The sequence below is a fragment of the Eptesicus fuscus genome, chromosome 12 (assembly GCF_027574615.1).
Source record: "Eptesicus fuscus isolate TK198812 chromosome 12, DD_ASM_mEF_20220401, whole genome shotgun sequence".
Classification (NCBI taxonomy): Eukaryota; Metazoa; Chordata; class Mammalia; order Chiroptera; family Vespertilionidae; genus Eptesicus; species Eptesicus fuscus.
In genome coordinates, this window is record NC_072484.1 from 9,243,363 (window position 1) to 9,463,845 (window position 220,483).

Consider the following 220,483-nt stretch of genomic DNA (forward strand, 5'->3'; position numbering starts at 1 on the left):
CCTGCAGGTCATACAAAAAGAAGTGGCAGGCTGGAGTGGGCCTTCGGGCTATGGCTGGCTGACGCCAGTACGGTCCTGAGGAAGCTGCTTAGTTCTGAATGTTGGCCTTAACCCTATGAGGCCTTGGGCATGCCACTTACCTTTCTGCACCTCAGTCTCCTCACCTGAAAATGAGTAAGATAATAATAGTAATTACACCATAGGGTAAATGGATGCAATGTGATTAGAACAGTGCCTGGTCCTACATAAGCATTTCCAAAAACCCAGTTAGTTATCTGACCCAATTTACACACACACACACACACACACACACACCACCCAAGCCCCCAACGTTTCCCCAGTGCCTTCTGGCCCCTTGTAGCAAAATCCCCTCTCCCCTCCCCTTTCCTCTGAAGGTCCCTGCATCTGTGAGCGCTAACTGACCCTGTTCTCCCCTGGGGCCACTGCTTCACCCCAAGCTTCTCAAGCAGTGGCTGTTTCCTTCTGCCGCCCAGCCCACCGGCCTCGGGTGGGGCTCCGTGAGCTCCTTGGTTCTTTGTCTCCAATGTTCAGCCTTTTGGAGATACGGAATTCAGGGTTTCCCATCCACACCCCCTCCTCACTGCATCCTCTGTGGGTCCCTGAGATCTCGCCCCTCGGTTCTTAGAGATTTTGTGTCCTGATCCAGTCTCTGGTTCGCCTGTAAGGACTCTTGACAGTTTGCATGTCTTTGAAGATGATCCTTTTGATTCCTGGCTGCTCAGTCCCTGGACCGCCTCCCCTTTAGGGACCTTGTCCACACTCAGCACAGGCCTCCCAAACTCAGACTCTTCACTTCCAGTGACGACACCACCTCCACACCTCAGCTTCAAGCACTCCCTGCAACCACTGCCCAGTATTTTTCTGCTCAGTCTCTTTGGGACCCCCAGGCCACCGGTTCCTTGACCTTCCACACTGAGTGACGATATCATTGCTTCACTCTTCTTACCCCCTTCCCATCCAACCACCCCTGACCAGAAGTGGGTTCCTGTTGCACCATACTCCCTCACGTTCACCCTGAATGCCCTGGCTCTTTTCTTCCTCTGTCGACCTGCCTGGCTAAACCCCATTCCAGGTTAAATCCAACTCTTAGCCCATCCCAAGCTGAAGGAGGCTGGGAAAAAAGCACACCCTGCGAACTGGCTTCTCTTTAAATGCACGAGCACCTACATGGGCCCAGCTCCGCACACAGCATTTTCCTCCATCCATTCTCCCTCTCTCCTGGAAGACAGTCCACCCCTTCCTTACTCTTCTTTTAAACTCGGTGACATAATAGATGCAATCAAGCTAAATCAACTTACTGGTCTTGACCTGCACCCAAACATTCTCCTTCCCTGCTGTTATAGATGGATGGTATGTTACCAGCACCCTATCCCTTCCCACCTTCTTAAGATCATCGCTCGGTGATTCTTCCTTTTCTCTCCTCCATTATCAACAATGCCTCTTTCCTCGGATCCTTTCTAGCATCATCCAACACCTGCTATAATATCTCCCCTTAAACTCATGTTCCGCCTGAAGTTCTCCTTCCTGCCCCATTCTACCCCTTTCTGCCCCAATCACCAAGAAGCACCTTCAAAAGAGTTGACCTTTCTCACCACTTCCCTCCCTTTTTTTTTTTTAACCCTCTCCAGTCAGCATGTGCCCTAGGCTCCACTGAAGTCTCTCCTGATGACCAGCCACCCCTGTGTTACCCGACCCAACAGTCACATCCCAGAGCTTGTCTTCCCCGAATCGGCAGCAGCCGGTTCCGACAGTGGACTCCTCCCTAAGAAGCACTTTCCTGTCTCGGCTTCGTGGGGAGCTCTCTCTTGGTCCTTCTGGCTGACTGACTGCTCCTTCTCAGTCACCTCTGAAAGTCCCCCAACTTTCTCCTTTAAACTTGGAGTTCCCCAGGCCTCATCCTGGCACTCGATTCTTCCTTATCTCCATTCTCTACTTAGATGGTCCCAACCAGTCCCGAGGCTTCAAATACCATCATAGGGGGATGTCACCAAGGGCTAGGGACACAGTGGTGAAGGCGTCTGCCCTCCGGGAGCCCACAGTGTGAAAAACAAGCGATAAACGGATATGCAATTCTCTCTCCCTCGCCCTAAAATCAATGAAAACGTGTTTGGAAAAAAAATGATGAAGCCTATCTAAATATTTCTATTCTTAGACTTTTTGGTGCAGGACAATGAAGACTTTCTTAAGCATTCTACTAGTCGCTCCTTTTGAGTTATTCTTTGTATCTTTGACATGTCCTGATAGATATTTGGGTGCCTATCCGGTAAGGAGCCACTGTGATATGACATTTAACACAAGTGGAAGGAAAGAAGGAAGAGGTAATGACAGATTTTATTTGGATTGTGAGCACTGAAGGTTTTCATCCTGAAATTCTCAGCCCCTAGCTCAAGGCTCGGCACATGGTGGACAAAATAATTACTAGTTGAATGGATGAATGAACAAATGAATGACCAGATAAGCAAAATGAGAGACCCCAAAACTATCATGTATGTATGCTTGAGTCTACTTAATATTACGAGAAACTTTCGATAAATATTCCTGCTCTAGCGTGTGATGCTTTGTATGATAATAATAGATGTTTCCTGAACACCAGTTTTATGCCAGAGACTTGAGGTAAATCACTTCTAATTTTCACAGCAACGCCACAAATAGAGATTGGTTCCCCCATTTCCTGGGGAAGAAACGAGGCAGAGGGACTGAGAGCCACACCCTCGCTGCCTCTATGTGCTGTCCACACCACCGACGTAAGGAATTAACTCTCACATCACCTGGAGGGGAAATGATTGAAAACGTTCCTGTTACTCCCTGGGCCTAGTTTTCACTCTGTTTCCTAGGCGTCCCGTCCCTTCTCTTTTGGTGTCTTTATTCACCCCCTACAGTTAGCGTCCCCCTTGTTTCTCGTCCTCAGCTTCTGCTGTTTTCTGCCCTTTCCGGTCTGCCCTCTCGGCGTCCCTCCTGCCCTCCATGCTGGGGCCTCGTCCCATTCTCTTTGTAAGCCCACCGACTAGGGCCGAGTCACTTGTTTACTTGGGAGTCTGAGCTGAGAAAAGAAGTTAAAATCTCTCCACACGTTCAAACAAAGAAAAGGACGTTTTCTATTCCCTTTCATGGTCAAAAGATGATCCTTTCTTCCCCTCCACAAAACCCATTTAGGTGTTTATAGACCAGTTATCTTAACAATGACGGTCCGTGGCTTTTCTCTCGGTGCCAATTAACGTCCTTAATTGCCTCGCTCTAACTGTCTCACGTTTGGTGTGTTGGGTCGAGTTCTCTGACAAGTTTATTTTCTATTATAATTTACATTGCCAAGACAGATAGATATTTATGACAGTAAACTCTCCTGCGCACTGGGCTTTTAGCTTCCCGGGGTTTGTTATAATAAAGAACGCTGTGACAAATTCACAGAAGAGCCTTCACAGGGATTTTTTTTTTAAGATAAAGTTCAGAATAGGCACTTTTTTTGAGAGGGGGATGCAGGATGTGTGTGTGTGGTAGATAACCCATGAAAACGTTTAAAAAATTTAAAAAGCAAGAGAAAACTTTTAGGTAAGGTTGTGGGAGCCACTGCAGAAATGCCCGAGTACAGGAGGCATCAGAACTGCTCACAAAAGGGAAAGAAATGGAAGCGGTTTTAGCAGAAAAAATTTGTTCAATCAATTGAACCTTCGACTTGCTTTTGAAAATCTATACATTTCTCCTGCCCAGTTACGAAATAGGTGAGCATCCTGATAAGCGTGTGTATGAGGTTACCGATTCAGCTTGATCACTCACGTTACTGAGGTTTGTGTCTTGCACAAGAGCCTGCAGAAGGAATAAGACAGTATTTGAAAAAAGCTTTTGAAGGGCTGTGAATTTGGGAGATAGCGACATTCATTTCAGAAAGGCTCAGGACATGAGGCTTGAAGGAAAGAAATTCCTTCCTTCAAATTCATTGAAATATTTTCTATACTAAAACAACTCAAATATATAACAGGATTGGGTAAGTAAATGAAAGGTTCATTCACAGAGTGAAAAGACACATTTACAATGTGTGTGTGTGTGTGTGTGTGTGTGTGTGTGTGTGTGTGTTTCAAAGCAATGGAAGGGCTTCTGAAATCCTGTTCAGTGAAATAAACAACTCCAAATGTATTTTCAAATTGACCTCAATTATGTAAAAGTTATGGTATTCATGGAAGAAAGAGTAGAAGAAAATTCACTAAAGTGTTATCTTTCTCTCATCTTCAGAGGAAGCAAATAAATTACTCAAATCAACCCAAGGAGTGAATAAGATTGTTCAATCTTGCAGGAAAGGCCAGAATGCAGGGGGCTGACTCAGTTGGGGGCGGTTAACAGGGCTCCCGGGGACAAGATAAGAGGATTAGATTGTGATTTAGTACTTAACATTTTATTAGAAAGTATCTTACTATTAAAAAACACTAGGCTGCCGAAACCGGTTTGGCTCAGCGGGTAGAGCGTCGGCCTGCGGACTGGAGGGTCCCAGGTTTGATTCCGGTCAAGGGCATGTACCTTGGTTGCGGGCACATCCCCGGGGAGGGATGTGCAGGAGGCAGCTGGTTGATGTTTCTCTCTCATCGATGTTTCTGGCTCTCTATCCCTCTCTCTTCCTCTCTGTGAAAAATCAATAAAATATATTTTTAAAAAAATAATAATAAAAATAAAAAACACTGGGCAGATGCTCATATGGCCTTGAAATCATATTGCCTACAGACCTGGTTTCTGAGCTTCAGCACTATTGACATTTTGGGTCAGATACTTCTTGGTTGTGGGGGCTGTGTAGGATGTTAGCATGATCCCTGGCCTCTACCTACCAAGTACCATTAACACTCTTGAGTTGTGACAACCCAAAACTGGCTCCAGACATTGCCAAATGTCCCCGGTGTGGGAGGGGACAAAATCGCCCCCCACTGGGAGCCACTGCTGTGGACTTAGGGAACCAGCCTCCACCACAGTGTGTGAGCGCCCGGAGTGACCTAAAGACCCCTGTGGGTGGACTAGAGTGAGCTCGTCAAGTGACTTAGGGACAAAAAAGCCAGGCCCATCAACTTTCTCATTCCTAATCCATCTAGTCTTCAACTAAAGAACCTGTCCGAAAAATTCTCATTTTCTGACAACTTATTCCTGCTTGAAGGAACTTGCTGGAATATTTATACTATTTTTTTTTAATACACAGTTGTGGGCTTCTATATATTAGTGGCAACTCAGAAGATGAATTGGAGCTAGACATTGTTCGATACCAATTTGGAGTTGATCAAATGGCTGTGGGCAGAGAGATATCAAAGTGGAGGGGGGTAGATATCGTCAGTTAAGTGGTGACTGTTGCAATTAGCCAGACTTTGCAGCCATAAATCACCCCAACAGAAGGGCTCTGGGCCAGGACACTCGGAAAAGTGGACATTTGGCCCCATAATAAAGCACTCCCAGTGAATTACAAGCAAGATTTCAGGCAATTTTAGCTCAACTTCTAAATCTCTAGAATTTGAAGAGTTCCTTCCAGACATAAAGCCTTCCATGGGAGGCAGGCAGATATCCAATCGATGAAAGTCCATAGCCTCCAAGAGTTGCTCCATGAGAAAAAGCCGACGCTTTATACACTTCCCGAATTAAAGCATCGGTGGTTACCTCGTTGGGCCACTGGGCCACTTCCTGGCATGAAAACTTAGAGACCCAAAGGGGCAGTGCTTCTGCAGGGGCAGATCATGACTTACGGATGCCAGCCTGGCCACTTCGGTCTTTTCAAGCTTGAGATGCTGGGAAGCCCACATAGGAAAACTACCCACCTAATTATGGCCCTTTCAATGGAGAGCAGATAGCTAATTGCCTTCTGAAAAACGGCTTCACATATCATAAAATTCACCCACTGTAAGCATACAGTTTGATGATCTCCAATAAATTTAAACAGTTGGGCAACCATCAGTTTGTCATTCCTTTTTCCCCCTAATTGTGGTAAATCTTAATAGTCTTTAATTGTACTACTCAGTGGTATTAAGTACATTCAAATTGTGGTTCAATCTCCAGAACCCTTCATCTTGCATAACCGAAACTCCATTCCCAATAAACCAAGCATGTCAAACTCGCGGCCCACGGGCCGCATACGGCCCACAACGAATATTTTTGTGGCTCAGCCAATATAATGGTATGTAAGAAACGTTTTAATAAAAATTTCATAACTTAGTTTTTATAATATCCTGTTATACATCATTATTAATAACGAACTACAACGTTCGATAATGTCTGATTACTATAATCGTGTTGCATTCATTTCCCTTACACGCCTTACACACAGGCGCACCACTTCTCTCCACTAATACCAGCAGCGAATATTTTAGCAGCCGACTGCCACGTCATTAGTCTTGGACTGACTTGTCTGGTGTGCGCAACAGGAAATATTTCACTTTCAGAGAACAAGAAAAATAGGTTTACTTGCGTTAGGCTTATTAATTTGTGCAGTTATTCAGTGTCTGGTAAGTTAATGTTCAAGAAAACGATTACTCATTTATTTCAGCCCTTTACATTCAGCATGTCTCTATCAAAATAAATCTATGTTTCTATGACAATTGAAGCTTTTGGGGTTTTTTGTGGCCCACTTAAACCTTGTTTATTTGGCCCGTGTTAGCCTTTGAGTTTGACATGCTTGCATTAAACAGTGACTCCCTCCTCCACGCAGTCCTTGGTGACCACCATCTACTTTCTGTCTCCATGAGTAATCTGGGTCCCTCGTGTAAGTGGAATCATGCAGTGTTTGCCTTCTGTGTCTGGCTTATTTCAATTAGCATAGTATCCTCAGGTCCATCCTTGTTGTAGCGTGTGTTAGAATTTCTTTCATTGTTAAAGCTGAATAATATTCCATTGTGTGTATAAAGCACATTTTGTTTATTCACTTGTGGGTGGACCCTTGGGTCACTTCCACCTTTTGGCTACTGTGAATAATGCTGCTATGAACACGGGTGTTCAGGTATCTCTTCATGTCCCTGCTTCCAATCCTTTTGGGTCTATCTATTCAGAAGTGGAATTACTGGATCATATGTTTAATTTTTGGAGGAACTGACATATTGCTTTCCATAGTGGCTGTACCAGTTTACAATCCCACCAGTGGTAATTGCCTTGTACTCCTTTATTTTGTATTCGGGGCCCCAAAGTCATTCACCATTGATTGATTCATTCATCATTATTTATTGTGATTTCTGTGTTCCGTGACTGCGACCACGTGCTGGGGACACAGTGGGGAAGGCATCTGCCCCCGCGGAGCCCACAGTGTGAAAAACGAGCGATAAACGGATATACAATTAAATCTATAATGATAAATTTTGAGCTGTGCTATAAACACTAATAGGCAGGGCCTCATTTGGATGAGGAAATGCCCATTTTATAGGAAGAACATTCCCTGCAGGATAGAGCAGGGGCGGGACTTTGTGGAATTTTTTTATCTGAGTTTCAATGAGACTGTATCCCTTAACTGGACAGTTACTGATTCCATACATTCAGCGAGGTCCTCACAGATCTGAGCTGGTTTTCCCATCTGTGAAATGGGAATAAAAGTGAGTTTTAATAAGGATGAAAAAAGATGATGTATCCCAAGTAGCCTCAAAAAGAAAAAACTTCGGTGTTTAGAGACTGCTCGTTAAAAGGCATAATAAGTGAATTTCCGCCTGGGGCACACAGTGAGAATGATCAGATTATAGAAACCCTTTTTCATGCAAAAAACATGAAAAAGTTTAATAAAATCCTTTATTCTGATTTTTTCATTTTCTATCTCTGGTTTAAGGAATATTAAATGATAAATTTAAAATGACCTTTGATTATATGTTGGAGGTAGATTCAAAATGTGTACTGTATCTTTTTCTCTTTTTTTTTTATGAGTTTATTTGAGCCAAACTAAAGGCATACGGGAAAGACAATCTCAGATGCTCCCTCTCTTCTCTGGGTCTGATATTCATGGGAGGGTTCCACCTGAGGGAAACCTCTCCTCAGCTTTATCTGTAGAATTCGTTTCTACAGACACTGGGTTTATAGGAAGACCTTAGGGCAGGCTTCATTTCACATGTTTTCTTTTACCACAATATTTTCTTATTTAGCTATCTCATCTATATTGAGTTACAGCAGGATGACAGGGGTTGGGGGGTGACAGGAAGAATTTTGGAGTCAGGCTCAGCCACTTCCTAATTAAGTCACTTCACATCTTTGAACCTCAGTTTCCTCATTTTTCAAAATGGAAAAAACAATGCCGATCTCCCCAGGAAGATCGAATGAGAAAGTGTGCATTTAGTGAGTCTTTCCAGGGTTTTTTTTTTTTTTATTATTGTCATTATTGGAATTTTTTGCCACACAGACTATTGTGTATAGGGAAAGGTGTATAGTTCAAAGAGATAGTACCATCCCAATATGGGGATATTTTAAATTCTCTAAAATTGTGTGTGAGTACAATATTATATTATATTGGATACATATACAGTACATCTCTCTGTATTTAATTCCACTAACTGCCTAGCACAATGTAAATACTCAATAGATGTTGAGTAAATGTGAAATCTTCAGCCTTGTAAGTGTCTGATGGGTGTTTCTGTCTTTATTTGGAGTTAACTGCATTGTAAGGAGCTGCAGCTATAAACTCTTCCTCCACATTTGTGCACTGCATTTTCAATTATTATTATTATCATCACTTGGAGACTCCAGTGGCACAATTGTATTACCTTGTTCTAAGTAGAAACAGTGAGCATGTTTTAACTATCACCAACTAAAATAAATAGGTACAAACATTTCTTCCATGAAGTCTTCCTTAAACCCACTACTATTTCTTGAGCTGTAAATTTACTGTGCACTCATGTAGACTGGTAAATTACCTCTCCTGCCACACTATCTTACACAGGAAAGGTGTTGGGAATATAAGCAGATTAGTCTGCAAGACAGACGTTAATTGGCCTTATTACTCAGTATGAGAATTCTAAAGGCTTCCGTGTATTATTAAACCGAATTCTTGCCTTTCCAACTTCGGCTGTTGACTGTAGTTCTATCTTTTTTGCTTTAGGGGACTTACATAAAACAACACAAAACATTTTGAGAGACCAAAAATTGGAGGTTAACTTTCCTTTCTTCAGTAAGTTTTTATTGATGGCCATGAATATAAAAAAGATGATCAAGCTGATTTATTTTTTGCCTTGGGTTGTCCAAACACCCAGGTGAACATACTTCTGAGCCCAACATTCTATTTTGCTTGCATTCCTGATGAGCTTACAAGAAACTCTTACAAGCTGGGAAGCTGATGAATAACTAATCAACAAAATGCAATGCACAAATGTGAAGGGAGGGTTTATAGCTGCAGCCCCTTAATGAAGTAAATGCCAAATAAAGACAAATGCCCAGAGGCTCCATGGAAACACCCATCAAAGGCTTAGAAGGTGAAAGATTTTGCATTTATTCAGCATCTATTAAGTATTTACATTGTGCAAGGCAGTTAATGGAATTAAATAGAGATTTACTGTATAGCCGTATATGCATCCAATATAATATAATATAATATAATATAATATAATATAATATAATATAATATTGTACTCACACGCACAATTTTAGAAAATGCCAAATATCCCCATATTGGGACGATACAATCACTTTGAACTATATATATATACCTTTTCCATAACTTCTACATTGCAAAAAAATTCAATAATGGTTAGTTTGGTAATACCCAGAGCACTATGCTTCCATGGGTGATGTAATAAAGTATGTAAAGTAGTATGTAAGTATGATGTTATCAGACATTTATAGCTGTGGGGGAAAAATGCAGTTGCTTGCTCTTTTGATATTATCTGGCTGTACTCCTTTTTAATCTGCTCTTTCTATATTTAGTATCCTGTTATTTTAAAGTTAAAAAAAATCAAACCAAAATCAAGGTCGCATTATAACAACAGACTAATCCTTGTGACTATGAATTCTGGGGGCTACTTATCATTTAAAGCAAATAAATCATGGTGAGGGAATTATCGGGAAATTTGGAAATTCGAAGGTCACTTTTTGAGTTGAGATGGAGCGGGAAGGTTGCATAAACCACCATTTTTATTATCCTTCAGGCATCACGAAACTCCATTTAAACATTTCAATCAAAAAGAAGATGGAAGGGGACACGGGTCAGATCTCGGTTTTAGGTGTGCTTTTTGAGTTTTTGGTAGATGTAAATACTGAACCACTGAAAAGACCTTCCTCCACGACTTGCGCGGGTATCAACCTTACAGAAGTCATTTTTGGAGCACACTATCCAAGACGCTCGTTCCGAAACTTGCACGTAAGCCCCCGACTTTTTAATAAGTACACAGTTCTTTTTCATTTTATCTCCAAGGATTCAGGTCGCTGGAGGGAAGGATGGGTCCCCCCGGCTTCCCCCCCCCCCCCCCCCCCCAAGATTTCGTCCGCGACCCAGCCAATCTGAGCCCGGATGCTAATTAGTTGCGCTCCCGGGACGAACACGCCTTTGTCGCCTGCAGGGCCGGACTACAAAGCCCAGCATGCCTCGCCCCTCCCTGATCAATGAGGGCTTATTTAAATGATCTCTGAGGTCTTGGACCCAGGCCAATCAGCTGTCAGGGCTCATGATAAATCGCAATGCATTATTGATAATAATAATTACAGGGACATGCGCGTTCCGGCCGAAGGGGGGTAAATTTCCCAACTCCAGGAATTTGTGGCGGAGTGGGCGAGTCGCCGCGGCTCTCCCGGCGCCCCCATGCTCGCACCATGTCGAGGCGCAAGCAGGCGAAGCCCCAGCACATCAACTCCGAGGAGGACCGCGGCGAGCAGCAGCCGCCCCAGCCGGCCCCGGGGTTCGCGGCCGCAGCGGCGCCGGCGGCGGGGGAGCCGGGTGAGTGGGGCCGGACGCTGCCCGGGGCGGCTTTCCCGAAGGTTCGAGGGCCCTCGAGGGCGCGGGCAGCGGGGAGCAGGCGGCTCCCGTGCGGGTCCTGGAGCCGAGAGCTGCCGGGGCGCAGGTCCCGCGACGGGAGCAGCCCCCGCCCCGCGGCGCCCTGGCTAGTTTTGCCTTTTTACCGCTTCCCCTCACTGGTGTGACTTTCCCCCCGAGGTCTCCCTTCTTGTTGTAAGATGGACCCCCACCGGCTCCCTCCCGAGAGGTTCCTCTCCTTGTCCGCTGCCCCTCGTAATTGGTTCCACTCCCCTTTCCACCCCCCCCCACTTGTAACTTAGGCTCCCCTCCTCCCTCCTGGCGCCGCTTTTCAAAGAAAGACCCCGGGGGTCCCCTCTGCCCTCACCCCTCGGGCCTCTGGGAGCTGGGGGGCGGCGCCCCGCGGGAGGCCCCCCGGGGAGGCGATCTGCGCTCGCGCCCGTCCCGGGCCCGCGGGGGGAGGGGGCGCGACCTCTGCCCCCCCGGGGAGCGGGGTGCGGGCCACCCGCGCTGCAGAGGGGCCCGGAGGGCCCGGAGGGGTGGAGAAGGGCCCGAGCGTGCCTGTTCACGAAAGTCTCTTTTTCAGTTTTCGCTTTTCCCCGCGGGCGACACCGCTCGCCCTCACCTTCGGGGCCTGACCTCAGCCATCTTGATTTCCGATTCCCAAAATAGCCGGCGCCGGGGTGCGGCACCCGGGGCCGGGCGGGGGCACAGCCCCGCGGGGTGCGCCGCCCCGCGCCTCGCGCGGCTTCTCCGGGCGCCCGGCGCCCCCAGCGCCCCCGGGGCCAGCGCGAGAGGTCGGCGGGGCTGGGGCCGGGGCCGGGCGGCCGCGGCCGGCGAGCTCCTGGGGCCGGGCGGCCACGCTGCCGCGCGCGGGGTCCCCCGAGTCGGGGGTAGCTCGGACCCCGGCCCCGACCGGGCGGCCGGCCGGCCGGCCCCCTCCTCCCGGGCACCTAGACGGGAGGTTGGGGAGCGAGTGGACTCCCACTCTCTCCCCGCCCGGCCCGCCAAATTGTCGCCTGATAAGTTTCGGCGCTCACATGGGGGAGGGTGGGCTTTACCTCCGCGCCGCCGTGCCGCCCCGGCTCCCCAATTCTAAGCGGTTTTGGGGGTGCGGCCCCCCAGACACTCGGGAGGTAGAACTCGGATGGGAAGACGGTCGCTACTCTTAAGACTCCTGCCCTCTTTTTTTTTTTTTCGGGGAGGGAATGCGTACATTTCCCAACTATAGAGTGGGTTCATATAAACCCCTACTACCTGCAAAATAACATTTTTTTTTTTCCAGGGCAAATGGAAAGCCGAGAGATCGGCTTCACTGAGGGGGCAGGCTGTGCGTTCTGGGGTGCCTGAGGGTCGTCCCGCGAGCACCCCAGGCCCCAGGAGGGTGGCCGCTCTGTGCCTGGGGGGTGGGGGAAGCCGCTGGCCCACCTGGAACAAAAGGGTTAACCCCGCGCCCGCCCGCCCGCCCGCCGCCTCCGGGGAGGAGGGCGCTCCTGCCCCTGACCCTCCCGTCCTGCTCCGACCTCCCTTCCCCCTTCATTTTGGGTGAGCGCGCACTGGTGGGACTCCGGCGGCGTTTGCACCTTTAGGGGACCTTGTTGCGGGGAGGGGCTGGCTGGAGTTTGCAGTCAGTTAACCGGACTGCTGGGTCTCGGGCCGGGCCGGGCCGGGCCGTGCGCTCCCTCACTATGGGGAGGCGGGGGGAGGGGGGTCGCTCTTGATCTGCGGGGTCGGAGCGGGCGGCGCGGGGTCGAGCTGCCGCCGAGCTGCGCGCGGGCGCCCCCTGGAGGCCCAGTCCGGAGCCGCGCGCTTCGCCGAGAGGCGGTCCCCTTGCAGGTACCAGCTCTCACCTGAAGGGACAGGGTGTGGGGGGGAATGGGGAGCGCTGGGCAGGGCCAAGGATGGGCGTCCCTGGGGGCTCCAGGCAGTTGCCGGCGGGATCCCTGGCTGTGCTGGGTATTTGCCAAGCCTTTGGGATTCTTGGAAAGAGTTCCTCGATCCTAGGTTGTGTTTGCAGAGTCCCAGTTACCACCGTGGGACAGAAGGCAGTGTTCCCAAGCAGTACATTTTTAGTGGCCGCACTTTGCATTTGGGCAGCCTGTCTGTATCTGAGTACATACAGATATAGCTATGTTAGGAAGGCAGATAAATAGATATGTGTGATTTTAAATTAACATGGGGCCGATCTTACTTTGCAGCGCCAATGTGAGACCCGCTTGTAAAGAATACCGTTTTTTTGAGGGAGGAAAATGAAGTTTGGCGATCAATTAACAGATCAAAACATCTGCAGGTGGTCAGGGGGGCTCCAGCTACATGCAGGAAAATTAGCATTTTCTCAAAAGAGTTTCCAGTGCCCTTTGTGCTAAACTGGATTACAACCTTCCACGATGAAGATTCCCAAATTTCAAATAACTGCCTGGCCCATTTCTAAACTGGAATGATCTACATTGGCCCGTAAGGATTTTGAAAATAGGGCATCTGGGAGCCCCCCTCTTTATTGAGGGAGAGGGACATGTGCGGGTTTGTAGCATTCATGTTGGAAGCCGACTGTCTGTGATTCTGAGTGGGAAGAGGCACAGCCTCTTTTGGTTCATTAAAGGTTATTGCACAGGTAGTTGGTCATTCAAGCCTCCGCTGGCTTCCTCACCTGCGGGGATTGGGGACCACCTTGGAGGCGGGACAGAGTTGGCCCTTCCTCTCGGTGAGTGAAGGTGGGTTTGTTGTACGGTTGTAGAGATGTCGCTCCAGTCTGGCATGTGCCTTTCAGCGGTGCAACCTTTGAGGCCCACCTGGTTTCCCCGAGCTTTCGGGTTCTAGTCTACAGTGGTGTTAAGTGTCCTGTTTAGATCATTTCAGCTGTGGAAGGCTCACTGTACTGGGGATGTGATCCGTAATTCCCTTGTTCAAGATCACAATGTCTTTGTTTTTATTTACTTACTTTGTCAAGATGGTGCTGAACTTCCAGTTGAGATGATTCTGCGTTTTTATCTGCAGCTTACTGTACGCCAGACGCTAGGCTGGGGCCTTAAGCACGTTATCTTTAGTTCTCATTTTTACTCACTTGAGGGTAAGTTGCAGCTCCCAGTTGAGATGGCTTGACGGTGGCCACTTTGTCTTGTTGGATTGTAGCCTCGCTACAAGGGCTGTTTGTCCTGGTCTTAAGAGGAATTGGCTATGGGATGGAATTTTCTGTCAATTCCTTTGATGAGGGAGCCATGGCGAGTGTTTGGCTGGTTGAGTTTGATCATCTCTCCTCCCTTTTAATTTCTGAGATGTGGGTCTGGAGGCTTTCGGTTTGATGCTCCGGCCTTTATTGCCCTGGAAAAATGACGGGGGAGAGTTCAAGAAGTCCCCCTTTTCATCATCTGTTGTACTTTTGATTATTTTTAAAAATTATTTTGATTATTTTTAACCATTTTTAAACGCCTCTAGATCCAGACAAGAACTGCCTCTCAGACACCACCATCTCTTTTTTTGACAACCCCCCACCCCCCATGATTTTGTTCCTGTGTCAGGCTTTGTTCAGGGGGCCCTGCAGAAGGGGCAACAAAAGTTTCCTGTCTGCATGAATGTTACAAATTTGCTTCCAAGGTGAGCTCCAGTTGGGGCAAAATGGATCACATCTCTATGATGTCCAGAGGGCGGATAGCAGTGCTCACACGCTAGCAGCTCTGCAACCTCCTTTAATTCTTTTGCCCCCTTCCCCCCTCTTTTCAGCAGAGTTCCTGAATTTTGATCCTAGACTGTTTGGAACAATTTTTTTTTAAGCTCTCCATTAAGTAGAAGCTTAATTACAGCTCTAATTTGCCATCTATGAATGAAGTTAAAGGCTTATTAAGTGTTTCTCAGATTGTGGAATTCAGATAAGGAGGTAAAAAGGCACTTTCAACTGGCTCGGTCCTAGAGGACTTCTCAATTTCCTTTTGTTTTTTGGTAATTATCCTGCGTGTGGGGGAGGGTAGTAGATATTGTGTACTTTAATCTACTCATTGTAGTTCTTTAATATAGGGATGGGGGAGATAAGCTTGAGTCCCAATGCTTCTTAAGATAAACTTTTTTTTTTTTGAAGTATTTTCTCATCTCCAGCATTTGATTGGCCTCTGGTAGATGAGCTTTTCTTCCTATACAATGGAAAGAGTATTTTCTATCCATTTGGCAGTGATTGAATCTAAGACCCCTGCTGGGTTTACTGCATTCTTCCAACTTATTGGATAACTAGATGCTGGGAGATAACATTCCTAAAATTCGGAGTGGGGGTGGGGTGGAAGGATGTAAGCTTTACTTGCTCTGTAATCCTCTGAACTTTGCTTTTTTCCTTTGGGGAAGGGTTCACTTAAGCATGCCCAGCAATTGTTCATAACAGTGCTCTCACTCTTCGGCAAATACCGTTTCAGTATTTGCCAATGGTGGTCTGGATGTAGAAGGACGTTTTACTGCGCAAGCAAACAGAGCTCCTGCTGTTTTAAGATTCAAGTGGGATGTGGCTGGTATGGCTACAGAAGAGGCGAGTCTGTGTATACAGTGAAGGCAAGCTGGTATTCGGGTCGTAAATCACTCCTGGAACTGTTAGATCCTTCTAGAGCAGGGGAGCTTAACCTTTTTTGTGCCATAGAGCCCTGCTCAACCGAAACTTATTTAAATACGTAAAAGGAAATGCATAGAAATACCGGGAAATAAATTGCATTGAGATAGTTATCAAAAGCAAAAACATTAGTGATAAAGTGACACGTGCTTCTTTATGCAAGCTGTAGCAGCTGGTCAGGTAATTTCTAGAATTTCCAGTAATGCAACAGCCTTAACAGCCCATGACAATAATCTGTTTTCTGTTGAGACAAACTCACAGGTTCCGTGATAGCACTGTGGTATGTGTTCCCTACATTCCTAATGAACAGAAACACTGAATTTTAGTGCAGAGTACTGAAAATAAGTACCTTTCGCTGCTGCCACCCCCCCCCCCCACTGTGGCGTGTTCCCTACATTCATAATTAAAATAAACATTAAATTTTGGTTCAGATTACTGAAAATAAATACCTTGTACTACCCCCCCCCCCCCTTAAGAATGTCTGTCTTAGAAAACCTGCATTTTCAATGAGGGAATGTTTTTAAAAATATATTTTTAGTTCAGAGAGGAAGGGAGAGGGGGAGAGAGAGAGAGAGAGAGAAACATTAATGATGAGAATCAATGATCAGTTGCCTCCTGCATGCCCACCACTGGGATGGAGCCTGCAACCCAGGCATGTGCTCAAACCGTGACCTCCTGGTTCGTAGGTTGACACTCAACCACTGAACCACACCGAGCCACGCCAGCCTAGCTTCAATGAGGGAATATTATCCCCTAGGGGGTAGAAGGTGTGTTTTTATTGGGGGGGGGGGGGGAGAGTCAAAAACATTGATGGATATTACAGTGGTTTATGGCCTTCCAAAGGATTACAGCGCGACCAGATATACAATATATTTGTGGCATTAACATTTCATGGCAAGGGGGTGATTAGGAAAAAAATGCTTTAAAAGTTTCTATAGAGAGGTGAAATGAAGAAAAAGTTGGAGAAGTTCTGCTCTAGAAGAAACAATGATAAATGAGGCCACAGAACTGCCCTTATAGTATTTAAGAAGACAATCCCTGCTCTTCCATTTTCTGGTTATCAGTTTGTTAACCATTGAGCTACTTAATTGTTTCTGAGTCTCAGTTTCCATATCTTCGAATTGGGAGCAAAGACTTGTTTGATTATGGGTTTGGGTATCAGAGTATGAAGTGTATAGTTTGTTGTTCAGATCCTTACAAAGTGGAATGGGTATTGTGGGGTGGGCTTCCCCGGAGATTTCCAGAAGTAGAATGGTTGGAACAAAGGGTGTAAACACGCTAATTAAAAAGAAACCATAGTATAAAAGTGTATACAGCTTATTAATCCTCACCCGAGGATATTTTTCCCATTTATTTTTAGAGAGATAGAAGGAAGGGAGGGGAGGGAGTTAAGAGAGAGAAACATAAACATAGCTGTGAAATGGACACATAGATCAGAGGGCTGGGAATTGAACCCAGAACTCATTGGTGTGAGGCCCAGTGCTCCAACCACTGAGCAACACCAGCACTGAGCATTTCACATCTTGGGAAGTGTGCCATCGATGCTGTCTATCTGTGTTCTAGGAGTTGACAAGCACTTTTAACTCGATTCTTGAAATAGTGGCTGTTGTAGAAGCTTCCACAGTTTCTTGGGACAAGAAGGAAGGCGGTACCTCCTTGTTGAGCACCACCTGGAAGTTCAGAGCTGCATTGCGTCCTAACTATATTATTTTATTATTTTTTAATAATCCTCATCTGGTGATATTTTTCCATTGACTTTTAGAGAGAGTGGAAGAGAGGGAAAGAGAAATATCGGTGTGAGAGAAACACACCGATTGGTTGCCTCCTGCACGAGCCCCTACCTGGGCCTAGGCCCGGGAGTTATGTGCCCTTGACTGGAATCAAACCCGGGACCCTTTGGTCCGCAGGCTAACGCTCTATCCACTGAGCAGAACCAGCTAAGGTGTGTCCTAACTTTAAAGCCAATTCTGGGTGTCCCAGAAAGGTGGTAACCTGTGCTCTAGCCACACCCCCGCCCCCAGCCAACCTGACTCCTCAGGCATTCCTGTCCCCCCTGGAGTTTCTGTGAGAGGAAAGATAGTTGCATTCTCAACAGAAGAAACATGGTAGGAAGTGAAAGAACAAAGGAAGCGTTCAAATGGAGGTGTGGGTGCTGCCTGCCTGGGTTTTAATAAGGGCAGTGTTTATGGGGCACCTACAGGTGCCTAGTCAGAATCCTGGAGGCTTATCTTTTCATCATAGAAGGGGAGAAGTCAAGACTGAGCTAGTCAAGACCGTTGTCTTGTCAGCAGCCCTAGTTGCCCACCTTTAGAGATGGGTGGGGGAGGGGGAGGATAGAAAAGAACTTTTTCCAAAGAGCCCTGTAGGTGGCTTGTTTGTTTGGAGCACCTTCCCATACACCGAAAAGGTTGTGGGTTTGATTCCTGGTCAGGGCATATACCTGGATTGCAGGTTCCATCCCCGGTCAGAGTGGCTATGGGAGCCAGCTGGTTGATGTTTCTCTCTCTCTAAAATCAATAAAAATATCCTTGGGTGAGGATTAAAAATAAATAGAAGAGGTGGGGAAACTAATGTTCACTGAATACCTATAGTATCTGTACTTTTCACAGATCTAGGATGGTTGGTGCCAAGCACACAGTAGGTGCTCAAGCATTTGTTGAATGAATCACGTAACCCAGACATCTACCTTACGAAGTTATAATTACAGATGGCTTTTAAAATTTTATTTATTGATTTCAGAGAGAGACATCGATTTGTCATTCTACTTATTTACATATCATTGGTTGCTTCATGTATGCGCTGTGACTGGGATAGAATCCACAAGCTTGGCTTATTGGGACAATACTCTAACCAACTGAGCCTACCTGGCCAGGGCCCATATCAAACCTGTTATTGACTGGCCAGTGCTGGGTTGGCGTTGAGGGGAGCTGGCTTATATGGACAGAAGTCCCTGCCCCTGGTCCCTGATTGGTACAAATGATGACTGATTTGGAGTCATGCAAATGATGACTCCAAATCCTCACAGTTTGATTTGTCCAAAGGCACTGTCCTGATTGGTCAGAATAGGGCTGATTGGCAGGAGCTGCACAGCTCCAATTGGAGGGGTAAGCTTCCATCTTATTGATTGAAATAGGATTCTAGGAACTGCTTTATAGGGACATGCACTTTAGCCCAGAGGCAGGCAGTCCAACTCCACCTTCTCTGTGTAGTATGTGTGAGAGGTCCTTGTGCAGAAAAGGCTGCTAAACTCTGTTTGTTTTAATTTGAGCCCAATAGACCACCAGGATCCCTTGTTAGTGACTTTTTCCTTAGGGTTCACATTTCTAACATAATTTTCATTGACCACATTTGCCATTGGAAATCCATTTGCCATTGGAAGGCCTGCTCTGAGTGGGGGTGCAAATCCCTGACGGTGGCCCTAGCCAGTTTGGCTCAGAGGATAGAGCGTCGGCCTGCGGACTGAAGGGTTCCAGGTTCGAATCTGGCCAAGGGCACATGCCTGGGTTGCGGGCTCGATCTCCAGTGGGGGGCGTGCAGGAAGCAACCGATCAATGATTCTCTCATAATTGATGTTTCTCTCTATCCCTTTCCCTTCTTCTCTGAAATCAATTAAAAAAATATTTAAAAAAAAATCTCTGAAGGCAATTATAACTAGAGGCCCGGTACATAAAATTCGTGCACAGGTAGGTTCCCTAAGCCTGGCCAGCAATCAGGGCCAAATCGGGGCCCTCCTTCGTTATGCGCCGCCCCCTGGTGGTTAGCACATGTCATAGCAAGTGGTCGAACTCCCAGTTTCTTGGCCGAACTCCCAAGGGGACACTTTGCATATTAGCCTTTTACATGTATAGATAAGTTGTATGAGTTTCCTAGGGCTGTTGGAATTAATTGCCACAAAGTGGGAGACTTAAAACAACTGAAATTTATTCCCTCATGGTTTTGGAGGCTAGAAGTACAAAGTCAGGGTGTTGTCAGGTTCGATTCCTTTTGGAAGCTCTGAGGGAGAATCTGTCCCTTGCCTTTGTCCTGCTTTCTATTGGTTCCTCCTTCCCTACCTTCTATAAGCCAGCAACCTTGGTTTATAGCACATAACTCCCTCACCAGCCTTTTCCCCTGTCTCTCATTTCCCTTTTTAAGGACTCTAGGCAGTGGGGATGGGACCCATGCTAATTACATTTGCAAAGTTCCTCTTCCAAATTAGTAAGGTCACACACACACACACGTGCTGGAATTAGTGCTTAGACATATTTGGACCCTCGCCATGTAGCTCAGTTGGTTAGTGTCATCCCGATGCGCTATGGTTGCGGTTTGATCCCTGGTCAGGGCTCATACAAAATGCAACTGAGGAATGCATAGATAAGTGGAATAACAAATCAATGTTTCCTCTAAAAAAAATCAATAAAAAGGTAATAGACATATTTGGAAGGATATTCATTGACCCACTACACCAGCAGTTGGTTTTTCAGACTCTATATATTTGATTTCCTTACACAGGCTGTTGCATTGTGTGTGGTCATGGTTCTTCTCAAGAAATTGCCTCTCCTCCTTCCTTGAGCAGAGTTCTTAGCTTTTCCTCTCTTTTCACAGGTGCTTCAATGAACTACCCGGGGACTGGCGATGACACGAATGGGGACCAAGCGGCAGTAAAGAGGCCTCGTCAGGAGGAGACTCACATCTGTGAGAAATGCTGCGGAGAGTTCTTCAGCGTCTCTGAATTCTTAGAACATAAGAAAAATTGCACTAAACACCCACCTGTCCTCATCATGAATGACAGCGAGGGGCCGATGCCTTCCGAAGACTTCTCCGGGGCCGGGCTGAGCCACCAGCCACGCAGTCCAAGCATTAAGGACAGTCACAGGGAGGATGGCAGCAGCTCAGGGGACATGAAGGAGAAGCCAGGGGCGGAGTCTGTCTTGTACTTAAAGACGGAGACCACCCTGCCACCCACAGCCCAGGACTTAAGCTATTTACCCAAAGGCAAAGTGGCCAACACTAACGTCACTCTTCAGGCCCTACGGGGCACCAAGGTGGCAGTGAATCAGCGGAGCGCGGACGCGCTGCCCGCCCCCCTGCCCGGTGCCAACAGCATCCCGTGGGTCCTGGAGCAGATCCTGTGTCTGCAGCAGCAGCAGCTACAGCAGATCCAGCTCACCGAGCAGATCCGTGTCCAGGTGAACATGTGGGCCGCCCACGCCCTCCACTCCGGCGCAGCGGGGGCTGACACCCTGAAGACCTTAGGCAGCCACGTGTCCCAGCAGGTTTCTGCGGCCGTGGCTTTGCTCAGCCAGAAAGCTGGAAGCCAAGGCCTGTCCCTGGACACCTTGAAACAAGCCAAGCTACCTCACACAAGCATCCCTTCCACCACCAGCTCTGTGTCCCCGGGGCTGCTGTCCTTCGCCCTGAGGCCGGATGGGACGAGGGTGCTCCCGAACCGCATCCCAGGTGCTTTGCTACCCCCGACCCCAAGCTCTGTGCTCTTCCAGAGCCCTTTCTCCACGGTGGCGTTAGACCCGTCTAAGAAAGGGAAAGGGAAGCCCCCCAACGTGTCCCCGGTGGATGTCAAACCCAAAGACGAGGCCACCCTCTACAGGCACAAGTGTAAGTACTGTAGCAAGGTTTTTGGGACTGATAGCTCCTTGCAGATCCACCTCCGCTCCCATACTGGAGAGAGACCCTTCGTGTGCTCTGTCTGTGGCCACCGGTTCACCACCAAGGGCAACCTCAAGGTACACTTTCATCGACACCCCCAGGTGAAGGCGAACCCCCAGCTGTTTACCGAGTTCCACGACAAAATGGCAGCAGGCAATGGCGTTCCCTATGCACTCTCTGTACCTGTCCCCGTAGATGAATCGAGTCTCTCTCTAGACAGCAAACCTGTCCTGGTCACAGGGACCCCCAATGTAGGTCTACCTCAGAACCTCTCTTCGGGGACTAACCCCAAGGACCTAATGGGTGGCCCGCTGGTCCCCGACCTGCAGCCTGGGCCTTCTCCAGAAAGTGAGGATGGATCCCTGCTCCCTGGGGCGGGGCCAAACCATAATTCCCCCAGGGTTGGTGGCTTCCAAGGGAGAGGGACACCCGAGCCAGGGTCGGAGACCATGAAGTTGCAGCAGCTGGTTGAGAACATTGACAAGGCCACCACTGACCCCAACGAATGTCTCATTTGCCACCGGGTCCTAAGCTGCCAAAGCTCCCTCAAAATGCATTACCGAACCCACACCGGGGAGAGGCCCTTCCGCTGTAAGATCTGTGACCGAGCTTTCTCCACCAAAGGCAACCTGAAGACACACTTCGGGGTTCACCGAACCAACACGTCCATAAAGACGCAGCATTCGTGCCCCATCTGCCAGAAGAAGTTTACCAACGCAGTCATGTTGCAGCAGCACATTCGGATGCACATGGGTGGTCAGATTCCCAACACTCCCCTGCCGGAGAGTCCCTGTGACTTGATGGGTCCCGAGCTGATGGTGGTGGGTGAGAATGGCAGCACCGGTGCCGTCTGTCACGACGACATTGTCGAAAGTATCGATGTTGATGAAGTCGGCTCCCAGGATGCTCCCAGCAGCTCCTCAAAGGTCCCCATGCCTCTTTCCGGCATCCACTTGGCATCGCCCACAACAGGGTTCACCTTGATGGCCCCCCTGGAGGCCTCGGGGAAGGTGGGTCCGGCTCCTGTGGTCCTGCAGCGGCAGAGCAGCAGAGAGAATGGTTCGGTGGAGAGCGATGGCTTGACCAACGACTCCTCGTCCTCAGTGATGGGAGACCAGGAGTATCAGAGCCGAAGTCCAGACATCCTGGAGACGACCTCCTTTCAGGCCCTCTCCCCGGCCAATAGCCAAGCAGAAAGCATCAAGTCCAAGTCTCCTGATGCTGGTGGCAAAGCAGACAGCTCGGACAGCAGCCGCACTGAGATGGAAGGTGATAGAGCTTTGGATTTAACTTATGTCCATTTCAGGCACAAGGCCATCCAAAAGGAACCTGGGTTGAACTTGACAAACGGAGAGTGATAAATGTGAAGCAGCTCCTCTCTAGGGCAGGTAGCCGTTCTGCACTTCTGGGTGGAGGGAAAGAGTAACTTCCTTGATCCCAGTAAGGACATGCTTTGATTTAATGCACGTTGGCTATGGACAGTGGATTTTTTTGTTTTTATTTTTGTGTTTGAGCCCCGTGGGGACATAAGGGTAATCTTAAAGAGTAGGAGAATTTGGAGGAAGTGGGCACTGTTATTTGGCCACTGAGACAAACCATAATTTCTTGATTCTGAGGTCCCACTCCCTAGTGTGAGGTTCACAAATGAATAACTTGGGATAAAAAAGAATCTAGCCCATTTGAAATGCACATATAAATGGTGGGGTGCCTATTGATGTCGTTAATGGCACAATGGGGAAACAGCTGCATCATAGAGAAGGATGGGCACCTGGTCATACTTCAAGGTAACTCTTTATGTAGGGATTTGAACTTGAATGCATGTTATGTGTTACACACCTTTACAGCAAAATGGTAAAATGTCCTAAGTGTTTGAGTCATGCTCAGTCTCCGCACAGGTAAAGGCAAAGGAGAGCTGCTTCCGGGGTGTGAACTTCCTGAAAGCCCTTTTCAGGAAGTCGAGTGGTGGGCAGTAGTTTTCAAAGTTCAAGGTTTGAAGTATGAGTTTGGGATGATAACGTTTTGGGATTTTTTTTGTCTGCACACTAGGTCGGAGCAGTCTCCCGTCAACATTTGTCCGAGCCCAGCCAACCTATGTCAAAGTCGAAGTTCCTGGTGCGTTTGGACCCGCAACCATGTCCCCAGGCATGGCACCTTTGCTAGCGGCCCAGCCACGCCGCCAGGGCAAGCAGCACGCCTGCACGCGGTGCGGGAAGAACTTCTCGTCGGCCAGCGCCCTCCAGATTCATGAGCGGACTCACACTGGGGAGAAGCCTTTCGTGTGTAACATATGTGGGCGAGCTTTCACCACCAAAGGCAACTTGAAGGTGAGTTCCTTAGGGTTTCAGCAGGGATAGGACCCAGGGGTGTTCGCCATCCTTCTACTAGGAGCAAATGGGATATTAGACTTCAAAACTGGCTCTTCAAAGAAATATTCTTTAAAAAGAAGTAAATTTTCTTGTCCTACCCAGTTTGGCTTAGTGCAGGCGTCCTCAAACTACAGCCCGTGGGCCACATGAGGGTGTTTTTGCCGTTTTGTTTTTTTACTTCAAAATAAGATATGTGCAGTGTGCATAGGAATTTGTTCATAGTTTTTTTTTAAACTATAGTCCAGCCCTCCCAACGGTGTGAGGGACAGTGAACTGGCCCCCTGTTTAAAAAGTTTGAGGACCCCTGGCTTAGTGGATAGCACATTGGCCTGTGGACTCAAGGGTCCCAGGTTCAGTTCTGGTCAAGGGCATATACCTCAGTTACAGGCTCGACCTCCTCCTTGGCTCTGCATCCCTGGCCCAACTAGGGCACGTGTGGGAGGCAACCAATTGATGTGTCTCTCAGATCCGTGTTTCTGTCTCTCTCCCTCCCTTCCACTCTCTCTGAAAATCAATGGAAAAATGTCCTCAGCTGAGGATTAACAAAAAACAAAATAATTATGTTTCCTCTTTCACGACATCTCTGATATTGGCCGCTTCTTGCTGTCAGTGTCTGTGATCAGTAATTCTTTTCTGAGCTCAGTGGCAGCTAAAATAATGACACATTTTACAAGGGGTGCCGTGCCGTCCAGGAGCAGGACATAAAGTCTACACTCTGCTCCTGTCTCTTAGTGTTAAGTTTAGCGTGGGCCATTGTCCTTCCGGTACTGGGGCAGACCATCGTGCCTTCCAACAGTTGTTTAGTAGATGTGTGAAATCATAGATGATACCTGTCACGTGTAGTAACATAGAATTGATCCATCATCTGATGGCCACCCTGCACTGTATGTTGCTTTTGTCTGCTGAGGCTGCTAGTTTGAAAAGAATACCATCAGTTAAACATACAATCACGTACCACTGCAGTGTGCCTCCAGGTCATCAGCAGAGCATTTAAAAATAGAACAGCTGGTTCTATGGCCCATTGTTGCATGATAAATTGGTTCCATCTAAGATTTCACACAGGAGATGGAGAGGGGACCCTCCCACGTAAGGACTGGAAGTGGCCTGCATAAGGACACAGGATGGAAATTGGGGACCTGAGTTTTCCTCTTGGCCTGGCCTCTAGTTTTACACAAGCCATGTTTCTCTGGTTCTCTTTCTCTCCCTCTCCAGAGTAGAACACTGGTTAATTCTTTGTAGTTAGAATAAAGATCGGAACTTCATCTTAAAGATGACCTAGGAGACCAGTGTATATGTCATTTTAAAAATTGAAAATACTTATTACAAAACAACCTATTCTTTTCAGTCTAGTTGGCAAAACTGCGGGAGGAGGAACATGAAGTAACTTCAGCTCTTAATACGACTCCCAGAAATAAAAGCTTACATTTGTTCCCAGGCCCTGCCATCAGCCAGGGGAGGTCTGGGGCTGCTCTCGCTGCACAGGGGGCTTGAGGCGGTTGCTCCCAGCCATGGGGATCCTGGTAATGATGGCCTCAGGCTTGTCCTGGAGATGAAATGAATTACATAGTAAAGTGTTTCAGATTATGCCTGCAACATCTTAACAGCTTCTTAGAGTGATAAAGAGCAAGTCACTTCCGAGCTCTGTGAGGTAACTACGGACTACTAAGGATGTCAGTGAGGATGAAATGAGAACGCCTGAGAAAGCCTGGTACCGCTTCAGTTTTTTAAAGGAGCTGAAAGGGGGTTGAGAACTCGAGCAGAACCAGGAAAGTAAGTGCAGAAAGGAGGCCAAGTTGAAGAAGCAGTAGGTAGTACAAGCATCTAATTTATTTATTTTTTTTGCCTCTCAAGAGAACAGATAGCTGGATTTTTTTATATGTGAAATCTAATTTTAAATATAAGTTATGTTAACACTGTTTGAGTAGAACCAACCGCCCACACAGGCTGACTGTGGCTTAGAGCACGCATTCACATGTCTGTTTCGGTGGGAACCTTCCTGTGCCTCTTCCCCCAGGTTCACTATATGACGCACGGCGCCAACAACAGCTCGGCGCGCCGCGGGAGGAAGCTGGCCATCGAGAACACCATGGCCCTTCTAGGAACAGACACAAAGAGGGTCCCAGAGGTGTTTCCCAAGGAAATCATGGCCCCTTCCGTGAACGTGGACCCTGTTGTGTGGAACCAGTACACCACCATGCTCAACGGTGGCCTGGCCATGAAGACCAACGAGATCTCGGTGATCCAGAGCGGAGGCGTCCCTACCCTCCCGGTGTCCCTGGGCGCCAGCTCCCTTGTCAACAACACCACCGTCTCCAAGATCGATGGCTCCCAGTCGGTCAGCGGCGACGTGGAAAAGCCGGGTGCTGCGGACGGTGTCCCCAAGCACCAGTTCCCTCACTTCCTGGAGGAGAACAAGATTGCGGTCAGCTAAGCGACAGGCGGCCCATGTGAAGGAGAAGTGCAGAGTGACCGCTTGAACTGACCTTTTGTTTTTGTCGTTGTTGTCGTTGTTTAAGAACCCATCTCCTCCTGTTTGTTTTTTTACTGATGTGCAAATGTTTACAGTTGTGACCACAACCTCAGGCACGTCCAACAATCACGATGTTGCTATGCTGCTTTGCTAAAAAAAAAAAAAAAAAACAAACCAAAAACACACATACTAAAACAGATACAGACTAGTATTTTTTTTTTAATTTTGGAAGAAGCGGGTCTTGCAAAGTAGCTTTGTTACTTGAGACAAACTGTGTATATGAAGACTTTGTACAAGCTAGAGGAACTCTTTCCAAAGACTGTCCCCTGTTTCAAGTTGGAACTTACTGAACCACGATGGGAAAGAAACTGCTTAGCCTAACTGGGGAGGGGGAGCTGCATACTTCCGGTGACTGTGTGTGTGCGGGTAAATGGACTAGGTCTGTTGTCCTTGGTGACCTGCTTTGTATGTCCCCCAACCCTGCACCCATCTTTCGTTTTGTCTTCTTTTTGAATGTACTTTCCTTTTTTTTTCTTTTTTTTAACTAAGGTGTGGAATTACAAAATTCCTTCAACCTTGGACCGTAAGTAGGATGCTCTCCAATGGACGGTCTTAGTCCCTCGGGAGTCAATGTGTATGTTGCTGCTTGTTGAAATACAGTTCAGTTGGAGCCCTGAGAGTGCCAATGTATTCCCTGCTTCCAGATGCCGCCTTCCTGAACAGCAGGACAGGTGGGCACCTGAGCAGGGGACCTCAGGTGACTTAATTTAGCTCACCAGTGCCTACTCTAGCGAAGAAATGAGTCTTTCGTTCTGAAGAAACTCCTGGAAGGGCATGTTTCTGATAAGAGGTCCACTTACTAATTTTTACAAAAACTTTGATGTGACTTACGCCAAGTAATTGTGAAGATTCTTTTCCCCCGTGAGTATTGCATGAAGGTTACGAAGTTGGAACAGGCGAGTCCTGGGTATGAAAGCTTTAATTTATCTACCTCATTTATTTTTTATTTTTGTAGCTTTAGTCTCTCTTTTCCTATTTTATGACCGATGAAAGTGTTCCCAGTCCCTGTCTTAAGCCTAAGAGTTGATGTATTGGTGCGAGCGGCTGGACCTTCAAGATGTTTTGTGATTTTTTTAATCCTTTTCTTGCATATAGAATAAGCAAATGCTGAAACTTTGCTCTGATGGTTTAACGAGGAAGAAGAAGGAAAGACCCTGGTTTCTGGGTGAAGGGGTCTTTCCCCTCGATGCGGAAATGTACATCAACACGTATCAAAAGCTGGTCTCTGAGTTATTGCACCTGACTTCAGGATTTAAAAAAAAAAATTTTTTTTTTTTTTGCCAAGTTGTGCCTTTCCTTCTGAAATTGTAAATGAACACAATACTAGCACCTGTTTACACTGTGAAGTGGCTATTGTTACAGAGGACAGGCCAGAGGCTTTCTCGCTGTTCTGCCTTGTGAATGTACGATCGACGGAGAAAACCTTGTAGTTTTACCTGCTGATGCTGACTGTTGGAAAATAAATTTTGGTATTTTTCCCCTCACCAGGATGTGTCTGTAAGTTTTTCTGGTCCTTTCTGCTCTAAACCTGAGAAGCCTTCCTTGACAAACATTTCCAGGTGACTCCTGACCTCAAGGTCCTAGAATGAAGATGTTGTCCAGTTACATCTGTGCTTGACCCACTTCTCAAGCACATAACCAACTATTTGCTGGTTCATCTTTCCTTTTTTTAAAAAAAAATTTTTTTTTATTGATTTCAGAGAGGGAAAGAGAGAGAGAAACATCAATGATGACAGAGAATCATTGATCGGTTGCCTCCTGCACGCCCCATACTGGAGATCAAGCCTGCAACCCAGGCATGTGCTCTGACCGGGAATCGAACCCTGACCTCCTGGTTCATAGGTGGACACTCAGCCACTGAGCCACGCTGGCTGGGCTGTATCTTTTTTAAGGCATAAAAGTTTTATTAGAGTTAACTTCACTAAAGAACTTTAGCTTGTGTTTGCTTATGACTATAGAGGACTACGTCCTAGACTACCCCACATCTCAGTCCATCCTAACCAGATCACTGGGCAGAGACAATATTTTTAACCATCTCATACTTATGGGTTGCTTAGGATGGAATGGGCTGAGAGTCAAATAGGAGGCAGCCCTTGATTCCAAGGGAAAATACTAAGGGTAGTGAAGAAAGTGCTGATTGGAGGGAGACACAGGGCAAGGCCAGGTTAATGACCTACTGGTAAAGTACCCTCTTGTTGCCTATCTTGCTGTTTGCCTTTGTAAACCCAATGGCAAGAAGCAGCATGAGGCCCCAGGCGAACCTTTGTGGATGTGGACCCCACATTATCCTGAGGTATATTCCCTTGACACTCAGCAAAGGGCTGGGTGTTGTGTTCTGATGACCTTTGACCTGCATGTCAAGTTCCTTGGCAAGTGGATGTTTTCCACCCCTCCCCTGCCCCTCAAGGTCTGTCCTTTGGCCTCAGCTCTAAATTTAGGAAGAAGCAGCCACACTATGACTCAGAGCCAGATTAAGCTGGTCCTTAAGATAACTGAAATGGAAAGTACCTAATTTAAGCTAATAATATGCCTTGGTCCCAAGTGTACAATTTTCACACTTTCTCCCTCTCGATAGTAACCCACAGGTAAGTTATGTCTTTCTAGATTCAAATGTATGGTAATTATTTTACTTAAAAACAGTATATATCTTTTCCCCCACTCCAGCATATTTTACACTTCTTTCCCAGGCAAAGCCCGATTCTGGCAATGGTTTTAAAATATCTACAATATGGGGGTAAGGGCGAGAGATCAACCAAAGGACTTAGAATATGCATGCATATAAGCCTAGTCAGTGGACACAGACAACAGGGGGGTGGGGGCATGAATGGGAGGTGGAGGGTAATGGGAGAATAAGGACACATATGTAGTACCTTAATAAATTAAAAAATTTCAAAAGCACAGCTAGAAATTTAAAAAAATATGTATCTACAATAATATAGAAATGTTTAATTAGCTATTTTAGACAGTATGCCTATTTTGTTAAAGAATGTTGATCATTGCCCTGGCTGGGTAGCTCAGTTGGTTAGAGCATCATCCCAATATACCAAGATTGCAGGTTCAATCCTCAGGGAACATACAAGAAGCAACCAATGAATGCATAAATAAGTGGAACAGCAAGTGGGTGTTTCTCTCTCTCTCTCTCTCTCTTCCTCCCTCCCTCCCCCTTTCCTCTCTAAATTTAATAAAATTTTAAAAAAAAGAATTTGATCATCTTTGTGGCATAGTTTTGTTTTTTTGCCCTTGAATGAACTCGGTAAACGTGTACTTGAGGGATCGCTGGCACAAAAATTGTGATGTTTCCAAAGTGCGTGGTGTGTGTGTTTTCTCAGCCCTAATCTTTGAAGCCCCCCCCCCTTTTTTTATAAAAGCTTTCAGCTCTTCCCCCCCCCCCTTTTTATTGACTTCATTGGGGGACACTAGCAAATAAAACAGGTTTCAGGCGCACAATTCTACACAACATCTCTACGTTGTATTGTGTGTTCACCAACCCAAGTCAAGTCTCTGTCCATCACCATTTATGCCCCCTATACCAGTGATGGGCAACCTTTTGAGCTTGGTGTGTCAAACTGAGCATAACTCGGGTAGTGTGTCACTTTGAGGAAAAAACTAACTCCAAGACTCTAGTCGCAAATGTTTCATCCTCAGGAGCAGCAAATGTTTCATCCTCGGCATGCGGCCGCATGTCATCGAAATGGCTACGCGTGTCAGTGCTGACACACGTGTCATAGGTTCGCCATCACTGCCCTATACCTTCTTCCCCTCCCTCCACCTCCAGGCAATCATCACATTGTTGTTCCTGTCCATGAGTATTTTTCTCTTTTTATTTTTTACTCATTTCCCTCCACACACCCCCATCTGGTTTCCCCCCTCCCCCAACTGTCCGCCTGTTCTCCATGAGTGTCACATTTTGTTTTGTTTTGTTTTGTTTTTTTTTTCTTGAAAAATTTTTTTTTTTTAACATTTTTTTTTATTGAGGTATTATATGTGTACATATCTTACCATTAGCCCCCCCACCCCACACCCATACATGCCCTCACCCCCCAGAGTTTTGCGTCCATTGTTTATGCTTATATGCGAGTGTCACATTTTGATTGTTAGTTCATTTTGTTCACTAGGTTTTACATATGAGTGAAATGATATGGTACCTGTCTTTCTCTGATTGGCTTATTTCACTTAGCATAATGCTCTCCAGGTCCATCCTTGCTATTGCAAAGGGTGCAATTTCCTTCTTTATTTATGGCTGAGTAGTATTCCATTGTGTAGATGTACCACAGCTTTTTTTATTCACTCATCTGCTGATGGGCACTTGGGTTGTTTCCAAATCTTGGCTATTGTAAATAACGCTGCAGTGAACATAGGGGTGCATATATTCTTTTGAATCGATGTTTCGGGTTTTGAAGCCCATTGTTGAAGAGTAGGTTGTGATGTGAGCCAGTGAGTCCTCCAAGTTTATGGAGCACAGGAGGTAAGCAATACAGCTGCTGTAGAACTTGTTCATCAGACCTGAGACCTGCCTGTTTTCTCGTGCCTTCCTCCATGGGTTCCACATATTCAGAACTCTGTTTTGATATTTGATAGATGATTTAAGGGGTTCTCAACATCTTGTCTTGTATAAATGGCCAGTTATACCTCAATAAAACTTGGGGGGGGGGGGCAAACTTCCACTTTTTCCCCTGGCCCGCTGGCTTTAGTTGGTATCCCCAGAACATGTTTAAACATATGTGTTTTGGGAAAGGAATTGTTTGCATGAGGTGGATGCATTTGGAGAGGGGGGCCTGGAGGAAGCTTGGGCGGAGGAGGCCCTCCAGGTGAAGTACTTTTTGGCAGAAGAACTTGCCTAAGAGCCATTAAGAATGGGGGAAGGCCCTAGCTGGTTTGGCTCAGTGGATAGAGTGTCAGCCTGCAGACAGAAGGGTCCTGGGTTCAATTCTGGTCCAGGGCACATGCCCGGGCTGTGGGTTTGATCCCCAGTAGGGGGCGTGCAATGATTCTCTCTCATCATTCATGTTTCTATCTCTCTCCCTCTCCATTCCTTTCCGAAATCAATAAAAATATATATTTTTAAAAAGTGTGTCCTGGGGTAAGGATTTTTTTTTTTTAAAGAAAGAATGGGGAAGGTGGAAGTTCAGTTAAATCTGACTGCACCAGGATGACCCAGGGGCAGTGTAGCTAAAACCACAAGGAAGGTGTTGAAATATCTGCACCTTCACAGGAAGCTCTTCAATGGCCACTCCCATAACAAGACGACCTTCAGCAGAGGGCCTGAGCCCAGACAGGGAAGGTAACACATGTCAGATATGTAGGAAGTCCAGAAACAAGAGGTTGGGAAGGAGTTAGATGATAAAGATACATTTCAAACCGGGAAAGGATGGGTTCATGGTGAGATAACTGGCCCCTCCTTTGGGAAAGGCCCAGGTCAGCACTGTGGCTGGGCGCCCTAGGGCAATTTAATTGTGGAACCTCAAATAACTCACCTGCAGAATGGGGGTACTACATGGATCATAGCACGGTGAGATTGTATGAGAGTATGAAAGCACTTGGTCTAGGGCACAGGAAGCATTCAAATATGGTAGCTGTCACTGTTTCACCTGTTTGGCTCAGAAAATCTACACAGTCCTATTTAGTTAATTTTGTTCCAACTCTGGATCAGATAGATTCTCTTGGTTCAATTTCTTGAGACTGAGGGAGGAGGTCACATGGGTCAGGAGGTGCCCTCTGGCCAGCAGCTCCTTTATCTTGAAGATAATGTCCATTTTGCATCTCAGAAACTTGGGGGCATGCATGCCATAGTGTGTTTCATCATTCCCTGATTGCTTTAGAATCTATATATATAAAAAGCCAGCCACAGGAACGCCCTACCAAACATAACAGCTGGTCGCTGTGACGCCCACTGTGGCCAGTGAACTAGCCTAATTGTGGGGTGGGGCTGGCCGGCCAACCTCCTGCAGCCCCTCCCTCCAATGGCCCCGCCCCTGATCACCGCCCCCTACCCCAATAGGGGGCGGGGCCGGTTGGCCCACCGCCCACAGCCCCTCCCCAAGGCCAGCCCCGCCCCCAATTGGCCCCCCTACCCCAATCGAGGGTGAGCCCACTGGCCAATTGCCCTCGGCCCCTTCCCCCAGCTGGCTGATCAGGGGCAGCCAGCTGGCCAACCTCCCACCGTCTCCTCCTCCCAACAGGCCCGGCCCTGATCTGCCCCGATTGGGGCTGGGCCGGCTGGACCCCAACCATCACCCATGCATGAATTCGTGCACTGGTTCTCTAGTTATGTAATAAAATTCAAAAAAGAAAAAAGTAAAGAAACACACTCAAAGTAAGCTAGTAGAGGTCATTTTTAAATATATATATATTTTATTGATTTTTTACAGAGAGGAAGGGAGAAGGATAGAGAGTTAGAAACACATCGATCAGCTGCCTCCTGCACACCTCCTATGGGAGATGTGCCCACAACCAAGGTACATGCCCTTGACCGGAATCGAACCTGGGACCTTTCAGTCCTCAGGCCAACACTCTATCCACTGAGCCAAACCATTTAAGGCTAGAGGTCATTTAACCTTTTGCACTCGGATGTCGAGTGTGACTCGACACGGTTAGCATTAGAATAAAGGAATCGAGAAAAAAGCAAGCGAGTGCAATGGGTTAAAGTGGGTTTTCCATGTGCCTTCACATAAGGTCGTTTATGTCAGCAGGGGTTACCACATTTCACTGATTCCTTCATGCACAATTTTCACTGCTGCCATCGACAAACACCCAGGACATTGAAATGCAGGTGGTTGGAGGTTACGGAATGGCAGAACCCCACGATTCTAGGCTCTTCCTTGGCTTGGGGGAAACCCATTTTGAGTCTATGCAGAAGCTCAATTTTGGCTACACCTGTGTTTCTTTTTCTTTTCTTTTTAAATATATTTTTATTGATTTCAGAGAGGAAGGGAGAGGGAGAGATAATCATTGAGATTGATAATCAATGAAAGAGAATCCTTGATCAGCTGCCTCCTGCACAGCCCCTACTGGGGATGGAACCCACAACCCAGGCATGTGCCCTTGGCTGGAATTGAACCAGGGACACTTCAGTCTACAGGCTGAGCCTCTATCCACTGAGCCAAACCAGCTAGGGCTAAACCTGTGTTTCTGATCCTGTATTGATTAAGTTCAGATCTAAACACTACAGCCGCTAATTCACACCTTTGCTTTCTTCTCTCATCGGCATCATTCATGTGTTTTATGGATTTTGCACCCACTATGTATTCATTTAAAGGGGACAGATGCTTCCTGTGGAGGAGTTATCCTTCGTCCTTTTGGTCCCCCCAGCCAGTTCTGTTCTCTCGTTTCCAAGTAAAATCATTAAGCACTTAAATAAGGAATGCCTATTTATTTTCTTTTCAAAAAATTTACTGTTACTTTATTACTTATATATAACAAATACATCTCTTTGGCCACTTATTTTCTTAAGTTACAGATAACACGTTAATTATGAATGTCAGAGTATGTCCATTATTTGTTTTTTCCAAAGTATCTAAATGTGAATGAAGCTTGAACTGAGCAAGAGAGTATCATAAATTAAAAATTTTCTTTTTTCTCTGAGAAAAGCTGGTAAATGTTCGAGTGTAAAATTAAAGTACATTTTGCCATAAAATGTAACTGTTAAAGTGGCATGAACCCAAATATGAATTATGATTAGATTGGAATTTCTTAGAATTGATGTATATTTGGTGAAGTATGGCTGTTGTGTAGGGATATATGTTCATGAAAAGTCAGACTTTTGTCTTCAAACAAACAAACAAACCCCTTAGGTCCTTATCACTTTGCTGTAACCAATTCCAACTATTTGTAAATATCAAAAGAAAAATGGAGCATTAGTTAACTAGGCTGAAATGAGATAGGAAATAAATTCACCTCTCAGAAGTGTACTTCCCAATTGAGATAATAAGGTAATACTTTGCAAATGTGTTCCAAAAACTCTCCAAGCTCTATTTTCAAGTCCGAAGGAGATTTGACAGTGACCCGCCCGAGAGAAGCGTGAACTTCCCAAATGACTTGCATTTCTTCCGGTGTTGCTTTCTTTCCACCCTCAAACCTTTGTAAACCACCTGTGGTTTTAAGCAAAGCAGAAGTAAATAGAAAGGAATCGTGTTCTGAAGACTATGGCATGAAAAACAAGGGATACGAAGGGTTGTTTTATCCTGGTGGGATTACTGGGGGTCTGCCTTAAAATTAAAAGCAGTGAAACAAATGACCTTCCATACCAGCTGGCGGTAAAGCTGTGGGTCTGCCTGGCTTTGGGGCTACCTGCTGTTGGAGAAACTTTCCCGTCCTGTTCACCCAAAGCACTTTTTGTTTGTTTTTCCCAATGCCTGCTGACGACTCTGATGGCTTTCAGGCCATCCTGAAGGGAGAAATTATTTTCACTGACCTCCGTAATGTCCTGAGTAAATTGTGTCAGAGACGATTCTATCTTCATCTTCATTTTCTCATATGGCGAAGACCACAGAGGAGGGAGAAGGAGAAATTAATGGATTTTTTTTTTTTTTAAGTAATGGAATTTAAGATTGCTAATCTTTGGGATCCCACAGGCCGATGAAATTGTTTTTTAAAAAATAGGGGAGAGGGGTGGCCCGGCATGTAGCTCAGTTGGTTTGATCTCCGGTTAGGGCACATACAAGAATCAACCAATGAATGCATAAATATATGGAATGACAAAAATTGGTGTTTCTCTTTCTCTCTCTCTCTCAAATCAATAAATAAAAATCTAGCCTAGCCAGTGTGGCTCAGTGGTTGAGCATAGACCTATGCACCAGGAGGTCACTGTTTGATTCCTGGTCAGGGCACATACTCGGGTTTCGGGCTTAATCCCCTGTAGGGGACGTGCAGGACGCAGCCGATCAATGATTCTCTCTCATCATTGATATTTCTATCTCTCCCTTTCCCTTCCTCTCAGAAATCAATAAAAATATATTTTAAAACATTAAAAAAAAATAGGGGATGTGAAACAGGGAACTGTTTAGGGTTGCCAACTTTTTATTTCTAGCAAGTTAGGGTGATTAACAAGCATCTCATTCACATTCTGTTTTATTATCCACATGGCATTCTGCACTTTAAAATGTTTACTTGTTTATTTCCTGTCTACCTTGTTAACATACCATATTTTAAAAAGGAGAAATCATGACTCCTACAAATATAAAATGGATGCTATTTTATTAACAGATTTACAATGGAGTCAAAGAATTCCAAGAACTCCCCAATCATAGGCTATCAGGAATGCTGAAGTGAATTTGCAAATCCCGGTCCATATCCACAGGGCAATAATCCACCGCATTCCATGGGGCAGAATTCATCTGCATTCCTATGGACAGGAATACTTTGTATTACTATCAGTTTTCTCCACCTTGTAGAGTTGTAAAATAGCTCAAAGACAGTGACAGACACAGGTAACCTTGCCCTTTTCAAAGTCATTTATAACCTTCTCTAGGAATCAGCAGTCCTAGGCACCAGGAAGCGGGTTGCGTCTGTCTTGTTAACTGTATCCCCAGGGCCTGGGACATTGTAGGTTCTCAGTGAATGAGTGAATGTTCTGTGGAATTTCCCTAAACTCCCTATTCTTTTTGGAGGATATCATTGCTGTGGAACGCTTTTTTTTTTTTTTTGATATATCTTTATTGATTTCAGAGAGGAAGGGAGAGGGAGAGGGAGAGAGAGAGATAGAAACATCAATGATGAGCCCGGCCGGCATGGCTTAGTGGTTGAGTGTTGACCTATGAACCAGGAGGTCACGGTTAGATTCCAGTCAGGGTACATGCACAAGTTGCTGGCTCCCTGGGGGCGTGCAGGAGGCAGCCGATCAATGACTCTCTCTCATTATTGGGTTCTATCTCTTTCCCTCTCCCTTCCTCTCTGAAATCAATAAAAATATCTTTAAAAAAAAATGAAAGAAACATCAATGATGAGAAAGAATCACCAATCAGCTTCAGGGGGGAGGGGGTGGGAGAGAGAGATTTGCAATTATTTATGCATTCATTGGTTGCTTCTTTATGTGCCCTGACGGGGAATCAAATCAAACCTTGACCTCATGGTTCATCTGGCCAGTATGTCTCAACCATTGTGCCACACTGACCGGATACTTAGAGTTCTTTTTCCAAAAAAGAGGGGTGGGGAGATGAGATTCTTGTTAGAGTCACAGCCTTACTAGGGGCTTAAAAATTATTTTACATCACATGCTAGCCCAGCAGGTCTCAGGCAGGAACAATTTTGCCCTCCGGGAATCATTTTGCAATGTCTGAAGACATCTGTGCTTGTCACAGCTGGGCGGGGTGGGGCTGCGACTGGCATCCAGTGGGCGGAGGCCAGGGATGCTGCTAACACGGGATGGCCCCGCAATGAAATATTCAGCCCAAATGTCAGTAGAGCCAAGGTTGAGAAACCAAACCACTCTCGGGACTACCCAGAGCCCAGAGCATTCATTCAGAGAGAAGGTTCTAGACACCAAAAGGACTTCCTTACCTCTCTGCCTGGCCTGAGTTTTCCCAAAGCATTGCTATTGATTGAGTTCCCACTTTTCCCAGCTAGTGCCCTCGACTTCTTGTCCTCCCACATTTGATAGGCAGGAGCCCCCGGCTTGGCCGTCTATGAAAATAAGGCTGATGGTGCGGCTGCCATCTGTTGGCGAGGGTGGGCAATGCCCGTGGGCCTCAGTTTCTCTGATCTGTGGGCTCTGTTGGTTTACCCACTAAAGCCCTTTCCACCCTGGGTATCTAGGAGCTGGCGGCTTCCCGCACCCAGGGCCTGAGGGCTGTCCAGGCCATGGGAAGGGGTTGCTTCTCAGAAGTCAGGACTCGGAGGTGACCATTCCCAGCACCAGGAGCAGAAGGCGGGGCTGGGCCAGGCGCTGCAGCCCCCTGAGGAGGACCCAGTATTACCCCTCATGCCACCACTGCCCCTGCCCCATTCCTCTCCTGAACACTGGCACTGTTCCTGAGGGTCCCATGGGCCGCTTGCCTACCTCAGGCAAGCATCTAGCTCTCTCTCAAGGTGAGATAATGCCCTGGCCAGGTAGCTCAGTGGGTTTGAGCATCCTTCTGCTACACCAAGGTTGTGGGTTCGATCCCTGGTCAGGGCATATTCAAGAATCAACCAATGTATGCATAAATAAGTATAACAACAAATCAATGTTACTCTCTCCTTCTCTCTCTCTCAAATCAATTAAAAAAAAAAAAAAGGTGAGATAAAGGCCTTTTTAAGTGTCTTTTGTCCTGAGGGATTGCTTTGCTGAAAGGGAGTCTTAAAAAGTGCCTTCTCGCCCTGGCTGGTTCGGCTCAATGGATAGAGCGTCGGCCTGCGGACTGAAAGGTCCCAGGTTCGATTCCGGTCAAGGGCACATGCCTGGGTTGCAGGCTCGATCCCCAGTAGGGGGCATGCAGGAGGCAGCCGGTCAATGATAATCTCTCATCATTGATGTTTCTATCTCTCTCTCCCTCGACCTTCCTCCCTGCAATCAATAAAAAATATTTTTTTAAAAAGTGCCTTCTCCAGCCTGGCGGGTGTGGCTTGGTGGTTGAGCATTGATCTATGAACCAGGAGGTCATGGTTCAATTCCTAGTCAGGGCACATGCCCAGGTTGCAAGCTCAATCTCCAGTGGGGGGCGTGCAGGAGGCAGCTAACTGATGATTTTCTCTCATCATTGCTGTTTCTCCTTTTCTCTCCCTCTCCTTTCCTCTCTGAAATCAATAAAAATACATATTTAAAATAATGTCTTCTCCAATGATTATAAAAGTGCACTGAAGAAAAACAAAAATGCAAAGGCAAGAAAAATCACCCTTCTCTTTATATGAAAATGTTATTACCTTTGGAGATTAAGAGGGAGCTCTTTGGTTTTTAAAAATATATTAATTTAAAGAAAAACATTGTAAAAGTGATACATGCTCACTAGAAAAAAAGTAGACGAATATTTACCACGAAGCATGCATTGTACTAAGAGCTTTATCTGTTCCCATTACTGCTCTGAATTCTTCTAACAACCCTGGAATGACCTTGCACACTGCTTCCTTTGAGTAGGCACTCTTCCAATTGCTTTATGTATATGATTAACTCATGTAATTCTTCCAACAATCCAATGAGTCCATTTTACAGATGAGGAAACTGAGGCCCGATAGCTTGTACGTGACGAGGAAGCCACGGTTATTACTCCATATTTTAGGAAATGAGGGCCCAGTCAGATGAGGGTGGCCACAGGTGGGCTCCATGAGATCCATAGGGAGCTTGAAGGTATTTGGGATCTGGATTAGTAGGTGCCTGGAGTGTCACGATCACTGATTGCATTGGTCACAGGAGGCCATTTTTCCTGCCTTCTGGAGCCCGAAAGACCAGGTCTGGAGCCCAGCCTGTTCCTAACCACGTGGCTTTGTGCAGGCCACTCTGAGCTACTCGTTCCTCACCTGTGAAATGGGTGTGATTACTTAGATTTAGCTGCCAAGCCTGTTAGGAGGGTTAAGTGTGGAACTAACGTATGTTTTAGGTGCTTGGTAAAAACCGAGCTCACAGTTACTAAACCCCAGCTGTGTGGGGGACGCTGGGTTAAAGGGTCCCCATCTCCTTGCTCTTGTTACCACATGTGGTAGGGGGGTGAAGAAGCGGGTCTGCAACTGCTCTGAGGTGGGTGGGGTTTGAGAGGGGGCTGGTGGTCTACTCTGTTGCCCCAGTTGGGTGTCAGGGTATTAGTACTTCCTCCACTCAACAAATACTGAGTGCCCACTGAGTGCCCACTGTGTGCCGTGAGATGTGCCGATCACCGCCCCAGGTGTAGAGAGAAATCAGGAAGCAGAGCAGACCAGAATGCTCTTAAGAGCGGTACTGGGAACAGATAAAGCTCTTACTACAACGCATGCTTCGTGGTAAATCTTCATCAGAGGTTAGCCCAAGGACGCTCTTTTCCCTTCAGAGGTGCCGTGCAGCATCTTCTAAGGACGTGCTTCTTTCTTGAGGAACTTTATCCGGACATGAGGTAAGTCACACTTTGGTTTGGGATCCACCCAGCACCTCCTGTCACCCAGGGCCCCAGACTCCTATTTTTGGTGGCTCCCCCATTACTGGTAGCAAAGGAATTGAAAGGCACTGCACGCCACAGGAGATACACAGATGTAACCACCTAAAAGTTTACTTTAGTTGCAGTAGGTTAGTTTGTAAGGTATTACATTTAGGGACTCTTCAGTTACATAGGATTTTTAATTGCCCTCTCTCCCTTCACCACTATTCATTTTCTTTCTTTTCTTGTTGAGGATATTTTTTCCCATAGATTTTCAGAGAGAGAGAGAGAGGGAGGCAGGGTGGGAGAGAGAGAAACATTGATGTGATGGAGACACATCCATTGATTGCCTCCTGCACACACCCCAATGGGGGGCCAGGATCAAACCTTCAACCCAGGTACATGCCCTTGACCAGGAATCAAACCGGAGAGCCCCCCGTGCACAGTGAATGCTCCAACCACTGAGCACACGGACCAGGGCCACCACTGTTCATTTTCTTCCTGTTCTCAAAATGTTATCAGGCCCTGAGAAGTTGGTAGGTTAGACACTGTGAGAGAGTGTGTGAGCCCGTGAGTGTGCTGAGGGTCTGGGTGAAGGAGTTGGGGGTGTGAGATGTGAGTCGGTGTGGTTGAATGTCTGAATGAGTGAGAGGGCACATGTGTAAGCCCCAGAGTTCGTGGCGGAAGTGTGAGAATGAGCGTGTGCAAGGTTTGTGTGTGTGCACGTGTGTGACTGTGACTCCGAGGGATCCAGGTGGGAGAGTGACAGTGAGTGAAGGATGGTGGGGAAGTGAGGTAGGGTGTGCCTCTGTGTGGATTGTGATTCCTAGGGGCACACGTGAGTGTGAGTGAGGCCTGAGGTCCAGGATGGGTACATGAGGGTGAATACTGGGGTGTGTGCATATGTGATTGGAAACGTCAGTGTTGGGAGTGAGGTGGGAAGATGGCTTGTGCATTTGTGAATGTCAGATGGTGGGGAATGAGCAGGTGAGAATGAGAGTGTGTGTAGGGCTAGCGTGTGAATGCATGTTGGTGCAAGAGTGAGCATGTGAAAAAAAGAGTGAGCATGTGAAACAATGTATATAATGTGATGGGTGAGCTTGGCAGGGGGGCTGCGTGTGTGCTGGTGACTGTCGGGTGCTGGTGGGCGGGTGGTGGGCGGGCGCGCGCGCGCGGCCGGGCGTGGGCGGGGGGCGCGTGGCCGGGTGGGCGCGCGTGGGGGGCGCGCGGCGCGGGCCGGGGACACTGCGGCGGCGGCGCGGATACAGCCGGCCGCCCTCCTTGGCAGGCACGGCGCGGGGCGAGTGGGCGCAGCGCGGATCTCGGGCCCATGGTGCGCCCGTGTCCGTCGGTCGGGCCGCGCGGCCGGCTCCGCGCGTGGCCCGGCGCTCGCGAGCTCGCCCCCTCGCAGCGGGCCCGGCCCGCCCGCTGCCGCCGCCTCCTCCCCCGGGGCGGCGCGGCGCCGGCGGGCGGCGGCGCGGAGGCCGGACCGGGCGGCGGCCCAGGCGGCGCGGGGGGCGCGGCAGGCAAGGCGGGCGGCGCGGGCGACATGACGGACAATATTCCGCTGCAGCCGGTGCGCCAGAAGAAGCGGATGGACAGCAGGCCCCGCACCGGGTGAGCGGGCCGGGCCGCCTTTGTGGGCGCGCGGCGGACCTGGCCGGGCCTGACAGCTTGGCCGCGCGCGGCGCCATGAGCCCGCGGCCGGGGAGGCGGCCGGGGAGGCGGGCGGGCGGCGGCCGGGGAGGCGGGCCGGGGCGAGGCTCCTCTCCGCTCCAGCCCGGGTCAGGTCCCCCACGCAATCCCGTCCTTTTGGGCCCGAGCGCCAGGCTCTCTCGCGCCCCGTCCACCTTCCTTTAGCAACCCCGAGAAGCTGGGCCGCCCGGCGTGTTTACAGTCGGGTGCAATTAGGATCAGCCATGCCTTGCACTATTTTCGTTGTTTTCTGGTTTCTCCTCGTCGCTGTGATTGATATGAAGCCGTGCTCTGCGCGCGGAGCCGTCCCCGGACCTCGGGAGGTGCTCGGCTCACTGGGGTGGGGCACGGCTCCTCCTCGTGCCCGCCCGGGGTCCCGCAGCAGCGCCCCCGGCTTCCAGCTCCGAAACGGCCCCCTTCGGTTCCCGGCCCTAGGTGGACCCGAACCGGCAGCCGCAGGAGGGTGGGAGGGGCTCCAACCGGCCGATTTCGGACCCCTCCCCGCTCCCCACAATTGAGGGAAGGAGCCCCCTGGCAGGCAGGGCGGCCACCTGCGGCGGCTTTCCGGCAGCGACAGAGCGGGGCCGCCGGGGCGTGGGCTTCCCCCCCTTGGAGAGGGGACGGGTTGATGTATGTGTGCGCCCTTCTGTCTTCCTATTGGGAGGCTGGCAATGACCTGTTGAGGATTTGAGGGACTGTGGCACCAACTGCGACAGATTCACCTAGGGGTGAAGGTTGAGGGGAGCTGGTTAAAAATGCAGATTTTCAGCCCAGACCCGTCAATCAGTTCTTGGGGGTGCGGTGGGGCCTGGAAATTGCATTTCCCCGGGCCGCCCAGGTGAGGCCCAGGCCCCTGGAGGCTGAGACGGGCAGCTGGGCGGGGCTGCGCCAGGGACCAGCCCTCCCCCTGGTGCCCTGTCCGGTGCGTTCTGGGCACTTCCCTGCGCCTGTGGTTTACGCAGCGTCTGTTGCTTGGTGGGGAGGGTAAACGCCTAGGGTGGCTTCGTCAGGTGTACACGGGGGGAGGGAGGGAGGGAGGGAGGGGGGAGAGGTGAGGGAAGGACTGATGCCAGCTGCCATTTTGTGGGGTCTTTGTCCCTGCCTTCCTTGAATCTTCCGGTGAGGAGGCCCCATTGTTGTGACACAGAGGAAACAGCTCAGCGAGCTTGAGGACTGCCGGGAAGATGCAAAGGGAGGTTGGATTAGGATGGGCTGACCCAGAGACAGACAGCTCTCCACCCCTTCCTTCACTGTTCTGTGTTTTATTCCTGACCAATCAAGGCTGAAGAGTGGTGTCAACGCGAGCTGTGTGCCTGGCCTAGTGCCTGATGCAATACACACCCTTAGTAAATATTTTAGTGCATTTTTACATCAGTGGACTCGTAAAGTTTAGGTAATTCATGCTGCAAACAATTATGAAATTTTGCCTACCGTGTGCCTGGTCCCTGCCAGGTGACTGGGATGCAAAGAGGAATTAAACAAGACGTGCCCAACAGGTGCAGGGGCCCTGGCGCTGCCTGAGCATCGCAGCCATCTGGGGAGCTTCAGCAGCTCCAGCCCCGGCCCCGTGTCAGACTCTGGAAATAGGAATCGGCAGTGGGACCCAGGAATGGATTTAATGTTTCAAAGCTCCCAGCTGATTTCAATGCAGTCGTAGTTGGGAACCTCTGATTCAGTGCATGAGGGAACATGCAAATCATTATTTAAAAGTGGTATTCTGGAGAAGCCAGGGTTGGGGGTTCAGGCCGCGTAACCCGGTCAACTAGTGAATGCATAAATGAGTGAAACAACAAATCAATGTTTCTCTCGCTCTCTCACTCTCACTCTCACTCTGTCTCTGTCTCCTCTGTCTCTCTGTCTGTCTGTCTGTCTCTTTCTCTCCTCCTTTCTCTCTCAAGTAATAAATAAAAAAATAAAGATAAAAGTGGTAGTTACCAAGAAAGAAATATGCACTGTTAATGTGGGGATCTAGAGGGAGTGGTGCAGACATTTAAAAATAAAAAAGATTTCTGTGTGATATTAGAGTGTCACACCTCCTTTAGAATTTGTCACTTTGCAACTAATTTATTTCCTAAATAGTGACACGGATTCAGGTTCAAATCATGTATCGGGGACCCAGGCACTTGCAGATATGGTCTTGTATTCAGTCTACAGTCTCAGAAGCAGCATGTGGAGGTGGGAACTTGGTGTATAGAAGTACTTTGGAACAGCGGGATGGGAGGCTTCCTGAAATGTAATAGGGGTGGGGGTGGGGGGCAAGGGGGTGGGGGTTAAAGGAAGAAGAAATGAATCTGTGACAGGTCAGGCTCTGGCGGGGATTCAGTGGTCCTGTTTTAATCCTCATAATGACTGTGAGTTTTGGGAATTAATGTCCCCATTTTATAGACCAGAAAACTAAGATTCATCAATGTTAAATAATTTGCTGGAGACAATAGAGCTAGTCCTTGTGAGGGGCTGAATTCGAATCCAGTCAGCTCATTTCCCCCGCTGGCTCTCAGCTGTCGGGGTGGGTGGGGGGTTTTGTGGTTAAAAAACCAGAACCATAGGAGCCAGGAGTCCAGGGAGACAGCGTGTCCCTCGGCGTTGGTGATGTCACGTTGCCAAGAGGTGGAGGTGATTGGCCGAAGGAATCCCGTGGCCCCCAGGCTCCTGTTCTCGTGAGGAAGTTCCACATCCTGCTGCTGAAAACACTGTCGCTGAGGTTTCAGGAAACAAGGGGAGCCCGTTTCTGACATCATGTGCTTTGCTTCTGGCTGAATGGAGTTCCTTCCTTCTTGGTGAAACACCAGCGTGGGTTTGGGCGTTGAGGAGCTGGGTTTGAGCCCAGCCGCCTCTCCTTCCTGGCTGTGTGACTTGGGAAAATTACTTGACTTCTCTGGGTTTCTCATCTGTAGAGTGGCAGTGACAATGACACACACCTTGTGGGGTTGGCTGTTTTGAGACTCGGTCCACGTAAAGTTTAGAAGACGAAGCACCCAATACACCTGAGTATTGACTGGTGTGTGTGGTGGGCAGAATAAGGCCTCCCAGATGTCCCCATGGCAGAGGCCTTTCCAGATGTGATGGAGTTGACTGTGTGATGGGAGGCTAACCTGGATGACTCGGGTGGGCCGAGCAATCACCAGCGTCCTAGAAACAGGCAGGAGAGTGAGTCTCAGAGCTGGAGGGAGACTGGAGGATGCTGGGCTGCTGGCCTGGAGGGGAGGCGGGCGGGGAAAGGAGCACAGGGGACGTCAGAGAAGTCCAGCAAACAGATTCTCCCCTGGAGCCTCAGAAGGAACCCGTCCTGCCAACACCTTGGCTTTAGCCCCCCACGACCGCTCTGGACGGCTGCCCTCCAGGACTGTGAGAGAACACATTGTGGTGATTCGTTACAGCAGGGAGGGGAAGCCAATGCAGAGGGTGTGTCCTGGAGGCCTGGGGAGCGGATTCTCCTACTGGGCTTCCCGTCCCGCTGGGGCGACGGGGGCCACCAGCCTGTGGGTGCAGCAGGGGCATCTCACGGCTCGAGGGTGCAGAGTTTAAACTGGCGTGCTGCGTGCCTCGTACCCTGACCACCGAGGAGGAGCCACGGGTCTTTGGGATCTGCAGGGCTTCGCTCTGAGCTAGTGTTTCCTCACTCCTGCTGCGGAGTGGCCCTTGGACGTGGGTTTAATTTTTATCCGTGTTTCACTGATAAGGAAACCGAGGCCCAGAAAGATGAAGCAATTATTTGGGGCCAAGAATCCATGGCCGACACTGATAAGAGCTCAGGTGAACCTGGCTCCAGATGAAGAGCAGTGGGGAGGGTTTCTTGGAGCAGCCGGGGCTGGCAGCCGGAAGGCGTTGGGTCAGCTGCGTCCTCAATGCCGCGTTTCTCGGTGTGTTTGTTCCATTTTCCCTCCAGTAACAGTGTGTTATAATTTTGCAAAGTGACCGCAGGATAGAGAATGTAGGAGTGGCTGTCAAGGTATATCCCAGTTTGAAAACTGCTGTGAGAGTAAAGATAAGAATATTGTAGGCTATCATTTTATTTATTTACCTATTTTACTTATTGATTTTAAAAAGTATTTTTTTATTGATTTTTTACAGAGAGGAAGAGAGAGGGATAGAGAGTGAGAAACATCGATCAGCTGCCTCTTGCACACCCCCTTACTGGGGATGTGCCTGCAACCAAGGTACATGCCCTTGACCGGAATCGAACCTGGGACCCTTGAGTCCGCAGGCCGACGCTCTATCCACTGAGCCAAACCGGTTTTGGCTACTTATTGACTTTTAGAGAGAGGCAGGGACAAGAAACATCGATCCCTTGCCTCCCGCATGTGCCCCGACCGGGGATCAAACCTGCAACCTGGGATGCTCATTGACGAGGGATGGAGCCCACCACGTCCTGGTGAAGGGACATTCCTCCAGCCAGCGGGTACCCTGGCCAGGGCGGAGGCCTTGCTTTTACACACGCGGCGTGCGGCGCCGGCTGCCTTGCCTTGTGGCTGAGGGCTTGGATTCCAGGCCCACACAGACTTAGGTTCCCGTAGCAGCGTCGTCATTTCACTGCCGGTGTCACTGCAGGCCACTGCCTCCCCTCTGTGGCCCGTTTCCTCTTCTGTCAGAGTGCCCGTGTGGTTGGGCATCATCCACACCAAGTAGCAGATGAGTCATCGGAGGAACCTCAGAAATTCTTCTCTCAGTCTGGAGCAGGGGTCCTCAAACTTTTTAAACGAGGGGCCAGTTCACTGTCCCTCAGACCGTTGGAGGGCCAGACTATAGTTTAAAAAAAAAACTATGAGCAAATTCCTATGCACACTGCACATACCTTATTTTGAAGTAAAAAAACAAAACGGCAAAAACACCCGCATGTGGCCCGCGGGCCGGAGTTTGAGGACGCCTGGTCTGGAGGCTCGGGCTGGGCCCCAGGAGGATGACATCCTTCTTTCTAGATGTTGTAGAAGGTGCCGTTGAGTAAGAACTTGGCTGGAAAATGCTCACGGGATACTTGACTTGGGTGGCAGCTGTCGCATACCCCGGATTGAGTGTCTAGTGACCGGGCGGCGGCAGGCCGCGTGCTCCTCGGTGGCCGCCCTTGCCCCCAGGCCAGGGGCGGGGTCCGTGATCCGGATTGCACCGTTTATGGGAACTAAGAAAATAATGCCACGGTAGGGAGTTCTTCATGCAGATAGACATAATTGAGTATAAAAGTCTGAGCTTCTCATTGAAGCTGCCACTTCTCATTTGTGGGATTAAAGTGCCTTTTCTCTGCGGAGTCGGTGGAGGCCGTATCAGGCCTACAGCATCGTTGACCCTCATCAGTCACAGTGGTTACGCCCTGGAAGGCCCTGCCAGCCGTGGATTAGCGAGCAGCGAAGTCTTGCTCCCAGGGCAGGAAATATAATATCATTGCCACAAGGGAGATGTTATAAAAATACAGTATCATTGCTACAAGGGAGAATAATATCATTGCTACAAGGGAGAATCTGGGGTGCTAATATATTTAAACAAATTTGTTTTGCCATGTTATCTACTCACTGCCTGTGAGTAGACAGTGAGAAGGACACCTGTGCTCCCCAGAGCCCAGGTAGAAGCAGGGTGTCCCCTTGCCCGGCCCCGCTGGGAATGTGGGTGGGGCGATGAGAAAGTTTTGCACCCTGCACGCCTGTGAGTGGCCACGAGGGTGCTGTGGGTGCTGATTTGGAGTTGACCCTTCGAGGCAGAAGGGGAATTCGCAAATACCAAAACCACGGTCGACGAGGAGCGACTGTATACAGGCGTGTGCGGTTTTTCAGTGTCTTCCCGTTGCCACAGGGAGGTGGGGTTCGGAATACAGCGGATAGGGGTGTGCTTGGGGGGTCCATGGGGAGCCTGCTTGTGGATGAAATGCAGAGACCCAGCTCTTCCCCTGACCGAGGTGGACGCACATTGCATAAACAGCTCCTTGCTGCCTTGGATGAGAACAGCCAGGACAAGCCTTGGCAGTGGCCCATCTGGAAGTGCTCTCTGCGTCCCCTGCCAGCCCAGCTGTATGTACTTGTGCCGTGGTGCCCGGTACAGAACCCCTGCCCTCGGCCCCGCCCTCGGCCCCGCCCTGTGCTGACTGACACAGGCAGCGAGGGACACCGCAGGCGGTGGAATTACAAACCCAGGCATTGATGCGGAAGCGTGTGTATAGGAGCCAGGCTTTGCCAGGGCTTCCTGACGAAGGCCAGTGAGGGGTGCCTGCATGCCAGTCCCCAAGGCAAGAGGGAGGCCATTTGACCGTGACCTCAGCCAGGCACACAAGTCAGAAGGAGGAGGCAAGGTGTTGAACCATCCATCTTTGGGCTTTTGTGTGTTCCTTTTCAGGACGTCCTTTCACTGTCTTTACCCAGACGCCAGTGACGAAAGTCATTCATTCGGACTGGCCGCTTTCCATGGCCACCTTTGGAAATGGGCACCAAGTGCCCCTGGCCTCACGTGACAGAGAGTGGACTTTGGGTTAATTGAGGAAGAAAAAGGCTCGAGGTGAGGATTTTGTCGGTGTCTTTCCCCTGAAGAGGTAGGGGGATGTTGATTTCTTAAGCGGGGGTGGCTTTCTTCCTTTGGTGACCCTTTGAGGGACTGAGACAGGGATTCCAAGGTTGGCCTGTGGGGAAATTCCTCAAAGATCTGGAAGGAGGCTCAGGGCCAAACACGGAAAGGTTAGCAATTACTTTTATGGTTCCTTCTGTTTGTCCCAAGTGGTACTTGTTTTCTCCTTGTAGTTCAGGTAGGAAGTTTCCTGTTGTTTAAGTAAAGAGGAGCAGCTTAGAGAAAAGGAGGAAGTCAGGAGTGGCTCCTGAGGTTTGTAGACGGCCCACGTCACGCCTGCCGTTTAGGAAGCGGTGGCCTAGGCTGCAATGGTGCTGGCCGCCTAAAACATACCATCACTGCCACAGGGAGAATCCGCCTAAAACATACCATCACTGCCACAGGGAGAATCCGCCTAAAACATACCATCACTGCCACAGGGAGAATCCGCCTAAAACATACCATCACTGCCACAGGGAGAATCCGCCTAAAACATACCATCACTGCCACAGGGAGAATCCGCCTAAAACATACCATCACTGCCACAGGGAGAATCCGCCTAAAACATACCATCACTGCCACAAGGGAGAATCCGCCTAAAAATATAATATCATTGTCACAAGGGAGATGTTATAAAAATATAATATCATTGCTACAAGGGAGAATAATATCATTGCTACAAGGGAGAATCTGGGGTGCTAATATATTTAAACAATTTTGTTTTGCCATGTTATCAGAAAAACATGATTTTTAAACAATGATTAGGCCCTGACCGGCTAGTTCAGTCGGTTAGAGCATCATCCCAATTCACTAAGGCTGTGGGTTTGATCCCTGATCAGGGCACATACAAGAATCGATCAATGAATGCATAAATAAGTGGAATAACAAATTGATGTGTCTCTCTTTCTCTCTCTCTCTCTCTCTCTCTCTCGCTTTCTCTCAAATCAATAAGTAAAAATTTAAAAAATACTCTAAAAAAACCCCAATAGTTAATAAATAGTTAGTTTACAGTTTACCAGGTTGATTGGGGATCTTAATGTTGTTTCTATCATCAGCTAAAGGGTTTGAGGGGATTATGGGAGAGTCCAGTTGGAGGAGTCCCATGGAAAGGAAGGCTTCTGTGGGAATTGGGAGGAGGGGGGCGGGCGCTGGTGCCCCCTCCCAGTGAGAACTGTTGGCTGCCCTCCCTGAGGAAGAAGCAGGGTGAAGTGTGGAGAGTGTCCTCCTCAGGGAGCTGGGCCTGGCAGGGTCTCCCGCCTGCACTGGGCAGGCTGCTGTGATGGGGTGAAGTCAGACTTGGCCTGGTTAGACCTCGGGGGTTCGCAGCCTCGGCACTGTTGACGTTTTGGGTTTGATCATTCTCGGTTGTGGGGCTGTCCTGCCCATTGTACGATGTTCAGCAACATCCCCGGCCTCCACCCACTGGATGCAGCAGCACCTCCCTCCAGCTGAGACAACCACAGATGTCTCCAGACATTGCCAAGGGTCCCCTGGGTTGGGAGGGAGATATGGGGGGTAAGGAGTGGGAAGTGGGAGTCGGCCAACTCGTACCTGCTAGGAACTACTGGACTGATGGAATGAATATGCACTGAGTGGCCATGTCTCTTATTGTCTTTTTAAAAGAAAATTCAATCTTTATTATTGAAAGTATTGCATATGTCCCCTTTCCCCCCCATTGGCTGCTTCTAGCTTGCCCCCATCCTCCACCCCAGGCCTTCACCACCCTGTTATCTGTGTCCATGGATTATGCATATACTAGTATGCATATATGTTCTCTGGTTGATCTCTTCCCACCCACCCCCGTTTTCCCTCTGAGATTCCGCAGTCTGTTCCATGCTTCTATGTCTCTGGATCTGTTTTGTTCATCAGTTTACTTTTGTTCGTTAGATACCATTTATGAGTGAGATCATATGATACTTGTCTTTCTCCGACTGACTTATTTCACTTGGCATAATATTCTCCAGGTCCCTCCATGCTGCCTCAAAGGCTGGGATCCTTCTTTTTTACTGCTGCATAGTATTCCATGGTGTAAATGTACCACAACTTTTTTATCCACTCATCTACTGATGAGCACTTGGGCTGTTTGCAGATCTTAGCTATTGTACATTGTGCTGCTATGAACATACATTCTTTCTGATTGTTTTGTTGAGTCTTTTAGGATATATTCCTAGAAATGGGATCACTGGGTCAAATGGCAGTTCCATTTACATTTTTTTTTTTTTTTTTTTTTTAGTTAATCCTCATCTGAGGATATTTTTTCATTGATTTTTAAGGAGAGTGGAAGAGAGAAAGAGAGAAACATCGATATGAGAGAAACACATCGGTTGGTTGCCTCCTGCACATGCCCTGACCAGGGCCAGGCTGGGGAGGAACCTGCAACCAAGGTGTGTGCCCTTGACTGGAATCGAACCTGGGAGCCTTTGGTCCGCAGGCCGATGCTCTATCCTCTGAGCCAAACCAGCTAGGGCCCATATTTAGTTTTTTGAGGAAACTCCATGCTGTTCTCCACAGTGGCTGCACCAGTCTGCATTCCCACCAGCAGTATACTAGGTTCTCTTTTTTCCACATCCTCGCCAGCACTTGTCATTTGTTGATTTATTGATGGCAGCCATTCTGACAGGTGTGAGGTGATACCTCATTGTCGTTTTAATTTGCATCTCTCTGATGGTCAGTGACTTCGAGCACTTTTTCATGTCTCTTGGCCATCTGTGTGACCGCTTTGGAGAAGCGTCTATTTAGTTTCTTTGCCCATTTTTTAATTGAATTGTCTACCTTTTTTTAAAAAAAATAAATCTTTATTGTTGAAAGTATTACATATGTCCTCCTTTTCCCCCCATTGATCCTCTCCAGCCCAACCTGCCCCCCACCCCAGGCCTTCACCACTTGTTTTTGTCTTCCTTTTAAGGTATAGGAGTTCCTTATATATTTTGGGTATTAACCCTTTATCAGATGTATCATTGCCAAATATGTTCTCCCATGTAATGTGCTCCCTTTTCCTTTTGTTGATGGTTTCTATTGCTGTGCAGAAGCTTTTTATTTTGATATAGTCCCATTTGTTTATTTTCTCCTTAACTTCCTTTGCCCTAGATGTATCAGTAAACATTGCTATGAGAGATGTCTGAGATTTTACTGCCTATGGTTTCTTCTAGGATTTTTATGTTTTCATGACTTACATTTAAGTCTTTTATCTGTTTTGAGTTTATTCTTGTGTATGGTGTAAGTTGGTGGTCTAGTTTCATTTTTTACATGTATCTGTCCAATTTTCCCAACAGCACTTACTGAAGAAACTGTCTTGATTCCACTGTATGTTCTTGCCTCCTTTTTCAAATGTTAATTGAGCGTAATGGCTTGGATTGATTTCTGGGGTCTCTGTTCTGTTCCATTGATCTATATGCCTGTTCTTGTGCCAGTACCAGGCTGTTTTGATTACGGTGGCTTTGTAGTATAATTTGATATCTGGTATTGTGATCCCTCCAACTTTGTTCTTCTTTCTCAAGATTGCTGTGGCTATTTGGCGTCTTTTTTGGTTCCATATACATTTTTAGAGTATTTGTTCTAGATCTGTGAAATATTTCGCTGGCAAATTAATAGGGATTGCATTGAATGTAGATTGCTTTGGGTAGTATGGACATTTTAATGATGTTAATTCTACCAATCCATGAACACAGTATGTTCTTCCACTTGTTTATTTCTTCCTCTACCTCTTTTTTCAATGTCCTATAATTTTCCAAGTACAAGTCTTTTACCTCCTTGGTTAAGTTTATTCCTAAGTATCTTAAATTTTTTTGTTGCAGTGATAAATGAGATTATTTGTTTAGTTTCTCTTTCTGAGAATTCATTATTGGTGTATAAAAAATCTATGTATTTTTGGGTGTTGATTTTGTAACCTGCTACATTGCCAAATTCCTTTATTAACTCTAGTAAGTTTTTTGGTGGAGTCTTTAGGATGTTCTATGTACAATATCATGTCATCTGCGAATAATGAGAGTTTTACTTCCTCCTTTCCAATTTGGATGCCTTTTATTTATTCTTCTTGTCTGATCACTGTGGCTAGGACTTCCAGTACTATTTTGAATAAGTGTGGTGAAAACGGACATCCTTGTCTTGTTCCTGTTCTTAGGGGAAATGCTTTTAGTTTTTGCCCATTGGGTATGATGTTGGTTGTAGGTTTGTCATATATGGCCTTTATCATGTTGAGATATACTCCCGCTATTCCCACTTTGCTGAGAGTTTTTATAAAAAGTGGGTGTTGGATTTTGTCGAATGCTTTTTCTGCACCTTTTGACATAATCATGTGATTTTTGTCTTTCAATTAGTTTGTGGTGATGTATTACATTTACTAGTATTGATTTGCAAATATTGTACCAGCCTTGCATCCCTGGAATAAATCCTACTTGGTCATGGTGTATGATCTTTTTAATATATTGCTGGATGCTATTTGCTAATATTTTGTTGAGGATTTTAGCATCTATGTCCATCAGGGATATTGGCCTATAGTTCTCTTTCTTTGCAGTGTCTTTATCTGGTTTTGGATTTAGGATAATGCTGGCCCCATAAAAAGAGCTTGGAAGTGTTCCTTCCTCTTGGATGTTTTGGAATAGTTTGAGGAGGATAGGTGTTAGTTCTTCTTTGAATGTTTGGTAAAACTCCCCTCCGAAGCCATTCGAACCAGGGCTTTTGTTTGCTGGGAGCTTTTTGATTACTGCTTCTATTTCATCAGTTGTTTTTGGCCTATTCTGGTTTTCTGATCCTTCCTGATTCAGTTTTGGAAGATTGTATTTTTTTTTTTTAGGAATTTGTCCATTTCATCCACATTGTCCAGCTTGTTGGCATATAGTTGTTCATAGTATTTTCTTACAATCCTTTGTATTTCTGTGGTTGTTACTTCACCACTTTCTTTCTGATTTTATTCATTTGGGTCCTGTCTCTTTGTTTCTTGATGAGTCTGGCTAATGGTTCATCAATCTTGTTTATCTTTTCAAAGAACCAGCTCTTGGTTTCATTGATCTTTTGTACTGGTTTTTATCCTCTATGTCATTTATTTCTGCTCTAATCTTTATTATTTCCTTCCTTCTACTTACTCTGGGCTTTTCTTGTTCTCTTCCTTATTGTCTTTTTAAGGTGACTCATCCAGCCTTAAAAAAGGAAAAAAAAAAAAAAGAAAGAAAGAAAAACCGGTTGGGCAAGAAATTCATGTTTGGACTATTGTTCTTATCTATGAGGTCAGCTTTCTGATTTAATAATTAGGGAAGCCTTGAGCTGTTGGAAGAGACCATTCGGGGAGTGTTACGAGCTGACTTGTAACCCCTCTCCTCCCAGACTCCCCCAGTTCAAATGTTGAAGTCCTGACTCCCAGCAGCACCTCAGAATGTGACTGTTTGGAGGTAGAGCCTTTGAAGAAAAGGTTACCTTAAATTGAGGCGGTTAGGGTGAGCCCTCATTCAGTCTCACTGGTTGCCTTATGAGAAGGGAGACACCGAGGGCGAGAGGAAAGACCATCTGAGGACACAGTGGGAAGGCAGCCATCTGCAAGCCCAGGGGAGAGGCGGCAGAAAAACCAGGACTGCCAGAACTTAGAGAAAATACCTGTCTGTTGTGTAAGCCACCCAGTCGGTGCTCTTTTCTCGTGGCAACCACAGGAAGCGAGTGCAGAAAGCACCTCATGCGTGGCCACGCTGGCAGGCGTGGCATCGCTGGGTATTGCTAATAAAAAGTAATGAGTCCTGCAGCAGTTTTCTCTAGGCAGTCCGGTCTCGAGAGCCCTACTGGTTAAAACATCTTGAAAGTCACGGGGACTGGAGCTGACGCTCCCGCCTCCCCCACCTTAACCTAAAACACTGCCCACGTGCTGCAGGGCGGACGCAGCCCCGGCCACAGCCCCCCGAGTTTCCCTTTGCTTCACGAGTTTACAGTTGTCACATTTCCAGCCGCACGTTGCGTGGTGGTTAGCTCTGGACACTTGGGCTGTGTAGGTCAAGTATGTGAGACTTGTGGCCCGGCAGGCCATGCCCGCGAGGGCGACCTGCTTGGTGTAGGTGAATTTGATGAGCACTGCAGTCGCCGCTCAGCATGCGTTCGGGGGCCGGCACTGTTCTGAGAGTCTCATGCGGATCGTCCCATTTAGTCCTCCTGGCAGCCCTCTTACAGATGACAGCACCGAGGGACAGAGCGTTCTTTCCCCTTCAGAATAGTTTTGCTTTAGAATGACAAAGATTCAGTATTTAAAAAAACTTGTTTTCCCTTAACATGAATGTGGGCAGCAATTCCTTTTTGCCACCGGTCTCAGCGCCCTTTCCTATGAGAGTTGGGGTTTTTGGAGGCTTCTGTGCTTTGGAGGCAAGTATGTGTGTATTCTGTGATTCCCAGTGAAAGCTGGTAATTAGCAGAAATGATGATATGACAGGGAAGTGCTAGAAACTTGAAATTATCCTAGTAAGCATGCGTTCTTCAGAAACATGGTAACTGTTTTCAGAGTCACTTATTGATCAGTGTTTTCTTTCTCACCCTCTTTGTATGAGACACGTTCATGCTAAGGCCGGCGGGGGCGGGGGGCGGGGAGAGTACAGAACATCTCTTTCTAAAATGTTTGTCCTCACCCTGTAAAAGGAAGTCATTTGAATCTGAATACCTTTCAGCATTTATAAGTCAGTCTCCATAAAAATTCAAATAAAATGTAAAACTGGAGACCTTCACCCCCCCCTCCCCCAAACCTTCTCTCCTCATTTTCGTAATCCCCAAATGAAAGGCAATTAGAGGCTCTCTTACAAGGATGACAACCCTGTCCAGGTAAATCAAAGGACCAGGTAGTAAACAGGAAAGACCACTTGTCCCACCTGGTGGATTTCGTCCCCTAAATAAGCTGATTTTAAGAGTATGCACATGTACTCACATATACATGTACATGCACACTCGCTAAAGAGCACAGCTCATACATGCACAGCTCAGTGAATTTTCATAACGTGAACACACTCCTGTAACAGCTGCAGCAAAAGAGACAGGCTGCCACTCAGAACACCCGCTGCTACCCCTCAACCCCCTCCCACTCCCCCACCTTAACCTAGACCTGCCTGCTGACAGCAGAGAGTCCTTTGGCCTGACTTTGAACAGATGCATCAAACAGCAGGTGCTCCCTGGTGCCTGGCTTTACCGGCTCCATGTTCTGTTTGTAAGATTAGACCACATTGCCTGTGTATTACACAGGGTGGGGCAAAAGTCAGTTTACCGTTGTTCTTATGGAAAATAATCCTATATAATCAAGAGGTAATATGCAAATTAACCCTCACACCCTCACAAGATAGCTGCCTACAACCAGGCCGGCAGGGGGGTTAGTGAGGGACGACCAAATGACTGAACGAGCAGGCTGCATGGGGCGACCAGGCTGGCGGGGGGGGGGGGGCAGGTTAGGAGTGACCAGGCTGGCAGAGGAGGGCAGTTGGGGGCGACCAGGCTGGCAGGGAGGGCAGTAAGAGGCGACCAGGCTGGCGGGGATGGGGGGAGTTAGGGGCGACCAGGCGGGGGGGGGTGCAGTTGGGGGCAACCAGACTGGGAGGGGGGGACAGTTGGGGGTGATTAGGCTGGCGGGGGGGGGGGCAGTGAGGGGCGACTAGGCTGGCAGTGGGGGCAGTTGGGGGCAACCAGGCTGGCGGGGGGGGGGCGCAGTTAGGGGTGACCAGGCCAGCAGAAGGAGGCAGTTGGGGGCTACCAGGTCGACAGGGAGGGCAGTTAGGGGTGCCCAGGCCGGCGGGGGGGGGGGGGCAGTTAGGGGCGATCAGACCAGCATGCAGAGGCAGTGAGAGGTGATCAGGCCAGTGTGGGGGGGGGCAGTTGGGGGTGACCTGGCTGGTAGTGGGGGGCAGTTAGGGATGACCAGGCAGGCAGGCAGGTGAACGATTAGGAGCCAGTGGTCCAGGATTGTGAGAGGGTACAGGCTGGGCTGAGGGGACACCCCCTCCCCCACATGAATTTTGTGCATCAGGCCTCTAGTAAATAAATAATAGTACAAGCATGAACTCTGTATCTCACGTACCCACAGCTGTAAGCCTGCTTTTACCCCACCCTGTAGTTGGCTCGTCCCTGCGGCCACATGTAGACATTGTATGACATGTCACCTCTTGGTCCCTTCTCCTCTTGCTGGGCCCTGGGGCTGTTTCCAGGTTTGGCGCTGGGATTGGTGCTGCTGTGAACATATCCTGGAGTCCATGTGCTGTGTGGTTTTGCTGGGCCCTGCGGTGTGTTTGTTTCAGCTGGAGTAGAAATGGATAATGTTCAGCGTGTTGGTACTCAGTGGTGTGTCCCCATCGGGGACAGTTCCTGTCGCTCCGTATCCTCACCGACACTTGTATCGTCCGTCTCCTTTCATTTCAGCCATCCTCGTGGGAACAGAGTAGTGTCACAAGAATGCATTCTTTTCCTTATGATTTATTGGAGAGAGGCTTCCCTTTTCTTGACCTGAGGTTAAGTTTTGAGATATAGGTTAGCCAAGTCACGTGAAATCTGAAGGTAAGCCGGGCAAAATAGTCCCACCACGGCAGCCGGCACCCTGTCCTTGAGGACTTTAATTATAGGGAAACAGTAAAAGTCTGTAAAGTTTATACTCAATATTTATATGTGTTTATATTTCTTAATTATATACAATTTTATGTATCAGATTTTAATGTAATATGTATTTTTATGTTTATTTGTACTTTATAAGTATAAAATATAAAAGTTACACGTGTGCATGCGTATTAAAGAAAAACTGTAGAACAGAGAAAAGTGCTGAATATAATCCTGGCGTTAACTTTCCCTTCAAAGAAACCACAACTGCCCTGGCTTGGAGCATCGTCCCAATATACAGAAGTTGTTTGATTGCTGGTCAGGGCACATAAATAAGTGGAATAACAAATCGATGTCTCCCCCTCCCCCAACCCTTTCTCTCTCTCTCTCTCTCTCTCTCTCTCTCTCTCCCTCTCTCTCTCTGTCTCTCTCTCTCTCTCTCTCCCTATCTCTCTCATCAATAATAATAAGCCCTGCCGGTTTGGCTCAGTGGATAGAGTGTTGGCCTATGGACTGAAGGGTCCAGGGTTCAATTCTGGCCAAGGGCACATGCCCAGTTGTGGGCTCCATCCCAGTGTGGGGCGTGCAGGAGGCAGCTGATCAATGATTCCCATCACTGATGTTTCTCTCTCTCCCTCTCCTTTCCTCTTTGAAATCAATAAAAATATATTAAAAAAGAAAAAGACAACCACAACTAACACAACCACTTCAGCTTATGCTGTGTTTCTGTGCCTACATTGTCTCGTGAATTATAACCATGTAGCGTGTGTTTTTTTTATTTCCTGCCTTTTCCACTTAGCATTGTAACGCAAGGCCTTTTCTGTATCGTGAGGCCCTTTGTAAATGACACTTTAAATGGCAACAGAATATTTCTTTGAAAAGACTTTGCTAATTTACTTAACCCCGGGCCCTATATTTTCACAAATTGATTCCTGTTTTCACTTTTTAAATAATGTTTCCATTCTGAACGCTGGCCCTCCAAAGCAGAGTCACCCCAAAGACACACGGAACGCAGACCCCGAGACCCCAGCAGGCACCTGTTTGGGGTGGGAAGAGCGCCATCTGCAGCGGGACTCGCACCAGCCAGCTCTGCTCATTGCCTCGCAGAACAGCCCGTAAAAAGAGCACCTTCCTCTGTCCTGTTTACGTGTTCCAGAGCTCGGCACGGATTCTGGCACGTAGTAGGTGCTCAATAAATATTTGTTGAGTGAATGATGAAGAACAGGAGCCGCCGTTCCAGTCAGGTCTGCCTGCTCCCAGTGCCCTTAGTTTTATTTGAAAACATTAAAATCCCCAAGGGACTGCGGGTTCCTAATTCATGTGGGGTGTCGGTGGTGTGCGGGGCACACGGCGGGCTCTCAGTGCAGGTGTGTGCGGGGTGTTGGAGCCAGAAGGCGGAGAAGCGATGGAACAACCTTCTGCGCAGAAAGAAAAGGGAGGCCTCCCTCCCTCCCTCTCGTCTCTCCTTCCCCTCCCTCCCCCTTTCTCATTCACTTAGCCTGTTGCTGTAAGGAATTAGCCACAGAAGCAGCTTGTCCCAGGCCTGGGTCACAGATCTCAAATGGATCCCAGATTTGCTGCGTGGCTGTATCTGCCCCGGTTTCAGTCCTCGGGGCTCCCAGCAACTTCTGCTGGGATTTCTCACGTCTTCAGGCAGTGAAGCCTGGGGCTGAGCCTCTGTCAGGGAGTCAGGAACTCCCCCCTCAGTGGCAGTGGGCTGTTTGGTGCCAGATGATGGCGCTAGCAGCTTGGGGGGCCAGGGCAAGCCAGAGGGGGGCCAGGGCAAGCCGGAGGAAGCCCTGCCAAGCAGAGAGGCCCAGCGTGGCCGGGAGGGACCCACCCCACTCGGAGCCGAGCCTGAGCACTCTCCCCAGCTCTGGGGCCCTGCGCGCGACTTTCAAGCTCTAGAGTTTTATTTTTCTACGATGAAAATAATAATTTCTTTTAAAAAAAGGAGTGGCTCCTGTTATAGAAAACTTAAAAGATGCAGTAGCTAGAATTATTGAAAGCCCTCCTTTTGTTAACATTGAGGTATGTTACCTTCTATCTTTATTTTTATCGAATGCCTGTGAATGACATGATTTCAGTTCATTTTTGCCATTATAAGTTAGAACAGTCTAGAGAAGGTATCTTTTTTAAAAATTTTAATTTTTATTGATTTCAGAGAGGAAAGGAGAGGGGGAGGAAGAAGTAGAAACATCAGTGATGAGAAAGAATCACTGATTGGCTGTTTCCTGCACACCCCACACTGGAGATGGAGCCTGCCACCCGGGTATGCTGCCCTGACCGGGAGTCAAACCGTGACCTCCTGGTTCGTAGGTTTGCGTTCAGCCACTGAGCCACGCTGGCCGGGCTAGAGAGGATGTCTTGATGCATGAACTTTATTCCTTTTGAGCATTTTCACAGGCTGGGCTCTGAGGCCACTGGGTTACATGGACCACGGGGCGTTCCGGGGCGTTCTGGGAGGCCTCCCTCGTTTTACTCCCTGTGAGACCCAGAATCGCCCCATGTCCAGGGTGAGGATATGGGCGATGCCCCCACCTGCCATTTTAGTTTTGCTTATGCTCAGTGCACGCCCACCACATTGGGAACGTCTGAGAGAGAGAAAGAAGTAAAAGCATGTGCTTTCCTTCCTCTGTCTGCCACCGGGCTTCCGGCTCATTCATGAGCGAGGTGGTGGGGGTGGAGGACAGGGGCCCGTGGTCGGCTGAGGACACAATACGTGCTCTGTGGATGGGCGGGTGACTAGCCCCTCGTGGTGGTGTGTGTGGTAATCACGTAAGACGTGTCGGAGAGGCTAAGCCTTCTTTGTTGAACGAATAGAAGAAAGTCTGCGTGTAGTTTCTCATGATACAGCTGTGTGCAGGCCGCAGGGCCGCGAGCCGACTGTCCGGCTTCCCTGCCAAGGGTGGAGGTGGGCAGCACGGTGGTTGGGGCCCAGGGTGGCATCCCCTGCGGCACCAGCATCAGAAAAGGTGGGACCATGCTCCCCGGTGAGTGCCCGCCTGTGAGCTGTCATTGTCCCAGACCCCCAGCACCTTCCTGGGAAACACCTCCATGGCCGGCCCGGGGCTGTCTCAGCGCCAAAGCCACACCCGAGGTGGGGCACGTGTGGCCGTGGCGCTGCCCCGTCTCCATGGGAACGGGGAGGAGCCGGATCTGGGAAGGAAAAAGGTTACTAACACGGTGGTGGCTCCCCAAGGCCAGGGTTGGCTGCTGCGGCGCTGAGGGGTTGAGGACGTGGATTTGGGCAGGACTGCCTCTGTTGGAGTACTACCGGCTGTATGACCCTGGCATGTGAGTTCACTTCTCTGACGTGGGCGTGGTTACAGTGCTGAGCAGTTCTGAGGACTCGATGAGTTGGTGCGTGTCGAGTGCGAAGATCCCAAAGCCCGTGGCCCATGTGGCCCGTGGAAAGCACAATCGCAGTTAGCCGTTGCTAAGGCTACCGGTGGGTGGAGGGAGGAGGCAGGTGTCACTGGGACCCTTGCTGTGTCCCTGTCATTGGATTTTCTCCAGGTGGCTGTCTAGATGATCCAGAGGCGGCTTTCATAGCCTCCCGTGGGCTGAGGTCTCCAAAGGCTGTGGTTAAGGCCGCTGGACCAGCTGTAGGACAGTCTGAGGCGATTTCCCCATCTGTGAACACCACCTGTAGGACCATTTTTTAAAAAACATAGCATTCCTTAAAAAAAAAAATTATATATATATATTTATTTATTTTAATCATTGATGAAATGATGAGAGAGAATCATTGACCGGCTGCCTCCTGCATGCCCCACACTGGGGATTGAGCCCGCAACCCAGGCATGTGCCCTGACTGGGAATCAAACCCTGACCTCTTGGTTCATAGGTCGACGCTCAACCACTGAGCCACACAAGCTGAGTAGACCATTTTTTTTTTAATCCTCACCTGAGGATATTTTTCCATTGATATTTAGAGAGTGGAAGGGAGGAAGGAGGGGAGAGAGAGAGAAACATCGATTGGTTGCTTCCCACATGACCCAGGCCAGAGATTGAGGCTGCAACCGAGGTACGTGCCTTTGCCTGGGAATTGAACCTGAGACCCTTCGGTCCATGCTCTAACCATTGAGCAAAACCGGCCAAGGCGCATGTAGGACTACTGTGAGCAGTAAGGGAAGTCACTCACACTGAGGACTTCACCACGGCACCGGGCCCACACTGAGTGCTTTAGAAATGTTCTTGCTTATTGGTTTGGTGTCTGAGGAATCATTTAATTCCATTCTCTGGCATTTTGGGGGCTGCTGGTGCTGGCTGGGTGCTGTGGCACCAGACCTGTCTCAGAACCATGAGCCAGTGACCTAGGTCAACTGTACATGCATGAGGTAAGGCAGAAGGCCCACGAGTGCTGGGTGCCTGGGGCCTGGGAGAGAGTCATCAGCCCTCCCGGCTGAAGGAGCACCTTCTGTGAAGCAGGCCTGACCCGCGAGCTCACCGCTGGGAGCTGTTTTGGGCGGCAGGGTAGGGGGTTTTGTTTCTAAATGTAAAAGCTGATCAGCACAGAGTCACATAGTTCATGTTTAAAAGGTACAGAAGTGTGCACATGGCAGACTCGGTTACCATCCCTCCCCCTCCATTCAGCTACCCGTGCCCCTCCTGAGGCAACCACGCATCAGTTTGAGAAGGTCATTCTAAAGACTTTGAAAGCATTTATAAAAAAGCCCATGTGCCCTGGCTGGTTTGGCTCAGTGGATAGAGCGTCGGCCTGTGGACTGAAGGGTCCCAGGTTCGATTCCAGTCGGGGGCACACGCTCGGGCTGTGGGCTCGATCCCCAGTGTGGGGACATGCAGGAGGCAGCCGATCAGTGATTCTCTCTCATCATTGATGTTTCTCTCTCTCTCTCCCTCTCCCTTCCTCTCTGAAATCAATTAAAAAAAAAAAAAGCCCATGTATTTTTTAAAAATTTATCTTTATTGTTAAAAGTATTACAGATATACCCCCCTTTTTCCCTTGACCCCCTCCACCCCACACCCCCGTATGGGAATATCTTGAAGAGGACTTATCAAGTCAGAGTGAATGTGCATTTGTGATTCTGGTGTTATCACCAGGTTGCCCTCCCTCAAGGCAATCCTATTAGACCCCTCCCAGCTATGAAAGTATCTGCTTGGCCGGCCTGACCAGCACAGGTTATGCTTTTTGATCTTGGTCATCATGCTAAATAAAAAATGATATCTCGGTATGGGTTTTGCTTTGCATTAAATTTAAAAATTGCACCAGTTGCCAAAAAATGAGTGTTTGCACATCCAAGTTTGTGTTTCGTCTCTGTCTGAAGAATCAGATGGTGTGTCGTGCTGGGCTTGTGTAGGAACATATCCTGGCAGGAGCTGGGAGCGGCCACGTCCTTCCCACAGTACCCCATCCCACCAGGCCCGGTGTGGATTTTCGTTTATTTATTCTTTCATGTTGCTTGCTAGGCTTCTGTACCTGTCAGCTTGCCAGTCCTTGTCTAGAGAGAAACCAAGTGCAGTGTAGGGGTGCTCAGAGCTGCTTCCTCTTCTCTTTGCGAAGAACTCAGGGTTGGGTTTTGAAGGTAAGTAGATGGGGGCTTGCCGCAGGAAGTCCGTTGTGAATGAGCCTTGCAGAGAGGGGTTGGGACTAGCGAGGGAAGGACTGGGCACCGGCATTCGGAGCTCACTGCCTTAGCTCAGTCGGTGGCTTGCTTATGGAGGACCTGGGATGCAAAGGTCAAAGGCTTGGACTTGAGCCCGTAATTATTGAGTCATAGTGGGGCGGGTGCCCTGTGAGTCTTGGTGCACTGCTGGGCAGAAAGAGCCCAATAGGGAGAGACAAAAGGCAGGAGAAGTAGGGAAGGGGGACAGTTCCCACCACCCATGCCTGCCCCCTTCTCCCAGGAGAACCAGAAATAATCGCCTAGGTGTGTGTATTTGCTTCCCAGTATTTTCCCCAAGCATAGGTATATTAGCATGTACTTTTAATTAAAATATCTCTCTATATAAAAGGCTAATATGCTAAGTGTCCTTCCCTCCATCCGGGTAATGACATCACGTAACAACGCCTGGCTTCCTCTCCCTAGCGATGAGTAGCCTCCTTGCAGTTTCTTCAGCCCAGGAACATGACTTGCTTTATAGCCAGGTGGAAACATTTTACACTTTAACCAAATTTCTGTGAAGCGTTTTCCCGTGCCTCATCTCATTTGATCCTCACAGAGTCCTGGAGTAGGTAGATAGGAGATTCGGTGGAATCCTATTTTCTTTTCATTAGCCAGAAAACGGAGATTTAGAAAGCTTAGAAACTTGACCCAACCGAAATGAAGCAAGAAATGGTGGACCTTGAAAATAACTTCAGGTTTTATCACTGCGCAGAATATAGTCAAACACTGCTGCAGTTAAATATTGTACCCTTTGTTCTCCCTGTGTGATCTACAATGATAATCTGCTTTGTGTTGATATTTATTGCTGTGTTGCTGACAATTACCTGTAAGAGAAGTTGGGGTGCTTCACAGGGCTGGAAAAAGTTTAGCTAAATCAGAAAGCAGTCTAATTAAGCAAGTTTATTTTATATATACACACACATACACACACACACTCACACACACACACACACACACACACACGGCTAAGTTGACTCATGCATGCGCGATACATATAAAGCTCTTGCTGGTGCCAGTCGCATGTGTGTGTTTCCATCTGTCATTGTTGATCGTGAATTTGGTTGACACTTCTATTATAGAGAAAGGGCGAATAGCGATATTAAAATGTTTCTTCTAATTAATTTCCTTTCAATGTGCACGAATTCGTGCACCAGGCCACTGGTAGCATAATAAAATGCATATCTTTAGCTTTATGTTTTCTCCCCGCCACATCATCACTTGGATCTGGACCTGTCAGTGTGTGACCTCATTCTTTTATTGCCACAGGCTCAGTGTGCAGGGCATCTCTCCATAATGGACATCTGGGCCTTCCCAGGTTTTGCTCTCTCTCAGTGCTGCTGTAAGCATCCTTGTGCATGTCCTGTTGCTTACCAGGATACATCCCTCCAGGTGGATGTGCTAGGTCAGAAGATCTGAGCTCTCCATTTAAAGATGCCCTAACCCTGTGGTCGGCAAACTGCGGCTCGCAAGCCACATGCGGCTCTTTGGCCCCTTGAATGTGGCTCTTCCACAAAATACCATGGCCTGGGCAAGTCTATTTTGAAGAAGTGGCATTAGAAGAAGTTTAAGTTTCAAAAATTTGGCTCTCAAAAGAAATTTCAATCGTTGTACTGTTGATATTTGGCTCTGTTGGTTAATGAGTTTGCCGACCACTGCCCTAACCGGTTTGGCTCAGTGGATAGAGCATCGGCCTGAGGACTGAAAGGTCCCAGGTTCGATTTCGGTCAAGGGCATGTACCTTGGTTGCGGGCACATCCCCAGTAGGAGGTGTGCAGGAGGCAGCTGACCGATGTTTCTCTCTCATTGATATTTCTAACTCTCTATCCCTCTCCCTTCCTCTCTGTAAAAAATCAATAAAATATATTAAAAAAAAATAAAGAGAAATTGCCACCTTGACCTTTGTCATTGATATAGTCCCATTTCTCCTCTAGCCAGTAGCATCCTGTGGCCAGAGATATGGTTAGACATCAGTGAACTAGCTTCCTCCTTTGCATTCTTTCTAACTTGAGATTTTGCATTCTCCTGCTTAAATAACCCACACCTAGCACTTAGATGATTATAGAACAAAGAAGTAAAAGTTTGGCTTTGTACCTCCCTTCCTCTTTTTCCAGCATCCTTCTCTTCTCCCCTCCAGGCACCCGTGCTTAGCAATTTGGGTTACATCCTTCTAGAACTGCAGTCCAGTGTAGTAAGCACTAGTTATATGTGGCTATTTAAGTTGATGGAATAACATTTAAGTTTTACATTTTGAGTACTCAGTAGTCACATGTGGCTAAGTGGCTGCTCTCTGACCAGGCAGATAGAGGACATTTCCATCATTGCAGACATGTGTGGAGGATGCTGCCCTGGACCAGGTTCTCAAATCCGGGTGATTGACATTTGGGGCTGGATCATCCTCCGTGTGGTGCTGTCCTGTGCGTTGGAGGATGTCCTGTGCGTAGCAGCATCCCTGGCCTCCATCCACTAGATGCCAGTAGTACCTCCCTTTCCTGCACCTGCATTTGGGACAACCAAACAGCCCTCTAGACTGCCCACTGTCCCTGGGGGTCAGAATTTATCCTCGGGCGGGGCGGGGCGGGAGGGGGAGAGGGGAGGAATTAACCCCTCCCCCCAATGCTGTAGACTATTTTTTCCACATTGCCCTCAGTTTTTCTTCCTGGGTCTTCCCAGTGTCAACATTGAGATGATCACTTCCTGGACCCTGGCTTCCGGCAAGGTTGGTGCGTCACGCAGCAGCTCAGCAAATATTTACTGAGTGGGTGCCGACTGCCGGCACCGAGAGCAGGCGTGATCCTTTCTCCCGAGGCCAGCTCCTCGTTGCAGTAGTCGCCTTTCCAGAAACTCGGTTGGCTTGGCACTTCCCCCTGTAATACTTGCCTTTCCCTTGCTTTGCCCGGCCGTGTGAAACCACTGCACATCTGCGGTCATAACCTGTGTTTGTTCTAGAGTCAATTTATAAGAAAAATCTACTTGGGCTTTTCTTTGTTTAAATGGTCTAAGCTGAAAGCAGTGCAGACTAAGTTATCTCCAGCCTTGCATCTTTTAAATTTAATTTTATTATATTTTTATGGATTTCAGAGGAAGGGAGAGGGAGAGAGAGATAGAAACATCAATGATGAGAATCATTGATCAGCTACCTCCTGCATGCCCCACACTGGGGTTGGAGCTCGCAACCCGGGCATGAGCCCTGACCAGGAATTGAACGGTGATCTCCTGGTTCATAGGTCAGTGCTCAACCACTGAGCCATGCTGGCTGGGCCTAGCCTTACATCTTAACCTAGTTGAATAGTTATTGATATCAACAGGTGAGAAAATTGTTTCATGTTTTTTTTTTAAATCTAGAAAAATAACTCAAGAAGTAATATCTGCTGTTTTAAAAATATATTTATTTAATGATTGATTTTAGAGAGAGGAAGAGAGAGAGAGAGAGAGAGAGAGAGAGAGAGAGAGAAACATCGATTTGTTGTTCCACTTACTTATGCCTTCATTGGTTGATTCTTGTATGTGCCCTGACCAGGGATCAACCTGCAACCTTGACATTTTGGGCCGATGCTCCAACCAACTGAGCTACCTGGCCAGGGCTCAATAGCTACTATTAATTGAATGCTTGTTATGTGCTAGGTCCTGTCCTATCCTATTCCTTTTCTGTATAAAATCTTTATCCTCCTAGTAATTCAGCAAGGCAGGTCTTATCTTTTTACAGGGAGGGAAAGTGGGGTCACAGATGAGTAGCTGGAAGGCACACAGCTGGTGTGGAGCAGGGCTGGGATGTACACCCCGTCCCTCTGGCTGCAAAGCGTGTTCCTGATGCTGTCCACGTGGCCCTGCTCTGTTGAAACAGTGGCTCTCACCTGTCACTGCTTTTTCAGCCTCTCCATTAATTTCTCTCTCTTAGGGATTCTACGGTGCAGCCCGCCTCCCCAGCCTGCCTGGGGTGTGGGGTGGGAGTTACTTTGCCCTGGCATGTGACAGGCAGCTCCGTTCGGTATTAGGACATAGCAGTAGCAGTCCATGACACCAGGTGACAGCTGTCACAACATAGCTCTGGGCGCCTTCCTCCCAGACCTTGGAGGGGGCGGGGCCTGACGTCCACCCACTAGACAGACGGGGTCTGGCAGCGGCCACGAGGGGAAGAGAGATTTGCAGGTGATAAATCCAGAAGTTGAGAAGGAGCCTCGCTCGCTACCACCTCTTCTGTTTGGACAGGTCGAGGGAACCTTGGTCACTTGTAAATTTGCCACCACGCCCAAGGCTTCTCCTGCAGGACGTTAGTTCCCAAGATACGTTGCTAGACGCTGCAGTGATGAAGTCAGCGTAATTCAGGGACAGGAGCTAAATCACATTGGGACGTGTAGCAAGACACCCACTTCCTTTTCCAGTTTTCCATCAATATTGCTCACCCTGGCGGGCCCCCCGTTTTCACAGCAGACCCTTGCTCGTGTCTCCGCGCTGCAGGGAGGAGAAGCAGCCAGCGGCCGGGCCGCCGCTTCAGGCATAGCCACTGGGGCCAGCAGGACCCCAGCGGGACTTGTTAGCTTCTCATTGCGTTGGTCATTGCATTGACTTTGGTATTTGCCTTCTTGGTCTGACAAAGCGTGATGCTGGTTTTCCATTTGTGATAGTGGTGTGAAGTTACCTGTTAAAATACACTGATGTAAATGGAGTTCCGACCTGGGCACCACTGACATTTGGGGCCGGGTCATCCTCTGTCGTGGGGCCCCTCCTGTACATTGGAGGACGTTGATCAGCACCCTGGCCTCCTCTGCCTACTACCTAACCAGGGGCCAACCTGCACCCCTGGTTGAGAATCACTGATGTAAGGTGTGCAAATGTAGGCAAAAGCGTGAGTTTAGAAAGTAGAGGTAGTTGGATATCGCAGAAATCCCTTGTATGAAAATGGCTGAAGTTTGCAAACTGCTTAGGAAATTTCCTTCAGTGTCCTCGTCTGTCTGCTTCGGCACTGACATCGGTTCCGTAGTCAGGCGGACGCCCTGGCCGGTGTGGCTCAGTTGGTTGGAGCATCGTCCCATGGACCACAGGTTTGATTCTCAGTCAGGGCACATACCTAGGTTGTGGGTTCGATCTCTGGTTGGGGCGCGTTCGAGAGGCAGCCGATCGATGTTTCTCTCTCACATCTGTGTTTTTCTCTCCCCCTTTCCTCCCTTTGTAAAAATAAAAAATTAAAAAGTCAGGTGGGGCGGTGTCTTGGAAGGGGGAGAGAAAGCATCGTTGTCCAGGAGAACTTCCTGTCCTGCTGGAATGCTCTGTGTCTGCACAGTCCAGGCCACAGCCTGGCCAGCAGGCTCTGGAGCCTGAAATGTGGCTGTGAGAACGAGGAACTGAGTCCTCGTCGTTCTCTTACTTTCGTTAATTTAAAGGGTAAGCAGTCAAATGTGCTAGCAGCTCCCGTGTTGGACAGCACAGCTCCAAAGAGGTCAGGAGAATGGCGAGGTCAGGATGGCGAACCCAGGCTTTAAGGCATAGCTGGAACTCTTCTTTTTTAAAAAAACTTTATTGTTGAAAGTATGACATATGTCCCCTTTTCCCCCCATTGACCCCTTCTAGCCCACTCCCACCCTCTGCCCCCTACACCCTGCCCCCAGCCCCAGGCCTTCACCACCCGATGGTCTGTGTCCAAGGGTTATGCATATATGCATACAAGTCCTTTGGTTGATCACTTCCCACCCACCCACACCTTCCCTCTGAGATTCCATGCTTCTATGTCTCTGGATCCACTCCGTTCATCAGTTTATCTTGTTACTTAGATTCCACAAATGGGTACGATCATGTGATACTTGTCTTTCTCTGACTGACTTATTGTACTTAGCGTGATACTCTCCAGGTCCCTCCATGCTGTCTCAAAGGGTAAGAGATCCTTCTTTTTTATTGCTGCGTAGTATTCCATGGTGTAAATATACCACAGCTTTTTTATCCACTCGTCTACCGAAGGGCACTTGGGCTGTTTGCAGATCTTAGCGATTGTAAATTGTGCTGCTGTGAACATAGGGATGCATACATTCTTTCTGATTGGTGCTTCAGGTTTCTTAGGATATATTCCTAGAAGTGGGATCACTGGATCAAATGGGAGTTCCATATTTAATTATTTGAGGAAACTCCGTACTGTTTTAGTGAAACTCCATAGTGGCTGCACCAGTCTGCATTCCCACCAGCAGTGCACGAGGGTTCCTTTTTCTCCACATCGTCACCTATCGGGAACTCTTTAGAAGCTTAGGATCTCAGACATGTAAATCCAGTGGGGATACATCTTTAAGGAGGGCCCGGCCATGTGGCAGACAGGACCGTCAGATGGGAGGTTTGGCGTAGTGGTTAACAGATGCCCAACCAAAATTGGCTTGAGCAAAGTAAAATAAAACAAAACGAATTCATTGGTTCCTGAGACAGAGCCCAGGGAATGGGCAGACCATCAAGGATATTTTCTGCCTGTGTAAGTCTGTATCTACATACTTCTCAGCTCCTTCCTTTAAAAAAAAAACACACACAAAAAAAACTACACATGTTTTTATTGATTTTAGAGAGAGGAAGGGAGAGCTGCCTCCTGCCTGCCCCCTTCTGGGGATGGAGCCCAAAACCCAGGCTTGTGCCCTGACCGGAATCGAACCAGCAACCTCTCAGTGCATGAGACAACGTTCAACCAACTGAGTCACCCAGGCCGGGGCTCCTGGCTTTTCAATTTAGCGTATCTCTCAGTAGGGCCACCCGGCCCATGCAGCTCTCGCTCAGTCTTCAAAGATTGCTGGGGATTCCGCTTTGTGGACGTTCCCTGTTCATGTAGACAGCCGGGTTTGATGACCGGTCAGGCTCATTCCTGGGCTTCTGCCTCCACAGTGCAGGCCACACTGAATGTCCTGCTGCTCTGGGCACGTGCACGCACCTGCCAGTGAGGTAACGAGCCGTTGAGCCTGGCAGCTTGCTGTGCCGAACCTTCTGCTGAAACAGTGGTCGGCAAACTCATTAGTCAACAGAGCCAAATATCAACAGGACAACGATTGAAATTTCTCTTGAGAGCCAAATTTTTAAAACTTAAACTTCTTCTAACGCCACTTCTTCAAAATAGACTCGCCCAGGCCGTGGTATTTTGTGGAAGAGCCACACTCAAGGGGCCAAAGAGCCGCATGTGGCTCGCGAGCCGCAGTTTGCCGACCACTGTGCTAACACATAACAGACAAAACTTCTGAAAACAGCCAGCCCGACTGTATGTGAGTCCCTTACTAGCAAATGCATTCTTTAGTCTGTTTTAGTACAAACAGACAGCGGTGGGCTCCATCATTACAGGGTTACTGTAGGATGGGGAGAGAATTTCCGGTTCTGCAAATGGAAGGGTGTGCTTCCTGTCAAATGAACCCTCCCTCCGGCCCTCCCTCTGCCCCTCCCTCATTCATTCAACACTTAGAGTGCCCACAGATGGCCAGCATGGGTAAGTCACACCCAAGAGCAGGAGTGGGTTGGACGCCGTGAGGCTTCTGTGTGTCTCTGGCCGTTGGACAGCTTGGAGGGGCGCCCACACGGATGAGTTGCTAGGAGTGAAGCCGTCCTTATCAGAGCCACCCCGCCCCGGGCAGCAGTTTACTGGAACGAGGAAGCTATTTTTAAGAAGCAGCATCGTGTTTCAGCGTGGAAATTCTGAACATCCGAGCAGGCAGCTTGCTGGCTGGCTAACCTTTGGGGTCCTGAGGCCAGGGACTGTGTTTGCTCAGCCTTGGACTCCAGCATCTGGCCTGGGCCCGCTCGGCCTGCAGGACGCGTGGAGAAGGAGTTCCTCCGAGACCAGTGATGATGTGAGTCCCGCCTGGCTGGTTTCCCGTCTGCCGGGTGTCTGCCGGGGCTGGCAGGGCTGGGCGCCTCCCGCCGGCCTGTGTGTTGGGGGCCGCGAGGTGGCCGTGGGGTGTTTCTGTTGCAGTGCTGAGGGCTTGTAGCTCTCCTGAAAGACAGACTGCCTTTTGGGGGTGTCTCAGAGTGGCTTTGTTTTGCCAGAGCCGGCCATGTTCCCAGGCGTTCCCTTAGCTTGTGCGTGGGTGACCTGGTCGGCCAGGTGGGGTGGCTCTCCGGGCCAGTCCGCCTCCAGCCTGTCGCTGGCCCATGTCCAGGTCACGCTGGGTGAGTCTCCGTCTTTCTGTGTCGCTGAAGGGAGCGCTGGGGAAGGTAGACTCTTCCCCTTCCCCTCTCCACAGTGAGCGCGGTGTAACCTGAATAGCAGGGCTGTTGGACGAGACGGACATGGTGCAGAGCCAGACGCGGCGGTTTCGCTCATCTCCTCAAACCTGGAGGCCGCACCCTCTCTCCGGAGCTTTCTTCTCTCATCTGTAAAATGAAAAAGCACTGACCATCTGGCCAGTGGACAGATGAATTCTATTTTTTGAAATAAATAATTTGGGCTGGGGGGCAAAGCATCTTTGATTGCGACCCCAGCTTCTTAGGAGCCCCCAGTTCTGTTCCCCATCTCCCCCAAGGATGCGGCCCCACGTGTGCCCCCGTGCCGAAGCTTTCGAGATAAACACGCTGAGCAGGGCGTGGCCCTGATGCTGTGGGCATGTCTTTCCCGCAGGTGCTGTGAGTGGCTGAGATGCTGCGGTGGGGGAGAGCCCAGGCCCCGCACGGTCTGGCTGGGGCACCCCGAGAAGAGGGATCAGAGGTACCCCCGAAATGTCATCAACAATCAGAAGTACAACTTCTTCACCTTTCTTCCTGGGGTACGTATGGGCAAGGACCACACCCGTTTTTTCTTCCCACACCAAATGTATGCAATGGAGCCAGGCTTAGAAGACTGGGGTCCCCGTGGCAGATTTTGTGAACACACCCCCTTAACCACTGGCGTGGCTGCTCTCTGTCTGTACGGCTGTGAGACCACCTGATCAGTTAGAATCTAACTGTTAGATCAACTTTACATCTATTGAGTGTGTTGTGCGTAAGAGAGAAAAAGATATTACGGGGACCTAGCTTTATAACCAGAACACCGGAAAACCGCAGTGCTTAAATTCCCCCCCCTCATCACGAAACACATATTAGCTGTAGGAAAGTTGGGGGATAAGAGTATAGAGAGAAAAAAAAAAAAAAAAAGATGCATTTTAATCCTTTCACCCAAAGAATTTCTGTTAAGATCTTTTGCTCTGCTAACATTTTTGCTAATGACTTTCTGGTTTGCTTGGTGTGTGACTCTGCAGTCATAGCACTTCCCATTAACTTATACAGATACATGGACATGGACTCCTCCAGCCTTCCCCCGACGCACGTAAATTAGCCGATTTTTATCCACCGTGGCCTCCAGACACTGATCGACTTTAGAAGCCGCAGCGGCAACCAGTTCCATTGCTGGAAAGGAAAAAAGTTACTATCTTCGATTTATTGCGAGATTATACGGAAACACACATACATTATACTGAGGCTTAAGGTCCCTTTGAGTGCTTTTTTTCTTTTAACCAGAGTCTATGCCTTTATTCACAAGGCTGTTTTACCTCTGAATAGGCTAACGATGGAATCTCATTTCCTTTTCTTGGTAGTCTACAGTTGCTACCGTCTTAATTTTTTAATTGCATAGTTTCAATTTTTCTTTTTAAAAGTTATCTATATTGTTGGAAGTATTACAGATGTCCCCTTTTTCCCCATTGACCCCTTCCACCCTGCACGCACCCTGAATGATTTTTTAAAAATTTCTTTATTGATTAAGGTATTACATATCTGAATGATTTTTTAAGGGTGATTTTGACTACATTCATTGCTCGCTGTCTCAGCCCTCCCCGACAACCCTCCCCCCAAATCTCAGTAACTTAAGTCAAGAAAAAGTTTATTTCTTGTTCCTGGGAATTCTGATGCAGACGTGGCCACTCTCTTCCCTCTGGGAGCTACGCCTTCTGGAATTCTGGCCACCAGCGTCCCCGTGGCCGGGCAAGAACGGTGGCCCAGCGATGGCTCTTAACCACCTTAGCCTAGGAGAGACTCATCATTTTCTCCTTTTTAAAAAAAAAAAAAAATAATATATATATTTATATTTTAAATATATTTTATTGATTTTTTACAGAGAGGAAGAGAGAGGGATAGAGAGTTAGAAACATCGATGAGAGAGAAACATCGATCAGCTGCCTCTTGCACACCCCCTACTGGGGATGTGCCCGCAACCAAGGTACATGCCCTTGACCGGAATCGAACCTGGGACCCTTGAGTCCACAGGCCGACGCTCTATCCACTGAGCCAAACCGGTTTCGGCTAAAATATATTTTTATTGATTTCAGAGAGGAAGGGAGAGGGAGAGAGAGAAAGAAACATCAGTGATGAGAGAGAATCATTGGTCAGCTGCCTCCTGCACACCCCACACTAGAGTTCGAGCCCACAACCTGGGTATATACCCTGACCGGGAATCGAACTGTGACCTCTTGGTTCATAGGTCGACATTCATCCACTGAGCCACGCCAGCCACGAGAGACTCCTCATTTTCATTCATTGCCCATCGGCCGAGTCGTGGGGTATCAGTCTTCCTGCCAGGGCACCTGGGAGCAGTCTAAGCCGCCAGAACGCAGCGCCCCCCTGGATGGGGTCCTTCTGGATGTGTTTTATGATATTGCGATCACATCGTGGAAAGGACAATTTATCTTACTTTAAACTTAAAAAAAAAATCTTTTTAAATATCCTTCTTTTTTGATCAAGTTTACAGCATAAGCATTTCCCACTAATACTTATTCTTAAAAACAACATGTTGAGGGGCTTACCTATACTTACAACATAGATGGGTTAAGGAAGAAAGCAGAGCAGACACGTTGAAGCCCTCAGCGTGCCCTCCCCGCCACAGAGGTAACCACGGTCTTGAATTCGGTGTTTACAGTGTCCACATATATTGCTATTTACATTTTTATTAAAAATTTTTTTTTTTAGCCCTGGCTGGTTTGGCTCAGTGGATGGAGCGTCGGCCTGCGAACTGAAGGGTTCCGGGTTCGATTCTGGTCAGGGGCACATGCACGGGTTGTGGGCTCGATCCCCAGTGGGGGACTTGCAGAAGGCAGCCGATCCATGATTCTCTCATCATGGATGTTTCCATCTCTCTCTCCCTCTTCCTTCCTCTCTGAAATCAATTAAAATATATTTAAAAAAATTTTTTTATTACACAGAAAACTATTTAAACTTTATGGAAAGGTATCATGTTGTGTTCTTTTGTAGGAAAGTTTTTTTTCTTAATCTTTACCTGAGGACATGTTTTTTAAAAATTGGTTTAGAGAGAGAGAGGGGGGAGGAGAGAGAGAGAGAGAGAGAGAGAGAGGGAGAGAGAGAGAGAGGGAAACATCGATGTGAGAGAGAAACATTGATCTGTTGTTCCCGTCCCATATGTGCCCTGACTGGGGATCGAACCTGAAACCTTTCGTTGTACGGGATGACGATCCAACTGACTGAGCCACCGCCAGGGCTGTAGGAAAGTTTTAAAACATTCACCTCCCACTCACCCTGCCCAGTCCTATCAGATAAGCCTTGACTGTCTCCTCTCTCTCCTCTCCACATTCCAGGTGCTGTTTAACCAGTTCAAGTACTTTTTCAACCTCTATTTCTTACTCCTCGCCTGCTCCCAGTTTGTTCCTGAAATGAGACTTGGCGCGCTGTACACCTACTGGGTCCCCCTGGTGAGTACGTACCGCGCTCGGCTTGCTCAGGGGCCGCCGAGGTTGGGGACAGACAGCTCCCTGTCTCTCTCACTCGAGCATGTGGAATGGGAGAGCAGCCCTTTAAGGGAGAGGGACCCTCAAGCTAACACATTGGGCGCCCCCAAGGTTTTAAGGTTGCAGCTCCATTTCCTACATCAGCAGGGTCAGACGATGGTAAGCTCTGTGCCATTCCTTCCTTCTGTCACTCTGCTCCTCCGGCATTCACCGTCTCAGCGGACAGAGCGGCAAACGAGGGAGACCAAGCCCCGTGTTGGTGTGTGTACTCTGTGCATACTATTTAGTGGGAGGGTTTAAAAAAGTGACAGATTCCGTGCTTTCGTGTGTACGAATGGGAGAGAACTGACCAGAATGCCCCTCCATTCCTTCCCTCGCCTGCTTTTCGTTCTTCCTTTCCTTTGGCCAATGGTAATTGAGCACCTGCTATGTGCCAGGCACTGTGCTGGGTGCTGGGGGTGCAGCGATGAACAGAACATATAAATTCCTGCCCTCACGGAGTTGATTTTCAGGGGATAGACAATAAACAGATTAATAAAATTGTTTCAAATTGTGGGAAGTTCTGTGAGGGTAACAGAATAACGTCATAGGACAGGAGGGGTATCCCAGGCTCCTGGAGTATTTGTTGGATGGATGAAGGTGGGGGTTGTGGAGGGGCAGCCTAGCCAGGGTGGCCATGAAAGGCCTCTTGAGGAGGTGATGAGGAGGTGATGGGAAGGAGAATAGGAGGGTGGGAGGTCTCCGGGCAGACGGCAGCCATGCAAAGGCCCTGTGGTAGACAGGGGCGCAGAGGACTTGGAGAACAGAAAGGAGCTCAGTGTGACGGGGATTGGAGAGGGCAGAGCTGACGTCTTTTTCTCCAGAGACATTATGAAGTGTGATTGCTGCCTGTTTTTCTCTCAGCTGGACTCGGGGGGGAACACTTAGATCTTCTTTTCACAAACATGGTTACATTTTTAAAAAAATACATTTTTATTGATTTCAGACAGGAAGGGAGAGGGAGAGAGAGAGAGAGTGAGAGAGAGAGAGAAACATCAGTGATGAGAGAGGATCATTGATTGGCTGCTTCCTGCATGCCCCCTACTGGTGATCAAGCCCGCAACCTGGGCATGTGCCCTTGACCGGAATCAAACCCAGGACGCTTCAGTCTGCAGGCTGATGCTCTATCCACATTGAGCCAAACCAGCTAGGGCTACATTTTTAATTGGAAGAAGATTTGTTTTAAAATTGATAGAGGGGGGAAAGGAGAGAGAGACAGGAACTTGGATTTGTTGTTCCACATACAAGAAACAACCAATGAATGCATAAACAAGTGGAACCACAAATGTACGTTTCTTTCTCTCTCCCTTCCTCTTTCTCTCTCTAAAAATTAATAAAGAAAATTTAAAAAAGAGATACACAGCTCTGAGTAATGTTTCTTTCTAATCTTCAGCATCTCTTCTTCTTGATGTTTGAACATTGACAACTCTTTAAAAAAATGTTAAAGCGCGGTGTGGACTGGACACGCTCCGCCCGGTGCGCCGCTAAACGTCGTAGGAGTTCCTTAGCGCCTCCAGTGGGTGGCGCTGTGCTCGGGCAGCCCCCTGGCTGTGGAACGCTCCAGACCCTACCTCTCAAGTCTGTGTGTGGGCTTCTTGGCAAACCCCGATGTGCTGCTCTCTACTGCCTCCCAAGGGGCTTCTGTTCATTCTTCTCCTTTTTCAATGACAAAGAGACTCTTTATTATTGGAAAAAAATCTGAAGAACAACTGGGGGGAAAAACCCCCCACACCAATGCCCCTGTGCAGCCACCCCCAGATACCCCATTTATGTTTCTGGTCAATTTCCGTTTCGTCTCTCACACGTGCCTGTGTTTTATACGCACTCTAACATACAGTGTAGTGAATTCTACATATTATGTACACACGCATGTTTTGTAAATTGGGATCCCAAGTGCGCACGAAGATAGCTAGCTGTGTGTCTCCCCGTCTTCCCTGCCTCTCGCCTCTCAAGCGTGCTGTCTGACCTTGCGTGTGTCCTCGTTCCTCACGGTATCCGTCTGCCCAGCCTGTGGTATAAACCCATCATCCGGAAGGTTCTTGGGGTACAGATCTGTTCACACCCCTACTACCTCGTTTACCTTACCTTGGCATCTGTGGTGGGGAGGGGACCTCAGCCACATTGGGAATGAGCTTTTCGTTCTCCTAACCAGATTCAGGTAGATACGACTAAGGGGGCGGGGGGATGGATTTATACAGGAATTCACATGCCTGAGAAAGTTGGAGGGAAATTAGATCAGCTCTGTTGAATTCTTCCAAAGGCGGTCATTGAGGATCCCGTGGACTGGAGGCAAAGTGTGCTGCCAGGGAAAAGGATTCCTCGCTTGATAAGGGAGAACTGGAGCGGCCAAGGAGACTCGGGAAGTCGCTTGAGGTCGTGCTAGGATGTGAAGGGTTTCGGTCTCAGAGAGACGAGCTCCCTCCCTTTTTCCGAGGAACGGTCTTGGGATGTCAGAAGGGCTTTGGGCTTTATGTGAGGCTGTGTGTTCAGGGAGATTCATATATATATATATATATATATATATATATATATACACACACACATATATATATATATATATATATATATATATATATATATATATTTACTGATTTTTTTACAGAGGGAAAGGGAGAGGGATAGAGAGCCAGAAACATCGATGAGAGAGAAACATCGACCAGCTGCCTCCTGCACACCCCCTACTGGGGATGTGCCTGCAACCAGAGTACATGCCCTTGACTGGAATTGAACCCGGGACCCTTCATTCCGCAGGCAGACACTCTATGCACTGAGCCAAACCGGTTAGGGCCAGGGAGATTCTTTGCGGCATGTTGTGTATAATGAAAAATTGGAGACCAACACTGGTCCGTCGGTAGCGACCCACATGCTGGTGGGGCTGAACTCCGGGATGCTGCCCAGGAGTGAGAAGCAGGGAAGTCACTCCGCTGGTGCTGACACGGGAAGGCGTGACTCATGATTTTCTTGACATGGAAAAAGCAAGTTGCAGAACAACATGGACCATATGCTTCCATTTTTATGACCCTCTCCCGCCCCCCAACAAATACAGGGGTGGGCAAAAGTAAGTTTACAGTTGTGAGTACCCAAAAACAGTTTATTCTTGTATTATTATTTATTAATTAGTGTATATTTATTTGTATTACAACTGGGGTGAGGCAAGAGGGCTGGGAGAGGGGTGGGGGCTGGGGTGACCTGGCGGGCTCCTACCTCTTCCAGTCCTGTCTCCTCGCTGAAATGTCACTGGGATTTTCCAGGAGAGCCGGAAGACCTGGTTTTCAATGAAAGCCACTGATTCCCTGGTTTTCCTGGGACCGGGTCATAGCTAGAAGCCGGCAGGCTAACGGCAGCCTCGGGCCATCCTGAGGTTTCTGACTGCATCAGGGCCCCTGGCGTCGCCAGCTGTGCCCGGGACGGTTCAGGACCCAGAGGGCATGTTTGTCTTGTAGAAGCCCTGGCTTTCTTTCCGGGGCCTGCAGAGCAGGGAGTTTATGGTCAAAGATGAATTGGACACCACCTATTTCTAGGTGACTGTAGCTGACTTCCCTAGATGCCCTAGGTGTTTGTTAGGGAATCAGTGTGCAGTTCTTGGCTAGAACACGCTTTGAAAGGTCTCTGACCATGTGAAAGGTCTCTGACCATGCCGAAAGTCCTGGCCTTTCACACCCAGGAGAGAGTGCAGCGGCTCAGTGAGGGCTGTGGAGCGCGGGGTGGAGCGCAGGCCTTGGCTGCACTTCGATGAGAAGTCGTGTCATCTGAACAAAATGCTGAGCCTCAGTTTCCACATCTGTGAAACGGGTGATCATGTCCATTTCCTTGGCTCGTTGGGAGGATTACATGAGATAACAACACGTAAAGTGCTTCCCATAGCTCCTGGCTTATCGAACATAGTCTCTTTTTAGTTTTTAAAACCTGCGCTAGTGACACTGTTGTTCACTGTCTGGATTAAGTTCTAGCTTTTAATACTTTTTTTCTTGGTACTAATATAGTAGAGGAAGAATTTCTTCAGGAGATAGCAGAAATAACCCATAACATTGTATGAAGTCCAAGTAATAAATCTAGATTTTTTTTTGTTATTAAGAGATAATCTATACACCATAAAATGCATAGACATGGCCTGGCCGGTGTAGCTTAGTGGTTGAGTGTTGACCTATGAACCAGGAGGTCACGGTTCAATTCCAGGTCAGGGCACATGCCCGGGTTGTGGGCTTGATCCCCAGTGTGGGGTGCGCAGGAGGCAGCTGATCCACGATTCTCTCTCACCATTGATGTTTCTCTCTCTCTTTCCCTCTCCCTTCCTCTCTGAAATCAATTATATATATATATATATATATGTTTAAAAAAGTGCACAGACATGGAGTTTCTGACTCAGTGAGTGTTGACCTTCATCAGCGCCCGTGTAAACACTACCTCAGTAAGACAAGAACGCTTCCATCACTCTGGAAAGTTCCCAGTGCCCCTCTCCTGCCAGCCCCTCCCCAGCCAGAGGCAGCTGCTTCTCTGAATTCTATCTCTTACGGGTAGTTTTGTTTCCGTAAATCGACTTCTGATGTTCACCATCACCAGAGAGCCTACTGACACCTTCACGGTTGCTTGTCTGCGCGCTGCCATCGCCTGCGGTTCCTCTACAAGCTCAGCTTGGGCTCCACAGCCCGGGCCGCCTTCAGACCTCTTTCTAGATGTCTGTGGACGTGAAGGGCCTGCGGAGGTGGACGGCTGGGATTTACTTCTGGACCACGTTTGCATCTCATTGTACATAAATGTCTGGCCCAGGGCATGGCGTGTCCTCCAGAATTAACGAGAACTGTGTGTTTGGGGGCAGGGAAGGGTAGGTCGGATGAACTTGGGAGGCCGTGTTCATTGGCAGCAGGGAGGTTACAGCTTCTGCCTTTATTTATTTATTATTTTTATTTAATCCTCACCCGAGGATATTTTCCAATTGATTTTTAGAGAGAGTAGAAAGAGACAGAGAGATAGATACATCGACGTGAGAGAGACACATCGATTGGTTGCCTCCTGCATGTGCTCCGACCAGGGCTGGGGATCAAGCCGCAACACGTACATGCCCTTGCCTGGAATCAAACCCGGGACCCTTCAGTCCGCAGGCTGATGCTTCTGTCCACTGAGCCAAACTGGCTAGGGCGCAGCTTCTGTCTCTGCAGAGCACACACTTCCACTGTCGTCCGTGGGGACCAGCCAGGCCATGCAGGGGGAAGAGAAACCAGAACATTTGAAAAAAACAAACAACAAAAAACCTGGCCTCTGGCCCAGAACAACAAAACTCTGCAGCATGTGGGACGAGGGGGGGTGGTTGACCGGGCTCTGCAGACCGGGTCTGTGCTGCCGGAACAAGCATCCTCTCCTCCGTACTCTGAAATGGGCCCGTTCTTCACATCTGATGGGCGGCAGGGGGCAGGAGGAGTCCTGTGGCTGTAAAGATGTCTGGGGCTTTGGGGAGGGTCACAAAGCAGCGCCTCTCTGGCTAGATTTACATCAGGATCTGAATCAAAGTTAATGTACTTCACAGGGTCAGCAGCATGAACATGAAGTCAGCAAAGAATCCCTACTGCTACCCTCCGTGGGACTTCTGCTCTCTGTGTTTTTAAAAAGTGATTTTAAAAGGAGGGATGATGAGGGCATCTTGTAAGAAAAGTGAATGAGACCCTGGCCGGGTAGCTTGGTTGGTTAGAGCGTCGTCCTGATTCTCCAAGGTTTGGGGTTTGATCCCAGGTCAGGGCACATACCAGAAGCAACCAGTGAATGCATAAATAAGCGAACAGCAAATCCTTGTCTCTTTCCCGCTCTTATCTCTCCACCTCTCTCTAAAAAATCAATACGTTAAAAGAAATTATCTTTAAAAGAAAAAGGAAAAATGGATGAAGGTTCTTGCCTTTGTGGATACAAGAGGAAAAACTGGATGGAAATAGGTCCATGCTGTGGACAACACACACAGCCTCCCTGAGTTTATGAGTTGGGGTGCCTGGCTCAGGAATATCAGACAGTTTTAAATGTTCTTTTTATTAGTTGGTAGTTACACAGTGAATGCTTTATAATATTTCTTTATAAAAATGTAGGACATTACAGACATCCTGCAGTCCATCCCACTCCATCATTGTCCCTCTTAGCAGAGGAATCTAACCAGTAGTTAAGGAAATGGGAAAGTCTTTCTTTTAAAAAAAAGTTTTTATTGATTTTTTTTGAGAGAGAGAGGAAGGGGGTGGGAGAGAGAGAAACATCAATCGGTTGCCTCCCATACATACCTCGACTGAGGGCTGAACTTGCAACCTGGGCATGTGCCCTGACCAGGAATTGAACCAGCACCGTTTTGGTGCATGGGATGACGCTCAACCAACTGAGCCACACCGGCCAGGGCAGAAAGTCTTTACCAGTGTGTGGAATCTTTGTTACTTCTGTGAACGGTGTTCCATTTTATGTTCTGAAAGGTTGATTTCCCCACTGGCCCTGTCCGTGCAAGCAGAGGTATCTCATTCCTTTTAGCTCCTGCTGGTGGTCCATCTCCTTGGCTCCGCCCACCGGAGTTTCTCTAGCTGCAGAACAAGGTGGCTGCTAAGATCTCAAGCCAGATTTTCTGTGTTCAAAATTCCTGCTTATATATCTATACTAATAAAAGGGTAATATGCAAATGGTCGGGACATCCTCACGGGTAACAGCCGATCAGCAGGAGGCTATGTGTGCAGCAGGCGCAGGTGGGCGGGGACTTGCAATGTCGGGGACTTGCGTCACACTGACACAATCCATCACCAGGAGGCCTGGGGCCCAGCGGAGGCCTCCATGCGGCTCCGCCAGGGGTCTGGTGAGGCCTGGGGCGGGAGGGGGGGTGGCCGTCCCTCAGCTCCGTGTGACATGGAGGCAGGACTTCCGGCTTCAGCCTACCTCTTTGGGGCAGTCCATCAAGGAGCCCCAGATGCGTGGGCGGGGCCTACCTCTTTGGGGCGACAGCTTGCGGGGCTCCTGCACTGTGACAGGGCACAGGCCAGGCTGAGGGACCCCACCCCCCATGAGTGCATGAATTTTTGTGCACTGGGCCACTAGTATATAAATAAATTCCTAGGAGCTTGATTATCCAGCCTCTTAGTGCCTAGTTTCCTTATCTGCAGCACAGCGATCCCGTATGGTGGATCTGTCCATGGGTTTGTTGTGAGGGTGGGATGCACTAATGGAAGGAAAGCACTTAAAGGAGCCCAGCACATGGCGAGCGAGATACAGATGTCAGTGTCACCCTCCTTCAGCCATTGTCTGGATGGACGGTGTGGGTGTTTCGACATCGTTGACTCTGAGAACCCTGCGGAGGTGGTGAACAGGCTGTGCTTGTGCAGGCGTGTCGACGAGTGTTCCTCGGCGTGTGTGTGTGGAGGAGACCCTCGGAGAAGCGGGTTTGCTGGGCATGTGCGTTTGGGATCCTTAGCAGGTCCTGCCCTGCTGCCCTCCGGCCTTTTCTGTCCCTCCCTCCCCCGCCAGGAGAGGAAGGTGGGTTTCAGCCGGGCTCACTCCATCCCCTCTCTCCGCAGGGCTTCGTGCTGGCCGTCACCATCATCCGAGAGGCGGTGGAGGAAATCCGATGCTACCTGCGGGACAAGGAAGTCAACTCGCAGGTCTACAGCCGGCTCACAGTGAGAGGTCAGCCGGGGCTCCGCGGGGGCCGCCTCCTGCCGCCGGCCTGGGCTGCAGGGCTGCAGCTCAATCATAGGCCGCTGACAGTCAGGGAGCAGAGTTCAAGGCCTGGGGCTGGCGGGGGTGTGGGCGCCGCGTGGCAGGACAGCCACTCCGTTGCTGGTACCAGGGAGGCCAACCTGTCCCCCGGGGCCCGGGGAGTGTGGGCTGCATCCCCAGGTGGCCAGGCTCTCTTGGAGCCGGTCCTGTGGGCTAACTTACGCGTCATCAACCTGGAATTGAATTCTGTGCATTTGGCAGCCTCTGCCCGCTAGTGCCGTACCCTACGGGGTCTGGCTGCAGAGGGGAGCGGGGAACTTTGCCCTCCGTCCCTTTCCAAAGGGGCACCGCTTTAAAAGCTACGTTTTCAACACTACAACACTAATGCTACCACTGTGCGGCACTGGTTTCTATTCACCTATTTATTCGTATACTTTACGTTGGATGTTTGTGGACATACAAGATGAGCCACATCAGTTTTCTTAAAAGGCACCAGAGTTACGTAAATGCTGCATCTGTGAAGACTTCTTTGCTGGCGTCTTCTCAGTCCTCAGAACTGAAGGGGGAAGAGCCCATAGTCTGAGCCAAAGAGAATGGGAGCCAGCCTTTAGTCGTTAACCCCGGGCAAGACACGAGCATGTTCAATGGTGGAATTTAAAACCCACCCCAAACCCCACAGAACTACCCCGCCAAGGTTGACTTCCGTTTCCCACTCGCAGTCCTAGAGTAGATTTCCTGTGAGGTTGTGTTCAGAAAGGAGAGAAAGTTACTGTCTCAGTCCCCTAAGATGACTGATCCCATTCAGGGGTTCATAACGTTTGAGGAGAGGCTGGAGGGAGTCGGAGCTGTGCCTCGCCTGCAGGAAAGGGGGGATTCTGAAAGAGACGAGCCAGGTGCAGGAGGAGCTGGTCCCCAAGCCTGGCATGAACTGCGGTTGTTCAGCGCTCTAGTCTTCCGGAGAAGCTGGCCATCCATGTTCCCGGATTCTCAGTAGAATTTTCTTTTTTGGGAAAAATGTCAGAGGAATATATTTTGGCCTCCTCTTCCCCTCCCCACTCCCCCAAATTGAAATTTTGACAAAATTCCTTGAGGGCATGGACGTTGTTTTCGTTTTAGTGCATTGAATAGATTTTCATAGTTGGTGGTCTTAAACATTTGCAAGTCTCCGGGAGAAGGGGGACTTCAGAGCGGGGATAGAAATACGTGTTTTGTTATTGCTAAACCACTGTATTTAGGACCTTTTGCAGACTAAAGAATAAAAACCCAGTATAATCTTTGCAAAGGCAGGTGGCTTGGGGGTTCCACGTGGGTAATCAGAAGACCCCTCTGGGAAGGCGTTTTGTGTGGTTTGTGTATATTAAACCCTCCCTTAATAACATATTCTGACGATGACATTTGCAATGCTTGGCAACCAACAAAAGCCCGGCGGAGCGGCCGCTGGGTCTGTTCAGAGGAGGGCCTTTGGGAGGCCTTCCATTCATCTGTCCAGCGCCCGCCCGCCCTTCGCTTCTTTTCATATTGCAATTGCTTTTCCCCCGCGTGGTTTTCCTGCCCACCCCTGCAGACCCCCGCTCAGCTGCTGCCCGAACCCCCCTGTCCTTGCAGAGGCCCTAAATAGAATTGGCAGATGGCTCCAGCAGTAAAAACATGTCTTCCTTTGTTGGCCTCCTTTTGGGACCCAAGGTTCCCATTGTCATGCCAATTCGACCGGAGAGGCCGACGGAGCCGAGCTCTGAATATTAACCCAGGCCCTCGCCCTGCAGTTTGTTTTGAAAGCCCCAAAAAGGGCGCCGAGAAAACTGTCAGTCGGGGACGTGATGGAGGTGAGTTTAGTTATTTGATCCACTTTGGGGGGAAGGGCCAGAGAGAAAAGCCCAAACAGAAGGTTTCAGAGAGAGGAAGAGAAAGAAGCCTTTTTTGACCTTACCGCACTGTTTAATGACTCAATAATATTTTCTTGAGTGAGACATTTCACCAAGAATTCAATGAAGTTCAAAAGCGAGATGAAACACATAGGGACATGTATGTCCACGCAGGACTGTTTTCTTTTTTTGATCACACAACTTCTTAAAATGGACTTTTCAACACTACTTCTGGAGTTCAGAAATGCTTAGAAACCAGAATCAAGTCCCCAACCACTACGAGGTAGGCCATGAGATTTCCCTGCACTCAACATCATTTCTGGTTAAGAAAACAGTGCTTGGACTAAGTTAAAATTTTTTTTGGGTAATAGTTTCTAGTTAGCAAAAAGTTGCAAACCTCCTGCAGAGAACTCTTGCAAGCCTGCCACCCCGGTTCCCCAGTTGTCAGCGTGTTCCCACTTTGGTTTTGCTAGTCTCTCTCTGTCTCAGCCATTAGAGATTTAAGGTGAGGATATCATGCCTTTTGCCCCTAAACACTTCAGTGTGTAATTCCTAAGAGGACACTTCTCTTACATAACACAGTACAATGAGCCAAATCAGGAAATTTAACATTGAGGCAGTACTATTAATCAGATCTAGAATCCTTACTCTAAATTGGCCATTTGTCCCTGAAATGTCCTTTAGTAGCATTGAAAAAAATTTGATTTTAGAGAGGAAGGGGGAGAGGGGGGAGAGAGAGAGAGAGAGAGAGAGAGAGAGAGACTTGTTGTTTATACACTCATTGATTGATTCTTGTATGTGTCCTGACTGGGGATCAAACCCATAACCTTGGCATATTGGGGTGACACTAATCAGCTGAGCTACCCGGCCAGGGCTGCAGCGATTTTTTTCTTGGTCCAGGAACCGATCCGGGTTGCCAGTTGGTTTAGCGGCCCCCTCTCTCCTTCACCCTCCACCCCGGCGAAGCTCTGTGGCGCTGGTGTTTTTGAAAAGGACAGGCCAGTTTTAGGCCAGTTACTTCGCAGCTTGTCCCTCAACTTGTGTTTAAACGCCTGGTGTCTCACAATTAGATCCACGGCGTGCATTTTGGCAGGAATTAATATAGTTTTAAGAATGTCAGTGGCACAGACTCTAAGTCAGGATGTTGCCAAAGTTTTAGAGGCATTATGTTAATCAAACTAAAAAACTTTAAAACTTTGAGGAAAAAGAATTCTATTTTGAACAGCTGAACTAAAAGCCCCGGTTAATAATAAGGAGTTCTCCACCAGAGGGAAATTACTTTAAAAAAAAATTTTTTTTTATTGATTTCAGAGAGGAAGGGAGGGGGAGAAAGGGATAGAAACATCAATGATGAGAGAGAATCATTGATTGGCTGCCTCCTGCACGCCCCCCACTGGGGATTAAGCCTGCAACCCGGGCATGTGCCCTTGACCAGAATTGAACCTGGGACCCTTCAGTCTGTAGGTCAACGCTTTATCCAGTGAGCAAACCAGCAAGGGTGGAAGTTACTTTTTTTTTTTACTAGCTGCTTCCAACACTTTATTTTTTTTCAGACTGTATATGACTAATATGCAAAGTGTCCCCATAGGAGTTTGACTAGGAGACTGGGAGTTCTATCGCTCGCTATGATGTACGCTGACCACCAGGGGGTGGCGCTGAGCGAAGGAAGGCCCCAGCCGGCAGCCAGAAGGCCCTGATCGGCCCTGATCGCTACCAGGCCTAGGGACGCTACCCGTGCACGAATTTTAAGAAGCTAACTAAAAAGAACTTATATGCTTTTATGCATTGCCCATGAATACAGACAGTAGGGTGGTGAAGGCCTGGGGGCTGGGTGGGTACCAGGTGGTGGGTGAGGAGCAAGGAGGCAAAAAAGGGAGAGACATTTGTAATACCCTCAACAATAGAGATAAAAAAAAACCCTAATAATTATACTTTATGGGCATGAATGTGGGGCCCTCATGAGGAAGGTCCCTTCTCTTGACCACTGCACTCCTGGTTCTGAGCTTGTCCTGGATTCAGAACTCGGCATCCACCTCCTCCCTGCTGGGTGGGCAGATCCCTTAACCGGTCAGTAATTGGAGGTGATAGTACCTACTGCCTACGAGTTGCTTAAATGTAACTCCTACATGGGAAGAACGTAGGACTGTGCCTGTGATTGGACGTGTGCTTAAGAAAGGCAGTGCTGGTGGTATTGCAGCAAGGGTTCGTTAAGTGTTGGTGGACGCATCAATGGAGGTATTAGCCAAGGGTGCTGGGAGGTTGTGGGAGCCCATCAGAGAGGAGTTGATGATGTCTTCCAAAAGAGATAACCTTCATCCTGAGTCTCACAGGATGGAAGAGAGCAGGACTGGCTACGTTAAAAAATGAACATGTGATGAGGCCCTTGTTCAAAAATGATTAAGATTTTCAAAATGGTGACGGTAGATCACTAAACCAAGTAAGGGGCCCTTACGATCAGTACTGGGATCACATGCCCATGGCGTTGGCCTGATAAGAGTTCCCCAAAGGGCCCGGCATGATTGCTGGGAGGGCCGCGCATAGAGCCCTAGGTCCTGGCTCCGTCTTGCTCTTCCCAGTGCGGCTGCCGTCCCTGAGCCTCTCCCTCCTGGGAGAGCAGAAGAAAAGACCACGTAGGCCAGTGAGACTCTGGGAAGGTGGAAAGTTGACTCTGTGATCCAGGAATCTGTACAAGGCGTGCTACAGGGAGAAGGGGACAGGGGGGCTGTAGGAAAAATGCTGTCCACATTGGAAAGCAGGCGGAAAGGAAAGGTGACTTACCATAGCCAGCCAGGTGCTGGAGGGCAGGCCTGTCGTTTTTAAACGCCCCCCCCCCCCTCCCCGTGGAGGGAGCTTTTCCGGGGAACTGGGGCGCAGAGAGGGAAAGCACCCTGAATGAGGGGTGCAGCTAGCTAGTGACTGGAACCCCGGCCTGTCTGAATGTCAGCCCTTAGTCTGTAAGTCCAGGCACCTACCGTGTGCCAGGAGCCAGCTCGGCACTTTGTCGCAGACTATCTCATCGATCGCCAGTGTTCCTCCTTTAATCAAATGCTGCAGAAGGACTTCTAAGATTTAAGGCATTTTAAAACACATTTACGTTTTTAAAAATTGATTTGAGAGACAGACATCGATTTGTTGTTTCATTTATTTGTGCATTTGTTGGTTGATTCTTTTTTAAAAAATATATTTTTATTGATTTCAGAGAGGAAGGGAGAGGGATGGAGAGATGGAAACATCAGTGATGAGAGAGAATCATTGATCGGCTGCCTCCTGCACGCCCCCCACTGGGGACCGAGCTCACAACCCAGCATGTGCCCTTGACCAGAATAGAACCTGGGACCTTTCGGTCCGCAGGCTGACACTCTATCCACCGAGCCAAACCAACCAGGGCTGATGGTTGATTCTTGTATGTGCCCTGACTGGGGATGGAACCCCAAACCTTGGCATATCGGGATGACGCTTTTAACAACTGAGCCACCCAGCCAGAGCCCATTTCTCAGTCCAAAGGAACTTCTCAATCCGGCTTTCTCATTCTCAGGTGGGCAGACTGTTGAAAGCCACGCCAGGATAATGCTTTCAGATAAAGGAAAGCCTCCTCTTTCCTCCTACTTGAAGTCCACATTTCCTCGGGATCAGAGACTTAAGAGAGATTCCTAGACTTTTATGAGTTTTATGGCTCTAATTATGGAGCTGTCTCCCCAGAGTCACACCATTCAGCGACCCTGGAAACCCCAAAGGCCATGAGGAGAGGATCTTGAAGTTGGAACAGACTCAGCAACACTTAGTTACTTGAAAGATTTGGGTTGGGTCAGAAAGAAAGGATGAGTAAGTGAGTAATTTCTCATTATGCTTATCTTCCCCAAACCAAAAGTTTAATTCTGGAGAGGGGTCCCTCCGCCTTGATTATCACAGGAGGCGGGGCAATGGGATTTGCATTTTCACAGGATGAATTCCAGGTCTTCATACCAGGAATGTTTTCCCAGACTGACTTGTGATCAGGGGCTAAAGGAAGCGAGCAGATAATTAGCCTTGAAAGAAACTGCAAACAGAGCACAATTAACACAATCGATGATGTGTCTTTCCTGCTGGGGACATCTGGGCACCCCGGGAACCATAAGTCATAAACCAAAGGTCTCTTTTTAGTACATATGTGGTGTGAAAAAACAGATCTCTCCCCGTCCCCAGTTCTGCCCGGATAGCTCTGCAGTTACAGAATAACCTCAAGGATCTCATCTCAATTTGAGAGTCAGATCTTTTTCCCTCCAATTCAGTTCAAAATCCACATCGAACCATTACTTAGGATTGCAATTAATGCGACTAACTGCTGCAGTCCAAGATGATATGTGTGTTTCTTTTGGGGAATTCTGTTTTGCTGGAGTTCATCAGAAGGTCGGATCGTGTCGGGAAGATGCGTTTATTAATGGGGAGCAGTTTAGCTGCTGGTTAACTAACGAAACTCTGTATTCCTGAACAGAAGTACCGTTTATGTTTTCAAAGTATAAACTCTGTTCAGACATGCGAGAACACTAAGATATGCTTCCTACGTGTTTTAGAGAAGAGAGCCACAGTGATGGTCTTCTTTATAGCATTGCAACAAAAGTCCTTTCCTAAGGATCGCAGATACAGTTGGGTAAGCAAAGAACTCCTGCTCCTGAGCTCCCCTGGTTAGGATTCAGAGCATCTGCTTTTACGAGGCTCATTCAGAACAGATCTGGCCACTCTCATCCTCTGACACTTGCAAGTTGTTATTTCAGAGCCCTAAGGTTCTTTTTTTCCTTCCAAATTACTCAATTTCACTTTATTACAAATATTGGTGAACTGATCTATTGTTTAATTAAAAAAAAAATCACATGCAAATTATACTGTTATCTTTCCCAGAAGTGTATCCCCCCTCCACCCCTTGGCCAGGGTGTTGGTCTATTTCATCATTATTGGGCACCAGAAGCAACGAGAACCATTTATATATTTATTTTAAAAGCCTCTGTTGGGTATAAACTTGTCACGTAGAAACCTCAGCCTTTCGTTTTTTAAGTTCCCACTATTTTAAACAAAAGCCCCAGGAAGTGGCCGTGGAATTTCCAATAATGCCGTTTAACCCTTTGCCTGTCTTCAAATAACAGTCTTTTCTTAGGCTTTGGGGAAACGCGGACGGCTGGATGAGAATATGAAAATCTCACCTTTAAACCCTCCGTGCGCACTCTGCTGGGTCTGCAGAGGCGTTTTAGTGTCCACCCCAGGAAATGTACACAAAGCCACAGAATTTACAACTCGTCACTGTCACAGGCAGATTAGAGTGTGAGCTAAAGAGTAAAACATTAGCCAGGGTCAGCGCACGGGGGTCGCTGCTGGAGCTCTACAAAAGCAGTCTGGGCCCTGCGTGCACGGTGAAAAATGGAGTAGACTAGTAGCTGGCGGGGCTCGGGGTCAACAAAATAGGCCCACACATACTCGTGCCCAGAATTTATTTAAAAAAAATTTTTTTTCAGGCTGTTCTGCATTTTGACTGAATTGTCATTTGCTGGTTTCCACTCCAGGGGAACATCTGGTTTCTGCTCCCGGGGCAGACAAACTGCTCTTATCCCTGAGCCGTCACCCATGAAAAGCATGGTTTGGGCTCGATGGCTTTGCTTGGGAAAGGCTCGGGGCCCGTGTCTACAGAAATAAACAGCGGCAGTAATTGGAAGTTGGCTCCCTGCTATAAACCCCGGCTCAGAGGCGGCTTGGGCGAAGTGGCGAAAGCTGAAAGGATTACGTTTGCTTTATAGAAAGCATTTAATGATGGCGGACGGGGCCGGTGGAGCATGTTCCACTTAACCTTTGGGAAAATCCCCCAGCCAGCTCCTGCCGAGTTTCTGCCGATGCGTTTAAAACGCCCAGCGCCCAGGGGCCGGAGAGGGGTGTCGGGGAGAGCTCTGTGGGGGAAGGGAGGGTCCTTTGGCTGCGGCTCCCGGAACCAGGCAGGTTTCCCTGTGCACTTGGCCAAGATGAGGTTACTGGGTGTTCTCATATCTCTTCAGCACCAGCTACGTAATCCTTGGGGCCCAGTGCAAATGCAACTGTGGGAGCCCTCGTTCAGAAGTGATTAAGAACTGGGGGGGAAATAAAAGGTTATTAAGAGTTGTAATATGTCCGCAATTGGTCGTCCACCCAGGGTTTGGGGCTGTGGGGACGCAGGTCGCACCCTGTTTCAGGGATATCTGGGCCGGAGAGGGAATAGGAAACTTGGGAGGTATGGCTGCTCCGGGGTGGGGGGAGGGGAGAGCTAGGGAAAACCACGGTGCTGGTTTTATTTCCCACGTTTCCGTGTCAGAAAGACAGAGCTTTGCCCGGGGGCGTCTGTATTTCCTAGTTTCTGTGGGACCGATGGTAGGAAACGCAGGACGGTGGTTACATGAAGATTGGGAATCGTGTTCTGGGTCCTTCCCACCACGGAGGGGTTTTCCGTCCTGAGTTAGTCCCAGCCTCTGGGTGCTCGGCTCCTCCCCGAACCCGGGGCCTCTGTCCTCCCTCCTCCCACCTCGCTCGGCCTGTCCCTGAGTAGCTGGACGGGGCCATGTCACTCGGCCGCGCTGGGAAACCGTAGATGTTGGAACATCCGTACCAGTGCTGCTTCCCTCCTCCTCCTCCTGCTGGGTTTTCTCCTTTCCCTTCCTTCGGTTTATTTGTGTGTGTTTTCTCACTCAGACACATGCTAAACACCGGCCCCCATACAGGCCTGAACTGCCCATTTTCTGATCGCCAAACGTGACAGCGAGGGGGAAGGAGGTCGCGTTTATGGTCAGGAACGATGTGAGCTAGCAGAGTGGGAGGGCTGAGGGTCTCCCTTTGTTGAGGCGGCAAAGTTGAGGTTCACCCCTTCCCCACCCCCAAATACCAGCATGTTACTGGGGGAACCTTGGTGAAGGAGCACAAGTGACCTCTTGATGGCATGGCCCCCCGTGGCTCCTGTGCCCCACTATGGCCCCCGTGGCCCTCCTCCTGAGGGCCCGACCCCCAGTAGGAGTGCCCGTCCCCCGTCCCCCGGTAGCAGTGCCGTCCCCCGGTAGGAGTGCCGTCCCCCGGTAGCAGTGCCCGTCCCCCGGTAGGAGTGCCCGTCCCCCGGTAGGAGTGCCCGTCCCCCGGTAGGAGTGCCCGTCCCCCGGTAGCAGTGCCGTCCCCCGGGTAGAGTGCCCGTCCCCCGGTAGGAGTGCCCGTCCCCCGGTAGGAGTGCCGTCCCCCGGTAGGAGTGCCCGTCCCCCGGTAGGAGTGCCATCCCCCGGTAGGAGTGCCCGTCCCCTGGTAGGAGTGCCGTCCCCCGGTAGGAGTGCCCGTCCCCCCGGTAGGAGTGCCCGTCCCCCGGTAGGAGTGCCGTCCCCCGGTAGGAGTGCCCGTCCCCTGTCCCCTGGTGGGAGTGCCGTCCCCCGGTAGGAGTGCCCGTCCCCCAGTAGGAGTGCCCGTGTGCGGGTCAGCCCGCTGGGGTAGCACAGTGCCCTGCAGCCCAGCGGATTAAAGGCGTTTTGTTGAGGCAGAGCAGATGGACAGAGAGCAGCAGAGTTCAAATTAACCCGTCATAAATCAGGACACCCTGTAAGAAGGGAAAAACCTGGCAGGGGGTCAATGGGGAAAAAAGGGACATCTGTAATACTTTCAACAATAAAGGTTAAAAAAAAAAAGAAATCTGAGCCTGGCCACTTAGACGTTTGAGCAAATTTAATTTATTTTTTTTCTTATTAGAAAAGCGCCTCGTGCCTATTTTAAAAACCAATGTGAAGAATTAAAAAAGTGTGTGTGCCGAACAGAAAGATAAACCCCACGTGCCCAGAAAGAATTGCTGTCACCCCTTTCAGTCGAATCCTTCTGATTTTGCCCTGTCTCCTGCTAACACACATGCACACGCACACGCACACGCACATGCACACGCTCACACATGCCATTATTATTTAATAGGAATAAACATACTCTTTAGACATTGACAGAAGGTTGTATCCAGGCCTCGAAGACCAGAACACCAGCGTGATAGTTTGGGCCAGGCCACCAGCATCAATTTGAGTAATAAAACCAAAGACAACGTGTAAATTTATGTTTGGGAAAGTTGGGGCAAGCTCCAAGGAAAAGTGCGTTGGCGCAGAGGGCCGGCTGAATTTACGATCTTCCTTCCAGGAATGCCCCGGGAAGCTCCCCAGGAAGAGCTGCGCGTCTGTGTGTGGTTGTCCTGTCGCCCCCTAGTGGTTCGAGGAGAACTGTTCGGGCAGGAAGAGAAGGCTGTGCATTGGACCCTCTCTCGGCCCATTTCTAATGATCTGTTTGGATCAATGGCTCTTCTTTATTCCCTCTGTCAATATATTTACCGAAGCCCAAGGCAGGATGAATGCTTGAGCCTAGTAGGTCTCCCGCACGTCAGGGCTCAGGTCATTGGACGGAATGTTAGCACCGTGTTTTATGACAATGGGACACTATTAAATGCTCACTTCGTGGGGTGAGATACTCATTCCTGGAGAGGAGCTAAGGTTGGTTAGCCCATCACCATCTGCGACGTGCTTTCTAGAAGTCATTAGTGTTCGTGGACAGTTCTTTTAGTGCCAGTTCTACTTATTATGACAAAATTTAAATATAAAAATTAGCAAAAACCCAACCCAATGGAACCTACTACAGTTGTTTCAATAGAAATAATTGGAATGCTTTAAAAAGTCTCCATGGTGCTGACTTACTAAAAAGACACCGGGGGTTAAGTTATATGAAATATTGTGAAAAATTGTAAAAATCTAGAGTTGTACACTCAGATTATTGCCGTTAGTGTCTTTAAGTTATTTTCAATGCTGAAGGAACAAAAGCTAGAAATCCTCATTGGTGTTGAATGAATGCTGGAGTCAGTGTTACTGTGTCTTTCCCCTCTTGTGAGTTAAATGGGCTTATTACAAGATGCCAAAAACAAAGATTTTATGGTGTTGCTCCCTCGTCGCCACGATGTGGTGCTGGGCACAGGCCCTGACTGGCCAGTTCCACCTTCGTCTCTCTGTTCCCTGCCTTCATGCCATGTCTTTGTACTTGCTAAAGGAGCACACGTGTGTCCCACTCATGTGCTCTCCCACCTCTGTGCCTTCCTTCTACCACTGGCAACCTGGACCCTTCGTCTGGTTAATTGTGGCCTCACCTCTCCTGTGAAGCATTTGTCCACACCTCGCTGCCCCCCACCCCCTTCACTCATTATTTGACTCTCGCCTCCACCCGAAGGTGAGTTCCATGGATGCCCGCCCTCAGACTGTGCCTGGCATACAGCAGGCGACCAGTGCATGGTGCTGGAATGTTGATTGGATAGTCAGTGCCTTCTGTGTGCTGAGCACTGTTCTAGATCCTTCTTCAAAGGGGGACTTGCCCTCCTTCCTGGCCCCTCAGCTCACTGACTCACTCCCATCACTTCACACTCTATTTGCACCAGCAGCCTCTGTCTGGCTGTCTTTCTCACTAGCACATGAGTTAGCGAACTACAGCTGGTGGCAAAGTCAGCCCTTTATTTTATTACTAGAGGCCCGGTGCATGAAATTCATGCACTTGGAGGTGTCCCTCAGCCCAGTCTGCGCCCTCTTGCAGTCCGGGAGCCCTCGGGGGATGTCCTAAGCCGGGAGTTGGACATCCTTAGTGCTGCTGCAGAGGCGGGAGAGGCTCCCACCACTGCCGCTGTGCTCCCCCTGTGGGAGCACACTGACCACCAGGGGACAGCTGCTGTGTTGAGTGTCTGCCCCCTGGTGGTCAGTGTGCGTCATAGTGATTGGTCGTTCCGCTGTTGGGCCGAAACCGGCTCTCCGACATCCCTGGAGGGGTCTCAGATTGTGAGAGGGTGCAGGCCAGGCCAAGGACCCCACTGGTGCACGATCGGGGCTGAGGAGGGGCCCGGGAGGTTGGCCAGCCGGGAGGGACTGCAGGAAGGCTCCATGGCATGTCCGGCCCATGTTGCTCAGTCCCAATTGGCCAGACCTCAGCAGCAGGCTAACCTACCGGTCAGAGCATCTGCCCCCTGGTGGTCAGTGCATGTCATAGTGAGCAGTTGAGCGGCCTTAGCATATCATTAGCATATTATGCTTTGATTGGTTGAACGGACGACTGGACAAACCGGACACTTAGCACATTAGGCTTTTATTATATAGGGCTTTTTGTATGGCCTGGGAGCTGAGGATGGTTTTTGTATTTTAAAATATGAAATATAGAACAAAGACTATAGCCTTTGGCAGGAAGACTGTGGCTGGAAGCATTGCAAACATTGTCTCTTGGCCAGGACATGCCACACTATTTACTGTCTGGCCCTGTATGGCACACGCTTGCTGACTCCTGCCTGAGGCACAGTTTTAGGATATGGGGACCCCCTTCAGTCTCTGAATTCTGAGGTGCAGCACTCAATAGGCGTTTTTTGAGTTGAACTGAACTCACTTTCTTATTCCTTCCTCTGGAGTCGGATGTGGATGTGAATACCTGTGAGTCTAAGGGCATCTCTGAGCCTTTGTCCTCATTTGAAGACGAGATAATCATGCCTTCTCCTGGTCGCCACCCCGAGAAGTAAACAAAGCCATCCACATGCCAATATCTATTCCGTGTTTAGCACAGAATTAGCATTTAAAATTTATTTTATTTTATTTTTTAGTTTAATCCTCACCGAAGGATATGTTTTTTTAAATTGATTTTTAGAGAGTGAAGAAGGGAGAGAGAGAGAAACATCCATGCGAGAGAGAAGTATCGATTGGTTGCCTCCCATACACACCTGGACTGGGGATCGAACCCGAAACCTTTTGGTGTACGGGATGACGCTCCAGCTTACTGAGCCACCCGGCCAGGGCAGCACAGAACCAGCGTTTAATGTTAGCTGTTCCATTTTTATTCAGATAAACATCCAGCAAAAGTAATCTGACCATAACCATCTAAACCAAACTATATAGCAGTTGCAAATTAAAAAAAAAATAAAGTAATTAGTTCTTTTGGGTTAGCTTCTTTCTTTTTGAAAACTAAGAGCTGCCCTTCTGCCCTTTTCTCTCTCTTCCCCATATCTGTGTGGGTTTTCTCTTTCCTTTTTCTTTTGAGGCTGAATGAGTTTCTTAGGGTGCGGACTTAGGAACGTTTCTAAGGCACCATTAAGACAGAAGATCTCACTTGAGGGGTGTGGGCATTTCCCAGAGCTCTTGAGTGGGGGGTAGTTTCTGGAGCCATTTCCGCTGCAGGCGCACCTTTCTCAGAGGGGCAGGAGGTGATGCGGGGGTGGGGGCAGGAAGGTCATCCTTCTGCTGTGCGCACTGGCTTTGAAGGCCGCTGGGCCCTTTATACAGACGTGGAACTGGAATGAGCTCAGACAGATGCGTCTCGGGCCTGTTTCTCTGCAGGGACCGTGAAGGTGAAGAGTGCCAACATCCAAGTGGGAGACCTCATCATCGTTGAGAAGGTGAGGGGGTCTCTGCTGGGTGTGGAAGGGAAGTCCCTGCTCTCACATCTCCATGCTAACGTGCAGTCGGTGGTCTGACCGGATGCTGCTGCCTGCAGCTCCATTCAGCAGCTCTGCTGGGGAGAACAGCCTCTCTCTTTCCTATGGGGGCACAGAATATTTTTTCACGTTTAGATGTGTTGGTTAGCTAGAAATCCTACACAAGTTTGACTTCCTGTTTGATGTGTTTACTAGTCTTTTTTTTTTTTTTTACTTCCCATGAAGACTTTCCTAGAAGTCTGTTAACTACATAAACGTGTTGGTCATTTGCCTTTTGAGCAATTTTAGCTTGCATTTAAAATAATTAAATATATGTCTATATTTTACTGATTTTTAGAGAGGAAGGAGTAGGGAAAGAGAGAGAAAGAATCATCGATCGACTGCTTCCTGCAAGCCCCCTACTGGGGATTGAGCCCACAAACCGGCCATGTGGCCTGACCAGGAATCGAACCGGTAACTTTTTGGTTCACGGGACATTGCCCAACCAACTGAGCCACATCGGCCAGGACGTAGCTTGCATTTTTTGACTTAAACACCATGCTTTTCAATCATTTTATGGGGAGTAGAGGTTACTATGAGAACAGTAAAAAGGCAAAAAATACATTTTTAAAAATAGCACTGCTCATTTGCGCCTGACTTCAGCGGATGCTCGCATCTCTTTTTACTGTGCTGTTTGGAAGGTACTGGATTTTGAGGGTGGCTCTGGAAAGTCTCGGGGTGATATTTGATTCAGAAAGGAGTGTGTCTGGACTGGGTTCTGTAGGAAGTGAACTGTGCCCTTTGAAAAGGATTAAACCCTGGAACTCAGAGCTGATTTGCGGGAAAGTGAAGCCCTTCTGGGCGGCAGCCCCGAGGAACCACACCCCTGTGCTCTGCACAGCCCTCGCTGTCCGTAGTTAAAGGAGGCTGCTGTCCGCTTCTCACTCTCTTTTTGAGAATGGCTTTTGTTCCTTCCTGTGACTTGACTTCCTTATTAAAATCCCCCTGGAAGCCAAGCCTCCAGCCAGGAAATAGGTGGAAGCAGAGAGCGTGAGCAGGGGGCGCGAATCTTTCCTTCCGCAGACAGCCTGGACCAAAGCCAGCGAGGGTCGCGGGCGTGAGGCCCGGGGTCCCTGGCTGGGATTTCGGGAGGCAATGGTTGGATTCGCCAGGAAACGAGAAGCTCTCTTTCTGAGATAGGATTTCAGCAGGGGATTAGAAACGTAACAGCAGCGTGCAAGAGTGTTCAGATTCAGAACAAAATAACCCCGCCAGTCTGTCTTGGACAAAGGCAGACACGGAAAAGACGCCGGGGGTTTCCATGGCTCCCTCCCCACCGAGGGGCCGGGGGTGGAAACCCACCCAGGATGGTCCGCAGTAACAGCCCTTCTTTTCGTCACAGAACCAGCGGGTGCCTGCTGACATGATCTTCCTGAGGACATCAGAAAAGAACGGTAAACATCTGGGATCAATTTTGAAAATAACCATTAACCTTTCAGTGGCAATTTGGCAAAATAATCATTCGAAAATGTAACTGAAGTAGATGATCATTTTGGAGCCACAGAGGCGAATCCAAACAGCCCTTTTAACAGAGCAGCCGTAAGAAAATGTTTTCGGTGCTCGCAGGTCAATAGATTGTGATCATTACAAAGATACAGTTGGTTGGACCCCTGCTGAGTCCCAGCTGGTGAAGTCACAGACATGCCCCCGCACACGTGCCCACACACACACACACACACACACACACACACGTGCACACACACGCTCACGGATATAGGCATGCTCGCACGTGCGGCTTTCCCTCCCTGGGCTTCGTGAGGCTCAGCTTCAGGAGTTGGCGGGAGGAGGAAGAGTGTCTGACAAACAGAAATTCTCTCTCTTCCGGGAAAATACCGGGAGGTGTGTGAGGAGGTGGGCAGTAGGGCGCCGGGGAGAGAGGTAGCTGTCCCTCTGGGCCTGAGTCATGAGTGGGGGGCCAGGGCCACCCTTGCCCATCAGTTTGCTTGTTGTTCCAGCCCATTGGGCTGAGTACCGCTCCCGCCTTTACAAGCCCCTCCCTCTCCCCGCGGTCTCCCCGCGTGGCTGCCACCCCTGCCCGCCCCGTCCGTCCGTTGGCTCACGTCTCCTTTCTCTTTATTTCTGATATTTAAGCTGCTCTGAGGAAACAAGGCTGTTTTTCTCTCGCCTATCAGGCACAATCAGAGATCTTTGAGCCCCTGAAAGATTCGCATTTATATTCCTTTGAGGTTACTGCAGCCTATTTTATTACAAATTGAATAAAAGCACGGATGAAATCTTACACTAATAATATATGAGGCAATGCAGAGAGGGGGGTGGAAGGCATAGATGAAAGCAGCCCTCTTTTAAAAACTGCGGCTTTGTCCTCAAATCGGTCCTGAGTCCTGGTCCGTGAAAACGGAGTGTTGGGGATTAGGTTCCCTGAAGGGCTCTCCCTTTCTAAAAGACCCCCAAGCCCCCCCAAAAGATAAGAACTTCCCAGAAGCCTTCACTGCAGCGCCGGTGAGTTCCGTGCCCTCTCCGTCTGGTGAGATGCACGGCCGACCTGTGGCTTGGACTTGGTGTCAGACCCACATACGCGCCCACACAGAGTGCGAGGCGGTGACGACAGCCGACCTGCCCAGCGCTCTCCGCTTTGCATGGACCGGCTTTAGCTTTCCCATCTGAGGTCGGTGCTGTTAATCTCCATTCTCACACGCGAGGAAACTGAGGCTCAGACAGGACCTGCAGCTAGTGAGTGTTGGAGCCGGACTTGAACCCAGGCGGTCTGGTTCCTGAGAAGGTGCTTGTAACCCTTCCCCAGAACAGACTCGAATGCTGGTGATCTCAGGCCGTCTCCACGCCAGGGCTTCTGGCACCACTGAGTCCCGACAGCAAGCTTGGGAGGTGTGTGTTCCTTCCCATTTATGGAGAGGACACACTGAGGGTTAGCAAGGTGGAGAAGCTAGCCCAGGCTCCACTGCGAGTGAGTGGGGGAGGGAGGATTTGAACCCAGATCCTTCTGACCCTAGCGCTTAAGGAGGAAGTGGGAAATCCCTTTGGGTGGTTGGCCATTTGTTGGCTGCTTTTACAAGGACCAGGGCAGGGCTGCCCAGAGCTGCCACCGAATGGCTTCTTGAGCTGCAGGGGAACAGAAGGCACCGACTTCCTTCCACAGGGTCTTGCTTCCTGCGGACGGATCAGCTGGACGGGGAGACGGACTGGAAGCTGCGGCTCCCGGTGGCCTGCACGCAGCGGCTCCCCACGGCCGCCGTGAGTAGCTCTCCCTGCACGGGCACAGATGGCCACTGTCCCGGCAGGGCTCGCAGACTCGGGCGCCCTCCGGGCCAGGCATGGGTGTCAGAGGTGAAGTGGGCTGTGGGGTGTTTTGGGGTCCTGGGAGCCTTGAGTGCCGGTTGGTTCCACACACTGTGGCCACGCAAAATGCAGACCCCGCATGCGGGACGGAGCTCTCCGAGGGAAGCTGAGGATCTTAAGAAACCTTGACCGGGACCTAGTGTAAAGGTCAAGGCAGGCCAGAGCGTGTCCTTCCTCTGCTCAGAACTCCGAGGCTTCTCAGCTCTGAGAACCCATCCCACAGGCCTTGCTGGCGCCCTTAAGCCCCGTGTCATCCATACACGCTCTCTGCGGAGCCCCTGACCTCCGCTTCGGGCCCTCCCCGTCCCCACGCTGCAGCCGCACTGGCCTCTCCGTCAGGCGTGTTTCCGCCTCCCGGCATCTGTCCTTGCCGTGTCTTCCACGGGGAGCAGGCAGACCCTGCTGTCTGCTGGCTGGGCACCTCCATCATATCCTGACGTCTTGTACACCCGTGTCCTGAAGAGGCATTTCCTGGCCACCTTCTCCCGGCATTCCCACTCCACTCACGTCAAGGCGGTATCTTTGAGAGCAGGGTTCTGCCCGGTATATGCACTGCTGAGTTCCTAGTGCATGGAACAGCATTGAGAACAGTGTGTGGAACAGCATATAGGCAGTGCGTGGAAGAGCATGTAGAACAGTGCATGAAATGACATAAAGCGGTGCATGGAACAGTGTATGCCCAGGGTGTGGAACAGCGTTTAGAACAGTGTAGAATAGCGCATGGACTCTCTCCAAGAAGGTGTGGTCTAAGCAGCTGGAACCGACAGGTGCTCACAGCCCCCCAGGGCCCTATAGTTCCCTATATCACACCGCGATTTGTGGAGTGAGGGAGGGAGAAGGTAGCCAAGTGTAAGTTTAAACACAAGTCACACGGGTTGAAGTGGCCTGTGGACTAGGTTACAGAATCACAGAATGTAATTCAAATGCCTGGAGACCAACATATGGTCCGTGCGTGGTCTGAAAGGGTTAAGCAGAACACACCAGCTTTTCCTGGGCTGGCGGTTGCATTGGTGATGCCAGGCCTTTCCTGGTCCCGTGAGGAAGGAGGAAGTTCTGTGTCTTTGTGGAGTTAGCGTAACAATAAGCGTGCCCATGGCATGTATGATTGTTCATTGCCAATCCCAAGTGAGATGGTGCTGTTATTATTACTGCTTTTTAAAGCAGGAATTCTAGAGCAGCGAGTCTAACTGGTCAGGAGCCCTGGGAATCAGTAGAAGGCGCCATTGCGCCCCTGAGAGGGGCTGGTCTAATGGGGGCTCTGCCTTTATCTGGACGGCGTGTTCTACTTTCGGTAAAGTTTCTGCCCAGAAAGGCTTCTGACCCTCAGAATGATGGAAGGCTCTCCTTAAGAGCGAGTCGAGAGCCAGGAGCCGTGAAGACACCTAAACATAAGGAAGGTTTTCCCTTTTCCCCACCTGCCCATCCCGTAAGGGCCTGTTTGCTTTAGGAAAAGAGCGGCTGCCTCCTGAACCCTGACCATAAGCCGACTTTGTTCTAACTCCCGCATGTCACCTCTGTCGCACAGGATCTTCTTCAGATTCGATCGTATATCTACGCGGAAGAGCCAAGCATCGACATCCACAATTTTGTGGGAACATTTACCAGGGTACGTAGCTCAGCTTGCCACGGACTCCCGTCTCAGAGTGTGCATTCATGATGGAAGCCCGCAGACACGGTCCGGGGTCTTTGTCAGGAAGTATCTCTATGCGGAGGGAGGGGGAGAGGGAGGGAGGGGGAGGGGGGCGGGGGTTGGGCTTTGGGGGATTCCCTTAGGGAGGTACCGCCTGCCCCTGACACATTGTCTCTCAGTAGGGGCCACACAACTGCAGGCTCTTCAGCCTCTGAACAGCTGGGATTACCTGACAACGTAGCCACGCGTTGTTCTAATTCACATTAACGCTGATGTCTCAACAGTACTCTGTTCCCTCAGATGGGCCTACATCCTCTATTGTTTAGACAAGCCCTGCCTGCCATTGGTATACTTTTTTTTTAATCCTCACCCAAAGATACGTTTATTTGTTTTTTTAATTTTAGAGAGAGAGGAAGGTAGAGACAGATCTCAGTGTGAGAGAGAAACATCGATTGGTTGCCTCTCGTAGGCACCCAGTCTGGGAATTGAACCCGCACCACCTGTGGTGTATGGGGTGATGCTCCACCTGACTGAGCCACCTGGCCAGGACCATTGTTGTTTATATATATTTGGTTAATCCTCCCCAAGGATATTTTCCTATTGATTTTTAGAGAGAGTGGAAGAGAGGGGGAGAGACAGAGAGAGAGAAACATCGATGTGCGAGAGAGAGACATCAATTGGATGCATGTGTCCTCCCACCCCCACCCCTACCGTAGGCACCCTGACTGTGGCCGGGCATCAAGCCTGCAGCTGGATTTGTGCCTTTGACTGGATTTGAACCCGGAACCCTTCAGTCTGAGGGCCGACGCTCTATCCACTGAGCCAAACCGGCCAGGGCAGTGATACTTAAAAAAAAAAGTTTTTATTGATGTCAGAGAACGAAGGTAGAGGGAGAGAGAGAGAAACATCAATGATGCGAGAGAATCACTGATTGGCTGCCTCCTGCATGCCCCCCGCTGGGGATCGAGCCGAAACCTGAGCGTGTGCCCTGACCGGGAATCATAGGTTGACGACACACTGGCTGGGCTGGGCAGCTATGCTTTTTAAGCCACTTCTCAACTCTTCGGAATAGAAATTAAATTTGGATTCAGGTTGCTTAGGAATCTGGGACAGGAGGGTTATAGAACCCAAATCAACTGTTCGTGTTGTCTTTCTATGAGCCATGAGACTGCCCTGTTTGATCGTTAGCTCTCACCAGGCTTGTCCTCAAATCAGGAGCCAGCCTTTCCAGGTGTTCCCATGGGGGTGGACGCCCCGCGGACAGTTGTCGATGAGTGTGGCCCCTCTCTCCTGGCTGAGCTGTGGGCTTCTCACCAGGGGTCGCCCTTCTCTACCTGTCTTGTGGGTTTTTTCAAAACCTTGCTCCATCGCCCTGGCTGGTGTTGGTCAGTGGTTAGAGCATTGGCCTGCACTCTGAAGGGTTGTGGGTTCGATTCACAGTCAAGGGCATGTACCTGGGTTGCAGATTAGATCCCCAGCCCCTGTCGGGGCACGTGCTGGAGACAACCCATCAATGTGTCTCTCTCATACAGATATTTTTCTCTCCGTCTCTCTCCCTCCCTCCCTCCCTCTCTTTCACTCTCTAAAAATCAATGCAAAGAAATATCCTCGAGTGAGGATTAACAAAAACCCCATAAGAACCAACAACAAAACGCCTTGCTGATAAGTGTGTGTCGTCTGGCCTCTTGCAGGAGGACAGCGACCCTTCGGTCAGCGAGAGCCTGAGCATCGAGAACGCGCTCTGGGCCGGCACCGTCATCGCCTCAGGTGAGTGAGGCGCCCTGCCCTGGCCGAGGAATGTGGTAGCAATTTGAAGAGGGAAGAAAATCCTCCCGAGTAATTAGAATAATCATCTGTCAGTTGGGAAAATTAGTCCTCGGTCAAATGGTGTTTTCCACTTGTTCCAGCACCTCCAGGGGATTCTGCTGGCGTCTAATTGCCCCTCAGACACTTAGAGACGCCGAGCAGAGAAGCCGCTCTGGCCCGCGCACTCTGCACGCCCACTCCGGGAATAGCCCTTAATTGCCGCTGCAGATTGACGTCCTAATCTGTCCCAGAGGTTGGCTCAGCCTGCACGTTCCGGCGGCAGGTCGTGTCTGTGAGGCTGCTGGTCCTGGGGGTACGGGGCTCCGTGCACAGGAAAGGGCGGAGCCTCGACATTGAAACGCCAAGGTGACGTGGAAATCGGTGCCTTTCAGTTTTGAGCATGGCGTGAAACTGAACAGGAGGGGTCCCAGGGGCTGAGCTGGCCTGCAGCAGCCCTGTTGATATCTGTGGGGTCCCGCCCGTCTGTCATGCCGTGTGACGAGCCCTTCACACTTTTCACTCAACCCTCCCAAAGGTGCCATGAAGGCCGGTGCTAGTGTTGTCCCCATTCTGCAGATGAGGAAACTGAGGCTCTGTGGGGTTAAGTAACTTGCCCAAGGTCACACAGCAGGGAAAAGGTGAGTTGGGACTTGAACCCAGGCACTTTGCTCCAGAAGCAGAACTCGTTGTATGGGCCGCTGTTAGTATGTAGTATATAATGACTTATACTAACAACGTAATTCTACTGCTGGCAACTTTCTGTCTTTATTATTGGAGCAATCCATTTCTTTCCCTCTTCAGGAGTGAAATCTCCCTCCTTTCAACCTGTTTTCCTCTGCTTGTTGGTTCTTTGTGGCTCATAGGAGAGCAGACACTCAATCTAGATACTCTATGATAAGCATGTCAAACTCAAAGGCTAATGAGCCAAATACACTGAGTGGCCAGATTATTATGATCTCTGAATGCATAATAATCTGTCCACTCAGTGTATATCCTATATAATAAAAGGCTAATATGCAAATTGTCCCCTTGACCAGGAGTTTGACCAGCAGGCAGGCCGGCCAACCGCCCATGTCCCCTCCCCCTGGCCAGGCTGGCCGGACCCCACCCATGCACAAATTCATGCACCGGGCCTCTAATATACATATACATACACACACACACACACACACACAGAGTGGCTAGATTATTATGTGTTCAGAGATCATAATAATCTGGCCACTCATTGTAAATGAGGCATGCAGCCCGTGGCTGTGAGTTTGACATGTTTGCTCTGACAGGGAAGGGAGGGACAGGCCCAAGTGAGAGTCCAGGCCGCCTGGCGTCTCTGCCCACAGAGATGAGCTGTCCCTGTGGTTCCTGCCAGGTTTCTTCTCTCCTGGCTGCGTGGATTGGCAGCGCCATCTGGCTGTCTCGGTTCCCCTGATGACGAAAGGAGTGAGAAATTTGTCCTGAAGATTCGGCACAGCCACTGCCAGGCCACACCTTGGCTTCTATGAACCTCGATGTGTTTAATTCTGCCCTTGTTTAGATAATATTAATATTTCTGTGATAAGTACCTGTGCCTATGTCTGTTTGGTTTTCATTCTGCTGATTTTCTCTCCTTCCTTCCTGCTTTCCTTCTTCCTGTGAAGCACACCTTGATTGAACATCTATATTTAACCATGCCACGCTCCATTGCCAGGTCCTGGTGCTGTGTGGCGTGCCAGGAAAGCCTGGTCTCCACTCTCCTGGGATTCATAGTTTGCTATATGTTTAATGTAAGTTAAAGAGGAGAGGGGAGGAAACCGGAGAGAGACTTCTATAAATTTCCTCTGAAACCACTAAAAAGGCAAATGGCTTAGGTGAAGATGCATCGAACTCTGAGGTGGAGGGAGTGAGGGTGTAAAAGTCTGGTTGTCAACTTTAATCTCAGAGATTAACAACAGTCCTATTTATCAGGCACTTTTTATTTACAAAGTGCTTTGCTGCTATTCTCTGGTTTTGGTTTCATGTCATAAAATGAGGACATTGAATGGAGTGCAGAATGGAGACTCAGAGAGGTTAAGCAACGTGCCTAAGGTCACACAGCCTTGGAGCGGTCAGCTCTTGGGAGGAGGAGAGTGGAGGGCGAATTGGGATCTTGAAGATGGGGAAAAGATTTCGCAACAGTTCACGGGAAATGCATTTGGAGTTGGCATTTTTTCCGTTGTTTGAATTAATCTCTTGGTGCTTGGTGATGTGGGAAGAGAGAGAGAGCAGGGTTCCAGTGCTCCAGTGGCATTGCCTGCCACCCCCTTCAGCGGGTGTATGCTTTGGAGTGAGTCAGGAGCTGGGCATCCAGCATGTCTGTAGCTGGCCTCCGTTTCCCTGACTTCTCCCTGCAGTCTGATTCTAATGCAAACACGGAGACAAACGCCAGCCATTTCCTTCAGGTGCTCAACTCAAGAAACGGCCACCCAGAATAATCTTACCTGTATGACATGTTGCCTCTGTGTTCCCTTTAGAATCTAACTCCTGTGTCTTGGTCACTCTGCTCTTATTAGTTGGAAGTTTAAAAAATAATAAAGCTTCGCCTGGTTGGTGTGGCTCAGTTGGCTGGGCACCATCCTGTGCAGGGAAAGGTTGCCGATTCAACTCACCATCAGGGCACATGCCTGGGCTGCGGCTCGATCCCCAATAGGAGGCGTGCAGGAGGCTGCTGATCAATGTTCTGCTCTCATATTGAGGTTTCTCTCTCTCTCTCTCTCTCTTTTCTATAAAGTATGTTTTTATTGATTTCAGAGAGATAAAGGGAGAGGGAGAGGGAGAAAGAGAAATAGAAACAGCAATGATGAGAGAAAAAAATCATTAATCAGCTGCCTCATGCATGCCCTCCACTGGGGATGGAGCCCACCATCCCGGCATGTGCCCTAACCAGGAATAAACCATGACCTCCTGGTTGACACTCAACCACTGAGCCACACTGTCTGAGCTTCCCCTTTCTCTTAAAAAAAAAAAATAAAGCATGCTAGGGTAGGTGCTGGGGGTCCAGCATCAATCTGTAGAGGATGCAGTTGCCATGGTAACTCAACACAGTGCTGCTGGGTGAGGAGTCACCAGGGCGGTAAGAGGGAAGGGTAGGGGGAGGCTTGGCAGAGAAGGTGGCGTGGATGTGACAGAGCCCAGGTGTTCTAGTCCAGTTCTTCCAAGACTCTCAGTGGTGAGGGACCAGTTTGTTGGTCTCCCCCATCCGCCCCCCTCCCTCCAAATCTGTAGCAGATGGATCAGGGTCCCGCTGTGTGTGGCCAGCGGGCAGGTCACGCCATGTGCACCTTGCTACACGAGTGTGATAATGTCCCCGGTTCAGAGGGGCTTGTCCTGTGACCGCACGCTCGGTGTCACAGAGTGCCTAATTGCCATAAACATTTCTGAACGCCGGCTCTCGTGGGCTCAGCTTTTATCTTGTTGCTGACGGGGAACAAAGGGGTCACAGTGAGGTCTGACCTGGGACCACACTGCTGTGCAGTTAGGAAGAACTTCGTGAAATGCCGACCACGGCAGCCTGGCTCCTTGGAGAAAGCGGAGAAAGCGGCTGGGGGCCAGCTGGCAGGATGGGGAGGATTCGTGGTCGGCTGGCTGCAGAGGGCGAGGGACAGCAGAGGGGACAGCGTGGGAGGCGGGGTCCGAGGCCTGGGCTGGAGAGGCTGGGGTCGCATGAGGAACGTGGACCCAGCGTCTCCAGATCTTCCAGTTTTCCAGGAGAAGCCAGAAATCTCCATTATTTAAATGAAAGCTGCCTGCAACTTCAACACCTTACAGCGCGGTGCAGACCAAACCAGCGCTCTGCTGCGGGCCGGCGTGTGCGTTCTGTCTGGGCGGTGAGGCCGCTTTGGATCTGGTGGTGACCTTTTGGTCTTGAGCACAGGGAGATGTTGGGGGGAAGGCCATTTCAGCAGCATCAGGCACTGAGGTTGGCTGGTGCCAGTGGGGGACCCTCCCTTGGGGAGCCCCTGATATTAACACGGGTTACAGGAGAGGTGGAGGAAACAGGAGAGTTCTGTGCATTTCCTGTGAAACCTCATGCCCCTGGACTTTGGACCTCGAGGCCAGCGTGGAGCGAGTGAGCTCAGCCCAGGCTCGGCTCCCACTGCCCACCATCTGCTGTGGCCGCACCTGCGTGCACGGGAGCCTGCCACCTGCTGGGAGCGGCCAGCGACGCCCCAGCCTGCCATCTGCTGGCAGCCTCCCTGCCCGGGAGCCGCCTCGTGCAGAACACCGTGAACTAAACTGGAGGGACTTCCGTGCCTCCTCCTGGGCTCTTTGTCCAGGAGCCACGGCCCGCACTGCATCCGGGCCAGCTCTTTCCTGAGGCTGTGCTTGAGTCTGAGTTTTTGTACATCCTCCGCCAGTATTCTTCAGAGGACAGAAGGTTAGGTGTTTGCTTTTTCCAGCGGACACCCGATTGTTTGTGTTCCTGGGGTCTTCCTTGAGAGTTTGGCAGGGATGGCCCCTCCTCATGTTTCAAATTTCAGTTCAGATGTGCTCAACCCAGCAATAGCTTCCTTGACATCCAGTACCAAGTGCAGCCTCCCCTTCTCCACCTCCTCCCTAGTCTCTTCCTCCCTGGGCCTCCTCCTCCCTGTCCTTCTCTTCCTCCTCTTTCCTAGCCTCCTCCTTCTCAGCTTCTTCCTCCCTGGCCTCCTCCTCCCTGTCCTTCTCTTCCTCCTCTTTCCTGGCCTCCTCCTTCTCAGGTTCTTCCTCCCTGGCCTCCTCCTCCCTGTCCTTCTCTTCCTCCTCTTTCCTGGCCTCCACCTTCTCAGCTTCTTCCTCCTGGGCCTCCTCCTCCCTGTCCTTCTCTTCCTCCTCTTTCCTAGCCTCCTCCTCCTCAGCTTCTTCCTCCCTGGCCTCCTCCTCCCTGTCCTTCTCTTCCTCTTTCCTGGCCTTCTCCTCTCTGGGCCTCCTCCTTCGTGGCCTCCTCCTCCCTGGGCCTCCTCTTCCAGGACCTCCTTCCTGGCCTCCTCCTCCTCGGGCCTCCTCCTCCATGGCCTACTCCTCAGCCTCCTTCTTCGTGGCCTCCTCCTCCCTAGACCTCCTCCTCAGCCTCCTCCTCCGGGGCCTCCTCCTCCTTGAGCCTCCTCCTTCCTGGCCTCTTCCTCCCTGGGCCTCCTCCTCAGCTCCTCCTTTGGGGCCTCCTCTCCTGTCTCTTCCTCAGCTGTTTTCATCATAGCACCCAGCACTCTCATTGTTACCATGTCTCTTGCTTCCCTCCATGACTGTCTGTCTTCCCCACTGTGTTGAACATTTTCTTGGCACACACTGAAAAGGGAAACAAAGGTAAATTTTTGATATTGTCAATTTCTCCCCCCCAAAATAGGTTGTCCCAATTCATGTTCCAGCCAACAGCATGTACAACAGGGCCCATTTCCCCACCTCTTGGCTTACACTGGACATCAGTCTTTGGAATTTTTGTTGCTATGAAAGGAATAAAAATGGTTTGTCTTGCATTTCTTTGATTATTCACTAGGTTGAGTACCTTTTCTCCTGTTAACTGGCCATTTGTATTTCTTCTCTAAGTCATTTACTTTTAGAACGATTGATGCCTTGCATTATTGTGCCAGGGGGTGGATGGGTGGGAGTTCTCAGGAATGGATTGTCACCTGGACAGACATGCCAGTCAGAAACAGAATCCGAACAGCATCAGATTCAGTGGCAAGAACGTGCTCTAAGAAGATGTGTGTGTTCCTGAGTTTCCATAATAGTTTATGGAGGTAGGAATGAATGTTGTAGGCATTAACTAGCCCCATGTGACCACTGAACACTTGAAATGTGGCCAGTGAAAATGGGGAACTGTATTTGATTTCTTTTTTTACTGCTCTTTAACCTTTATTCCTCCTCTCCCTTACGTCTTTCTTTTTAATTTTTTAAATTTTAACAATTGGTAGGTTTTTTAAATAAAATTTCTTTATTGTTGAGGAGATTACAGATGTCCCCTTTTTTCCCCCCATTGCTCCCCTCCACCTGGTTCCCGCCCCACCCTAGGTTTTTTGTTTTTTTTTTTAACATATTTTTATTGATTTCAGAGAGGAAAAGAGAAGGAGAGAGAAAACATCATTGATGAGAGAGAATCACCGACTGGCTGCCTCCGGCACACCCCCTACTGAGGATCGAGCCTGCAACCCAGGCATATGTCCTGACTGGGAATCGAATCAAGACTTCCTGGTTCATAGGTGTGCACTCAACCACTGAGCCATGCAGGCCAGGGTCTTTACCACCGTATTGTCTGTGCCCATAGGTAATGCATATCTACACTAATAAAAGAGAAACATGCAAATTAACCATCACTCCGCTACACCCACCAGCCAATCAGGAGCGAGTATGCAAATTAACCCAACTAAGATGGCAGCCGCCATGGAGCTGGAGCAACAGGAGGCTTGGGTTGCCCCCGGCGATGGAGGAAGCCAAGCTTCCCGCCCGCCCTGGCCGGCCCTGGCCTCCGCTCAAGGCTACAAAGTTTCAATTATAGAACATAAATAAATCCCAGATACCTGCTTCCAGCTGGCCCTGGCCTCGGCTCAAGGAGGCACTGAAAAAAAAAAAAGAAAAAAAGCCCCTTACCCAGGCTGGCCACACCCCCATGGGGTGAGGGTTCCCGTTGGGGAGCTTGGCCAGCCTGCAAACAGCCATCAGCCCTCACCCAGGCTGGCCAGGCACCCCAGTGGGGACCCCCACCCTGAAGGGGGTGTGGCCAGCCTGCAAACAGCCCTCAGCCCCTCACTCAGGCTGGCCACACCCCCATGGCCCGATCCCTGTAAATGGGCAGATTTTACAGGGGTTGGGCCATGGGGTTCAAGGGGTCCCAGATTGGAGAGGGTGCAGGCTGGGCTGAGGGACACCCCCTCCCCGTGCATGAATTTCGTGCACCGGGCCTCTAGTATACATATAAGATCTTTGTTTAATCTCTTTCTGACCCCTGAACCCCTTCCCTCTGAGAATCTTCAATCTATTCCATTTCCATGCCTCTGATTCTATTTTATTCACCAGTTTAATCTGTTCATTGATTTCTTATTTGTTTATTTTGATTTTTAGATTCAATTTTGTATTTATTGGCACTTTATTGTTCATATTTTTGTTCTTTTGCTTCTTCTTCCTCTTCTTAAAGAATACCCTTCAATATTTCATGTAATACTGGTTTGGTGGTGATGAATTCTTTTAGCTTTTTCTTGTCTGTAAAGCTCTTTATCTGACTTTCAGTTCTAAATGATAGCTTTGCTGGGTAGAGCAATCTTGGTTGTAGGTTCTTGCTATCCATCACTTTGAATATTTCTTGCCACTCCCATCTGGCCTGCATAGTTTCTGTTGAGAAATCAGCTGATAGTCATATGGGCACTCCTTTGTAGGTAACTAACTGCTTTTCTCGTGCTGCTTTTAAGATCTTTCTTTGTCTTTAACCTTTGGCATTTTAATTATGATGTGTCTTGGTGTGGGCCTCTTTGGGTTCTTCTTGTTTGGAACTCTCTGCGCTTCCTGGACTTTAGGTCATTTCTTTCACCAGGTAGGGGAAGTTTTCTGTCATTATTTCTTCAAACAGGTTTTCAATATCTTGCTCTCTCTCTTCTCCTTCTGGTACCCCTATAATACAAATGTTGGTATGCTTGAAGTTGTCCCAGAGGCTCCTTATACTATCTCATATTTTACAATTCTTTTTTCTTTTTGCTCTTTTGATTGGGTGTTTTTGCTTTCTCATATTTCAAATCATTGTTTTGATTCTCAGAATCCTCTACTGTTGAATCCCTGTAAGTTATTCTTCATTTCAGTTAGCATATGCTTAATTTCTGACTGGTCCTTTTCCATATCTTTGACATTCTTACTAAGATCCTTGAAAGTCTCACTAAGTCCCTTGAAAATCCTTGAGTAACCTTGTAACTATGGTTTTGAACTCTGTATACAGTAGTTCACTTTTTTCCATTTCTTTCATTTGTGACATGTTTCTTTGTCTCTGCAATTTGGCTGTTTCCCTGTGTTTGTTTTGATGTATTGGGTAGAGCTGCTATGTCTTCTGGAGTGGGTTTGGTGGCCTTATGTAACAGGTGTCCTATAGGGCCCAGTGGCTCAGCCTCCCCAGTCACCTGAACTGGGCACTCTAGGTGTGTCCCTTTGTGGGCTGGGTGCACAGCCTTGTTGTAGTTGAGTCTTGATTGCTCTTGGTGTCACTGGGAGGAATTGACCTCCAGGCCAATTGGCTGTGAGGAACAGCTGCAGCTATAGTGGGAGAGCTGCTGTGCAGGAGACACCCCTATGGAGCAGGACTTGCTTCAGTGGGGCTTTGGTGCTCACTGAGTCTGCCGCTTGTGGATGTGTAGTGTTGTAATCTGTATGGTCTGAAGCTGTCCACCGGGTGCACTGGCTCTTGGGTCTCAGTGCAAACTCAGCCACTGCCTGGGGCCACCTGGCAGGAGCTACAGAGAGATCTGCAGCTTCCTCCTATTTGTGTTGGGTTTGGAAGTGCCTCTTTGTATTGGGTTTGGGCCTCAGGCGAGGCCCAGGTGAGAAGCAAGGCAGGCTGGTGCTAATGCCAGGTCTCGATCCTTTTATTGATAGGTTTGGGGCACACTGACACCAGCTGCAGCTTGTTTGAGAGATTTTAGCAAAGTCGGAAGCCTGACAGGCCATTCATATGGAAGAGCTGCTGCAAACAGCTTGGGTGGGGCTAAAAATTGGGTGGGGTGGGGTCTCAGGGAATCACCAGGGTGGAGCAAACAGTGTGCTCCAGGCTGATGGTGACTCAGATATGGCTGCCAGTCAGCCCTGCTACTGGGGAGGTCCCAGCACAGGAACAGTGACTCCTGCGAGCACCTCTATCTGGTAGAAATCTGCCCCCAAGTTCCTGCTCCGATGCCAGACAATCTAGTTCCTCCTCGTATGTGTCTGGTTTCCCCAATGCCTCCTAGTGCTAGAGCTCAGAGGAAGGAGTCCGAGTAAGTTCATGCCTGGCCCTTTAAGAGGGACACCTGGGTCTCCAGCAGCCTCCGTGTCCCGAAGCCACAATCCCAGCTGGTTTTTACAGCCCAAAGTTATGGGGACTTCTCTCCCCAGCTCTGGGGGCCTGACTGGGGAGTCTGGTGTGGGGCTTGTCCTCATGGGGTCCTCAGCAAGCACGCTCTCCCTCTGGATTAAAAAAAACGGCCCACGTATGTGCTGGTCCAGCCCGCCTGTGCTTTCACCCCTCCTACCAGTCTCAACATGCTTTCTTCTTCTCTAGTTGTAGGACTTCCATTCAGCCATCTTTCAGGCGGTTCTGAATGATGGTGGTTTTGTATTTTAGTTGTAATTTTGATGTGGTTGTGGGAGGGGGTGAGTACCGGCATTTACCTATGCCATCATTTTGGTTCCCCTGCCTGTTTGATTTCATTTTCATTGAATTTAAATGGCTGCACGTGGCTAGCAGCTTCCATGCTGGTCAGTGTGGCCATGGGTCGTTGGCTGGCCCCGACGTGAACACGCTGACACTCTCCCCACGTGGGTGTGGGACTTAGAAGACGTCCTTGCAGGCAGCGCAGACTCTGGTGTTTGTAAGCCCGTCTGTCCGCACTAACAGTTCTTCGTGTCGTGTTTTCCTCTTCTAGGAACTGTGGTGGGTGTTGTTCTTTACACGGGCAGAGAGCTCCGGAGTGTCATGAATACCTCAAATCCCCGAAGTAAGGTGCGTGCAGGGTCACGAGAAGTGTCTCCTTGTCAGACCTTCCGACCTGATGTACTTTGGTGACTGGTGTTGGGAGTGAGGAGCTAGAGTTAAAAGCTGGAACTCCTAACAGTGTTTTCTCCTTTATACAAACCTACTATCTTTTCACATCTATATCTGTAGGTATATATACATATATGTAGATATGCACACATATAATACATAAGTAGCTATTCATATATATACAAATACATAAAATTAAAACTTATTTTTTAATTTATTTTTATTTTTAAAAAATATATTTTATTGATTCTTTACAGAGAGGAAAGGAGAGGGATAGAGAGCTAGAAACATCGATCAGCTGCCTCCTGCACACCCCCTACTGGGGACGTGCCCGCAACCAAGGTACATGCCCTTGACCGGAATCGAACCTGGGACCTTTCAGTCTGCAGGCTGACGCTCTATCCACTGAGCCAAACCGGTTTCGGCTATTTTTTTAAATAAAAAAATGTTTTTATGACCAGAACATTTTTAAATTCCCCTTCTTGTTGCTGTTATTAATCCTCACCTGAGGATATTTGTTTCCATTCATTTTTAGAGAGTGGAAGGGAGGGAGGGGGAGAGAGAGAGAGAGATAAACATCAATGTGGGAGAGACACATTGATAGATTGCCTCCCGCATGCACCCTGACCTAGGGCTGGGGAACGAACCTGCAACCCAGGTACATGCCCTTGACTGGGAATCAAACCGGAGACGCTTCAATGTGTGAGCCGACGCTCTACCACTGAGCCACACCGGTCAGGGTGTAGTCCCATTTTTTAATACATCGCATTTTAAAAGCTTTTAAGTTAAAGCAGGCTGTTGCTTGCTGTGTTACGCGGTGTCCTTGACACGCATCTCATCTCATCTCATCCTTACGCCAGCCTCTGAGCAGGTGCTTCCCTGGCCTCACCTCCTGGAGGAGAAGTGGCCTCGCGCCTGCCATGCTGTGCCCGTGTGCGCTGTGCCCGAGGGGCGGGCCCGGTCACACTCTGCTGATGGCCGACAGGGTCAGATCTGCCGTCTGCTCTGTTAGTGCTCATTTCACACCGTGACCCTCCCTCCCAGCTCCACCCCTCCTCCAAGTTTTAAGTTAGAATATTGCAGAATGATTTCCTTTGTCAATTCCATGAACAACTGCTGTTTCCCAAACTCCAGTCATTTCCACCCCACCATTACAACCATAAATGACATTTATTGGATGTTTTTGTCTCATCTCAGGCTATATTTCAGTGAAGTAATGGGTCTGATGTGCTAGTTACATTGAAAAAATGCACTGAAATAAATATGTAATTATTAAACAATGTTAATTAATGCAGCACCTGAAAATCAGGTGCCACCAGAGGTGTGTGCCCCAAACTTTCAGGCGCATCTGACTTAGTGTGCGGGACGAAGCTGGGAGTGTAGACTCATTTTACAGGTCGCTGTGTAGGATGGCGGAGACCATGCAGTGTGCAGCCCCACCAAGCGCAGCAATAACCTGCCTATGTGTTTCCAAGTCTAGATCTCAAGTCTGAAAGACCCTGAAAGCAGAATTCCTTGAGGTCCCTGAGATGCCTGTTACGGACTGCAGCCCAGGGCGCCCAGTGTCCTCAACCAGAGCCGTGGGTGCTGATGGTCCCAGTGTCCCAGCTGGGTGCAGGTGTTCATGGCTGTGGGTTGCACCAGCTAATCCTGAGCTCCCCTTTGTGCCTTGTCCCCAGATTGGCCTGTTTGACCTGGAAGTGAACTGCCTCACAAAGATCCTCTTCGGTGCTCTGGTGGTGGTGTCACTGGTCATGGTGGCCCTTCAGCACTTTGCTGGACGCTGGTACCTGCAGATCATCCGCTTCCTCCTCTTGTTTTCCAACATCATTCCCATCAGGTACGCAGAGAATGAGCTTGCATTTGGGTGTCGTGATAGCTTCTTCTCTTTACCAGCTGGAGCCTTTGCTGAGTGATGACCGAGAACAGTCAGGATCCTCCGGAGTGTGAGTCATGGTTTGTGGCGGTAGCATTGGAAGGGTGCATGCCTCCATGACCCATCCTTTCTTTTTCTTTTTAAAAAAATATGTTTTTAGCCACGCACCCCTGGGTCCGGGTGAGGCCACGCGCCCCTGGGTCTGGGAGAGGCCACGCGCCCCTGGGTCCGGGTGAGGCCATGCGCCCCTAGGTCCGGGTGAAGCTGGATCTCGGGTCCGGGTGAGGCCGTGTGCCCCTGGATCCGGGTGAGTCTGGGTCCCGGGCCCGGGTGAGGCCGTGCACCCCTGGGTCCGGGTGAAGCTGGATCCCGGGTCTGGGTGAGGCCATGCACCCCTGGGTCCGGGTGAGGCCACGCGCCCCTGGGTCCGGGTGAAGCTGAATCCTGGGTCCGGGTGAGGCTGTGTGCCCCTGGGTCCAGGTGAGGCCACGCGCCCCCTGGGTCCGGGTGAGGCCACGTGCCCCTGAGTCCGGTTGAAGCCGTGCCCCTGGGTCTGGCCGAGACCAAACTAGAGGGAGTTGGACCTGCATTACCACCATTTGTCCACCATCCAGAGCTGAGGGGTCAGTGCCGACATGTACACATAAGGAACTGGTGGACATTGATATTGGGTCTCAAAAGAACTGTTGGTCCAGAAAGAAACTCACTACAGACTGATTCATTTGCCTGTCAGCATAATTATTATTGCTCGTCTCACATTCAGTTCTTATAAGTGTATCTCTAGTGACACATGATCTCGCTCATCTAGGGGAAATGATGAACAACATAGACTGATGAACAAGAACAGACCCAGAAACAAGGAGGCATCGATCGGACTGTCGGGCCTCAAAGGGAGGGTAGGGGAGGGTGGGGGGAGGGGGGAGAGATAAACCAAAGGACTTGTGTGCATGCATATGAGCCTAACCAATGGTTAAGTTCAACAGGGGGTTGGGGCATCCGTGGGGAGGGGTGTGGGATGGGAATGGGGGGATGAGGACAAATATGTGATACCTTAATCAATAAAGAAATTTAAAAAAAATGTTTTTATTGATTTGAGAGAGTGAGGAGAAGGGACAGGGGGAGAGAGAAACATTGATGAGAGAGAAACATCAATTGGCTGCCTCTTGAACACCCCCTACTGGGGAACGAACCCACAACCTGGGCATGAGCTGTGACCGGGAATCGAACAGGTGACCTCTTGGTGGATGGGACAATGCTCAACCAACTGAGCGACACCAGCCAGGGCTGACCATCCTTTCTTAAGGGACTTGCTGCTCAAAAGATCTTGCCTTGCCCAGTCTATCATAGGGCTGCCAATTAGAGTTCATCTCGTCTGCCAGCTCCGAGATGTTGGTAGTGGCTGTGCTGAGAAGGATTCTGAGCCTGAGTCTGGGCTCGACAGGAGATAATATTGAGATTGATTAGCAGTGGGAGCTGGATGGTACATGCCAATTGTCTGCTTTCCTCATTTGGAGTCTGAATAAATGGTTTAAAAATGATATCAGTAATAAGTTATCATAGTAGGAAAAAAACAAAGATTCACAGTAGCAAAAGATTAAAATAAAATCACTTCTAATCGCACAACTAAATGATAATTGCTGTTAATATTTTGGGATATATCTTTTTATAGACTGCTTTCTATTTTAGGAAAAAGAGATTCTGCCCCACGTAAAATCTGTTCCCCCCCTTTTTTTTATAAAATATATTTTATTGTGTTGTGTTTTTTTTTTTACAGTGAGGAAGGGAGAGGGATAGAGAGTTAGAAACATCGATCAGAGAAACATCGATCAGCTGCCTCCTGCACACCCCCGACTGGGGATGTGCCCGCAACCAAGGTACATGTCCTTGACCTGGAATCGAACCTGGGACCCTTCAGTCCGCAGGCTGATGCTCTATCCACTGAGCCAAACCGGTCAGGGCTCTGTCATCTTTTTTTAACAGCAGCGTATTGCAAATAACTTCTCACATCAAATATACTTGGAAACCCATCATTTTTTAGAACTGCCCTAGTATATATTCTAGGTTTAACAATTTACTCTGTTCCCTATTACTGGATATTTGTTTCTACTTTTTCCATAGTAAATGATAAGTAAATAATAATTTTTTATTGATTGATTTGAGAGAGAGAGAAAAAGGGAGAGAAGAGAAAGAGAAACATTGATTTGTTGTTCCACTTGTTTATACATTAATTGATTGATTTTTTTTTTTTTGTCATTTTATTAATCCTCAGGATATTTGGGTATTTTTTCATTGATTTTTAGAGTGGAAGGGAGTGAAGGAGGGAGGAAAGGAGGGAGAGAGAGAAAGAAAGAACCATCAGTGTGAGAGAGACACATTGATTGGGTGTCTCCCACATACTCCCTGACCAGGGCTGGGGATCGAACCTGCAACCTAGGTATGTGCCTGTGCCCTTAACTGGGAATCAAACCCGAGACCCTTTGGTGCCTGGGCTGACACTCTAAACACTGAGCACACTGGCCAGGGCTCATTGGTCGATTAAAAATAAAATTATTGTTTAAAATATTACATATGTCTCCTTTTCCCCCTGTTGACCTCTCCCCGGCCACCCCCAGCCCCCAGCACATGCTCTCAGCCCCCTACTGTCTGTGTCCATTGGTTATGCTCATATGCATGCATACAAGTCCTTTGGTTGATCTCTTCCCTCCCCTGCCTTCCCTCTGAAGTTTGATGGTCTGTTCGATGCTTCTATGTCTGGCTCTATTTTTGCTCATCAGTTTATGTTGTTCATTATATTCCACAAATGAGTGAGATCATGTGATATTTATCTTTCTCTGATTGGCTTATTTCGCTTAGCATAATGCTCTCCATGTCCATTCATGCTGTTGTGAATGGTAAGAGTTCTTTCTTTTTCACAGCAGCGTAGTATTCCATTGTGTAGATGTACCACAGTGGTTGATTCTTGTATGTGCCCTGACTGAGGATCGAACCCGCAACCCTGGCGTATTGGGATGACGCTCTAACCAACTGAGCTACCCTGCCAGGGCGATCAATAGATAATTATTAAAGTAAGCCATATCTTTCCCCTGAAATTTTTAGTGCTTATCATCTCTATTTTACACTTGACATACTGTCTTTTCTTTTGCATAATTATATCATCCTAGCTAGAATTTGTCTTTTTTTGAGGACAAGATTGTAGTTGTGGTACAACAGTGTGACCAGTACAGGGGGTTCGAACCCCTCGCCAAGGTGCTCGGGGTAATGGTTTCCAAGAATAAACAAGTCTACCTTGTTGCCAGCGAAAAAGTGTTTGTGGTGTAATGTTAAGTAAAATGGTGGTCTTTAAAATTCTATCTACAACATGATTGAGAATTACTGAATTGAATCTTCATATGGCCCAGGTAGCCAGTAAAATAGTAAGTAGTTTGGTTAGTTTAAAGGATTCTGAGTGAATTTGAAGATTTCTTTTAATTTTTTTTTTGCAATAAAATATTTTAAAGTGAGTAGAATACACACAATGGAATATTATTTAGCCTTAAAAAGCAAGGAAATTCTGACCAGCTACAACATGGATGAACCCCGCAGGCGTGCTGAGTGAAATAAGCTAGTCCTAGAAGGAAAAATACTGTATGGTTCCCCTTATGTGAGGTACCTAGGAAGAAAGTCCTAGAAACAGCAAGTAGAAGGGTGGTTTCCAGGGGGAGGGGGAAGTGGGGGATTATTGCTTATTGGGCGTGGAATTTCAGTTTGGGAAGATGAAACAATTGTGGGCATGGATGGTGTTGGTGAATACACAACGGTGTGAAAGTGCTCAATGCCACAGAACTGTCCACTTAAAATGGTTTAAACGTTGTGTATATTTTATCACAATTTTGAAAAATGACTAGAGCATCAAAAGTATATTAGTTCAGAGGACCAGTAAATTAAAAAAAAATAAAGTAAGACTAAAACAACTACCTTTTCGGTAGTTTAAGTGATCTTGGCCCATGACTCCCGTTGTATCTGGGGGTTGAGCTCCAGCAGTGGCTTCTGTAGGGAGTGATTCCAGATGTTGTGGCACAAATGATGAGTAGTTCGAGTCCTTGCTGTTTGCAAAAGAGACACGGGGGCCTTGCGTGTATCCTGTTGACGTTGGCTCTGTTTTCCCTGGCCAGTTTGCGTGTGAACCTGGACATGGGCAAGATCGTGTACAGCTGGGTGATTCGAAGGGATTCAAAAATCCCGGGGACTGTGGTCCGCTCCAGCACGATCCCTGAGCAGCTGGGGAGGATCTCTTACCTGCTCACAGACAAGACAGGTGAGCTTCCTGCTCGGGGTCCAGGCGCGAGAGGGGCTCGGGCCCTCCTGCTGCTCTTTATGTCCTTCATCTTTTGATGAAGACTGAGTAGTGTTTGTGATGGTGAGGATGATAATGGCAGCAGAGCTTTACGCTGTACATGACACTTCTTATGTCTTGGGTGTTTGTATGTTTATATGCAAGTTATTCCTCATCCTAACCTTGTAGTTTTGCAGGTGAACAAATGAAACCCAAGTTAACTGACTTACCAGAGCACCTGGGGGCAGAAGTAGGCTCTGAACCCAGGCAGTCTGACTTGGAGTCCTGATCTCATAACCACACCCCAGATTCCTGCTCTGCAGTTTAATATCCTAGTGCTGAAGAGCAAGGGCTGGGAGAGGGGGATGTGGGTTTAAGTCTACCTCTTGGTGCCCACAGGATCAAAGGGAATCTATTGCAGAGATCGGAGTGGCTCACTACATCAGAGAAACTGGGTTTTGGGAAGGAGAGGAGCCAGGGAAGTCCCGAATGTGTCAGCATCGGGACCCCTGGGTGGTCTCTGTAGGGTCTGTCACTGGGTGGCTGGACTCCACTCATCTTCCGTCCACACCTCTGTCTGCTCACGGTTGAGGCTCCTTCAAAATAGAATCTAATTGGACTAGTGTAAGTCACATGCCACCCTCCTGGCCAGTGAAACGAGATGGGCACCCTGATTGACACTCCCCGAGGACCATCCCAGGAAACGAGGGTGGTCGTTTGCCCACGGAAACCTTGGATGCCATTTTTAAAAGAAAGGGAGTTGGATTCCAGGCCAGCACAAGCAGGGGCAGTGCTGAAACCAGTGTCTGACGTGTAGTAAACACTCGGAAGTAACAGCTGTCATGACTGCTCGCACGGAGAAAAGCTCCAGGATGTCAGCACAGCTACTCGTTCGCCTTGTGTTTCAGGAACTCTCACCCAGAATGAGATGGTTTTCAAGCGGCTCCATCTGGGCACAGTGGCCTACGGCCTCGACTCAATGGACGAAGTGCAGAGCCACATCTTCAGCATCTACACCCAGGTAATGCTTTCCCTTTCTCTCTTTAAAAAAAAAAATGTATTTTTATTGATCTCAGAGAGAAAGGGAGAGGGAGAAAGAAAGAAACATCACTGATGAGAGAATATCATTGGTCGGCTGCCTCCTGCAGGCCCCCTACTGGGGATTGAGCAGTAACCCAGGCATGTGCCCTTGACCGGAATCAAACCCAGGACCCTTCAGTCTGCAGACTGACAGTCTACCCACTGAGCCAAACCAGAAAGGGAGAAAGAAAGAAAAAAAAAAAAAAATGTATTTTTATTGATCTCAGAGAGGAAGGGAGAGGGAGAAAGAAAGAAACATCACTGATGAGAGAATATCATTGGTCGGCTGCCTCCTGAGATATAACTACATTGAGATATAACTCATAATGCCGAGTGACTCACCCTGTGCTGTCCAGCTCCCTCTCGGGGACTGAGACTTCCGCCCAGAGGGTTCACCTTGTGGGTTGTCACGCTTGCCGGTGCCGGGCTGAGCACCCCTCGGCCCCTTCTCAGCCATGCGGGCCTGCCGATGACCGTGTGAGCCAGCCTCACGGTCATGGTGTGTCCCCCGGGCCCGTTTTGTGTACTTGAAGAGCCCGTGGAATTTACAGAAGCTGTGCCTTCTCAGGATATTGGTGCAGTTCAGCTTTTATGGTCCGTTTTGGTTTAGTACGGATAACACTCTTTGTAAAGTGTTAAAAGTCAGAAAACAACATTTCTGACCTTGCACTTTAAATCCTAACCCTTCCTTAGAAGCTCAAAAATGGGTTTGTCCATATCCTGGCCTTGGGTTTAAAATAGCTAAGTGTTGAGGGGTTAGGTTATCTTGAGGTTGGTGTGAGCTCTGAATTATAGTAACCACCTCCCCCCCCCACCAATGTGCACGATCGTCCTTCTCTCATGACATCTAAAAATCCTGCAGTAAACGCATGAACACTTTTGTGATGAGAGGTGTGAAAGCTTTCCCGTGTTTTCTTTTTCACAGCTTTATTGAGGCATACCTTGCGTGCCATAAAATTCAGCTCTATGTTTATTGTACAGTTCGATTATTTTTTAGTCAATTACTGAGTTATGGACCCATGAGCACCCGAGAAAGATTCCCTGGAGCCCATGCCATCATTCACCTGACCTTTAGAGTTTATGACCAGGACTTTATAACAGTGTTTGGTAAAGTCCGGTATTTGGAACGCCGGGGTCAGATCATGTGGGGAGGTCAGAATCCCTAGACCCCGTCGCAGCAGGTGGACCAGGTGGTTCCAAAGGGCAGCAGTTTGAGAACCTGTGCCACGAACCCGAGCTTCGCCCTGGTTTTCCAGAACATCAGTGTCTAAATCTGTGGACTCCAAAACAGAATTTGCAAGATGACCCCTTGGGGTGCAGGAAGGAAAGATGAGAGTGTCCATGTACATTTTATTTTCCTCTTCAAAATTAAAGCAAAGTTTAAATCTTACTAATCGTATTGAGATTGACCCAGGGACCCTCACTCCATAGATCAGACCGGCATTTGTCAGGTGCGGTCCTGGAGGTGCCCTGCGGAAGGAGTCGGAGTTCCACGGTTGTTTTTCCAGAACATTAAAATGTAGACTGCCGGTGTTAGGAGTGTCCAGGGACTGGTTGGAGGGATGTTATTTAACTGAAGTAACTTCTTAAAGAGGCAGGTGGCTTTAAAAGATTCCTGCAGCCCTAACCGGTTTGGCTCAGTGGATAGAGCGTCGGCCTGCGGACTGAAGGGTCCCAGGTTCGATTCCAGTCAAGGGCATGTACCTTGGTTGCGGGCACATCCCCAGTAGGGGGTGTGCAAGAGGCAGCTGATCAATGTTTCTCTCTCATCGATGTTTCTAACTCTCTCTCCCTCTCCCTTCCTCTCTGTAAAAAATCAATGAAATATATTTAAAAAAAATAAAAAAATTAAAAGAAATAAGATTCCTGCAGGAAAAGTCCTGCAGATTATTATTTTTTAAATGTGCTTTTTATTTTATTCTAATATATTGTTATTGATTTCAGAGAGGAAGGAAAAGGAGAGAGAGATTGAAACAGCAATGATGAGAAAGAATCATTGATCGGCTGCCTCCTGCACTCCCCACACTGGGGATTGAGTCTGCAACCCGAGCATGTGCCCTTGGCCAGAATCGAACCTGGGACCCTTCAGTCCACATGCCAATGCTCTATGAACCAAACTGGCTAGGGCGGTCTGGAATATTAATACAGGCGCAGGTAAACCACAGAAAAATGGCCAACACCTTATGTGATAAAACCATGACAGGCCAAGGCGAAGTGATGATTTTTTCCTCTGGCTCATTTATTCATTGGTATCTTTACAACACAATTGAGATAAAATTTGCAAAGCATAAAATTTCACGAAATATAGATGTTGGGCCCACACCTAAAGAATGCAAGAGGTTCTAGGCCTATATATATGGTTTTTAACTTTACACAAAAGTCTAAAGTTCAACTCTAGTTAAAAAGAAATTACGAGCCCGGCCGGTATGGCTCAGAGGTTGAGCATCGATCTATGAACCAGGTCACAATTGGAATCCAAGTCAGGGCACATGCCTGGGTTGTGGGTTGGATCCCCAGTAGGAAGCATGCAGGATGCATCTGATCAATGATTCTCTCATCATTGATGTTTCTATATCTTTCTCCCTCTCCTTTCCTCTCTGAAATCAATAAAAATATCTTAAAAAAAAAAAAAAAAGAATTCTGAGCCCTGGCTGGTTTTCAGCCCGCCGACCAAAGGGTCCTGGATTCGATTCTAGGTCAAATTCTTAAAATGTTTACTTTTAAAGCATACAATTCTTGTTCTAGCTGGTTGCTCAGTGGATAGAGTGTGGGCCTACGGACTGAAGGGTCCCAGCTTTGATTCCGGTCAAGGGCACATGCCTGGTTTTCGGGCTCGATCCCCAGTAGGGGGCGTGCAGGAAGCAGCTGATCAATGGTTCTCTCTTATTATTGATATTTATCTCTCTCTCTCCCTTCCTCTCTGATATCAATAAAAATGTATTTAAAACAATGGTTAAATAGCTTTAAAAATAATAAAGTATATAATTTTCAGTGTTGTTTTTTTTAGTATGCTCTCAACATTGTACAATGATTGCTGCTATATAATTTCCAAACATTTTCATCACCCCCAAAAGAAACCTCACCGCCCTCCCCCCCTTATTCCCTCAGCCCCTAGCAACCACTAGTCTGCGCTGTCTCCATGGATGTGCCTTCCCTGAACGTTTCGTATAAATGAGATCACACAGTGCCTTTAGCACCTGGCTTATTTCACTCCGAGTCATGTCTTCAGAGTTCTTCCAGGCGGCAGCAAGTGTCGGAACTTCATTCCCTTTTCTGATTGAATAACAGATATGCCAATTTGTAGTATAATTTTATAATTTCCAGTGTTCATTTCCTGACTATATGTTGTTATTTTGGGATATTAGCTAACACTGTGAAAAATGCTGATTTTTGTTTTTATCATATCTTTCTAGAATTTCATCTTTTTATTGTTTTTTAAAATATATTTTTATTGATTTCAGAGAGGAATGGAGAAGGAGAGAGAGAGAGATAGAAACATCAATGATGAAAGAAAATCATTGATCGACTGCCTTCTGCATGCCCCTACTGGGGATCAAGCCCGCAACCCAGGCATGTGCCCCTGACTGGGAATTGAACTGTGACTTCCTGATTCATAGGTCGATGCTCAACCACTGAGCCACACTGGCCAGGCTCATAATTCTTTTTAACTAGAGTTGAACTTCAGACTTTTGTGTAAAGGTAAAAAAGATATACATATATATATATATATATACATACATATACACATACACACACACACACACATATATATGTGTGTGTGTGTGTGTGTATATATATATATCCTATATAATAAAAGCGTAGTATGCAAATTGTCCCCTCAACCTGAGTTCTTCTGGGAGTTCGACCAGGGGGTGGGCCAGCGGGGGGGAGGGATATGGGGGGGAGGGAGGCTCTGGCTGGTGGTGCTGGCAGGCGGCTGGGGGAGGGGAGGGAGTACCCGGCCAGTAGCTGGCAGCCGATAGGGACCCTACCAGTGCACGAATTTCGTGCACTGGGCCTCTAGTATATATATATATATATCTGGAACCTCTTGCATTCTTTAGGTGTGGGGGGCCCAAGCATCTATATTTCTTAAAATTATTAAAGTATTTACTGGTTATTTTGAGAAGCATTTCTGGTTAAGAACCACTGTTTGTATAACACTACCCAACTTCGCGTTTTCACTCCTGTCAGTGATTGTCATAATTTTAATGGCTTTACAATAGGGCCAGAACTAACTAGGGTAAGAAGAGTGGGGTATGCACCTTGGGAGCAAAACATAATAGGATGACTTCCCTCCTCCAAGCCGCAGTAATAAAAATTCATGCGAAAACCCACGATGAACAACACTGACATTTTAAATGGACAGGACCCAGCCTGTGCAGTTAGGTCTCTGCCACTTCCTGGCCCTGACTTCTTCTTTTTTTATTTATTTTATTTTTAAAAATATATTTTATTAATTTTTTACAGAGAGGAAGGGAGAGGGAGAGAGAGTTAGAAACATCGATCAGCTGCCTCCTGCATACCCCTCACTGGGGATGTGCCTGCAACCAAGGTACATGCCCTTGACCGGAATCGAACCTGGGACCCTTCAGTCCGCAGGCCGACGCTCTATCCACTGAGCCAAACTGGTTAGGGCCTGGCCCTGGTTTCATAGTGTCGATGGCCTAACTGGTTTTCACCTCGGGAATGCCATGTTGCGCTGGATAAGGCTGTGTTGTGAGGGCGTCCTGTGTATCGTTCTAGGATTTTAGCGGCGTCTTTGCGCTCTGCCATCAGGTGGTCTGTAATATACGTTCCCTCCTCTGCCCCCAGTGGTGACAACCCCGAATCTCTCTCAACGTTGCCAGATGGTAGCCCAGATCACCCCAGTTGAGAACCTCTGTGCTCTCTGGGGTTCGATGTCAAGGAATGGAAATGTGCTGCCTTTGTCATGCTCCAAGATGTCTGCAGTTCAGTAGCGAACGTTGTATTTCTTCACTCACTCTCAGCCTGTAGCTCTGGGTTCATTTGGAAGCAGCAGCCCCGAGCCTGTCTGTGGGGGAGGCTGCCCCTTTGAGGCTGACGCGTTACCAGCTTTGGGCTTTACTTAGGGAGCGAAGTGGGACTATCCACACAGGAATTCCTCCTCCTCAACAGTGTGTTTTTACCAATTGCAATCCATCCATACTGTCTGTCGGTTAATATTATGGACGTCCGTTACGTGGTGGTGAAATTTTAATCGCATTTAGAAAGCACGTTTCTATTCATGGTGGCTCAGTATTTGATTTTTGTGCTACTGTTTGCTGTTACACAGACGGGAGTTCTCAGTGGGACATGCCCCTGCCATGGGTCAGTAATGAGGAGCAGGGGCCTGTGTCTGTCTATCTCATTGATCCTCCATGGCTCATTGATTGCCGTAGAGTAAAGCTGGTGGTGCGAGTGCCCCACCCAAGGGCCCAAGTCCGGGGCCTTTGCACATGGAGGTCTTGATTCCTCTCCCAGCTCCTGCCCTCGTGGGAGCGGCGTTGGCCTCTCTCCCCGCCTCTGTAAGAGGACCGGTGGTTTCCCCCGGGGCAGCGAGACTGGTAACCTGCCTCTGTCCACATCTGTTTTGATTTTCCCCTGGTATTTTTTAAGTAAGAAGAAATGGGTGTAGGTTAAAGGGCCCATGGGCAGGAGGCGAGAGGTAAACACTGTACAACGTGAAACTCTTCCATATGGGGAATGTGAGGGTGTTTGAAGACGGGGCCCAGTACTAATACTGGCAGAGCCCCTGGTCATTACCGGGGTCTGAGGATACACGTGGATTCCCGTTTGGTGTGCGAGTGAGCCCTTTACTTGAAAATTAGGAGAATTTCAGAACCGGTGGTTTTGACCCCTCCCCCCTAAAGCACCTCCGTAGTAGGAAAGGGGGTACGTGCTAATGCAAGAGAGAAGTAAAGAGCGTGGAGGCGTTAAACCAGCCGCCTGTTGGTGGGGGCCAGGCACCCTCATCTTCTCATTTGTTGTCAAATGGTCCCCTGACCTGAAAGTGGGGTCCTTGCAGAGACCTGGGCTGCCTGGGTTGTGCCCCATTGGAATGTCAGTGGGAGAATTTGTCTTCTGTAGTAGACATGGAATCAGGTTGCTCACAGAATCCAAAGGTTTGTGGCGGGTCCTTCACTCGGCCTTTCCTTCCAACCCACTGTTGCTAAAACTTGCCAGCCGAAGCAATTGCTCTGTCAGAGGTCCTGCTATTGCCCCTCGTGCTGAATCATAATTTGGTCCAGGTGCTGAGGAACGTGGGCAACAGTGAGGACATGCGTCCGTGCCTGGAACAGACGCCACAGAACTTAGGAAACCGCGTTCCTGACGGCGTCTGTCCTTCAGAGAGCCTTTCTGTAAAGCCTCGGTCCTCGGTGTAACGTTGGAGTTAAAGTCTTTCTCGTCCAAAGCACTTGGCAAATAGTGATTCATTTAAACTGTAGTTCTGATTCATTACTCTAATTATTGTTACCATGCAGTGCCCTTTGGCCTGGAAGTGAAACTCGTGTCCTCTTGACACCAGAGGTTAACAGAGCAGGAAGCCGGGGCGGTGTGTGTGCCTGCATGACAAGAATAATTTAGTAATTGTCTAATTACCCGAGGAGTCCAAAGCCGCTGCTAAAAATAGTATTAAAAAATTAAACGAAAGTCATTTTCTTGTTTCTTGTAACCCATCTGTTCTCTATTTTGGGCATGTGTTCACCGGCATAAAACACAATTCACTCTCAAAGGCCAGCTCGCTTCTCCTCTGTTGGGCAAAATATGGTTTTAATGGAATGTAGCATCCAGTATGTCCGCCAACATCTCAGGCTCCCGGACGCAGCCGTGGAGGCAGGAAGACTACTATAGGTCCTTTGTCCAAAACTGTGGTTTAAAATCTGGAATTGATGGGGGTCCATTTGACATGTATTTCTTCTTGGAGATGGAAAAAAAATTCATGTAAAGCCAGGACCCCCCACCATCACCTTAGGAACGGAAAATCGTTCATTTGTTCAGCGCCGGCTTTAGATACTAGGGATGCAGCAGACAACTGTCCTCAGGGTCGGTCAGGAGAATCATCAGGTCAACAAGCCAGCTGTAGACAGTGAGGACGACAGCCCCCCGGGAAATATGACTTCCAGTGGGAGGGCAGGCGGGGTAATAAGATTTAGGGCAGCGGTCACCAACCCGTAGTCCGCGGACCACTGGTGGTCCATGAGGTCCGAAAGGTTGGCGACCGCTGAGTTAGGGGCTCAGAGAAGCCCTCCTTGAGGAGGTAACATTTGAACTTAGACCTCCATGATGAGATAGAGTAAGCCGGCCCTGCAGAGATCCAGGAAATGGTATTCTAGGCAGCGGGTACAGCAAGTGCAAAGGCCCTGTGGCAGGAAGCAGCGTGGCAGTGTTCAAAGAACTGAAGAGGCCAGCGTGGCTGGAGCAGAGTGAATAAGGAGGTTGCAGAGATGGGCAGGGGCTAATCAGGTGGACCCCGTGGGCCGTGGGAGGGCATCTGAGACATAAGCTGTTAACAAGTGCTCATTTCCTGGTGGTCTTAATTTTTTAAATTATATTTCAAGGCGATAGAAGCCCTTTTTCAAAGGAAGGTCTTCATGGCGCCCGATGTGTAACACAGATGGGAACGGGCTGTGTGCCTTCCACTTTGGGGATGCTGAGCGGGTGGCTTGGGATTCCTGCTACTCGGGTGTGGACCCCACTCCTCTCATTTGCAGGAAACTGAGGCCCAGAGGGCAGATGTGGCTGGCTTAAGGTCGCACAGCTTTTCACAACCCATCCACGGATAAAGCTCAGATTCGTTGCCCTTTAATACTGTTTTTACCATGTTGCTTGAAGCCACTTTCCCCAAGACTTAACCCGTTCGGGAGGCTCAGCCACGTGTCGAAAGGTCTGAACAAGGGGGTGGAGTAGCTGCTTCCACAAGTTAAGGGTCTGAAGTCAACGTAGAAAGCAAAAATTGAGCACATATAACATTAGTCTCTTTAAAAAAAACTTAGGTATTTATCTTTAAATTGCTCTTGGAAACCTGCCTTAAGTGCAGTGCTGGGTACCATGTGTGCAGTACGCGCATCTAGGAGCGTCATTCCTGTCACTGTCCCAGGCCCTGCGCCGAGGTCCGTGTCACTGATGGCCGTTACCTGTAGGGCGCCAGTCGCGGTTGCTGTCTTTTATGCAAAACCAAAGAGTGAACATTTAAACCGGGTTCTGAACCAGGGACGGGCTCGGTCTCCCGGCACGTTTGGCAGCATCCGTGGAGACCACTCGGGGAGAGGGAGCTTCTGGGATCTAGGAGGTGAGGCCGGAGGTGCAGCTGAACATCCTGCAAGGCACAGGATTGTCCCAACCGCAGACAGCGTTTGCCCGGATGCCGGCCGTGCCGCGGTGGAGGAGCCCTGGTCGGAACACCAGGACCGCTTGCAGCGTGGTGGGACCTCACTCTGCAGGAGGCTCCCCGACACCCCCAAAGGAAGGCCGATTCACACGTTAGCAGGCAGAATCACCCACATCCACTAAGTTATAATCCTTCCTGTTTATTTTGTGTGGTTTTTGTTGTTGTGCTGAGCATACATGATTGGATCCCTGAAGACCACATGCCATTTATTGCGGTGTCCCCGTAGCTAGCCTGGGAGTTACCGTTAGCCCGCCGTGAGGAGAGCCGACTCCGCCTGGCTGTTCTCCCACATGCGGGGGACCTTCTGTGCCTGTGGTCACCTTCCTGTCCTTCCCTCCTCACAGCAGTCCCAGGACCCGCCTGCTCAGAAGGGCCCCACGATCGCCACCAAAGTCCGGCGGACCATGAGCAGCCGCGTGCACGAGGCCGTGAAGGCCATCGCGCTCTGCCACAACGTGACTCCCGTGTACGAGTCCAACGGCGTGACCGACCAGGCCGAGGCCGAGAAGCAGTATGAAGACTCGTGCCGTGTGTACCAGGCGTCCAGCCCGGACGAGGTAAACCCGGGGCGGGTGTGGCTCCCACGGATCCCCCTGTCAGGGCAGACAGGAGCCAGGGAGGGGCAGGGCAGCGAGGCCGGTACCTTTCAGATGCGTGCGGGACCTGATCTTTCCCAGGAGTGGTCATGGACGTGAGCTCTGTCCTGAGTCAGGAAGGAGCAGGGGGTCTTATTTGTAATTCAGGTGGCTAGCCCCAAAGGGAGACGGGGTCCCATGGAAACCGCATCCCCTTGAAAACAACAGCCACCAAAAAACAGCTTTATTAAGATAAAATTCACTTACCATACAGCCACCCATTTAACATGTAGAGGTCAGTGGTTTGTTTTTTTTAGTATATTCACAGAGTTATACAACCGTGACCATAATAAATTTTGGAACATTTTCATCACCCCAAAGGAAGTACTCCGTGCCCATTGTCCCTGTAGACTCCCCCGACCCCCAGCCCTGGCAACCACTAACCTACTTCCTGTCTGTGCAGAATAGCCTTTTCTGGGCTTCTTCCCCTTAGCGTATGTTTTCAAGATTCGTTCGTGTTGTTAGCCTGTCAGAACTTCATGACTTTTACGGATGAATTATATCCCATTGTATGGATAACACTGCATTTTGTTTATCCATTCATTGGTTGATGGACATTTAGATGGTATTTTGTTTGTTTGTTTGTTTACTATTATGGATAATGCTTCTATGAACATTAGCGTGCAAGTTGTTTGTTTTTTTAAAAAAGATTTTAAAATTGGTTTTTAGAGGGAGAGGCAGGGAGAGGGAGAGAGAAACATTGATGTGAGAGCGTAACATCGACTGGCATGCCTCCTGCACGCTCCCTGCTAGGGATTGAGCCTGCAACCCGAGCATGTACACTGACTGGGAATCGAACTGGCCACCCCTAGGTACACGGGATGACACCCCACCAAACTGAACCGCGCGGGCCAGGGCTGTGTACAAGTTTTTGAGTGGACATGTTTCTCTTGGTGTAGATCTAGGAATGGAATTGCTGGGGCACATGGTAGCTCTATGTTTAGCCTTCTGAGGAACTGCCAGACGGCTTTCTAAAGTGGCTGCACCCTTTTACATTCCCATCAGCAGGTGTGAGGGTTCCCATTTCTCCACATCTTAGCCATCACTTGTTGTTGGTCCTTTTGGGTCTGGCCACCCTAGTGAGTGTGAAGTGGGATCTCATTGTGGCCTTGATTTGAGTATCCCTGATGGCTAATAATATTGGGCATCTTTCCATGTGCTTCCTGGTTATTTGTGCATCTTCTTTGGAGAAATGTCTGTCCATATCCTTTGCCCACTATTAATTGTGTTATGTGTCTTTTTACTGTTGAGTTGTAAAAATTCTTTATATATCTCATATAAGTCTCCTATCAAATTTGTAAATATTTTCTCCCATTCTGAAGGCTTTAAAAATATATATATATATTTTGTATTGATTTCAGAGAGGAAGGGAGAGGGATAGAGAGATAGAAACATCAATGATGAGAGAGAAATCATTGATCGGCTGCCTCCTGCACACCCCCTACTGGGGATTGAGCCTGCAACCCGGGCATGTGCCCTTGACCAGAATCAAATCTGGGACCCCTCAGTCCGCAGGCTGACGCTCTGAGCCAAACCAGGTAGGGCTGAAGGCTTTTTCTTGATGGTGTCCTTTGAAACACAAAAGTTTCTAATTTTTAAAAAAATATATATTTTATTGATTTCAGAGAGAAAGAGGGAGAGAGAGATAGAAGCATCAATAGTGAGAGAGAATAATTGATCAGCTGCCTCCTGCATGCCCCTTACTGGGGCTTGAGCCCACAACCTGGGCATGTGCCCTGACTGGAATTGAACCGTGACCTCCTTCCTGGTTCATAGGACCATGCTCAACCACTGAGCCACACCGGCCAGAAGTTTCTAATTTGATGAAGTCCAATAAGCCACACATTTTAAAGTGGCTGTTTCTATCTAAGCATATTCTTTTGCTGAACCCAAAAGGGATTCACTTGATTCCATGTTCAAGAGCGTTACCCCTTTAATGTTTTCTGTAACAGGACCCAATTGCTTTCCCTTTTAGGGTGTCGTACGGTAGGAACCCCCTCTGTGTGTGTTTAGGCAGAGGACTTGCCCAGTATAAAGCAGTAGCATCATATCCTTTGTCCCCCTCCCCTGAGTGTAATTCACACACAGGTCCGTGTTTTCCCAACCTGTTAGCATTTTGGTCTTTTCTCCTTCCAGTTTTTTTTTTTTTTTACTTCTTTTCGTAAAGAAAACCTTTGTTCTGATTATTAAAGCAATTTTTTTCAGTGAAGAAAGTTTGGAAATTTCAGGTGACTATAAAGAAGAAAGTGGGTCCGTTGCAAACTCAGCCGTATAGGAGAACAAGAGGCAACTTGCCTGGAGCATTTGGTTGGCATCGGTCCCGTGTGAAGTATGTTCCATGTATTATCTCATTTTTTTTTTTTTGTTAATCCTCACCTGAGGATATTTTTTCCATTGCTTTTCAGAGAGAGTGGAAAGGAGGGAGGAAGGGAGGGGGAGAGAGATAGAGAGAGAAACATCAATGTGAGAGAGACACATCGATTGGTTGCCTCCTGCAGGCTCCCTGACCAGGGGTGGGAAGCAAACCCACAACCAGGGTATGTGTTCTTGACCAGGAATCGAACCCACAACCCTTTGGTCTGAGGGCGGATGCTCTAACCACCTACCCACACCAGCCAGGGCTCAATCATTTTTTTTTTTTTTTTTTTTTTAAAAAATATATTTTATTGATTTTTTACAGAGAGGAAGGGAGAGGGATAGAGAGCTAGAAACATCGATGAGAGAGAATCATCAACCAGCTGCCTCCTGCACACCCCCCACCAGGGATGTGCCCGCAGCCAATGTACATGCCCCTGACCGGAATCGAACCTGGGACCCTTCAGTCCGCAGACCGACGCTCTATCCATTGAGCCAAACCGGTTTCGGCCATTTTTTTTTTTTCAGAAGCCACTAAGAACATTTTGATAGATAGCCTTCCAGTATCTTATATATTTTTTCTTTTTAAAAAAGATATACTTATCTTGCCGAAACCGGTTTGGCTCAGTGGATAGAGCATCGGTCTGTGGACTCAAGGGTCCCAGGTTCGATTCCGGTCAGGGGCATGTACATTGGTTGTGGGCACATCCCCAGTAGGGGGTGTGCAGGAGGCAGCTGGTTGATGTTTCTCTCTCATCGATGTTTCTAGCTCTCTGTCCCTCTCCCTTCCTCTCTGTAAAAAAAAAAAAAAAATCAATAAAAATATATTTAAAAAAAAGAAAAAGATATACTTATCTTTATTGTTGAAAGTATTATAGATGTCTCTTTTTTTTTCCCCATTGACTCCCTCCACCTGGGACCCACCCCTCCCAAGCTATCACCACACTATTGTCCATGGGCCATGCATATATGTATATAAGTTCCTCAGTTAATTCCCCATCCCCCGCCTTCCCTCTGAAATTCGTCAGTTCCCTGGGTCTATGTCTCTGGATCTATTTTGTTCATTAGATTTCACGTGTGAGGGAGAGCATGTGTACTTATCTTTCTCTGACCTTCCAGTGGCTTACATATATATATATTTTTTTCTTAAAACAATGGGAATTTTAATAAGCTATGGTTTTGTATCCTCCTTTTTTACTTAATATTTTATCATGCCTGTTTTCAGTTCTCTTGAATATCATTAAAAAAACAGTTTTTCAGCATTATTGCCTATGTTCTCAGATTGCTGGAATTCAGGTTATTTCTAATTTTTGGCAACCATCAACATTGCAGTGAGCATTGTTACACCTAGTGTGTCTAGAAATGGTGAGGCTGGGTTCGTATTTGAGTGCCTGCGATGGGCTAGGTGATGTCGGCGTTGGACAGCACTGCAGCCCAGGCCCAGGGAGGCAGCGGGAGTGAGGCCGTTGAGCACCTGCGTCTTGAGGCTCAGACCAGCCGCGTATCCTCGTCCTGCCTCCGTGTGTCTGTGTCGTGGGGCCCACGAGGGGTGGTGAGCCCTTGGCAGGCAGCAGTAGGTCCTGTGGGGCAGGTTGAATGCGTATTTTTCAGGCCCGTGATGCAAATGACCAGGAAAAGACATTTAAACCGTTTTAGTCTTCCACCAAGGTGACCAGGACTCCCAGGGATTATTTTGTTCATGGTAAAGAGCAGGCTTCCTGGTGGAGGAAGTGTTTAAAGGTGCGCACTGGCCTCGGCATGTCAGTGAGCCCTGGTGGATGGCAGCTGGGCAACAGCGCAGCGAGAGCCCTTCCCAAAGCTCAGCCGTGAAAGGGCTCCTCGATGGGCCTTTCCCGCCCGTTACTCCTCTCTCTTTCTTGGGGCAATGGAGCGTGTCCCCGGGAGACTCCTCCTCCCAGCCCGCGTGTGTTGCAGAACAGCTGTGAGGCCGACAAATGACAGTCGAACAGGCTTGCTAAGGGTGGAAACTGTCACCGTTGGCCGAATGCCGAGATGGGATTGCGTGCTGAACGAGAGAGGAGGAGGGCGAGGAGGGGTGGCTGATGCTACTGACCTTCTTGGACTTGGGCCCTCGTAACCAAAACCGCAGGCTGTCCTCGCTGCTTCACCAGGTTTACTTGGTTTGATCCCCATTTCCCGTTTTGGGCGTGAGGATGATCCACTGAGTGGTGGGCGTGAGGAGGGACCGCTTCTTGGCGGCTTGGACTGGGAACAGCAGCCTATGGTACTTGTGGAATTGGAACACGTTCCAGGTGTTGGGGATCTGATCAGGCCGCACCCTGCCTCCGAGCTCGAACACTCCGATTGCCTAGAGATGGGTGGGGGGGTCTTTATGGGGACCTTTCATGCCTGCCCCCCGCCCCCCTGCTCCCACTGAACTCGGAGATACTTGTGTCAGGGCTGGGCAAGGGTTTTCCCCCGAGGGTGAATCTTGCATGGACTGCTCTGTGCTTCTCAGCTCCTTTTTCTTGAAGTGAATAATTCTTCATCTCTTCTGTCCACTAATTGCACTGGGATTCAGATTTGTCTTGCTTTTCTAAGATTCTGAATAATGGTTAAAAAGCAGGTATTTTCTTTGGGCCTTTTGGTATCTTCACAGAGGTCTTACTGGTACATCCCCCCTGCCACACACACACACACACACACACACACACACACACACACTATGTTATTATTTTGTATTGCACCACTGTCTTGTGTTTCTGGTGGAATATGTGAAAATATAGGTAAGAAAAAAAGTAAACCATAATCCTACTAACAAAAGCTACAACCACTGTGAGTAGTTTACTGACCAGTCTTCTAGACGATTTCAAAAGCTGTGCCGAAAATTACAGATCTGTGTGCAAAGACACCATGCGATGGGGAGCAGGCGAAATCTCCGCACAGCAAAATCTGCGGAAAGCTGTGCCGTTTCCAAGTCCCCGTGGGACTCCCCGTGGACGTGGCTGCATCTAGAACCCTCCCTTTGAAATTCTGTATCAATAAAACATTGCTGATCAAGGCAGGGTCAGCTTAGAAATACATGCAGGAGCCAGCATTCTCTCTACCTCGGAGCTGCCCGAGTAATTCCTACCAGTTGGGGTGGTGTTCATTTCCTGCTACAGAAGCGGGATTTGTTTCCTGTGCACATTCCCCTTGGGAAGCTCGAAGGGTCTTTATCAGCTATTGATTACAGCCCGAGGGGCGCTCCGTACAGTAGCTCCCAGAGGAGAGAAGGAGATCTAACCTGGCGGAGAGGAGTTAGTGGAGAGACCGTGGCCCAGACGCAGCTTTCCATGCATCCGTTTCTTGGTGTGAGCGGTCAGGAGGTGCTCTCCTACGAGCTGGTAGACGAAGCCTCATGACTCACTTATTTGTCCTTTCCACGAATCCTGTCATAGTAACAAAAATTCTTTAATTCGTATTTCCGTGAATCCTGTCATAGTAACAAAAATTCTTTAATTCGTATTTCCGTGAATCCTGTCATAGTAACAGAAAATTACTTCATTTTTAAAATCATCATTACTAATGTTCTCTCTAGAAAAAAGCAGACATTGTAGAGTCAAAACGAAGTTGATAAACATAACTGTAATGCTTATCACCTGGCGATATCTGCTGTTTATGTTCTGGTGTAGATTTTCCCAGAGTTTCCCTAAATTTGTGCATATCTATCTACCTATCTATGTATATATATGTATATATATATAAAGAGAGGTAATATGCTAATTAGCTGGGACACCATAACAGTCATGACCGCTAAGGAGGAGGCTGCCTGTGCGTGCATGGTGGGGCGTTGTTCCTGGAGACGGGGTGGAAGTGGGGAGGTGCCCAGAGGAGGCGGGACCATCCCGTGCCCAGGAGGGCGGGGGTGAGAGCCCGTAGTGCCCCCCTCACCAGTCCTTTGCCACCCACCACTCGCACTCAGAGCGCCCCGCCGCTCACCTGCCTGGGGAAGGAGCATAGCTCAGCAGGCGGGAGGTTTCCCCGCTCTCCTCCCGTGCCATAATGGGGCGGAGCCGCAGCATTGCTCTGGAGACGGGCAGAAGCGGGGAGGCGCCCGGAGAAGGCTGGATCGACAGCTGTGTGCGGCAGGACAGTGTTAGGGACACTAGACAACGGTCGATCCAGCCTTGGACGTGGCTCATCCTTGGGCCATGGGGTTCTGTCCCGTATATTAGTGTTGGCCCAGAGTGGACTGAAGGGAATAGGCATTTCTAAATTTCCGCGTCCACGGTGCCATTCTTCCTTCTTGAATATTAATTTTAACAGCGCTCTGCGATAGGAGCCTGAAATTTAAACGTGGGATCAAGGGAATTGGGATGGGAGGCCTTTTAGTCCAGCATGTACTCCTCTGATTCTCAAACACAGCGGCTGCTTTGTTCACTCCACGTTGTGTTAAAACAAAATAATAACAATCTTTGAGCTGAGGTGGCTGCTGCCTCAGTTTACCCCTGACCCCTGCATGACCTGCCCAACCCCTGCCGGCATTTGAACCCGCAACCACCTGTGGAGCATCGTGGGATCTATTTTCTGATTCTGTAAAGAGCACCTTAGCCTGTGGAGAGATTTACAACTTGAAAGGCTGGGCGAGGATGGACTGGCTACTCTTTGGGAGTGTGAGTGTTTATCTTGTGTGTGTGTGTGTGTGTTGTGTGTGTGTTTTAAGTAATTTTATTGATTTCAGAGAGGGAGAGGGAGAGAGAGAAAGAGAAACATCAATGATGAGAGAGAATCATTGATCGGCAGCCTTCTGCATGCCCCTGCAGTGGGGATCGAGCCTGCAACCTGGACATGTGCCCTTGACTGGAATTGAACCCGGGACCCTTGAGTCCACAGGCCGACGCTCTATCCACTGAGCCAAACCAGCCAGGGCAAGTGTTTATCTTGTTGAGTGCCACCAAAGAACCGCTTTCATCAGATGTCAGAGCCATGCTGGCTCGTAGGATAGCACGCATCTGCTCTTGACAGGAATTCAAAGCTCTTTCTTGTAGCCCGGCCCGGCCCGGTGTATTTCCAGGGCACACCTTCCCAGGCACACGGGGAAGAGCATTTTTTTTCTTTCTTTTGTATTTTATTATTATTTTTTTAATGAATCTTTATTGTTCAGATTACAATTGTTTCTCCTTTTTCCCCACATATCTCCCCAGCACCCAGTTCCTACCCCCCCCCTTCCCTTACCTCCCCCCCCCCCGCTGTCCTTATCCATAGGTGTATGATTTTTGTCGTCTCTTCCCATACTCCCCACACAGACACCCCTTTCCCCCTGAGAATTATCAATCCACTCCCATTCTATGCCTCTGATTCTATTAAGTTCACCAGTTTATTCTGTTCCTCAGATTTTTAATTCACTTGCTTTTAGATTCACTTGTTGATAGGTATTTGTTGTTCATAATTTTTATCTTTCTTCTTCTTTTTCCTCTTTTTAAAGAATACCTTTCAGCATTTCATATAATGCTGGTTTGGTGGTGATGAACTCCTTTAGCTTTTTCTTATCTGTGAAGCTCTTTATCTGCCCTTCAATTCTGAATGATAACTTTGCTGGGTAGAGTAGTCTTGGTTGTAGGTTCCTGCTATTCATCACTTTGAATATTTCTTGCCACTCCCGTCTGGCCTGCATGGTTTCTGTTGAGAAATTAGCTGATAATCGTATGGGAGCTCCCTTGTAGGTAACTAACTGTTTTTCTCTTGCTGCTTGTAAGATTCTCTCTTTGTCTTTTGCTCTTGGCATTTTAATTATGATGTGTCTTGGTGTGGTCCTCTTTGGATTCCTTTTGTTTGGGGTTCTGTGTGCTTCCTGGACTTGTAAGTCTATTTCTTTCATCAGGTGGGGGAAGTTTTCATTCATTATTTCTTCAAATAGGTTTTCAGCATCTTGCTCTCTCTCTTCTTCTGGTACCCCCATAATTCTGATGTTGGTTCGCTTGAAGTTGTCCCAGAGGCTTCTTACACTATCTTCAACTTTCTGAATTCTCTTCTCTTCATGCTTCTCTGGAAGAGTGTCCTTGGCCTCTTTGTATTCCAAATCTTTGAGTTGATTCTTGCGATCCTCTAGTCTGCTTTTGGGTCTCTGTATAATATTTTTTATCTCAGTCAGTGTATGTTTAATTTCTAGTTGGTCCTCATTGAATTTATTGGCCTTTTCCATGAAATTCTTGAAAAACCTTATAACCGTGGTTTTGAACTCTATGTCCAGTCGCTTGTTCTCCTCCATTTCTTTGGTTTGTGATCTGTTTCCTTGCCTTCTCATATTCTCTGCTTCCCTAAGTTGGTAGGGTAGTTTTGTGTACTAGGTGTCCTATTGGTTCAACGGGTCAGCCTCCCAGTTACTTGAGGTGGACACTCTTGGTGTACCCTTGTGTACTGTGTGTTCCCCAGCAGGAGCTACAGCAAGGGCTAGTTTTCTCCTCCTTTGCTTGGGCGGTTTTGGAGCAGTCTGACTGGAGCTGCAGTTGGTTAAGCTGCTCCAGAACAGGCCATTTATATGCAAAAGCCGCTGTGTGGAGCCGGGGCGGGTTTGTAGAATGTGCGGGGCGGGGCCTCAGGGCGGGGCCTCAGGGCAGGGCGGGGTCTCAGGGCGTCACTAGGCTGGGGCGTGGCCAACGGCGATGGCTGCCGTCAGCCGTCTCTGCCTTTCCACGTTTCCAAGTCCCTGCGCCCCGCGCTCCAGCGCAGTAAACAATGATTGCTGGGCGCACCACTGCAAAAGTCACTCTCACTTTCCGACCCGATGGCCGAGAGTCCAGCCTCTCCCCGTAGGTGCCTGGGTCCCCCGAGTGTCCCCAGAAACTGGATTTCAGAGTGATCGGGAGCTTGTCTCCCTGCGGGTTGAAGAAAAGCCGCGCACCCAGCCGCCCGCCGCCGGCCCGATTCGCGTGCCTCCGTACCTCAGCCCTTCAGCGATTGTGCTTCTCTCTCTTCTTAGTTGTAAATCTTCCACTCAGCCAGCTTTCCCGCGGTTCTGGGTGGTAGACGTTTTTGTCTTTTAGTTGTATTTTTGAAATTGTTGTGTGAGGCAGCAGATTAGTTGTTTAACTATGCCGCCATCTTGGTTCACAAGAGCATTGAAGTTGTCACAGGTGGTCTGTCGCTCACCCACCAATGTTGAAAAGGCCATTCATGGACAGTCTGGCATGAATTCCTCAGATGGGCATTTTAGAGAGGGTTTCCTGACGAATCCGCAACACACAGCGACTTATGAGCTGAGTCCTCCCCTCTCTGCCCCCTGGGTTTCTAGCATTCGATCAAGTTTGGATCTGGTTCATCCATCCATCCATCCATCCATTCATCCATCCATTCATTCACCTTAACACAGTTTCTTTTTCTCTTGCTCCTCTGACCTCCTTGTATTCTGACCCAAGTCCCCCTGAGCCCCAACTCTGGCTGTTAAGGACAGTGAGACACAAGACCCTGAAAACTTTATACTTTGACGATTCTTTTGAAAGGAAGCTTGGACCCGCCAGAATGGGAAGTAGCCTGCTTTTATGTCGCCTTGTTTTGTGGAGGAATGTGGCGGTCTCACCTCACCCCTGAAGTGTTTGTCCCTGCCACAGTGGGGAGGGTTAGTGAGCGCCCCGATTCTAGGCTAAGATTCTGTGCCTACCTCTTCTCAGTGGGACCTGGGCAGGGGAGGGGGAGGGGGTTCTGTGTTCTGTTAGGAAGTGGCTTTAAATTAAGGCTGACAGAGTTGGAGTGAGAGAGTGGAAGGTAAAAATGAACGACCCCCTGCAGGGCTCATATCCTGTTGGAATCAGCCCCCGAGGAGCCAATGAGGTTTTGATTAGGACGAGGGACCCAAGGGGCGGGGGGAGGGGGGAGGGAGGACCGGCATAGCCGAATGTAGGTCCCTTAGCCCTGTTGAGATTCCCCGTAGAAGAAAGCTCCGTTAAACCATGTTTCCCTCCAGTTGCGACTCACCCTTCATCGGGAGCATTTGCCAGCGTTGGTCATTTCAAACTTAGTCAGCTTCTCCTCCAACAAGGCCTGTGGGGTCCCCGGCGTGGGGGCTGGGCTGGGCCAGAAGCCCTTTGTGGTCCTGGAGTTAGAGATGCTTTCTCCATTGAAGTTAGGAACAGGCTTTGGGGAATTAGCCGTCTCCCCGAAGCCCAATATCACAGACTTTTCCCATCTTTTCAGAACAATAAAGTTGGTTTTCAACCAGCTGTTTGAAAACAAGAGTGAAAAAATTATTTTAATAACAGTCCTGTTTGAAATGCGAAGAAGGATTTTTCTTTTCACATAAAATTGGTATGTAGAGGGTGTAAAGTTAGCTAAGCTTCTTTGGGTTTGTGTGTATCTAGGTGTTTGTGTTCTGTTGGGATATTTTTATTTTACTTAATTAAAAGTAAAAGAAATGCATGTACGTGCTTAAAATACGTCAGCGGTGTGGGAAGATGCAAGTGAAAGCCAGACATATTTCTCTTCACGTGCCACCCCAGAACCATTTTGTACACAGATGGGACGACTTTGTATATATGGGTCTTTACTGATTTATTAATTTTAAAAAATTTTTAAATTTTTATTGATTTCAGAGAGGAAGGGAGAGGGAGAGAGAGAGAGAAACATCAATGATGAGAGAGAATCATTGATCGGCTGCCTCCTGCACACTTCACACTGGGGATGGAGCCCGCAACCCGGCCATGTGCCCTGACCAGGAATCGAACCGTGACCTCCTGGTTCATAGGTCGACGCTCAACCACTGAGCCACACCGGCCGGGCTGGTTTGTTCATTTTAAACTTTGAAGGAAGATTGTTAGCAGGTAGGATAGGGATATTGAAGGTCAGGGTCATTGAATTAAAGGAACAGATACATTTACAGCGACTTAAGCAGGCGAACAGCAAAAACAAAACAGAACAGTTCCTGGACTGGCCTTCGCCTTGCGGGGGATCAGTGTGACCCCCCTTCCCCCTGGCTGACTTGCCGTGACGTGATGCCACAGGGTGGAGTTTCCTGTTCTCGAAGAACTTTCTGATGTGAATTCAGTTAATATCAGCAGCAGAAGCCTATTAGATCTGAGCACAGCACCCACCACGGTTGTATAGACACGACCTTTACAGTGGGAACAGAAATGAGGAATAGTCTACTGTGGCCCGGATTTCAGAGGCCCGGGCAGGGGGTGGGGCGGGGCTGGGGCAGGGCTGGCAGCCTGGGTTTGAGCTCCAGTCTGACCCCCCCCCCCCCTTCAGTTGTCGCACTTCAGCTGCACTGATGCCTGGGGTGCCAAGCTGGGGGCAGCTTCCTCGTGGCTTTTGCAATCTCTTGGGAAAAGGAATGGGGACTCAGGGCGAACCCCGATAAAATAGAGGTGCTGTTGGTGGCGGCCGCTACTAGGTTTCCTGGAAAAGTGACTCTATCTACCACCCCCTCGATGAAAAAAATAACCATTATGAACATCTCAGACATGCAGACAGTTATAGAGGGTAATGTAGTGCGCGCCATATACTCACCGCCGGGCTTAAAGATGACAAAGCGATGGATGCCTCTCGTATGCCAACTGTCAGCTTCCCTCACTCCTCACGTCACATTCTCCTGAAATCCACCCCCGCTTCTTTCCCAAAAGATCGTTTTATAGGAAGAAAGGAAGGGGGTGCCTTTCCCCGTTTTCCTTTGTAGACACCATGACCTTGAACTTGGATGGAATAAAATGGCAGCTTGTTTGGCATTGAACCGACACCGCCTATACTTGTTTCCTATCGCTGCTGCTGTAGCAAATCGCTGTAAATCTGGAGTTCAGAACAGCACGGGTTTACTGTGACCGTCCTGGGGTCGGGGGTCTGACACGGGTCTCGCCAGGGTGCCCCCAAGGCTGCGTCCTCCTGTCCCAGGGACAGTCTGTGTCCCTGTGTGCCCAGCTCCGGAAGCCACCCGCCTTCCCGGGTCTGTGGCCCTTCCTCCAACTTCAGTCACCTGTGTCTGACCGTCCTCCTGTCCTCACATTTCTCTCTGGCCACAGCCAGGAATACTCTCCCATTTCAGGGCCCTCGGTCGTAATCACATCTGCAAAGTCCATTTGCCTGGTGAGGTGACAGTCACAGGTTCTGGGGATCAGGACGTGGGCATCGTTGGCGGCTGTTAAACCTCCTACCACACCTCCCATCAGCTTTCTGATGGTGACTGTGTGTCGGGGTGGACGCCTGACAAATCATGCCTCCAGGAGTGCCAGGCCCTCTGCTAGGTGCCCGCCTTGCAGGTGCCCGCCTGGCCGGGCCTCTGTCCCTTCCTCGTCTGTGTGACTAGTGTTGTCAGCCTCAACAGGACTGACATCTGGGGGATAATGTTCTGTTGTGTTTGGCAGCATCCAGGCCTCCACCCAGTGGATGCCAGTAGCACACTCCCATCCCCCAGCTGTGACAACCAAAAATGTCCCCAAACATTGAAGTGCCTTTGGGGGGCAGAATTGCCCCGGTGAGAACTATAAATACCCACCTGGGTGAGTATCCATGAGACCTAAACAGGAGCCTGGTGGTCAAGCCACCCCGTCCGTCCAGATAATTGGCTTGGTACAGATTCTCCCAGAAGTGGTCTGTGGTGACTTCGATCTGTGGTCACTTCTCACCCTGTGCGTGCTCTGCCTGGGCTCTGGCATTCGGCCTGCCGTGGGGCCAGGAAGAGAGGGCGAGTCCTGCCTTTAGGGGCAGCTGTGAGTGCAGAGCCCCAGGGGCCAGGGAGCGGATGCCGTCACTGGGTTGGCACAGTCTTCCCAGGGACACAGTGCTGCTTGCATTTCACCTGTGTGCCCCCCTTCCGCCTTTGTGTTCCTGTGGTTGACCTGTGAACCAGGACCCTCTGCCGTGTCTGACCTTCGACCCCGTGTTACATGCAGGTGGCCCTGGTACAGTGGACCGAAAGTGTGGGCTTAACCCTGGTGGGCCGAGACCAGTCTTCCATGCAGCTGAGGACCCCTGGCGACCAGATCCTGAACTTCACCATCTTGCAGATCTTCCCTTTCACCTACGAGAGCAAGCGCATGGGCATTATCGTGAGGGTGAGTCCCTTTTATTTATGACTGGGAGCAGTTCAGAACCCCCAAGTACACCGTGAATGTCCTGGGGCTTGACTTTCTTTCTACCCCTTTTTATTATGTCCTCCGTTGCCCAAACTAACAAGGGAACACGATTCCCTAAGCAGAAAGAAAATTAGTTCATTCATCAGACAGAACCTCCGAGAGCTGGTCAGCTCCTTGTTAACCCCGTTCTCGAGTGAAAGGTCTAAGGGATATAGCCCGGGCACTTCTTGGTAAGAATACACTTCATTGCATGCTCTTTTGTTGAACTAAATGTATATCTTTTATTGAGGTGAATTCATATAACACGAATGAACCATTTTAAAGGTATAATTCAGTGGCATTTAGAATATTCACAGTGCTGTGCACCCTTTTCTCAAGTTTCAAACCTTTTTATCACCCCAAAGGGAACTTGTACCCACTAAGCAGCCACTGCTCGTCTCTTCTTTCCCCTAGTCCCTGGCAGTCACTAACCTGCGTTCTGTCTCGATGGATTTACCTGTTCTGGACATCCTATATAATAAAAGGCTAATAGGCAAATTGACTGAACAGCGGAACAACTGGTCACTATGATGCGCACTGACCACCAGGGGGCAGACACTCAATGCAGGAGCTGCCCCCTGGTGCGGTGCACTCCCACAGGGGGAGTGCTGCTCAGCCAGAAGTCGGCTCACGGCTGGAGAGCGCAGCAGTGGTGGTGGGAGCCTCTCCAGCTTCCACAGCAGCGCTAAGCCAGCAGTCGGACAACCCTCAAGGGGGTCCCAGACGGCAAGAAGCTGGGCTGAGGGACCGCCCCCCCGCACTCCCACAGTGCATGAATGTTGTGCACCACGCCTCTAGTTTCATCTAAGTGGAATCACACAACATGTGGCCTTTGTGTCTGGTTCCATTCACTTAGCATAATGTTTTTGAGGTTCATCCATGTTGTAACAGGTATCAGTACTCCATTCTTTTTTCTGGCTGAATAATATTCCACGTTGCTATCCATTCATCCATTGATGGCCAGTTGGGTTGTTTGCACCCTTTGGCTATTGTGAATAATGCTGCCAGAACATGCATGTACAAGAATTATAAACCTGTTTTCAGTTCTTCAGGGTTGAATCGCTGGGTCATGCTTGGTCAGTCACTCAATTGCTGGGTAATTATATTTTTAAACTTATGAGGAATGTCTAAACTCTTTCTGCAATGCTGCACAATTTTACATTCCAGCCAGCAGCATACGAAGGTTCCAGTTTTTCCACATCCTCATCAGCACTGTTATTTTCCATTTTAAAAATTACAGCCATCCTAGTGGTTGTGAAGTGGCATTTCATTGTGGTTTTGATTTGTATTTCCCTAATGACCGATGATGGTCCCTCGTGCCCCATTTTCTAGTCACTGTAACCATCTTCATATGCGTACTGGCCACTTGTATATCTTCCATGGAGAAATGTCTATTCAAGGACTTTGCCCACTTTTTAATTGGGTTGTTTGTCTTTTTGTTGTTTAGTTGTATATAATCTGGTTACTAGAGCTTTATCCAAGATATGATATGCAAATGGTTTCTCTCATTCTATAGGTTGTCTTTTTACTTTATTAATAAAATTCCTTTGATGCACAGAAGTTACTAATTTCGATGAAGTCCAGCTTGTCAGTTTTTCCTTTTGTTGATCTTGACTAGGTATCCTATCTAAGAGTTCACTGGTAAATCTAAGGACATGAATTTACTCCTTATTTCCTTTTAAGAGTTTTGTGGGTTTTGCTTTTTAGGCCATTGATCCCTTTGAGGTTAGTTTTGTATGTGGTGTGAGGTAGGGGTTCAGCTTCATGCCTTTGCATGCGGAGCTCCAGTTGCCCCAGCACCATTAATTGAAGATGCTATTGTTTCCCCATTGAATGGTCTTGACACCCTTGTTGTAATTAAATATTTTCAATGGGTTTTCATTTGTGCAATCACAACATTATTGAAGAAATGTTTACTCAGCATCATTTACCATATTTATTTCAGAACTTTTTTTTATGCTTTTGAAACTTTTACTGAACTACAGCATACACAGAGAAAAGCACAAACATCCGAAGGGTGTACACCTCAAGTGTTTACAACGTTAACACACCCATGTAGCCAGCCTCCAGAGCAAGGAACAGAAGCCCCCCACCATCACCCTTAGCTCCCTCATGCCCCATTTCTGCTCACTACATCCCCCTCCCAACAAGGATGTAACCACTGTCCCATTTCTGTCATGGATTAATTTTGTCTCTTGTTGAACTTTATGTAAAGGAAATTGTACAGTAGATACCCTTTTGTATTTGAATTCATTTGCTCAAATTTTTATTTCTAAGATTCACGCATATTTTTGCATGGATTGTAGCTCAGAAATTTTCTTAAAGAAATAAAACATGCATTCAATCGAAGTCTCCCCATCTGCCACTCCTAGAAGTGTCTCTTGCACCAAGTTCCTCATTTTTAGGAATTTTAAAAGGCTGTTACCAGACTTGTTTGAGTACAAATAACGTGTATCATGTAGTTACATGTTTTTATTCTCTCTGTAAGAGGCACTGTAGTCTATGTATCATTTTTGCACTTCCTGCTTTTTGTTTAACACTAAATAAACTTAGTGCTACACCTACACCCACTTCGTGCAGCTGAGCTGATTTTTGGTACTGCGTTCTGTGACTATGCCCCTCTTCCTTCCGCCTTTTGCGGTTCTCTCTCGACAGACACTAGTTAGCTGCCACTAGCCAGAGCACAGCTCTGCGCAGCCTTGTCTGTCCGAGGCTCCATTGTACGGATGTCGGTGTCTCTATGCAGTGCTCCCAGAGGGAGCGTTGCTGGCTTGTTGAATATGCAGATCTTTAACTCCGCCAGGTGTCCTCGGCTCCTTCTCCAAAGGGCTTGCTCTAATCTCAGTCCCCCCCATGCTCCCCCACATTGGATAGTGTCAGACTTTTACCGTGTTGCCTCTCTGAAGAGTCTGAATTAGCATCTTGTCTTCCTACTTGCGCTTTTACTCATGGGGATCACACTTTCCATCCAGGGGAGCCTGGGAACCCTGGGTTCATAGGCCACTTTCTTCTTAAACCTGGCTTCTTAAACCAGAATTATGGGGGCGCTGAGTAAGTGCAGGGTTCTTGGTTCCATCCCAGGCCTGTTTTGGTATTGGGAGGTTGCTGGTCTGTTTAAAGGCTCCGTGCACTATCAGGCATGGCTGGAGAAAACTCTTTGGAACAAGAGTCTCATTTTTTTCTGGATTTAATGAGGATCTCTACCACTCTATCTACACAAGTCTTTCTTGGCCGAGGGATCCAAGTTGTAGATTCCATTCTAGTCATTAGGAATAGTAGTCTTAGAAATTGGTAATAGTAGTAATAGCCTGCAACCCGGGCATGCGCCCTGACCGGGAATTGAACCGTGACTTCCTGGTTCATAGGTCAATGCTCAACCACTGAGCCATGCTGGCTGGACCCAGCAGGTGCTTTTACGCTCCATGGGATGTGTGTCCTTGGCACCTTGGGGCAGGAGGGAGCTCCCCTCCCACATACCTGCTGTTTCTCTCACTGGTCTCAGCCTCTATGACCCGGGGCCTCCACATCTGCAGCACACATTGGATGTCAGGAGCACCCGTGGCCTCAGAGCCACAGGGTAAATCCTGGGAATTAGAGTCATTATCTCCTGTGGAATCACTTTAACTTCGTTCCAGCCTTTATTTTTCCAAGCGTGAGGGCCGTGGGCTCTGCTAAAGTCATTTCAGGGTTGAATCATCAGGACTGGTCCCGTAGCGGCCATCCTAGAACGAGTGGGCAGTGTGCACCCGCCCTTTCTCTAGTGGGAAGGGACTCGCATTCCCAGACACTTGGTCAGATGTGTCCCCGCGTCTTCCCACAGCAAGAGCAGGACTCATGCCTGGAAGTGGGATACTGTTGGGTGGGCAAATGTATCATCTGAAAACAGCACTCCTTCCTACCCAGGTTATAAAAACGTCAGCATTTAGTTGCCCTTTGGAACAAATAATTATATAAAGAAGAAGATCAAAACTACTTGTCTTTATTTCCCACCAAAGGTGGCCGCGGCGACCTCCTCGGAGAATTTCCCGTCGGTTTTTTCCAAGCATATGAGTGGGCATATCTGTGACCATTTTTATAAAGTTGGCATTAAACTCCACAGAAGGCTTCCTAAACTGCTCCTCTCCAGTGAACTTGCATGGTGAAAATTTTCTCATATTGTTAAAACATGATTTTGTAACATGATTTTTAATGTGTGCATGGTGTTTTGTTGGAAAAAAATGTACCATTATTTAATTACTAGAGGCTCGGTGCATGAAATTCGTGCACTGGAGGGGGGGGTGTCCCTTAGCCCAGCCTGCACCCTCTCTAATCTGGGACCCTTCAAGGGATGTCCGACTGCCAGTTTAGGTCCGATCCCTGTGGACAAGGATCATCCCTCTCACAATCCGGGACTGCTGGCTCCCAACTGCTCGCCTGCCTGCCAGCCTGATTGCCCCTAACCGCTTCTGCCTGCCAGCCTGATCACCCCCTAACCACTCCCCTGCCAGCCTGATTGACGCCTAACTGCTCCCCTGCCGACCCAATTGCCCCCAACTGCCCTACCCTGCAGGCCTGATCACCCCTAACTGCCCTCCCCTGCTGGCCTGATCACCCACAACTATTCTCCCCTGCCGGCCATCTTGTGGTAGCCATCTTTGACCACATGGGGGCGGCCATTTTGTGCGAGGGTGTGAGAGTCAATTTGCATATTACCTCTTTATTATATAGGATATATATTTTTGGATGCTTAGGTTGTTTTTCATTTCTCGCTGCTGAAAGGACATCTATGAGCAGCCGTCTTCGGTAGGCTGTCGTTGACGCAATACGTATTATTTTGCTAATTTTTCTTGGTTTCTGACCTGTCTTTCTCTTTCTCTTTGCTTTTGATGGGTGGAAGTCAGCACCCAGGGCGTTCGGACCAGTTTTGCATGTTGCACGCATCTCACTCGGGTTCTCATGCTGGGGCCACCTTGCCCGCAGGGGACATCTGCAAGTACCTGGAGACAGTGTTGGCTGTCACAGTTCCAAGGGTGGCATCTGGTGGGTGGAGGCCAGGACAGCCTCCTCACAGAGAATCCAGCGCCGCTGTTCAGTGTGGCGGGGCCGGGAACTGAGCGCGAACGTGTCCATATATCCTGTCCGTATTGGAAAATAACTGTCCGTCACCTGATGTGACGACGTTTCAGCCAGTGATGAAGGCTCTTGGTTTGTTTCGTGACTGTTGACAGTTAGGGTTTGCTCTCGCCTGGTTCATCAGCCCTCTCAAACGTGTGGGCTCGTGGGTTGGACGTGGTGGCACGGCCTGGCGCCCACAGAGCGAGGCCGGGTCTGCGGGAGTCTGTCTTCTCAGGAACCAGCTTCTTCGGGGCTCGTGTGCTGCCGCCTGCTCTGCTCTTCTTGTGCCCAAGCTGTCCCACCGCCGCCCCACGCCGAGGGATGCAGTCGGGCCGTTGGCGTAGATCACCCCCTGGCCATTGTTTGAATAGAAGAGGCCTTTGAACAGGGGCCAGCACCAGACCACCGTGGAAAAAGATGAGGCCCCAAACAATGCCACACACCCGGCAGATCTCTCTAAATTTATAGCGTCATCTTGCCATAATATGGGAACGAAGTAACCTGGTGATGAACTTGGAGGGAGGAAATGACTAATGGGAGGAGGCAGTCAACACAGTATTTACGTTGGACGAGAGGCTGGGCTCTCTCGAGTCCCTGCGGGAGGAGAGGAAGCCGGGGAGGGGGCCTCATTTCCTATGGCTCTCTTGTTCAGCACCATTTGGGTGAAGGGGAAGGAAAAAAAGACTCCGAGGCTTTCATGTTCAGACCCCACAGCTCTCCTTGGCCTGAGTCACCAGCGAGCATGGGCGCGATCTGTCAGCGATAAGGCGCCGCCCGGAGCTTTCAGACGCAGGTGGCGCTGCGTGGCGGGTGGTGCTTTTCTGAGTAAGCATGTTCTAAAAAGATCGTCAGTGATTAGAGGGCTTTGAAAGTTATTTTAAAAGAGGAAGCTGTACCACTGATCCGGCGTCGTGTTATTTTGTATGAAGCGTTAACAGGCACGCGTCTGGGCGTCCCCGGGGAGTAGAATTTAGGTCCGGGGTGGTGATGGCCACGCTCAGTTCCCTTGCCCATCTCCCTGCCTCCAGCCTCCCGATGATGGGCATCATCGAGGAAAGAGTCGTGGAAAGGGCAAGAACCAGCGATTTTCCCAGCGTTCCTCAACCTGGGCGCTGTGGGCACTTGAGGCTGGGTGGTTCTTGGTTGTGAGTCTGTCCTGTGCCCCGTAGGATGTTCAGCAGCCTCCCTGGTCTGTACCCACTAGACTCCAGCAGCACCACCCCCGCTGTGACAACCAGAAATGTCTCCAGACATTGCCCCATGTCTCCTGGGCGGGGCGAATTGCCCCCATTGAGGACCTCTGTGCCGAGAAGCCTCCTTCTCCACGTACAGTGTGACCGAGGGCTATGGAGTTACTGCCACTCAAGCGGAAAGGGGTGCCCGGGGTGGGCACTTCCTGTGTGTCTGGCCCTTTGCTACGTGCTCTACGTCGATGGTCTCGTTTAAGCCACACACACCTCTGCAGTAAGAGTTGTTAGGGTCCCTGTTTCACAGGTGAGGAAACTGAGGTTTAGAGAAAAGAAGTAGCTTGTCCCATGGGGGATTGGCTGGGGCTGGTACCAGGTTCGAGCATTTGATGGCTGTACAGTGGGTTACCCACTCCCCAGAAAGTCTGGCCAGGCGAACTGGAACTCCCTAGCCCAGTGCTCAGCTACCCAGGGCGGGGGGGTGGGGGTGGGGGGCGACGCATCATCTAGATCAGTGGTTTGCAGCGGAGGTTTTGCCTCCCAGGGGACATGTGTTCATGTCTGGAGACGTTTTGTGTGTCTCCCTGGGGTGCTGCTGGTGTCTGGTGGGAGAGGGCCAGGGACGCTGCCGGAAACCCTCCCCGCACAGCAGAGAGTTCTCCCGGCGAGTGTCGGAGTGCCAGGGCCGAGAAGCCCTGGTCCAGGGGATTGTCTCCCGGTCTGCGTCTCCCCCCCGCACCCTCCCCCCCGCACCCCCCTCCCCCGCCCCGTCCCAGCGTGGTGACACAGGCTGGCCAGTGTGTAAACGTAGTTATCTTACAATCTTACAGCGTGGGAGCTGTTCCTGCTGGAATGGTAGTTACTTTAAAAAAACACAAACAAACCAAGTTCTTAAATCCTTTTGATCTTGCTTTCATCATTTAATAATTTTTCAAATGCTCTGAGTTTTCTGCTGTTTTCTGTGGCCTTTGCCCCAAAGCGAGGCCCCCTCTGGCTTTTTATCTCTGGCCAAGTGGAAAACATGGGCGTCCACCGAGCACACGTGGTGCGCCCGCTGTCACGGGCAGCGGGCACTGGAAGCGCTCCTCCCGCTCACTCCTGCCTTCCGGCCCCTCTAGGACGAGTCAACGGGGGAAATTACCTTCTACATCAAGGGCGCCGACGTCGTCATGGCTGGCATCGTGCAGTACAACGACTGGCTGGAGGAAGAGGTGAGCGTGATGTGGGCGTGGGAACCGGCCTTGCGGGCACCTCTGGAGGCCTGCCCTTACAGGGGGTCAGCACGAGGGGGGTCTCTGTATTCATTATCCACGTAGCACATCACCCCAAAATGCTGCAGCTTCACATAACACATTCAATTCTCGCGGTCTCTATGGGTCAAGAATGCGGGCACAGCTTGGCTGGGTCCTCCACCGGGTCTCTCACAGGCTGCAGTCAAGGGGTCGGCTGGGGCTGGGGTCTCATCTGAAGCCTCAGCCGGGGCAGGACCCTGTCCAGACTCAGTGGTCATGGGCAGGAGTCAGCTCTTTGGTGGCTGTTGGCTGGAGGCTGCCACGTTCCTTGCCATGTGGACCTTTCCACAGGACAGCTTCCAGCGCGGCAGCTGGCTTTGTCAGAGGGGCAAGCGAGGGAGCGGGACAGGCGGAGAGACGGACGTCACCTGCCCCCACTTCGCCACACTCTTTGTTGGGAACAGGGCCCTGGGCCCAGCACATGCTCCCGGGAAGTGATTATACAAGGGTGTGGCTACTACATCTTCGATGAGGTGGTTTGCAAACACAAATGCCGACGGGGCCAGGCAGGTAACTCAAACGGAACTGGCTGACAGGGTCACGTTTTGTATGTTAAAGGCACGGGCATGTTGTCAGCTTGACACCTGCTTTCCGGCAGCCCATGGAAGTGGCCGTAGGTCTCCGTCAGCTCCTGCAGTTATTTGGGAACACGTGCTCAGTGTGGTCAGAGGTTCCGTTTTCCCAACAAGCCGGAAATCCAGATTTTCCTGTGCAGTGTTACACCCTTGACTTACATTTCGGAGCATACGGTGCCCATCACAGAAAACTGTAGGTCGTGTGGCCCGTGGGCCATTGCCACGACCTCCCCTTAGAAGGTTCACTCCGGGAAACGGCTTGGGGAAGGCAGGGTCCCCCCGGGAGGGGCCTGTCCCTTCAGCGTCTGGCCCTCCTCAGCGCGCGTCAGGGCCCGGGCAGACCCCCAGCGCGGCCCCGCTGACCGCCCTCTGCTCCACAGTGTGGGAACATGGCCCGAGAGGGGCTGCGGGTGCTCGTGGTGGCGAAGAAGTCCCTAGCCGAGGAGCAGTATCAGGACTTCGAGGTGAGCGGTTCCGTGACGGTTGGTTATTCTCAGCCCTGCCCACCTGCCCGGCCACGTCTCCTCCCAGCGGCCCCTCGCTCCTCCTGCTCTTGCCATCCTGCTGTCCCTTCCGAGCACAGTCAGGTTCACTCCTGTCCCCGGGCCTTTGCACTTGCCTCTGAGTGCACAGAACTCTCTCTGCTCGTGTTGCTCCGTGGCCCACTCCCTCACTTCCTTTGGCTCTCAGCTCAAATGCTGCCGCCTCTGAGAAGTCCTCCCGGACTCCCCATCTAAGGCAGCCCCACCTCAATACTCTCCACCCTTCACCCCATTTAACTTTCTTCTTTGTACTTACAAACATCTGGAATGACCATGTATATAAACATTAATATCTCTTTTCTGGAATGAAATCTTTTTGAGAGCACTTTGTCACTCTGCTTGGCCCTTATATCCCCAACATTTAGGCTGGTCATTGGCCCATAGCACACCTCCTGGAATTTGGAATGAGGCCCTAATTTTTTAAAGCTATAAAAAATAATTAACGTTGAACCAGATCATTGACTTTCACAGCCAAGGGCTCCAGCATAAATATGTCCTCTTGTCCCATAGATTGTGGGTCCCTTGAAGGGAAGTGTCTTTGTTAGATCCCCAGTCCTGGCATAAAGCCAAGGCACACACATGCAAGACGGGAAGGGAGAGGTGAGGTTGGCTCTGGACCCTTGTCCTGTTCCACTGAGAGGAGCTGTGCTGGTCTCTGTCTCTTTTATGTGTGAGTTCTTTGTAAAGTTTTAATTAGCAAGAGGCCTAGCCCGGATCAAGTCCACATTCCTTTCCGTTTTAAAAGCATCAGTTTCGAGTCGGTCCTTGAGGGGCCTCTGATTTTCTCCTAGGTCTTTGCCAGCACTGTAAAGAGGGGTAAACAGAAGGGTTGGGTCGATGGTCTCCGAGTGGGACTTCCTCAGGGATTCTTGGTTAAAAGTGCGTTTTGTGCGGGAGAACCTACTGTTTTTCTGAGCTCTTGAGTTGTGCCAATCCTCGCAACAACCCAGTGAGGTTGGGGCTGTTATTGCTGCTTCTGGATGAAAACAGTAGAGGCTCAGAGAAGGTAAGCAACTTGCTGGAAGTTGCACAGCACATGAGTGCAGACCCAAGGGTGGAACTCCGGTCTGTCCAACTCCCGTGTCTGGACTGTGAACTTGGAAGGGACCGGAAGCCTCCGTGTCACCCCTCTGAGGTCTACACCAGGTGCTGCGGTGGGATCAGCACGCCGTCCCCCCGGTGTCGGACAGCCTTGCACCTCCCCACCCTAAGCATGTCCCCTGCTGTGTCCCAGGCTCGCTACGTGCAGGCCAAGCTGAGCGTGCATGACCGCTCCCTCAAAGTGGCCACGGTGATCGAGAGCCTGGAGATGGAGATGGAGCTGCTGTGCCTGACGGGGGTGGAAGACCAGCTGCAGGCAGACGTGAGGCCCACGCTGGAGACGCTGCGGAACGCCGGCATCAAGGTAGGCGGCCTGCTGCGGCCTGGCTGCTGAATTACCGCCCCGGGGAGATGGGCTCCGGAGTTACACAGCTATCCCTTGAGCAGAGTGTGAAGGTGGGAGATGGGGGAGAGGAGGACGTGGGACAGAGGGAGCCAGGTGTGCAGGGACCTCAGCCCTGTCTCAGGTGGGCCTCTCGTCACCTCCGCCCCGGCAGCCCTGGTGTTGGAAAGGCCTGCGCGTTTGCTTTCCTGGCTGGCCTTCCTGGCCACGCCGGGCTCCACGCAGGCAGGACCGCATGCGGCTCCTCGTCCCTCAATGCCACGTGTGTCCATTATATCCCTGTGAGTGGCCAGCCAGCCAGCCGCCTGTCTGTGGGTCTGGGTGAGTGGGTGGCCACCCAACAGAGTGACCGCCTGCCCCAGCAAACTGCCACGTTTCGTTTTGTACTCTACCATTTGGGGCCCCGAATGTCCAGTAGTGTCATCGGGAGAGGCCAGTAGAGGGCGTCTGAGAGCCTGCAAAGGATCTTCGAACTTCCTGGCTCAGAGCCCCAGAGCCCCTGAGAACACGGGTGTGTTTGCCACCCGCCTCCGCCCCAAAGCAGCTCTGGGCGCGCCCTTGGGCCTGCGTTCCGCAGGAGCGCGTGTGAGCTGGGCCACGCGAGCTTGCGGGTGAGACCTGCCGCAAGGGCGCTCCGGGCACGTCCGGGCGCATCGGGGGCGCCCATGTGTGCGAGCATGGGTTTTTGTAAACCAAACGCTGTCATGTACTTTGGCTCCGGAAACTGACAGCGAGATCCCAATTTTGAAAAAACGGCCTGATGTCAGAGGCCCCTTTCTACTGCGTTGTGGTTTAAACTTTGTCCCTGGGCGTCTCCAGCACCTCCCTGGTGGGACCTAGCCGTGCGGCGTCGGGGCAAGTCACCTCTCTGCCCCCACAGCAATGAGGGGTCTGTGACGAGGTGGGAACCTGGCACGTCCACCACCAGCGCTTTGTAGTCAGGGTTAACCCCACGAGATCCCTGACCGGCGTCCGACCAGGTAGACAGACCATGTGTTCCGTGACAAGTCATGTTTCCTGTAGGACCCGGAAGAGAGCCCTCACCCATACAGGCCCCCCTTTCTTAGAGATGAGTTACTACTCTAAGAAAGATTCCCCGAAGAGGGGTTGTGAGGTCAGAGGCCGAGCTTCATGATGTCCCTGAAGCGTGTGGCCCAGCGGTTCTCTGAGCACCACACCGGCGTCTGCTGCCACCAGAGGCGGTCGCGCAGCGTCCTGACGCCCTGGAACGGGGCATTTCCTGTCATGAGTGGGGGCCCCCTGAGCCTCGAGGAGGTAAACGGGACACACCAAGTTCAGCTCGATGTTCTTGGAAACTCGGCTGATGCAGGCGACGCGGCGACAGGCCGCCTCAGCAACACTAACCACGGGGACTCTCTCCTGCGGTGATCCCAGGTTTGGATGCTGACGGGGGACAAGCTGGAGACAGCCACGTGCACGGCGAAGAACGCGCATCTGGTGACCAGAAACCAGGACATCCACGTGTTTCGGCTGGTAAAGCGTTCTCTGCGTGGGGCCTCACGGGGGGGGGGGGGTGTGTGTGGCTGCAGTTTGCCCGTGACCGCATAACCTCGCGACCTCATAACCTCGTGACCTCATAACCTCGTGACCTCTTAGCCTCGAGGGGGCCTCGAGAGGGGAGCACGTTAACCTGCTGGGCGGGGGCTTCCATGGCCGGTTTGGGGGGAATCACTGACGACCCAGTGAGGTGGTGTCTCCGGAGCACCCCGTCCCGGCCTGTGTGAACGTGTGGTCTTACCCTGGTGGGGTCGTGGGCCCTTTGAGAGGCTGCGGGAAGTGAGGCAGGATTGGCGTGAAGGATGCAGATAGGCGCATCCATGTGGAATTGTAGCCAGGAGTCCAGGATTTCACCACATCCTTGAAGGCCAGTCCGTGGGTAAGAAATAACGTCCAGATCACAGGTACTGGCCTGAAGGAACACCTGGGAGCCTTCGGGAGGAGGTGTGTTGGGTGGGCCCGGGAGAAATGGCCCCAAACAAGCAGGCATTAGGAGTGCCTGGCCTTACTGAGTGGGAGGTGAGGAGCAGGGTCCCTCTGGGGCAGGGTGTCCACTCATCTGAAATCGGAACCACCATACCAACAGCTGCAGGGATCTAGATGTTTGGGGGTCTCCCTCTCAACCCCTGCACGTAGAAGCTTCCAGAAGTCCAGCTGTCTGGGGAACAGCACACACAGTGATGCTTAGAGGCAGATGCGGTGGATCCTCATTGTCCATGGGATCTACGTACAAACCTGCCTGCTCACTAAAATCGATCTGTGGCCCGAAAAGCAATGCTCAGGTGCTTCCCGAGTCACTGGGGTCAGGTGCGCGGGGCGCAGTCTGAGTCCTGCACGTCCCGCTGAGGACCAACAGGGTGGCTCCGCCGCCTGTTTCAGCGCTCACGCTGCACAGTGTCCTTTCCACGGTCCCTGTAGGGCCACCTTCTTTGCATTTTCGTGCTTCCTGTTAGCGATTGCACCGTGTAAAATGGCCCCAGCACAGTGATGAGGGACGGCCACTGTTCCGAAGCACAGGAGGGCTGTATGTGCCCCACGGAGGAAATGCTTGGCTCCCGGGCCCGCGTCCAGTGCTGTTGGCCATGAGTTCAGCGTTAAGGAATCAATAAATATGTGTTTTAAAAGATGTCTTTAAGCAGAAACACACATAACACGAGGTTATGTATTGATCGGGTGGCAAGAGATACCGTGAGCGGAGGCTGGCAGGAACCATGCCTGTGCCTCCCTGGGGCCTGGTCCGTGTTGCAGACTCAGCGTTCAGGGCGGGGCGGTGCAGAGCGTGACCGTCACAGATCATGAGAATCCACTGTCTGTCCTAGAATCCAGGGACTGCAGACCGTGGCACTCGTGCTAGCTCCCTGTTCTGGTGAACGGTTTTGTCTAAACGCAGATCCACCCATCGTTCACATAACTGTCGGAGGCTGCTTTATGGCCCACGGGGCCCACAGGAGTTCACATCTGGTCCTTCATGGAAAGCCGGCCTCCCCTGCCGGGTGCCCGCACGTGGCGTTCTCGCTGTGTGTGAGGCAGGCTAACACACATGTCCTGCTTCAGTTTCCTTACACGTAAGGGAGAGCCATTGCCCGCACCTCGTGGCGTCCTGTGAGAAGTGCCTGGGGAAACCCGAGAGTGCGGGGCAGGGCCCGGCACAGGCGGAACCTGCAGTCCTTGTTCTTGTTTCTTTTTTTTTTTTACATGGTCACAGCCGTCCTGGGGAAATGCAAGGTGACGGACAGGCTCTCCGGTCCCCACAGAATCATCACGAACAGGATTTAATTTGGCTCTGGGTCTGGTGGCAGGGGAGGGGCAGGGGTCCTTGGCCAAGTGGCCATTGTCTTTATGCGGCTCCAGGAAGCTACTGTTTGTTGTTCTGCGGCCTCTGAAGAGCGAAGCCGCCTCACCCCTCATTCCCTTCCAGGTGACCAACCGCGGCGAGGCCCACCTCGAGCTGAACGCCTTCCGCAGGAAACACGACTGCGCCCTGGTCATCTCTGGAGACTCCCTGGAGGTAGGACCGCATGGCGCCCCTTCCTGCTGCTGTGAGGGAAGTGACCTTGCTGACCCCCCTCTCCCTCCCCCAACAGATCTGCCTCAAGTACTATGAGTACGAGTTCATGGAGCTGGCCTGCCAGTGCCCGGCCGTGGTCTGCTGTCGCTGCGCCCCCACGCAGAAGGCCCAGATCGTGCGCCTGCTGCAGGAGCGCACTGGGAAGCTCACCTGTGCAGTAGGTAGGCTAGTTACCTGTGCAGTAGGTAGGCTAGTTACCTGTGCAGTAGGTAGGCTAGTTACCTGTGCAGTAAGAAGGCTAGTTACCTGTGCAGTAGGTAGGCTAGTTACCTGTGCAGTAAGAAGGCTAGTTACCTGTGCAGTAGGAAGGCTAGTTACCTGTGCAGTAGGTAGGCTAGTTACCTGTGCAGTAGGAAGGCTAGTTACCTGTGCAGTAGGAAGGCTAGTTACCTGTGCAGTAGGAAGGCTAGTTACCTGTGCAGTAGGAAGGCTAGTTACCTGTGCAGTAGGTAGGCTAGTTACCTGTGCAGTAGGAAGGCTAGTTACCTGTGCAGTAGGTAGGCTAGTTACCTGTGCAGTAGGAAGGCTAGTTACCTGTGCAGTAGGAAGGCTAGTTACCTGTGCAGTAGGTAGGCTAGTTACCTGTGCAGTAGGAAGGCTAGTTTCCTGTGCAGTAGGTAGGCTAGTTACCTGTGCAGTAGGTAGGCTAGTTACCTGTGCAGTAGGAAGGCTAGTTACCTGTACAGTAGGTAGGCTAGTTACCTGTGCAGTAGGAAGGCTAGTTTCCTGTGCAGTAGGAAGGCTAGTTACCTGTGCAGTAGGAAGGCTAGTTGCCTGTGCAGTAGGAAGGCTAGTTTCCTGTGCAGTAGGAAGGCTAGTTACCTGTGCAGTAGGAAGGCTAGTTACCTGTGCAGTAGGAAGGCTAGTTACCTGTGCAGTAGGAAGGCTAGTTACCTGTGCAGTAGGTAGGCTAGTTACCTGTGCAGTAGGAAGGCTAGTTTCCTGTGCAGTAGGAAGGCTAGTTACCTGTGCAGTAGGAAGGCTAGTTGCCTGTGCAGTAGGAAGGCTAGTTTCCTGTGCAGTAGGAAGGCTAGTTACCTGTGCAGTAGGAAGGCTAGTTGCCTGTGCAGTAGGAAGGCTAGTTTCCTGTGCAGTAGGAAGGCTAGTTACCTGTGCAGTAAGAAGGCTAGTTACCTGTGCAGTAGGAAGCCTAGTTACCTGTGCAGTAGGTAGGCTAGTTACCTGTGCAATAAGAAGGCTAGTTACCTGTGCAGTAAGAAGGCTAGTTACCTGTGCAGTAGGAAGGCTAGTTACCTGTGCAGTAGGTAGGCTAGTTACCTGTGCAGTAGGAAGGCTAGTTACCTGTACAGTAGGAAGGCTAGTTACCTGTGCAGTAGGTAGGCTAGTTACCTGTGCAGTAGGAAGGCTAGTTTCCTGTGCAGTAGGTAGGCTAGTTACCTGTGCAGTAGGTAGGCTAGTTACCTGTGCAGTAGGTAGGCTAGTTACCTGTGCAGTAGGTAGGCTAGTTACCTGTGCAGTAGGAAGGCTAGTTACCTGTGCAGTAGGAAGGCTAGTTACCTGTGCAGTAGGTAGGCTAGTTACCTGTGCAGTAGGAAGGCTAGTTACCTGTGCAGTAGGTAGGCAAGCTCACCTGTGCAGTAGGAAGGCTAGTTACCTGTGCAGTAGGTAGGCTAGTTACCTGTGCAGTAGGAAGGCTAGTTACCTGTGCAGTAGGTAGGCAAGCTCACCTGTGCAGTAGGAAGGCTAGTTACCTGTGCAGTAGGAAGGCTAGTTACCTGTGCAGTAGGTAGGCTAGTTACCTGTGCAGTAGGAAGGCTAGTTACCTGTGCAGTAGGAAGGCTAGTTACCTGTGCAGTAGGTATGCTAGTTACCTGTGCAGTAGGAAGGCTAGTTACCTGTGCAGTAGGTATGCTAGTTACCTGTGCAGTAGGAAGGCTAGTTACCTGTGCAGTAGGAAGGCTAGTTACCTGGGCGGCAGGTAGGATAGCTCACCTGGGTGGTAGGTAGGATAGCTCACCTGGGCGGCAGGTAGGATAGCTCACCTGGGCGGTAGGTAGGATAGCTCACCTGGGCGGTAGGTAGGATAGCTCACCTGGGCGGTAGGTAGGATAGCTCACCTGGGCGGTAGGTAGGATAGCTCACCTGGGCGGTAGGTAGGATAGCTCACCTGGGCGGCAGGTAGGCTAGTTCACCTGGGCGGCAGGTAGGCTAACTCACCTGGGTGGCAGGTAGGATAGCTCACCTGGGCGGCAGGTAGGATAGCTCACCTGGGCGGCAGGTAGGATAGCTCACCTGGGCGGCAGGTAGGATAGCTCACCTGGGCGGCAGGTAGGATAGCTCACCTGGGCGGCAGGTAGGATAGCTCACCTGGGCGGCAGGAAGGATAGCTCACCTGTGCAGTAGGAAGGCTAGTTCACCTGGGCAGTAGGTAGGCTAGTCACCTGGGCAGTAGGTAGGCTAGTTACCTGGGCAGTAGGTAGGCTAGTTACCTGTGCAGTAGGAAGGCTAGTTACCTGGGCAGTAGGAAGGCTAGTTACCTGGGCAGTAGGTAGGCTAACTCACCTGGACGGCAGGTAGGATAGCTCACCTGGGCGGCGGGTAGGATAGCTCACCTGGGCGGCGGGTAGGATAGCTCACCTGGGCGGCAGGTAGGATAGCTCACCTGGGCGGCAGGTAGGATAGCTCACCTGGGCGGCAGGTAGGATAGCTCACCTGGGCGGTAGGTAGGATAGCTCACCTGGGCGACAGGTAGGCTAGTTACCTGGGCGGTAGGTAGGCTGCAGCTTGAGCCTGTCCCGCTGGTACGCTGGCTCCATTTTCTGGCGGGATAATTGGATCCTGCGGCCCTGTTCTTCACACTCCCCTGGCCACTTTGCTCGGGTCTTGATAATTTCCTCCACAGACTTGGCTCTATTTTGTTATAATTATGATTGTTACTATTTCCCTTTGAGAAAGAGTAGATAGGTGTGCCTGAGGGCTTCGCTCCTTAGCTGGCACTTCCTTCGCCAGCGACATGGGGCGCAGCATTGCTGAGGGGGGAAGACCACACCAGGGGCTGGGGCTGGACCTCGCTCTCTGCTGGCGTTTCCTGGCTGGGTGCCTGGTGGCTCCCTGCGCCGCTGAGCCTCAGCCTGCTCGCTGGTCAGGTGGGAGAGCTACCGCGCTCTTCCCAGTGGTGCTGACGGGATCAAATGGGGATCAAATGGGGTCACTTTAAACGTACTTGCCACGACAGCACCCGTCAGAGGCAGGGCGGGTGGTGGCCATAAATGGGGCGTGGACACAGACCCCCTGCCGCTGCTGAGTGGCAGGGACCCTCGGCCAGTCACTGGTCCCTCTGACACCCGCTGGAAAACAGTTGGCGTGGTTGTGGAGCCGGGCAGACACGGCCGTTAGTCGGCACTCAGTAAAAGGCAGAACAGGTAAGACTATGGGAAGTAACCAAGTTTCTCGCCTCTCCCAACTTCTGGGCTTTTTTTCTCTGGTCTTGTGACCACAGGTGACGGCGGCAATGACGTCAGTATGATTCAGGAATCTGACTGCGGCGTGGGCGTCGAGGGGAAGGTGAGCGGGTGCCGGGTGCCGGGTGGCAGTGCCAGGTGGCGTGTCGTTGGCTGGGGCGCTCTGTCCATGAGCTGGAGTTTCTCTCTCCTCCGAGGCACAGCGTCGGTGCTTTTGGGAGTCGCACATTAGGAATGTGCTGTAAGGAACCTGCATCCTGACGACCTCGCCTTACCACCTGGGGTCAGCATTCGGATCACTGCATCGTACAGACAAATGCTGATTTTTTGCTTGCAAAAACCTAAGTTAAAAACCAAGGTTCTTGCCATAATCTAGGGCACGCTGGATGCACTTCCGACCTTTCCTTGGGGTGGTGGTGTCAGTTAGAGCCCGAGTTGCCACACTGTGTGCGGAATGTGGGAGAACGGGGCATGGCTCAGAGGCTTGGGGGCTGCAGGTCTTTCGAGGGTTTGTTACAGCAGTTTTTCCGTTTCTTTCCTGGTCGGCTGAGTGCTGGCCTCCCATAGTTTGCTCCGCCCTCTCTAATTGGTGCCCACTCAGTGACTATCCGAAAGAACAGTGGCCACCAGCCGTCAGAACTGGGTGCAAAATACGAGTGCAGAGTCCCTGCGTGAGGGCCGGGGGCGCCCCTTACATTTTGGTCTGTATCTTCATGAATTTGGCTCATCCTTTTTTTCCTTTTCACCCTTCCTGGTTAAGTGATCCTTGAATGAAATGTTACGTATGGACTCTGTATGGACTCCTTTTTTTGCAGGTTTTAGGAAGACACTTGAGTTTAAAGGATAGAATTCTTTACATGTGTCTATGTGGAGCCAAAACATTTCTCCTTAAAATTATACTCTGATACCTTTGTTTTTGGAGTATAAAAGGAAGAAATGGTCACTGTAAAAAATTAAAACACCTTAAAAATGGATGAAGGTGTTTAGATAGCCTCATCTAGGTGGTAACATTGTTTATTCTTCAGAATTTTTGTCTATGTGTATATTGCTGGTTATGAATGTGTATGTATGTATATATTGTATACACATACACATGTACATGCATACACATATCTTACACATGTATGTATATTATTTTCAGGTATAATTTTAAATTAGAAACATTATGCATTTAAAAAATACATATTTTTATTGATTTAGAGAGGGAGAGGGAGAGAGAGAGAGAGAGAAACATCAATGAAGAGAGAGGTTCATTGGTTGGCTGCCTCCTGCATGCCCCACACTGGGGATCAAGTCCGCAACCCGGGCATGTGCCCTGACCAGGAATCAAACCGTGACCTCCTGGTTCACAGGTCGATGCTCAACCACTGAGCCACGCTGGCTGAGCAACATTATGCATTTTTAATGCATCTTGATGACATCTGTTATATCTTGGATTTCTTTCTACATCAGAACATGTAGATCCGTCCTTTTTTACCTTCCCACAAACTTTTTATTTTGAAGATGTCACTCCTTCAGAAGTTGAAATAGAGCAAGGAGCACCTATCTATTCTTCACTTCAGTTGACCAATTGTTACCATTTGCCTCATTCTCTTTCTTCTCCCCCAGCCCCCAAACCAGTTGGAAGTCAGTTGCAGATATAATGTGTTACCCCTAACTACTTTAGCATGGATCTCTTAAGAAAAAGAACATTCTTTTATGTACCCAAAATAACATTATGTGTCCCCCCCAAATGGCACGTTGAGATAACATTATATAATTTTCATAGTTCATTCTCCCCTGTCGTCCTCAAAACATTGAGTAAAAGTATCTCCAGGAACCAGCAAAGGGACAGTTGAGGAGTCTCCCCTGATACCTGTGGGTGAGGTTGATTTGATTCACATTCTGTGTTTTTGGTGTGAACAGCACCTAAGGGGAATTTGCATCTCCTGTTGCATCCTATCAGTTTGTCCCACAAATGGCATCCATCATGTACCTTTTAAAATTATAAAATTCCACTGTATGGCTGCACTGTAAATTATTTCCACTTCTATAAATGTGCAAAGCTGCCGTGTATGTTCAGGAATGTTCCATTTAATATTGTTAGTAGCATCTGATCCCCCACCCCCCATTTTTAACTCTTAAGGGAACCGAGCGTTATAAAATGCCTGTCTTTGGGTGATTCTTTGCTTCTGATGCGCATTACGGCGTGGGCCTTACCCCCAAGGCTTAATGCCACATCCATTTGACCTCCAAATTATAACTATCTGTGATTTGGAATGTTTTTTGTTTAAATAAATTCCTCTTTTTAAATCAAATTTAGACTTGGACCACCCACTGTGTGTAGCTTGAAACCAAAGAGTCTCTTCATTGAAGTTCTTCGAAGATCTCCTTACAGAGTCTTGCTTTTTCAATTAAAACAAATGTGTTCGCTTTGACCTCTTGTGCCTCTGACGGTGCCCATGTCATCGGATTTCAGGAAGGAAAGCAGGCTTCGCTGGCTGCCGACTTCTCCGTCACTCAGTTCAAGCACCTCGGCCGGTTGCTCATGGTGCATGGCCGGAACAGCTACAAGCGCTCGGCCGCCCTCAGCCAGTTCGTGATCCACAGGAGCCTGTGCATCAGCACCATGCAGGTGGGTGCGCAGGCGCGCGGCTGTCCCGGAGAGGGCCTGGGAATGAGGCTGTGTCTTGGAGCCGGTACCCGCTCCAGGCCCCATGGCAGCTGATGGACCTCGGACTGCCCGGATCCTTCCTGTTAGGTGGTGAAGGCCATCCTTGGGGTGTCGTGTAAATGACCAGAGTTGTTATAACTGGTTTGCCGGAAGGAAAAGTGCCGAGTTAAATGCTAAATGGGTACTGAGTTTTCCACATGCAGAAATAAGGGCCAGGCGAGAATAACTTGCTTTTCTTGAGCGCTACCTATACACTGGGCATCGGGCTAAGTGTTCACAATGCCGCGTCTCACTCAGTCCTCACAGTAGCGCCCATTTCACAGATGGGGAGTCTGAGGCTCAGGGGGCTGTGGGGGGCTGGGGAGTTTGTGTCGTGTCCCTCAGGGTTAGTGCGCTCTTAGTCAAGGTCTCCTCGGTGCCCTCCACACATAAGGGCTACAGCAGTTAACTGTGTACTAGGGAGGAGGCCAACGGGAAGGAAAGAACACGTTTTGGGTGTTGAACAATTGTATCCTGGTTTTCCTCCGTGGGCATTTAGGTGAAAATGCTCCCAGTTAAGTGGTGAGAACATGGGGATACTATATCTCGGGACCCATGGTTTTTTTCTGACCAAATCACTAAGTATACAGGCCCTCAATGTTGATTTGTTTAAGACCATTTCATCATAACATTGGTGACATGCTGTAAGAACTTAACTCTTAAAAATCAATTAGCCTATGGTAAACATCGTTTTCATTATCCATCGTGTTGCTTAAAGTCACAGAACCTAGCCACAGTGTTAAGTGAGGACTTACTCTATTTATGATACCTTGAGCAAGTCACTTCACCACTCTGGGCCTCAGTCTTCCCACCTGTAAAATGGGGACGATTAGATCTGCCTTGTCTCTCAGGGCTCCTTTGAAAAGTAGAGTATTTTATAAGGGACCAAGTGCTAAAAGTATTCTTACCATTATTAATAAAACAAAAGAGGATAATGTGTACAATAAGAGGACACTTAAATTTGTAGGAAAGGTGATTAATCATACGTGAAAGGCACAAGGCATCCTGCCTTTCCGGCGAGCCGGGTGGTGCTGCTCTGTGCTGATGAGAATTCGCCCGTCACCGGCCTCCTCCGTGCATGCCTTTTGGGGTGAATGTATGTTTTTAATATCTATGCACTTATGAGTGTAGGAGCCTTAAAGTGATTTTCATCAACATGCTCTAAGCCCAAACAGCTGGTACGGTTCATCAGACCACATCTGTACTTTTAACTTATGTTCGCTCCTCAATTGAACTGGATAGGACGGTGGTTTTAATCACCGGGAGATCAGTCAGCCCGTCCCTGGGCAGGCACACGAAAGCGGGCCTGGGTGAGCTCACTCCTGTAAGGCTCGCATGCCACCATGCACACGGCTTCAGGAAAACCTTGTCGGTGAGAACGGTTCTCTGTGCTAGGAGAGTGCCCTTGACCCTGTCCACGTGCTGAAAGTGGGCAAGGCCCTGTTACAACTGGACCTTGACGTTGGTCTCTTCGATAGATACAGGCGTAGCGTTTTGTGCGCCCCCCCCCCCCCCAGTGTTCTTTTCAAGATGAAGTCTTTGTGGTCAGCCCGGGGCTTTTGGAGGAAGAGGCTCCCCATGGTGATGTGCAAAACGAAACACCAGATTTTTGACATTGTTACAACCATCCTTTCTGTGCAACAGCCCAGCCCGGGTGAGAAGCTACTTGAAACGTGGCTTTCACCTTTCCGTTCTGAAATCACGGCCAGGATGCAACCAGGGCTTCCTGCCAGTGACCGTGGCCTTAGGTGGCACCTGTGTCCTGGGCTGGGCTGGGTGAACATGCGTGGCAGGGGCTGCGGGGCGCTGTCTCGGGTTAGACCTCTTCCTGATCACGAGGCCGGCTCAGCCTTTCCCTCGTGCTCCATCCTTGGAAAGCCTTCAGGGAGCCGTTGTCCCTGCATCCTTGGGTTTTATACTCAGGAATGAGCGTTGCGGCCACTTTCCTTCTGTGAACCCGGGGAAGTCCAGAGAAGGCGGTCACAGCATCAGGCCTGATTGGGACGCTCTGGTTTATTTCTTCACCGCCCGTAGCTAATAGTTTCCAAATGAGGAAGCAGAAGTTCCGGGAAGGGTTTGTAAATACCTTTATTCCTCTTGTCCAATTGCAATTCGTAAAATTTTCAAAAATATTAAAACCTGTAGTATAAGAAGTAAAGCCTTGTCTTCAGCCCCGCCTCCAGGGTAACTGGTGTGTGTCCTCCTGGCAGAGACTGTGTTTCCATATTAGTCCACCCAGATGCCCACTTGTTGATGGTCGCCTATCCAGGGAGGCGGTGATGCGGAGCTGTTAGGAGTGTGGGCGCGGAGACAGGTGGGCTAGAGTCCTGAGTGCCATTTACCTGCCCAGGTTCCCCTCCTGTAATATTCAGGTGACATGAGGACTCGATCTCCTGAGTGGTCCTGGAGAGTCACCGAGCCCGTCTACAAAGTGTTCACAGAGGGGCTGAGAGGACTTGGAGCTAATAAACTCGTTGGGTATGGTTCCTGGCTCTGTCCCTTACGAGCTGTGTGATCTCGGGCAAGTCACTTAACCTCTCTGTGCCTTTTCTCATTGGTAATATGGGGATGGTGATAACAGTACCTCCTTCATAAGGTTGAGTAAGCATTAAGCGAGCTAATAGACTTAAAGCTCTCATGGCTGTCGGTGTAAAACAAGTGCTTTGTCAGAGGTGGGTGCTGTGTTTATAAACATGAACATCGGGGTTTGGGGATGGCTTTGCTCACGTCCTCTTTCTCCTCGCACAGGCTGTCTTCTCCTCTGTGTTCTACTTCGCCTCCGTTCCTCTGTACCAAGGATTCCTCATCATTGGGTAAGGAAAGCCAGGCAAGGTACTAATTTTTTATGAAGCCACCCTGAAATGCCACAAAAGAAAGAAGAAACATTATATAAAGAAACATTATACAAAGTCCCCAAGTGGCCAGCCAAGCCAGGTCCAGCAGTGCAGGTTAGACGTTTTTTGGAATTACTGAGTTTTTGAACTGCAAGGCCCGTAACCAGGTTGAGGACGTTGAGTCCGGTAGGCTTGTGTCCATGGCACTTGGCCATTGGTACCTGGTGAGGAAATACTGCCGGCCCACGCGGGCCCACGGTTATTGGCTGATGGGCCACCAAAGCAAGAGTGAAGGCTTGCAGACCAGCGATTCCATGGGGGTCTCAGGAAGAGAGAAAACTGGGGTCTGCGCAGCACCCTCCCTACGCGCTGACCCCAGTGGGACGGCCCGCTGTTGGGTGTGCAAGGCGGGCGAGTCTTGGCGGACCCCTGCGTGCCACTGACCCATTAGACAGGGTGTCACTTAGACGTTTGCTGCCACCAACTCACCCCCATTCCTGACCCGAATTCATGACGTTCCTTCTGACCTTTTCAGAGAGGCGCTCAGCCTTTGAATTACCCAGGTCGGTGGAGTCTAGTTACCACCTGCCCTAGATAGAGGCGCACAGGCGCCCTCCTGGCTCAGAAGAGATGCTGGAAGGCGCAGGCCCCAGGGCCAGTCGGACAGAGTGGGCCTCCCATCCTTCTAGGTTTTGCCAGTTCAGCCTGAGAGTAGGCGCTGGACTTCTAATTGGAAAAATGGACTTTGTCCTTTGTCAGGTCCTGGAAGAGTAAAGCAAACATGCCTGAATATAGCGGGGGCTTCCGTGTTCCACGTGGCCTTCCAGGAACTGGTCCCCGATTCCCCCTCGGTTCTCATCTCCTCTCTCCACTCCTCAGCTCCAGCCGCACTGGTGCCTCGCTGTCCTTCAGACAGAACGGACACAGTGCTGCCTCAGGGCCTTTGCACTCACTATCTGTCTGCCTGGGGTGCTCTTCGCTCCGATATCGGCAGCGCTGCCCTCTCACGTCTTGTGGGTGTTTACAGATGTCATTCCCTTGGCCGCCTTCTAAAACTGCACCCCACCCTGCGTCTTAGTCCCTCTTCTCTATTACACTTTCCTCCAACACATGGTATAGTTTCCTGGAGTTGTTTATGACTCATGTTTTTGTCTGTTTTTCATCTTGAATCGCCAGTGCTTAGTTAGAACTGGCCCCGGCACATAATAGGCGCCCTGTACATGGCTGTCGATGGATGAATGGGAACGGGCCAGGCCTTACCTGCAATGCTTCCTCTCCTAGGTACTCCACCATCTACACCATGTTCCCGGTGTTTTCTCTGGTCCTGGACAAAGACGTCAAGTCAGAAGTTGCCATGCTGTATCCTGAGCTCTACAAGGATCTCCTCAAGGTTCACCGAGCTCCTTCCCCTTTCCCTTCCTCCCTCCCTCCTTCCTTCCTTCCTTCCTTCCTTCCTTCCTTCCTTCCTTCCTTCCTTCCTTCCTTCCTTCCTTCCTTCCTTCCTCCTTTCCTTCCTTCCCTTCCCTTCCCTTCCCTTCCCTTCCCTTCCCTTCCCTTCCCTTCCCTTCCCTTCCCTTCCCTTCCCTTCCCTTCCCTTCTTCCTCCCTTCCTTCCTCCTTCCTTCCTTCCTTTTTCTTCCTCTTTCTCCCTCTTCCCTCCCTTCTTCCCTCCCTCCCTTTCCCTCCCCTTCTTCCTTCCTTCCTCCATCCCTCCTTTTTCTGTATTTCATATAAAAGATATCTGATTTGAACACACTTGAACTGGTGGCTTTGAGGAGAAAGGCATGGGAGTTTCCTCCCCCTTAAAAAAGTAACATATACACAGTAAAGAATATTAAACACTACAGTAATATATAAATGGAAAACAACCCAACTAACAACTTTTTAAAAAGCTCTGGACAGTTTTGTGTGTGTTCCTAGAAATGTCTATGTACACATCTGAAAAGTGTGTGTGTGTGTGTGTAGTGTGTGTGTGCGTGTGTTGTGTGTGTAATTTCATTTGTTCTTGAGGGGTTTTTACTAAAGGGCAGACTTATACTGAGTGGCCAGATTATTATGATCTCTGAACATATAATAATCTGGCCACTCATCCTATATAATAAAAAGCTAATGTGCAAATTGTCCCCTCAACCAGGAGTTCGACCAGCAGGCAGGCCTGCCAACCGCCCATGTCCTCTCCCACTGGCCAGGCTGGCCGGACCCCACCCATGCATGAATTCATGCCCCAGGCCTCTAAGATACACACACACACACACACACACACACACACACACACACACACACTGAGTGGCCAGATTATCATGCGTTCAGAGATCATAATAATCTGGCCACTCAGTGTATTCCTATCTAATATCATTTCTCTTTAAAAAACATAATTTATTTAATGTATTCATATATGTAGAAGCTATTTCTGCTATTTCTTTTGGTGAAGACAGGCAGGTGGCCTTGTCGCGTTTGGGGAGGAGTCACGTGAAGGCAGCTGAGCCACGCACGGTAACCTGCTCTGTCTCTCTCTCCTGTAGGGACGGCCATTGTCCTACAAGACATTCTTAATATGGGTTTTGATCAGCATCTACCAAGGTAAGAAAGGTGAACCCACCTCTTGTCTTCTGCTCTGGCCTCGACCCCAGGTCAGCTTTACTGTATGTTCTGTTGTCCGTAGGACGAAGAAGCTGGAACCCTAGAATAGCAGTAGGGAGCGTGTCAGCATGCCCCTGGGGGACCCACTCCGCGTGTCCTAAGGACTAGAATATTCAGCACTCGGAAGTCCTATATGTGAGACGGTGCTGTCAGCTCAATGCGATGAAGTCAGGGAAAAAAATGACTAAGACTAATCAAAACCTGCCGAGGTGTTTGAGCCACTGTACCCAAAAGCGATTACTTTCTGGAACGTTCTGCTGCTTTTCCTGAGGTCACGTTGCAGGTTTTGAAAAGTATGTTTATTCCAGTGGCCTCCGGGGAGGGTCCCTGAGGCCGCAGAGGCTTTGTGGGACCTTAGTGAAGTCCGAGGAGGGAGCATCAAAGCCGCTATTTGTTTTTATTTTTCCTCCCTCTTTCTAGAAGGTCTATTTAAAGTATGTTTTATAAGGCACATTAGTACAGTGGTCCTAATATCTCCCTCCATCAGCTCATATAGAATTTACAACTATACAAGGTATATTGGGTTTCGTTTTTAATGCTTTCTACTGATGGGGTGCACAAAGAGAGTGGAGACTGTGGAATTTGTTAGCAGGGGCTTAAATTGTCATTACAAAATGCAGGGGGGATTTTTAAGGAGTCTATCAAGGCATAATACACATATCTGGTTAGGGAAAGCGAGCCCGGCAGGAGAGTTCAGGTGGGAAGCAGTGGGCTCGCTCCACGCCCTCCACTCAGCCGGGCATAACGGGCCGCCACTCGGCAGTCCTAGGGTTCCCCCGGGCCCTGCCTCGGAGTGTTATTCTTGTGCCGCCGGCAGTTTTGATCGGTGTGAGACAGATCCGTCCAGTCCCTGCCTGCTGGCTAAAACCTTATCTACACCCTCCCCTCTTCCCTCTCTCTCCTCAGTAGCGGTTGAGTGACCCTCCCGGTCACCTCTATCATTTCATATAAAGTTTGCCGTCTTAACTCTTGGGAGGGGTACCGTTTGGCAGTGTCCAGTGTATTGACGCTGTGACAGGTCTCCAGAACGTTTCATCTGGCAGGACGGAAACTTTGCATCCATTCGCCCACACACTCCTCTTGCACCTCCTGGCAGCCCCGGGGGCCTTGGGAACCGCCCGCCGGCTTTCGGTGTCTGTGACTACGACTCGTTTAGAGAACTCCTTCATATAAGGCGACTCGCACGGATTTCCTTTTCATGACTACCCGCCTCTGTCATTTTAAATAGTATATTTAAGTTTATGTTTCTTGTTCCATCTGCTTCAGATAGTCAACCTCTCCCCATCTTCCTCCCTCCCTCTTCCCCCCACCCCACCGCACCCCCACAATTATAGACTCTTGATTACACAAGGTCAGAAGGGGAAATCGGAAAACTAGACAAAACTAGAAGGTGATGCCTCTTTAACACTTGCATAAAGCACCCACTCATTCAGCAAGTGGTACCTTTCATGTCTTAATGGAAAAACAAATGAAAAAAAGGCATCTGATGTGAGTGAGCCGTGAGCCTTTGGGGGAGCGTGGGGAGGTATCACGGGGGAGGGGGGAATGTGGGGGTTTGCGCTCCCCGTGAGGGTGCTGCCAGGGGAGCAGTGGCCCTCCCCACCGCCCTCTCCTCTCTCCAGGGAGCACCATCATGTACGGGGCGCTGCTGCTCTTCGAGTCAGAATTCGTGCACATCGTGGCCATTTCCTTCACGTCGCTGATCCTCACGGAGCTGCTGATGGTGGCCCTGACCATCCAGACCTGGCACTGGCTAATGACGGTGGCCGAGCTGCTCAGCCTGGCCTGCTACATCGCCTCCCTGGTGTTCCTACACGAATTCATCGGTGAGACCCCGCCCCCGCCTCCCCTGCATGGAAAGCCTGTCCGTCGCCTCCGAGGTCTCGCCAGCTTGAGAAGGAAGGCAGCCCCCGGCCCCGGGGTCCTGGGCCCCGTGTCCAGCAGGCCTTGGCCCTCGACTGCCCCACGGACTGCTGTCCCCGTGGGACGAGGGGCGGTGTGCGTCAGCCGTCCGGGCCGGGCGCCTGGGCAGGGTCTCAGTGGAGAGTGCTTCCTTTGAGAACTGGGATGTGCGGACTGGCTCCGGAGAGGATTCTGTGTAATTCCACAAGGGCCCGGTGGGTTTCCCAGGGAGTGACTGCTGTGCTGGGCTCTGTGCCGTAGGGAGCTGTCGAGCGCCCAGGTCTTGCTGGTGAATGAACGACAGTGGGCAGGACTTAGCATTATTCCCTTGGGAAACTGCCTGACCAGGAAGCGCCTCTGATCATGTCTCTTGTGCATCGGCAAACACTCCTTAAAAAGGTCTTGGAAAAGATAAAGGAGCATCCGTGTGAAAAGGCGTAGAACAATTTCACACTTGTCCCCACAAGTTCAAATGGGTTTTGTAAGCACCTACTATGTGCTCAGTGGTCTGAGGCTGGGGGATGGGGGTGCTCCCAGGGGCTTGAAAAGCCCTTAAATGTGCATCTGCCATAGGACTGGGTGGGTGAGCAGCATACAGTGGGCCTTAGGGCTGGCACTTAGTAGGTGCTTAACCAACGCCAGCTGTGTTTTCCCCATCCTGTGCTCAGGCAGTGGGGGCATGTTTACTGTGCCCTCCATTCCGTGTACAGTTGCTCCCCTAGCACCTCAGGGGCGTGCCTGTCCTTAGGTCAAAACCCCGAGCTGACGACCGGGGGGCCCAGCTGCCTTGCGCCACCCCCAGACCCGTCCCCTGGCTTCCTGTGACCATCACACAGACGAAGGGGAAATCGGTGGGGAAGCAGACTCGTGTGTTTGAGGGTCCCTTTCTGCTCTCCGGCGGCCCGTGTTTGAAAAGAAAAACTCCAGCTGTCAGAATCCAAATCAAAAACACCTGTAGGAATTGGTTTCCGTTTCCCAGTTGTTGAAAAGAACAGTTCACCGAGGACCAGGAATACAGAAGCAGGTCAGAGAGAGGGGAGCGCGAGGCAGGTCGGGCCGACAGCCTGAAAGACGGAGTGGAGGGAAGGAGCCACGCCAGGAGGCCGTGTGTGTGTGTGTGTGTGTGTGTGTGTGTGTGTGATGTGTGGCGGGGGATAGCTGTGGTGGCCGTTTCTGGACCGCTCGTGCCGTCGGGAACATTCCCGCCCACTCACGCTGTCTTCCCGTTGGCTTGCAGATGTGTACTTCATCGCCACCCTGTCCTTCCTGTGGAAAGTGTCTGTTATCACCCTGGTCAGCTGTCTCCCCCTCTACATCCTCAAGTACCTGCGCAGACGGTTCTCGCCGCCCAGCTACTCCAAGCTCACCTCCTAGGCTGTGTGCGCGGTGGCGGGACGCGGGTCCCTGCTCTCCTGCCGGACAGAGTTCAGTCCCGTTCCTCCTCACCGCCGCCCGAGGGCTCTGCAGGAGTGGCGACACGTGCGGTGTGGACGTGAAGAGGCTCTGCCTGGAGTCCCGCCCGGATAAACAGGAGGGGGTCCCGAAGGAGCCCGCCCGGCCCGTGTGAACCCGGTGGTTCCGACTGGCGTGAATGTGAATGTGTCCCAGTGGGTGGCGCGGCCAGGAGGTGTATACGTGGGTCACTGTGCAAGCTTCCGTATGACTTGAATTTTGTTGTCATGTGATAAAGTTTCTGTCTAGTTGAAGATTGGAGAGGATTTCTGATTTGTTTTTTTCAACAATCCTAACATGTGCACACGCTTTATGTCTTTCCGCCTAAAAACTGGTTTGGAGAAATGGAAAGCTCTTGGTGGAGGTTTGGGGGAAAAGACAGTGCATTTGGTAAAAAGTTACCCAGGCAGCAACCTCAATTTGGAAACGCCAGGTGTCCCCTCGAAGGCAGCCCCGCTATCGGAGCCACGGGCTTCCTCGGATCACGAACAGGCAGATGAGAGGCGAGGGAGAATGTGCTGTAAATCCAATTGTCCCGCCTCTCATTCAGCATCCTCACACGAGTCCCTGCCGTGAAAGAATGTCAAAGGTGTCACTCTGCTTTGTTCGGACCTCCGAGCCCGTGGCCATCTAGGACATCCGCGACATCCTCTGGGAGTTGTTTTCACAGGAAATGTGCCACTGAACAGCCCCTTAATATGTCAACAGGGTGGTAAGAGGGACAACTAATTCTTTAGACAATGGAGCTCACACGGCTCGGACCCTGGTCCAGAGCGGGAGGGTCGGGACTGGGGCTCTTGACCTGCACTGAGACCTGTTTCCTGTTGGGAGGATGATTGAGGACAAAAGGACAGAGGCAGCGGCTTCTTACCACGTTGCCACGCACGGTGGCAGCTCGAGCAGGGAGCCCGTGGGAGGAGGCTGTGGCCTGGGCCTGGGCTCCCTCCAGGGCCTGCAGACTTCACGGGTGGGGGGCTTCCGAAAGGCAGCGGGGGCTGACCCGCCTCCCCACCGGGCTGCAGCGCGGGCGTGGTGTTTCTCACAAAGCCGTGGCTTCTCGATTCGGGGCAGGAGGGAGTTCCCAAGCACTGGACGTGGCAGGGCAAGGCGCTCGGGCCGGTCACTTCTTGCAGCGGCCACGTATGCAGGCCCCGAGGGTTCCGTTGGCGGGTCTTCGGGAGGTGACTGTTTGAGGCCTTAGGTTGGTGGTTAATCCTGTGTGAGTACATGCCCTTCAACCCGTCGCCACGGCGCTTCTGTGTGTGCTTCAGAGACGTAGGCTCGGCCTGGGTGCTGACACCCACCGCCCGAGGGTCCCCTGCTCTGGGGACACGAGGAGCCGGCGTGCCTCGCCTTGGCAGCAGCCTTCCTGTGCTCATGTGTTTATGTTGCCGTTTTACATCTTTATAAAGTGACAGCAAGTTGCAGGCACTGGGAAACGGGCTATTGACAGCACTTCTGGATTAAGATTCTGCAATTTTACAGTATTTGCCCCTCTGTTCCAGCCATTTCTGCCTCCCACCAAGATCTACAGAGAGTATATATATAGGGTGGGGCAAAAGTAGGCTTACAGTTGTTCTTATGGAGAAATAATGCAATAATTAATAAATGATGATATAAGAATAAACTGTTTGGCATACTCATAACTGTAAACCTCTCCCCCTCCCCCCCCTCCCGGAATGCAGTGAAGGAATGGCTATTTTAGAACAGAATTTTTGCCTAGAACTCTCGGAAAGGTCGAACCGGTCTGACTTCACTGCGCTATTTTAAGCAGTTTCGAAGGTAGAGGAGGAGAAGGCTGTGCTCCGAGTGCCTGCACCTGGCTGCTGTGTTGGGCGGCCGGCGGGCGTCTTAAGTAATTCCACTCTGCGACTGCAAGCCCGGGACCTGGCCTTGCTCGGACCGGTGAGGGCTCCTGCAGGTAGGGCATGTGGAGTCCTCGTGGGGAACGTTCCGGTGTTTCCGGCAGACACAGGGAACGAAGATGGTTTCTGCGGTCTTCTCCTGAAGTCCCATTTTGCGCAAGGTGCGTGAGTTGACCTTTAAGATACTGCTTGGCATCTCGAAGGGAGAACGCGTCTAAGAGGGGCTGGAGAAGCCATCCCGGGAGGCGACGGGTGCGCGTCAGCGCCACCAAACACGTCCCGTCCGCTGCCCTCAGGCACACTCCGGTGGAGGCAGCGGGCGAGAGGGATGAAACCCGTGGAGACCGCCACGGTGTAAGCCACCTGTCGGTGGGCAGCCTGCTCACGCCCCTGCTGGGGTCCTGGGGCGCCGAGGAGTGGGGATCCTTACACATCAGACTAATCCCCGCAGAGAACTGGTTCCCACAGGGTGCTTCCGGGGGTATCTTAGTTGTTGGGGGGAACTAAGAAACAAAACACCCGAGCTATTTTGAGGGAAACGCCCAGGTTCATAACCTTGACCCTAAGGCTTCTGTTGACCGCTTTCTGGGTTCATCAACCTGGAGAGATCTCCCTTCTTTGCCTTGGAACTCAATGGGACCTCAGGCCCCACAGCCAATGGAATCTGAGGCCAGAGGCCGTGGCCACTATCAGCAGTTTAAACACTTCCTTCTAGTCACAATGACAACTCCCTCCGCCCTCAGACAGCACTAGGAATTTGGGCCAGAGTAAGCACTTCTGTTATTTATGATTATTGCTATTATATCTTTTGGTGACGGTGTGTGTGTGGGGGGGTGGGGGGGGGGGGGCGGTAAGAATGGTTTCTATTTGCCCCCCCCTCGTCCTCCCTTTCTCTAAGAAAATGGCCAGGCAAGCCACTGGCGTGATCTCTCCTACCTGGCGGTTGTGACTGCCTTTGGGAGCCTGCATGCACGCGTGTGGGGAGCCTGTGGTGGTAGGTGAGGCTCTGGGTGAGGCTGGCCGCACTGACGCGGGCCGCTGGGGGCCAAGGACGTGGCCACCTGGAGCTGGAGGCCAGAGCGGGGGTTTCGCCCGCTGTGGGCATTATTACATCCAGATCCCAGACTCGCTTCCCTGAAGTGCAACCCTTTTTGTCGCCGTAATCTTAAATGCCAGCATCTGCTTACCCATCCCCCAGCTTCTCTGCTGAAAATGTAGGTTATTCTGACAACTTCGGGATGTATTTTGTGTTCTGTGCTCATTGAAAATGGACATCATAATGCCTGTTTTTCTTCCTCCAGACTTTTGTTTTCATGCTTTTTTTTTTTTTTTTTAAACTGGGGTGGGGATGGCAATACCCTCACACCTTTTATGGGGCAGCATTTTAAACCTTTGCCAAAATTTCAAATGGGACGTGTGCGTTCTCCCAGTCCATCCTATATAAGGCAAACACCTATCAGCTATTTTTAACCTGTGTGTGTGTGTGTTTGAAATGTGTGTGTGTGTGTGGGTGGGGGTGGGTGTGGGGGTGTGGGAGGTGGGCGGGGGGAATGGATGATGTTATCTCAAGGTTTTTGAAGAGGTATTTGGTTTGGGTCAACATCCCATCATGCCCAGCTTTGTAGTCATTAAAGAAAAAATGACCATGAGCTTTGTAAGTACAACAGATTCTATGTCTCTTCCCTTTTAATGCAAAGCTTTGGCCGTGCCTATATACTTCTTAGGAAATGGTTCCATTAATTGTGTCCCTTTCATCCTGGAGAGATGCTCGCTGTGCTTTTGGAGGGGACGGAAGGCAGGGCGCAGAGCGAGCAGCGCTCCCAGGACCGTGAGCCCTCAGCACCTGACGCCAAAGCAGCGCCACCTGTGAAACCATCTCCGTCCCTGCGCGGCGGGAGGGGAGGTGCGGTCTGTTCGCGTCGCCAGACAGTGTCCCTGAGTGCTGTGATTGTTGGGGCAGGTGGGCGTGCGGCGTTTGCCAGGAGAAAAACTTGTGGCTGATTTCTGACTTTCTGGCGATGGGGCTGGCGGTCACCGCAGGGAGGGTCCCACGAGGTCCTCATTAGTGCGCGGTAATCCTCCCGGCGGTGCTCACGGGCGGGCGGCGGTTTTGATTAGAGGGAGCTGGTGCAGGGCGCTTTAATTTAGCAGGAACCCCCAGATGATTTAAATTCCCGGTCCTGTGATGACACACGTGTGATCCCGCGTGTTTCCGAGCGGTTCTGCTTTCATTGTCTGCCAGCGTGGCCTGTTGCTGTTGCCCAATAAAGCTTGTGTACTTACACGTTGGGGGTCGTTTCAGTTTGTGTGCAAACATGGATCCTGGTGTCAAAACGAGGGCTTTTTATTGTAATGCTTCTCTTTTGTGCAGATCTCATGGTACATAAATGGTAAACAGCTTTTTCTCCATTTAAAATTTTTAATTTTAGCAAAAACACAACACACCCACCCACCCACCCCAAACCCATGCATTATTTATTATCCTGTGCTGTTGTGAATTCCAGACACGTCGGAATTTCAAACAGTGATCGACCTACGTAGAAAGAAGGGAGAAAAGCATTCGACAAGATTCATATTTTATTTACAAACCCACGGTCCTGGATTGCTTCGGATCCTTTTATATTTTTTGAATCACGTGATAGAAGGTTGAGGAACACGGTGACTTACGTTTTAGGCAAATGAGGTTTCTAAGCTGTGGTGTAGGAAGCAGAGGACATGTGTTATCAGTTTCATCTGATGATGGTCCTCTCCGAGTGATTTTGTCCCCCAGGGGACACACGGACGGTGGGAAGTCACAACTGGTGGCGGGGGTTGGGGGGTTGCTCTGCTTCTAGCGAGGAGAGCCCCAGGATGCCCCGGGACACCCTACGGTGCACAAACCCCCCCAACAAAGAAGCCGTCGGCCCGAATGTCTAAGTGCCCAGGCTGTGAAACGCCAATAGACTCTGCGCATGTCCGTTTTACCTTTGTAGGCGTCGTCCCTCATTTCCAGGGGAGCCCAGCCCCAGACACCCCTGTGTCCCAGCCGCCCATGATCGGCCTGGCCAGATGTTGTAATTAGTAACTTTGCAGTGGGGGCTGCTGGGCTGCTCACGGGCTCTCGGCGGAAAGGCCCTTCTCGGTGTATCAGTTAGAAAGGATTGTACGTGAACCGTGTCTGCATCAGCGCGGCTCCCCTGGGCACACGGGATGCGTGCGCTCGGCTCCTGTGACGTGGGCGCAGGAGGAGCACCTGACAGTGCTTTCCCAAAGCGTGTGCGTGTGAAATTCTGCCCGTGTGGACGCTCCCCCAGCGAGCTGCTGGGGGAACCTGAGGGTTGAAAGATCCTTCCTTCCTTCCTTCCCTCCTTCCTTCCTTTCCTTCCTTCCTTCCCTCCTTCCTTCCTTCCTTCCTTCCTTCCTTCCTTCCTTCCTTCCTCCCTCCCTCCCTTCCCCCCCCCTCTCTCTTTCTCTCTCTCTCTCCCTTCCTTTCTTTTAAAAATTGATTTTAGAGAGAGGAAAAGAGAGAGGGAGAAACATCGATTTGTCCCACTTATTTACAGTTCATTGGTTGATTCGTGTATTGCCTTGACTGGGGATCGAACCCCCACTTTGGTGTATCAGGATGACACTCTATGGAGCTTCCCGGCCAGGGCCTGAGAGACATCCTGTTTCCAACAGCCGGGCAGGCCACACAGACCCAGACGCTGCTTTCGTAGCGTCAGAGCTCATTTCATGGCCCACAGCGCCGTTAAAAACAGGCATTTCTTTTCATGTTATTGACCGGACTATTTGCTGAACTTAAAAAACCCAAACAAAACAAAGCAAAACTGAGATGTGGGGGGTGGCAGATGACTATTTGATTTTGGATATTTGTGTTAAATGTTATTTGTTTCTTCTCAATTAAGGTTTACATTCAATATTACTTTGTTTTAGTTTCAGGTGTACAGCAGTTAGACAATCATATACTTTACAAAGTGTTCCCCCCCCCAATATTTCCAGTACCCACCTGGCAGCATACATAGTTATTACGATATTATTGACTCTGTTTCCTATGCTTACTTTACATTCCTGTGACTGCTTTATAAATACCAATTTGTACTTCTCAGTCCCTTCAGCTTTTCCCAGTCCCCCAACACCCTCTCCTCTGGCAACCTCCAGTCTGTTCTCCGTGTTTATTCTTCGGTTCCTGTTTTGTTTATGTTGTTCTTTAGATTCCACAGGTAAGTGAAATTATATGCTAGTTCTCTTTTTCTGTCTGACTTACTCACTTAGTATAATAGTTTGGGTCTGTCCCATAGCTTCTCTGTTTAGTTCCCTGTTGATTGACACGTAGTTGGTTTCCAGTCTCTCTCTCACCAGTAACGCTCCAGCCTCATCCCTCTCCATGTGCACAGGGCCCTTCCTCCCTCAGCTTGGAAGCCGGGCCTGTGATGGAGCAGCCAACTACATGAGAGCGCTGTGCTGGGGACTTTACATGCGGCGTCTTTAGAGCCTGCCGTGTCCCTTCTCCGTGGGTGTGGATGTGACCTGGTGGGAAGAGGAGGGCTCGGAAGCCCAGTGGAACGCATTCCCAGCCCTTTCCCACCAGCTCTGGCCCTCGGGCAAGTGGCTTCTCTTTCCGAGGTTGGGCAGCCTCAGCTGCACCCTCGTGGGACCATGTGAAGCCTGACTTGGGTGGCCTGTGGGTGGGGCACCGCCCCTACGGAGCCCTCGGAAGGTACAGATGGTCACTGTCAAATATAGTCTCTTCCTGTGGCCTCATAGGACCCTGGGTGTCCAGCTTAGACTCTCCAAGCTGCTAGCTTTCAAAGTTACTTCTGGCAACCTCTTTCTAATCTAAAGGGACATACAATCCCGAGTCAAGGCTTACGAAAAAGCTGAACATTTGGATTTCCTGCCAGTTCAGCAAGCGTGGTGAAGGACAGCAGTCAGCATAGTCTCCTAGGATTTGTTCGAGCCTCCGTGAGAATGAATGTGAAGTGCTTGGTGTGATAACTGGGACATGTTGGACAAAGGTCCATAATTATTTATTATCAACAACTACATTAATAATATTATTATTCAACTATTCTGAGTTATTATTATTCATAATTATTGTTATTGAGGTGGTGAGTTGAAGGGACTTGGCGAGGAAGTCTGAATTAGGGCAGTCACTGGCTGTACAAGGTCAAAGAGGAAGAAGAACTGAGGCGTGGACACCTTCAGGAATCATTGTTCTCCACCTCGCTGTGCTGCCTCACCCCTATGATGTAAATGGACCTGACTTCTCCCTTCACCAGTGACCAGACTTGGCCGAACCTGGTCCCCTCAGTATCTCCTGTTGCCGACTCTGCCTCTGTCTTTGGATGCTCTGGAGAGCATGTCGGGAAGTAATATAAGTGATCAAACTTCCAGAAACAAAGGAAAATCCTCGGGGTCTAGGGCTCGGCATCGAGTTCTCAGCCTTGACAGCAAAGGCACAGCCCAGAGAAGGAAAAGGTGATCAGTTGCATCACTAAAGCTAATGGCGTTTGGGCCGTGAAAGACCCTATCAAGGGGATGAAAGGACATCCTGTAGGATACCCAACCAAGGAGTAGTATCCAACATGAAGGGTCCTTGGGGGTGGGATATATAAAGAACTCTTAAAACTCAACAGCAAAATGAACATCCCAATTAAAAAATGGGCAAAAGACACAGGTTTCACCAAAGAGAGTACACAGATACGCTCATGAAAAGGTGTACATCATTACTATCAGGGATGCAAAACAGCATCACAAGGACCTAGCACACACCCATCAGAAGAGCCAGAAATAAATAAATAAGGTAGTGACACCACCAAATGCCAGTGAGGATATGGGAAAGCTATTTACCGTACAATGTTGGTAGGAATGTCAAATGTTACAGCCACTCTGGAAAACAAGTTTGGCAGTTTCTTTTATTTCCTTTTTATTGATATATTTTTATTTTTTAAATATATTTTTATTGATTTCAGAGATGAAGGGAGAGGGAGAGAGAGATAGGAACATCAATGTTGATAGAGAATTATTAATCAGATGCCTTCGGCACACCCCAACTGGGGATTGAGCCCGCAACCTGGGCATGTGCCTTGACTGGGAATCAAACCCATGACTTTCTGGTTCATAGGTTGACGCTCAACTACGGAGCCATGCTGGCTGGGAAAGTTTGGCAGTTACTTAAAAAGCTACACATGAACCTACCATATAACCCAGCAATTGCATTCCTGGTCATTTATCCTGGAGAAATGAAATGTACATTGTGTGCATGAGCCGTGGCCGAGAAGCTCAGTTGATTGGAGCGTCTTCCCAATACACCAAGGTTGCAGGTTCGATCCCTAGTCAGGGCACATACAAGAGTCAACCAATCACCCAGCTAGTGTTGCTCAGTGGTTGAGCTTCGACCCATGCACCAAGAGGTCACTGGTTCAATTCCTGGTCAGGGAACATGCCTGGATTGTGGGTTAGATCCCCAGTACCGGGTAGCCAATCAATGCTTCTCTCTCATCTATGTTTCTCTCTCTCTCTCTCAAATCAATAAATATTTATATACATATGTATATATATATGTGTGTGTGTATATATATATATATGTATATATATTGTATATATAAAATTACCTTCCTTTTAAAAAATAGTCAGCCAATGAATGCATAAATAAGTGGAACAACAAACCAATGTTGCCCTAGCTGGTTGGCTCAGTGGATAGAGCGTCAGCCTGTGGACTGAAGGGTCTTGGGTTCTATTCTGGTCAAGGGCATATGCCTGGGTTTCGGGCTTGACCCCTAGTAGGGGGCGTGCAGGAGGCAGCCGATAAATGATTCTCTCTCATCATTGATGTTTCTCTCTCTCCCTCTCTGAAATCAACAAAAATATATTTAAAAAACGTTTCTCTCTTTCCCTCTCTCTTTCTAAAAATCAATAAATTTTTAAAAATGCATGAAACTTGACAGCAGCTCTATTCACTATGGGCTCGAACTGGAAACCACACAGATGTTCCTCAACAGGTGGCTGGTTAAACTGGGCACATGCACATTCGGGGTGGGACTCAGCGACCAAAAGGAACAAGCTGTGATACATTCAACAACCTGGATGGACCTCTGGAGAATGATACGCATGAAAACAAGCCAATCCCAAGAGGTTACGTACTATGTGATTCCACTGATGTAATGGCCTTGAAATGACCAAACTCTAGAGATGGAGAACAGGTTAGTGGTTGCCAGGGGTCAGGGACAGAGTGAGGGGTGGGAAAGGGGTTTGGCTCTGAAGGGGCAACAGAGGGACCTGGTGGTGATGGAAATGGCCTGTGTCTTGGCTGTATCAGTGTCGGCATCCTGGCTGTGACATTGTACTACACCTCTGTGACCTGCTACCATAGGGAACTAGGGAAGGAGTGCACGGGGTCCCTCTGCATTATTTCTTACAACTGCATGAGATGTACAGGTATCTCAAAATTAAAAGTTTAGGATATATATATATATAAATATATATATATAAATTATTATAAAATATATAAAATTATTGCGTTTATATGTAAAAAATGGACTAATACTGATTGGTACTTTCGCACGATTCAGCCTAGTATTTTTTTCCCACTCAGCTGAATGGGTAGCATCCAGATCACGGTTTGGCAGCTTGCTTTTTCATTTCACTCCACCACACGCACAATATTCCATATCAGTATAAACACAGCTGCCTCCAGCTGCAGCAATACAATGCGCATTCTGGACGGCCATCACTTATTTTGACAGCTTCCTCTAATGGACATTTTGGTTGTTTCCATTATTTAGCTTTTACATGGGAGGCTGCGATGTATTTCCTTGAACATACATCATTTGTCCCGTGTTCAGTCGGGTCTTTCTGTGAATTTCCAGCAGAATGACTGTTAGGCCAAAGGACATGTACATCTTTTACTTTAGTAAATGTTGCCAAATACCCCCCAAGGAGGTAGAACCAATTTTCACTCCCACCCGGAGGCCAGGCCAGGTAGGCGAGGTTCTGCTGCCCCACGCCCTGCAAAGACAGTGTTATCAAACTCCCATCTCTGCTGATCTGGTCAGTGGGGGAAAGGATAGCTCATAGTGATTTATATTTGCATTTTTCTTATAATGCCCAGGGGTCAAGAATCTCCTCTTATACAGCTTGTGAACCTAATCTACAGTATTCATTTGCAATGTCCTAAAGGGATTTTGTTGTATAATTCTTTTTATCACATAGAGTCTTTGCATACAGTGTGTTTGCATAGAGTGGAAGATTAAGAAATATTTGAAGACTAATTGCCACACCTGGACACAATCCCCCACCCCTCTGAGCCTCACCCTCACTCACCTCCTCAGCTACCAGGGACAGAATGACAATGAGAAATCAGAAATGTTTTAAATAACTAGCAAATGGACAGCAGGTGGGATCAAAAAAAGCTGAGGGTGGCTTTGCCTAAACTTTTGGGGATATTTTTGTCACGTATATTAATCAATCGTCATTGGTGCCAATGTAATGCCAATAGGAGTCCCCAGTGTGGAGTGTGAAGAAGGAAACTTTATTCAGTGCAGAGCCGCTCAATTGTGACACAGCATGACTGTGAAAACAGCAGGGCTGTGAGGGAGACCCTCTCTGGCTAGACAGTTCTGCTCTTTTCCTTGCCTGTCTGCTTTGTCCTGTGCATGTCTGCTTGCTCCTGCCAGATAGTGTAGGTCAGTGGTCGGCAAACTCATTAGTCAACAGAGCCAAGTATCAACAGTACTACGATTGAAATTTCTTTTGAGTCAAATTTTTTAAACTTCTTCTAACACCATTTCTTCAAAATAGACTCGCCCAGGCCGTGGTATTTTCTGGAAGAGCCATACTCAAGGGGCCAAAGAGCCGCATGTGGCTCGCGAGCCGCAGTTTGCTGACCACGGGTGTAGGTGTTTCACCTTAGCCAGGGAGACACAGTCTTCATGGAAAGGGAAAGGGTGCGCGCTGAGCTGGAGGGAAGCTGGCTTATATACACAGAAGTGCCTGCCCCTGCCCTGATTGGCCTGTCTTCATGCAAATGAGAACTCCAAGTCGTCACAGTTTGATTGGTCCAAAAGGCACCACCCTCACTGGTCATAATAGGGTTGCTCAGGTTTGTCCCAGCTGTGCAGCTCCTGTGGGATGGGAAAAGTCTCAGTCCTATTGATTCAAATGGGATTTCAGGAACTCCTTTATAAGGGCTGGCTCAGATGCCGGGAACACAGTGCAGGAAGGCAGCTCAGTGCAAGCTTTTCCCTGAAGTGCAGTGTGAGAGGCTTCTGTGTAGAAACGGCTGCTAAGTTCTGTTTCGTTTTGTTTTAATTTGAGCCTAGTTAGCTACCAGGATCCCTTCTTAGTAGGTGTCTTTCTCAGGATATATATATATATATATCCTCAAAATTCAAAGGGCTGTTTATTGTACCTGGTCATTAACACAAATAATACAACATTCATTGAAAAAGTATTTATGTGACTTTACAGATCTTCCGGACCAAAGGCAAAGACCTCTCTTGACTGATAACAGATACACAATAAAATGGCAGAAGCTTCTTATTTTGAAAAATGGGTGGGACTCAGGCTGAGGAGAAGCCTTTCATGCATTCACGAATGCTAACTGGGAAGATAGTTTGGAATATTCCAGATGTTTCCTTCTCCCCCTCCCTCTCTCTCCCTTTCTCCCTCTCCCCCTTCTCCTCCCTTCTCCCCCTCCTCGGTGCTCCTGGATAGCCATCAGGGCCCCTGGAAACCTGCTTTATTAAGCGGGCCCATTGTATGCTAAGTGATGGGGGCTCAGGGCTGATCCCTTCACAAAAGGCCTGTGTTTGGCCATTCCCTCTATACACTGGGCCTGGGGAATGACGCCCCTTCTGGGAAGTCTTCCTCAGTTGGTTATATTTACGAAAGCAAGTACTATTTTCTACCTTGTTTTCCTTTCTTCTTTTTCTCAAGCATAATTCAGATCTCAGGAAAGCATGAGGGAGATAAGGGCAATTGCTAGGGAACGAGGTGTTTCTGGCTTCTAGACGATGGAAATGATGGAGGTTTTATAACATGTGGCACCTTTTCAAAAATTCTAATTCCCAGGTGTAGGACCACGACCTACAGCCCTGGAGACACAGGAGATGTTCTGATTTTGACCCATTTTCCTTGTCTGCTGTTCCTGTTCCCTTTTGTGTTTATTGGTGGGTTGGGAAAAGGAAGGATGAAACCAACCATTTCCTATTCATCATCGTTACCTCAGAATAAAAGCGTTTTCTTTTAATGTGACAATTGGGGGATGGTTTAAAAGCAAAATTACAGAAAATCTTACTTTTATTGTTTTATTGATGGATTTTATTCTCTTTTTAAGAAAAAGAGGCCGAGCCTCATAAAATTAGGCAGCAAAGGATGAGATGGCATTTGCAGGCGGTGAAATTCCATTAACGCGCGGACGCTCCTCCAGTCAGCCGCTAGGGGGCACCCGAGGACTGAAAGACATTTCTGTTTCCTGTTTTCAACAACCGGGCAGGCCCCACGGACCCGCTGCTGCTTTCATAGCTTCAGAATTTATTTCATGGCCAACAGCTCCGTTAAAAACAGACATTTCTTTTTATGTTGTTGACCAGACTATTTTGCTGAACTTGAAAAAAAAACAACAACACAAAAACAACACACAAAAACCAGAGGGGTGGGGGCTGGGAGATGAATATTTATTTGATCTTGGGTATTTTGTGTTTTTGAATAATTGGCAACTGGGGAGGCTTGCCCTCCTCACTGTTCAGGCTAATAAGGTTTTGAGACGAAATGTTCCAACACCCCAAGTACTTGAACTGTTTTTATTATGAAGCTTTTCAGGGTGACATGAAGCCCTGCGGTATTTGTGAGGAGATCTATAAATGATGGATTTGCTCACCTCAAAATAGAACTGTAGTCGCTCCAAACTTTCCAGAAGTCAGAACACAGTAACAGAATTCATTCAGGACTTGCTAATTTCCTACTTTAAATGGGTTACATAACAGAACAGTCCCGCCTTCGCACCTCTCAAAACTACCCATGAAGTGATGGTGAGATGTATCATTAAAAGCCAGAAATAGCTTTGCTAACCTCTGGGAAAAAGATGAGTGTTTTTTTTTTTTTTTGATATCTCCCCCCCACTTTTTTTTTTTTTCACCCAAACATTGCATAATGTCAAAAAAGTCAACTCTTTCCAGGGGATTTAATTTCATCCTCCATGTGGCTGTGGTCAGAGGGGTAACTTAAGCACTTTGGGGCTGGAGGATTTTTGGAGGATCACGCATTCCCTGATCAGTTTTCATCCGAACCCTTAGCAGACAAATCCGCCTGATCCTGGGCTTCTCTCCTTCCCTCCTGCCCGCTCCCCCTGCCCGCCTCTTTTGTGGACAAGCTATCTACAACGTAGCGTCTTTCAGAAGCCGGACTCCTTGTAGGAATGCCAAAACAAAGCCACTCCCTGAGCTTTCCATATTGAGGTTTGGATTTCGAAATGGATTCCCCCTAAAATTTGGGCTGACTGAATCATATGTGAAGTCACCGGCCCCACAGCCTGTGCTCGAAGGCCAGACAGGTCTCTCTCTTCTCTTAGAACTCAGCTGCAGGTTCTTCTCGCTCACCCTCAGAACTTGGCGTTCCAAGCCTCTGCTGTCCATTTTCAAGAGATTTAAGAGAAAAACATTTAAAAAATATATATTTTTATTGATTTCAGAGAGGGAGAGGGAGGTGGAAACATCCATGATGAGAGAGAATCATTCGTGGGCTGTCTCCTGCACGTCCCACACTAGGGATTGGAGCCTGCAACCCGGGCATGTGCCCTGACTGGGAATCAAACCTGTGACCTCCTTGTTCATAGGTTGGTGCTCAACCACTGAGCCATGCTGTCCGGGCAAAACATTTTTTCTTTTATCAGGTCCAGGTAAACCCAGAAATAAGTATTTTTTAAATTTTCTTCAAAAAAGATTAGGGAATCCGGAAAGAGAAAGGGGAATAGGGTTGTTTGGAATATTTTGACATTTTCAGCCATTCCTTCATGAAATATTTATCGAGCACCTACTAGGTGTTGGGTACTGTTCTTTGGGCTGGAGGCACAGTGCAGAACAAGACAGACCATCCTTGCCTTCATAGAGATTTTATTCCTGTATGTGCGTGAGAGGCAACGTAAGGCCAGGCAGAGTGAGGGGTGGGCAGACGGTGACAGTCAGGGAAGAGTGAAGAAAGGGATGGGGTCACAAAAGGCACCTTTGGGGATGGGCTGGCGGAGCAGAGACCTGGAGGATGAGAAGGAGGGAGTCACGGAAAGCTCTGGAGAAAGTGGCATTCAGGCAGTGGATGTGCAAAGGCCCTGGGGTAGCAAAGGCTGGGCATGTTGGAGGAGCAGAAAGAGGGGCACATGGCTAGAGTGCTAAGATCAAGGGGGCGGCTGGAGGAGATCAGGGTGGGAAGGTAAGTAGGGCCCACAGACCATGACGTCTGGACTAAGAAGCTTTGGATGAGAGCCGAGCAAAAGCATGATTAAAGTTAGCCCAGTGCACTTCAACTAGGTCCAAGGGGCCCCCCGGCACTCCTCCCCTGCTCCTCGGCCTCACTCACCCATCCCTGCCTCTTCCCATTTCCACCGCAGCCTTTCACGGGGGCCGACTGTATTGGCGTAAGTGACGCTAACTATGAAATAACGGTTCTTGGATGGGGTTCATCTTGCTTTCCAGCAATTACTGCAGAGGGTCTCTGCTCAGCCCCGCCGGGTGCAGTGGCGGAGAGCAGGCCACCTAGGCACTGGGAGGTGAGCCTGGGGGAGCACAGGTAGAGAAAAGCCAGCGGGGCCTGCTCCCGTGGAGAGACCACATTTCCCATCGTGCCCGCTGGGCCAGGTTTCGGAGAGGAAGCGTTTGCAGTCATGAGCTGCGTGCGGGCGCCCAGGCTGTGTTCAAATTCCTCCCGGAGAAAAATAATAACGAGAACAGGCTGTGGAAAAGAATGTAGTTAGTGTCTTAAAGATGGGCAAATATTCATTCTCATTTGTCCTTTTATGTGAAACAGATTTTTAAAAAGGCAATTGGAGTAGCTAATGACATCCAGAATCGTGTTGATTCAAGTGGGGCGCGGCAGGGGGGGGGAGGGGGGCTCACGTTGGCCCAAACGACTAATCAGACCCAAAGAAAAGAGGTGAGTTGATTACCCTGGAAATTGCACAGGGATTCTTCAAAGACGTGGCCAGTAATTAGAGTGTAAGACGCAATTCTCTATGCACATAACTTAGCATAATTTTATTAGGCCGCTCATCACCGCCAGCATCAGAGGCCGTGTGCTCGCGGGCTGGCGGCGGGCGGCTGTGCCATGGCCTCTGCTGGAGGAAGCCAGCCCAAGGCACCTCTTCCTGCTGGGCCCCGAGTGGGGGCCGCGGGAGAAGCAATGAGCGCAACGTCGTTGTAGGGGAGGCGCTGGACTTTGGGGGCGGCAGGGTGGGCACCGTGCCATGACCCCAGCTGGAATCGAAGCAGACTCGGTTTGGATACTGATTCCCACACCTCCTAAGCGGCGATAGGGGGCTGACTCCTTCAATGCCCCGAGATCCTGCTCCTCGCCGGTTAGGAGCGGCGGCCCCACGCGTGAGGATCGCTGTGAGGCTCAGAGACAGAATGGCAGCTGTTGGGACATCGGTCACTGTGTGCAGGGCAGGAGCCGATGCAGGAGGCGGCGTCCTTCCCAAGCTCAAAGGTGACCCCAACACCGAGGGCGCCCACCTGGCCGGAGCTCTTAGGAGATCTCGGAGTTTAGCGCAGAGGTTGCAGCCCGGCTTGGATCTCCCCCCCCCCCCCGCCCCCCAACAACCACCCCAGCAGCTCTGTCTTCAAATGGACATCTGGCTCCTCCCCAGCCCGTGCCCCATGGCGCATGAACTGTCCAGAGCAGGGAAGCTATAGAGACAGAAGCAGATTAGTGGGTGCCAGGGGCTGGGAAGACGGGGAAAGAGGGGCGACTGGGGATGGGTACGGGCTTTCTTTTACGGGTGATGAAAATGTCCTCCAGTTAGATTGTGAAGGCGGTTACACAACGTTAAATGGGTGGATTTTATAGCCTGTAACTTACAGCTCAGTAAGAAGGTTCACAAAAAGCCTGCCAAGCGATTTGCCAGAGTGGCCGTGTCATTTCTGCATTGGGGTCAGGACCCCGGGAGTTCCAGTGGCTCCATCGTCGGTGCCGTGGGAGCTCTTCATGGTTTTAATTAAACTTTCTTTAATAATTTTTAAATGTTTTTATTGATTTCAGAGAGAGGAAGGGAAAGGGAGATAGAAACAACAATGATGAGAATCATGGATCAGCTGCCTCCTACACGCCGTTCCCCCCCCCCCCCTGCCCTGCCCCACACTGGGGATCTAGCCCGAGGCCCAGGCATGTGAATCGAACCGTGACCTCCTGGTTCATAGATCGACACTCAACCACTGAGCCACACCGGCCAGGCTAGCTGTGCTGTCTTAATGGCTGAGAGCATCAGACATCTTTTCACACGCTTGGTAGCCATCCACATATCTTCTTTGGTGAGCTGTTCAAATCTTTGGCCCAGTTTTTAAGTTAGATTGTTGCGTTCTGGGAGTTCTTTATATGCTCTGGATATAAGGATGTTGTTGAATGAGTAATTTGTCCCCCCCCCCCCCTGATAGCTTGTTGTTTCATTCCCTTTATTGTAATGTTTCTAATTCTAGCCACTCTGGTAGGTGCGTTGTGGTATCTCATTGTGGTTTTCATTTGCATCAACTCATTTCTTAGTCCAGTTTGTGGGGTCTTGGTTCAACAGCGGCTCTGGCTGTGTGCAAGGTGCTTTACATACAGGATCCTTTTGAAGAGGGGAGATTGCTGGCATCTTTTTTCAGGCATGACTTTAAGAGGTTCAGGGCCTGGCTCAAGGTCACACAGCTCCTAGGTGAGAGGTGGGGCCAAAATTGGCAGCTGCCTCTTATTTTTTTTTAATCCTCACCCCCCTCCCCCTTTGAACTGTTTTTACTGATTTTTAGAGTGAGAAGGAGAGAGAGAGAAGCATCAATGTGAGAGAGAAGTATCGATTAATTGCCTCCCGTACATGCCCCCACCAGGGATTGAACCTGCATCCTAGGTATGTGCTCTGACCAGGAATCAAACTCACAACCTTTTGGTGCACAGGACGATGCTCCAACCAACTGACCTACCCGGCCAGGGTGGCAGCTGCCTCTTTTGATTCTAATCTGTTCCACTCTCACCGTCAAGGCTCCTGGTAAAAGCAGCAGCCTGACTTCCCTCCAGCAAGCTGCATTCCTCTGTGGCATGTCCCGGGAGGCTGAGAAATGCCAGCAAAGATGACGAGAGAATGCTCCGTTTGTCTGACTCCCATCATTCCCTAGGACCCTCCTCACCTCCGTCCCTGACACAGCAGGTCCCCGGGAATTGCAGCGTTCTCTAGCTGCTGTCATTGTGGCTATTCCCACCTTCTAATCATGAGCAGAGCCAGCCTTGGGATGGGGTAGAAGCCTCAAGCCGTGAGTCATCACCGGAATGTCGTCACCCGGAGCGAAGAGACCCCCCCGCCCCCACCCAGGGCTGTCTGGAGGACTCATTTGACAGCCATGGCTTGCATATTTATTGAGCACCTACTGAGTGCCCAGCAGCCTCCAGGCACTGCAGATAGGACAGTCATGGTTGTCAAATGCTCTCAAGTGGAGCTTCTGTTTTAGACTAGAGAAACAGAGAAGCATCATTTAGGTGTTTGCTCAGATGTCCCTTCTAGAAATGCCTTCCCCGACCGCCCATCTAGTATCACAGCCCTGCCATCCCCTCACCCCTTCCTCTGCTGTACTTGTTCTCCGGCCCTTAGTACTATTAGGGCATTATTTTCAGTCTAGTCCACTGAAACGTATGATCTGCGAGGGCAGGGCTCAAGTGAGGTAGCTGCGTTGCACAGTGATAAACACGATGATGAAATTAAAGCACAGTGCTATTTGGGAGACTGGTCAGAGAGGGATGGGGGTGGGTGGGATGGGGAGTGTGTGTGGCTGTTTTAGACTATTTAGTGGTCAAGGAGGGTGTCCTTGAGTAGGTGGATTTTGAGCCCAAGTCTGAAAGATGAGGGAGCTAGCATTCATGGATGTGAGGAAAGAGGAACTGGCATGTGCAAGTGCCCTGTGGCAGGAGAGGTTCCGTATACCGAAGAACAGAAAGACGAGCAATGGTGGCCAGTGCTGATGAGTGGCAGGAAGTGAGTAGATGTCATCTGTTGACCCCCCTGGGTCTGTCTCCATCAAACTAGAAGTTGCTGCCTTCTGACCGGTGGAGGTCAGCTTAGAGACTCACTGTATGTCACATAAGGGACTGCAGATCCCAGGCCATGGGCTCCTGCAGCCAGACCACGTCGCCCCAAGTATGACCGAGTTCCTTCTCCAAGTCCAGGGCTGAGGCTTTTGGTAGCTGGATCAGCCCATGAGGAACTCTCTTAATTCCCGAGAGAATCCCTCCCGAGCCCAGGAAGTAACTCTCAAGGATAGAGACTTCAGAGAGCCATGTGGGCTCCAAATGGGGGTGTGTACGCTGGGCCGTAGTCCCTTCCACCTGGATTACCAGGCTGTGTCCTCACTGTCATCGTGTGGGGCACGTGGAATTAATCATCTAACAGGTAAAGAGAGAAAAATGCACTTACATTCCAGACCTGGCAACCCAGTAACCATGACATGCCGGCAAGTAGTACCCTCTGAGCCTGAAGCTTCTCATCTGTGAAGTGGGAATATGGCTGTGTGTGTGTGTGTGTGTGTGTGTGTGTGTGTGCGCGTGTGCCCAGGCCCTAACTGATAAATCTTGGAGACAGAGAAATGTGGTGACATATGGGAAGTGCCTGGCAGGGTGCTATCCTGTCTCAGTTACAGCTCTGGGGCTGCACACAACTTTTCTTGGCGAGGTTAAGCCAAGCAAGAGGGAGAGGGAATTTATTGCCAGGAGTGGAGTGGCTCACAGACTAGAACTTCAGCTTGGGCCCAACAAGAACCAGGACCCGCTGGGGATGCACTTAGCAGGAGCCGGTCCACCTCCGGTGAGGTCCCTGTAGTTTGTTTTATCACCTCCAGCTGTATCATCCCCCCCTCCACCCCCTCTCCCCCACCTCGCATCACTGGAGAGTCATGTCCTGGGGGAAGAATCGCATGAGCCCAGTTGGGGTCACACGTCAGGATATTTTAATTAATTAATTAATTAATTAATTAATTATTAATTAATTATATTTTAAATTTAAAAATCTTTATTGTTCAGATTATTACAATTGTTCTTCTTTTTTCCCCCCATAGCTCCCCTCCACCAGGTTCCTACCCCACCCTCTGCCTTACCTCCCCCGCGCTGTCCTCATCCATAGGTGTACAATTTTTGTCCAGTCTCTTCCCACACCCCCACATCCTTTTCCCCCTGAGAATTGTCAGTCCACTCCCTTTCTATGCCCCTGATTCTATTATATTCACCAGTTAATACTGTTCATCAGATTTTTTATTCCCTTGGTTTTTAGATTCACTTGTTGATAGATACGTATTTGTTGTTCATAATTTTTATCTTTTCTTTTTCTTCTTCTTCCTCTTCTTAAAGAATACCTTTCAGCATTTCATATAATTCTGGTTTGGTGGTGATGAACTCCTTTAGCTTTTCCTTATTGGTGAAGCTCTTTATCTGACCTTCAATTCTGAATGATAGCTTTGCTGGGTAGAGTAATCTTGGTTGTAGTTTCTTGCTATTCATCACTTTGAATATTTCTTGCCACTCCCGTCTGGCCTGCATAGTTTCTGTTGAGAAATCAGCTGACAGTCGTATGGGTGCTCCCTTGTAGGTAACTAATTGTTTTTCTCTTGCTGCTTTTAATATTCTCTCTTTGTCTTTTGCTCTTGGCATTTTAATTATGATGTGTCTTGGTGTGGTCCTCTTTGGATTCCTTTTGTTTGGGGTTCTGTGCACTTCCTGGACTTGTAAGTCTATTTCTTTCACCAGATGGGGGAAGTTTTCGGTCACTATTTCTTCAAATAGGTTTTCAGTATCTTGCTCTCTCTCTTCTTCTGGCACCCCCACAATTCTGATGTTGGTACGCTGAAGTTGTCCCAGAGGCTTCTTACACTATCTTCAAATTTTTGGATTCTTTTTTCTTTTTTCTTTTCCGGTTGAGTGTTTTTTGCTTCCTTGTATTTCAAATCTTTGACTTGGTTCTTGCAATCCTCTAGTCTGCTGTTGGATCTCTGTATAATATTTTTTATTTCAGTCAGTGTATGCTTAATTTCTAGTTGATCCTTTTTCATATCTTTGAGGGTCTCATTAAATTTATCAGCCTTTTCTAGGAAATTCTTGAAAAACCTTATAACCGTGCTTTTGAACTCAATATCCAGTTGTTTACTTTCCTCCATTTCCTTCATTTGTAGCCTGCCTCTTTGTCTCCGCATTTTGGCTGCTTCCCTGAGTTGATGGAGTGGCTTTGTGTGCTAGGTGTCCTATAGGGCCCAGTGGCTCAGCCTCCCCAGTTACCTGAGGTGGACACTCTTGGTGCACCCCTTTGTGGGCTGTGTGTGCAGTCTTGTTGTAGTTAAGCCTAGATTGTTGTTAGTATCACTGCGGGGAGTTGACCTCCAGGCCAGTTGGCTGTGAGGATCAGCTGTGTCTCCACTGGGAGAGCTTCTGTGCTCAGCTTGGATGGGGCGGAGTCTCAGGGTGGAGCAGACAGCCTTGGTTTCCTATCATCCCCGCCCTACAAGGCCCCTGTGTCTCAGTGTCCTGAGGCAATGGCTGCATGCACCTCTGAGAGAAGGCTGCCCTGAGTTTCACCCGCTGCCAGACAGTCCAGTTTCTCCCTGAATGAGTCTGGGTACTCAAAGTCTCACCTGGAACTGGATTTCAGTGCAGTCAGGAGGTTTTGTTTCCCTCCCAAACGAGAAAGCTAGCCCCGCTTGCTGCCTGCCCTCTTTGCGTGCCACGAGTAAGTGAGCCGCGTATTCAGCCGCCTGTCTTCTCTGCGCGCGTGTGAGCGCGAGTCTCCGCACCTGTCCTCCACAGCTCCTCTGGGTCGCAGTGTCCTTTTATCTTTCCTTCTAGTTGTAGAATTTCCACTCAGCCAGCTTTCTGGTGGTTCTGGACGATGTCCGCTTTGTCTTCCAGTTGCAGTTTTGAAATTGTTGTGTGAGGCAGCAGTATAGGTGTTTACCTATGCTGCCATATTGATTTCTCACATCAGGATATTTTAGAGGTAAATCTCTAAAGAGGTTGTGTCTGTGTTCCCAAGAAGAAAGGTTGAATGGATGCTTGGTGGTCAAAGAATAGCACTTGCCCACTACCGTAGTGATGTTGGCTTCGCCCCTGGGCTCCCTGCTCCAGGCACCACCTCTCCAGCTTCAGGTCCTACTCTGTCAGATGAAGGCTCTGAGCTCCATACCAGGGCGACGCAGACTCTCCGGTGGAGCCTCAGAAAAACCCGGACAGGCTCTTCTCTAGGCCATCTCTTTCCATCAGCTTTGAAAACGTCTCCAGGAAGTCTCTCTGATATCTCATTGGCCGGTACTGCGACACACACCCACTCCTAAACCAATCACTGAGGAGGGGAATAGATAACGACCAATCAGATCTGACCCATGCTCTGCCTAAGCCAGGGAGAGGGGCTGGCAGTTGGCTGCCTCCAGAGTGGTCTGCCAGGCTTTCTCTCAAACACCGTGGGCTCTGTCGGACAGACTTCTCCGAGCCTGTAAGGTTTAAACATGGGGTCGAGGTGTCCTTTTCAATCCAGAAGGTCCAGGGAGCACCTCAGAGGGAGGACATCTGTCACCCCGCGAGGAGCTCAGTCTCCGCAGATACCAAACCTTCCTAAGACGAAAGCCGTCTGCGAATCCGGGGAGGAAAGAAACACCAGGTGGGAGCATCCAATGAATGAGAGTTGTGGCTGAACTGAAAAAAAAAAAAAAAAAAAAATTCGTCTTGCCAGGCACCGTGTCTGCACGTTGTTGACTTAAGGCAGCTTTCATTAGAGCCAGGTCCTCCGCGCTGCCTGCTGGGGGCTGTCCGAGCCCGGCTGTCAGCTCCGCTTACCTGCCCGAGAGCGGACCGTTCCACGGCGGCACCCTCCCCTGGTGTGTGACCGAACACAGCCACTTTTCTCAAACGCTGGTAACTAAATTTGAGGTGCTGAAAGAAATATTGCAATTGAAATAATGCTTTAGGGAACGTTTATAAGCCTTGGAGTGAATTAACGTCTAAAAAAAAAAAAAAGCCCCCTCTTTAAGCACAAATACATACTTTTCACATTCCTCTTTAGGCACCAAGGATTTTAACAGCAGTGTAAATCAGATTTTACAGGCCACATATTTCAAGTATGGAGTTCATTAAATGTGTGAAATTTGACGTTTGCTTCAGGGCGTGGCTAGGTCTCCGGTAATGAATCGCAAATTGTGCTGGGCTTTCTGATGGCGTGCTGATGCTGACAGCCCCGTGGACTGGTACACACAAAAGGCAATTGCTCCTCCAGCCTCCGCAGGCCGGCTCTCCCCGAAGTCTGCCTCCAGGGACCGGGTGCTCATCGCAGATGTGGTCCCACCACCTTGGCTCACGTTGGGAACCTCGGGGCCAGACTCTCCTCATTGGTCTCTGGGTGGTGCCGAAGCGTTCCGTAATCCAGTGGCCATTTGCTGAGCCCCGCCCGTGTGCCAGGCTCCGTGCTGAGCCCTGAGAATTCAGTGGCAAGTGAGACAATGTCTGACTTGGTGGAGTTTGCATGTAGTTTTGGGGGGAGACGGACGTAGAATAATTAGTTTCACCAACAATTAGGCCAGCGCCAACTGTGAGGAGTGCCATGAAGGGAATGTCTGGGGCTTCATGAAGCCCAGCGGAGGCCTAATGTTTCCTGGAGTATTAAGAGAGGTCTTTCTGGGAGTCACAGTGGAGATGAGACTGAAGGACGGGTGGGTCTCAGCTAGACGAACAGTTGGGAATGTGGAGTGAGGGAGAGGGCAGAGAGCATGCCCTGCACCAGTTAGTGACGAGTACATATTTATGGACCACTGGTGCTCCGGGTCAGGCTTAACGAGAGAGAGAGAGACTTGGAGCTGTATCAGCCGAGACTCATGATGGTAAGTGACAGAAGCCCGAAGAGGTGGGGATTTACATTTACCCAGAAAGTGCAGGGCATGCTGGCTGCAGGCGGGGCTGGGTCAGGGAGGAAACGCTACCAGGCCCCCGCCCCTACCTCCAGGCTCTGCTGTGCTTTACGTCTGCTTCTTGGTGAATCTCCTGGTGGACCACGCGTCCGGCGCGGAGGCGGTCACTGTGGTGGGAGTGTGGGAAGCCCTGGTTGGCTGGCTCTGGGTCCCGTGCTGTTGAGAGGTGGGGTGACCTCTGTGTAAGCCACGAGAATGAGAATGGAGATGGAGTGATTGCCCAAAGAAAAAGCGGGGTGCTGAGATGGAAAGACGGAGTGATGGATGCCTGGCAGGCTCATCTGTCACGGCATCAAGGCTTCGGGTGAGTGTGTCCTGGATGCTTGTCCAGGTGGTCAGCAGGGCAGAGCTACTCTCCTGAGCTCTGGTTCCGTGTCACACGCCGCGCTTGGAAAGAGCCAATAGGGATGCCTCCTTGTTGAGTGCATCCTTGTCTCTGAGAGGGATAGGGGGTGCGTAAATGGACCTGAGGGGCAGGAAGCAAGGCGATGACAATTATGGCATTCTCGCCGAAGGAGACCTGCTGGAGAAGCACCTCGGAGGAGAAGCCGCATTTTGTAGGCAGTGAGGTGAAGGGGGCGTTTTAGGTCAAGGGAACAGCAGGACTAAAGGCTCAGGGGCCGGGATGGGGATGTGTTCTGCTAACCGTTCAAGAGGCCACTTCCTAGAGGCACAGACGTGCCGGAAGCGTGGAGGGCAGCAGAAGAGGAAGTCGGAACCATGCTGTTGCGTCGTCGGAGACAGAAACTCACGTCAGACCTAAAACATAGAGGGATGTAGTGAGTGGGGGTGATTGGCTGCAGGCACAGCTGTATCCAGCGGCTTAAAGATTCTTTAGAGACCACTGATTTCTTGATCTCACAGCTCTGCTTTCCCTGAGATTGCTCTCCCTTGTGGTGGGAAGATAGCCATAGCCATTAGCAGCTCCTATCTGAGAAAGAGAAGGAGAGAGAGAGAGAGAGAGAGAGAGAGAGAGAGAGAGAGAGATCCAGCCAGACCTGGCTCATGTGGCTAACCCTGACCAACTCCTGTGACTCGTGTGTTCAGGAGAAGGCAGCACATGCATCGGCCCAGTCTGGGCCACACAGCCTCCTGCTGGCCCTGGGATGAGGGCAGCCTCCCGCCTCCCTAAGAAAACCGAGAGTGGAGTTAGCAAAGGAAGAGAAAAGGTGCTGGAAACCCAAACAGCACCCAAACAGCTGGGTGGAAAGAGACCCAGCGGCAGGGAAGCTGATGGGGTGGGACGGGAATATGCTGGGCGTAAGGCAGGGAGCCCAGGAGCCGGCCGGGCACTCCCTCAGTCAGGGCTGCGAGCGGGAGCCACCCCCGGAGGTGGTGGTGAATGTGGAAGGACGTGACCCCAGGCGAAGACAGGGCTTTGGGAGGAGAACAGAGGGGCCGGTGTCTCTCCTCGGAGAGCATTTGGGGGCCAGTTGCGAATCCCATGGGCGTCTGCGCTCTGACTCTGGGGAGGGTGGGTCCATTTTCCACAAAGCTTTCCAGATGTTTGCTTTGTTGGTCTGCTTTATTTATTTATTTTTGTAAGTGGTAACAACAGAGAGAGAAGGAGAAAAAAAAAAAGAAAGAAAAAGAAACCGAACCGAAGTTGAAAGTGAGGAGCCCTGGCGGAGAGGAGCCTGGGAAGGCCACGGAGGCTGGCGTCCCGGACGGCGCCCTTGCCCCCCACGCCCCGCTGGCTTCCTCGGGTCCCCGACTGGCTGGGGACAACGCGGCCAATGTCCTTCCCCATTCCCGGTGCCAGGCCCTTGCAACCCCGCAGGGACCGGGCCCGCTGGGCTCTCTGCTGCTCCCAGCCGCAGCGACTCCCACCTCCCGGGCCCCGGGGTGGGACAGGGCTTCCTCCGAAGGGTCCCCGGGAGCAGCTACTGCCCTCGTCCCTCCTGCCTGGCCTTGGTCTTAAACACGCTCCCGCGCTTACTCGCTGCGCGACCCTGCGTGAGCGACCAGGCCTCTGAGCCTCAGTTTACGCATTTGTAGAAGGAGGACGTGGTCTCCTGCCTGCTGGAATGACGCCTTCGCTGTAGAGTAATTTCCAAACGGGGGTGGCGGCGGGTCTCCACCATGGGAGAAGTCCCAGTCCAGAGGAGGGCGATGGAGTGGCCGCGAATTCCCGCTGTGGGCCAGGGGCTGGTCTGTGCAGGGAGGCAGGCCAGGGGGATCGAGCCCGCAACCGGGCCTGTGCCCTTGACCTGAATCGAACCCGGGACCTTTCAGTCCACAGGCCAATGCTCTATCCACTGAGCCAAACCGGCTAGGGCCAGAGATGTTTTATTATTTCAATGTATAACATATTTGTGACAACACCAATTGCATTTTTAAAAATTTATTTTTATTTAAAAATATTTTTACTTCAATTACAGTTTATATTCAGTATTATTTTGTACTAGAGGCCCAGTGCATGAAATTCGTGCACAGGGGGAGGGTGTCCCTCAGCACAGCCTGCACCCTCTCCAATCTGGGACCCCTCGAGGGATGTCCGACTGCCCGTTTAGGCCCAATCTGACATCCCTCTCACAATCCAGGACTACTGGCTCCCAACTGCTCGCCTGCCTGCCTTCCTGATTGCCCCTAACCACTTCTGCCTGCCAGCCTGATCACCCCCTAACCACTCCTCTGCCAGCCTGATTGCCCCTAACTGTCCTCCCCTGCAGGCTTGATCGCCCCCAACTGCCCTCCCTTGCAGGCCTGTTCCCTCCCAACTGCCCTCTCCTGCTGGTCATCTTGTGGCGGCCATCTTGTGTCCACATGGGGGAAGCCATCTTTGACCACATGGGGGCAGCCATCTTGTGTGTGGGAGTGATGGTCAATTTGCATATTACTTTTATTAGATAGGATGAGTTTCAGGTGTACAGCATAGTGGTTAGATAATCATAGGACTTACAAAGTGGTCCCCCTGGTATTTCCAGCACCCCCTGGCACCATACACAGTTAGTGCCAATTATTGGCTATTTTTTCCTACACAGTACTTTGCATCCCTGTGACTGTTTTGTGGAAATGGGGAAGGGATTAAGAAGTGCAGGTTGCACTTCCCCCAATGGCTTCTGAAGCGCAGGATAACATTTCTCTTCCAATCCCGAGACCCTCAGGGTCACGGGTCTTTGGAGAGTCTGGTCTCTGGCGCCGTTGGGGGTCCCGCCCCGGGAATACCAGTGGTACTTGGTAGCAAAGAGCATTCGGCTGAGTCATGCTCATGGGTCCTTGCTCCAGACGCTCACCTCGCTCGTCTACTCGGGTTTTCAGTGCGTGGCCACGTGTTCCTTCATTCCTGTGTTCGGTAGAGGAACAGGTTTCACGTGTTTGCATGGCATGTCATGGGAGGGGAGGGAGCTACCGTGCGATGATAGCGTCTGGAAGAGGGGACACACAGATTTAGGACAAACACGATGTGAAGCTCCAATGGGGAGTGGGAAGAAATGTCTCACGATCATTCTCTTTGATATCACCCATTTTACTGCTTACCGCCATGGCGCGTCCAGGTGCTTATCAGGTGGCAAGGAAAGAAAATTCTGAAGCGAAACTGCTTTCAGAATCTGCTTCTAGGCACCACAGTTTCTATCCATTCACAGCAACTCACCACAAGCCTGCCACCTCGTCGCCACGTGACCCAGCTGTAAGCCGGGATGGAGCGCCTCCAAATGGCTAGACAGGGTGGGGGAGGCGTGTGTGGGCCTCCTCACTACCCTGGGGCTGGGGAAGTCCCAGCTCTGCTTGTCCCTGGAAGTCCCAGTGTCGCTCTTGATTCATCTGAGGGACCAGTGACCCCTCCACATGGAGGGTTCCATCCGACCTGGCACGACGGAAGATGACATGGCCCCAGCCTGCGCCTCATGGGGCCATGGGGGAGGGAAGAAAAGTCAGAGAAAGGAAGGGAACCGTCTGCGCAGCCCCCGCTGGGTCTGCTCGCTCTGGGCTGGAATCTGCATAGCTGGTCCCTCGTCCTCACAGCTGCCGCTGGAGTGGGGTCATCTCTGTGTTACACGTAAGAAAACCGAGTGTGTCACTTGGGACACTTTTGGCTGCCTGTCGTGCAAAACTGACTCAAACTGGCTTAAACCTAAAGGAAGGGTATCATCTCATTATCACATGCTTCGGGGGTAAGGTGGGTTTCAGGAACGGCATGATCAAAGCGCTGGCTCCACTTCCCTGCATGTCCCTTGGTTTGCCCTTGTCTTTCTTCATGGCAGCGAGGTGGCTGCTCTCAGCAGCTGGGACAGCATTTCCAGATTTAGGAAGCACGTGGGTGGGATAGGAGATGCTGCAAGTGACAGACATTGCACCAACTCCTGTCCCGTGGGGCCGGGTTCCGTTGAGGGCGCTCTTCTTGTTCACCGGCTCAGGCTCCCAGGCCTAAGGGGTGGGCTGCAGAAGGCGTGCTGAAGAGATGTCAAATGGTTCCCATTTGTGGCAAAGCGAGGAACCGTCCAGAGGACTGGGATCTTCCCGCATCGGCCTGCTGCTGGGCGAAACTGCCTTGCGTACATGTGATTGGGGGCTGCAGCAGTTTTGGGGTAAAAAAAAAAAAAAAAAAATGAGAATTTGGGCCCATTGGCCCTGAAAATGAGTCACAGCAGTATGAAGCTCTTAGTTTTCCTCTAGAGCTGGGATCAACAGACTGTATACAGGGCCATGTAGTAGATCCGTTCAGCTTTGCAGGCCATATGTCTATTGCAACTCAATTGTACCACTGTCATTTTACCATGAAAATAACCTTAGACACTCCATAAACAAACGTGCATGGCTGCGTTCCAATAAAGCTTTATTCATAAAAACAGGTAATGGGTCAGATTTGGTAATAGTTTGTCAACCCCTGACCTAAACCAAAGAAGTTGTAGGAACAGTGAGTACCCTGAGTCAGCAAGCTGGTATGTTTTAAAGTCAACTTTGCTACGTTATAATTTACATATAATGAAATGCACATTTTAAGTGCACAGCTCAGTCAGTTTTAACCACCAGCCCAGTCAAAACACAGAACTTCTCCACTGCCTTTTGCACTTGACCTCCCATCCTCACGCAGCCGATTGGTCTCATTGCCGTCTGCCAGGGGGGTTTGGACTGTTCAGCATTTCGTGTAAGTGGACTCCTGCCTGCTCTCCTTGGGTCTGGGGAAGCTGGTCTGAGGCCCTCTGGTCTGCTCAGAGAGCCCATTGGGTCACTCGTGATTTTAAACTGTATTTGTGAGTTCTCTGACACACTGCCCTTCAAAAGGCAAAGGTGGGTCCCAATTCCTTTGCCCTTGAATGCAGGCCGGACTTGGAGAGTCTTCTGACAGGAAGTGATGGAAGTCACAGCAGTGACTCCCGCGGCCAGTCACAGCCCCTGGTTCTGCCTGGTTCTTTCTCTTCACTCGCTCGCTCTGAGGGGAGCCAGCGCCATGCCACGAGGGTGCTCAAGTGGCCCTGAGGAGAGGCCGGTGTGGGGAGGAACAAATATCTATCGTTTTAACAACTTTTAATAGTTAACACTTCTGCACTGTATAGTGTTCTCTTCCAAGCCTGTTCCTCATGTTGACTTCCATTGTGTCCCCATTTTGCAGATGGGGAAACTGACTCCCTGAAGGGTTGAGTCACTTGCCGCAAGGTCCCAGGGGCAGTAGGTGGTGGAGCTGAACTAGGGCCCAGAGCCCACAGCCTTCACCGCTGCGCCAGGTGCACCCCTCTCCGCTCTGTCCTCCCTTGTCCCCAGGAAGACACGTCCCGTGGCCCCCGCGGGACTGCCTGCTTCCACGTCTGTCGCCCTGCGAAGCCTGAACTCCTCCCGGCCAAAGATCTTTTCTGTCTGCGTGGTGCTGGCCCAAGCAGGTCCTCAACAGATGTGTGTTGACCGACCGACTGACCGACTAGAGGGAGAGGTGGACGTGGCATGTCTTGTACTAGGAAAGGCCAGGGATCCTAAACAGCAGTGGCACTGCCCTCTCTCGTGTCCCCCTAGCAGAGGTGGACACCCAGAGCCTGCTCCCCAGGACCCTGATCGGGGCTCAGAGCTCAGGGAGCCCCAGAAGGAGAACGAAGGCTCCCCACGCATGGCCCAGGGCGGGGAGGAGCTGTTTCCCTTGGAAGGCAGACCTCTTTTGTAACACTCACTTATTGTTGCCAGGAGCCCAAAAATACTTTTATTAACGGAAAAACAGGGATGGTTCCACAAAGAAATATTTTGACAAGCCCAGAGGAGCCAGCGGGAAGGCTCAGAGCATGTCCTCCGGAAGCTGAGTCTCTTATCTTCTGGGGAGCCCGCTGGGGGAAAGGGCCGCGGAGCAGGGCCTGCCCTGTTGCCACACGGGGCTCCCAGGCTCGGCTTCCTGGGCTGGATGGTGCCGAGGTGGCTTTCTGCAGCGTGGCCTGGTCTACACCCCACTCTAGAGACAGCCCCCGGGCCCAGAGAGCTTTCCCGGTTACCGCCCGTTCAGCGGCGCTCCCTCAGGGGCCATTTCCTCTGACGGCAAATGAAGGCCTCTCTGTGCTCCCCGGTACCTGCCAGAGCCTATTGGGGGGGAGCTTCCAAGGTGCTCTCCATCAGGACCAAATGCTCAGTGAGCCTGAAGCTCCCTGATATGTGCCAGGTGCTATTTTAAGCCCCGAGACGTGCTAACTCCTCAAAACAGCTCTCCCATCGGTCAATATTACCCCCATTTGCAGGTGAGGAAACCGAGACGCAGAGAGGTTAAGGAGCTGGCCTCCGATCACGCAATTAGGAAGAGGCGGACCTGGGAGTTGTGTCCAGGCCAGCTGGCTCTGCCGCCCGAAACCTTAACCCCACCCATGGCTGGCCATCTTTCTCAAGTGCATATCTGATCATGCTACCCAATGTCTCTGCACCTGAGGTCTTCATACTTTTAAAATAAAATCCATATTGGTGAGGAGACAGGTTTAGCTGTTGTACTAAAGATTCCTAAGTAGCAGCGGCTTAAACAGGTTAGCTATTTATTCTTCTCTTACCAAAGACCTGGGCGGGAGGTCAAGGGTTGATATGGAGGCCCCATGATCCTTGGGGACCTGAGCTCCTTTTATCCGGCAGCTTTGTCTTCATTAACCTCAAGGCCCAAAGTGGCTGCTTGTGCTCCAACCAACACGTCCCCATTTTAATATATTTTATTGATTTTTTACAGAGAGGAAGAGAGAGGGATAGAGAGTTAGAAACATCGATGAGAGAGAAACATCGATCAGCTGCCTCCTGCACACCCCCTACTGGGGATGTGCCCGCAACCAAGGTACATGCTCTTGACCGGAATCGAACCTGGGACCCTTGAGTCTGCAGGCCGACGCTCTATCCACTGAGCCAAACCGGTTTCGGCAACACGTCCCCATTTTAGCAGGAAGGAGAGACGGGGAAGGAGGGAGTATGTCTTGTCTCTTTAAGGATTTGATGCCAGGCTCTTCTATCAGGTGACCGAGGACAAGTCATTGACCCTCTTTTGTTATCTCTGTAAAAAGGGAGAACATTTGAACTTCTTTGAAAGGCGACGAGGATTGTTGAAAGAATACGTGGCAAACACTTGTAACAGGGCAATGCATGAACACTCAAGGCATTTTAGCAACTATTATTATTGATGCTGTTTAGATGGCACTGTTCCCGAAGGCCCATCCCGCCCCCCTGACTAGGCTCCATTGCCTTCCCGTGTGTTTCGTGGCTCCTAAGCTTCTCCCATTGCAGCCCAGGAACCCTGCTGGGTCATGCATGCTGACCTCTCCTGCCCCCCTGGACGGAAAGCTCCCTGAAGACATGCACCGTCTGTCTTGTTCCCCCACTGGACCCCCCGCAGCAAGTTCAGGCCCGCACGGCAGGTGCCCAGAAACCTTGTCTAACGCATCAAGGAATGACTATTTCCAGTGACAGCGGGCTCACCACCGCAGAGGATACCTCCTCAGGGCCTTTGCACATGCTGTTCCCTCTGTTTTCAATGCGTTCCCCCTGCTGTCTGCATAGCCAGTTCTCAGGCCTCATTCAGTGCTGCTCAGTGCCACCTCTTCCTGGAAGCCTCCCCTGACCACCAGCTAAACCCGGCTCTTCCCCGGTCCTTCCTCTCTCCTTGCTCCGCGTTGTTTTTCTCGGCACATACCTCAGCAAGGGCAGTACATCATCTTTATTACTCACGGCTGCATCCCAGGCCTAGAATATTGCAGTACTTGGCAGTGTTTGTTGAATGAATAAACAAAGAAACAAGATAGCCCAATCGATTTTTAAAATACGAGGAGAAAAATTCTAGTTATATGCACCCCAGATATTTTTTTAAACAAATGAAAGCCTGAACGTTTTGAGCTTGCCTCTCAGAAGAATGCAAAGGAGATAAGCCTTTCTTCCCCCCGCCCTCCCCCCCGCCCCGCCCTTTCCTTTCCTTCTGCACACAGAAGGAGAAAGGCAAGCCAAGCCAATTGCAGCGTTGAGAGCCAAACGCCAATTCCCTCTCGCTCCACGTCAGCACTCCAGCTTCTAGGAAAATCTTCCCCGTCTCAGAGGGCCCGGGGCATTCCGAGGGCTGCCACTGGCCTAGGTCACATCCCCGCTCCGCAGGCGGGGGCAGCACAGGCCAGGCTCTCTGGAAACTTGCTGTCAGCAGCCCGATCAGCTGGCAAGGAAGGTCGGGGGTTCTCTCCAAATGCCTTGGAAACCTCCCTGTTGGGTCACATTCCGGCTGGGGGGACCCTGGGATTACTAGGGCTTGGTGGCCGCCAGCGCTGATTGGGAGGTAGCGAGATTCAGCACTTCTGAGTTGGAAAAAGCAGTGCCGGGTATTATTTTGGGAACAGACAGTCATGAGAAGCTCCAAGAGCTGATGGAGGAGGCTATTAAAAGCAAGACAATGTGTTTCGACACGAACCAGGCCGGGGAGACACCTCGCTCCCTGCCACGACCACGGAACTGGGAGTTCTTTCCTTATGAGGTGAGCCTTTCCGTCCCTTGGAAATGGGGAAAGCCTCTCCAGCTGCCCAGCCACCGCCTGCTCCTTCTCCCCGGCCAACCCCAGCTGGGCATCTCATCCGCCGCCGCGGCCGCGTGACGGGGTGAGGGTCCCGGTCAGCCAGCTGAGGAGGTGGCCGCACAGCGCTGCCTGCCTGCCGTGCGTGGAGCAAGCGCTGGGAGGACCCGGCTGCCACTGTCCCCGTTCCCACCCTGTCTGCCGCTTACTATTTGGTAACTCAGGTCCCTCTGTGTGCCTCAGTTTCCTCACCTGCAAAATGGGGGTAATAGTCATCTTCACCCCACAGAGTTGCTGTGAGGATACAATGCGTTAGTGCATGCGGAGGGCTTGGGAGAGAGCCTCTCACGCAGTCAGCACTCAGTCGACATTCGATAGGATTATTTACGGAGCACCCACCAGTTCCAGACCTCATTCCAAACCCCGGGGAAGACAGGCATGCCCCATTTTCCTAGGCTAGTGGGGAGATGAGTCAGAACCAAGTAAATAAGCAGATGAGACAATTTCATGGCCTGTTATTCGCCCAATAAACCGTTTTGAGGTCCAACCATATGCCAGGTGTCACTCTAGGTGCCGAGGACACAGAGTGAATAAAACTACGTTCCCGCCCTGTAGAGTTTAGATTTTAGCTGCGAGGCAGGGGAGACATAGAATACTCAACGCACCTATAATTTATTTGTGGTGTGACATGTCACACAGGAATGCACAGAGATTTGCAGGGTGAGGTCCAGGTTTAGGGCAGAGAAGTGTGTTTTGGAGATGAGGGTCATTCAAGAACACTTTCTGAAGATGACACTTAAACTGAGGTCAGGGGGATGAAAGAAGCCAATCATGAGAGATCGTGGGACATCTCGAAGGGAAGTGAAGAAGCTCACAGGCCATGAGGTGGGACCAGGACGAGGACGGGTAGTGAGGCTGGAGTGGGAGGGCAAACAGGAGAGGGAGGGAGACGAGGTTGGACAGGTGGGCAAGGCCGGGTCCTGGAGCCACTGTATTATCGGCTGTTCCCTGCAAACGTAGTGGCCTGAAGGAACAGTGTGTATTCATCACCGTTTCTGTGGGTCAGAAGCCCCTTAATTGGGTGATGTGGCTGCATTATCTGAAGACTTGGCTGGAAGCCTCCGTTCCTTCCCATGTGGACCCCTCCAAAGGGCTGCTTGAGCATCCTCACAACATGGCGGCTGGCTGCCCCCAGAGTGAGTGATCCAAGAAAGCAAGGAAGCAGCCTCACATTTAGACAATATGCTAGTGTTGCACAGAATGGGAGGGGACACAAGTGGGCAGGCACCACCTCTTGGAGGCCAGCTATGCCAACCATGGTGTTTGCATTTTGCCTAAGAGGGATGGGGAACCTCTGAAGTGGTATCTTTCGTTGATCTGGGTACTTGCATGATATCTGCATGTAGAGGCAAGCTGATTGTCATTTTTGGTACCATTATTGAGTGCTTACTCTATACCAAGCACTGCATAGTGTTTTATTGGCCACGTCATCTGGTCCTCATGTCTCCCCAAGAGATAGGTGTAAGTCCATTTTACAGATGAGGAAGCTGAGACTTCCTCAAAGATGCATTATCCAACAGAGCCAGTGGAATCAGCCAAGTCAAGCGAGAAGAGAGGGGGTGGGAGGAGGGAGCAAGCAGCCTGGGGGAAGGCCCGGCACTGAGGAAGGACACGGAATTTGGGGGCTCTGAGTATTTCTAGAGGGCAGGAACATGGAGCTCAAGGGTGTCAGAGGTGAGCGATGAGGCTGGGAGGGGCAGGGTAGATTTGATAGGTCTTTGTAGGCCACATATGGGAATGTGGACTTTATCCCAGTGGGGGGTTTTAAGCAGAGGGAATGACATGATTGGACGTCCCCGTTAGATTTTAAAGTTTAGGAAAGGACAGAGTGGACCTATTGGGGGTGCATAGGAGAGAAGCTGAGAGAGCAGCGAGGAGGAAGTGTGGAGTCCCCAGGAGGGAAATGTGGGGGTGCCCTGGCAAGGCTGGTCATGCAGGGAGGAAGAGAGGGATGGAGTCAAGAGATTTTTAGGAGGGAAAATGTGGCAGTGGGAGGGGAGGACAGAGTCAAGAATGGTTCCTGGCTGAGGGAGCTGAGAGAATAGAGTCAAAGCTCACCAGACCCCCGGCCATCCTCTGTGGTGTCCCCCAGCATTGTGGTCCAGGGGGACAGTTCCTGCTGCTGCTGTCAATCACTGCCCTCCCTCGGCATGGTGGCCTCGTCTACCGAGTAGAAGCAAGGTCCTTCCATCTCTTCCAGGGTCCCCACCCCATTCCTGCCACTCAGCCAGAGCCAGGTGCATGGGATAAGCCAGTACATGAATGATATTTGATGGGGAGCTTCTCAGGGCAATTGAGAGGACACATGCAAGGCAGTGTAGCCTAGTGGGTAAGGCTCTAGAGCCAGGCGGCTGGGGCTCAGTCCAGCTCTGCCACTTACTGGCTGTGCAACCTGGGGCAAGCTGCCTACCTGTCTGTGCTGCAGTGTCCTTCTCTGCACAGTGGTAATCTCAGGGTTGTCGGCGAGGACTCAGTGCGTTCACGCCTGCCACACGCCAGTGCGCGGTAGGTGCTCACTGTGATGGATGCATCAGTACGGGCAAACCTCCTTCTAGTGCACTTCGCTTTTTTGTGCTCCACAGCTGTTGCTTGCTTTATTTATTCATATATATATTTAAAAATATTTTTAAATTGATTTTTAGAGAGAGAGGAAGGGGGAGGGATAGAGAGATAGAAACATCCATAAGATAGAAACTTCATTGGCTTTGCAGACGCCGCCGTCCCGGAGCCGCTCGTGACCAGCCACCGTGAACCCCACCGTGTTCTTCGACATCGCCATTGACGGCGAGCCCTCGGGCCATGTCTCCTTCGAGCTGTTTGCAGACAAAGTCCCAAAGACAGCAGAAAACTTCCGTGCTCTGAGCACTGGGTAGAAAGGATTTGGTTATAAAGGTTCCTGCTTTCACAGAATTATCCTGGGATTTCTGTGCCAGGGCGGTGACTTCACTGCCATAATGGCACCGGCGGCAAGTCCATCTATGGGGAGAAATTTGAGGATGAGAACTTCATCCGGAAACATACGGGTCCTGGCGTCTGTCCATGGCAAATGCTGGGCCAGCACAAACGGTCCCCAGATTCTCATCTGCGCTGCCCAGCCTGAGTGGGTGGGTGGTGAGCATGTGGCCTTTGGCAGGTGATAGAAGGCATGGATATTGTGACGGCCATGGAGGGCTTTGGGTCCAGGAATGGCAAGACCAGCAAGATGATCACCATTGCTGACTGTGGACATGAAATTGACTTGTGTTTTATCTTAACCACCAGACCATTCCTTCGGTAGCTCAGGAGAGCACCCCTTCACCCCGATTTGCTTGGAATGTTCTATAATCTTTGTGCTCTTGCCACAGTTCATTGGATTCCATAATTTCCTTACCCCTTCCCAATCTAGCTGGATTGCAGAGTTAAGTGTATGATTATGAAATAAAAACTAAACAGAAAAAAAAAAAAAAAAAAAAAGAAAGAAAGAAAGAAAGAAGAAAGGAAGAAACATCATTGACTGACTGCCTCCTGCACGCCCCCTACTGGGGATCACAACTGGAGCATGTGCCGTGACCAGGAATCTAACCGGTGACCTCTTGGTTCATGGGTCGATGCTCAACCACTGAGCCACAGAGGCTGGGCAGATGTTGCACTTTTAAAAAATCAAAGGCAAGATTTTTTAATCCTGTACAAGCAAAAAGATTATGACTCACTTCATTGCAATACTCGTTTAATTGTGGTGGTCTGGATCTGAACCGGCAAATCTCCGAGGCATGCCTCTCACATTTCTGCGTCTCACACACCTGTGTCTGTCTCACTTTCTGCCTTTAGACACGTGGAAGTCCAGAACGTGCTCAGCTGCTGTCTACCTTTCAGCCAGGAAAGGGCTGACGGTCAAGGTGACTGACAGGTGGAGATGACACCTGGGTTATAAATGCAGCGAGAGGACCAGCAAGGTGCCTCATCAGAGCTGCCCAAGTCCTTTAGCAGGTGTTGAATCAGTTGTACGCGCGGGAGCAGTAAGTGGCGCCTCCGCAGAAATACCTGTGTTTCTTATTTATGAGGCTGTCAGAGGGGAGAGATTCTAATAAAAGGCTTCCCCGGTGATTCAAGGTCTCCTGCAGCCCAGATGGCGTGCAGTCTCCCCGGGCCTTTCTCCCCAGGGCCACCTGGATGCCTTCTATTTGCTTTGATTCAGCTCCTTTTGCGCCTTTTCCTCTGATGCTGGCCCGTTCCCACCCAGCTAAGAGCCTCTATTTCTGGGACGCTTCGTGGATAATTGAGTGGGCAGAAGCTCCCACCCACCCCCCTCGGAGCATCCCTTAAGAAAAGGGAGAGTGCTCTAGCGAAGTGAAAAACAGTGGGTGGTTCAGTTCAAAAGGACAAAATATTTCTTGCCCTGGCACTGGGAGAGGAAAGAAATTGTCTGAGGCACCGAAGAACAGCTAAACTAAGAAGCCGAAAGCTGCAGTCCATAAGGGCAAATTAGGTGACTCAGCTGCGATTCCCCTGGATCCAGTCCTTGTAGCATTAATGCGCTTTAAAAGGGAAAAATGCTTAACGGTGACAAAGAGTGGGCTCTATAAAAATGTGGCTTAATGCTGATTCTACCGGCTTCCCAAAGGCAGCCCCCTCCAGGCAGCCGGCACCTGCGGAGATCGAGACTGGCCTCCTAGGCCTGAGCCTGGGTGGGACCGAGTCTAAAATTATCCCTGATAATGAGTCTGGCAGAGGAGGGCCCAGCATGCTCATTTCCTGCCTCCATTCTGGCCTCCAAGACCTCGGCTCCCAGGGAGGCCTCTGGGAGGCAGGGGCTGCAGTGCCAAGGACATAGGCCTTTTTGCTTAACAAAGTTAGGTTCAAGCTGGGATGGTTGTGTGGACATCAACCCACAGAGCCTCAGTTTGCTCATCTGTAAACAGGGCTCACAGCATGGAACCCTGTGTGTGTGTGTGTGTGTGTGTGTGTGAGGGGTGTGTGTGTGTGTGAAATGAGCTAGATCCGTGGAAAGAACCTGCTTCATGCCCTGCGTGTAGCAACTGTTAAATAAAAGGAGGCTTGGAGGCGAAGGGCATGGACTGCAGGGCCAAACAGTCTTAATCCTGGTTTAGTCACTACTCCACTCCTTGAGTGTGTGTGGAAAGCTTTTTAAATTTTAATATACATTTTAGCATTTATTATATGCCTGACTGTTCTTAGCATCACATCCTGACATCAAACTCTATGGAAGGCATTGATAGTGTACCCATTTTACAGAGTGGGTAAATGACTCTGGGGCGGAACCAAGGATCTGATTCTAGAGCCTGTACTTTTACCCTCCCTTGCAGGTGCCCTAACTCAGTGCTGCTGATAGAACTTCCTACAGGGATGGGAATGTTCTATTCTGAGCCGTCTAACTCCGTGGCCCCTAGCCACAGGTGGCTTTTGACCAGGGGAAATGCGGCTTGTGCAACCAAAGAACTGACGTTTATATTTTATTTAATTGTTAATGACTTTAAATTTTCGTAGCCACATGTGGCTAGTGGCTACCATATCAGGCAGCACAGAGCTAACCCCTCTCACTGTTAGTGTATTACTCTTCAGGGTCAACAGCAGGAATTTATCGATGACCCTAGCTCAGAGCCTGGCATATAGTAGCTGCTAAGTTAGGGGCTGCTCTTCATAGTGTTGCTAAGTAGAGAGATTGTCTTCAGAAGACGATGGTCTGCAGGCTTGCAGCAATACAAGGAAGTTTCGTTCATGCCTTGGGTGGCCAACATGTCCCAGCGCGCCCAAGAATTTCCCATTTTAAAACTGGAAGTCCCGCAGCCCGGGAACCTCCTCAATCCCAGGCAAACCAGAAATGGCCCCCTTGCCTCAGATGATGTACAGAGTCCACAGGAAATGGGGGTCCCTCAATAGGCTCCCCAAAAGGAAACTCTTCCACAGCCTCACAGGCTGCATCCCAGTATTTGCCACAGGCAAGCCATCTGCCCTCTATGAGCCTCAGTTTCCCTTTTAGACAGTTAGGGAGAAGGGTTCTCTGCTTGCAGGTGGCTGCGAGGAATTGAAGGTACAAGGCTCAGAGCACAGTAGGTGGGCAGATAGGGCTGCTCTTGCGGGGAGGAGCGTAGGTAAGCTGTCCTGTTGGTTGAGACGGCCTTCCAGGCGAGGTGGGTGGGGCTTTTCCCTGTAGCTCTTTGTGGGGCCGCATCTTCGGCAGGAGGTGTCATGCCTGAGAGCCCAGCGTGGCCCCTGTGGGCCGAGGCGTGGAATACAGGGTGGCCCCACGGACGGAACCAGCGCCTCTGAAGTTCAAGTCTCTCGGTCAGACAGTGTGTGGGTGCGTGGGGTCCTGATGAGTCACCAGCTCTGGAGCTACGGGAGTTTCATCAGAGCTCGCAGGAATATCTGAACCAGCCATCTTCAAAGCCGGCCTTATCGCTGGGCCCCGACTTTCCCACCCGCAGGCCGGCCAGGAGGCAGCTCTAGGTGGGTTTAGAAAGAGCATCCTGACAGCCCCCTTCCCACCGGCCTTCCTGGCTCTGTGGCCCCTTGATGGGAGCGGCTTGATGGGGGCCCCGCGTGGCATCCCACCCGAATTCTGGAGACGGCGCGGAGTTCACGACATCCCGTCCCTTTATTTTCCTGTTTATTCAGAGCATGTGTAAACACACGGGTTGCCTGGTTTCGGCGTCTCTTTGGCCATTTCATTATTGCTGGAGCCTCTGAGCATCACTGGAAACCTTGGGTTTTCTAAATGAATCTAAAAATATACTCTTTGAAAAAAAAAATCTTGGAGTTGGACAGAGTTGACACAAGGCACGGTTATTTATTTTTTTTCCCTCGTCCCCTCCCCTCCCCCTCCTCCTCTTCTTCCTCCTCCTCTCACCATCCCCAAATACAAAAAAATCTGGGCAGCTGGAGGCCCGGAGGGACAGGGAAGGGCCCCTGGGTCAGTGTCCCGGGGCTCAGGCCACCTGGGGTGTTGGTGTGAGCCCTAGGCGGCTTTTACTGGGAGGCGCCCGCTTGGAAGCTGGGGGGCTTGGGAGCCCGGGGCATGGTTTATAAAAAGCTGCAGTGGGCTAGCCAGGCGGCGGCTGGGGCTATCCTTGCAAACTGCCGCCGGCAGCTCCTGCAGGGCCGGCCTGGACACTCGCACGCCCCCACCCCCTCTGCTCTGGCGGCCGCATCACTCCCTCTCCCTGACTTTTCTCGCGAACAATCAGGGACTTGTGCTGGCGGCCGAGGGAGCCACGGAGCTGGCTGGCCGCGGAGGAGGCGACGTCATGGATTCCTGAGTGTGAAGTTTGCAGGAAAGCCCTTAGTTTTGGAGATGGACGGGATCCAGTGGTTTCCATGGTGCTGGATAAACAGGAGGAAACAGTGAGGGAATCCCGTTATTTTACTGCATTGAAAGCCTATAAACACGGAGCGCCGGGAAGGAAGTCGCGTTCCCTCTCGAGTAAGCCGAGCGCCGAGCCGCGCCGACTCCAACGCGCCGGGAGCCGGAGCCGGGAGCCGGGAGCTGGGAGCCGGGAGCCGGGAGCGGGAGCGGAGGCGCGCAGCTCCCGGGCCGCTCACAGGCTCCTCGGCCAGGGCACCCCGAGAGCATGCTTTAGAGGACGGCGCCCCCTTGGCTCCTGGTCTCAAAACACAGAGCCCCTCTCTCAGCGCGCGCCAAGCCCCCATCCCTTCCAGATGCAGAGAGAGGCTGCGTTCAAGCTGGGGCACTGCCATCCCCTCCGCATCATGGGGTCTGTGGACCAAGGTAACTGACTCGCCCCCCACCGCGGCCGGTTCTCCCCCCGCCTCCCAGCCCTTCCCTTCCGCTCCTTCCTCGGGCAGCGCTTCGGGCTCCTGGCTGGTCGCAGGGGGGCCGCGGACCCCGGCTGCCCAGGGCGCACAGGTAGAGCGGCCCTTACGGGAGCGCCCGCGCCCTGGCCGAGGAGGGAGGGCAGGGGGCGAGGTTAGGCCGCCGGGCACCGGGCAGTGCCGGGTCCCACGCGGGATTCCCTGGCGAGGTGTCACGGGAGTTTCCCTTCCGTGGGACACCGGGCGTCTCTCGCTACTAACCGCTGGCTGCTTAACCGTTTCAGCACTCGGCTTTTGACAGCAGATGCTACGCAGCTGTACTGTTATTATTTTTGTTTATTATATCATTTAGCTTTTTTATTTCCTTTTAGGAGAACAGGCTTGATCTTTTACTATATAGCAAAACTAGCCACGAAGACTTCGCTTCTGAAACAGTTACAGCAGCAGATGCGCTGGGACATTTACCCCCCCCCCCCTTTTTTTTTTGGATGTGCCCGGTGGATACAGTCCCGGCTCCCCCTTTAAAGTGCAGTGTACCATCAGTTTGTTTTGCGATCTGATTACACTCTGCTTTCTGTATTTCTGCCTCTTTTCCTTCTCTTGGATTTAGCCCTGGAATCATGCTCCTTGGATCTGACGGGAGGGGCTTAACGTATAAGAATATGTTATGAAAAGCTGCCATCTGGCCGGGTGGCCGGGCGTGCGGGCTGTACACGCGCGCGTGGGGCTTGAAGAGTGGAGACCAGGCAATGCGGTGGCGTGTGGTTCCGAGGCCAGCCCGGCGGGCGGCGGGGGCACTGCCCAGCGGGCAGGGCTGCAAGAGTTAAGTGAAATAAATACGCGTGGGAGGAGTTAGCTTGGTGTCATAAAATCAGAGTTGAATGTAGGTTTTGTGCTCTGCGTGGCTGATTAAAGTTCTGGGGGGAAGAAATGACAATTTCAGTAAATAAACCTGAGGGTTGTTTTTTTTTTTTTTTTTTAAACCAGAGTGAGGCCAAATGCCTTGGGTTGGGTAAATGGTGTGCTTTGCCTCAATGGCACATATTTTTAGCTGAGTTGCACTTTGAACGGTGTAACTGGTCCCAGCTTATCCTGGCCTCTGCTAGTGGTCAAGCATGTGACATAATGGCAAAAAAAATTACTAATGTTGCATCACCTGTAAAAGCGATGGCCTTAGATAGGTGACAGATACATTAAGGACATGAACTGGCTTTGACTGTCACACATACCAACATAGGGCTTGATGTTATGATGGTGGGGGTGGGGGGGTAGACCAATGCCAAGGGAGCTCTATTTGGAAAGGAAGAGAGCGAGAGGGAGAGAGAGGGAGAGGGAGAGAGAGCGAGAACGAGCGAGCGAGTTTGGAAGAGAAGCGGGGCTTCTGATGGACCCTGTGATCTAATACGAGCCTCACATTGTATTGGAGCTGCTCCACCTCTGCTCAAGGTTGAAGAACCTGCCCCTCTCTCCAGGTGTTGAAGTCCGTGTATCTTGCGTGTGCCCATTCATTGCCTCCCCTCCCAGCCCATGCTCATGTGTGCAGGGATTGTGAGTATGTGCGTGCCAGTGTGTGTGTACACATGTGGGAGACAGGGCACCACATTGTTCCCAGCGAACCACACTCGGCATTCCAAGGCAGCTGGGCGCACAGAATGCAGTTCCAGGCATCAAAGAGCTGGCGTGAGAGATGCTTCCACCGTGCCCTGCTGAGGGAGAAGCTAATGCCCCTTTAAACTCAAACACCACGTGAGCTTAGGGACAGACCTGAAGTGTGCATGCAGATGGGTGGGGCCATGAATAGCGAATAGAAATATTTGCATGGCAGGAAAATACTGACCTTGCTGTGCAGCTTTGGGTCAAGGCTCTGGGAAAAACTGAAGATCTGAAAGAGGTGTGTTCAGTTTTATCTGAAGTGGGATGATGGAAAGTATTTCAGGAATAAACACATCCAGCATGAGCTCTGTTCACTCCCAGACTGGAACTCCCTGCCTTCTGATTGGTTAGAATTTCTGTTTGGCCACATCACACTGTGTGATCTTGGATAAGTGCCTTAACCGCTCTGTGCCTCAGTTTTCACATCTGTAAAATGGGGCCAATAATATCGATGCCATGCTCATAGTCCATGCTCGATAAATGTTAGCTGCAATTCCTATTGAAGTTGCAAAACAATAACTTACATAGATACAGAAACTGGATTTTGCAACAAAAAGTTGCTGAAGAGATGTAGCACTTCAAACCTGTCCAGGTACTTTTCAACTTACTGGGGATTAATAGTGAGACAGGTTGGGCTAAGATGATGGCTGCAAAGCCTCAGTTTCCTCATCAGCAAAAGGGAAAGATGATCATGTTGACCTCACAGGGCTGTTATAAACATCCTGTGAAATCACGCACGGAAAATGCTAACGTCGATGCTTAGCATGCGGTTAACACACATGCGATGTTATTGTTATCTGACGATTGAGGACAGTGGGAGCCAGCCTTGCCCTGGGTCACACACAGTGGGAACTCTCGTGCTGTCTATGGGGGTGAGAGCAAGTGTATAGTGAGCACTGGCTGGGAGCCGCACACCCAAGTGTTTGCAAGTCTTAAGTCTTCAATTGTCCGGGCTAAGTTGTGCAGTCATCTCCTGCACGGAGGAGGGCAGTGAGGCACAGAGAGGTGCAGTAACTGGCCAAGGGCGACCAGCGGAGAAGTGGTGGAGCCATCATCTGTTTTTATTTATTTTTAAAAATATGTTTTTATTGATTTCAGAGAGAGAGAGAGAGAAACATCAATGATGAGAGAGAATCTTCGATTGGCTGCCTCCTGCATGCCCCTCCTTCCCCCCTACTAGGGATCCAGCCTGCACCCTGGGCATGTGCCCTGACTGGGAATTGAGGAATTGAACTGTGACCTCCTGGTTCATAGGTTGATGCTCAACCACTGAGCCACACTGGCCGGGCCGGAGCCATCATTTGAACACAGGCCCTTGACCGTAGGTTCTGCTGTGTCTGGAACTCACTAATGTTACCATAATTTTTATAATGCCTTTCGATAGAAGAGCAAACTGAGGGGTCCACTCCTTGATCCGTGGTTCTGTCCCCATCACCACGTTATTTCTTGGCGTATCCTGGAAGGGTAGGAGCGGAGTGTGGGCGGAGGTGGAGGGAACCAGCATCATCGTTAAAGATGGGGAAACAGGCGGCAGCTGACTTGTCCGAGCACAGAAAGATGCGGGGAGGGCTCCTCGCCTCGCCTTGCCTCAGGGAAAGGGAAGGACAGCGTTTCCACTTCTCCCAGAAGGAAACCGGCCCCAGCGGCCAGGAGGCTCTGAGGCCAGCGCTGCTTTCCGTTTCTGCCCAGAACAGAGGCCCCTCCAAGGGCCCTTCCAGTCTCCCCCTTTTCTCAGGACTTCAGAGAGAAGCTCCTCCGACCCCCTCATTACAGACTTTCCCCTGAGGACAGGGGCCGGGTTCCCTGTTTCTGTGAGTGTCCAGTGGGTTCGTTCTAGGTAATTTTCTACACCCAGGACACCAACAGCTGAGATCTGGGTGAGAGGTTCAACTCTTGGCTCTGCCACTCCCCACTAGTGCCTGCACTTCCTGTGCCCCAGTTTCCCCACGTGTAAAACAGGGATAGTAATAGTATCTGGAATAATCAATAATATAGTTGACAGTGAGTATCAGACCATCAGAACAGCAGGGGCAGGGTCCAAGGAGACTCCCCTACCGCGCCAGGTTTTAACCCTTCATCTGCTGAATTACAGGGAAGGTCCCAAGACAGCAAAGGCCTTTGGTGGGTGGCGGGGGCAGGGGGGGTGGTGGGTGGGAATGACAGCAATCATTTACCAGTCTATGGAGAGTTTTTAATCAAAATATGACTCTCCAATTACTCACTTAATAAACAATTGCTGCCATTATTACTGTACAATTCATTCATTCATATTTACCACCTCCCCAAAAAAAGACCCCACCTAAAAAACAACAATTATTGCCCTAACCCCGTGGTCGGCAAACTGCGGCTTGCGAGCCACATGCGGCTCTTTGACCCCTTGAGTGTGGCTCTTCCACAAAATACCACGGCCTGGGCGAGTCTATTTTGAAGAAGTGGCGTTAGAAGAAGTTTAAGTTTAAAAATTTGGCTCTCAGAAGAAATTTCAATCGTTGTACTGTTGATATTTGGCTCTGTTGACTAATGAGTTTACCGACCACGGCCCTAGCCGGTTTGGCTCAGTGGATAGAGCATCGGCCCATGGACTGAAGGGTCCCAGTTCGATTCTGGTCAAGGGCATGTACCTGGGTTGCAGGCTCAATCCCTGGCCCTGTTTAGGGTGCTTACAAGAGGCAACCAAACAATGTGTCTCTCCCACATCGATGTTTCTCTCTCTCTGTCTCTCTCCCCCCGCCCCGCCCCTTACACTCTCTCTAAAAATCAATGGAAAAAGTATCTTCGGGTGAGGATTAACAACAGCAACAACAAAGCAATGACCAAGCACTTCCCTGCGCATGCTCTCACTACGTAATGAGTATCTCGAATCTTGCCTAGAAGAAGCCAGGCAGGGTCCTGTTTTTGTTCCTTTGCTAGAAGAGCAATTCGGGCCTCTGAGTGCCCAGACTGGACTAGCGGTTCCCTGGGACCCTGCCCCGAGCTGCCCTTCCCTTTACTTATCACCCTGCTGGTGACTGTCCGTGCTGTGTCCGTGCTCCCCTGTGGCCCCAGTGCCCGGAACAGTGCCTGGATGCAGTAGGTGCTCTTTTGTTAAGTGGCGGACGGATGGACGGATGGATGAGTGAATGATGCAGTGGGTGACCTGCCTTCCTCAGGCCGGCGGAAGCACCACGGCGTCTTTTCGGCTCACTCTCCCGCACCTCCTTTAGACCACGACGTTGGCCTTGGACTTCCACGCTCCCCGCCGCACCTCACGCTAGTGGCCTACACGGAAATTCTCCCTGGGTCATCCACCAGGCACATGCTCTCATGCTGTTGTTGTCTGGGATGAATCAGCCCCCAAAGGCAAGAACAACAAACAGCAACCATGACCATGACAGCAGCCACCACGACCGAGTGCCAACTATGTGCCAGGCGCCATCCTAAGGGCGTTCCGTGTGCCACCTCATTAATCCTCATACCAGCCTGACAGGCAGTGTCCCCCTCTTGCACCGGGAGGTGTAGCCACGCCCCCAGGTCACGTCGCCAGGCCTCGGAGTTGGCCTCAAGCCCACCCCACCATGTTGCTCCCATTGGGCTGAAGAACCGTGGCAAGAAGACGACCCGTTTTCCCAACGTGACGTCCTCTGTGGCCAGACACTTTGCCGGTGCGATGTCAGTGGATTCTCACAAAACCCCCGAGAGGCGGGTGTTTAACACGATCCCTGCGTAGAGACGAGGAAACCAAGAAGGGAGTGGTCAAGGCATTCCAAGGGCAGGAGCAGAGCTGGCTGATGCCAGAAGCGCGGGTTTAAGGGCTCCGTGGTCCTGCTTCTCCTGTTTCCTGCAGGGACCACCCAGCGAGCTGGCATGAGCTGGAGCAGAGGGCCGCGGCCCCAACGGAGCCAGCCCTCCACAGAGCGTGGTGTGTGTGTGCGTTTATGTGTGTGTGCATGTGTGCATGTATGTGTGCGTGCGTGTATGTGTGTGTGCGTGTGTGTGTGTGTTGGGGGGGTTCCTGTCCCCCTCCCACCCTGCCTTTCTGGACCACTCAGTGACTTCTGGTGGCCCCATCCCCACCACATCCAGTCTCTCCAGGGGAATGGACCTGCCCAGGGACCCATTTCCTCAAAGCCCAGCTGGGTGCTCCGTGGCCTGCCGTCCCAGCAGGTGCATCCCAGCACTGGCTACACTCAGAGGGTCTGCGCCTGCCCCTTCCTTCCTTTCACACACGGCACTGCTCACTCTCCTCCCTGTGCCTGGCCTGCGCCTGTCTTCCCACCGGGGCTCCCTCCCCCCTTTTCTCATCTTCCTTCAGGGCCAGCTCATTCCCGCCTCCTCTTAGGAGCTCCCTGGACCATCCATTCGTTTCCATCAGCGACTTTAGAGCATCCGCTGTGCGCCAGTTCCTGTGCAAGGTGCCGGGAGAGAGTGGCGGCCGGGACAGTCGGCCCTCCCTCGGCAAACACCGAGCGAGTGAGGGCAGGAATAGCCCAGATGATTTCAAACGCTGTTAACGTAAGGGACTGAAATAGGAGAAGAGTCATATGCAAAGGACTTGGCATATTCACGTGAATGTGTGTGTGTGTGTGTGTGTGTGAGAGAGTGTGTGTGGTAGGTGGGGGTACTTGTTTCCTGTGGCTGCCATCACAGATGACCACAGACCGGGTGGCTTGAAACAACAGCCATCTCTCCTCTCAGTTCTGGAGACTCAGAGTCTGAAAGGAAGGTGTAAGCAGGGCCACGTGGGCTCTGAGGCTCTGGGAGGGGAGGTCCCTGTCCCTTCCAGCTTCAGGTGACCCCTGCAAACCCGTGGCGTTCATTCCTAGGCGTGTCCGTGCATCACTCCGCTGTCTGTCCCCATCGTCACACAGCCTCTTCCTGTCCTCTCACGAGGACCCCAGTCCTTGGACGAGAGTCCTTAGCGCTAATGACCCGAGCCTGACTTGATGGCATTGGCTAAAACCCATTTTCCAAATAAGATCGCAGGCACGGGAAGGGGGTTAGGACTCGAACATATTTTTGGGGAGGGACTCGCGCCAACCCAGAGCAGTAGGGATTGCTCATTCAGGCTGGGTGGTCCCTTGCTTTCTAAAGAGAGGTCTTTTTCATTGATCCCCGAATGGCAAGGGAGCTGCCTGTGGAATGTCTGGGGACCGAGCATCCAAAGCAGAAGAAGTAGCGTGTGCAAAGGCCCTGAGGAGAGAGGTGTGCAAAGGCCCTGAGGAGAGAGGTGTGCAAAGGCCCTGAGGAGAGAGGTGTGCCTGGGATGGATGGTCAGTGACCAGCATGAAGATGCGTGGCTGGAACAGGGTTGGATTTGGGTTCCACTGTGAAGGTGGAACTGCCTGGATTTGCTGAGGGTTTGCACGTGGGTGAAAAGAAGAGCGGAAGCCAGGGTTACTCCTTGGTGTTTGGTCCAAGAACTGGCTGAACTCTCAGGCGATATCTGAGCTGGGAACATGGGAGACGTTTCAGGAGGTAATCGTGTTCGGTGGGACACGTTCACTCTGAGATACCTGTTGGATACCCAGATGGAGATGTTGGGTGGACAATGGAATGTCTGAGCCCAGATTTCAGGGGCCAAGGCGGGGGGATTGTGACGGGAGACGAGATCATGGACACAAGCCAGGGCAGGATCGTGCAGGGTCTTGTGAGCAGTTGGTAGTCCATTCTCAGGGCAGTGGGTGTGGGGGTGGGGCGGGGTGGGGGGGCACTGGGGGGTTCTAAGCAGCAGGGGTGGGAGCCTGTGATCTCTGGAAGGGTTGTATTGACCACTGAGTGGCGAGCAGCCTTAGGCAGGTGAGAGTGAGTGCTGGTGGGAGGCTGTTGCAGTGGCCTAGGCAGGAAATGACGGTGGCTGGTGGCTGGGGCCAGCGCGGGCGGAGGAGGAGGCGACAAGTGGCACTTCCTAGCCCATGGTGCATTCTGCTTGCAGCTCTCAAGCCGCGCTCCCGTGAGCCCTGGGGTTCTGCAGGGATGTTCCCTGTCTTTGACACCCGAGGGTATATGCCACTGATTTTGTGAATAATAGGAGCCACTTCAGACATGCCTTCCTCTCGGCCCAGCCCAGATTCCCCATGCCAGCTCTCCTTCACCCTCTGCTATCACTGGGAGTCATAAGACTTTTTTTTTTTAGCGTTTCATCTTGGTCCAAACATGTCCCTTAGCAAATCCACCCTTAGCTAATAGCCCAGGAAAAATGTGACTCAGTAATGAGTATCAGATTCACATGGGACAAAACCATGTCTTGGCGGCACGTGTGACTTATAAAAGTAACACAGCCTCCTCCGTGCCTCTGTGGGGGCGACAGTGATCCTTACACCGGGGGGTACACACAGATCATGCCTGCGACACTCTCAGTGGTCTGTTCATCTTAGCTGCCGTTTTCACTATTATTTTACTGTTTTAAATTCAAGCCATTACTTTCTTTAAGCCTAATAACCGTCAGGAGGCCTTCCTGGAGGGGAGAAATCCATTTTCCACCCACTCTCTGGGGTCTTCTCTGTGGGTTCGGGACGCCCTGCTTCAGTCACTCAGCCAGCGGCGTTTGTGGAGGATGTCCTAGCTGTGAGGCCGGCCAGGTGCTGGAGAAAATCCGAGAGATGTAAGATGTGCTCCTTTGTATTTGAAATGCAGATAAAGGTTTTTTTTTGTTTTTTTTAACTTTTGTAAAGTAGGGGAGAGCCAATCATATGTGAAGCCATTTACATGCTAATTAACTAAAGTTTAGGGGAAGCCTAGTGATTGTGTTGACAGAGGAAAGAAAGAGAGGGTGAGAGGAGACACCATTTGCTTTTTTTTTTGGGGGGGGGGCGGGTCCGGCTGAAGGGAGCCTGATGGGGGGTTAGCTTTGAGGTCCCTGGAGTCAGCATGCTTGTTCTTGTCACTCCCTGATTTCAAAGATTGTGGAAGTGACACAGATGTTAGAGTCTGCAAAGACCCCGGCAAGAGGGAGAATGGAGATGAGACAGACACATGGTACTGGGGGGTACGGGCATTTAGGAAGGCAGCCTGGGTGACAGAGGGTGACAGTGGGGACAGCGTGAAGGCGGATGTTTGAGAGAGAGTTGTGGGGTGGACAAGACTCGCCAATGCACCATGCCCTAACCGACCAGCCTCCGCTGCCTGCCCTTGGGGCTCTGGCTCAGCAGGAGATGAGGCCACCCCGCCCCTGCTTGGGGGTGTTGGCATCTCCTGTTTAACGAAAGGCAAGGACAGCAGTCTCAGGGAGAGGTGAGTTTGCTGAGCATGTCCCCTCGTTAAATATCAGTTCCACAAGGAATGAAAAGGAGTCAAGAGCCTGGAGATCAGGGTCTCACGCTCACGGCCTCATGGGAACTCATGGGGCAGGTGGGTGGGGTCTGTGGGGCCCTGAGAGCCACAGACTCACCTGAAGGGGTGGCCTCTACTCAGCTCCAGGTGATATAGGCCTCTGCTGTGGCCAGATCTTCCCATGTTTTAGGAGACATTGAAAATGTTAATTTTTACATGAAATCTAATTAAACAATGTTAGTTCAGATTAAAAAAATTACAGGGCAGATCAAACATAATACAGGGTTGGGCAAAAGTATGCTTACAGTCGTGAGTACAGGAAACAGTTTATTCTGTATTATTATTTATTAAGTATTGTATTATTTTCCATACAAACAACTGTACACCTACTTTGGCCCACCCTCTATGCCTGCAGGATGGGTTTGGCCGAGCTACTGCAGACCTGTGTGCTGTGCCATGGCACGTCTTCCTGCGTCCCACACCTGGATTTGGGGTCTGACTTTCAGTAGAACGCTGCTCGACCACTGGGTGGCAGAGGCAGTAAGAGAAGGGGAGAATGACAAGATACCTAGGAGACCTGGAGGGGGCAGGGGAGGGGAAGGGGGGAGGGTGTGGGGGGCGGGGAGCAGCTTCCCAGAGCCGGCCAGCCAGGTGTTTGTGTTTAACTCTGTACCAGATGGGAAGCCACAGGCGGGGTTATGGGATGTCTGTTTTGAAAGCATCCCGCTGGCTGCCCTGTGAAAGGGCAGACGTGGTAGTGAGCCAGGCAGGAGGCTGCCTCAGTGGGCCAGGTGAGAGATGGTGGGACTGGGGATGACTGGGCGGGAGGGAGGGAGGGCGGTGAAGTTGGAGATAAAGGGTTGGGATTGGGTTCCACTGTGAAGGTGGAGCTGCCTGGATTTGCTGAGGGTTTGCACGTGGGTGAAAAGAAGAGCGGAAGCCAGGGCTACTCCTTGGTGTTTGGTCCAAGAACTGGCTGAACTCTCGTGCGATATCTGAGCTGGGAACGTGGGAGACGTTTCAGAAGGTAATCGTGTTCGGTGGGACACGTTCACTCTGAGATACCGGTTGGATACCCAGATGGAGATGTTGGGTGGACAATGGAATGTCTGAGCCCAGATTTCAGGGGCCAAGTTCAGGCTGTAGATAAAAATGAGCTTTATACCAGTAGGGGGAAGGGGCCGACGGGAAGGGGTCTCAGGACTCAGAGCCGCCTGCATTGGGGCTGGGGGGCGGGGGCGGTGCTCCTCGGATATTTGTATTTCGGTAGAACCGAGCAGCTTCACAAAGGAACACACTGGCGTGCTGTTGTCGGAAGAAGGGGGAATGGGCTTCTGGGTGGGCAGAATCAACCCGGGTCCAGGAAAGGGGGGGCTTTTACCCATTGGGGTGGGGAGATGAGAAAGGACCCGGGAGGGCGACACCAGGCTCCCTCCTCGTCTACAGCACAAGGCAGGCTTGTTCCTGGTTTACCTCTGACCAAATTTCAGGGCCTGGACTTTGGGTGTTGTCTTTGGGCCGAGAGCATCCGCCTTCTTCTGGATACTTCTATCGGTGTCCTAGCCTGCGTCCTCTCCCCTCCCCCACCTACATTTATCAGCCGCCCCTCAGATGCCTGTTGGATACTCCCAGGATAGCTGTGCTTGTGGTTAGGAAACAAATAAAGGGATTTCTTTATATTCTGACAGTCAGAAAGCACTTCCCAAGACTCCGAAGCCAGGCCCAGGCCCCTGGAATGGAGTCTGAGTTTAACCCGGGGGCTCTCACCCCTGGCCACACACTGGAAGGCTCTGGGGAGCTTTGACAGAACACGGAGGCCCAGGCCCCACCCTCAGACATTCTGCTGATAACTGGTCTCTGGTGTGAACAGCTCCCCGGTGAGTCTAATGTGCAGCCTGGGTTAAGAACCACTGGGGGCTGGTTCCGGGGATGGTGCTGGGCTTTTAGATAGTGCTCCCGCGGCGTACCTGTCCCTAACACCCACCTTGGATGCTTGCTCACAAATACACATCCCGGAGCCTCCTCTCAAGACTCATGGAAGCAGGAGCTCCAGGGAGGGGCCCGCCCATCAGTTCTGAACAAGCATTCGGTGTATTGCTGCCCGCAGCCCCCAGCTGCACTGCCTCCGTGCTCAGCCTGCAGCACGCCCCGCTCCTGCTGGCTTCTGCTCTTTGGGGGGTTTCCACTGCAGAACACGCTTCCCCCAGCTCCACCATCAACCAGGTTCGTCCCAGTGACACCTTCCCAGAGAGGCCCTTCCTGACCACAGAGTGACTGCTCCTCCCCAGCCCCAGTCATTACCCCAGAGCCCTGGTGGGTTTGTCGGAGCGACTGCAGTTTAACCCGGGGGTTCTCACCCCTGGCCACACAGGAGGAGGTCTTTGTTCCCTGTGTATCTCCCTCATGGCTCTCCCCTCCCCAGAACCAGAGCTTCTCCAGGGCCAGTGTCCCCTTCATGCTGGTGCCTGGCACCTGGCGCGTGAGAGGTGGCCAGGAGGTCCAGGTGGGGCTTGTGCTCAGAGTATCTGACTCTTTCCCGGGCCGGGAATGTGGAGTTAGGGGTTTGCAGGTGAGAACTAGGTGAACAGCACTCCGCGCTGTGGGCACAGGGGCACAGGAGGTGCAGATCTGCCCCTTGAAGAAGAAAAGCCTGGGATCCGCTGGTCACACGGGGCAAAACTTCAGTGGCAGCTGCTTTCTGGTCGGGATCCTGGGTCGCACAGGGCCAGCAGCGCTCACCCGCCGGGGCGGGGCGGGGCGGGGGAGGGTGGATGGCAGGGGCCCCAGCGCCTGCCTAAGCTGGGGGCCAGGGCGGGCGGGCGGGTGGCCTCTTTCCTAGGGCGCTGGCCAGCCCCGCCACCCGCTTCTCCCTCCCTTCTGCCCTCCT

At 50.1% G+C, this 220,483-nt stretch overlaps 2 protein-coding genes across 3 annotated transcripts; both read left to right on the forward strand.

Annotated features, from left to right (window-relative positions):
- Positions 1 to 10,746: 10,746 nt before the first annotated feature.
- On the forward strand, positions 10,747 to 25,931 carry SALL4 (spalt like transcription factor 4). Of its 2 annotated transcripts, none has more exons than XM_054724300.1 (4): positions 10,747 to 10,870; positions 20,073 to 22,403; positions 23,181 to 23,458; positions 25,515 to 25,931. In XM_054724300.1, the coding sequence occupies exons 1-4, from the start codon at positions 10,747 to 10,749 to the stop codon at positions 25,929 to 25,931; spliced, it is 3,150 nt and encodes a 1,049-aa protein (XP_054580275.1). The 2 variants fall into 2 exon arrangements, with proteins under 2 accessions (XP_054580275.1, XP_054580276.1); XM_054724301.1 differs by having other exon boundaries at positions 20,073 to 21,083.
- A 14,584-nt stretch (positions 25,932 to 40,515) lies between these two features.
- ATP9A (ATPase phospholipid transporting 9A (putative)) lies at positions 40,516 to 169,179 on the forward strand. Its single transcript, XM_054724152.1, has 28 exons — positions 40,516 to 40,660; positions 69,986 to 70,130; positions 72,927 to 73,040; positions 80,639 to 80,747; positions 93,982 to 94,040; positions 95,461 to 95,512; positions 97,234 to 97,328; positions 98,959 to 99,039; positions 100,755 to 100,830; positions 110,454 to 110,530; positions 112,252 to 112,412; positions 116,600 to 116,742; positions 117,669 to 117,781; positions 126,577 to 126,789; positions 140,043 to 140,204; positions 147,664 to 147,756; positions 148,793 to 148,876; positions 150,189 to 150,359; positions 151,794 to 151,892; positions 153,835 to 153,924; positions 154,001 to 154,145; positions 157,445 to 157,509; positions 159,865 to 160,020; positions 162,847 to 162,911; positions 164,214 to 164,322; positions 165,454 to 165,511; positions 167,194 to 167,397; positions 168,711 to 169,179. Exons 1-28 carry the CDS (start codon positions 40,593 to 40,595, stop codon positions 168,845 to 168,847), a joined length of 3,144 nt encoding a protein of 1,047 aa, XP_054580127.1. The 5' UTR covers positions 40,516 to 40,592; the 3' UTR covers positions 168,848 to 169,179.
- The last annotated feature ends 51,304 nt before the right edge of the window (positions 169,180 to 220,483 follow it).

Coding starts and splice junctions, on each gene's coding strand:
- SALL4 (XM_054724300.1), top strand. CDS start 10,747: ATGTCGAGGCGCAAGCAGGCGAAGCCCCAGCACATCAACTCCGAGGAG. Junction 22,404..23,180: donor CAGCCGCACTGAGATGGAAG/GTGATAGAGCTT, acceptor TCTGCACACTAG/GTCGGAGCAGTCTCCCGTCA. Junction 23,459..25,514: donor CCACCAAAGGCAACTTGAAG/GTGAGTTCCTTA, acceptor CTCTTCCCCCAG/GTTCACTATATGACGCACGG.
- ATP9A (XM_054724152.1), top strand. CDS start 40,593: ATGACGGACAATATTCCGCTGCAGCCGGTGCGCCAGAAGAAGCGGATG. Junction 95,513..97,233: donor GAGGACATCAGAAAAGAACG/GTAAACATCTGG, acceptor TTCCTTCCACAG/GGTCTTGCTTCCTGCGGACG. Junction 151,893..153,834: donor ACATCCACGTGTTTCGGCTG/GTAAAGCGTTCT, acceptor ATTCCCTTCCAG/GTGACCAACCGCGGCGAGGC.